Source organism: Acomys minous (assembly GCF_964271855.1).
Source record: "Acomys minous genome assembly, chromosome: 3".
NCBI classification, from domain to species: Eukaryota; Metazoa; Chordata; class Mammalia; order Rodentia; family Muridae; genus Acomys; species Acomys minous.
In genome coordinates, this window is record NC_140485.1 from 28,681,908 (window position 1) to 28,888,913 (window position 207,006).

General features: G+C 49.1%; 5 protein-coding genes across 13 annotated transcripts; 2 read left to right on the forward strand and 3 right to left on the reverse strand.

The window, feature by feature from the left end:
• The first annotated feature begins 11,248 nt into the window (after window positions 1–11,248).
• EHD4 (EH domain containing 4) lies at window positions 11,249–80,436 on the forward strand. 2 transcript variants are annotated; one of them, XM_084776189.1, is made up of 6 exons: window positions 11,249–11,566; window positions 29,957–30,133; window positions 39,269–39,366; window positions 65,437–65,849; window positions 72,330–72,494; window positions 77,683–80,436. In XM_084776189.1, the coding sequence occupies exons 1-6, from the start codon at window positions 11,331–11,333 to the stop codon at window positions 78,217–78,219; spliced, it is 1,626 nt and encodes a 541-aa protein (XP_084632315.1). In that variant the 5' UTR covers window positions 11,249–11,330; the 3' UTR covers window positions 78,220–80,436. The 2 variants fall into 2 exon arrangements, with proteins under 2 accessions (XP_084632315.1, XP_084632316.1); XM_084776190.1 differs by lacking the exons at window positions 11,249–11,566; window positions 29,957–30,133 and adding an exon at window positions 38,362–38,558.
• Window positions 80,437–81,929: 1,493 nt separating this feature from the next.
• Window positions 81,930–126,136, forward strand: SPTBN5 (spectrin beta, non-erythrocytic 5). The gene is made up of 63 exons (XM_084776188.1): window positions 81,930–84,515; window positions 84,677–84,844; window positions 87,425–87,541; window positions 89,033–89,190; window positions 89,721–89,949; window positions 90,738–91,369; window positions 93,100–93,238; window positions 93,340–93,572; window positions 93,805–93,958; window positions 94,052–94,252; window positions 94,341–94,547; window positions 95,404–95,455; window positions 96,576–96,664; window positions 96,748–96,891; window positions 98,224–98,376; window positions 98,647–98,777; window positions 98,977–99,216; window positions 99,955–100,242; window positions 101,103–101,343; window positions 101,460–101,599; window positions 101,752–101,851; window positions 102,295–102,465; window positions 102,764–102,928; window positions 103,302–103,513; window positions 103,864–104,050; window positions 104,283–104,483; window positions 104,705–104,821; window positions 105,980–106,125; window positions 106,479–106,614; window positions 106,810–106,955; window positions 107,779–107,893; window positions 107,987–108,097; window positions 108,273–108,455; window positions 108,738–108,941; window positions 109,113–109,262; window positions 109,675–109,779; window positions 110,089–110,256; window positions 110,733–110,882; window positions 110,981–111,172; window positions 111,368–111,448; window positions 113,039–113,154; window positions 113,237–113,351; window positions 114,040–114,153; window positions 114,289–114,410; window positions 114,794–114,947; window positions 115,152–115,340; window positions 115,578–115,655; window positions 116,370–116,542; window positions 119,421–119,511; window positions 119,611–119,757; window positions 120,397–120,534; window positions 120,618–120,874; window positions 121,074–121,260; window positions 121,501–121,713; window positions 122,702–122,898; window positions 123,026–123,230; window positions 123,442–123,633; window positions 123,711–123,875; window positions 124,151–124,368; window positions 124,510–124,699; window positions 124,839–125,015; window positions 125,133–125,231; window positions 125,878–126,136. The coding sequence occupies exons 1-63, from the start codon at window positions 84,405–84,407 to the stop codon at window positions 126,091–126,093; spliced, it is 10,620 nt and encodes a 3,539-aa protein (XP_084632314.1). The 5' UTR covers window positions 81,930–84,404; the 3' UTR covers window positions 126,094–126,136.
• Window positions 126,137–128,349: 2,213 nt separating this feature from the next.
• On the reverse strand, window positions 128,350–138,707 carry LOC311594114 (cytosolic phospholipase A2 beta). 2 transcript variants are annotated; one of them, XM_084775564.1, is made up of 20 exons: window positions 137,913–138,707; window positions 136,736–136,808; window positions 136,453–136,589; window positions 136,181–136,312; window positions 135,895–135,935; window positions 135,691–135,733; window positions 135,367–135,421; window positions 134,984–135,114; window positions 134,730–134,813; window positions 134,480–134,517; window positions 133,620–133,755; window positions 132,666–132,802; window positions 132,245–132,467; window positions 132,017–132,134; window positions 131,588–131,725; window positions 131,387–131,491; window positions 131,047–131,226; window positions 130,693–130,859; window positions 130,007–130,193; window positions 128,350–129,923 (listed from the first exon to the last, which is right to left on the reverse strand). In XM_084775564.1, exons 1-20 carry the CDS (start codon window positions 137,919–137,921, stop codon window positions 129,703–129,705), a joined length of 2,355 nt encoding a protein of 784 aa, XP_084631690.1. In that variant the 5' UTR covers window positions 137,922–138,707; the 3' UTR covers window positions 128,350–129,702. The 2 variants fall into 2 exon arrangements, with proteins under 2 accessions (XP_084631690.1, XP_084631689.1); XM_084775563.1 differs by having other exon boundaries at window positions 137,456–138,707.
• Window positions 138,708–138,905: 198 nt separating this feature from the next.
• On the reverse strand, window positions 138,906–146,300 carry JMJD7 (jumonji domain containing 7). 3 transcript variants are annotated; one of them, XM_084775566.1, is made up of 8 exons: window positions 146,222–146,300; window positions 141,335–141,488; window positions 141,007–141,260; window positions 140,591–140,647; window positions 140,100–140,195; window positions 139,834–139,910; window positions 139,500–139,659; window positions 138,906–139,386 (listed from the first exon to the last, which is right to left on the reverse strand). In XM_084775566.1, the coding sequence occupies exons 1-8, from the start codon at window positions 146,283–146,285 to the stop codon at window positions 139,298–139,300; spliced, it is 951 nt and encodes a 316-aa protein (XP_084631692.1). In that variant the 5' UTR covers window positions 146,286–146,300; the 3' UTR covers window positions 138,906–139,297. The 3 variants fall into 3 exon arrangements, with proteins under 3 accessions (XP_084631692.1, XP_084631691.1, XP_084631693.1); XM_084775565.1 differs by having other exon boundaries at window positions 140,100–140,243; XM_084775567.1 differs by lacking the exon at window positions 138,906–139,386 and having other exon boundaries at window positions 139,616–139,751; window positions 140,100–140,243.
• An 83-nt stretch (window positions 146,301–146,383) lies between these two features.
• MAPKBP1 (mitogen-activated protein kinase binding protein 1) lies at window positions 146,384–203,613 on the reverse strand. Of its 5 annotated transcripts, none has more exons than XM_084775557.1 (31): window positions 203,247–203,613; window positions 202,555–202,777; window positions 176,787–176,878; window positions 164,359–164,421; window positions 164,073–164,130; window positions 162,997–163,167; window positions 162,233–162,370; window positions 161,873–162,055; window positions 161,186–161,346; window positions 160,184–160,373; window positions 159,537–159,683; window positions 159,165–159,340; window positions 157,928–158,019; window positions 157,355–157,480; window positions 156,968–157,038; window positions 156,714–156,835; window positions 156,214–156,289; window positions 156,012–156,123; window positions 155,656–155,719; window positions 155,278–155,412; window positions 154,945–155,081; window positions 154,704–154,759; window positions 153,340–153,576; window positions 152,802–152,968; window positions 152,467–152,612; window positions 152,171–152,365; window positions 151,929–152,013; window positions 151,385–151,668; window positions 150,583–151,179; window positions 150,086–150,171; window positions 146,384–149,158 (listed from the first exon to the last, which is right to left on the reverse strand). In XM_084775557.1, the coding sequence occupies exons 2-31, from the start codon at window positions 202,669–202,671 to the stop codon at window positions 148,931–148,933; spliced, it is 4,512 nt and encodes a 1,503-aa protein (XP_084631683.1). In that variant the 5' UTR covers window positions 202,672–202,777; window positions 203,247–203,613; the 3' UTR covers window positions 146,384–148,930. The 5 variants fall into 5 exon arrangements, with proteins under 5 accessions (XP_084631683.1, XP_084631682.1, XP_084631681.1 ...); XM_084775556.1 differs by having other exon boundaries at window positions 203,238–203,613; XM_084775555.1 differs by lacking the exon at window positions 203,247–203,613 and having other exon boundaries at window positions 152,171–152,320; window positions 202,555–203,181.
• Window positions 203,614–207,006: the final 3,393 nt, after the last annotated feature.

The window sequence follows — 207,006 nt, forward strand, 5'->3', positions numbered from 1 at the left end:
AGGTAAAACAAAAACAGAACTAACTCATACAAGCCTGGCTACCTGAGTCCAGGCCCCAGATCCCACATGAAGATATGGAGGTGTGCAACTGTGGCACAGGCATACAGATACACAAATTCACTCACACGTACACACACTCACATGCATGTAAGCTGACATGTTTCCTCTTCTTCCTCCTTCCTACTTCCTCCTCCTCTTCTTCCTCTTTCTTTAAAGAAAGAAAAGAAAACCCAGAAGCCGTTAGGATTGAGGAAGGAGCTGAGTAAATGGGATTTCTGGCGAGAGTCCTAGAAAATCACAGGTGCGTGACTGAGAAGGGAGAAAGGCCCTTAAGACTTGTTAACTGTGTTGGAATTCTTTTTTTTTTTTTTTTAAGACAGGGTTTCTCTGTGTAGCCTTGGCTGCCCTGGACTCACTTTGTAGACCAGGTTGGCCTCGAACTCACAGTAATCCACTGCCTCTGCCTCCTGAGTGCTGAAATTAAAGTTGTGCACCACCACGCCCAGTTTTTTTTTCTTTTCTTTTTTTAAAAATTTATTTGTTATTTATACAGCATTCTGCCTGCATGTGTGCCAGGAGGCCAGAAGAGGGCACCAGATCTCATTATAGATGGTTGGGAGCCACCACATGGTTGTTGAGTATTGAACTCAGGACCTTTGGAATAACAAACAGTACTCTTACCCTCTGAGCCATTTCTCTGGCCCCTGTGTTGGAATTCTTTGTGTGTGTGTGTGTGTGTGTGTGTGTGTGTGTGTGTGTGTGTGTGTGTGTGTGTGTGTGTGTGTATTGGAATTCTTTTCTTTTGCTGATTAGAGGCTTCAACTTGATGCTTGGGTGGAGGCTCTCTCTCTTTCTCACGTCTCCAAGTTTTCTCTCTCTTTCTATTCTACCTCAGTTGGGGGAAACCATGGAAAAGCTGACTAAGCTAAGTGCCCACAGCCTTCCTGGGCCCTATGGTGCCTGACTGCTGTCAGTGCTTCCCTCTGAACTCCTCACTACCCACTACCCACTGCTTCCTTGCCAACAAGTTCAACTTACAATGAACTGGGACATGTTACTATTGCAAGTGGGTTCTAAGACACAAGAAGGGGCCAACCAGGGACTAAACTTTAAGGACCCCCCACTCCCACCCCCACCCCGTGGGAGGTCTGCATGGAAACTGATCCTTACAGCCTCTGTGCACAAAGCTACAGCAGGTGCAGAAAAGCAGGAGCTAAGAGGCCAGGCTGATAGCTTTCCTCCTGGTCTCTGCCCAGGAAGGTGGAACAGCTCCTCAGCTACTCCTCCCTTCTCTCCCAGCTCCTATGAGCTCCTGTACCTCTGACCTTCCCTGCCTCCATACTCATGCTCTTAGCAGTCTCTCTTTCAACAACTCGGCACCCTAGTGCCAGCTAAGGTAGTTGCAAGTCTGCATCTACTAGCGTGGTTTTTAACCATATGACCTAAAGAAGTAAGGTTAAGCCACTCAAACAATGCTGAAATTCTTTGTCAGAGATCTAGGCCTCTCTCAGCTTTATCTGCCATCTCCTCAAGATTGCCTTCTGTCCAATCATCACCACCTGAGCTCCACCTACCATGCCTATATTCCTGACAGAAGGAAAGATAAAGAGGTCTTGGGACTTTTGGACTATGAAGTTACCATATCAGGCATAGGCTGTCTGCGTATGAACTATTTTCTTTGTAAGGGAACTAAACTTTTATCTAAAGAGCAAGAAGTACCAGCTGTTCCAGCTGTTCTGGTTTTCTAGACAGTCTCTAACTTTGTAGCCTACAGCCTCCTAGCCTGGGACTTACAGTGTAGCTTGACTTAAACCCATAGCAGCTCTTCTGCCTCAGGCTCCCAAGTACTGAGATTATAGGCATGTGCCACCACACCCAGCCTTTTCCAGCTCTCTACGGCCCTGAGAATAAGGACCTAGAACAGCCCTCTTGTGATTCGTGTCAGAGTCTGTTGGATCAAGAATCAGGAAGGCAGATCAAGGGCAGCTCTTCTCCATTCGTATGTGAGACCCTAACTAGTATCTTGTCCAGCTCTGGGGGACACAGCGGCTTACATCTGAGAAGAGGACAAAAGAACCCACGTCAAGATGGCTCCTTGGGCCTGTGAGATAGCTCAGTGGGTAACAAGCTTGTCACACAAGCCTGACCACTTGGATTCAATCCCCAGAACCCACATAAAGGTGAAAAGAGAGAGCTGACTCTACAGAGTTATCCTATGACCACACACATGCTATGGCAGCCATGCACCCACATGCATACATTACACACACACACACACACACACACACACACACACACACAATTGATTAATTAATCTGGGTCCTTTCTTTGAGATTATACTATAGTGACATCATTTCTTCCTTCTATTTCTATCCAAACCCTCCCATGTTCCCCTCCTTGGTCTCTTTCAAATTCATGGCCTCATTTTTCATTTCTTTTTAAAATGATGGCTCCATCCACTTCCCTGAAGCCTGGGCTGGGACGTCCAGGAAGGTTGGGTGAGCTCACTGGGCTGCTGTCAATCAAAGCACCTTCCTCTTGTCTTCCCAGCGTGGCCTGTCTCCCTGGTGAGATTTAAATGGTGGCAGCAGCTGGCCTGTATGACCACGGCTAGAAGCCACAGAGCTGTGCTTCACAGACATCTGTTGGGAGAAGTCGTCACAAGCCAGACTAGATTCAAGGGGATAAAGAACTCAGCTCCATATAGGAGGCATGTCAAAAACCATGCGGCATGCCGACCAGTGGCGGCCCACACCTTTAACCATAGTACTTGGGAGGCAGAGGCAGGTGGATCTCTGTGAGTTAGAGACCAGCCTGGTCTACAAAGCAAGTTCCAGGGCAGCCAAGACTGTTACACAGAGATGTCTGTCTCAAAAAACAAAAACAAAGCAAAACAACAAAAACCATGTGGCAATGTTTTAAATCCTAGCCTATCACACTTAAACACAACCTTTGTTCTCATCTGCTAAGTAGTCTTCATGTTCCAGGTAATACTGTAGCATGGTTCCTTCCTAGCAACAAGCTGTTAGCTAGCAATCACACGCTCGTCTCTGAAAAGTGGTGACTCAAGACAGGCATGGTGACACATGCCTTTAATCCCAGCACTCGGGAGGCAGAGGCAGGTGGATCTCTGTGAGTTCGAGACCAGCCTGGTTTCTACAAAGCAAGTCCAGGACAGCCAAGGCTACACAGAGAAATCTTGTCTTGAAAAAAAACCAAACAAACGAAACAAAACAAAAAAGTGGTGACTCTACTGAAGTCAGAGGGATGCACTCTAAGGTCTCTGCACAGAGTATGAAGGGGCCTGCTTCCCATGGCTCTTTGCTTTGCTGTCCCCTGTACAGTTCTTGGCCTCAGGGTCCAAAATGAGCCCGAGAACTCCAGCAGCACTTCGTTATTCCACACCATGAAATAAAGAAGAAGAAACCAAACAAACAAAAATCAAGAGCTGGTGGGCATGTGAGTGCACACCTTTAATCCCAGCACCTGGGAAGCAGCAGCAACCAGATGTCTGAGTTCGAGGTCAGCCTGGTCTACAGAGTGAGTTCCAGACGAGGATGACACTGAGAAACCCTTGTCTCCAAAACAAAACAGAACAACAAAAAAACAAACAAAAAAAATCAAATTTTCTTCCTGTTAAGAAGACTTCCTGGAAGCCTTTGGCTTGAATAACTCGGACCAGAACTTAGCCTGCAGGGAGCCTGGAAAATACAGTTCTTACCTAGATGGCAATGTGACAAGCACAAAGCCAGAGTCATCTTGCAAATGAAGTCTTCCCTGAGGTTCCTACTAGACATCCCCGCCTCCATGCCCTATGAGCTACATTTCAGGTGACCTCAGCGACATGGAAAAGGAGAACAGAGTGTGAAAGTGATGGGGTTTTCTTTACCGGCTGAAGGATCCCGTCTCCTCCCAAGCCACTCTGCATTGTAAGGTTCTGGGCTTGCTCAGCGTCTACAGCCAGCCACTGAGCATGGCCTGAGACAAACCTGTGACCAAGGACTAAGGGCAAAACCCTTCCACATGAATAATGATGGAGCCAGGCCAAGGTGGCGCATGCTTTTAGTCTCGGCACTTGGGAGGCAGAGGCAGACAGACCTCTGTGAGTTCAAGGCCAGCCTGGTCTCAGAGTGAGTTCTAGGACAGCCAGAGCTACATAGAGAAACCCTGTCTCAGAAACCCACCACCATCACCACATCATCATCATCATCATAACTATAGAACCTAGCCAGACTTTGGCAAACATTACATTATCTCTCATATGCAGAATCTAGATTTAAAAAGAAATAGGAAGGTAGAATAAGGACTATTTAGGTTAGAGGAAAGAGTTTAGTTGAGAGGAGAGGAGGGACAAAGGGACAAAGGGAACGTGATCCGGGTATATGACATACAGTGTGAAGACCTCAGATGAGGGCCTGGAGACGTGACGCAGTAAATAAAGAGCCTGTGCAAACACGAGGACCTGAGATTGGATCCTTAGCATCCACACAAAACCTAGACGCTTCAGTGTGAGGTTGGGGGTGCAGTGGCCAGCCAGCCTAGCTGAATCGGTGAGTTCCAGGCTCAGTGACAGACCTTGTCTCAAAAGTAAGTAAGATGCAAAGCAGTAGAGAAAGAAGACACTCAACACCGACCTCTGCCGGTACACGCACACGCACATGTGTGCACATGCGTTAACATGAACACATACACAAAATATAAGAAAAAAGCACAACTTTTCTTAATTCTTTATTGATCCTTTGTGAATTTCATATCATGGATCCCAATACAACTTACGTCCCTGTCCCTTCATATCCACCCTCCACCCTTGCAACCTTCCCCACAAAAGAAAATAACAAACAAACAAACCCCCAGAATAAACCATCTCACTGCGGAAGCTGCGGCATATCACAGTGTCAGGCAGTATACCTTTCCACACATCTTTCCTTGTAAATGTTCATTGCAATGAGTCACTGGTCTGGTTCGAGGCCTCTGGCTCCTGCTACACTATCAGCACCGGCTCCTCACCAGAACTCCTCTCAGAGATCCTGTTGTTGCCCTGTGTCATAGATCTCCATGACAGCAGCTTTGGATCTGCAAGACCAGCCCCTTCACACGTGCTAGCAGTTCATAGACAGAGTAGATGTTCGAGTAGGCCAACTCCAAGCCGTGGATCTGGGCCTGGGTAGCAGCTGAGCTGGTCAGCCCACCAGCGCTCCCGCACCCACACCACCAGAGACAGCTCCCCAGCATTGCCCTAGCTAGCTCATGCAAGGCCATAGCCAGGAGGGGGGGGGCAAGCTCTCCCACTCTTCCTGTTGTATACCAGTACCCATGCCACCAAGGCCAGCTCTGCTGTGCTGCCCAGGTGAGGTGCACGGTCTGCTCTCCTGAGTGCTTCAGCCTCGAAGGATGGGACGGATCTCCCACTCTCATGACTCTGGGGCCAGCTCACTTGCCTGCTGCAGGTGTCGAGGGGCATAGAGGAGGAGGCCATCTCTCCCGTGCCCACACCACGGCAAGGCAGATGAGGAGCCAGCTCTCCCAGAAAGGCATAATCTTATACAATGATTATCATGCTAGTAAAACTGTATAATTATTTTTCAAGGAGTTATGTTTAAACTTCCATATAACAAAGAGAATTATGAATCTTATTACCAGGCTGCTTTTTGCCAGGAATATATAGCACAGCACATTTCTGGACCTCTAATGACACTCCCTGGAGAACTGCAAGTCATAGGATTAGCTTGCAAAAACAATTGGCATCAGATTAAAAAGTTGAGTGGAATTGGGACTGTTCAGCAGGAGGAAAGCAAAGCAAAGGAGTACCACAGTGTATAAATGGATGCACGCTGACAGAGAGGACTAGTCACCCCTCACTAAGTCAGGGGCTTAGCAAGACCAGGAATGTAGCTGGGCAGCTGCAGGAAGCAAAAGGCAGGAGGGAAGGGCAGGCAGGCACCACAGCATGGGAGCGGGGTGGAGTGGGGGATGGGGTTTGGGGTGAGGGGTGGGGTGGGGTGGGGGATGTAGTGGGGGTGGGGGTGGGGTGATAGTGGTAGGGGGGTGGGGTGGAGGCCTGAAAGACTTCCGTTCCTTTTCCAGGGACTAAAAACAACTCATTTGTGTTTCTTCCTCACTTTTTTTTCTTTCCCTGCTTGTAAAACAAGAATGTGATTGTTCTGTAAAGTTTGAAAAATTCTAAAGCCCATAAAGAGAAAACTAAGGTTAGCTTTTCCCACTACACTCTGGGGGCATTAGAATTTAAGGGTTCGTCATGTCTATCTTTTTCTTGGGTACCTTACATTTTTTAAACAAAAGCATAAACTTAAAAAAAAAAAAGCTGCAGTTTTAAAAAACACTATAGAGGGTTGAGAGATGACTCAGCAGTTAAGAGCACTGGTCGTTCTTCCAGAGGACCCAGGTTCAATTCCCAGCACCAACACCCACAGGGTGGCTCACACCCATCCATAGCTCCTGTTCTAGGGGTTGGATACCCTCTTCTGGCCTCTTTGGGCACTAGGCACACATGTGATGTACACACAAACACAAGACAAAAACACCCGTACATATACATTTAATTTAATTTTAAGAAAAACCTTCTCCCAAAAAAACAAAAACAAAACAAACTGCAACACAATATCATAAAACACAAAATTCACCGTCGTGGCCATTTCTAAGCACACAGCTCAGCAAGCGTAAGCGTTTTGCATTGTTGTGCAACAGCTCTCTGTAGCTTTTCCAGCTAGCAAAATGGAAACTCTACACCCATTGAACAACACCCTGTTTCCTCCTCCCCGAAACGTCTGGTAACCACTACTCTGACTCTACTTCCTGTTTCTATGAACCTAACTACTTCAGAAAGCCCAGGAAAGTGGCATCCTACTGTAGTCACCTCTCTGTGGCTGGCTTCTTCGCCACAGATTCTCTTCAAAGATTTAGCCATGCTACATCATGTGGCAGGATTTCCTTCCTTTGTAAAGCCAAATAATTACAACCACCACATTGTGTTCAGCAATCACGCATAGATGAACACTCAAGTTGGTTTGGCCTCCTGGCAAATGTAAGTGATGCTCCCGTAATCAATGGTGTGCAAATGTCTTTTTGGGACCCTGCCTTACAGTATTTTGGGTATGTTTATATTATATTAATTATAGAATATATTATAAGTAAATATATATATACTAAACAGCTGGATCACATAGTAATTTTACTCATTTTTTCTGAGGAACTACCATTCTCTCTTCTATAATAATTGTGTGTGCATTCAGTTCCTTAACCCATCTTTTCACTTAAAAAATATTTTTTGTGCGTATGGGTACTTGGCTGTATGTATTTCTGTAAACCACATACATGCAGTGCCCTCTGAGGCCAGAAGAGGCTGTCAAATCCCCAAGAACTGGAGTTACAGATGGCCGTGAGCCACCATGTGAGGGCTGGGAATCAAACCAGGATCCTCTGCAAAAACAGTCAGTGCTCTTAACCGCTGAGCCATCTTTCACAGAGTTTCAGATAGCCCAGGGTGGTCATCGTAGCTAAAAGAATGACCTTTACCTGCCAAGGGCTGAGGATTGGTTTGCCCCGCTGTGCCTGATTTTATGTGGTGCTGGGGATGAACTCAGAGCTTCATGCATGCTAGGCAAGCATTCTACTCACTGAGCTACAATCCTAATCCAAAATACTTTGATTTTTCTCAGGTCATTAACATTCTTCTTATATGACATGAAGTTCATTAACTGCATAGGAATCCACCATTTGTTTAAACTCTGTGGGGAGACAGCTAGGAGCAGCTTTTCAGTACTATACGTAAACATACTCTCATATATACTTTTATGCTCATTATTCCCCAGGGTAAATACCCTCAGGATAGTTTCTTCAACATGAAATTCCTGAGTCAAAAAAAATATACATTTTTTTAGCAACTCATAAGAAATGATTGAATCAATCGCATGTATTGAAAGTACATAATTTGGTGGTCTAGAGAGATGGTGCAGTAGTGAATAGAATTGGATGCTCTTGCAGAGTACCTGGGTTCAACTCCCAGTGCCCACTTGGTGGCTTATAACCATCTGTAACTTCAGTCTCTGGGGAATCTCACACAATCTGGCCTCCTCTGGCACTGCATGCATATGGTGCACAGATATGCAAGCAGGCAAGACATCCAGACATGTAGAAAAAATATTTTAAAGAAAAGTACATAATTTCATTTTTTTCTATGCATCCAAATGTGAACTCATAACTAAAATTAAGGTCATGAAGATCATCTTTCATCCCCAAAAGGTCTCTCTCTCTCTCTCTCTCTCTCTCTCTCTCTCTCTCTCTCTGTCCTGCTTATAAGCCTTTTTCTTCTACTTCTTCTGCTAGACCATGTAATAGGTGTGTTTATCTCTCCAAGAAATAAACATTTACCAAAGGGGTCATGTCATTTCATATTCTCACAAGTAATATGACCAACAATTTCCATGGTCTTGATAATTTTGCGCAATCTATCAGCTATATTGTGATATCTTTTTGTGGTTTTAGTTTGCCTTTCCCTTGGGACCAGTGATGTTAAGTCTTTTGTGATATGTCTGTTGAAATTTTTTCCATTTTAAAAATAGATTGTTTCATTATTAAAATTTGTTTTTCTTTTTAAATGTTTTCCCTTTTTAAATGTGTTTCGGTGTTTTGCCTTCCTGTATTTCTGTGCACCGTGTACATGCCGTGCCTACAGAGCCAGAAGAGGGCATTGGGTCCCTCTCTGCCCCCTGCCCCTGGAACTTCTGGAAAAGTTAGTTGTGAGTGGACACACGGGTGTTGATAATCAAATCTGGAAGAATAGCCAGTTCTTTTAGTCACCAAATCATCTCTCCAATCCCTCACTATTAAAGTTTAAAAGGTCTATACATTCTGGATATAAGCTTTTGCTAGATTTTATTTATAAATATCTTCTGCAAGTCTGCACCTTACCTTTCCCATAGTTCCTTCATAGGTCAGACTTTTTTTTTTTTTAAGTTTTTTGAGGCAGGGTTTCTCTGTGTTGCCCTGGCTGTCCTGGAACTCATAGCAATCCGCCAGCCTCTGCCTCCCAAGTGCTGGGATTACAGGCGTGCACCACCATGCCTGGCCAGACATTCTTAAATTTGATGAAATCCAGTTTATCAACTAATTTTCTTTATATGGATGTCCCTCACGTGTTATCTAGGGAAAATTTCCCTACCTTACAACCGCACACATTTTCTTCGAAAAGTTTTATAATTGTAAATTTTGTGTTTATCTCTAAAATTCATTTGAACACAGGGTAAGAGGCCTGGATCAAAATTCATGCTCCCATATACGGATATCCTATTTCTCTAGACCAATACGCGGGTCACGTTTGTTGGTGCTGTTGGTGGGGATGAAACTCAGAGCTTCCTGCATGCTGAGGTTCTGCATTCTAGACTGTTTACACAGAAGATCTTAGCCAGGCTTGGTGGCATAGGCCTGTAATCCCAGCACTTGGGAGGTAGAGACAGAAGACTCGAGAGTTCAAGGCCATTCTTTGGTATCTAGTGAGTTTGAGGCCTGCTTGGCTGCATGAGAGTCTGCTCCAAAAAGAAAGACAGATTTTGAGTTATCCACTAAGTTGTCTTAGTATCAGGTGATCATCTATGCGTAGGTCTCTTTCTGGGCTCTGTTCTGTCACTTACAGATGACATGTTCTGAGAAATGCATTGTTGGGCCTGTGTGAACATCATGGGGCGTACTTAGACAAACTAAAGTGCGATGTCATAAGTCAAGATGATCTTAAGAAAGCTTCTTGCCTGTTGCTGAAACGTCATTAGTGTATATTACTGGATAACGTTTGCATTAACATCACCCTGTCTTGATTTTTGTAGCTTTATTAGTCTTGAAATTAGGTAATATAAGAGTTCAACTTTTGTTATATTTTACATTGTTTTGTTTATTCTAGGCCCTTCACATTCTCCGTGTGAAATTTAGAATCATTTTTGTTAATTTTGACCAAAGCAAAAACGTGCTGAGACTTTTTATTAGGTGAATTTGGGAAATTTATATCTTAATGTTGAGTCTTCTGGTCCGTGCAAATGGTACAGGCAGGATATATTTAGGCCTCTATTTCTCTTAGAAATATTTTGTGATTCTCAGCATATAGATCTTGTACATTTGATTAGATTTAGCTCTAAACATTTATTAGTTTGGGTGCTATTCCAAGGCATGCAGAGTTTCCACTGCAATGTCCAATTGTTGTTTCAGGCATGTAGACATATCTGGTTCTTGTATCCAGAAACCTCATTAATTAAAAAGTCACCTCATAGTGACAGCAGCTTTTTTTTTTCTGGATATAGTTTGTCCATTTTCCTATTGAAGGCTATCTTGGTTGCTTCCAAGTTTTAGGATGAGCAAAACTGTCATAAACACCCTTGTTCTGCACTGGCAACACCTGGGCGACCCTTAAACTGCAGTTTTACAACTGCTTACCAAATCAGCTCTACATTTCTATCAAGTTCGAGAAGTAATTCATACACGGTCTTTCTCCAAATTCTATACACACAGGAATCACCTGCAGGGACTTGCTGAGCTACATCTTTCAACATTTTAACTCAGTAGATCTGATTTCAACAAGCCTTTCGGGTTATTCCTATGCAGCTGGGCTCATTGGCCACGCTGAAAATGTGCTAACACTAGTTCTTGCTTAGGATGCACAGGCGATGGTCAATTACTTCTACCAGTGTCTAGGAGAAAGAGGGTTTTGATTAATCCAGAATTGAGTGGAGGCAGAAGTGCCTACGCAAATAGGTTGAAGTTCGTTTTCTCTTCTTCAAATTTTGCCAATTATATCCGTGATTCTGAGTTTCTTTGGCAGTAAACCTGCCGGGGTCGGGGGGAGGGGGGAAGAACCCGTCTGTCAACTTTCTGAATTTTCCGTCCCCAATATCCACGTCCAAAGGCTTGGGATGAGTTTCAGAAGGGCAACCTCTGGTAGTTCGTTTTTGCCAGCTCAGACTTGCCCGGAAGCCGACGCCACCTGGTCAGAAGGATGTACCAGGGTTGACGCGCCTTTGCCCCCCTCCACCTCCCCACCCCAGGGCTACTCCCTCTCCTGACCCAGCCCTCTAGACCGATGTCGTCATCAATAATTCAAGACAAGTCTTTCCATTGGCTAGAGCTCGCTGGCAGACGCCCAATGGGGAAGGGTCTGAGAGCGCTTCTGAATAATGAGCGCGCGCCCGTGACGCAGCGGCTGATGATTGGTCGTCACGACATGGGGGCGGCCCCGGGAGAAGGCGGAGAAGGGAGCTACCCTAGCTTGGCTCGCGGGCGACACGGGGTCTGCGTGTAGTGCTGCGAGCTGCAACTCGGCGGGCGGCGGGATGTTCAGCTGGATGGGGCGGCAGGCGGGTGGGCGCGAGCGCTCGGGCGGCATGGACGCGGTGCAGACGGTGACGGGCGGCCTGCGCTCTCTCTACCAGCGCAAGGTGCTGCCGCTGGAGGAGGCGTACCGCTTCCATGAGTTCCACTCGCCCGCGCTGGAGGACGCAGACTTCGAAAACAAGCCCATGATCCTGCTGGTGGGCCAGTACAGCACGGGCAAGACCACCTTCATCAGGTAACCCGCCGCGCCGGCTCCCGGCCCCTCCGCTTAAGCACGGTCTGTCCTCAGATCACACTCCAAGCTCGTTTTGGCCCCTCGCCTCCCCCAGCCCGGACGGGCTCGAGCCGTGCGAGGGGAGCGGGGTGGGAGCCCCTTCCTTGCTGTTGCCAAGGCCTTCCTCGAGCCTGTCACCCTGCCCTGGGCGAGCTGGAAAGGGAGGGAGGGCGGGCGAGGCTCTAGAGAGCATCAGCAGTGTAGCCTAAGGCTAGAAGTGATAAAGAAGGTGTGCGGGTCCTAGTTGGAGAGGTAAGCCTCCAGAGAGTGGCAATGAGTGAATGAATGAAGGAATGAATGCCACGGTAAAAGTATTGCCGTGCTCTTACGTGTCACTCTCCGCCACGGCTGCTGCCACTGTTCAGCTTTATGGTCTTTAGGAAGTTACCCGACAGCGTAGCCGCCTCTCCAGCCTGTGGAACGAAGGGGAGTGTCAGGTTACTATTTGTTAGTTTCCATTTCTTCACCCTTGACAAACTGAAAATATTTGTCACGGTTTCTCTGTCTCCGGAAGCAATAGCCGTGCTTGCCCCGCGCTTCCAATCACATAGCTTCCTCTCAAGTGACTCGATGAGAAATAATTTACAATGAAACAGACTGCTTTTTAAAATAAGGCGTCTATTTCTAAAACAACCAGCATATTAAAACTCCCTTTCTTTGGGAAGTTGTGTTTTTCTGAGTTAAAGCCCCTATCAGTTGAAGCAAAGTAACTAAACTCTTAAGATTTGGATCCAGAGTTTTGGAAATTGGAACACTCTCTTCATCATCTAATGTTCAACAGGTGTTCAGAAAACTGCTTCTGTCTTTGGGTACCTGCCATTTCTGTTAAGCATGACTCCTTTTTCTTCACTCCTGTGACCTAAAAAGTTCCAACAAATAGAGTAGTTGTTACTATAAGAAATATGTTAAATCCAGGCCTGTAGACACGCTGTGAGTGAACCCAAAAAAGGAGATACATTGTGTTTTGAAATGTGAAAGAAGAGAGGGAAAAATAATGTTGATATTGTTTCATTTTATGTTTTTTAATAAGCTGAAAATAGTGTTGAATGTTACCTCAGAAATGAACTCTAGTTATGTTAACAGTAACTGGCTTCTTGAAAGATGACAAATAGCTGGCTGGGATGGTGCTTGCCTGTAATCCAAGGATTTGGGAAGCTGGGGCATGGGGATTGTGCCTTCCAGGCCAGCCTGGGCTACATAAGGCAATCTAGGATAACCTGGACTATACAGCGAAAGCCCTTGTCTTCAAAACAAAACAACAGCAATAAGAACAGCAACAAGACCTAAGGAATAAGAACAAAATAAATGGCAAGCAGATGGTGTGGTAAGGTCTTAGTAGTGGCCGTTGTGAATTACTAGGGTAGGACAGTATTCCAGGAGTCGGGAGAGGGGGGGAGAACTTTTAAGCTTAGAGCAAATAAGAGTGTAACTGTTAAAATGTGCTGGTGGCAGGTTCATAACAGTCCCACCATTTCTTCCTGTTCATCTTTGCCATGGCCTCGCTGTACCTATGCATAATTAGGGAGGCTTTCCTTGGTGTGGTAGCCACTTAGCCTAAAGGCAGGGTGTTCCTCTGTCCATAGCTGGCTAGAAAACAGGCCTGAGGTAGGAGAGTACAACTCAATTCACAGGAACATGTATCCGTCTTCTTTCCCCGCCTCGTATTATTTTGTTCTACTCTCACTCTCCTCTGCTTCAGTTATTAGAAGAAGCTTTGTGGAACAGTGTTAACTCGGGGTCTGCAATTTGGCTCATGGCTATACGGCTCAGTTAAGCACTTTTATTTATTTATTTATTTTTTGAGGTTTGTTTGTTTGTTTGCTTTGCTTTGTTTTTGAGGCAGGGTCTCACTGTATCTCTTTTTTTTTCTTTTTTTTTTTAAGATTTATTTATTATTTATACAATATTCTGTCCTCATGTGTGCCTGCCCGTCAGAAGAAGGCACCAGATCTCATTATAGATGGTTGTGAGCCACCATGTGGTTGCTGGGAATTGAACTCAGGACCTTTGGAAGAACAGACAGTGCTCTTAACCTCTGAGCCATCTCTCCAGCCCCTCAGTTAAGCACTTTTAGTATCCAGAACTCAGCAGGAGCTACAACCCACAGAGGAATCACCTTCAGTGGAAGCTTGGGCCAAGTGGCTTTGTTATTACCCAAAGGGCCCAATGTGAACCTGGGGGTGAGAAGAAGACCACTGTGGGCAGGAAGCTGGATGAAGCTACACTTATGGCATCTGAAATTGATTTTAGAGAGGAGGAGGAGGAGGAAGTGATTGGTCTCTGAGAGGAAGGCAGCAAACAGGGCTGCTGCCCTGGAGACTCAGCACTTGGTAGCAAACAAAAAAAGGCCGTGAGAGCAGCCTTCCTGGACCTCGCTTTAGTCAGGTCCTCCAGGGACCTGGGTGCTTTGCTTCTAGCTGTGAGCAGTAAGAGCTTACTTACACTTGGGGGAGGGGCTTGTCTGTAAAGTCACAGGTGGTTTTCCAATGAACTAACATAGGACCTACAGTGTCGAGGAGGGAAATGTTCCTCTTCATTGTAAGCCACTCAACACAGCCTTTGCTTATGTATCTCACTCCTAAAAACTTTGTTTTTCCTCTCTCTTGTTTTGGAGAAAATAAGAGTCCCATTGTATGTACTGGGCCAGGATGTTCATCAAAACTGAGGCAGTTCAGTGTGTCCCTTGTTTTGATGGAGAGGTCTCCTAGGTGGGATGCCTGAAGAGCCTAGGATGTCAGGAAAATCTGCTCACTCCTGTATGGATGATCGTCAGGAGGGTACAAGTGCCAGGGAGGGTGAATTTGGAAAAGTGAGGTTGAGGTCAAATGGAAAGGAGAGATGGGCAGAATCTCCTATAGATCATAGCTTTGAAAGTCTAGAGGAGGATTCGGCTGTGGTGGGTACTTGTCAGTCTCTTTGGGGTAATGGGAGAGCAGCTGACAGCTCTGTTGCCTGGTTGTCTTATTTCTCAGAAGACAGGATATATAGTAAGGACTGTTAAATAGTCTGCTTCTGACTGGCAAGGAAAGAATTGTCCCAAGAAGGAGAATGGACTGGCACTGATGAAAGTGACCGTCTTTGATTTGAATGGCTGAGGAAGGGCAGGTGTTGGGCTTATTCAGGATCATATCCGCAGCTTGAAGAGAAGAGGAAAAGGTTCCATGGGTTGGGCCCAGCAGTTAAGAGCACTCACTGCTCTTCCAGAGGACCCAAGTTTGGAGTTTGGTGCCCAGTACACATGTTAGGTGGCTCACAACCACCTGTAACACCAGCCTCAGGGAATCCAATGCCCTCTTCTGGCTTCTGGGCTTCATGAACACCTGCATTCACATGTGTACCCACACGCATCCCGTACACAATTAAAAATAAATCTATTTTAAAAATTCATCTCAAGCTGGGTGGTGGTTGCACACGCCTTTAACCCCAGCATTCAGGAGGCAGAGGCAGGCAGATCTCTGTGAGCTCAAGGCCAAGCCTGGTCTATAGAGCGAGCTCCAGGACAGCCAGAGCTACACAGAAAAACCCTGTCTTGAAAACCCCTCAAAAAATTGAGTTCAGAGGTTCCTCAAAAAAAAAAAAAAAAAAAAAATCACAGGCTTTAGCTGCTATAAAGCAAAATCAGTCCATTATGAAACATGGGCGGTTCCCCGGAATCAAGTAAAGCTACACATTGCAGCTCCTGCTGGTGAGGGTTTTACTTCCTCTCCTCCTGCACCCTGACATCTTTCCCCAAGAAAGTTTAATCTAATTAGGAGAAAAGAAGAAGTGACTTCCGAGACTATTACTGTAGGCTGGGCTGGGGGATAGCTCAGTGGTAGAGTACTTACCTAGCCTGTGTGAGGTGTCAGGTCTCAGGCTCAGTCCCCAGATGGAAACAAAGAAACTAAGTAGGCTTTGTAAAGGGGCAGAGAGCAAGGCAATAAGGGGTGGGGGGGGGGGGCCAGGGAAGAGATACAAATTGTATCCAGATTGGAAAAGATTGAAACTTTGCAGACCACATGGCCTTTTATATTAAAAAAAAAAAAACTTGACAAGAGACAGAAATCTATTACATCTCAAAATGACAGTAAGCAAACAAACCTGTTTACGGTAGCATCCAGAAAGGATAAGATATTGACACCTAGGGATAAACCCAACAAAAAAAAAAAGTAAGACTTCTGCGTGGAAAATTAAAGGGACTACTAAAAGAAATTAAGACCTAAATGGAGAACCACCCAGTGTCTGTGGATTGGAGGCCATGTTCAGATGGCAACGCTCCTGAGCTGCCTTCCGTTTCCTCAGACAGTAGCAGTGAATAGAACTTAGTGGTCTGGACCTGCCAAATAGCCCAGGATGGCCTCAAACGTGTGGTAGTCCCTACTACTTCCGCCTCTGGAGTTATAGGAGTATAGAGGTGTATTGTTTGTTTGAGACAGCAATTGATAGGCTGATTCAAGAATTCTTAGGCACTCAGAGTTACAAAACCAGCCCTGGCGGGGCGGAGACGAGGGGGCAGTTTGTAAGACTCACGTTTCCTGACACAGAATTTATCTTGTAACTACTAGCAGAAGGATAGACAGATCACTGGTACAGACCCGGGAGCCCAAACCTTCATGTTTTATGATCGGCTGGTTTTTAACAAGATCTCATGATAGTTCAATGGAAAAAGACTAGCTTTCTCAACAGATGCTGCTGCAGCAGGGGCAGCTGAGTAGTCACGGGCCAAAGCAATGAAAAGAGATTGTTAATGGGTATGCAGTTTCTTTTTGGAGTGATGAAAGTGTTCTGAAATTGAGGAGTGGTACTGATGATAGAATTTTGAGAGTAAATCAGACATAGATCTACTCTTTAGAGGAGTAATTTCCTGGTATGTGAATTGTATTCCAGTCAGGGTTGGGGTGTAGCTCAGCAGTGAAGTAAGTGCTAGCATGCTCAGGGTCCTGAATTTAATCACTAGAAATGAAAAATAAAAAACAAACCAATTAAAACATTCTCCTACTATGAAGCAGCCTATAATGTTGATTCCCGTAATTCTGTAATTAGTGCCAGTCAAGCAATTTGTGCATCTGTGTGTGCTAATTTAAAACCTAAAAAAAAAATGTATTCCAGAAAGAAAACAAAGTGGAAATGAGCTAAAGGAACAACAACAAGGGACTGGAGAGATGGCTCAGAGGTTAAGAGCACTGACTGCTCTTCCAAAGGTCCTGAGTTCAATTCCCAGCTCACAACCATCTATAAGGTTGAGATCTCATGCCCTCTTCTGGCCTGCAGGTATACACGCAGGCAAAGCACTGTATATATAATAATAAACAAATAAATCTTAAAAGGGGGAGGGGGACAACAACAAAAACAAACAGGCAAAAACCCAAAGGGAACTAAAGAGTAAGTGTGAGGCAGAGGGAGTACAGTAGCTACTGTGGAATTCATGTGGTTTTGTTTCTCCTTGTATTCTTGTCAGTCAACAAATATTCATCATTCATAATACTCAAGTTGATAAAATAAATGAATGATGAAAATTTTCATAAGTAAATGCTTAATAAGGGCTGGAGAGATGGCTCAGGGCTTAAGAACACTGGCTGCTATTGTAAAGGAGTCATTTTGGTTCCCTGTATTCATAGGATGGTTCATAACCATCTGAACCTCCAGTTCCAGGGGGTCTGACACCCTTTTTGACCTCCACAAACACTGCATGCATGTGATGTACTTATATCATAAGTATAAGTATATCATAAAGACAAAATTTTCATACATAAAGGAAAAGTAATGTGTAACATTATTATGTTGTAAAACTTTAAAAAATACTATTTTAAATATAGTTTTTAGGGGCTGTGATTAATAGATCAATTGATAGAGTGCTTCTCTGGCATGCAGAGGTCCTAGGTTTCATCCCTAGTACCACATAAAGCAGGGGTAACGAAACATGCCTGTAATTCCAGCACTTGGGAGATAGACACAGCAGGAGCAGAAGTTCAAGGTCATCCTTATCTGCCATAGCAAGTTTGAGGCCAGCCTGGGCTAAGTAAAACCTTATTTATTTATTTATTTATTTATTTATCTCTCCTCTCCCTGTCTTCTTCTTTCTCCCTCTCTTTACCCCCCTTCTCCCCCCCTCTCTCTACACACACACACACACACACACACTATGTATATAGTAGTTGGAGAGAAAGGAGGTGGAAACTGTGAAGTACAGCATTTTCAGCAAGTCTCTGGTTGAATAACGTGGACTTCATGTGGCCATATATACCTAACCCTGGAGAGATAGAGGAGAAACACGTAGTGGGGTTGTCAGCCCCTAACCTAGAAGCCTGAAGAGCGGGGAAAGGTGATGCCTCTGGATGCTATTACCAGAAAAGGGCTGGGGAATGCTAAACAGGCAAAATATTGCATGGCCTCACAGAAGCTACAGAAGCCAAGAGAAGAGAGGGGTACGAAGAGCCAGGTATTCTAGGGGAAAGGATCAAACCAGAGCTTGTAGGCAGATCAGCCATCCAGAGCCAGAGTGACCATGGCAAGCGCTGTGTCAGAAAGTGGTGATGGTGAAAGCCAGATGGTGGCAGGTTGTTGAGGAATGTATGGGTGGCGTCAAGTACAGAAAATCCTCAGCAGCAGGACCCTGGAGGAGGAACTACTGGTCAGAGACGGTGCACTGGCTTACTTACAGAAGAGCTTGAGCTCAGCGGTTGTGAGTGGGTGAGAGGGGACAGTTGTAGAGAAAAGGCAACTGGTGGTTGAGAACAGAGTGGAAGTGGGGCGTGAAGAAGGGTGGGGGGGCTGTGGTGTGTCCACTCACAGTATTGCCTGCTTGCAAGTGGCCAAGTGTCAAGACAGACACTGGGGGAAAGAGGACCTTTGTGGTGGTGGTAGTGGGTTTGGTTTTGTAGTACTGGGATTTGAATGAGAGGTGTTGCATATACCAAGCAATCTACTGCTGAACTATAACCTTTACCCGAAAAGAATTTTTTTTTAATTATAAAAATTCTCAATTAAACAGTTACTACTAAATGACATTTTAAACCTTGGGATTGTAATCAAGAAAATGTTGGTTCCTAAGTCTGGCTGTACGTCTGAATCGCCTTTCAAAATAAAGGTCCTAGGGTCCCATCTGAGCCATCTTCAGTTGGAATTTGGCTGCCGGAGGCTCCCTCTGGTTCTTCTGGGAACGTTTAAGAACCACTGAAGGGTCAATCAATAGGGTCGCGGCAGTTGAACCACCAAGCCTTAGGAAGCTCAGCTTTGACCCAGCAGAGGGAGACTGACTCCAGGGAACTCCCCACCTGTTCCCAGCTTTATCTGACCGTATTTTTAGCAAAGACTCAGATGAAGCCATAGAAGTCCTGCTGGAGATTACGATAAACACAATTCAGCAAAGTGATGGTTTCCCCCCCACTTATTGTAACCTGTTCATTAAATAATATTCGAAAGTAATTTCAGGAGCTAAGGAGATGACACAGTAGGTAAGCACTTTGCCCTTGTAAGCATGAGTGCCTGAGTTCAAATCCCCAGCACCCACATAAAAAGTTGGGTATGGCTCTTGGGTACCTGCAGCCCCAGCAGTGTAGAGTAGAGATAGGTAGCTGAAATGGCTAACTATGAAGCTTCTGTTTCAGTGAGAGACGTCGTCTCAAGGCAGTAAGGTGTGGAACAGTAGAGAGAGAGACACCTGAAGTCCTGCACCCCACCCTGTGGTTGTATTATCCTGTAGCACAGCTTGGAGCATTCATTGCTAATCTTACACTGTGGTGCAGAATGCTATGGTGAATACTTTTGATCGGAAGACTTTATTTCCAGCTTTTTTTCCCCCTTCAACTAACCTGAGCATAAATAATTGCATAAAACAAAACAAAAAATTAGGGAGGTAGCTTAGGCTAAAACGTGTTTGCCATGCAAGTGTGAGGACCAGAGTTCAATCACCAGAACCCACATAAGAATCTCAAGCATGCTGTGTAATCCCAGGGTTTAGAGGGCAGAGGCAGGCGCATCTCTGGGACCAGCCAGCTTACTCAGTGAGCTACCTCCAAGCCAGTGAGAGAAGCTACCTCAAAACTAAATGTGGATGGCCCATGAGGAATGTCACCCATAGTGTACCTCTATAACCATATGGACATAGGCACACCTGTGCACCTGTATGTGCACATACACACACACCTATGTACACCCCACTTTCCCCCCAGGCTTATGGGTATTACTAAATTATTATAGCTGCCAATGTCTATGAGTACATACTGTTTTTTAGAAAGATTACTTCAAATTAAACTCCCATCAGAAATGAGGATCAGGATCACAGCTTGACCAAACTGCCAGTAAAACTAATTGTCAGCATTAAAAAAAATTTTAAATTTGCTTTTTAGAAAGCTGGTAAGGTTGAGCCTATAAAATAGTTACTAATCTTTATTTTTTTGTGTAAATTCTGTGGACTTTACCCAATTTCTGTAAGTTGGATATTTTTCCCAATGACATTTACCTATACCTAGTTATAATGATTGTATTTTTCCAGCTAGAGGTTTGCCTTTACATTTGAATGAGAATTTTTATGCAAATGTATTTAATATTTATGATGAAATCTAACAACTTCTATTTCTGATAGTATTTGCATTTATTTTTTGCATTACTTATTTCATATGTTCTGGGGGTGTAGCAGGCACACATGCCAAGGTACAAGGGTGATGATTCAAGGACAGCTTTCAGGAGTTGTTTCTCTACTTTCACTATGTGAGTTCTGGGAATTGGGCTCAGGCTCTTGGGCTTTGGGCAAAGTTTCTTTATCCACTTCCTGAGCCATCTCAGTAGCCCTATATTTTTCTCTTAAATAGGATTGATTTAAAATTTTATATGTTTAAGGTCAGATGTGATGCTACATGGCTTTTTTAACCCTAGCATTCAGGAAGCAGAGATCAGCAGATCTCTGAGTTCAAGACCAGCCTAGTCTACAGAGTAAGATCCAGGACAGTCAGGGCTATGTAGAGACCTGTCTCAAAAAAGAAAAGAAAAATATGAACCACAGAGTTTTAAAGTATATTTATTTAATACATTTATTATAATATATTATATATTATACAGAATTATATTAAAAGCTATATATTATAAATATATATAACATAATTATATATTTAAAACTCTCTGATCCATTTTAAAAGTAGTACTTGTCTTAGTGCTATTATTTTTTTTTTGTGTCTTTGGCCATTTCTTAATACTACTGTTAAATAATATTACTCTTCCTCCTATTATGTGTAGTTCCTCATAGGCTGTTATTTAATACTAGGTCTATTAGGACCTTTCTGTTTGTTGTTATCTTAATGAATTCTTGGGCCAACACCATACCATATTGAAACACTTTACAAGTGCTAACTCCAGATCTTCCTGAATCTATTTTACAAAAAAACAAAATCAAAAACAAAAAAACCAAAACCTATTAATTGCCATTTTCTTTTCTTTAATTTTTTAAGAATTGTGTTCTATTACTGGTTAAGAAGAACTTAAAATCACATTGTTAGGTGCTTCCTTGAAAAATCCCACTGGGATTCATTTACGTGAGAACTGTATTTTTTCTGTGATAGTTTTGTATCTACTGTTCCTAAGCAGAAGCTCCTCACGGCTTTGCCTGGGACCGTTTCTCATCCGGCTGCAAGGGCGGCTGCGTTACTTCAGCTGCTGCTGCTTTTGTAAAAAAAAAAAAAAAAATTTCCCCTTTATGTTATTTATGGTCTGTTATCACCTTTTTTTTTTAACCTAAAGGTAGTGTATTCATGTCTCACAAATTAACCATGTAAAGAGATTTTTTTCCTTTTTTTTTTGTTTTTTTGTTTTTTTGTTTTTTGAGATAGGGTTTCTCTGTGTAGCCTTGGCTGTCCTGGACTCACTCTGTAGACCAGACTGGTCTTGAACTCATAGAGATCCTCTTCCCTCTGCCTCCCGAGTACTGGGATTAAAGGAGGGTGCCACCACTGCCCAGCTTCCATTATTACTTTTTAAAGGATTTTATTTAACTGAGTGTGGTAGCATGCACCTTTAATCCCAACACTCCAGAGGCAGAAGCAGGTGGATCTCTGTGTCTGAGGCCAGTCTGGTCTTCACAGCAAGTTGCTCTCCAGCTACAGTTTTGTAGTAAGACTCTGTATATAGATTTAGATACTTCTGTTAGGGGCAAAACAGTGTCTGAAGAGTTTTAGTAAATAGCACTTGGTCTTTCCTTTATATTTGTGCTCCATATAATTCAATTATTAGAGAATATCAGTATTCATAGAAAAGGTGTTCTGTAGTCTTTTTTTTTTTTTTTTTAATTCTGTATTCTGCAAAGCCCTCATGAAGAATCATGGTGCTCAAAGATCAAAGAATTTACAACCTAAGGAAAGTCAGATTTATAAGTTACAAATCATAACATCAAAAACAATGAATGTTCATTGTATGATTGAGTGAAAACTGGAAAAATGAACAGTGCTGTGAGAAGCTGATTTGGTTCCAAGAGATTTCTCTGCCTTCCTGAAAGCATGGAAGGAAGGCACAGGTGGTGATACCATATTGAAGGCAGCTGTTCACAGCACAGCTCAACCTCAAGTAGTTTGAATTCCACTGAGAGCTGGCAGAATCATCAGACAGATAAGATTTCGCCCAGCAAATTCCAGTCTTTTGGTTCAGCAGGCTAATGTCCATTCCATTGCTCGGCACAGCAATTTCTAAAATAATATCACCTAAATAAGCAGTCCTAATGATAATATGGCAGGTTTCATGCTTAAAAAAGACAGTTTTGCCCGGCATGGTGGCACACACCTTTAATCTCAGCACTGGAGAAGCAGAGGCAGGACAGCCAGAGCTATGTATTGAGTGACCCTGCACCCTTGCCAAAACTAAAAACAAAACAAAAGCAAAAAACTTAAATAAAACAAAAAGTAATAATAATAAAACAAATTTTAAAACATAAAAATAAATAAAATGGTAGGGGAGATTGAATTTATTAATCAATTTACAGACTGAGTGGGGTGTTGGGGTCCAGGGCCTCATACACGCTAAGCATCTGCTGTACCACTGAGCTGCTTCCCCTGGTCCAAGTAATGAGAGCCGTCTAGCTGCCTAGCAGTTAGGGAATGGCAAACTAAATTGATTCTACCTTAGAGTAGCTTATAGCCATTAAGCTGAGAATGATGACGTATTCCTGGAGTCCTAGCACCTAGGAGGCTGAGATAGAAGGATCTTTGTGACTCAGAGGCTAGCCTGAGCTACAGAATTAAACTCTGTCTCAAATAAAACAACAACAACAAAAAGTATACAGCTTTGAAAAATCATGTCAAAGATCTTTTTAATAGCAAAGAGAAAACTAATGGTGAAAAATCTGGATGCAAAGTTGTTTAGACAGTTTATAATTTTAGAAGAAAAATTATGTCTCCAGAAAAAAATGTTGGATAGAAATATATCAAAATGTTAAAAATAACCATGGTACTGAAGAGATGGCTCATTGGTTAAGAACACTGCTTGCTTGTCCGTAGGACCTGTGTTCAGTTCCCAGCACCCACCTTACAGGGGATCCAATGCCCTCTTCTGAGCTCCTTGGACACTAAGCTCTCAAGTGGTGCCTAAGACACACTTTCAGGCAAAACACCCATACACATGAATTAAAACAAACAAACAAGCCAGGTGTGGTGGTGCATGCCTTTAAAGCTTAAGCTTGTCTCTTCACAGGACAGTGTTTACCTGTTTTCCACCCAGAATGCTGGGAATGGATGTAGTTTTTAACCTGATCTTTGCTAGCTATATGGCCAGGCTTCACCCGAATTCACCAAACTATTAGGTTTGTTTATCCCAGACTTTCCCCAACTAGATCTTGACCGTTGCTTCTCTGTTAATAAAAGCCATCCATATGAGAGATGTCGCCTGTACTTTACTAGAAGCTAGGTAACTTCTGTGTTGTCTTAGGCCCACGTCATTCTGACTGTCACAGGCATTGTGTTTACCTCAGTTGTCCTCCCTAGCTTGGGCATGGTTTCTGAGTCAACAGAACCCATCTTTTGGAAGAGGCCATATGCACTTGTAATAAGTTTCAATGTAAACATGTCTTAAGCTTTGTTGTATACATGGGACTGTGTTAATTATGAGGAAACGCTTTTCTAAAATTGTGTTGCACTTAAATATGACTAAAATAAAATGCCTGATTTATTAATAAATTCTAGAAGTTTGAACCAGCACCAGTTATTTAGTCCTGCTGAGCTGAGTTTCCCTCTTGCCTCTTGTGATTGCTCTTCTGCTGGCCGTAGCATATTCAGAGGCCCTCGTGTTAGTAGGGCGGGGCATGTGGTACAATGGAAGCGTGCTTACCTGGTGTGCTTAAGGCCTGGGTTCAGTCCCTAGTACCACAGATAAACAAATAAAACCTTATTAAGACTCAAAGGATTGGGGCTGGAGAGATAGCTCAGAGGTTAAGAGCACTGACTGCTCTTCCAGAGGTCCTAAGTTCAATTCCCAGCAACCATATGGTGGCTCGCAACCATCTATGATATGATCTGATGCTCTGCGGGTGTACATGCAGACAGACTATTGTATACATAATAATAAATAAATCTTAAAAAAAAAAAGACTCAAATGATCGAGGCAGCTATTGGAGTTAGTTTAATTCTCTCTCTTTTCTTCTAAAGATGTATTTTTATTTTATGTGTGTGTTTTGCCTGCGTGTATGTGTGTACACCCTGTGCGTGACTGGTACCCTTGAAGGCCAGAAGAAGGTGTTGGATAGACAGACGGTGGTGAGCCACTACGGGTGCTGTGAACAAAACCCTAGTCATGCAAAAACATTAAGTGCTCGTAACCACTGAGCTAGCTCTCCAGCTCCAAAATAAATCCTCCTTTTAAAGGTGTTTTAGTGGGCTAACAAGATAGCCAGTGAGGAAGGGAACTTGCTACCAAGCCTCATGACCTGAGTTCAGTTTCCCAGAACCCACATGATGGAAGGAGAGAACCAATTCTTGAAAGTCTTCTGGCCTTCACTCACACATGTGGCACATTCTCATACAACACACACACACACACACACACACACACACACACACACACACACTAATTTAAAAATGTGTTTGAAGCATAATAATGAATTGAAATGCTGCACAGATGCCAGGGTGTGTATGAATACTTCTTTAAATACTTTGTTTTCATAAGCTGTATTTGTAGATTTTAGCTTCAGAATGTTAAAGTAATGCTCAAATAACACCCAACTCAACTAACCCAACTCAAATGACAAATATATGTGGACTATTTTTAGTGTAAATAACTTATTGAATACCTGCTTAACAAGATCTTCTGTCTGACATTCCTTGTGACTCATAGAGCATGTTCCTGTAAACGCTCCCGTTGGTGGCTGACTCAGCCTCTCTAATGCTGATTTAACTCAGTTAACCTATCTGACACATGGTTTATTCACCTGTAAAAGGGGGATGAAAATAGTGCTTACCCACAAGGTATTTACCAATTGAGGCCTTTTATGTAAAGGCTTTAGCATATAGCAAGTATCCAGTGTTAGGTAGAGTGTATTACTAAACAAAATAAAGAAATATGAAAGAACCAACCCAGAGAGAATGCATGAGAAATTCCCAAGTGACAGAAGTCACAGCTGACATTTGTAGTATTGTTAAATAGTATCTTCTTGAGAAAATGGTGCTTGGGCACAGTGAACAACTTTTCATTATCCTAAGATTTTTTTCCTTCTCTTTGTCACAAATGATATTTTTTCTTTGAAGTTAATTTCCTCCTCTAGCTTAAGCTATAAAAGACACCATCTATATGCAGTGACCTCATAAGACCAGGACACAGAGGGGTCAGGTCTCCTGTCCACCCTCACCACTTCCGCTCATCCACATGTGATTCAGATTCCTGTGCCCTTTTACGTTGATGGCTTGGCTCAGACCTTGGAGCAATCATCACTAGAATTGGCAGGCCTCTCTGAGAACACAGGAAAGGGAGCAAGGTGGTGCCAAGGACAGACCAAGCCTTTAAGGCACAGGATGCCTGTGGAGTGGGCTGCTCTGCTCTGCATCGTGATGGATTCTTTTCTATAGTTTTCCTGTAGCTCCTTGTGTTCCTTTCAACTCTTGTTATCACAGTTAACACCTCAGAGTCCCTGGAATGCCTGCTTTAGTAAAGCCTCTGGTGTCTCCGGAGAAGGGTTTGACTCCTGGCTCAGCCTTATGCAGGGCTCTGTGAAGTTATCGTGCCTTCGCATGTCATGCCTTAGGGCCCACTGTACCCTCCCCTCCCAGGTTGCTGACTTTAACGTCATCCTTTCAGTGTCACTTTTGTCACGTCAGACATTTGATATCTTGGTTGTTCTTGATTCTCTTTCTACGTTGACACGTTATGGCCTGCCCAACAGTATGGTGTACATCTGCGTGTCAGGAGAATCCTTCCGGACAGTCCACTCAGAGGGTGTCATATGTTGATTCGTGTATGTGACAAGCCCTAAAATAACCAGTGAATTGAGAGTTCTCTAGAGCCCCAAAGTAACACTTGGAGTTGAGCCTGGTCCAGGAGCGAGGGGATCCTTGTATGGCCGCTAGTGAGTTTGAACAACAAAGCAAGTCATTTGTCTACCATAGTCCCTCTCTTTAGATGGGTTAAATCAAATGATTCCCAGAGACTTTGTGAGTGTGTATATATGATACTCACAAAATGTATACATGATATCATATGTAAGATATCATATATATGTGAATGTGTGTGTATATACATATATACACATATATGTCATGCCCTGTAGGTGCTGACAGTTCACAAGGGAGAGAAAATAGGCCCATGGATGACCTCCACAGCAGGTAAGAGAGGGCCTGCTCCATGAAGGCGACCCATTGTTATGTGAAGCGTGTGAGCACTTTGGCAGTAAGGTTGTGCCAGGTACTCTCGTGCTACATATAGAGGTAGATCTCATGACCCTCACCAGCACTGAGTGTACGGAAGGCTTTTAAAATATGCTAATATACTGGGTCTTTCATTGGAACTCCTTTTATATGAAACTGAATATTGAGTGTGGACATTTTAGTACCTGTGGGTACTAAGAAAGCAGTACAGTGATTTCCCCTGGTTCTCGTCTGTGTTTGCCTCAACACTTCACAGTCACAGGTGAGGACACCCTGTTCTTCAAAGCAGTTCGTATTTGCAGCTTAAAAATAAAAATAAGGATTTGTAGCCGGGCGTGGTGGTGCACGCCTGTAATCCCAGCACTCGGGAGGCAGAGGCAGGCGGATCGCTGTGAGTTCAAGGCCAGCCTGGTCTACAAAGTGAGTCCAGGACAGCCAAGGCTAACACAGAGAGACCTTGTCTGGAAAAACCAAAAAAAAAAAAAAAAAAAAAAAGACTTGCTAACATTCTTCCTGGCAGGGTTGCTACTGGGGAAACTTTGGCTTCTATTATTGTATGAACTCAGAAGACAGAAACATCTGCTCTCCTTTAAACAATTTTGTCACTGGAGTTTTCCTTGAATGTCCTATTTAATTCCAATGCAAATGGGAATTGTCAGATAGGAGTTTAAATACCTCTTGGCAGTGAGTGTCTGACCTAAACAGCCCTGAGCTGTCCCAGTCTAACTACAGCATCTCTGTGTTCCCACCTGAGGTCCCCTCTGTCCTGCCCTGGTGTGGAACCTGGGGATCTTTCCTGCCCGGGCCTGGTGAAGGCACTGAGAAGGAGTCACGTTCTAAGGAAGCCCTGGAGATAGAACTCAACCCTGAGCTCCCCTCCCCCAAAGCTGATGGGACAGCTCCTGTCTGCTGCTTCACTTTTACTGGGGTGTGTGAGACCCCAGTAAACATTGACCCTATTGCCTTCAATGGTCAGAACGGTACTTGGACGTGACCCTTTTATGAGTTGGAAACTGTGTGCCACCAGGACTCCTGCAGCCCTGGCAGCCATTAGCTCAAACTTTGCCATCTGCACAGTTGTCTTTAGTCCTCAGTCTCCCTCCCTCCCTGCCTAGCCGCATCCAGGCTGAGGGTTTTGAAAGCAAAACTGGAATTTTCTCTCTGGGCTTTCGGGACCAACAGAGAAGCAGCTGGCAGAACACAGGTAAAACAGAATTCTAGGAAAGAGAGTAAGGAGCCCTCGTTGGTTTGGAGGGACTCAAAAGAGAGGTAGATTAGCTAGGTAGAATGACACTGGCAGGAAGAGGATTCTGAAGACTAGTAGCCTGGTGTGGAATCGGGCTCGTAAATAGACATTCTGTATATGATTCAGAAAATAAAGTTACTTCGCTGAGCTAGCAGGTTTTAACCTCAAAAAAGAAAAAAGAAAGTCAGACTGGACATTGCCATAGTACAACCTGGCTCTCAACCCTAGCTTTGCTCTTAAATGACTAGACTTGAAGTTCCAGAAGGGCTGAGTTACATGCTCAGTTAGGTGTGTGAAATAAATACTGGTCTCACAGTGTGAGGTCATCTCACAGTAGCTCTTGCCTGTCTGATTTGTGTGGAATTTTGTAAGAATTAACTAGTATAAACACTTCTGTTCCTAAGACTCATGACTGTGCTATTGGGTACACTAAGGCTTTGACTGGAAATATTTTAATATCTTTGAAAAAATTAAGTATGGATGCATTTTGAATCAATAGTGTATTCTAGCTTCAGCTTTTTTGTCAAGGGGAATGAGGCGGTGTGTCCTATGTCCTTGGGGAGACTAGGAGACTGTGTAGGAAGACAGTCTAGTGAGCCCCTTTTTCTCACATTAAAGGAAATAGAAAGTCTTTATTCCCAGGCTTATACCCTGGCGTGAGGATCCTGAATGTTCTTGCTTATTTGAAATAGTTGCTAGTGCCAGGCCAAGTGTAAAGATCTGAAGACAGTACACATCTGAGAATCTGACCACTTGCGTTCCAGTTCTCACTCACTAAGTTGCTTGGCCTCCCTGATACCTGTTTTCCTACCTGTAAAAGGAAGATAATGTTATCACTCACCTGAAAGTGTTATAGGAACTGAATGAAATAGCAGTGCACGCATAAGGCACAGTGCATGAATAAGATAGTATATGCATAAGGTATAGTGCATACATACATAGGGCACAATGCATGCATAAGGTATAGTGCATACATACATAGGGCACAATGCATGCATAAGGTATAGTGCATACATACATAGGGCACAATGCATGCATAAGGTATAGTGCATACATACATAGGGCACAATGCATGCATAAGGTATAATGCATAAATACATAGGGCACAGCGCATGCATAAGGTATAATACATAAATACATAAGGCACAGCGCATGCATAAGGTATAATACATAAATACATAAGGCACAGCGCATGCATAAGGTATAATACATAAATACATAAGGCACAGCGCATGCATAAGGTATAATACATAAATACATAAGGCACAGCGCATGCATAAGGTATAATACATAAATACATAAGGCACAGCGCATGCATAAGGTATAGTGCATATGTAAGGCATGGTGCATGTGTAAAGCTCTATGTCAGCCGGATGTGATGGTGCACGCCTTTAATCCCAGCACTCAGGGAGGCAGAGGCAGGTGGATCACTGTGAGTTTGAGCCTCATCTACACAGTGAGTCCAAGCCAGCTAAGGCTACACAGAGAAACCCTGTCTCAGAAAAAAGGAAGGAAGGAAGGAAGAAAAAAAGAAAAAAGGAAAGGAAAGAAAAAGGCTTTACGTCTTTTCAGTAAAAGCTAGAAGTTATTATCTGATTTTTTTCATGATTACTCTGAACTTTTTAAAACAATGTGTCTATTCTGGGTCTTTGCACTTTCACAGAAACTTAAAAACTTTGGGTAAAGTTAAAAAGTAGCAATGACTTAAAGAAAAGGTTTATAATAAAGCCTATTAATATTGCTTACTAACTAACTAATTCCATTTTGTTTACATAAGAAAAAAGTTTCACTTCTCCTCATAATGATGGCAAAGTTGTGTTTGACATTTGACTTTCAGTTCTTTGTCTCCATCCCCAGAAATAGTCACAGTTACATTTGACTAGTCAGGATTTATAGAAACAAAGATAGTTTGCTGTTGGAGTGAGGAGCTGTAGAGACTCATGCAGTTTCTTTCCTTGAGGCTTGTCATTCCCTGGTTACTCCCGGGACACCTGACATAACGTGATTGCTACTTGCACAAGGTGCCTGGGAGCCACAGAAAAGGTGCTCCATGTGCAGCCCAGGCACGCTGTCCTACACAGGGAATGACACCCAGTATGTTAATGAGACTTCAAGACTCTTTGTTTTGTTTTTTTGAAACAGGGTCTCATGTAATCTATGTTGTCTTCAAACTTGTATATAGTGTATATATTGGAGATGAACTCCTGATCCTCCAAGATTTTTAATAATTGTTGGATAATCCCAGGCAGTTCTCTGGCTTCATATTTGTGACATCATGCTCTTTTCTTTTTCCCCCAGATACTTACTGGAGCAAGATTTCCCAGGCATGAGGATTGGTCCGGAGCCAACCACAGACTCCTTCATTGCTGTGATGTATGGGGAGACCGAGGGGAGCACCCCTGGGAACGCTTTAGTGGTGGATCCCAAAAAGCCATTCCGAAAGCTTAGTCGCTTTGGAAATGCTTTCCTGAACAGGTAAGGAGCAGCAAGCCGCTCCTGGTCAGGTCATTAAAGCTTTTTTCTTCAAATTATTCCCTATCACTTATGGAGCCCAAACTGAAGGACAGACCATGTCTGTTCTAGAAGAGGAAAATGTGTGTGGGGTCAGGGGTTGGGAGTGTGTGCTAATCAATCAATTATATTTCACTCTCATCTGTTCTGAATGACTTTACTGGGCGTAGCTGGGGCCCCAAAATGGACATTGATGCTGCCCAGTATGTGGCCCAGTATGCAGACAAATGGCTAATAAGTTGGGTTGCACTGAAATAGTTCAGGTTGCCCAGTTCCTGTCACTAGTAGCTGTGGGGTAGCCACCTCGCAGGTGTGGTGTGCAGGGCTCAGAAAGAGCGAAGGTCCCTTGGCATCCGTTGGTCTTTTGATTGAGGACAGGTTGCCTCGTCTCCCTGAATGTTCCTTTGACTTTTTATTTGAGCTTTGAGCTCCTTCCTTATTCCTTGGAGCAGGGCAAGGTTAAATAGGGTGAAAACAAAAAGTTAGCCTATATACATGGCCATTACTTTCTAGATAGAGATGTGGGTTGCTCTGCCTTGATTGGAGGTGTATTTTATCTATGCCCCGACCCCTGTCGTCTATTAGTGGATTTCCCAATGCATCTGAGGTGTTGGTGGGAAAAACCGATGGCAGGCTTTCTGCTGTAGCTCTGCAGTAGGATGAAATCTACTGACCCCTTTCTGCTCCACTGTGTTCCTCCCTCTCGCTCCCTCTCTCTTTTCCATCTTTTCTTCTTTCTCCCCTCACCCAACAATTTTTCTTTCAGTTTTACTTTTAATTATTTTATTTAGTTCTTTTAGTTCTAATGTATATGAAAGACAACATGCAATTCTTTTTGAATCTGGCTTATTTCACTTAAGATGATACCCTCTGGTTCCATTTTGCCTCAAACAACAGGATTTTATTTTTATGGCCAAATAGTACTCCACCGTATGCATACATAATCACATTTTCTTTCTTCTCTTTTGTACTGTGGCTAGGAACTGAACACAGGGCTTCCTATGTGCTCTGCCACTGAACTATACCCCAGGCCTCCTTTTAACTTTTTTTTTCCAGGGGGGTGCCAGGGTTGTTGCCCAGGCTGGCCTTGAACTTACTCTGTAGATGAGGCGGTTCTTGAACTTGAGGTCATCCTGCCTCTATCTTCTAGTAGCTGAAATTGCAGCTGTACCATATGCCTGACTACCATATTTTCTTATCTTGTCCTTTGCTGATGGGCTGCTTTCGCATTTCAGTTGTGAATAGTGCCACAATAAACATGCTCATGCACGTATGTCTTGTGCATCTGGTTTTTCTTCAGGTATATTATATACACAGGAATGAGATAGCAGGTGATAGGCAGTTCTTAGTTATTTGAGGAAACTATGTGTTTTCCATAGTGAGTGCCCCACCTGATATTCACCACATTATATAAAAGTTCCTCTATCTTCCACATCATCACTAGCATTTTAAAATAATATCCATTCTAACTGGATGATATGGGTTCTCATTGTAGTTTTGATTTTTATTTCCCTGATGGCTAAGGTACTGAGTATTTTTTTCATTTCTTTTGAGATCATTGGCCTTTTTTTTTTTTTTTTTTTTTTTTTTTTTTTTTTTTGATTAGTGGTTCTTTGGGAATTACTGTCTTTAATTTTGAGTTTGTTAAGCCTGGTAGTGGTGGTGGCACATACCTTTAATCCCAGCACTCAGGAGGCAGAGACAGGTGGATTGCTATGAGTTTGAGGCCAGCCTGCTCTACAGAGAGAGTTCCAGCACAGCCAGGGCTACATGGAGAAACCCTGTTTCAAAACAAAACAAAACAAAACAAAAACAAAAGCAAAAAACAAAATTGAGTTTGTTATATAGTCTAGATTATCAAAAGCCTGATGAATAATTTCCCCATTATATAAGTTGTTTTCACTCTGTTGATTGTTTCCTTTCTGGGCAGAGAGTTTTTAGTTTGAGGTAATGCTATTTGTCGATTTCTGCATGCGTGTGCGTGTGTGCACATGTGTGTATGTTTGTGTGCATGCACGTCTTTAGTCTTATTTGAAAAATCAAATAAATAGTTGGGACAGTTAATATTGTTAAAGGTGTGTATTTTTTTAAATCCTTTTCTCTTCTTTCCTGCCATTCCTCCACATCCTTCTTTTTTCTCTTTTCTGAGTCTAGCTTTATAAAATAGGGGCCAGCCATCAGCTAGAAGTGGAGGGGCAACTCCAGCTGCTGAGGGAGAGGAAGTAGAGCTGGCACTGAAGCTCTGCCAGAGACCTAGATCACTTCTCCTTTCTAGATGTTCCTAAAAATAAGATCCACCCTCTGACTGCTGCCTGTCCAGAGCCTGGGAAGGCTCCTTTCGTGAGGACCCTGGAGTGAGCACTTGGACGGTGGCTGTGCTGAGAGCCCAGGCAGCCTCAAGCTTCCCCGTAGGAGCAGAATCTTCCTTTAAAGGCTTTCAGATGCTCCTGTTGCAAACCAGAGAGAGCACCTGAGGGCTAGCAAGAGACCGTGGCAGTGAGTCAGGCAGCAGTACGCAGATGATATAGAAGGAGCCATGCAGAAGCTCACTCTTGTTGCTAACAGATGCAGATTCTCTTCTTCAGGAGGGGCTGTGCCTTAATTCCAGAGTTGCTGCAGATGGCAGCTTCTCTTTGTGCAGAAGTGAAACCCAGGACCCCGGGAAGAACCCAGGGTCATGAGGAGCTCAGGACAAGGTGAATGAGTCAAGTCCAAGGAAATTGAGACATGCATGCATGCATGAATGCACACACACACACACACACACACACACACACACACACACACACCAATCAGATACTTTCTGGGAGCATAGGACGTGGGGCAAGCAACAATCAGATTTGTGCCATAATTGGCTTATACAGAGGCCAAGGCACAGTACCCTTCTCCTAGATGGTTGCTTTAGAATCCTAATACTCATTACCTTTGTCTTTGTGTGTGTATGTTTGTCCACGTGTGCACACACACTTTTTTTTTCCTGGCAAACTTTAAAGAGAAATAAGCTGACTTCCCTCCCCCACCCCAAATTTTCAGTTAGCAAAGTCCACACTTTTAAAGGAATATACAGGAAGAATGGTTATTGGTTTATTTTACTTTGTCAAATAATTTACTTTCCTAAAATAACAAAGTGTTTTAAATCTCAAACTTAGAGCAGATGAGTGTGGAAGAAAAGCATAGAGGAAACATTTTGAGTGGCAGTGTTTACTATCTTAGACTTTAAATTATGCTGAAAATAACCCATGAATCACATAGCCGTGTATTAACTGAGTCCAGGAAAATAGAAAGATAAAAACCAAACAACTATGCAGCATATGCCCAGCACTGTTCTAAACTTTACCTGTATACGCCACATGGAAAGCTGAGATACACTAACTTCAAGTCCTTATGAAGATGCATTGCGTGGCTGTCACTGTTTTCCCAAGCAGTGCTGAGGAACTGGGGAACAGCAAGGGTGAGATAGTGTCTTTGGAGTCGCTCAGCCTAGGGGCAGTGCTAAGATTAGAACCTGGAGACCCCAGTGCTGAGCTGTCCAGTGGTGCAGTGTTTAAACTCTGCCTTCTGCCCCCACTTAACTTGAGGATAGCCCTGCAGTGAAGACAATGGAGACTGTGCTATCCCCCAAAGCACAGCTCACGTAATTCTGTCAGCACTGTGCTTGTGGGGTCAGTAGAGAATATAGTGACCAGTTCATGAGTACGAAGGCTAGAAGGAAAGACGTGATCTGCTGAAGAAATGGTGGTTTCCTTCTTCCTACCCTTTGCCACCCTGTGCCCCAGCAATGAGGAATGTTTGTCTCTCAAGCCATCCTGGTGGCCGTGCCTACGTGAGGCTCAAAGGCAGGAACACAGCATAACACACTTTTCCTGGAAACTAGGTCAAAATGTAGTAGGAAAGAAAACCAGTAGTTTTGTGGGTAGAACTTTGTCCCCTGGTCTTGATGATAGGGGCCTCTCCTAGCTTTAATCACTGCTCCCAACGGCATTTTTTAGAGAGTTAAATACCTCATAAGATACTTAAAGACAGGTGGTGCCTGTAGGGTGACACCACTTTCCCCATTACGCAAACCTTGGGGACCGGAGTCTCCTAGGCTGATTGTTGAGAGACTAATGAATCAGTGGTGCATTTCAGAGAAATGGAGATGAATTCCTGAAAAGGCAGATTTGACGTAGGAAACAACATACGTGAACAATACAAGGAAGAGTTACGTCTAGAACAAAAGAGAGTTTGGTGGAAATGAGGCTTTAAAAATCAGTGTCTCAAAGTCCCTCCGCCATCTGAGAGAAGTCTCACCGCACCCCATTCTGCAGCTGTGCCATGGAGCTGATATCCCAGCATGCATCAGGAGGCAGTTCAGCTCACAGAGGAACAGACACTGCCCGTAACACCTTACATACAAGTCCTGAAAGACTGTTCCAGAAATATCAGAGATTTGGGCCTGACATAATCCTCCAGCAGTCTGATATAAATTAGATGTATGGGTTTCCCTCTTGGCTTACTTTTCTAAAAATGACAGTATTTTTAAACTACAGATAACCTCAGATGTTATTTTTAGCTTTCGCATCTAGTATAACTTTAAATGACTTTTTCACAAAAGAAATTATTTTAAAGTCTCTCTCTTTATTTCTCTCTCATGTATGCATTGCCCTTAATTGCTTAAGTTTTTGCAATTAATCTTTCACCCTAGGACTTGAGGTAATTCTGGGTGACAAATCATTGGTACTGTTTTTGTTGTTGAGACAGCGTCTCATTGTGCATCCCTGGCTGGCCTTGTACTCCTTTTGTAGATCTGGGTAGCCTTGAACTTGGAGATCTACCTGCTTCTGTCTTGTGAGTGCTAGGATTAAACGTGTGCACTACCATGCCCGACTACAACCAATGTTTTGATTTTTTGTTTTGTTTTGTTTTGGTGTTTGTTTTGGGAAGGATGGAATAGGGATGTGTTTCAAGACTTCAAGACAAGGCATCTCTGTGTAGCCTTGGCTGTCCTGGAACTCACTCTGTAGACCAGGCCGGCCTCGAACTCAGAGATTCTACCTCTGCCTTCAAGTGCTGGGATTAAAGGCTTGCACCACCCTTGCCCAGCTTGTTCTTGTTTGTTTGTTTTATTGATTGATTTATATTTTATATTATATCCATTATATATAAATATGTGGATGTTTTGCCTATTTGTGTGTGTACCACATTCATGTCTGGAGCCAGCAGAGTCCAGAAGAGGTCTTCAGATCCCTTGGAACTGGAGTTATAGCCACCATTTGGGTTCTGGGATTCAAACCGGAGTCCTTTGGTAGAGCAGCCTGCTCTTAACCACCAAGCCATCACTGCCCATCCCAAACCATCATTCCTGATTGACAGCTGCTTGTATGCTTCTGGTTCTGGCGTTTCAGAAAATGCACCTTTTCTCCTGGATTTGGGCAGGTCCTTCTAGGGCAGCATACCACTTCTGGCTTTGCTCCGTGGCAGCCAAGAGAGAGGCATTTGTGTAATCTAGATGTGAACATCACTTCTCCCTCGCACTAGAAAGCTAGATGAGCCATTTATAGTAGGGCTGTGTGATGATTTAGTTGTCCCGGTCTTTTTGTAGATTTTCTACTTACGGCACATAATCTCTGGGTTTAACTCATTGGTAAAGCAGGTAAGATCAACTGCTTCCTATTATCACTTGAGCTGAAAGACAAACATGGTAGAGTTGTTTATAGAGGCTTAGAGACCTGTACAGGGAGGTTGCTCACAGTACACACCCACCTAACCTTCCACAGCACTAGGTAGAACACAGGCTGCACACGGAAGCTTCAGGGCAATGCCACGTCAGTCCTTTGTTTCAGGATGTTACCCTAAGTATGGTACAGAGACTTAGCAGTGATCCCAGTGTGTGGTGGTCATAGTAGCCATATATAAGACCTATCCAGGACTGCCAGCTTACATCTCAGCTCTGTTATCACTTGTCACGAGTGGTCCTTCCCAGCCCCAGTCTGCCTTTTATTTTATTTTTATTTCTTTTTTTAGGTTTTTCGAGATAGGGTCTCTCTGTGTAGCCTTGGCTATCCTGGACTCACTTTGTAGACCAGGCTGGCCTCAAACTCACAGCGATCCGCCTGCCTCTGCCTCCCAAGTGCTGGGATTAAAGGCGTGCGCCACCAATCCTGGCTAAGCCACCACTTTTCTTTCTTTCTTTTTTCTACCATGTAGGGCTAGGAGATTGAATTCAAGTCATCAGAAATGGCTGCTGAGCAATCTTGCTGGCCCAAATTTATTTGTTTGTTTGTTTTCAAATTTTATTTTTTAAACATTAGTCATTAACTTAGAATTTTAGCTTTGTAGGCAGTTTTAAGTAGCTAATGCTCTTACCTTCCTGTATTCCTGTGAGGCAGAACTAGTGACCTCCTTGAGACCTTATGATCCCTGCCATCGCTCTCTCCTCTGCCCTGTTGCTGCCCTTGACTTTGCCTAGACATGGTGGTAACATGGAGTTGGGGATCCAGTGAAGGATCTTGATCGTTTTCTTCTTTTTACCTCAGGAAACAAAATTCACCAGGTCAATGGGAGGGACCTCTGGGAACGAAGAGAGGTCCGGGGTCTCTGTAGCGCATCTGCATTCCGTGTGATACAGAGGAGGCCAGGTGTCTGCACTATTTTAGTCACTTCAGAAAAGAGTAGGAACTCCATCTTGGCACAGCAAATCTCTGCTTGGAAATGTTCCAGCAGAAACCTGCTGCTAGGACTCCCAACCAGCCCTGCTGTGAGGGATATGACAAACCTTGCCTTTGACCATCCTTTCTGAGAGTGGAAAGATAAGCAGTGGCTGCCATCGTGACGTTAGGGGTTCCTGATTACATAGAGTGTGGTTTCAGGGGCATGCCTACATGTGTAGACTTAACCTTGCAGTACCTGCTGAGGCACCATGAGTACCCAGTGCCTGCTGTGCTATCTGCCCTCCTGCCCCTGCCCCAACCCATTCAGTTTCTTTGGAATGGAGTCCAGTCCTGCACACACAGCCTCAACAGCCCCTTCTCCTATGCCCCTGGAACCCTGCCAGGGTCCGTTTTTGGCAGTTGTCCTTGCTGCTGTGGAGATAGCGCAACAGAACTGCCTCTTGCTCTGTGCCTCACACACCTGACCTGGGAGCTGTTGGCATGTTCTTGCTGAACATTCCAGGGGTGAGTAGTGTAGGAATTTTAAGTCCGCCTGTTAGCCTCACACTAAAATCTAGGGATTCTTGTGTTTTAGAAAAATTGATACTGAGTGTGATACTGTGGTTTTGGAGAAACAGCTTCCTGTGGGAGCAGTTTGTATAAAATAGTTTTACAGAGGTACAGCATGTTTAGCGTTGCCGGCTGTTTCGGCATAAACTGACAGGAAACACGGTGTGCACTGAGTTGTGGCGTTCTCCCTGGGAGCTTAACACACAGTGGTTAGTGGCCCCTGCATGCTCTGCGCATATCACGCTCATATCCGTCAGTCAAGCTGAGGGCACAAGAGGGGCCAGAGAAAAAGATGAATGAGAAGTTTCCCTTACATGGACTTGGCTTTATTTTTAACATTATGGAGGTTTTCAACTTTGTGCACTGAGTTCTGCTCATCTGACTTAGGAGATACCAGCTTGTGGTCTCCTGCCAGCCACACATTATTGCAAGACCTCGTGATGTCGTAACTGCTCTGTGCTTCAAAGGGTCGCCTTGTCTCCAGTCTCTTGGGCTGATTTGGAAGAACAGAAAAGAATGTATGACTAGCCCCGAGCCCCTTAAAGGACAGTTCTCATCAATATCAGTGGTGGCACCTTGGGCCTGGATGCCCTCCCCCGCACACAGGGCTGCTCAGCCACAGCTGTGGAGGCTGGGAGGCCTCCTTGCCCTGCATTCCCGGCATACTTACTTTCTGAGTAATCCCCACTGGTTCCACTGACTGGAAGAATTGAGCTGTTCCCAAGTGTTTTCGAGCCTCTGTCCACACAGATACAGAAGTTAGGCACTTTTAAAACAGGAAGAGGAGAGGCCCTCTGTTTCCCCTTTAAAACATACACAGACTTAACAAAGATCCAAACCAGGCGCTTGGCCTGGGGTGGAAGTAACAAAGTACTTCCTGCTATTACTCATTGGTTCACAATGGGAAAGCTCCCAAGGACACAGCAGATTCCAGTTTAGTTGCCTCCCTGTACATATAAGGAAACTGAGGCCCACAGGGAAAACCCTTTGTCTAAGGTGTCATAGAAAAACCTGAACAGAGTCTGAGCCCAAGTCGGCTAGAGCACAAGTGAAAACTGTCCTCCATCCCACTCTGCCTCCCGCTTGTTTGAGCAGATGATGGGAAGCGAGAGCAACAGGGTTGCTGGTCAGGAGGAGGAGGAGGTAGCAGGCAAGAGAGGCCGGAAGAGAGGCTTGGACACAGTTCAGAGGTCAGTCAGGCTCTGGGCTGACTCTGTCCCCTCAGCTGCTCTCAGAGCGCCCCTAGGACTCTTAAGCATCTGAGGGGTGATATTATCTAGCGATGATAACCTGCTCCTCGCTGAACTAGCTGCTGGGCCATTGGGGCATCGGAAAGGGACACCAGCCCCAGGACCTCTAGCTGTCTGCAGGGCAGTGCACAAGATCAGATACTCTGGCCTAGGAGAAGTGCACCCTGAAGGACACAGCTAACACTTAGGACGATTGGACAAGGGGGGGGCGGGGGACAGGAGGCTCCTGGGGGTAGGAGTCAGACTGAGCTTAAGGCCCAACTCTGAGCGACTCAGCTCCTTAACTTCTCTGAGACTGATAGACAGATGTTAGGGATCAAAGTAGCTAATATTTATAAAATGCCCAAGTGTTTGATATATATTAGCTAAAACCACAGTTAACAATAAGGGATCAAGTAGCAGGTAGAAATGGGTTGCAGCCCATCTCCCACATTTGTCTGTAGAATGGCAGCTATTCTGTGGCCTCAGTGAAGTTGCCATCAATTTCCTCTAAGTCCATGCTTTACAGTCCACTTCACAGGCACTTTAGCTTCTGTCTACATCCTCTATCCCCTTAACAGACATCAGTGAACGGAGAGCCCAGGGAGCCCACAGTTAGAGACTTCTGCAGGGTCCAGTGTCTGGCCCCAACTTTGCTCTGTCTCTTCCAGGTTCATGTGCTCACAGCTGCCCAACCAGGTTCTGAAGAGTATCAGCATCATTGACAGCCCCGGCATCCTATCTGGGGAGAAGCAGCGCATCAGCCGAGGTCAGTGCCCCACTGCCCCTCCCACCCTCCCCAGAGCTGACCCAAGTCCCTTCAACTATGAGCAGAGCTTTTCTGCTCCGGTCCCATTCTTCCCATACTCCAGGACAGCCACAGCCCAGGGCCTCCCCCAGTATCCTAGGCAGCCAGAGAGGCCCAAGAAACAAGTGAGGAGGCATCCTAGGTTCTGCGATTTTAGCTATATCCAGCATCAAGAGGGGAATACCCCACCCCGATCCCAGCCCCTTAACCGTTACATGTGACATGTGATATTCCTTCCGCTGGCATGGATTTTACCCCAGGAGCCCTTGAAGCATCTTGCCCTGTGGAAGTTTTTGCTAGGCAGACTCTATCCTGTGCTTGGGAGCACAGCAGAATGTAGAAATGGTTCCTGTCCTCGAAGAAATAGAAATGAAACAGTCATTCTTCCTGTTGTCATAGAGCTAAAAGGGGATTGGGTGAAACACCACGAACTGCAGCCCAATAGCAAGGTATGAGGGAGCCTGGCCGGGGGTAGGAGTGTGGGAAAAGGCACCCCTGAGGCCGTGACATCTGAACTAGTATCTGGAGGATGAGCAGGGGTTACCCAGAGGAAACTCTGATGTGGAAAGTCCATATATAGGAAAATCAGAAGTGCTTGGACAATGACAAGGCTTCCACAGCCTTTGGCAGACAGGACTGTGACCGTTTCCAGACCTGGGCACTGTGGTTTCAACAGGTATACTGCTGCCTTCTGGCCCCAAGTCCAGAGAAAAGGGTCATGGGATAGATCCTAGGACAGAGCAACATAGAGGAGATAGGATCCTAAGGTTATGCTTGTGAGGCAGGTCAAACGAACACCCTCCCACACACTCACTGCCATAGAAGGAAAGCATGCTTCTGAGGTGCTCTGCGGCTGTCACTTCCTGCCAATAGCTTCACAGTCCTTTGCACAGCATGCCAGTGACCCCATGCATGTCAGACTTGAGTGGCAGCCAGTCTGGAGTCAGCCATGAGTGTGACCAACAGTGAACTCCTCACAGTACAGGAAGCTAAAGTGTAGTTGCTCAGTTCATGCAAGCTGTGTGCTGGCACTGAAAGGGCTTCTTCAGCCAGTGACCCTCCTTCCATTGGCATCCCGTGGACCCACAGAGAGAGCGGTCTGCCTGAGCTAAGGCTCGTCCTGTGGTTCTTTACTGTTCTGGCAGGAACATTAACAGTGCCATTAGCTACCTTGAGACTTCACAGAATCTGACGATTAGAGAGAAAAGAAAAAAAAAAACAGTCTTGCACTGGTCTTTTCATTGAGATCCTTGTTGTTATTGTTTTCTATTATAAAAATAATACCTGTTGTAAAGAATTCAAATGAGTAAGGGTGTAAAGAAACTCACTGGCAGAACAGTTCTTCCTACATTTCTAAATACATAATTTCTAACAAATGCATTGACTGGACACATTTTCTACAACTGACATTTTGCTATAATTGTCTCCATGGCTTAATAAAAGGAACATATATATTTTATTTAACTAATAATGTGCCTGTCATAGTGTGAACACTTCTTTTTTTTTCTTACAAAGAGCATTACAGAGCCGGGCGTGGTGGCGCAGGCCTTTAATCCCAGTACTCAGGAGGCAGAGGCAGGTGGATCACTGTGAGTTCAAGGCTAGCCTGGTCTACAAAGTGAGTCCAGGATAGCCAAGGCTACACAGAGAGACCCTGTCTCAAAAAAACAACAAAACAAAACCAAACAAAACAAAAAACCAAAGAGCATTACAGATTTTTTGTTTGTTTGTTTTGTGGATCTTTGTAGCTCAGTACCCATAGATGATTTTGTTTGTTTTGTTTGAGATAGGGTTGTACGTATCTGAGGCCAGTGAGACCCTGGCTCAAAACACAAGGTAGATAGCACTGAGAAATGACAGCCAATTATCTTCTGACTGCCACATGCATGGGCATGCACATAGACCTGTGGGATTGTGTGCACACACACATACCAATTGGCACCGTTAATCTGAATGGCTGGTGAAATGTATTTTTGCGGGGAGGAGCAAATTCTACAATTTTTCTGAGCTGTCCCAATTTACTGCTTCTACATGTCTGATTCAAGTATTGTGGAGAATATGCCACCCTGATAAATCTTGTTACCACAGAATTTTAGGGCTTCTAGAGCGCTGCTTCTACCTTATCCCTTTTTCCCATTGGCGGGCCTTTGGGCAATGCTCACCTTTCGTGTTCCTAGCGTTTCTCTTCTGGGTAGTAATTACAAGTATCTTTCAAACAACAGCTGCTCCATGGTGGTGGTGAAGCTTGGCATGATGCTTCTAGTGTGCTTTGAAGATCAGTCTCTTTCAGCACTTGATACGACCTGACTCACATCCTGGTCTGATTTACTGTGGTGAACTCTTGCAGTCTATGCACAGAAATAGCACATATGGCTCAAGCCCACCAGCTGGTCCCTGCCATTCCGAGGGACACAGCAACTGGTGGGGAAGGACCTTGGTCTCTAAGCAGCAGTGCCATGGACCATAGCCAAGGGTCCCAAGCCTTTTGGCACATGGTGTCGGGGGCATAGTTTGTGGTTGGAGTCACCCAACTGACATATTCACTATGTTAACGTCAAAGAATATATATAGTGCCTTAAATCTGCTTCAACTTTAGTAATTGTACACATCTCACCTGTGCTCAGACTGATGTCTTTCTGTCCAGCTAAGACCACAGCCCTGCCCTTGCTAGCAGTTAGGGTCAGCATTGGCCAGTGGAGTACTTATCAACCATGACCCCATGAGCATTAAAAACATTGTATGTTGGCTTTATTGGGAGGTGTCTGACTCCCTTGCAAAAGTGCATAGAAGAGGAAGAGGGTGCTGATGTATCATCTCCTCTCTGTTTTCCTTCTTGGAATGTATGGGTTTAACCCTTAACAAGCCTTGTGACTTACTCTCTTATGTGATAAAGGAGCCCACTTGAAGTGTGTAGTTAATAATGTAACAGCCACGGTGTACTAAACCCTCCCTGTGTGTCACTGTAAACACTGCTAGCAATTTAAGATTTATTATCTAATTTAAACCTGAACTTAACCATGAGCAAACGGAACCAGAAGCCTCCTCACCCTCCCACCTCTAGGAAAGCAACCTTGAAAGCAGTCGTGAGAATTTTCCCAGCTGCCAGGCAGATGTGTGACCGAGTTTGAGACCTGAGGAGCAGGGTAAAAATCACTGATGGTGTCACATTTGGAGAGCAGGCTTAGAGGAGTGACTACTGCCAGCGTTAGTTGACGGTCTAAGTAAGATGTGTAGAAGCCAGCTCATTCTCCTGCCTGCTGGGGAGGAGTGGTGGCTATGGGAGGAGCAGTGTGCGTAGGCTGACTGCTGAGCACCCCCAGCATGATGCACTGACTCACTCCTGCGAACGCAGCATCTTCCGTGAGCTTGGGATCAAGCAGATGGTGAAGCAACTGAGTGTTATGCTACTCTGCTCAGGTCACACTGGATAGGATGGGCCTGAAATGGAGAGCTGGCTTCATGTGTCCTACTGGCAGGCCTCATGCCCATTACCCAGAGTGGTAAGGACCAGGGGCCAGAGATTTAGGGACCGGACAGCCTAATAAAGATAAAAATTTAGGAAGGAGTCAGATACTTTATTGGTAAAAGTGGAAATAGGGACTCTTGAACTTGGGGTTCAGTCATATGTCCCCCTTGCCTGCAGCTGTACACATCCATGTTAATTCTCTCATTGCATTATAAGCATGGTGTCTTTATTCTGTACCGGGTGGAAGGGCAAGTGTGGTTGCCAGGGTGGCACGGATGTTATGCAGCCATTCCTTTTCTCTAGGCCAGTCACAGTGAGAGAAGAAACAGGTAACAGCTGCCTGTAAGTCCCACAAACCTTCTTGCCAATAAAGGGGTGTGTGGGTTCTTCAGATTTTTTCCAAATTATTTTTCAAAATTGGGTGGGTAAATTCTGATCTAGTTCACTCTTCTGTGCCTCCTTTGCCTGATGACAACGTGCAGATTGTTGACATAATGTGATGAGATGGGGGTGGGGGGGGCACATTTATCCACATGCACATCTTTGTTTTTATTCCTAGTCTGTTATCATTTCTGGCCCTCAGTCTGTTTGCTTCCTAGACTACTGTTTATTCCATGCAGAACCTAAACATCAGCTAGGGTTTATTTCTGGACTTGGCATGAAAACCAGCTACTCAGGACAACCTCTTCAAGTCTATCTCCAATTGTAATGTGGCAGTCAGTGCCCTTGTCTGTGTCTGTAGCACAGTGGCATTGAGGTGCTGTTTTAGCTGCACGTAACTATTCCTGTGGGTTCCTGAGATAGAGGTTTGCATACCCTCTAAAGACCTGATTATGGCAACAAAAATTAGAAGGTTTTCCCCTTCTAAAAATTAAAACAAAACAAAACAAAAAAACAAACATGGTAGCTCATGTCAGTAATCATAGCACTTGGTATACTGAGGCAGGAGGATTTAGTTCAGAGGTGACCCAGGATACATAATAAGTTTGAAGCCAGCCTGGGTTGCAGAGTGAGACCCTGTCTCAAAACAGAATGAAACAGAACAACAGGATGCCAAGAAGTCTGAAGGAAAAAACAGCCTCTTGGCTTGAGTCTTCTATTCAATCTACTTGCTCTCCCAGGGCTTGTACCTCATCAAATGAAAACTGAATTTCTTTCTCTAAAGAAAGCCTTGTTTCTGTTGCTCCCAGTTTGTTCATCAAAACCAGTGACCACTAGCACTGGCAAGGTAGTGAAAGGGCAAAAGAGAGCCCTGCTAATAAAAGCAAGGCAGTGGTGGTATGTGAGACTGAGAGAGCCTTCTGCCTTGCAGTGACAGCAGCGACCTTTGGAACCGTTCACTAGTACTTGCACACTCACAAGCAAGTGCTGTTGAGTCCGGCACCTGACCGTTGGCACACCCCGTGAACAGGCAGTTTCAAGAGACTGCCAACAAACCCAAGGGCCTCAAACTTATATCACAAAAGAAGAGCCGGAGCTGGGGAGCAGGGCATGGAAGTCCAGGCTGTGATTACTAAGGGCACAGAAAGAAAAAAGAAAAAAAAAAACGTAGAAAAGACAAAAACAGACCACAATCAAGGAAGTACAAGCATACCTACTTGACAAGTTTTTTTAACTTTAAAGACAAAAGACCGGATTTTGATGGCTGCCCAGGAACATTTAGAGATATCCAGATAAGAGTGACTTCCCCTCTTGCGTTTTGGGAAGGAGAAGGATTTAAGGGAAAATACACATGAGTAAAGGAGAATGAGTCTGTCCTGGGGGCCTAAAGGTCTGCAGCAGGGTCTTGTACCCACAGCTTTTTACATGGTCTCTGCTGCTGGAGAAGCTGTGGTGCTGGCCAGCAGACCCCAGGTGTGGGTGGGGTGTAGTGCAGGGCTGTGGATATAAGCCCTGAATCAAGAGTGGAGCCTTAATACCGGACTTCATTCAACAAATACTTAACTTAGCAAGCAAGATGGACACAATCATGCCCTGCTAGAATTTATGGTACAATAAGACAAAAAGAAACAGGTAAATTATTTGATTCACTGGTATAAATAAGTGTTGAGTGGTGATACCAGACATGCTCAGTGAGGAGCCAGTGAGGCTGGCTGCACTTAGGATGGTGCAGGCATCGGTGAGGACAACCCTTTAGCCAAGACCTAAGTAATGAGAAGGAGCTGGCCTTGCAGAGTTGGGGCAGGTCAAGACTACACATTTTGGCTGCCGTGTTATTCAGATCTATCCCCTGTAGGATAACCTAAAGCTCTTGCACAGGATCTAAGTTTGGTTCCCAGCACTCAAGTCTCACAGCTCACAACTGCCTGTAATTCCAGCTCCTGGGAATCAGACACCCTCCTGTGGCCTCTGCAGGCACCTGCACCCATGTGTGCATACACATAAATAAAAGATAAAATAAAATATTTGAAAATGTTCAAATGTTTTATATTCATTCATTGATTTAAAATACTGCATATTTATTTTGTTCTGAGATGGTTTCTGTAACAATCAATGTAAACCTGGAATCAAATTCTTTTCTTTGCTCCAATCAAGGGATTGAAGTTCCTGGAGTGATTGTCTTGGTTTGCTTTCTGTTGCTGTGATAAAGGCCATGACCAAAATCAACTTAGGGAGGGAAGGGCTTATTTGGGTTACATGCCCCAATAACAGTTTATCATTGAGGGAAGCCACAGTAGGAACTCAAGGCAGGAGCTGATGCAGAGGCCATGGAGCAGTCCTACTTACTGGCTTGCTTAATGTACCTTTAAGCCACCTCAGGACCAACTGACCAGGGGTGGCACCACTCTTCAGTGCACCAGGCCCTCCTACATTAATCAAGAAAATGCCCTGCAGGCCATTTGGGGTTTCCTCCTCCCAGATGACCGTAGCTAGTATCAAGTTGACAAGAAACTAGCCAGCACAATGTAATAAAGAAGGGAGAGCACAAGAGAACTATAAGTCCTGGATTTAAATTCAGCTCAGCTATTTCAGTTGTATGGCCTTGGGGACATTGTTGCTTGCTTTGTAAAACAGAATTAATACCAGTTTTACAGGATTGTTATAAATAAGTTAATACATTGAAAGTAGATAGTAGAAGCTGAAAGTAGATAGTAGAAGCTGAGCATCACGGCATATGCCTGCTGGACAGTACTTAGAGGGAGACGCAGAATGATCAGGAGTTCAAAGTCAACCTGAGCTGCATCTTGACTTTGAGGCCAACCTGGGTCTCAGAATTCCAGGAAGGTGGGGCTAGAGAGACAGCTCAGGCCGAGTGCATTTATTGCTTTTGCACAAGACCTGGGTTTGATTCCTAGCACCCACATTGTGGTTCATAACCACCTGTAACTCCAGTTCCAAAGGATCTGATGCCCTCTTCTGACCTCCCTGGCACTGCACATACATGGCACACATACATGTACTCATACACACACACACACACACACACACACACACACACACATACACACACACACACACACACACCACCCCCAAATAGAGAAATAAGTTTTAAAACATTTAAGCCATGAAAGAAAGAAGGAGAGGGAGGGACAGGGAGAGAGAGGGCAGGAAGGACAGAAAACAGAGTAGCCATTGATGGCATTGGCTTATAATTCTCAACATACATGCCAATGTGGGCTACATTTTGAGACTGTCTTTTTTTAAAAGCCCCAGGTGTGCGCACCTTTAATCCATACCTTGGGGGGCAGAGGCAGGTGCTTCTCTGTGAGTTCCAGGCCAGCCAGGACTGTATCGAGATGCTATCTCAAACCTAGCCAGCTCAGAAAGGCCCGACACAGAGTGTATACACTCCACTGATGCAAGTGCGCATTGGGCTGAGCCACCTTGCTCTCTCACTACAGGAGCTGTAGTGAAGGCGTGCAGCCAGCAGGGAGCGAAGGTTACAAACCGAGCAAAGCTGCTAAGAGAAGGTTCCTCTTCCCTTTAGGGGCACGGAATTATCTTTCTTGCCTTGCAAAGAAGTAATTTGTTGGTTTTCTTATGCTTAGAATTACTTCATCCATCGTCACAGTCAAGGTTAGGACACCCCTCACCCCCGGAGAAGACCACACCCTTAGCAGTCACATCCATCGTCACAGTCAAGGTTAGGACACCCTCACCCCCGGAGAAGACCACACCCTTAGCAGTCACATCCATCGTCACAGTCAAGGTTAGGACACCCCTCACCCCCGGAGAAGACCACACCCTTAGCAGTCACACTGATTCTCCCCTTCAGCCCTAGTGAGGCCATCACTGAGCTTCTCTTTGCCTCTTTGGATTTGCCTGCCCTGTATATTTCACCATCTGGGAAGTAAGTATTTGTGTTTAACATCAGTGATGTTTACAGGGCATATATGCATTATAGTATATGCCAATGCTTACTCTCTTTTATGGTGGCATAATATTCCGTCATAGGGTTATACCACATCATTAGCTGATAGATGTGTGAATTTTCTAACATTTTGGCTGTTATGAGTGTCCTGTGGGTTAGGGTTAGAGGGTTAGGCGATGGAGGCAGGAAACTTAGGAGCTTAAGGTCAGCTGTGGCTACAGCCTGGACTACATATATTTTGCTCAAATATTTTTTAGTAGTTTTGTAGTTTTAGCTGTTACATGAAGTCATTGATACTTTAAGCTAGCTGTTTTATATGGTATGGGTCAAAGGTACAGCTTCTTTCCTTCATGTGTGGAAACCCAGCTGTCCCTGCCCCATTTGTTGAAAAATAATTATTTCCACCCATCACATTGTCTTGATACCTTGTTCTAAAACTTAATTAGTTTACCAAGCACAGTGATGCGTGCCTGTAATCTCAGTGCTTATGGGGCAGAAGGATCAAACATTCAGAGCCAGTCTAGGCAATGTAGAAAGTTCCAGGCTAATGTGCTACATAGTAAGATCTTTTCTCAATCATCATCGTCGTCGTCTATAGATGTGAGAGTTCATTTTGGCACTGTAGTTGTAGTCATTGATCTATTAATCTGTCCTCTTGAAGGACTCTCTTTGCTCACCTCACACCCCAACTACTACAGACAGACCAGGGTGAAGATGAAAGGAGGTGTTGATATGAGGCTCCTACCACAGCCTCTATCTGGAGTATAGGCACGGGAAGATCGCCGTGGCTGCCCTCACTATTATCTCCTCTAGACTGCAGAAAGAGGGTGGAAGCACAAACGTGGCAACTGAGGGCTTTTGGGAGGCAGGGGAGTGGTGTGGATGCCGGGACATGGGCACATAGCCAGCGGGCACACACATGGCAGGAGACTCTGTTTTTGTCTTGAAGGTTACGCAGAGTACTGAGGGTTAGGAAGTGGGTGGCGGCATGCAATAGGGTCCTGTAGATAGGTGTCTCCAGGCCCAGCTCCCAAAGCCAGTTTTCACATTAGAATTGAGTTTGGTGACCTCTCAACTTTGTTTGGGTTTGGCATCAGCAGAAAAGTGTCAGTTCCCCTGTAGCTGGGCCCGACCCCTGATGATTTGTTGTCAGATCCTGTTTTCTGGCTGGTACTAAGTCCGGTCAGCTGGGGCTGTGGGATGCTGGACATCACTTGCCACTCAGGCCTTCAACAGGAAATCCTGATTTCTTTTTGTTTTGGAGAAGTTTGCTGACAAACACATTCATGTCTCCTTCCCACCGATGCCACGGGAAATTCCACATCACTAGTGTCGCTGCTGCTTCTGATCTGAATGTGAACCACTGTGACTCAGAGTGGCATTTGCCAGGCCCTGGCAGAGATTTTACTAACATTTTAAATGCATAATTGATCATGAGGAATGACTGCTTCTTTCTAAACGTAAAGTCTGGACTTTCACTTGAAAAACAAAAAAAATATATATTTTGATGGTGGGGCAGACGTTTTTTTCTTAGCTCACGTAGAGAGCAACTGACAATCACAAAGCATCACCAACGTTTTCATAGGTATTGGGAAACAAATTAACTGGGAGAAATGCTTCTTGGCCTCGTGAGTATGAGCTGAGACTTGAGTTCCTTCCATACACTACTAACTCAGCTGCCCCTTGTAGACACTCGGTGGGCTGGGAGCAGTGGTAGGGAAGCACAGAGGCTAAACGATTTGAACATAGCGTTCTCAATAGATGCCTCCTCTCACCATTGTGCCCTGAACTACGCCTTCAATGCTCACACCCATGTAAAGTCTCCCCACCTTGACCTGGTTGATCTGACCCTCCAGGCTCACTTCCTGATCTGTACAATTGAATAGAAGGGATATTTCATGACATCCCAAGTCTGAGCCATAGGAAGCCCTGAAGGAATGTTTGCTTGGGATGAAACCCGTTGCTGTGCCCTGGAGGCTCCTATAGTTGAGGAGACCCACACCCATCCCCTGGAGAGGCTCAGCTGGTCTGACTCATGAGAATGAAGGTACCACGCATCTCTCAACCAACTCAGTTAGGCAATCAGGTAACTCCAGCCCCAACTGCCATGTGACCTCGTGAGGGACCCTAACTAAGAACCACTAGTCAACTCTCAGAGCTACCAGAGAAAACCCATGCAGTCTGTGGTGGCTTAAGCAGAGCAGCTAATGAGAAGACAGTTGGGTCTCTTACCTACTGTTCTAGAGCTCATGTCGTTAACTGCAAGACTCTACACAAACAGGAGGTCACAGTCCACCAGTCTCACCCTTGAGAAGGGAAGGCAGCCTTGGAAAGCAGGCTAATTGATACTTTTCTCTTTGTGCTGGCTAGTTTTTGTGTCCACTTGTCAAAGCTAGGGTCTTCTGAGAAGAAAGAATCTTATTTAAGGCAATGCCTTTGTAAGATTTTCCTGTAGATGGAAGAGCCCAGTTCACTGTAGATGATGCTACCCTTTGGCCGGTGGTCCAGGACTAAGAGAGCAGGCAGGACAAGCCAGTAAGCAGCACTCCTCCATTCCTCTGCCTTACCTCCTGCCTCTCGGTTCCTGCCTTGCCCTCCTTCAATAATGGACTATGGTGTGGAACTGTAAGCTGAAATAAACCCCTTCCTCCCCAAGGGGTCCCTCATTGGTTGTCACACTCCACACTGCCAGGTGTTCCTGCCCAAGCTCTTCAGCACCTTCTTTCTGTGCATGCCTGTTGCTTTAGATTTCACAGCGGCAAGACTGTTTGGCTGACTGTGTAGACCATGGAGATAGAAGTGTTTCAAATACAAGTTGAAACCCAGGCTTAAAAAACAAAGTCCTGGTATCCCTCAGCCAGTGGTATCCTACCACAGCTGTCTAGGTAAGGATTCTCTCTGAGAAGGAGACATGTAAGCTGGACAAATTAAGGCTAGGGATATATAGCACTCACTGGTAGGGTGCTTGCCTAATATGGTCTTGATTTGATCCCTAGAACCACCACACACACACACACACACACACACACACACACACACACACACACACACACACACACACACACACACACACAGAGTGGAGAGTTTGCCAAGCAGAGTCTTTGAGAGAGGCCCTGCAGGAGAAGATGCTGCATTGGCAAAAGCCAGTTGTGGGGAGGTGGGAGGCATAAGGTCTGAGTCCAGGGTGTACTAGTGAGTAGCCAGGAACAGTGGGTGAGGCGATCCGAGAGGGCCTTCAGGCGTGTGCCAGGGGCTTAGAGAAGAAGCACAGAGTTTGCTCTAGGAATAGCAGGAAGCCATTGGAAGGTTATCTTTTTAACCTTTTCTTGATTACCCAGAATTATCATTATGAACATCCGGACATTCTTGTCTACAGACTACTGGTCAATTCTGTTGTTGATTGTGTTTCTCTCTGCCTGATACCAGGGTGTTTTTGTGTCTTGTTTCCAGCCCTGTTCTCTCAGCTTCCTGCCTAGTTTTGCTTTAAGTGATGCATGGCAGGCTGACTGAGGTGATGAGTTCCAGGCTGGGGCACAGTTGCCACCACCTCCTGGTGGGGTTTGGGTGGTGACCAGAGACAGATCCTCAGGGCTTCTGGTATAAGACAGCCCCACTTTTAGGATTTGGGAGCAGCATTGTGATAAGATGCTGGAAATTTTGACGGCTCTCCTCCCCCTAGGAAAAGGCTGCCTGAGCCAGCACTGGGCTGGGTTCTGAGGCTAACCAGAGTCTCCCAGGGGAGAACCTCTAGTGAGAGCAGAGGTCATCCTGCCCTGCAGAGGTCAGCAGGTGACTAGGTGAAAGGGATGGTCTGAAGCTGCTGCGCTCTGCCTGTCCCCTCATTGCATGTGAAGGACCCTCTATGCATTTCAGATCTCTGGAAGGTAGGGTTTTTACAAACGTCTAATGAATTTAAAGAAGATTTCCCACACACACACACATTTATGTTTAATAGCCTCTCCTAGGATAATGGAGCCTTTCTTTTCAATCCCTACTGTTATATGTAGGGGAAAAAAAAAAACAACCAAAACCTTCTACAATAGTCTATTCTCCCCCCACCCCCGTTCCTGGGGGGGGGGGGGTACCTGTAGTGAGTGAGATGGTTACAAATGTAGGGGCTGGTTAGTAGAGAAGCATCATGCTGAGCAGTGCTTCTGAGCATCTTTCCGTTTCCCAGACCCTCTCACAAACCTTTGCCACTTCCAGCCTCCTTGCCCCTTCCACAGAATCGGCTGCTCTCAGGAGCTGTGAAGCACAGAGGAAAAATGGCTTCAGGGTTCACAGTCGCATGTGGGTGTGGAAGAGCTGAAGATAACAGGGCTGTCCGGGTACCTGTGGTGCAGGTGCAAGCTCGTGGAGGGACCTGGAGGAAGCTGACCTGAGCTCAGATCCCAGCACAGGGTCCTGAAGAGAAAGGGGGGAACGTGTATAAGCCATTTAGCTTAAAGCCATGATAAATAACGGACATGGTGGCCACTGTTTATTGTGTAGAGCTGTGATTAGAGCCAGGATAGATAGATAGGCCAGGATCTCAGGGTTAGCTTGGCCAAATAACAGATCCTGGGACTCTGATATTGTTTTAAAATTACCATTATTATCAGTACGATCAGTAGGTCCAGGTACACAGACACTTGTTATATTTTAAAATAGCTTTAGTGAACCTGGAGCAGGACAGACACTAATTAATCCTCTAAACTATTTTTTATAGTGGGGCAGGTATGGGATACCTGCCTCAATCCCATGTCATCTGTCTTTAATAACTTTTATCAAGCTGCCTTCCATCCATAATCCCAAATACTTGTTGATGTTCTTCATCTGGGCTGATTCTCCATCCATACCAGCCATGTGCTTCTCCTCCATCTAATCCATGGTGGCCTTCCTCTCTTCCCTTCAGGCCTCTCTCCTTTCTCCTCTTGGCGGTCTCTCTTCTCTTCCCAGGATTTCTCTCCCTCCCCTCCCCCCTCTCTCCCAAACCTTAGCCACAGCCCTAGCTCCTTTGCGCCCTGCCCAGGTGGGATGGCTTTTTATTGCTCAAAAGGTGGGTCACAGGGACAGCAAGCAGTAATTAGCACCAAAATACATTAGACCATCCCTCAACACTCCGAGACAGACCAAACCTTTTTTTTTTTTATCATTTGTTCTTCAGGGAACAAAAGATAGAAAGGGGAAAGGGTAAATCTGATATTTATACTTGACAGTGGAGCGAGGGAAAGTCAAGCAAGGCTAGAACTGGGGAGGCCTGCCACAGAAAGTGCTCAGGAAAGAGGAATTATTTGGTGACAGCCCAGTTCCTGTCACAGTCTACTTCTTTCTCCCATGGACCTCTTTTTCTGTTCCTGGTGATATTCCACCTGGATTCTTTTTGTCTTTTATTTCTTTATTTCATTTCCATTTTGAAACAGGGTCTCACTGTATAACCAGGCTGGCCTTAAGCTCCCGGAGATCTGCCTGTCTCTGACACCACAACACCAGGCTTCATTTGACTTAATTTGAAGTCCATTGGTAACTATAGCTGTAACACATGGACTTTTCTTGGTAAAATGAGAGTGAGTCTTTTTTTTTTTTTTGTAAAGACTCCTTGTGTACTCACATGGTCTCTGCTGATTTGATCTATCTTTTAATTTGTGACATAAAGCCACAAAATCTCTGAGTAATGGTTTGGCAAGCCGTAACTTAGTTGCTGGGGTGGGTCATTGTGTCTGGCCACGGTCCCATGCTCACAGAGCACTCACACGGTACTGGGTGTTAAAGCCAGGGCAGGGTGGGTTTGGGTCCTTGGCGTCAGGAGTTGATTTCAAGGCCTTTCTTGATCTCATCGTCTTGGTTTAACATTTCTTTTTAGAAAATCATGGCTTGAAGTACCATTGTCTTTTTACTGCCCTGAACCAGGGAATGACAAGATTTATTGTCAAGGTCAAAGCCTTATTTGTCAGTGTTTGGCCTTATCACACTTGGGTGGGGCCTGATGATATTGGCATTTTGCCTCAAGAAAACTCAAGTAACGTTTGCCAAGCTGACTCTGTCTGATTTATGGGTGTATTGTGTAAGAGTTTCTTGTCTAATGTACACCAAGCTTGAAAAAACGAGAAATGGGTATTTGTTCATGTGTGACACTGATTCCTTGATGGTGTTAATTTTGATACAATATTGAAAGGCTGAGGCAGATCACTTTTTAAGCATTCTTTGATCTTTCCTTTGGTAATTTTTTTTCAGTATAGAATTGTTTGGAATTGAGCCACAAGGAAATTAAACTTTTCAGAACAAACTATTTACTGCAATGGAAACATTCAAGGGCCTTGGAATTGGCCCAAATGCTCTAGCACACAAGTTCCATATGGAAGGAATATGATAAAGAGACTTGTAGCTTGCTAATTTTATTAGAGGTAATTCTTCAGTGCTCCTGTAGCCTCCTCAGGCTGACCCTGTATCTACTGGATGGTCTGTATTAAGTGGATGCTAAAAAGCTAAGCTGGGTTTTCCAAGCATTTGACTTTTCATAGTCTCTTATCCAGAACCATCCAAACAGCTAGAAATTAAGATTCAAAAGATTCCTTGGTGATCACCAGACTTATCTCATAGAAGTGGAATCTGAGGCCTGGCAACAGCGAATCATTAGCTGGGCCAAGTGACAAGATGTGTGTGTGTGTCATTAGTAGATTCTCAGCAATTTCCCTCTCCAGAAAAGGGCCTCAAGTGTCACATGGCACCCTGTCTTTCCCAGTGCCAGCCCTCTTTAATGGATCCACCTCTTGACCTAATTTTCAATCTGAGATGGAAAATGAGATAGGAAACAGTTTTCCTTTTCACTTGGTTACACTACAAGAAACACTGGGATTCACTGAGCTAGGACCCATCTAGATCCATCCTCTGTCCTGTGTCAGTGGCCCGACCCTGTGAGGTGAGGCTCTTCTTCATGGTCTGGACGCACTCCCACAGTGTGCTCTACCTTTATCCTCTCGACCTTCCTGAGGACTGGTACCATCTGGGAGCAAAGGGCACTCAATTCCAGGCTCTTATGTCCCAGGAAAAAAGATTGGCTAGAAAGAAGAGTAGAGATAGTTTATTAGAAATGGAAAGTACTCCAAAGGGAGTAAAGTCTTAAAGTTTAACAGCTGTGGCTCTTTATAGGGCATTTAAATAGCACCTGCTTCTCCCACATTTGTGGGTGGGGGATTTTTTTTTCCACACATGCTTTGTTGTTACATAGATCTCAGGTAAGGAAATGTTCCTGGTCTTTCTCTGCTGACTGGCTTCTTTTATGTGTTGATTTTTTTTTTAAAAAAGATTTATTTATTTATTATGAATACACTGTTCTGCCTGTTTGTACACATGCAGGCCAGAAGAGGGCATCAGATCACACTATAGATGGTTGGGAGCCACCATGTGGTTGCTGGGAATTGAACTCAGGACCTCTGGAGGAGCAGTCTGTACCCTTAACCTCTGAGCCATCTCTCCAGCCCTTGTGTTGATCTTTTTAACTTTATTTATAATGGCTGTGCATTCTGTGGGCACACTATGCATAACACATGTATGAAGGTCAGAAGACAACCTTAGAGAGTCCATTTCCCGCCCCCCACCATGTGGGTTCTGGGTGTATCACCAGCCTTGATGTGTTAGTCTCTGGTCTCCTGACACAGGACAGAGGAACAGGCTGTGAGCTTGGCTTGTTTATTTTACAAGGAAACAGGCAGAGAAATCTGATGTACAGGGTCTTGGACTGAGTCCCAGAGGCAGAAGGAAGGGAAGGGGAGCCAGGTAAACATCACAAAGCCCAGTTCCTGCCCTTATCTGGACCTTGTTTGTATCTAAATGTTGGCCAGGCCAGCTTCAGGTGTGCTGAGGCAGGGGGCTGCCCCTAAGCTCAGGAATCTTATTCTAGCTAGTTGTGTTCTCCAGGAAGTAGCCATTACCCACTGAGGTCTTTGAGGTAAAGCTCACATTGAACCTCCGCAAAAGCAACTCTTCTCAAGGGCCCCCCTGTGTAGGCAGAGTTAGCACAGCACGTGCTCTCCCCGAGTCCTGCTGGAACTAGGGTTCATATCCCTCAGCACCACCTTCACCCCGACACTGGGCTGGGTCAGCTGGGAAGGATGAAGACAGGCTGGTGCAGAGAGGAAAGTAGAACAAAGCCACCTGCCCATCCGATACCACCGCTTGCCTCTGCTCCGAAATGTACCTAGCTGGGCTCTGCTGCTGGGGGATGGGCTGCCTCGCTGCAGAGATGCTGCTTCACCCTCAGGGCGGGGGAAGGTTCACCAGTGCTCAGCCTGTCTCTGGAAACCGAATCTCTAGAAAACTGAATCTCTAGAAAAGGGAAGGAACAACATCCTCAGCAGTGCTCTAGCCTCCCAGCATCCCTGTGATTCCACTCGGATGCTGGGGTCAGGATGCCTGGGTTTGCGTCCTGTTGCTCTGGGAGCGTGACCTCTCCAGCCGGCTCCTGTCTGTAGGTCAGGGGAAATGACAGCACCCTGCGTGAGTGTTACGATGGCTACTGAGATGATTCTCCAGGAGGCTCTTGGAGTGGAGTGAGGACCAGTAAATATGGACAGCTATTGCATATTTTTAGCTGTCATTTTGTTCTCAACAACAATAAAATGTCCAGAAAAATATTTTGCTAGTTGTAGAGTAAACTCAGCCAGGAAACAATGGACAGACTCCCCACAGAAGTCTAACCGGTGCGACCGTGATTGTTTACTGAAGTGCCTCTTGTTAAAAATACGTTTAGGAAAAAAAAAATACGTTTAGAATGCCTGAGTGGACCAGATAGTTGATGCTTATTTTTAGATGATTTACACTTCCTGTAATTAGAAGCAGCCTGTTTTTTTTTTTTAAGAACTATTTAAGCAACTATATCATTCAAGTTGCCAAGAAAATGGTGCTTGTTCAAGTCAACCCATTCAGCCAAGCCAAATTTATTTGATTTTGTTTTGTTTTATTGTGGTAAGGGCAATCAATCCAGTCTCCTTGTAATTTTCCTATCTTCTCCCACCCAGGTCTAATGAAAACAAAAGTTTATTTATTTGTATGTGTGGGTGGTGGTGGGCGTGTGCATGGACTACAGAACATATGTGAGACTCAGAGGACAAATGTGAGAATTAGTTCTCTGAGGCTGCAGAGATGGCGTAGAGGTTAAGAGCACTGACTGCTCTTCCCGAGGACCCTAGTTCAGTTTCCAGCAACCACATAGCAGGAGCTCTGACACAGATCTCACGCAGATACACATGCAGTCAAAACACCAATGTACATAAAATAAAAATAAGTATTAAAAAAAATTAGTTCTCTCCAGCCAATAGATTCTAGGGATCAAACCCAAATTTTCAGACCTAGTGACAAGCGACTTTACACCCTGCGCCGTCTCGCTGGCTCCTCTAACAGAGTCCGCTCTGGGTGCAGTGGAGTTGAGCCCGTCTCTAGGGCGCATTCTCCTGGCATAACTGAGCAGCACTGCCTGTTGTCCTAATTCCCCAGGCCCTAGCAGTCACCATTCCCCTCTTTGAGGCTGTGAGTCTGACTGCTTTGATATCTCATAGCATTTGCATTTGTCTACAGTCTTATTTCATTTATCATAATGTTCCCAATCCATCCAGGTTGTTACATTGACACATGCTGCAGAATTTCCTTTTTTTTTTTTTTAAGCTTAATGATATTCTGCATTAGGAATATACTACGTTTTCTTTATATATTCATGCATGTATGGACAATTGTGTTGTTTCACAGCTTGACTCAGAAATAATGCTACATTTAACATGGGGGTGCAAGCCATCTGTCCTATAAATACCTAGAAATGATCACCAGATTATATGATAGTTCCATTTTTACTTTTTTTTTTCTTGAGAAATAAGGCAAATGTATTAAATACCTTCATGTTCAATGGTAGATCTGGATATGTAGTGTTAGACAGCTTGGGGAGGGGAGCCTCCCATTGTGAGTGTTAAGAATCAAATTCAGCTCCTTGTGGGTCCATAATATGGGGAGTGGGGACTACTTCTGACATGGACTGTGGCCCCCACATGTTGACCACTTCCCCCTGGCAGAGTGGCCTTGCCAGGCCACAGAGGAACAGGACACAGGCAGTCCAGATGAACTTGATAGGCTGAGGTCAGATGTTAGGGGAGGGAGGGTGTCTGAGGGAGGGGGCTAGAATCAGGATGTAAAGTGAACAAATTAAAAATAAAATTTTTAAAAAGAAAAAGAGAAAGCACCTTAAAAAAGAAAAGAAAAAGAATCAAATTCAGATCCTCTGGAAGAAAGCAAGTTCAATTAACCACTGAGCCATCTCTGCAGCCTTGAATTTATATCTTCTAATTACCAAATGAATACAGCACTACAGACTAGATGAGATAAAAGGAAAATTGTTGCTGCTGTTAGAGCATGTCAGAGGGAACGTGACTTGGATGATGTGACTGCACTGGGCTTTTGGGTAGCAGGTGTGATTACGACCTCCTCTGCTCCCCAACTTCCTATGGTCTAGACTGGTGTCTGGGCCAGGAGGCACTCCAGAGCCCAAAGCAGAGAACAGTCCTATAGGGAGGACACGGGGAGGGAACCCCATCCTGCTGCATGGAGAGAGGGCCTCACTGGTGGTCAGATGGAGAACAGAGCCAGTCAGTGCAGGCAGCAGGAAAGCACAGGCAGAAGAGACTGGAAAGGACCAGTGCCTCTGACACACAACATAGAGGCCTGTGTGTTTGTAAGGCGGGAAGTGTGGGGCTCACGAGGAGACTACTAGAAAAGACCCGGAGGTGAGGCACAGGCACGGAGACTTTGTAAATGCTGATTCTCAGAGTGCGCAGGGTTTGACGAGCTGGGAGCTGTTGCGGCTAGATTGGAGAGGAAGGAGCCTGCGGACAAGGGCAGTGTGGCTGGGAGAGTGGCCAGCATTCTCAGTGCCTGTCCCTAGTGGACACTCACCAACTAGGTACTGGAGAGATACAACAGTCAGGGGGCCCAGGAGACCTTGGGATCTCACTAACAAACTGACACAGTTTTGGGGTAGTGTCAGGGCCCGACAAGAACTGGTGCTGTTGACCTGAGGAGGTAGGACCAGTCTTTGCAAAGAGGAGAGTTGGAGCAGGACTGAGGGCCATGCTGAGGCCACATGAGGACTCAGGCGGGGAGAACTTGGCCTTGGTTCTGATTGTCCTCCATTGTTTTACATCCTTTTATTGACACACAACTTGTTTAAAAATTGTGTGATTAGAAATTTGGCTCTAGGAGAAATTTGAGCATGCCTCCCCTTATTAAAAATAGACTGCCAGACTTGCTTCCTCCCGTCCCCCGCCTTGTAATTTACCTGAGCCAGGGAGCAGCTTCGAACCCTAGCTGCCATTTCCTGGCAGCTCTTTCTTTGGCCCAAATGAGGACCACAGTTTCCACCAACGGGAAGCCCCCGATTGGATGAACGGGCCCCTTCCTTCCTGACCCTCCCTTTGTTCCTGGAATGTGGAGCCAGGAGTGCCAAGCTGGAATCTTCCGAAGGGCACATGCCCTTTCCCAGCGCCCAAGGCTTTAAAGTTGGGCTGATTATATCTCCTTTTTGTTTCATACCAATAAAAGTTCCACTGGAATATTTATAATCAGGACTGAAGTCAGGCTGAAGAGGTGGTTCAGTAGGACAGTTGTGGCTCTTGCAAAGGACCCACACTCAGTTCCCAGCACCCACGTGGTGGCCCACAGCTGTCTGTGACTCCAGCTCCAGGAGGATCCAATGCTGCCTTCTCATCTGCTTGGGCACCAGAAACGCACATGGTGCACATAGGTACATGCAGGCTAAGCACTCATGCACATGAAATAAGTCTAAAAACAATTAAATGAATATGTAAAAACACATCTTGAGCACCCAGAAAAGGTGTTGCTATGTAATTCTTGCAGCCTTCACACATGCATGCATATGTGCATGCTTTTATCTAATAAAATGCATCTCTTCTAATTATGCAGTTTGGAGAGTTGTGGCAAATCTGTGTACACATGTAGCTACCACCTTTATCAAGGGATAGAATTCCATCACCCCAGCAGGTCTCTCTTTGTTCCAGTCACTTAGGGATCAGTCCCAGCCCCACCGCTGCTGATGTGACACTGATGTGTCACCTAACCTTGCTTGTTCCAGAATTGCTCAGCATTTCCTCTTTAATTACTGGCTTCCTTCACTCCATGTGTCGGGAATAGACCCTCTTTACAAGCATTTTAAGAGACAGATGGATTGTTCCAGTTTGGAGCTGGACAAAGCTATAAACCTGAGTTTTGTTTGTTTGTTTTATTTTTCAAGACAAGGTTTCTCTGTGTAATAGCCCTGCCTGTCCTGGAACTCTCTTTGTAGACCAGGCTATATCTGCCTCCCAAGTGCTGGGATTAAAGGCGTGCACCACCACGCCCAGCTGAAACCTGAGTTTTGTAAAGTCCCTCAGAAACACCCTCTTTCCCTAGATCCAAACTGTATTTCACCCCAGCTAGACAACATTATCTTTTGATAAATGTTTACTGTGACCTCACTGTGCCTCAAGCACTGGATACAAAATTTTGGTTTTTTGTTTTTGTTTTTTTTACTATGACCAGTAGATAACATTTTGAACAGTTTCTAATTGCTAGGATGATTCTAAATGCCTCATATGTTAAGACTGAGGTCCTAAAAGGTATGTGGGTACTATTGTAGGCTCCATTTTACAAACAAGGTAAGAGATAGTTCACTTGTTGAAAGTCACACAGCTACTGTATGGAGGTGGGATTAGTTCTGGGTGCCTACGGGTCTAAACCCACACTGCCCACTACAGCGTGTGCAGCTATGAAGAAGATGGTCCCTGTGCTTAAAGAATTTATAAGCCGAAGATGGGGCACTGGAGAGACGGCGCAGGGGTTAAGAGCACATCCTGCCCTTTTAGAGCCCCTGAGTTCTGTGTTCCCAGCACCTACCCTGGGCAGCTCACAGAAGCCTGAACTCCAGCTCCAAGCGTCCTGATGCCTTTCTGCCCTCCCCAGGCACACAGGCACACATAAAAGCCTTTAGGGCCAGGTTGGCATATGCCTTTACTTCCACTCCGGAGGCAGAGGCAGGCGAGTCTCTGTGAGTTCCAAGCCAGCCAGGACTCCATGAGACTCTGTCTCAAGAACTAAAATAAAATAAGGTTCAGTGAGAGACCTTGTTCTGGGGGATAAAGCAAAAAGTGATCAAGCAGACCAGACACCTTATATCTTCCTCCTGCCTCCACACAAGCTCACAGGCACACGTGTGCATACACCGCACACGCATTCTTCCTCTAATCTGGTGAAACCATCCAGTTCAAAGGACAAATACTGTATGATTCATTCATATACATGTACCTACAGTAGTCAGATTCATAAACCTTGAAAGGAGAATGCTGTTCCCAGATATTGGGGACATGGAAGATACCACGTCCAACATGGGTCCAGGAGTGGACCTGACTGAGGTAGTGAGCCAATGAAGAAAATATAAACACAGACAGAAAACTGGGGCTCTTAGCTGGAGAAACCACAGCACCCTGGAATCTCGGTGTGTGTGTTTTTTTTTAATACACAATGGAGCAGAGAGGTGGGATTACTGCACACAGCTGATCAGGAGGCAGGGCTGTTTCATACAGATAAACAAGGAGACAGGCTTATGGCAGACAGCTGGGTCAAGGGAATGGGATTAGCTAATCTCAGTGGGCGCAGTCTCTGTAGGGAGCAGGCTTCAGGCTGTGAGCATGGCAGGGAGGACAGCTATGGTGGGCATGTTCTGAACACACTGTCCTCACTTGCACTGATCTCTCATCCAAGGAAGGCTTTGCCATGCCTCTGTGGGTCTGAAGAGCTAGAGTCTTTGACATGGCCAGTTTATGTCAAAGCACAGATCCTCTCAGGATTTCACTCGCTCAGGGCTTCCTGTTCCCTTGAGGGGTGATAGCAAATTGACATTTAGTGGGAAGATGAGAAGGTTTCTGTACCGGGTGGGAGTGATGGTTGTGCAGCAGTAGGGGCCTATTAAATGCCAGTGAGTCAGTCTTACAGAATGGCTGACGTGGTAAATAATTACTGTATGTATGGGCGACCGAGCAATCCAGCCTGTCTCACTTTTGACAACCCCGTGCTCTCCTCTTGATTGTGTCACCTGGTGTGTGACAAGCAGTCCTTTATAGCTGTTCAGTTACACAAAACTGCCTGTACTTCTTGAATCTCATTGTTACTTTAAAAAGGTAAAATACAGACAGGGGTCATTCCTCCAGAGGTGTACAATGGCTTCCCTGGAGTGAACTTGCATAGCAGCTCTGTTCCCAATAGCAGGACCTCAGCACAGCACTGGAAGCTACTCACTGCCTCTCAGCTACATCCTCAGCCCAGAATCGGATTGTTTATATTTTTTAACTTAAGCTATGGTTTAACACATGATGTATCACAGCCAAGCAGTCAACCGAGGAAGAGCCACCGTGTCTGCCCAACTATGCCAACATGAGCAATACTGGTCTTTCACCTTATCTACAAGGGTGACAAGCTGCCTTTGACACCATTAGGAAGATGTCTTCAGAAGTATTAAAATGTGGGGGAGCTCTCTTACTCTTCCTCCCTCTCCCCTCTCTCTCTGTCTGTCTGTCTGTCTGTCTCTCTCTCTCTCTCTCTCACCCCTCCCCCTTTCCTTTTCTCCCCATGCTCACTTAATAAACTTCATATAACATTTTTTAAAAATGTGGAGGAAATGGTTTATCTCGTCTGGTTTCTGGCAGCATATTAAAGGAGTAGGTTCTGGTGACTTTAAGCAGAAAAGGAACGTTTAAAGCAGTGGTTCTCAGCCTTCCTAATGCTGTGGCCCTTTAATACAGTTCCTCATGTTGTAGTGACCCCCAACCATAGAATCATTTTGTCGCTACTTAATAACTAATTTTGTTACTATTATGAATTGTAATGTAAATGTCTGTGTTTTCCGATGGTCTTAGGAGGCCCTTGTGAAAGGGTTGTGACGCACAGGGTGAAAACTGCTGCTTTAAAGGGTCAGGCCATTCGCAGAATAGGGATGTTGGGAAATTAGGCCCAGGGAAGGCCTGTGAATACATGAATACGTTTTCCCACCTATTGTCACATCATTCCTTTGAGGCTCAACCCTCCACTTTGGTAGAAAGAAAACAATGTCTGACTCTAGACCGCTTACTTGTGTCCCTGCCTGCAAAGAAATGGCCCATGAAGGACTCTCACTGCCAAGCAGAAAGGGAGTTTATCAAAAAAGTGACTCACCCCTTAGTACACTGCTGCTCACAGCATCCTCTCTGAGTGTTTCTGAGTCTTCTTAGATCCCATCCTGCTCACAGGGAGACCTGGTGAAACCAGAGAGAAGAGTCTGAGAAGCAGCGCCCAGTAGGTGCTTCTGTCAGCGGGTCCCAGCCATCCTCCTAACTCCTGAAGGACGCGTAGTTATCTGCTGAGGCTCAGCTACTGTGACCTATGGTTTAGGGCTGTCTGGTATACAAGTCAGTCCAGATGACAGTGGCTCTTGTTAGCTAGTGTGGCAGTTTGTGTGGCCTTTGAGTGACAGAACTCAGAAGAAAATCTTGATTCTGTCTTTATATACTACTAAGTGACCAATTCAGTCAACCTTGGCTCTTGCTCTGATCCTAACTGACTGTTGAAGGAAATGAGAATGGAGCCTGGCCTGTATTGTGAGCACCACTTCTGCCCTCCATGTCTTCAAGGAATCAGGGACAGACTAGAGAGTTGGACATCTCCACTGTGCCTCGTGGCATAAGGACCCAGTGGGGAAGGCCATGGAGGGACACATGAGGGCGCCCATGCGTCTGAATTGGGTTTGGGTTTTTGGTTCATGTGTGTTCTGTTGTGTTTTGTTTTGGTTGAAACCAGGACTGGTATGTCCCATGCTGGAACTAGATGTGTAGCCAAGGGTGATTTGGACTTCTGCTCTTGCAGCTCTCTCCCAGGAGTATAGCACCACCTCAGCTTTATGCAGCCCAGAGCGTCATGTGGATTAGACAAGCACTCTACAGCTGAGCTGCATTCCTAGCCACACATTTCTAAATTTTTGTTATTTAAAAAAACAAACAAACAAAACATAACTGGTTGGACATGGTGGCACACATCTTTAATCCCACCCAGCACTTTGGAGGCGGAGGCAGGCAATTCTGTGAGTTCAAGGCCGTCCAAGGCTATATAGTGAGACCTTTTTCAAAAGCAACCAACCAAAACAAACCCATTGTTAATTCTAGTTTGCTTGTATACGTTCTTCTCCCCTTTAACTTCTGTTACAAAGGGGTGAAAACTTTAGTCCTCGTGTCTCTTTATTTTCCCTAAAAGACCGTTCTCCCCTGGCACCTCCTTATCCGCCTTAGGACCCACACTCTGTCTCCTCCCAGCATCCGCAGTTGATACTAACAGTTTGGGCTTTTACTGCAGTGTAGCCTGGTATTTAACATTCCATGTGAATGTCATCACACCACATTTGTTGGTGGTGTTTTTTGTTTGTGCTTTTGTTTTTTTGTATGTTTTTATTTTGTTTTGTAGCTACCTCAAATTTGTAGCAACCCTTCTGCCCCCACCTGACGTAGGATCACGCATATAAGCCATCATGCATCTTCCTGCATATTCATCTCTTTGAAACTAATGTCTACCCAACACTTTCTTGTTTATGAAGGATAGGATTTTTTTCTTAAGATTTGTTTTTGTTTTATATGTATGAGTGGTTGCTTGTATGTGAGTCTGCGCATCATGGTGTATGCAGTGCCCATGGAAGCCAGGAGAGGATGTCAGATCTCCTAGAACTGGAGTTACAGGCCGCTGTTAGGTGCCATCTGGGTGCTGGGACCAAGGCCAGCTCCTCTGAAAGAGCAGCCATTCTCCTAACCGCTGAGCCATCTCTCTAGCCACCCACGCCCAGAGGTGGTTTTTGCTGTTGTTGTTGTTGCCTGTTTGTAGAGATTCAGCTGGGTTGACAGGTGAAGATCTAGTTGATTCTTTTTGCTGTCTGGTATTGTGTTATCTGAATAAACCAAGCTTGATTTTTTTAAAAGTATCTGCAGCAAGCAAGGCGCGGTGTTAAAATTATGTGGTAGCTCCCTGAGCACTCATTATATTATTCTTTAGATTTTAACATGAGTTTGGAAATATTGGAAATGAAGAGGAACAAGGAAAAGCTGAGAAGGCAGCAGGAGAGCTGACTGCTAGGCTCCAGTGGGCTAAGTGGAGAGCTGACCACTAGGCTACAGTGGGCTAAGTGGAGAGCTGACCACTAGGCTACAGTGGGCTAAGTAGAGAGCTGACCGCTAGGCTACAGTGGGCTAAGTAGAGAGCTGACCACTAGGCTACAGTGGGCTAAGTGGAGAGCTGACCACTAGGCTACAGTGGGCTAAGTGGAGAGCTGACCACTAGGCTCCAGTGGACTAAGTAGAGAGCTGACCACTAGGCTACAGTGGGCTAAGTAGAGAACTGACCGCTAGGCTCCAGTGGTCTAAGTGGAGACTGTGGCTCTGCAGCTGAGTAGCCCAAGATTAAAATAACCATTGGTTCTGGCCTCCTTGCATGTCTCTCCTGGGAACTTGCTTCCTTGGGGGAGATGACTGAGAGTCTTGACCTCAGGAAGAGTGTTTATTTAACTGCTTGATTTGGAACAGATTGGTAGATGGCCAAACACACTCAGTGGGATTTGTTGTAGCCCTGGCCATTTTAAAAAAAGAAATTGGCAAATGACCATATTCAGTGTGACAGATTTTTAAAATACTTTTAAAACACACTTAAGCTATAAATAGTCCTCATGATAAATATTAATCACAACTTATCCCCGACAACTCCTGACCCCCTCAGCACTATAAACTTGGGCTAAAAGAAATTCCTCCATTCTCGTGCTTGCCAGACACCCTGGAAACTGCCAGTGGCCTCTAAGCTCTCCTCCTCCTTCATCTCAAATGTTTTCTGAAAACTGAGACTGATCCAAAGAGTGAGCCTTTAGCCCATGGTCTTCAGTGTTGGTTCTGCCATTGAGCCAAAGACTGGGTGAAGTCAGAGTCATGAGTGCCAAGTGCATTTGCTTACATGTGGTGCTTCATGTACCACTGACCAGGTACCCCGTTCTGTCTCTTTCCATGGAAGGGTGCCTGGTCCCCAGTGTTAACTCTATACGTCCAGCCCAGGGGACCTCATGTGAAGTGATTTTCAGGTCATAGGCTCTGCCGCCTCAGATTCAGCCCTCTTCTTTGCTGGAGCTCTCCTCCCGCCGTGTCCCCCAAAGTGGTAAGCACACTAACAGACCCTTCTCTCCACCCAGGATATGACTTCTGCCAGGTCCTACAGTGGTTTGCCGAGCGCGTTGACAGGATCATCCTGCTCTTTGATGCTCACAAATTGGACATCTCAGATGAGTTCTCAGAGGCGATCAAGGCCTTCCGGGGCCAGGATGACAAAATCCGAGTGGTGCTGAACAAGGCTGACCAAGTGGACACACAGCAGCTGATGCGAGTCTATGGGGCCCTCATGTGGTCTCTGGGCAAGGTCATCAACACGCCCGAGGTACTTCGAGTCTACATCGGCTCATTTTGGGCACAGCCTCTGCAGAACACAGACAACCGCCGGCTCTTCGAGGCTGAGGCACAGGACCTCTTCAGAGACATCCAGAGCCTGCCCCAGAAGGCTGCGGTGCGCAAACTCAACGACCTCATCAAACGAGCAAGGCTGGCCAAAGTAAGCATGAGACGACAGGGTGGGCCCTGGGCTGGTATTGGATTGCACCGCTGTCTCCTGTAGGGTGGGGCAGCTCCATCCCAGAAGGTTCAGGGGAGGTAGTGTGATTGGAGGACGCCTTTAATCCCAGCACTTGGGCAGCTGAGGCAGGTGGGGCTTTGTGAGTTTCAAGACCAACTTTATTTTCATAGGACTTCCAGGTACCTTTAATCCCAACATGTAGGAGGCAGGGGCAGGAGGATCTCTATGAGTTTGAGACCAACCAGGACTACATGGAGACTCTCTATAAATAATAACAAACAAACAAGAGCAGACTATCTGGGATCACTGCTTCTGTCCCAGCCTGTGACCTCAGACAGACAACTGAGCCTTCAAAGCCTGTTTTTTAATCTGAAACCTAGAGCCAACAAGAGCCTTTCACGCAGTGCATACATGGATTCTCTGTGACAGAGGACTGAGCATAGCACCTGGGACACAGGGTAGGATCAGTAAGTGCACTGCCTACAAGGAAGCTAATATGTTAGCATTATGTTGGGACGGTGAGATCTCAACTGGCCCAGTGTAGGAAAGGTGGCGTTGCCAGAGCCAGCGGGATGCTGAGAGGCCACCACTAGTCACTGTCCATTTTAGGCTAGAACCTGGAATTGCCTAGGAACTGGAAGATGGGGTGGCAGTTACGAGAGCATGTCACATCCGTCCGTCCATCCATCCTCATTCTGGCCTGTAGCCCATACTTGTAACTCACTGTAGCCTCATAACAAAGGCACCTGAGGCTCATAACTGAGCCTCCTACCAGAGCCTGGAATATATGGCCGTGGTATGTATGTGTGAGTGCATAGGTAAATATGTGGTGGTCTCCTGAGCCCCCACAGGTGGCAGAGTCAAAATTGGAGTGTCTCTGAAGAAAGAAAGGTGAATCACTTCTCTAAAAGTATACAGTCAGGGGCTGGAGAGATGGCTCAGTGGTTAAGAGCGCTGCCTGCTCTTCCAAAGGTCCTGAGTTCAATTCCCAGCAACCACATGGTGGCTCATAACCATCTGTAATGTGATATGGTGCCCTCTCCTGGCTTGCAGGAGTACATGCAAGCAGAGCACTGTATACATAATATTAAATAAGTAAATCTTAAAAAAAGAAAAAAAGAAAAGTATACAGTTAGGAGAAGTTCTTTAGAAAATTTGGGAATCACCGTCAGAGCCATTATCAGTATGGGAGTCTGACTTGGTTGATCCTCAGAAGTGTCCAAGAGTTTTAACCAATGGAATTTCTAGGCCCTGTCCCGCAGCTAGTGATTCAGGAGGGCATGTGGTCATGGCCCTGTATGTACAGGAATATGAGGAAATGCACTTCTCAGCTATCGTTATCATCAGCTGAGTTTGAGATACAGGGGCTGTACTGACTCCCTAACTTTCCAGAGACAAGTTAAGCTAAGTGGTTTCTCCAGACTCCCTAATCCAGTCCCCCAGCTGTTAGTCTAGCCTTCTGCTCTGGGCCCATGACTCCAGCTAGCACCAGTACACAGGCTGCTCCACACCCACTGGAGCTTGGTCAGGAAGTGGAGTCAACTTCCGTTCCCTTGGTCTTCTGGTGTAAAACCCAAAAAATGGGGAAATTCATTCTCCCCCTGCACCCTGACTTCTGGTCTGGCCTGGGTGCACTGAGTCAGCCTTCGGGAGTCCACCTGAGCTGTGGTTCATTTAGTTGACACAGATAGGGCATGCCCAGGCCAGAGCTGAAGAGTCCGTGGAGGGGACGGCTCAGAGCACCCTTGTTACAGAGTGAGGAACTGTACTGATGAAGGAGTGGGGACCTGCCCGTATGGCACGCAGAATGGTGCCCAGGTGCCTGTCCAAGGGCAGCAGGGATGGCTCCCCAGGGGGCCACGAGCCTTTGAATACCTCATTGCTGCTCAGCAGGTGTCTGCATGCTGCTGCCAAGTGTGTGTGGTCCTATGTCTGAAGAGGCCTGACTCCACCGCCTCACGTTCACCGTCCACAACCTCTCGGTTCCCTTTCTTATGCCGAGGGTTTGCATGCACTGTCCTCCCTGTGTCACTAAGCCATCTTGAGGCGGCAGGGTGCTGTGTGAGCCACCACTCTCTATCCTTTCTTCCTGGTGTAAGCTATTTCCTCTCAGAACTCTAAGCCACTTTGTTCCAGTCCTACAAGGCAGTTGCTCTAATGAGTTTGTAAAACCACTTATCTGCAGCTCTCGTGAAAGGCCCCCTAACTGTAGGCCTAGGGCTTGGTGGCAGGAAGTCTGTCTGGTTTAGCCTGTTCAGTGACCCCTTGGCACATGGTATTTCTCTTTTCCAGCTGTTATAAATAAGTTTAACTCTTAAGGTATGTACATAAAAGTCTAAATTATCTTTTTATTGTGTTTTTGTTTGTTTGTTTTTGAGACAGGGTTTCTCCATGTAGCTCTGGCTATCCTGGAACTCACTCTGTAGACCAGGCTAGCCTTGAACTCAAGAGATCTACCTGCCTCCGCCTCTAATTGCTGGGATTAAAGATATGCGCCACCACCTCGCAGCTTGCCTAAATCATTTTCTAACCAGAGCTAGTAGCAAATTTCATGGGCTTTAATGTCCATGGACATTTTTGGTTTGCCAGTCACTACTGAGGGGCCAGTGACTGCAGATGCAGCTATTCAGTCATAAAAAGGAAACAAGGCAGGGGGAGAGAGAGGGAGGGAGGGAGGGAGGGAGGGAGAGGGGGAGAGAGAGAGAATTCGAGGATGAGCATGAACAGAGAGCTGGATGGAAATGCCAGTGCCGCAGCCTGCAGTGTTCCCTGCCATCCCTGAGCACTGGCCCTCGGAGCAGAGCAGCATGGCCTAGGTTATCGAGGCACAAAATGCCTCTGTGTTCTGACACTATAATAAACCCTTGTGCAGATGTGGGGGCGGATGGATGGTCCAACTTGCTGAGCTTACTTATGGGAAAAGAAATAGCATATTCTTTTCTTCCTAAGAATAGTATCTGGCTTGTTCCCTTTCACAGAGGAAAATGTTTGGGGCACAACTGCTTCCACCACCAGCTCCCCAGTGCCATTTGCACATGGTGTGTCGCAATCCCAGCTGAGCATCAGGACAGGAAGCTGCCTGCCTGGGCTGGATAAGAAGCAGAACTGAACACAATAGCCTTCGGCCCTAGCATGGCACATACTAAGTGTGTGCTCTATGGAGCTGTACCCCTAGCCCTCCAGCTGCAATTTTATGTTACACTTGCGAACTTTGTCATTTATTGTTCTTAAAGAAGCGGAGAGCAGGCTGGGGGTGTAGCTCAGCAGTAGAGCAGTTCTCTCGTGTGCTCAAAGCCCTGGCTTCTATCCCCAGAAAGAAGAAAAAAGTCCACACAGAGGACCAGACTAAGGGGTGGGAAAACAATGGGTCAGATAGCATGTATAGTTTCCTGAGGCTGCGTTACCATAGGCTGAGTGCCATAAATAAATTCTGTCATAGTCTACAAACCAGAAGTCCAAAATGAAGGTCCTGTGAGGACTCTCAGTGTCCATGTCCCTCTCCTGGCTTCCTTGGGGCTCTGTGGCTTGTGGGGGATTTTGTTTGTTTGGTTTGGTTTGGTTTTGGTTTTGGTTTTTTCAAGACAGGGTTTCTCTGTGTAACCCTGGCTGTCCAGAAGCTCAGACCAGGCTGGCCTCGAACTCACAGAGATCTATCTATCCACCTGCCTCTGCCTCCTAAGTACTGGAATTAAAGGCATGCACCACCACCACCTGGCTTGTGTTTTTATTTTAATCACTCACAGTGTTAATGAGATTTTAATAATACAAACAAAAAGCCTGGAAATCTACTTGTATGTTTCCAGAGCTGTCAAGGAATAAGAGACCTTCCTGTAGCCTGGGTGAGCCTGCTCATCTCCTTACCTTTTGTCAGGTGGGGAGGCAGCCTGCCAGAAATCTGTTTGCCCTCTGAGATGCCAGCCACAGCTTCCGCATGCTTCTTCAGAGTGAGCTGTTCTAGGAAAGCCCAAGTATGAGTTTGGGAGGTAGAATTTAGTTTTATTCTTCTGTAAACCTGAGCGGACCTCAAACTTCCATATGGGAGAGATGAACAGAAGCCAAACGAGAGACAAGTTTGCTGTCAGACGCCATCCTGCACAGGCTTAGGAAAGGCCCCCACCCAACAAGACATCAAAGCAGCGTTTGAGGAAGGAGTGGCTGAGAAAGAGAGGAAAGGTCAGTGAGTTCAGGGCTCACTAGAGTTCTATGGAGTTTAGTCTGCTCTTCAAAGACGTATTTTCCTCTTGGTCACATGTGATATGCAGGGCCCGGCTTTCCTGTTTGCACTGTCAAATTCCTTTTTTGGGAATAGGCATTTTGTAGCTCATCAGACAGACAGAGGCTGAAATGTGTAAGAATCTCTGTGTGATGTGTGGTCTGTAGTGACGAGCCCTTTAATGCTTATCCGCAGCAAGGCTTTAAAAATAGCCCCATCTCTGCCTGGGCTTTGTGGACGTCAGTGCTCAAGCCTATATATGGAAACTGGGCTCTCTGAAGACTGACCTCAGATGCCTCTAAAGGCCCCCTCTTAAGTCCCCTTTTAAGGCCGTTAGAATCACACGTTATTGGTACCAGCTTTGATCTGAGCAGAATAGCAAATCCTTGCTCAGTATGACTTGGCTGCTTCTCTCTGTCTCACATGTTTTCAACTCCTGGGTCTCTGGTCCATTATTGAATTTGTTTAGCCGGGGCGGATGAAAGATAGGCCTCACTCAATAGCCCAGACCAACTTGGAACTTACTGTGTAGCTCAGGTTGGCTCAAACCATGGCAGCCCTCTGTTTCACGTTTCCTAAGGGCTTAAGATTACAGACCTGAGTTACCATGTGTTAACTGAAAAGCCCACAAACAACAGTCCCAATCTGAGCCAAGTATTTCAGACAGTTTGTTGTCACTGTGCGGTGTGACATCATGCACAGTGCAAAGCACACACATGCTGTATGCTCAGAACCAAAGTGCCAGGAAGTCTCACACAGTATTTCAGGGGCAAGCAAGAAGCATCTTCGACTTGATACAAGTTTGATTTTCAGTGAATTTGTTGGTTGTTGTGCATTCAGAAAGCTTTAACTATTGTCAATTTTAACAATAACCACTACATTCAGTTAAGCAACCACCATCTGAGAAGCTGGTCCCTAAGCAATAGTCATACAGCCTAATGTGTATATTTTCAGACAGCCCCTGAACACTGCTTGTACTTACATCGCTGTTCAAATCCTCCTGGCGCCACCCAGCATGCACGCACACCCAGAGGCTCTCAGCTGAGCTGTGACTGCATCCACTCACTGTCTCCCATGTCCTCCTGCTCTAAGATTCTAGTGAAGTCTGTTTTCCTCAGAAGCATATTCCATTCTGCATACTTGTTCTATTTATTAAATCATCGCTCTGTCTTTCATCCTTCCCTATTGGAGTTATGTATTTTGGCTTCTGGGTTACTCTGTAGATTTGAAGTCCTATAAAGAAAACTTTTGCAATGAGCACAACTTACTGACCTAAAGTTGGGAGTAGGTGGAATATTGGAAGAACAGAGGGAAGGGTGTGGCTCTGTAGACCGTACCCTCGGGGGAGGCTGCTCGCCCTCAGGGTTTGGAGGAGCTTCCCTCTTATGCATCTGGGTTCCCTCCACACAGAGGTTCCCTTTCACCCAGCCTGGCCCCAGGAAGCTGGTCTCAAACGGGACCCACTCAGTGCCACCAGGAATATCTCAGCACTCCGCCCAGTGATCACGCTTACTCTACTGCTCACGGGACACTGGTCCTGGGGACACAAACCACTGCCGGCCTCTAATTTCTCTACATTTTCTGGTTGTTCACCGTGGAGATCTTTCCCTCTTGGGGTCTGCTCACTTCCTGCCCAGATACCAGAACAGTGGGCATAGCCTGTTGCCCTCTCTTGGGGGTAAACTTGAAGACATGATCCCTAGGGACATTTTGCCTTACCTGGTTCTCAGTCAAGCAGTAGGTCAGGGCCTCGCTGTGACTCCTCTTAGTGCCTGAGTGCTGAGCAAGGCCCGGGTGCCGCCCACCTCTCCCACCCCACATACACACCCAGCTGGTTCTCAGCCTACCGTGCTGTACTCTCGGCATCTCCTCCTGTTCTTCACAGGTTCAACTCACAGTCACCTCTCCCATTGCCCTGTGGTCTCAAGTCCCTTATCTGTCACACCCTGCCTCCCAGTGTCTTTCTGAGCCCTCTCCCTTACCCAGCCTTGGATGTTGGGGCACTCTCTGATCACCCTCCCTATGTGGTCTCAGTATATCCGATCCCTCTGGCCCTTCCTCAAGTCTGCCTGGTCCAGACCAGCTCTCTGGAACTCTGGAAGTACCTTCTGGCTGCCCTTCGGCTGCCTGGCTCCCGGGTCCTCACTTCCCTTGTGGTTGAGGACCAGAATTCTGCATGGGAATGGATCTCATTCACCTCTTCTCTCAGTGGTGTGGCCTGTGCTCACCTGAAATGTCCCCCTTAGGTGCACGCCTACATCATCAGCTACCTGAAGAAGGAGATGCCAAACGTCTTTGGAAAAGAGAATAAGAAGCGAGAGCTCATCTCCAGGCTTCCGGAAATCTATGTTCACCTGCAGCGAGAGTACCAGATTTCTGCAGGGGACTTCCCCGAGGTCAAGGCCATGCAGGTACCGGGAGCCCCATCACGGGGTCATGAGGAACTATGATTCCTTGTCACAGTGCCTAGGTGGTTACTCCATAAAGCAATGGCATGAACTCAGATGCCTGGGCCTCCAGCTGTGTACCCACATGAAGAGGAGGCCATGTCGTCTCTGACTATTTCCTCATAACTAGCAGAGCTGTGGGCTCCCAGAGTATGTCTACACGGAGAGCGATTCTGCAGCTGCATACTGGGAACTTGCTGGGGTCTGTGGGTACAGGGAGATTGAAGAACTTGTAGCCCACCTATCTGGGGGTGTCCTGCCTAACCCCAGGAGTCACTGTCCTATGGGAATATGAGCTTATGTGCTCCTAAGAAGCTAAAGTCTAGATTTGTATGTAAATCACCTTTCAGATTTGTCTCAGGTTTTAGAAAACTCTTAGGTAGACTAAGGACAGGTTTTACCCTGCGGCCAGCTGTTACATTGCTCACTTCATGCCACAGAGAATGGCTACGGTGGGAGTTTGCCTAGGATTAGGCCCTGGCTCCCCACTGACCTCAGAGGGAAGGTGAGGACGAAGGGAGTGAGCAGCTGCAGTACATGAGCCGCTGGCATGGCTGGGTGGGGGGGTGGGGGGTGGGAGACTGGGGCGGGGCGGGGGGAGTTTGACTCACCATTCTGGTGGCAGCTCTTTATGCCTCCAGTCAAGGTGAGTGCTTCTGGCATGATCTGGTCACAGGATCTAGTCAAGTTGCTGTTGGGTTTGGTTTTTTAAATAATTATTATTATTCTCATGTAATACAGCCACAGCCTCCCCTCCCCTCCTCCCCCTCCTCCGAGGTACCCCACCTCCCCTCTCCCCCAGATCCCTTGCTCCTCAAAAGAGCGGGCCTCCCAGGGATATCAATGGAACATGGCATAACAGGATGCAATGAGACTAGGCACAGACCCTCATATCAAGGCTGGAGAAGACATCCCACTAGGAGGAATTTGGTGGGGGGCGGGGCGGCAGGGGATTGAGACAGAGACAGGGTTTCTCTGTGTAGCCTTGGCTGTCCTGGACTCTCTTTGTAAACCAGACTGGCCTCGAACTTACAGTGATCCACCTGCCTCTGCTTCCCTGGGTGCTGGGATTAGAGGTGTGTGCTACCATGCCCAGATGGGAATTTGTCTTATGACAAATATCTTTATTTCTTTCTAACAATAAGATGGATATTCCATTCAGAAGAGGAATTTATTTTCTCCTGGTCACAAGATAACTAACTTGATGACTCAGGGTTAGAGACAAGACAACAATGACCTCGTCACCTCTTCCTCTTTTTTTTTTTGTTGTTGTTTGTTTGTTTGTTTGTTTTTCAAGACAAAGAGTTTCTCTGTGTAGTCCTGGCTGTCCTAAACTCACTCTGTAGACCAGGCTGGTCTCAAACTCAGAGATCCACCTGCCTCTGCCCCCAAGTGCTAAATTTAAAGACATGTGCCACCACTGCCCAAATGAGACTATGCCCTGCTCCTCATGGCCCAGCTGCAGGACAGCTGTTTCCTTGTACCCTTCATCAGGGAACTTCAATTTAGAAAGGAACTTAGTATCTTGGCTTAAATGAAAATTAGGAAGAAATGCCCACTATGTGTCATGGCACCACATAGAAGTGTTCATTGGCTTTGTTACCCTGCCTAAACCACAGCGTGTCTGCTCTGAGAGCCTGAAGCTCCACCCGGCCCCTCTGAGGCTCTCACATGCCCATAGGTATGCTCCCATAACAGAAACAGACTCTGAACCTGCAGCTATTTGTGAAAATTAATTTGGGTCAGGGGACACCCATGTCTCTCAGCGCTAGGACAAGGGACAATGCCTGCGGAAAGAGTTAGGGAAACCAAAGTCTCAGGAGCAGCCACAGCCCATTCAGCTGGAGACTGGGTGAGCCTGAGCCTGTGCTGAAAATCCCCATCATCAGGACCCACACTTGGTGTCTTCAGTGAGCCTAGGTGCCTTGAGACAGAACAAGGAGCCTCGACCTGAGAGATGCCGTGTTCATCTGTTCATAGCGTCATTCCTCCAGGAAGCGCTGATTACTGTGGCCAAGCATTGTTCTAGTCCCTGGAATACATCAGTGGGCAGACACTTAAGAGTAGAACTAATCTGGTCCTTGCCCCAGTTGTACACCCCTCGCTGCAACATGGATGCTGTGGGCTTCACTGTAATTACTGGCTTCGTGTCTGGGTTCAGTGTGTCTTCTAAGGCTGTAACTCCGTGAGCTCAGTGCCGTGTCACGCCCACTCTGCTTCTCCTTCATGCGGAACAGTGGCTTTCAGCCTTCCTAATGCTGTGGTGACCTCCAGCCGTAAAATGATTTTGTTGTAACTTCATTAACTATAATTTTGCCACCTGTGAATTGTAATGTAAGTCTCTGACACGCAGCCCCCAAGGGGTTGTGACGCACAGGTCGAGAGCCGCTGCTCTAGAATGTCGTCGCTGCTCAGTAAGTGCATGCTGAGCGTGCTTCTTTCCCCAAGGATCTACCATCCTCAGCAACAGACATTTAGTTGACACCAACTGTGTGTGGATCAGGTGTAGAGGCTAAAGCTTGGAAATAACACGACCTGGGCGTACATCAGGGCCGTGAGGGGGTTCGCCACAGCTGCTGTTAGGTCTACCTTCTCCCTGGTAGTGGTGGCATACTCCTTTAATTCCAGCACAGAAGCGGGATCTTTGAATTTGAGGCCAGCCTGGCCTGTAGAACAAGTTCCAGAACAGTCAGGGCTACACAAAAAAAAATAATCCAAAAAACAAAAAACAGGGGGTCTCACATCTGTTACACTGAGCCAAGTGTGTGTTTCAGTTCCCTTAGTGCCGGAACAGGCTGCCTGTGTCTGCCCTGTGTCCTGCCCAGGTTGAGAACATTGGAAACACTATACTGTTACTGCCCTCTCAGTTGCCCTGAAGACCTTGTCCCCCTGTGGATGAGTTGCGACATCTCAACAGCAGAGGGCAGCAGAGCCATCCCCATCTGAAACCCACAGGGCGGCAGTGGCTTCACCGCCATACCCTGCTCAGGTCTGTAAGGACCACAGGGACCAGTGTGTAGGGGTTTATTTCCTGTGTGCTTTCCGGGCAGGCAGAGCTGCTGCTTTCTGGTTATTCCTGCAAAATTGTGGCTGCTCGCCCCTTGTTTCTTCATACAGCTGCCATCAGAATCCCTGTCCTCTGCAGGCTGGTAGACAGTTTGGGCAGATGTAATCCCCACATGTGTGTTTGCCAGACACAGGGACCCTGTGTGCTCAGACTCACTCCCCAAGGATGGGGTAGGTGTTCCTGCACCCAGGGGAATTCAGACTGCTGACCCAGTGGCACTGGAATTTGTATGTAGGAAGCCCTGTGTCCCTCCTCCTCCACTGGCCCCTTTGTCCCCTCAGCCCTGGCACTGTCAGCAGAAGTCCTGAGTACTGGCAGCACTGTTTGGTGCTGAGGGTGGAGGTGGTGCCCTGGTGGCTCTAATCAGCCAGCGAGCATGCAGGCCCTACCACACACCCTGAGATCACAATTTTTGTTCTCCTACCCAAGAAATACAAGTCAAAGTTCAGGGAAAGACCCTACCTCAAAGGAATCTGCTGAGAGTGATAGCGGGGTGTGCCTGACAACGGCCTCTGGCCTCTTTGTGTACGTACACACACACACACACACACAAACACACACACACATACACACACACCTTCTGAATTTACTAGGAAAAATGTGGAAGACCACTTTTCTTTAGGTCTTTAAGTCTGCTGATGTTAAGTCCTGGGCAACTCTCCCTGTTCAGGGCCAGAGAAAGTTCAACTCTAGTCCCATCTGTCACAGCAATGAATAAGTGCGGTCCTCCCTGGGTGTCCGAGGAACCCAGAGTTCTGAGTCCATACGTGTTCACAGGACACCACTTGCCTTAGCTTCAGACACCTGTGTCATGTCCCTTCTCCCTTCTTATTACTCGGGTTTCTCTTTCTACCGATTTTTTTTTTATTTCATGTTATCCTTTTTGCACAAGTCTTTTTTGAAAGCAGACACTGAACGGCTGCTGTCTTCTTCCTCCCGTGTGAGCAGGACTCCTTTAGAGCAGAGCCCGTGCCTGGTGCAGTGATGAGGGGTGAATCCACAATGGCTGCGTGCACGATGGGGAAGTGGCGGGTGGATGTATGAGTGAGCAAAGAAGCTAGGTAGAACGGGCTCTCTTTATCGCTACCCGGGAAGCCCCTGTGACCCCTCCCCAGCCCTTTGTAGGGCTTTTGCTCGGCAGACGGGTCTCCCAAGAGATGGGGCAGAGACCTGTTGTGACCTTCCAGTGATGCTCAGCCCTGCTGCTCAACGTGTGCTCATTTGTCCATACTTTTGAAATAACTGATTAGTCTACAGCCACACGATTCCACATCCCTGACAGGTGCCTTCTTGGCAAAGCTGCAGTGTAGACGTCTGCGCCTCTGGGGTTTCCCTGCAGGTTTCCAGTTTTGCAGCCTTCTAGGCACATTCCTAAGAGGTTAACGCCAAGGAGCATGTGCCCCAGGCTACGTCATTATTACTTTCAAATAATCCAAAAGCAAAGTTCTTTTCATCAGGAGCCAGGGGATCTGAAACAGGGTGTTGCTATGTAGACTAGGAAGGCCTCAAGCTTGCAGCAACTCTACCATCTTTACCTTCTGAGTGCTGGAACTGGAGGTGTGTGTACCATATACAGCTAGCTCCAAATTTCTCAAAGAATAGATCTTTTGGGTTTTTTTTTTTAACAAAGCATAGTAAAGAGTTAGCAGATGCAGGCCCGTGTAACTGTAAAAACAAGGTTATAATGCTGTCCTTTTTCTCTCTCTGGATTGTTATGGATGTAGCTGACTTGTGAGTAGAACCTTTCTGAGCGTATACTAATTCTCCAGGGCATTAAGAGCAGGTGACAGGTTTGGTTGGTTGGTTGGTTGGTTTGTTTCACAGTCATAAGGGGCTGCTGTCACTCCTGCAGCCACCAGAGAGAGCAGCTACTGTACAAAATGTGTACTGTACACATTTCAACCCTGACACCTGATGATCCTAAGCCCCGCTTGCATCTGGGGAGCTAGAACATATAGCCCCAGCAAAGAGGGCCTCTGGTTGGCACACAGTGTGGTGGGATGTCTGCTTTAAGGGTGAGCCAGTTCCCCCAGCGCCTCCTGCAGAGAAAGAACATAACACCACATCTGGTTTCCCCTCCTGTAGGAACAGCTTGAGAACTATGACTTTACCAAGTTCCACTCCCTGAAGCCCAAGCTCATCGAGGCCGTGGACAACATGCTGACCAACAAGATCTCATCGCTGATGAGCCTCATCAGCCAGGAGGAGATGAACATGCCCACGCAGATCGTGCAGGGCGGCGCCTTTGATGGCACCACAGAGGGGCCCTTCAACCAGGGCTACGGGGAGGGCGCCAAGGAGGGTGCCGACGAGGAAGAGTGGGTTGTGGCTAAAGATAAGCCCGTGTACGACGAACTCTTTTATACTCTGTCACCCATCAACGGCAAGATATCAGGTGTCAACGCCAAGAAGGAAATGGTGACCTCCAAGCTGCCCAACAGTGTCCTGGGCAAGATCTGGAAGCTGGCTGACTGTGACTGCGACGGCATGCTGGACGAGGAGGAGTTTGCACTGGCCAAGCACCTCATCAAGATCAAGTTAGACGGCTACGAGCTCCCCAACAGCCTGCCGCCACACCTTGTGCCCCCCTCTCACAGGAAATCCATGCCAAAGGCTGACTGAGGGTGCACGGCTGGGGCAGGAGAGGAGGGGGTGCCTGGGCCTGAAGGCTGCCCAGCCCCTGACTCGCTGAATGTCCTTGGCCAAGGGCCTGTCCTCTCTCTCCGTGTTTCAGCTTCCTCATACGTAGGGAAGGCAGACGCTGGATGCCAGATGAGGTCCTTTTACCTCTAAAATCCCTAAATTTTTATCAAAAATTTGAGAAGAGCAGTATATAGATGTGGATATTAAAGTCTAAGAAGAAAAAGAAATTATACAAAGAATGTAGGTGTGGACACAGGCTGGCGAACTCTGGGGAACTCAGGGCGTGAGCTGGGGACACCCTGGACAATTTGTTACCGTGAACCTCCACCCTTTAGAGGGCACTGAGAGGTATCAGAAATGGCCTAGCCTATTTTTCTTACTGTCTTTCCTGCTGTATTTGGCAGGGAGGGAGCAGAGCAGAGTGTTTCTGCTCTCTACAGACTGACACCAAAGAGAAGATGAATTGCCAGGTTTGAGAGAGGATGTGCCATGTCTGTGTGGGCCTGACCCTGCCAAGCCTCCCTCCCAGCAAAGCTGGACTCAGGAATTTGGAATTCACAACCTCTGGCAGCCCCTGGCAAGACCTCTAGACCTTCAGATCATGTTGAAGTCTGAGGATTGGCTTTTCTTTCCAGTTCACCCAGTAGATTGCTGCAAAGTCAATGTATCAGACTTAAGAAAAGAGACAGGCCGGGCATGGTGGTGCACGCCTTTAATCCCAGCACTCAGGAGGCAGAGGCAGGCGGATCACTGTGAGTTTGAGGCCAGCCTGGTCTACACTGCGAGTCCAGGACGGCCAACAGCCAAGGCTAAACAGAAAAATCCTGTCTTGAAAAACCAAAAAATAAAAAATAAAAAAATTAAAAAAAAAAAAGAAAGAAAAGAAAAGAAAAAAGAGACAGTTCCCATCTGTCACTAAGTGTGCCCTTCTATCATTGGCTGTCCCCAAGGCTTTTTGATAGGTGGCAGAATTTAAATTCCACCAAGCCGTGTCTTGATATGTTCCAGAGCCTTTGAACCCAGGCAAAGAGAGTCTAGCCCCATCTTGAGCTGTCAGTGGGAGAGATCAGTGTCTTGATGATTGATACTGTTGTTTGATTTTTAAAGGAAAAAATAATGCATTTCATTGTGTCCTGTGTTTTACTCACAAGATGAAGCCTCTCTGCAGAAATCTTTTGTGTAACACCTTTTCTTCCAAGCTCGTGCCCATCACATCAGGAGTGCCTATCTGGGGGGCTGGAGAGATGGCTCAGAGGTTAAGAGCACTGTCTGCTCTTCTGCTCTTCCAAAGGTCTTGAGTTCAATTCCCAGCAACCACATGGTGGCTCACAACCATCTATAATGAGATCTGGTGCCCTCTTCTGGTGTGTAGGCATACATGCGGGCAAAACACTGTATACTTAATAAATAAATAAATCTTTAAATAAAATAAAAAATAAAAATAAAATAAAAAGAGTGCCTATCTGGGCCAGGATTGGGCTGTACACACCACCAGATGCCTCTTCAGTGTTTCCCTGTGCATCTCTCTGACCCACTTACACAGGTTCAGGAGCTGCCTCCCACCCACACCCTTGCTCTGTGGCACAGCTCATGAGCACTTTCACCATCACTTACAAAGTAGAACACACAGCACAGCAGTGACCACGTGCCCCCACCACCAAAGTACCAAAAATGAACTAATCTGAACTGTGCCCCTGAGTCTTCAGAAAAACATACTCCCACCCCTAACTACCTGTCTCTGGCAACCTCAGTGCCAGAACTGGTGATTTAAGAGAAAATGCTAAAAACTCATCCCTATTATCCCAGCAGTTGGAAGGCAGATGCAGGAGGATTACCATGAGTTTGAAGCCAGCCTGAACTACATTACTTGTTTTATGGCAGTCTGTTTCAAAGCCAGAGAGAACACTTACGTCGCCAGTCACACTCTGTATCTTACTCTCTAAACAATAGTTTTAAGAGAAACACGATGTGCATTTTACTCTGAATGAGCGCATTTTGATTAATTGGACACACAAAGGGGAATGTTTGGTCCTGGGGCTGTAACTGAATGTAGGCATTTCTGTGGGGTGCGTACCCTGGTGTCCAAGGGGTGGGGCTGCCTGGGAGGGCTGCCTTTGCTCCCAGTTGTCTTGCTGCTTTCTCACTGCACAGTTGTCATGTATTCACATAAATATAATCACATGTATGCCTCATGAATCTGTCTCTAAAATGTGTCCATCTGTTCTATGTAGCTAGACCAAGTTGCTTCTGTACAGACCCTCAGAGGAGACCTTTCTAGGGACAGCAGGCTACTATTTGTGATCCTCCCCACCAGCTTCTGGGAAAAGCCTAGGAGCTGAGCCTTACCCTGCTCTGACCTGGTGGTGGTCTTGAACAAAAAGAAACCATGGGTCTCCTTTTCCTAATATTCCCGTGTTTATCACAGTAAGCTTACCAGAAAGAAAACCACCAGAGATGCTGATCTTGCAGTGCACGGTGGCTAGACTGTTCAAAACATTCCTCCCGCCCCATGCATCTACACACCCATCATGTATTTTCTGTGTGTCATAGGAACATTTGGCAGAATTCAGTTTCAAGGAGGGAAAGTTTAAATTGGCCAACTGTCTGAGATAATTCAGTGCAGAGGGCAGCCAGCTGTGGGCTGACTGAGCCAGCTGTGGGCTGACCGCATCAGCTGTAGACTGACCGAGCCAGCTGTGGGCTGACAGAGCCAGTTGTGGGCTGGAGGTGAGGCAGAGTATCACAGCAGGAGCACACAGCAGAGGAGGCTGCTGTCTCTTGGTACCCAAGAAGCATAGACTCAAGACAGGGTCTTCATAGGCATGCCTCAGTGACCCTCTTTCTCATCCCTTCATCTTCATCCATGGGGAAGTCCCATGGACCAGTCACCTCTTATGATCCAGTCGCCTCTGTTAACCAAACGTTCAGTACATTTCTTTTCTAAGCCAGCATACCACATTGCCCCAGTTTTCAAAGAAGCCACCTCAGAGTGTTTACACATAGGAGGAAAGGTAGAGGTATGTAAAGCCTGTGACCTCACACCCACTTTGTGCTCTCCCCAGTTCCAAAGACCCTATTTGTAACTACCATGTGGCATGGGATCACAGGAGCCTGCGCAGGTGAGGGGAAGGAAGCACTTCAGCTAGGTCCTGCCATCCTCACCTTCCAAGGAAGCCCTGCCAAGCCCAAGGAGAAGGAGACCACACATGGACATGTGGTGGTACCCCAGCTTTTGGGTAGGCAGATGGCCAGTAGCATCACCTTGTACTTCAGCCTATCAGCAGGACCCCAGGGCACATAACCCGAGTTTAGTCAAGTAATCCAGGGCCCATGCAGGAGCATATCAGGTTAAATAGTACTTAGCAACAGTAATCACACAATGCCTTTTTTTTTTTTAATCTTATTTAAAAGTGTCAGTCCCCATTGGCTCTGGCTTCTGTACCTGTGCCCAGTTTTCAAGAGAAAAGTGGTCTCATGGGTCCATTTTGAAAGAAGATGGAAGAGTCCAGAGAGGTATGCCTCTCCTCCATGCCATCCTGTGAGGCTAATCCCTCCTGCATCCTCTCTGGGGACGAGGGCTCACAGTGGGTCCCTCACTGTGGGAGGTGGAAAGCCCTGGCTGAAGGACTATGGGTGTAGCACTTCTGGGGTTGTGGGGTGGGGTGGGGGGCAGGCATCGCTGAGCACACTCCAGAGATGCAGACCTATCGGCTTCACCTCAAGTTTCTGTCTCTCAGGTGTGCACCACCTGCAGCAGACACTGGGCTTTTCCCACTGTCACGCACATATCCTTGTGGTGATACCAACCTGGACCGCCACTTGGCACAGCATATTAATTTTTCACTCTTACCCAGAGGCATGAGGTGTGGGTACAGGAGACCCCTCCCCTCTTTCCAGGATGGAGTCTGATTAGCTTAAGCCAATTAGAGTTCCCCCCCTAGTCACAGACACAAGTTCAAAAGTATATATAACCCCGATTCAATTCTCAAGAGCCACCACCCCAGCACTTAGGAGGATGGGCCACATATTCGCTCCTCTCTAGAACCATGATGTCAAGCAGGAGCCTTATTGGTACAGTGCTAAAAGTAGCAGTGATAGGAGGGGAATGGGGGCAGAGGTTGGGCTGGCAGATAGGAAGCATTGAGCAAGGCATGGGAAACCCAGATCAGCAGTGACATCATTTGGGATCCTGGGTCAAGCAGCACCTGAAGTCCTGTTCCTGCCAGATTAGTTTTCAGCTATGGACTAATACACTCCATCTGTTTACTCCAGCTCAAATAGAAAGCTCAGACTCTTGGCAAAGGTTCCAAAGACCATTAGCCTTTCACCAAGGCCTTAATCATCCACAGCCAAAGAGGAGCTGGCCTTTGTACAATATGCGGAGGCTTTAGCTGCCTCTGAGCCAGGGCAGGGGAGAGGAAAGCAGTCCTTTAGTCCCATCCAAAACTTCTTTATTTTTTTTTTAAGATTATTTTTATTTTATGTATACAAGTGCTTGCATGGTGCCTGCAGAAGCCAGAAGAGGGCACCAGATCCCCTGAACTGGAGTCACAGAGTCACAGGTGGGTGCTGGAAACTGATACCAGGTCCTCTGGAAGACTTTGACCACTGAGCCATCCCTCCAACCCAGCATCCAACAACTGAACAACCACCTTTGCTTAAACCTATCAACAAAGCATCAGACAGTTCTGCCAGACCTCAGACCTCACATCACACAAACCTAGAGGGCTGAGGACCAAGTCCTTTCAAACCTGGAAGCCATTTCTAATGGAGCTCTCCCTTATGGAGGAGAGTGGGCACCTTTAGAGTGCGATGGCTGAAGACAAGGCTTCCCCTACAAAGCAGAACTAGACCTGAAAGACTAGCGTCTCCTCCAGCCTCTTCCTTGGAGCTGACCGTGGTCTGGGGCACCCCGCAGCCTATGCAGAGGGCAATAGGCTCCTCAGGAAGGGTGACCACCTTCCCTGGTGATTACATACAACTAACTGAACGTGAGTCCCAGTCTCTGGGGTGTCTGTGTGCAAATGTCCTTGGAGGCTCTGGGGGTAGGGGGAGGCGTCCCTGTGGCCAAGGCGCAGGAGAAGGGAGAGCAGGACCCATGGCAGGCAGTATCTGGGAGGGGGTTATGGCTCACAGGGGAGCTGAGAGCGGGGACTGCTTTCCCAGGTACCCTTTCCGGTCACAGTTCATCTATCCCTGGCTTCTCAACGCTCAGCAAAGCTGAGCTTGTGGCCCAGATCTGCTCAGGGCCTGGGAAGCTGAGTCCAGGATGCTATGGCTCCCTTGTGGCTGTCCCCTGTTAGGGGGGGGGGCTGCCAGATTGCTTTTTCCACCACTGAGAATGGGGTGCAGAGGAGGAAGCGAATCTACAGCTTTCCACCCAAAGTCCTGGCCGTGGGCCCCTCTCATTTAGACTTCAGCATCCTGTGGTGTTCTCACCAGAGTCAACAAGACCGTCAGAGCCAAGGCCCTCCCCTGCAAACGGGATGGGGGAGAAGATGAAGGAGGAGACCCCCTAGCAATGAGTCTAGAGCATTCCTGAGCCACCCTCTCCTGTCTGGGCCCTGCCCTGAAGCAGGCGGGAGGACAATGCTGCCTGTGTACTGACTGGCAAAGGGGAGGGCCATACTGTGGCTCCAAACTGACCTTTCCAGTCGCCTCCCTCACTCCCCAAGCTCTGCTATCTTGTGTCTCCTCCATCCAGCAGCGGGGCCTCCTAGTGAGGACCCAGGCATCAACTGCCAAGGTGAGCAGCCCGTATCTTCCTTCTGTCTGCCAAAGCTAAGCCAAAGAGCCGGGGCCAATGGCCGTGATGATAGGGCGAGCAGTAGGCGTTTGGAGAAGCATCTGGGGATTTGGGGCCAGGGGTGACTCTGGGTTGTTCAAGTGCAGGCTACTGGTCAAGCTTCTTACTTGCTTAGGCTCCAAGCCCCAGTTTCTGTCATTCATGGGGACAGTGTGGCAGGCTAGGGGCTCAGACTCCTGGCGGGAGGATCATCAGTGGCCACGGTCCTCAGCAGCCTCCATGCTCCCACCATCTCCAGACACAGGGAAATACCCAGTTGCCATTTACCCTCCAGGAACTGCAAGCTAGTTGTCCCTTCAGCCCTCCAGCTCCTTAGCAGCAGTGTGCCTGAGGAGGAGAGCCAAGTCCAAGCTTGGCCATGGACTCTGAGTATGAGGTTGGCCATGTCCGCAAGCTCCAGGCCCGGCATGCACAGATGCAGGAGAAGACCTTCACCAACTGGATCAATAACATCTTCCGACTAGGCCGGGTAAGTAAGGCTTGGGCACCTCCAGTTCTGGCCAGTGACCCGGGGCCCTGCTTTAGGATCCCCTGCCTGTAGCTGTTCTGGCCTGCCCCCTCCCAGGCTTTAAAATGTGGTGGGCATAGGATGCTGGGCTGACCCCACATCTGCTCCAATCCACTCCTCAGGTGGGCATCAGGATCCAGAACTTATACACAGAGCTTGCCGACGGGGCCCACCTACTGCGGCTGCTGGAGCTTATCTCTGGGGAGGCCCTACCAGCGCCCAGTCCAGGTCACCTGCGAGTACACTTCCTGGAAAACAACAGCCATGCACTGGCCTTCCTCAGATCCAAGGTTTGTTCCGGGAAAGTATTTCTGGGTGAACAGCTACATGAGCAGGAACTAGAGGTCATCTCTACAATGGCTAGACCTCAAACAGAGCAGGAGGTGTGGGCCTGAATCCTGGAGGTGCAGCTGAGATACAAGAGGTGGCTGCAGAGCTCTCCTTGCACAGTGCACTTGACTTAGACAGCCACCAGAGGGCCACAGCGCGAACAAGCTCTGTCCCTACCAGGATTCAAAACACCACTGTCTAATAAGGGAGAATTACGAGGTTCTTCGCTGAGAGAATCGGAGTGTTCTTAACCTTCTCATTTCATAAACCTAGACATATAGATCCAGAATGACTTATCTGGCGAGATCCATGGGCAACCAAGTAGCTGAGCCCAGGTGTGCCCACAAGAGGCTGGCATAGAAGCCTCTTTGCCTGGAAGCAAAGCGGGGGACAAAAGCCATTGGAGGGGAAGTAACTATGGTTCCCCAGAACCTGAGGGAACAGAAAGCCAGGCGTGGTCCAGATCTAGGTACAATGTCCTGTGAGCTAGTCATTCTCCTCCGGGAATCTAGGAGGGGTGTGAGCCCTCTACCACCCAAATGCTGGGATTACAGGGTGTACCTCCACACCCAACTTCTTTATTTATTATTATGTATGCCCTGCCTGCACATACATCTGCAGGCCAGAAGAGGGCATCAAATCAGATTATCATTACAAATGGTTGTGAGCCACCATGTGGTTGCTGGGAATTGAACTCAGGACCTCTGGAGAAGCAGTCAGTGCTTTTAACCGCTGAGCCATCTCTCCAGCCCCCATACACAACTTCTTTATGAGCTTTTTAATACAGCAGGTCATTGACACTTGTGGAGATTACATCCTTCACTCCATCCAGGACAACTATAGTCAAGAATGGACAAAGGAGTCGCTCAGCACAGCTAAAGCACAGTTTTGGTTTCCCCTTAGAGTCAGCTGTTAAGCACTTCCTAGGCTGGGTGTGGTGGTTCGCATCCTTAATGCCAGCACTAAAGATGCTGAGGCAGGAAGATCTCCAGTTGGGGCTGCCCTGGGTTACATAGGGTAGTAACTGGATGTGTGTTATCTCAATATGCATACATATACATAAACACACACACACACACACGCATATAAACATGCATACACATGAACACACCACAGACACACACATACACACACACACACACACACGCATATAAACATGCATACACATGAACACACCACAGACACACACACACACATACACACACACACACACACACACACAACCACCACCACACCAAGTCCTGAATATTTGCTGACTTCCTCTCATCTCAGTCAAGTTCATTGATCAGCTGATATTGCCAAACCCAAAACTGGGAGAATTGACTCTGGGGAGCTGAAAGAAGCAGACATGTTCTCCTTTGCTCAGTGTCACACCTCCAAGCTAAGTCGAGTGGGCCTGGGAGTGAGGGAAGTACCCTGGTGCATCCCTCAGAGGCTAATGAGGTACGACAGGATGTGCCCGTAAGGTACAGCGCCTAGTGAAGTTCCTCTCGCAGGGCCAGTGGTCAGCTCCCAGCTGTTCTGCTCTTACAGAGCATCTCTCCTTTCTTTGTTCATTCAGCTCATAATTGTGGCCTGGTACATGTCAGTTGTACTAGGAACTGAGGCCACATTAGGGAGCAAAACCAACACCCCCACCATGGCAGGGATGGGAGCAGATGTGTATGTGTAGGTGGGAGGAAAAAAACGCACAGTTTCGATGTCAAACACAGTGGTTGGAGTAAGCCATGTTGAGAAAGTGACACCACAGTAGAGGCTTAAAGGAAGAAGGGACTAATCCTGTGGACATCTTGGGGGATAGTATTTTCAGACAGCTGAGACAACCAGTCCTATGCAAGGACACGGCGGCCTGTGTTAGAACCAGGCACCAGAGACGCCAGGAGCAAAGCCCGAGTCTTGAGCTCAGAATTCTTCAGCCTTGCTGTCACATGATATCTTCTCTACTGAGAAGATGGAGCCAGAGGGTAACAGGCCGGTCCTGGGAGGCCTCGATCTGTACCTGCCCTGAGGTAACCTGTCCTTGCACCTAAGGAAGGTCTAGACGGGAGGTTTCACCCTTAGTGCCCACAGAGCCACCCGCTGCTTGCCCACATGCAGGTTTCCTGAGGTGGAACTGGGGACTCTGAGCTTCTAATAGTACGGTCAGAGATGACACACTTCCGGAGACCAAGGTTTGGGTGCGTTCCAGGGACCCAGGCACCGCTGAGATGCGGCAGGGCTAGGAGAAGGAGACAGACACTGGCGGCTGCCTGTTTAGCTCACTTGAGAACTGGCATCTCCAGTCCCACATCTGAGGGTCCTCCACCCAGTGGCCAAGTCTAGTTTGCCTGCTTTAGGGAACACCTGCGGAAGCCTGGACTGAGTAACCCAGCTATTCAGACGCCGTCTTTTCCCTGGCATCGTTCACTGCCTGCCCTCCCTGGAGGACCTCTGGCTGGAGGTGGCTAGATTCCGGGATGCTGCCAGCTCATGGCTTCCTGGACTCCAGCTTTCTCAGGGCCACAGGCGTCATGGCTCAGCCCAATTACCTGTGCCCACAGGTGTCCATACCCTTCATCGGGCCAGAGAACATTGTGGATGGAGACCAGTCCCTCATCCTGGGCCTCCTCTGGGTCATTATTCTGCGGTTCCAGATTTCCCACATCTCCTTGGACAGGGTATGTCTCAGGCTCCAGCCCTGGCTTTACTTCAGATCCCTGGGACAGAGCAGTTCCACTGGTATTGGTGAACCCACAACAGACCCTTTGTGTTCGCTAAATGAATATTCGCCCTTCATCCGGGGCAAAGATCCCAGCATGTTGCAATGGGCTAATATAAGTAGAGTCAGGGATTCATACTGACTGGGGACAAGTCACCCACGGGTGAGGCGGCCGGGCATCAACCACTTCCATTCCTGTTGCCATTCCAGTACCTGTTGTTTGGCACTGAACCCCTGCCACCTTAACTATAGCATAATGTACCACCAGAGGAAATTACATATATAAAGCGACCCCAGCTCAGAAGTTTACACTGTCCCCAGGATCTTGACGACCTCTGGGACAGTATTTTCATGGTCTCTGTCATTTTCTATCCCTCCTTTCCCCCTATACCTGGCTTAGAATATATAAGCATAATGTCCTCATATCCTGTTTTATGAATTCCAAAGCACCACCCCCAACTCCATGCCAGTGGGTTAGATAAGCCAAACTGGAGAGCGAGACCCTAAATCTCACCACGTGAAGGCCCATGAATTGGCTCAGAGGGTAAAGGCACTTGCTGATAAACCTGACAACATGAGTTCAATTCCCAGGGCTCTCTGCAGCCACCTCAAGCCTTCTCCCTGATTATCTGGGGTGCTGGGCGGTGTCTTGGCTTCTCTTACACACTTCACTGGCACCACTAGAGGAAATTAAATATAAAGAGACTCCACTTCCGTAGTGCATATAGGTACAGTAACTGCCACAGAGGACGGAGGGCTGAGGTAAAAAGGCCTCGTGCCTGGCCTGAAGAATCCTGGGGTGACAGAAGTGCCATGAACCCCCACCTTCTATACTGTGGGGCCTCGGGTCAGTTAGCTCCGTGGATGGTGCATCAGAGGGGCTGCCTGTTAGTGAGAGGAGCAGACACATAATTGTTCATCAGGAATTATATTAGGAAGAAGGGCCTTGAGACCATGATTGGGCCATGAGGTGGGAAAGCATTGGAAAGGAACAGTACAGTATACTAAAAATAGCATAATATGGCCTTACAGGAAAAAAAGATACTTCCTATTAAAACCTGGAGCATTAAACCATGGGCTATATACCTTTGCCCTGATCCTATTGCCTGAATCAGGCCACACCTCCCTATGGTTGTGACTTGACAGCTCTCAATGTATGCTGTGTGCCTCCTCTATGTCCCTGGTCACATAAGCTACACTGAACTAAGTCGCCATCCCTAAGAGGATTTTTTTTAAAAAATCAGATATTTCCTTTGCCCTGTGTATTCATCTGAAACTCCTTGGGAAGAGTTCTTGGGCATTTGGTCCAGAGACAGAGGCTATCTAAGAGGTGCCTCTGGCCTTCTCCCACCATCCCTTTCCTGGAGAGTTCCAGTGTGTTCCTGATACCTTCCACCACCCCCACCACCCCTCACACACACACATTGACCACACTGTCCTGACTTGCCAGGAGGAGTTCGGGGCCAGTGCAGCTTTGCTGTCTGCCAAGGAAGCGCTGTTGGCATGGTGCCAGCGGAAGACAGCCAGCTACGGCAATGTGGACATCACTGACTTCTCCCGAAGCTGGAGTGACGGGCTTGGGTTTAACGCCCTCCTCCACGCTCACAGGTGCATCTTAAAGCCTGAGCCTCCACCCACTGAGCCCAGAGTGCCTGGGCTGGAATCCTGCCTACCCTTCCACATGCCCTCTGCACCCAGGGCCTCGAGAGAGAAAGACAAGTGGGTCATAAATAGAGAGGACCTAGGTCCGAGTGCTAATAAGCAGACAGTACCCTGCTCTAGGCCTGCCCGTCCTCCTTTGGGTCAGCAGCTCTGCCTTTGACCCCTGCCTCCTCTACTTCCTGTGCTCTGTCTCTTCCCTGCCCCCTCTACTTCCTGTGCTCTGTCTCTTCCCTGCCCCCTCTACTTCCTGTGCTCTGTCTCTTCCCTGCCCCCTCACCACCTAGTGTCTTCCCTTTGGGGGTGTCCACCTCATCCTGTGTCCTGGCCCCTCCCTCGGCCACATTAAGCCCCCCTTCCTATTAAGTCTTGTTTATACCCCAGCCTGAGCCTTGCAGAACTATCAGAGGAAAACAGTAAGCAGTGGGTGGCTAACATAAGCCAAAGGCTCTTCTGAGGAACCGCCCTGCTCTGCCCAGGCCGGACCTGCTGGATTATAACTCACTGAGCCTGGATCACCCTCTGCACAACCTCTCCTTTGCCTTCCGTGTGGCTGAGCAGGAGCTAGGCATTGCCCAGCTGCTGGACCCTGAGGACGTGGCAGCCCGGCATCCAGACGAACGCTCCATCATGACCTATGTGTCCCTGTACTATCACTGTTTCTCCCGCCTGCACCAGGGGCAGACGGCCCAGAGGAGGCTGGCTAAGGTTGGTGGTAAACGGAGGCAGGTTTGCCTGACTGGTTGTCCCCATGCCTTACTGGCTCCATGGCCTTGGCCAAATTGCCTCACTTCTCTGCGCTCCCTTTGTGATGTGGAGGTGACAACTCATGAATGGTGGAAGGCTGCTTGAGTGGCCAAGGGAGTATTAGTAACGCGTAGCCTGGCACCTGGCATATATGAGAAGCAGAGGTGGGGGGGATGATAACCCTTTCTGGCCTTCTGCCTCCACTGCCCTCAAAACCTGCTAAGCCTCTAATGGGATTAAAAGGCTTGGAAAGCTAAGTCTTCAAGGACAGGCGTAGAAGAGGATCTTTGAAGTAGGCTCTATACTGAATCCATGCTTTTAGGGGGCTCCCTTACCCTGTGGATGCGATGGCAGAGGCTGAGACCCGGAAGGGCTGTCCTCAGGGTTAGTGTCTTAATGTTGTGTGGGGCCAAGGACGGTAAGCTGATTTAGGGAGTGGGGCACAGGGAAGAAAGGACAAGAAGGCCGAGAGGGGAATTGCCTGTAGAGCCTCAACCTGCAGATGAGGCCAAAGGGGCAAAATTAGATGGAGGAAGGCAAAGCGAGGGCGCAGCCCAGTTGTGGAGCGAGGACTTCAGGGACGTGGGTCTATGTGTACAGTGCCACTCTGCAGGTGAGGCGAGAGGTATGTTAGCGCATCCTCAGCCAAGAGGAGTGCCAACCTACCTGGGCAACTTGGGCTGGCACTTAGCACCCAGTGGTGGGGCCCACCCGAGGTGTAGCCTGACCTGTGCTCTGCCCTCCACCAGATCCTGCTGCAGCTGCAGGAGACAGAGGTCCTGCAGGCTCAGTACGAGCAGCTGGTGGCTGACCTGCTCTGCTGGATCGCAGCGAAGCAGAGGCAACTGGAGGCTCGGGACTTCCCAGACTCTTTGCCTGCCATGCGCCACCTACTGGCAGCCTTTGCCTCCTTCCACGCCCAAGAAAAGCCACCTAGGCTACAACAGCGAGGGGCCACTGAGGCCCTGCTCTTCCAGCTGCAGACAACACTCCGAGCCCAAAACCGAAGGCCCTTCCTACCTCGAGAGGGCCTGGGCCCAGCAGAGCTAGCCCAGCGCTGGGCCGAGCTGGAGCGGGCAGAGGCCTCCAGGAGCCAGGCCATGCAGCAGAGGCTGCTCCAGCTGGAGCGACTGGACACTCTGGCCCGCCGCTTCCAGTGCAAGGCAGCTCTCCGGGAAAGCTTTTTAAATGATGCAGAGCAGATGCTGGACCAGGCCAGAGCCTCCCTCACCGACCCAGGCACAGTGGAGGCGGCCACTCAGAGGCTGAGCATGCTGGAGGCTGGTGTCCTGCCCCAAGAAGGGCGCTTTCAGGCCTTGGGCGAGATTGCAGACATCCTCCAACAAGGACAGTATCACAGCTGGGCAGATGTGGCCCGCAGGTGAGCTCCAAGCAAGTAAACCTATCCTCACAAGAAGCCGAAGTCTCCCTACAATCCTCAGAAGGGTGGAGTGGTTTGGGCAATCAGGGTTCCCTCTAAAGAGATAATCTCCCTCCCCCCCCTCCAAAAAAAGAGATAATCTCCCATGGATGCACAAATCCACCACCAGGTGTAATTTATCCTTTCTAGCAAAGCATGGTTCTTTCTGGGTAGTTAGTCAGCACACCCACTACGCAGGCGCAGTGTCTACCACATCCTACACACTATTATCAAATGTTTAGCCCTTCCCTCCTGAAGCTTAAAACACTCTAAAGGAAAACAAGAAAGAAAAAAAAAGCAGTTTAAAGAGCTGGGTGTGGTGGAACATGCCTTTAATCCCAGCACTCAAGAGGCAGAGGCCAGCCTGGTCTACAATGTGAGTCTAGGACAGCCAAGGCTACACAGAGAAACCCTGTCTCAAAACACAAAACAAAACAAACAAAAGGGCAGTTTAAAAAATAGTTGTGGTTGCGCCCGCCTTTAATCCTAGCACTTGGAAGGCAGAGGCAGGCAGATCTTTGTGAGAGCAGGGCCAGAAAAGTGTACATAGTAGGCCAGCCGGGGCTAATTGTGAGACCCTGTCTCAAAAAAACAAACAACAAATGAGTGTCTGGAGTCTATCTAATTCAGTGGTAGCATATGTGTAGCATGCACAAGGCCCTTGATTCAGTTCTCAGAAAAATAAATAAACAAATAAATAAATACATAAATAAGGCAAACATGGGACCACAAGAGGCCAAGGCAGGAGGATGTGGCATGGGTCACTGGGGAAGCGCCACTGGGAGTTGGCTTGGACCAGAGAGAAGTGAGGGACCTGGTCATGTACATATAGGGGACAGGCAGTCCTGGGCAGATGGGATAGGAAGAACACCACCCCAAAGCGGTTACACACCTCACAAAGCTGAAAAGTAGCGTCGTGGTGGTGATGGTGGGGTGACCAAGTCACAGGAGACGAGGCCAAGGAAGGAACAGAATGCAGGTCAGGCAGGGCCTTAAACAGTAAAGCAAAGGCATCTTGATTTTTTTTTTTCCCTTTTCCTTAGAAGGTTAGGAAACCACTGCGTCTGAGCAGAGTCGTGACACACTATAACCTTCGTACCAGTGATGGCCTGGACGCCCTGCTGGGGCGGGTTAAAGGGCAAAGCGTGTACAATCTAGTTATGAACTGGTGTGCAGTCCCAGGTGGGAAGCAGAGGGGTAACTGTACAGCGGTGGCATTCTGGGTGTACAGCGGTGGCATTCAGAAACTTCTAACTTTCTATTTTGCTTTTGAGGCACGGCCTCACAGAGACAGAACTCACATTTAGACAGGGCTGGCCTCGAAACCGGCAATCTGGCCGCTCCTCCTGCATTCTGGGACTACAGTTGTGACTACCCAGATCTGTGTCTATGTTTTGAAGACAATACCAAACAGGATTTGCAAACAGATCAGAGTCAAGAAACTGAGGCTGTCATTGTTTTAGTCTGTATACCTGGAAAGACAGTCTTTAGCCACAGAGATGGGGTCCAGTCAAGGGGGGGGAGGGAACGGAGTGTGGACACTTGAACTTTTCAGGCTCCTTCTGACTGTCCCAACCGTGTCTGGCTGTTCACATCTACACCCTACCTGGCTCCAGAGGCACCATTGTTCTAGGCAGCTGAGCTTTCAGGCCCCGGCCTGCTGGAGACCACTCTTTCCTCCTGTTATCTAGGCAGAAGGAGATCAACGGGCGCTGGCAGAAGCTCCTGCAGCGTCTACAGGAGCAGAGGAAACAGATGGCAGGTACACAGGATGTGCTGTACCTGCTGCAGGAGATGGAGGCTGCCGCCGACCAGCTTGGGGAGCTGCAGGTGGGCAGTAGGTCAGCGGAACTCTGGGAGGTCCTTTCCCAACGTTGGTGCCCACAGGTACCCAGCACCTGGAAAAGCACTGACCACTCATCTCTGCCCAGGAGTTGGCCAGCTCCACAGCCTGTGGGCAACAGCTGGCAGAAGCAGTGTTGCTGCTGCAGAGGCATGACCTGCTGGAGGCCCAGGTCTCAGCCCACAGGGCCAACGTGAACCATCTTGCCCACCAGACGGCACAGCTGGACTCCTCCCAGGGTACCAGTGTGCAGATGCTGCAGACTAAAGCCCTGGCATTGGCTGAGCTCTACCACAGCCTGGTGTCTCTTGTCAGAGCCCGGTAAGTCTGCCCCAAGTCCTCAACCGTCTGTAGAACTTTCCTGTAACTTTAATTATCTCCTGCCCAAGTAGAAATCTTCTGGTCTGGCAAACTCCTCTTGAGCCCCACAAGGCTAGGTCTTACTTGTTAAGCCATTCTGGGAAAATCCTGCCCAAGGGGCATGTCTGATGCAAGTGGGCAAATTCCTCCCCCATGTTCCCCAAACCCTTTCATGGCCCTCTCTGTCTCCGAGACGAGCCCTGCTGGAGCAGACCCTGCAGCGGGCACAGTTCCTGCACAGCTGTGAGGAGGAGGAGGCCTGGTTGCGGGAGCATACACAGCTAATGGAGAAGGCAGCCCTAGGTCGGGACCTCGCTCAGATTGCTACCGCTCTGCAAAAACACAAGGTGTCCAGTCCCTTGCTCTCTGACATCCCGACCTCCCTGCCAGCCAGGCTTGGGGCTCTCGGGCGTCACCCTCTCCCTCCCGAACCCTGCTAGGCTCTGGAAACTGAACTTCATCGCCACCAGGCTGTGTGTGCAGATCTCATGCAGAGGGGACGCAACCTCAGTGTCAGAGGGCCCCCAACACAGCCAGATCCTCTGGAAAGGGCCGAAGCGGTGCAGGGAACGTGGCAGCTGCTTTGGACTGCAGCCACAAGGAGGCGCTCCCGGCTGCAAACGGCGCTGCTCGTTGGGCAGGTACAGCTTGCCGGGCGGGGCGGGGCGGGGCACGTGGAGGCAAGGCGAGCGCACCTGCGGGCGCTCAGCCCTTTCCACCTCCCCACAGTACTTTTCTGACTCGGCCGAGGCGGTTTCTTGGCTTCTCCTGCGGCAGAAGCAACTGGAAAGTGCGTCCTGCGGGAAGGACCAGACAGACGCCGAGGTCCGGTTGCAGAGCCACCAGCGCCTGGAGCAAGGCGTGCTCGCCTTTGGGGTGGAACTGCGTGAGCTGGAGGATCAGGCCCAAGCTGTTGCAGCCTTGGTGGCACTCACGGTGCGCTGGGGATCATGGGAAGGAGCTAGACTCGTGCCTCCTACACTAAATGTGAGGTCTCCTCAGAGCATCGGTGCTATACGCCCCTCCCCTAATGAGCGTCTTTGTAGCTCTGCTGGGAGCTGGTCTTGCTTGCCCCAACCTCCACCCCTGCTCTCATCTCCAGTCATTTGGAATTCTGTCTGTGTAAATCAGCCAAGGGTCATCAAGTGCAGCTGCCCAGATCTGAAGTCCACTTTTGGTTTCTTTTCTTTCTTTCTTTCTTTTTTTAATTTCTTTTTTTTTTTTTATTTAATCACTTTACAAACTGATCCCAGCCTCCTTCCTTCCTTCCCTCCCAGTCCCACCCTCACGCCCCAGCCTACATGTGGTACCTCACACTCCCAGGCCTTTTCCACTGTGTTTACTCCCAGAGCACATGATTAATCATTTTAAAGACAGATCTGTGTGTTAGCAAGTATCTAGAACACAAACGAGTTCATCAAGGCGGGGCAGGCTACCGCCTAAACACGCGGTGATCTCTGTCAAAGAGGCCTTTTGATTCCTTGTCTAAGGCTTTTCCTAAGCCCACACTCCTCCCGCCCCTGGGCCTGTGATGCTTCGCTCCTGGCGTTTACGTGATGCCGACACAATGCATTTGGTACAGGGCGTTAGTGGTTTCTTCCTGCACTGTGAGTCCTGCTTTCCCAGAGTGTTGTTTATTAAATAATGAGATCTAACTTCTCCCTTTTTGTGTGGTAGAGGCCTGGCTCCTGGCATTTTCAGCCTTCGCTTTTCCCACTATTGGCAGAGTTTGCCCTTCTGCCAGATGGGGAGCCACTTGGTCACCTAAACAGAGCCTTTGTCCCTTCTACAGGAGGAACCTGCAGAAGACTGGAAAAGGCTTAACAAGATTGGAGGACCTCAGGGTGAGACTCACGTTTTGGTACCACCAGGCAGCCAGTATCCACCCCAAAAGATGCCCTTCTCCTCCAGAGATACAAGGTCATGACCCCTAGTGAGAGCCTAAAGTCTGTCAGCAAAGAGAAGGTCACACATCTTCCCTGAGGCTGTCTGGGGCATCCAGAAACCAAACGGAAGAAGTTCAGGGGAGGCCAGTTTGAGCTCAGCAGAGAGAGGTAACTGGAGTTATCAACAAACAAACAAACAAACAAACGCCCTGTGTTGTTCAGGGTAGCATGTCCCTGCTCCCTATACAACCACGGGAAGGCGGTTTTCACACCAGAAAAGTTTAAAAGACGTGGTCGTGTCAGTTCTGTGGAGTTTGAAATTCTCTGGTTCTTCCCCTGATTTCTTTCTTTACTTTCTTTTCCTGTACCTACTGTTTTGCTATGCCTATCCCCTATTTCTGAGTGGTCTACTTGCTGCCGCCGCTGCTGCCACTGCTGCCACTGCTGCCGCCGCTGCTGCTGCTGCTGCTGCCACTGCTGCCACCGCTGCTGCTGCTGCTGCCACTGCTGCCGCCGCTGCTGCTGCTGCTGCTGCCACTGCTGCCACCGCTGCTGCTGCTGCTCACACTTGCCCAGAGAGGAGGACAGGAAGTTAGACATGGAGTGCTCTCTCATTCACAGGGAGGGGTGCTGGCCTGAGCTTCCCCTCTGCCTAGCTGCTGCCTCTTAGCACCTTGTCTTCCCTCTACAAATGTTCTTTTTGGGGCAGACTCCAGTGGGCCTTGCTTTGCCCTCTTTAAATACCCAGACCATCTGGCCTTTCTTCCCTCTGGACACCCATGGTACTTATTTCACATGACAGCATGCCTTCCCACCCAAGTGTAGCCCCGGATAGTGTCCTACCTCTTCTGGGTCTGTGAGCTTTGCAGTCCTGAGAGACTCATGAGCCACAGTGGGAGGGTCCAGTCTCAGTCCTTATAGCTTCTAGAAGCTCTTTACTCAGAACCAGGCCTAGGAAACAATAGGTGCCAAGCAACCTTCACCCACCTTGTGATGAGCTACTGAGTAGGGAAGAGGCGGGCCCCAAGCAGCCATTAAATCCTGACTCTCATTACAGTATGTGTCTCTTGGTTTCTAGAAGGGAGCCTGAATACCCAGGAGCTGAAAGACTTGGGGAGCAGCCAGCACAGGATGCCCATCATCCACAGCATAGAGAACAAAGCCCAGGTATTACCACAGGTCCTGTCTTGGTGGAGATCTTGCCACTTGGTGGGAGCTGGGTACGGACACACTGCCTTCCTTCCACACAGGTGGTGTCGGCCCTGGGCCTTCTGGGGGAAGGCCCAAGGATGGCCCTCCAGACCGAATATGACTCTGACTTCAACTCCAACTCCATACTCCAGGCACAGGCTCACTTGAGTCAGAGCTATGAGAACCTAAGGGCCCTGGTAAAGGTAATGCTCTTTGTTCAAGATATAGTCAGAGCTGAGCATGTGGCATATGCCTGTATTCCCACTTGCTCCAAGGGCTGAGGTAGGAAGATTACATAAGTCCAGGTGTCCATGACCAGCCTGGGAAACACAAGATGAAAAACCCAAAGCTGTGAAATCATGCTTGCCTGGCATACCTGCGGTTCTAGGGTTCAATTCCCTGCACCAAAAGAAAGAGAAAGGAAGGGGCATTAATTGTGCCACTACCAGGCTGGGTGTGGTGGCGCACGCCTTTAATCCCAACACTTGGGAGGCAGAGGCAGGCGTATCTCTGTGAGTTCGAGGCCAGCCTGGTCTACAAATCGAGTCCAGGACAGCCAAGGCTACACAGAGAAACCCTATCTCCAAAAAAAAAAAAAAAAAAAAAGTACGCCACTACGATAAGCAGTGTTCTCAACGTGTGAGTTGTGCCCCTTTTGGGGGTCAGACAACCGTTTCACAGAGTTTGCATATCAGATAGTTTACATTACATTTCATAACAGTAGCAGTATTATAGTTATGAATAGCAATGAAAATAATTCTATGGTTGGGGTCACTACAACATGAGGAGCCGTACACTAAAGGGGTGCAGCGTTAGGAAGGTTGAGAACCACTGAGCTAGAGTCTGTCCTGATCCCAGGAACACAGCAGTAACTGACATGTTTCTTGCTAAAGGTGCTTACACTATAACCAAGATGCCAACAGCTTTTTTTTTTGGGGGGGGACAGGGTTTCTCTGTGTAGCCTTGGCTGTCCTGGACTCCCTTTGTAGACCAGGCTGGCCTCGAACTCACAGGGATCCGCCTGCCTCTGCCTCCCGAGTGCTGGGATCAAAGGCATGTGCCACCACTGCCAGGCACCAACAACTTTTTAAATGGCCGCAGTATGGGGTTCTGGAGAAGGGATGCAGGTTAGCTTGGGGTCAAAATGGCACCTTTGAGGAAAGGATATTTAAACAGAGACATACGACAGATCCAAGGGCAGGCTGTACCAGTTGGGTCCTGAATGAAAGCTGGGAATAGCCTGGATGTAGGAGGCTGAGGCCTAAAGCTCTGAGAGCAGTTGAGGCAGCAGCTAGAGCAGAGCCTGGGAGGCTTGTGTGGCTTCAGGGCGAAACCAAGCTCCTTGAGCAAATAAGAAACTCTCTCTTGGTACCCTAGCTCTCACCAGCTCCCTCTGGTGGATATCAAGGGAACAGATGTGGCATGCTTGTCTGGTAGAGACTTAGTGGCTTGTGGGGGACAGGGGCACACCCGAGACCTTTCTGCCCTCCCCTGAGGGCACTGTCCCTTCATCCTGACCCTGGCTGCCTCCTCAGCTTCACAGGGCCCGACTAGAGGAGGCAGTAGCTCTGTTTAGCTTCCACAGCTCCTGTAGGGAGCTCCAGTCCTGGCTGGAGGAGCGGACAGCCCAGTTCCAAACATTACATCCCCAGGGTGACAACTTAGAGGCCACACAGCTCAAATATGAGGTAAGGCACTGAGATAACAGAGACAGAGCTTCCACTACTCTGGCATTGCCTCACTGTTGTGTCCCATTCCCCACATTTGCTCTGGTCCTGTCTGGGGAGGGTCCAAAGCCATAGGCCTGACTCTGAGGGCTAGCGATTCAGATGCTCCCTTCTCAAGCGAGTAGGACAAACGTCTTAGAGCCAAGCATCCCAAGACCTTTTGTGGCCCAAAGTGGGTGTGGGGGGAGAAGAGCCTGCCTCCTCAGAGCCCTGGGTCCTCCTTTTCCTCAGAACCTTCTCGTGACCTTGGCCACTGGAAAAGGCCGCTGGGCTGAGGTCATCAGCACTGCTGAACAACTGAAGCAGAGATGTCCAGGACACATCTGGAAAATCCAAAAACAACAGGAAGACCTGGGCCTGAGGTGACGATAAAGGGTGGGAGCGAAGAGTGGGGCAGGGTCCTTGCTTAACACCTCAGGTGGAAAGGCTAGATGGTGTCAAAGACAGTGAGGAGGGCAGAGAACCTCCAGCCTAGAAGCTTCCATCCTGTTAGGCTCTGTAGGTGTCACCAGGGATGGCAGGTGTCCTTGTGGTGGGTACATCCCAGCATCCTCTGCTCAGGTGGCAGGAGCTGGAGACCCTGAAGGAGAAGAAAGGCCTGCAGCTGGCACGCAGCACGGAGGTATGCAGCCTTCTACAGGAGTCTGAACCTGCACGCGCCCAGCTGCTAGATATGATGGGCAGGCTGGAGGCTCTGGGGCCAGGAGGCTCTGGGGCCAGTCAGCACAGCCTGCAGCAGACCCAGCAGAAGGTCCTGATCCTGGAGAAGAAGATCTCCTACCTCCAAAGGGCAACCATAGAGTACGGCCGGCTTTAGAGTGGTGATGGGGGCCGGGGGTTGGCGTGGGGAGAGGCAGTGAGGGCTGAGGGAAGCTCTGATAAACTGAGGGTGGGTGCAGGAACTGGGATGAGGAGAAGGTGGCCAAGATGTGCTATTGGAAGCGTGCAGGCAGAGGCCGGAGGCTATTGCCAGGAGAATATTCTCTCGTGACAACCTGGCCAGCAGGTTGTTCTGTGACAAGCCTCAAGTGACAGGGGCAGGCGAGGAGGAGGAGGAGGAGAAGAAGAAGAAGAGCTGGGGCTGGGAAGTCTTGCATAACCAGCCTTATGCCAAGCAAATTTATTAAGAAGTACAGTATCTTATATGCTATTTGCAGGAGAATGGCCAAGGTCATTAGAAAGCTAGATCAGACAATGCTGGCAAGAGGGCACGGGATACCTCAGACACAGCTGCCTTAGGACTGATAACCACGGCCTCTCAGAGGAGAAAGCCTGCTTAGAACTGAAACCTTAACTCCTTTGAGGCCCAGGCCCCAGAGTGGACCTTGCAAAGTCTATACCCCGGGCAAGGACACAGAACTAGCGTTCCCTTTGTCCTTTCATCAGGACCTCTGAGAAAGCCTTGGGTGGGGTCTGGCTCCTAACACTCAGAGAAAAAGAGAGCTCGATGGTGGTTGGGGTGGACCTTCAGAATTGTCACCACTTTCCCCAGGAGACACAGACCTGGGGGCATTGACTGTGGTTGTTAACATCCTGCAGGGTGGCGGAGTCGGGTACCGCAGAGAGCTGGCTGCTTCAGGAGCAGGTGCTGGCGCTGCAGGTGCTGCTAAAGCAAGTGCAAGGGCCAGTGGCCCAGCAGGTCCAGGTCCAGTCTGAGGCTCGGGTCCAGCAAGGCATCCTACAAGAGAGCCAGAAGCTGCTGCGATGGGCGGAGGGCATCCGGACTCGGCTGTGCAGCGGAGAGGAGCTGGAGGATTCGGCCTGGGCCCAGCAGCTGCTGAGGACACATGAAGCCTTACAGGAAGAGACCTACCTGTGGCAAGAGAGGTCAGGACTGGCCTGAGGGGTTGAAGTTCATAAAAGGAAGGCGAAGAGCAGTGTGGTCACCAGGGTCCTGAGCCGGGCTGGTATCTAGCACGGCACTGCAGGCAGATTTTCAGGAGACACTCACGCCTACAACAGGCAACTCGCACATTTCGGGAAGGGCCCCCCAGAGCCTGAGCTGCCAGAGAAGCTCTGAGTCGCAGCCCCGCTGCTCTCTTTCAGCCTCTCCCTAGTCTGGCTTCCCGTTCTGAGCAGGGCATACTCTACTGGCCTCCACAGTCCAACTCACCAATGGACTAAGATTGCTGCCACCTCGCTTCCTTTAGGAGTGATGTACAGCCTTGTAAGAAAGCAGAGGCACCTCGTACACCGACCCTCAGGCTCTGCCCTGCCCCAGGGAGCCTGACGGGTATCAAGCGGGCCTCCACTTGTCACACACCCAGTGACTAGAATTGCTGCAGCTTAAAGGAAACGCTGGGTTTTCCTAACCTCCATGATCATGCTGCCTGTTTTCAAACTGTGGGGGGCAGCATCCAGCCTAAAGGGGCATCTGTTCTTCTGGGTCAAGGGTTCTAGTGGCCCTGACAACAGTCATGTGTGGATTGAGCGATCTTTGTTGTATTATCCCAGCATGCCATGAGTCATTTACTTGAAGGAGGGTGTGACATGGGTCATGGGCACTTTTGTTGGGCCCGTTGGATTCCGTCTTATTCATAGGCCAGGGCGCAGCCGTCCTGTGAGAAAGCGAACTTACAGGACTGACCAGCCAGTTACCCTCCACTTCAGAGCTCTGTGATGAAGGGCTGGAGGAGCTGGTGAGAAAGGCCCAGGTGTGGTCTGATGCTGTCTGTTGTTTCACATAGGGTGCAGCAGCTGGAGGCTCAGGGTCAGCAGGTGGCGGTCTCAGACTCCCCACAGTGCCAAGAGGTGGCCAGCGCCCTAAGGCTCTTAGGCCAGCAGGGCCAGCAGCTGAAGGCTCTGTGGGAGCAGAGATGGCAGAAGCTCCGGGAGGGCCTGGAGCTGCAGAGGTTTGGCCAAGAAGTGGATGGTTTTATTGCCACCTGTGCCAGCCATGAGGCCTCACTGCGCCTGGACAATCTTGGGGTAAAGAGTAGAACTGGAGTGTCATCCTCCTCCCCCTAGTGGGAGCTGGGTCCAGAAGTCAGGGTGGCCAGGAACCGGGGACCCTGAGGATGAGCTGACCTAGGTCTCTGTACCAGGAGGACATAAGGGAGGCCCAGACCCTGCTGCAGCAGCACCAGGGCTTAGGGTGGCTCCGCAGCACCCTGCGATCTCGGGCAGAGGGCCTGCGGGCTCGTGGAGAGAAGCTGCTTCTGAGCCAACACCCTGCCGTGCACAAGTGAGCCATCTGCCTGCTGCAGCCTCTCTGCACCTGAACAGACAGCTGCTGCTGCTGCCTGAGGCTGGGTGGGGTGGGGTTCCCTTGGGCTGGGGAGGGATGGGGATGGGGCTCAGTGCAGAGAAGAGCCCTCTCCTCTCCCTGCGCTCCAGGATCAGAGAGCTGCTGCACAGTGCCCGGGCACAGTGGACCAGAGTCCAGGAGAGGAGTGAGCAGAGAAGGACACAGCTGCTGGTTTCCCTCCAATTGCAGGTGAGCCGCTAGGCTACCGGAGGTGTCCCCAGAAAGTGCACCTCTCACCCTACCGCACATCTGGCTCACTCCTGGCATGCCAGGGGTTTGCTTGGGCGACGGAAGCAGCTTTAGATCTTAGCTCTGATGCTTGTGCAGGTGCTGGAAGTGACTCTCAGGCCAGGCCAGGCCTTCAAGAACATCAACCTATTAGATCAAGAGAGCTGCACGTGATCTGGTGTTGTCTATATGAGTGGGACGGGACAGGCGTTTCTCCTTCTGGGGCACAGTGTCCTTGTCCCATTTAGAGAATCAGAAAAAAATCCAAGCTCTACCTCCCCTGTACCCAAGCATCAGCTCTCAGTGTCCCCCCCGCCACCCGCAGACCCTTCTCCCCAGAGGTAGGTCCTTGTGCCACCCTCGCCCTGGACTCTGAGACCAACTCTCTCTTGATTCTCGGGCAGGAATGGAAACAGGCTGTGGCAGAGCTAATGCTGTGGATGGAGGAGAAGTGGCCCAGGGTGGCGGATGAACCCTCCCAACCATGCAGCAACGTCCTGCGGAAACTCAGGTGGCATGAAATAACTAAGGCCGAGCTATTAGCCACCCGTGGGCACATAGAGGCCACACAGCAGGTGAGGATGCTGGACAGAAGGTGTAGGACCCTCTTGTCCTCAGTCTCCCAATACATACTGCCCTGCCTATTTCTATGGAGCATAGCCCCTGAAGGAGGGGTCCCCTCTGCATCCTTCACTTAGCTGGGTGTCCCCCTAGACAGGTACCCACATCAGCTCAGAAAGCTGCCACCACTCCAGGGAGCTAGCGCAAAGCAGTTGCAGCTAGCGGCCTGCCTCCTTCCCTGCCCCCGGGTGCAGCATGCTGCGGTCGGTGGTGGGTGGTCCTAGCCACTCCGGGCCTCTGTCTCCACTCCAGGCTGGGAGCGAACTGTTGCATAGCCACCCATATGCACAGGAGGACGTACGGGACAGACTTCAAAGCCTGACTCAGAGATGGGAAGGACTGAACCACAAGATGACAGAGCGAGAGGACGGGCTGCGACAGACCAGACAGCAGGGCCAGCTCCTGGAGTTGCTGCAGGTAGGTCCCTGGGGAATGCGGGGTAGGGGGGAGGACATGAGAGGGAAGACCTGGACTTGGCTGGGGCAGGATGGGGGCAGAACAGAGAGGGCTGTAAAGAGTGGCCCCATAAATCCTACACGTAATTCTGCCTGTAGGAGGCTAAGCATGGCTTTGCCCTGCAGCAGGCCACCACCACGGTAGCGTCTGTGTGTCTAGCATGTTATCACAACTCAAATCCCCTAGAGAAGAAGGTGCCGAAGCAGTTTGTACACTGCTGGACGGAAGGAGGAGACGGGTCCCTGGTGAATCTGGGGGCTAGGAACACCGTGGATTCAGAGCCCGGCAGAGCTGCAGGGAAAAGGTGAATGCAGCCTCTTGTCATCCTCCCCAGGATGGCAAGGAGATGATGGAGCATCTGGAAAGAGCCCTGCAGAGTACAGAAGTGGGGCAAGACCCGTGGTCCAGCCTGAGGCTACAGAAACAGCAACTAGAGGACAGGAGCCAGGCACTGGCCGGCAAGATGGCTGCCCTCATCTCTCAGACCCACAATGCATCACTCACTTCCTTGACCATCCTGGAGGAGAGCCAGCAGTGTCGCCAGAGGTAGTCATCCCATCTTCACCCTGCTGTGGGCCATGCTTCCCCTGCCACACGTGCCTCATGAACCTGAGGACTGAGTGGCACCTAAAGGTCCTGAGGGCACCCAAACCTCTTCTGAGTAGAGTTATTCTGGGGGGAGGTTGCCAGGGCTAGGACAGGCACCCTGTCGTGCCGTTGAAGTCAAATGCTGCTTCCCCATCCTCAGAGGTTTTTCTCTGTTCCCTGGATGTGTTCCTCTTGGGTCTCTGGTGGGAATGAGGAAAGGACCATTCTTCCCACCCCCACCCCCACCTCCACCCCCCCACCCCCGCCCCCCGCCCCGCCAGCCTCTTTAGCTTTTCTCCTTCTATCAGGTTTGAGTCCCTGCAGAGCAAGCTGGCCACCCGACAGCTGCAACTGGAGGCCTCGGTTGAGCTGTTCCAGTTTAACATCCTTAGCGACCTGGAACTCACATGGGTGGCTGAGCGTATGCCCAGTGCCAGGCCCACCTGCCCTGCCCAGTGCTGGCATGATGCCCAGAGCCTTCAACGCAAGCACAAGGTGCCACCTGTTTCCTCCCAGGGCCCCCCAACATCTCATCCCCAGACCTTAGACGCCCCCTGCCACCCACTACTCAGGGTCTGCTGGCCACCAAATCCTTCTCCCCAGGTGGCCTGACTTCCACCTCCATGTTGCTCCCGCTCTCCTCAGCCTAGTGACCTTGAGCCAGAGACACATCCATGACTCCAATCTGGCCATGTATGGCTAAGGGAAGCCCATTGTTCTGTGGCAGGTACTCCAGGCGGAGGTGCAAGCTCACACAGGGCACGTGAACAGGGTGCTAAGTTCTGGTCAGAGCCTAGCCACCTCTGGGCACCCCCAAGCTCAGCAGATCGTGGAGCAGTGCCAGAAGCTGGAAGGCAGCTGGGCAGAACTGGAGCAGGCGTGTGAGGCACGTGCCCATTGCCTGCAGCAGGCCGTCACTATCCAGCAGGTAGGAGGCAAAGAGGATGCGGTTTGCAGAGCAGCGGACCAGCTGTGGGAGAAAGGAACTGTGGGACTTTCAGGGGAGGGAGGCTGGTGAGGAGAGCTGAGGGCTAAGAGTTAGCTGGTTTCCATAAGGGCCCAGAGGCCTCTCTGCAGACAGTTGGTGGTCAGGATGGGTCAACAGTCCCGGCTAAGATCAATGGGGTGAGTTGATGTTATTCTTTGCAGTACTTTACGAATCTGTCAGAAATAGAGGCCTGGGTGGAAGAAAAGCGGCCTCTGGCAAGCAGTCAGGACTACGGCAGCAATGAAGAAACCACTGTTGGGCTCATTAGGAAACACCAGGTACTGTGTCCTGAGCATCTCCACGTGGGTGACAGTGGTCCATAAGGGGGCCTGCCTCACTCCAAAGGGCACATTCTCTTCCTGAGACACAGAACATCCACCACCCACCCAATTCCTGATTCACTCTCCTCCCCTGGCACCTTCCTCCAGTACAGCCCCCTCCTTGTGACCCAGGAGTGTACTGCCATCTGTAGCCTCATCCTCGGACTTGCCTCTCCGTGCAGACTTGGGCTGCCTCTGTCTCCTCCTGTTTCATCTGCTCCCTGTACTTTCCTACTCTTCAGAGTCTCCTGCTCCAGCCCACCCCAAGTCCTTCATAGGTGTCCTTCTCCTGGGCTCTGAGCATCATCCTTTCTGTTAGCCCAGTTGCCATCCTAAAGCCCATCTCCTCCCACAAGCATCCCTGGTAAGGAAGGAGGCCAGAGCGGACTCTGAGAACCAACAGGCTCCAGAACCTCAGCCCCACTGCACTGCTGAAATGTCCTGTCTGGCTACTCTCCTGTATGCCCCAGTGGTCACTGTTTCAGGGTATCTTGTGGCTGAGGACTTTAAGTGGGCTATTTCTGAAGGGTAGGCCTGCAGGCTTGGCCTTTTGGAATGTGGCCAAGCATACAGAGAGGCTTGCTCAATTCTGTCTTTTTTTTAAAAAACATTTTTAAATTTAATTTTAATTTATGCACATTTGTGTGAGGGTGTTGGATTTTTGGGGTTACAGACAGTTGTGAGCTGCCATGTGGTTGCTGAGAATTGAACCTGGATCCTTTGGAAGAGCAGGCAGTGCTCTTAACCACTGAGCCATCTCTCCAGCCCCCAATTCTGTCTATTTTTACACTCTGATGTTGGGATCCAACATGACGCCTCTGTACCCTCCCTTCTTTGGCCCGGTCTTCCTACCATTTACTCTTTTGTGCTAAGTGGTGAGCCCTCTGAGGGTAGAGGCCATGTCTTCACTTTGTAAAACAGTAAATGTGCCATCAGTGTTGAGTACATGGTGACGGGTGGGCAGGTGACACCGGGTGGGTGGATCATGGATGGAGAGACCGACGGATGAGTATGTGGGCTGTTGAATGAATGCCTGGGGGATGAGTGGGTAGGTTGTGTTGGGGTAGATGTGTAGAGAGATGAAGACCCACCCAGTCTGTGTTCTTACACTGGCAGATGCTGCAGCAGGAATTGGCTCTTTATTGGAGCAACATGGAGGATCTCAAGCAAAGATTCCAGACCCTTGCTGCATTTGAGGCCTCTGAGCAACTGGGTGTGGTACGGGCACAGCTGCAGGCACTACAGACGCTGGCAGACGCACGGTGAGGAGCATCGTGGACCTTCTTATCAGTGGGCACAGGGGCGCTGACCACAGCTGAGCATCCCCTGCCATGGCCCTGTGTTGGTGGGAGCCCAGGCCTGTAGGAATGTACCAGAAGGCACTAGAAGTTCTCCAGTAAAGGCCCACTTATCAGGGCCTTGGGCTGTGGACTCCCAGTTCTCCATCTCTTGACAATGTCCTCCGTCCCCTACCCTGGGCTTCCTATGTCTTCTTCCCAAGTCACAAGTTTGGGCAAAGATCATGAATAACTCAATTCTTTAGCCTCCCGCACTCAGATCCCCAGAGGGACGAGCAGGCTGGTAACATCTGGGTAACCCCTGGCTGTCACCACAGGGGTCAGGAGCTGGAGGGGACGCTGAGACTACACGAGTTCATGAGAGAAGCTGAGGACCTGCAGAGCTGGCTGGCAAGCTGGAAGCAGGTGGCCAGAGGAGGGGACAGCTTTGGAGAGGACCATGAACATGTGCTGGTGAGGGGTCAGGGAGCAGGACACACGAGGCAGATGCTGAATGGCGAGGTTCGGGGGAGCCAGATGAAGAAGGCACAGCAGAGTCATGGAATATGCCTTTGCGTGGAGTGTGGTGGCATAGTGGCACACAACTCTACATTGTCACTGAGTACCTTGACTGGGGCTGTCCGGTCACCTACTCCCCTCTCTCCTCAGCAACTCTGCACTAAGTTTGCAAAGTTTCAGCACCAGCTTGAAACTGGTGCCCAGCGAGTAGAAGCCTGCCAACAGCTGGCAAAAACCCTACTAGAGCGTGGGTACAGCGCTGCCCTCAAGGCCCACCAGAGGCAGCAGGATCTACAGTGAGTGCAATGGCCTGAGCGAGGGTGCTGGCCCCATGTCCCCATGGCCACACGCTGGGGGGCGGGGGTCACAGAGCCCTGATTGCTCAGCTAGAGAGGGAGTGGTCCCTGAGATGCCAAGCCTCCACAGGCTGTGGTCAATGATGGAAGATAAGGCTGGAGCCACCAAACAGATATCCCCAGACCCCAGGGATACTTTTTCCCAGTTACTGCCTCCCAGGACCTGGAGGAGGAGCTGTGGAAAGAAACTTACCTGAGCATGAGAGGAGGGCTCCCCGTGAGCGATGAGCTATGAGCTCCCACACTCACAGCCCTCTCCTGCAGTATTCCTAGGTGTCCACCCATCTGCTGATACGGGCCCTTCTCTAGCACGTGAGCCTGAGGCGAGGTCAGGATCTTGTCATAACCCTCAGTGTAAAGTCGGGCTCAGAAGAAGCCTTCAAGCACAGGGAAGGCATGTAAAGGGGGGAAAAGGAGAAAAGATAGGGACTCTCAGCTCAGGATATCTGCAACGTGATCAATTAGCATACTGAAAATCAGACGCGAGTGACGACTTGAGTGGTGTTAGAAAGCCGAGAGATCTGTGGTGCGCTGAGCATGGCAGGACAGCGCACGCGGCTACGGCTCCACTCCCTATGACACCAGAGAGGCTCCGGGGAAGGGAGCAAAGTGTGTAGGCACGGAGAGCCCAAAGCAGAAGGCTCAAAGCGGGAGGCCCCATTTGGGAGCTTTGGGCAAGATATGGGTTCCACCCAGAGAGGAGAGCGCTGGTCAGCCCAGGGAGGGAGTGCAGGCTGACCCACAGCTGTCTTCTGCGTGGTAGGACTTCCTGGTCCGAAATGTGGCAATTGACCCATGCCCAAGGCCGCCGGCTCCAAGATGCAGAACGCACACTCAGAGTCCACAGAGACCTTCTAGAAGTCCTCACCCAGATTCAGGTATGAACTCAGAGAGGCAGGGGGTCCCCTTCTAGGAGTGGCTCAGTGCCCCAACCTCCCTCCCTTCCCTGCTCCGACCCTTTTCTATCCTAGGAGAAAGCTACAAGCCTCCCTGATGAGGTGGCCCAGGACCTGCACGGGCTAGAGAACCAGCTGCAGAGACAGGAGGGGCTGGAACGTGAGCTGGCAGGCATGGAGCAGCAGGTAGGCAGGCTGCTAGCATGGCCTCTCAGGCCCCTGCAGGCCTGTCATGTATGGCAGAGCATGGCCTGAGAAGTCCCTGGGCCTGAGTATTCAGACAGGGAACATACCTTGGGATGCTCGGGTCCTTCTGCCCCGGTGAGGAAACTGATCTCCTCCCCTATCCCTTACCTGCTAGCTGAAGGCACTGCTGAAGGCTGGAGGCAGGGCGCAGAAGCTGCATCCAGGGCTTCAAGCCCTCCCTACTGTCCAGCAGAAGCAGCAAGCTGTGACACAGGCCTGGCAGGGCCTCCAGTTGCGTGTGGAGCAGCGCAGGGCCCGGTTGGAGCGAGCGCATCTCCTGATCCGATTCCACACAGCGGTGAGGGCTTTCTCCCCGTGGGAGGTGTGCATGTGTGCATGGATATTTACATGTGCCGAGGCCCTCCAGTTCTGGAAGGAAAATACATGTGGCCAGAGAGGCAAGAGCAAGCGGTCAGTGGTGCTGGCAGGACTGGGTTGGATCTCATGTGGAGACATGTGGATCTCACCAAAAGCCCTGAGTCAGACAGCTTGATCTCTCTGTACGTGCATGGGTTCAGGCAGGCTGGGGTGTTTGCCACCAGTCCCATCTCAGTGGCTCCCCATCGTCTCTTGAGGTTAGGTGAGGGACTACACCTCCTGGGGAGCCCGCATGCATCAGGAGCTGCAGGCGGAGGGGGACTCCTGGGAGCCCAGCAGCAGCCTGCTCAAGCTCAGAGCCCACCAATGCCTGTGGGCAGAACTGGAAGCCAAGGAGGAGCTGTGGGGACGGGCCACTAAGCTGGGCCAGCAGGCACTGCTGGCTGCAGAAACACCCACTAAGGAGGTGGGCATTTTCCTCATGCTCTCATCCTACCCTGTCCTCCCTGAGGCTGCCCCCCCCCCCACTCCCATACACACACCCGTTGTTTCTGTCAGCGTCTTCTCAAAGGCTTCCCTTGGGATGGATCGGTTAGTGGCCCTCCACCAGCCCACCTTCCCACATTCTCGTCCTCAGGTTGAGGATGGGCTGCAAGCCCTGCAGCAGGAACGTGACCAGGTGTTCAAGGACTGGACACTCAGGCAAGAGAGGCTGTGGGCCACGCTTGAAGAACAGCGCCTCCTTAGACAGTGTGATCACCTGGCGAAGATCCTCACAGCCCAGGAGGCAGGTCTCGTAGCCCCAGCTCTAATTTTCCCACTCCTCTTCCTTGTCTCTGTCTGCTCCTCCCTTTCTTCCGGGGTCTTTGGCTTTTTTTTTTTTTTTTTTTTTTTTTTTTTGGATATGGTGCAAAGGGTGAGTCCTCCAAGGTGGCTAGTGAAGATCCAGAGGGCACCATGGCCTCCACTAACACCCTCCCCCACCAAGGCCAGATTTAGCCCTGCTCTTGCCTATGGAACCGAGACCCACGATGTTTAATAGAGAGTGCCCACCATCTGCACGTTGCTGGAGGCCTCCAGCCCCCCTCACCACTCCCCTGCCCATGTGCCGTGTCAGCACTGCTCGAGCCCCAGGGTTCCTGCCTCAGCAGACAGTGCCCGCAGCCAGCAGAGCCTCTGGCCTTTCCATGATGCTGCAGGCATTCCTAAAAGCCAGTGCCCAAGGGAGCTCAGTGGAAGAAGTGGAGCAGTTGATCCGCAAGCACGTGATCTTCCAGAAAGTGCTAGATCTCCAGGACAAGAAGGTGATAGGGTTGGGGAGTCCTGGGCGAGTCTTCAGGAGGGGTTCAGGAGGGGGGCGGGGTATGTGCCCATAAACAGTGTTGGTGTGTCTGTGGAACTAGGGGTAGAATTGTACAAATGGCTCAAGAAAAGACCCAGGCTGGGGTGGTCCACACTGCAGGGGTCCCAGGGAGCACCTACTTTGAGGTCCCTGAAAGGAGAACCATTCTGACCATTACCAGAGAGAGCCACCAGCCAGCCCTTAACCACGCAGAGCTAAGGGGAATGGCCGGGTTGCCAGAGCAGACCAACAGTCACCGTCTGTCCCACAGGAGACAGCTCTGCGTGAGCAGTTGAAAACGACCCCAAGCCCTAAAGGGCAGAAGCTGGTTTGCCACCTGCTGGAGCATCGGGCTCAAGTGAAGGCACTGGCAGAGAGCCGGGCACAGGCCCTGCACACCTCCCTGCTGATAGCCAACTTCACCAGGGAGGCGACCCAGGTTGGAAGACCTAACCCTTAGATGACATTAAGCAGTTTGAGGTGACATTCATCCCATAACACTATGAAGAAGAGCGAGGTTAGAGAGTTAAATGGCTTCACCGGGGCCCAGGCTGGAGCCCAAAACATTTGATTTGAAACCCCTGTGGGCTGAGACTCATCTGTTTGCTGAGCACCAGCAGGTCTGTGGCAAAGAGGAGCTATAGGAAGGAACACAGCCATATGTGTTCCTGGGGCAGGGGCTCATGTCTCTGAAATGGACTCCCAGCCATGTTCCTTGCTCAGCCTGGCCTGGAGAAGCTTCCTGAGCTAGAACCCTGGTTCTTGTTCACTAGATGCTGCTAGCCCTGCCCCTGAGGCCAGTAGGGCCACCACCTGGACTTTGCTGGTGTGGAGCTGGGCTTGAAGGGGAGCCAGGCAGAAGGGGGGGACTTAAGGATGGAGCATCATAGGATTTGTGTCCTGCCCCCCGCCCAGGTTGAGGACTGGATCCAGGAGCGCATCCAGCAACTGGGAGCCTGGAGCCCTAGTGGGAACCTAAAAGATTGTCTGAAGCACCTGAAGAAACACCAGGCCTTCAGGGCTGAGGTCCAGTCCCATGAGCAGGTCATGACCTCTGTTGCCAAGGTAACCCCAGCCTCAGCTGGGCCTACTCCAAAGTGTTGATGAGGGAGGTCTTAGGTAGGAAGAAAGGTGCTAACTGCTCCCCTACTCCTGTCTCCCAGCAAGGTGAAGGGCTCCTCAGACAGAGCCACCCTCAGGCCACAGAGGTCTCCCAGAGGCTGGAGACCCTGTGGGACTTCTGGGAGAAGCTGAGGCAGGCCATAACCATGCAGGGCCAGGCCCTGGAGGACAAATGCAACTTCCTGGAGTTCCTACAGCGAGTGGACCTTGCGGAGGCCTGGATCCAGGAGAAGGTAAGGCTCTACTGAGTGGGGCGTTTGGGGGCTGGGGGCCAGGAGCTAAAGGGTGGCGTGAGGAAGAGCTAGGCCTGCAGTTCTCTGGCTCCCTGGTGGTAGGAGCCCTGATGGGACGTCCCAAGCTTCCACCTGCCCTGACAGTGGTCAAGTGGCCAGAGCTGAGCATGGCTTCCCCACCCTTGACCTCCACAGGAGAAGATGGTGAACTGCGCTGACGTGGGCCTGAACCTTGAGCGCTGCCTACAACTCCTCAGACAGGTCCACAAGTTACAGGTAAGAGGCTCTTCGTGGGAGGGGTTACCACAGCATCTCCCGTTGGGAAATAGGTCTGGTGAGCTCCAGAACCCAGAGAATACTCAATGGCAGCTTTACACTACTGGGAGGCACTTAGGCGAGCAAGCTCATCTGGCCAATGCTTAGTTTCTTCATATCTAAAATGGGTAGCTTGCCTTCCTCAGAGGTGAGAGAGTGCACGTGTGTGGGGCCGGTCCCATGATCCTACGCCTATAATAAAATGAGCCTCTGCTGGGAAAGTTGGCGGTCTGCTGTTAGTGCCATGATAAGAAACAGGGATGTGCCGGGGGCCACTGAACGACTTCTGCGACTTTCTGAACTTATACAAAATCATAATCAAAACGTACAATTTCAAAATCTCTAAAAAAAGATCCAGTCTATCTGTGGGCAGATAACCAATGTCTCCTTCAATGTGAGGAGCCCAGGTTTCCCTCACCCACACTGCCCACCAAGTACACAGGAACCCACTTCTCTGCAATATAGGGGGGAGGGGGTTGGCGAACACATCCGTAACCAGGGGTTAAGGAGTGCTAATCAGCTCCCATACAGGTAGCTTGACTTTGACAAAGGCTGTAGCCCTAACTCTAACACATCCGTAGCTGGTGGTGGCACTTCCCAGATGCCGTGCCACATGGTACAGCAGGAAGGAATGCCCTGGGCCCAAGTCCTGACCTGCCGCAAGTGAGCATCATGATCCGCTGAGCTCTGGGATCGTCTCTCAGATGAGCCACTTCATAGGAAAGAGATTTGAGGAGTTCTAAACCTTACAGTGTAGGGAGCAGGAAGCTGCGATGCCATCCACTTTCTTGGGGTTCCCCTCCCCGAGAACCTGTAAGCCTGCCTGTGTCCAAGCTCTATTTTTAACTTTAAACACTACTAATGATTCTGTGTCGACCTTCCCCCTCCTATCCTGTCCTCACTCTGAGAAACCACCTCCCCACCTGAGAGACTCTAAGGTTGTGGGTTCCAGGCTGGCCCTCCTCACGGTGTCACTGAGAGGGTCAGCCTCCGGTACCTGTCACTGCAGAGGAAGCAGTTGCCTCTCACTCCCCAAATGTGCTGTGGTCGCTAAAATTCCTTCCCGTAGGGAGACATAAGCAATATCGACCTCTTCTCCCAAAGCCCCAATGACCAACCAAGACATGAGCCAAAGTTCACTCCGAGGTTTCCAGACTTTCCTTACAAAGCATGATACAGGAATGAGGGTGCGCCTCCCCCAATATGCTGAAAAGCCTCCCCCAATACGCTGAAAAGCCTTACCCAGAAGGGATAAGAGCTATGATGGCGCACCCCCCCATAGTCTTCCCTGGTTTATACACTCTAGCTTTTTCCCCAGGTCATCTGCAGTTAAGGCAGAGTTACATACCACAGATAGTGTGGAGCATCTGGATACTTCCAGGGGGGCGTATGAACCACCAAGAAGGCCAGCTGAGACGATCTTCGGCAAGAAACACAGCTGAGCTCCCCCCAAAGCAGTGGTTACTTTCCCAGGGGCCAATCACAACAGTGATTCCAAGATGAGGCCCTGAAAAGGAACTGCCAGCATCCTTGCCTTCACCTTTCCCATAGGTCACAGCGGATGACACCTACATCCGGAGAATCAAAAACTTGTCACCACAGCTCAAGAACCAGAGCCCTGAGGAATCTCAGACCATCTGCCAGCGGCAAAAACAGCTCAACAATAGGCCAGTTTTAGACTGGGAAGGACAGTGGGGCTGGGAGATGGTACTCCTCAGGCAGCAAGGTTCACCCCCATCCTTTGGACAGGTGGAAGAGTTTCCATGGCAACCTGGTCCTTTATCAACATCGGCTTGAAGCAGCCCTGGAGATACATACATTGTCCAGTGAACTGGACAATGTCACTGATCAGATCAGGGAGAAGGTAGGTAGTGAAAAGTCCCCTGTGCACTGAGTTGGGTGTGGCACTGCCCTGAGACTCCTCCCATGAGCCCTGGCCTACCTCTGCCCTGCAGTGGGATCCCACCAGGGGATCTGATGGGAAGTGTACTACAGAACCTTCCTGCCCCCACCTCCTAGCTCCTTTGCCTCTTTCTAACCCAGATGTGTGGTGGGTCCAGAGGCAGAGCACACCCTGTTTCCCCGGGACCCTAAGCAAGTCTAAAGCCCATTAGAGGTTTGGCCCAGGATGGGGGCAGTTCCACAGAGCTATAATACTTAAAGCTGTGGAAGTGCAGATAAGACCTGTTCAGCCTGAGAGATTCCATGTGGGACAGCATCCTCTTCCGCTGGATCTTCCCCCACACAGCTAGCCCAGGCCTCTGTCCTCTGAGACCCCTCCGCAGAAGGATGGGCGTCAAAAGAGACAGAACAGCAGGGAGCACCACACACCAGTTTTACCAGAGGAAAGCCCTGCCCTAGAACTCTTGTTTGCTTTACATTGAGGAAAATGTCTCTGGTCAAGTCCAAGGCCATGCTCCTGTCCACTGAGGCAGCAGGAAGGGGTTCAGACAGGGCGTTTACATCCTTCGCTGCCACCTCAGCTTCTGTGGTGAGGGGGGCAGCTGAAGCTAAGGCTTAGTCTGTAATGGCTCCCTATCGCACCCTCCCAGGAATCCCGGATCCAGGCCTTAGAGGGCACAGAAGATTTGGAGAATGTGCAGAGGTTGTCATGGAAACAGAAAAGGCTGCAGCAGGAGATGGGCCTCATACAGACTCACATGGAGGTGTGCAGTTGAGGAACCCAAGCCCTGGGCACATTCTCAGGGGAGCCCTGGTGGATTCCTGAGAGCCCCACGCTAAGATGCCTCCCACCCCCACCCCAAACCTGGCTCCCTAGCCTCTGACCTCTTCTTCTACAGTCTCTTGAGGGTGAGGTCGGCCGCCTCTGCAAGGAAAGTCCCGAGGCTACACATAGCCTCAGCCATAAGTACCAAGAAATGATGGGCAGCTGGTGGAAAGTCTGGAGCAGAGCCCAGAAGTGGTATGAGACCTTCGCTTTAGCCCCATGCCGACTAGTCTCCCGACCACCACTTTTTTTTTTTTTCTTTTTTTTTTTGAGACAGGGTTTCTCTGTGTAGCTCTGGCTGTCCTAGACTCGCTTTGTAGACCAGGCTGGCCTCACAGCGATTCCCCTGCCTCTGCCTCCTGAGTGCTGGGATTAAAGGCGTGCGCCAGCACCACCTGGCTGCCCCTTTTATTCTTGATCCACACAGTTCTTGACCCCTGTTCTCTCCTGAGTTTCTGTACCATTTACCAAGATATTCCCAGTCCACAGGCCTTCTGTACTGAGGGGTTAGAGGGCACTGGGCATGAGGGAGAGGGGACTCCGTGACCCTAGGACTAACGAGTGAGTCCTGTGAGCAGGAGGGAGTCGCTGGATGTGGGTCGTGAGGCTCAGAAGCTCCAGACTCTGCTGCAGGATCTGAGGGACTGGGCGCAGGGACTGCAGGCTGAGATGAACGTGCGAGGCGCCCCCTGCAGCCCTGTGAGAGCCCTGCAAGAGCACCAGGCAAATAGGGTGAGCAGCTTTTCTGAGGTGCTAGGCCTTTCAAAATGCCCCCTTCCCCCACTATCCTACCCTGCCCTCTGACCCTTCCTAGGACCGTTCTCCGTCTCCTGACCAACATGGTCTTTCTCCATCCCTCCCCTGGTTCGCATCCTCCCCTCTCCATAGTCCTGCTAGGCCTCAGCCCACAGGGAACTGACCTCAGGCCTCCCTCAGGTTGAGCTGGACATCCGAAAAGACACCCTTAGCCTGGCCCAAAGCATGGGACAGCGGCTGCTGGCATCTGGACACCCACTGGCCTCTGGGATTCGTCAGCCCCTGGCTGCTGTGGAGCAAGAGTTCGGTAGCTTGCAGGAAGCGTGGCAGAGGCGGTGGCAGCAGCTGCAGCAGGTCGTGGAGCAGCAGGTGGGCCCAGGCCAGCTTCTGGCTTACCCCGCTATCGGGAGCTGTGTTGTCCCCACAACTCTGGTCAAAGCCAAAGCTGAAGAGACTGCCTTTCTTGGGGAGCCCTGCCATTTATCCTGCTCCTGTACCATGGAGCCCGGCCCTTGGTTCTCCAACCTAAACCACCAAAAAGACCACACATGCGCCGATGCAGTCACAGGGTCCCCTGCTGAGTTTCTCTTGTCTTTTTTTCATCAGCTGTTTCTGAGCTCCGTGGAAAAGGCAGAGCGCTGGCTTGACAGTGCGGAGGCCTCCCTAGCTAGTGAGGCAGTGGCGGTAGGTGCCCAAGAGGGATGGGGAAGGGTGGATGAGTGCAATCAAGCTAGCCCGAACCATAAAGCAGTCTGGGTCAGGGTCCTCCCCACTGCTGAGCAGTTACCATCAGTCCTAAGAGTCCTTACCCCCTTGGGTAGGGCCTACAGGGTGTGTCCTAGGACCCAAGAAAGAGAGCTTATTTGTCTGCCCTGTCATTCCCTCTGACTTTTTCCTGCCATCGTCATTGCCTCTGTCCTCATTCTAAAAATTGTCACAATCCAAGTAACAGACAAGTGTAACTTGCAGAGACCTGGGAGAATAATTAGGGCTGACATAGTCCTACTCAGAGCAAGGAGGAGAGAGGGCAGCATTCAGCCTGGCCTGGAAATGGGTAGTAGATGCTATACCTGCAGTATCTTCCCATCTTGTTTTTGGTTTTGTTTTTGTTTTTCAAGACAAGGTTTCTCTGCGTAGCCTTGACTGTCCTGGACTCGCTTTGTAGACCAGGCTGGCCTCGAACTCACAGTGATCCGCCTGCCTCTGTCTCCCAAGTGCTGGGATTAAAGGCATGCACCACCACCGCCTGGCTGTATCTCCCCTATCTTAAAACCATAATAAGCAACCTTGTGGGGGATTGAGTCATGCCTTTGGGAGAACAATCACTTTGTAGAAAGGGCTTATTAGGATGGTTCTAGAGAGAACCTATAGTCACCATTAGGCTCTCACTTCCACCAGGACCCCTTGTCCACCGTAGAGACCCTTCTGTCGAGGCACAAGAGGTGTGAGCAGAGCCTGAAGGCACAGGCTGAAAAGATCAGTGCACTGGAGGCCACAGCCCACAGCCTGCACCAGGGTGGACACCCCGAGGCCCACAGCATCCTGGACAGGTGCCAGGCCCTACACCTGAGGTATCCGTGGCTCTGGGACAATGGGAACTGGGGGTGAGCCAGTGTGGAAATCTATTACCTGAGCACTTCCCCCCTCCTGCTCTCCAGCTTCTCGACCCAATTCCCAGCCTCTCCCAAAGCCTAGGGTCACGTGCTGGGAGTGCCCTCCCTCCAGTGCGTCGCCCTGTTACCCATCAGACAACATACAGTATACGCTTCCTCCCTCGTCTCAAGTTCATCCCCTGCAAAGCTCACACTAGGAAACTGAGTGGACGTGACGTAATGAGGTAGAAGGGACAGGAGCAGTGCTCCGTGCCGGCCCTTCGGGACCGTAGTCCTGAGTCGCTCTGTCACCTAATGGGCAGGACCTGAGGCAGATTCCACTATCCTAATTAAGTCTTAAATCTGCCTCTGAGGGCCATGGTGTCTTTGCATGGTGTCTGTCCCTCCTGACTAGGCCGAAGATCTCTTATGCAACTGAAGTTTAACCATAGCCCGCATTGGCATGCCCATTTCACGACACTAGCCGTGCCTTCTCCCTCGTGACAGCTCCTCCAGCGTGTAGACCAAAGGCAGACAGCCAAAAGCCATGGCCCAGACTGGCTGGGACTACCGTCCTGCTTCTGTGCGCCTGCAGGGGCCAGGCTAGCTCCTCTTGTTTGCTTACTTTATATTTTATGAGTACGGGTGTTTTCCCTGCATGTGCGTCTGTGCATCATGCGCTTGCCTGGTATTTGTAGAGGCCAAAAGACGGTATCGGGTTGCCTAGAACTTGAGTTATAAATGATTGTGAGCTGCCCAGTGGGTGCTGGAAATCAAGGCCAGGTCTTCTGGTTCTGCTGAGCCACCGCTCGGGCCCCACTTCCTCTTTCTTCTTTCAGGTGAACTTCCCTGGGTACCAATGGATTTCTGAGTAGACAATCAGCAAGTTAGTTTGCCAGCTCTATTACCTTAGGTGGGACCTGGCGGGCCTAGTCTACCCCAGCATGATGTATTGACCCATCCCTTGCCCGGGCTTGTGCCACCTTCAATCTAGCCTCTAGTTTCCCCCAAGCCCCGTGCCCTTTGGCGCAGGTGCTAACACCAGTGAGGGAAAGCACTGATGAGGAGCTGTTCATGAGCCATGGGGTGGACGGGTGAGAACTGTAGTCACTGTACATGTGCTAATGTTCTCACTACATTGTTTCAGAGGTACATATACGAAATATATAAACTAATATGTGATGTAGTTTGTATATATCAAATATTTTAGATGCATCAAATGTTAAAATGGTGTGTGTGTGTGTGTGTGTGTAAGACTGTTGCTCACAGCAATGCATAATCAAAAAGGTGGCTTGAGCCAGGCACACTTGCGCACATCTGTAATCTGAGCACTTGTTGCGGGGTGCAGGAGGATCAAGAGTTCTAAGGGCAGCTTGGGCTACATAGCACCTTTGACGCCTGGCTGAGCTACATAGTGAGACCCTTTCTTAAAAGGAAATGGGGGCAGGGTTACCAAAATGGCTCAGCAGGTGGGAATGCAGGCCAGGTAAACTTCAATGGCTGGAACCATTGGCAGGAGAGAACCAGTTCTTGAAAGCTGTCCTCTGACCCCCACATGCACTCCATGGCATACACATATGCACACATGCACACATGCACACACTCACATATATATAAATATTAAATAAAATAAAGTAAAAATAACATAAAAAATAAAATCTGGAGCCGGGCGTGGTGGCGCATGCCTTTAATCCCAGCACTCGGGAGGCAGAGGCGGGCGGATCACTGTGAGTTCGAGGCCAGCCTGGTCGACAAAGTGAGTCCAGGACAGCCAAGGCTACAGAGAGACCCTGTTTCGAAAAAACAAACAAACAAAAAAAAAAAAAAAAAATAAAATAAAATAAAATCTGCTGCGCATGGTGGCACATGCCTGTAATCCCAGCACTTGGAAGGCAGAGGCAGGCAGATCTCTGTGAGCTGGAAGCCATCCTGGTCTACAAAGAAAGTCCAGGACAGCCAAGATAACACAGAGAAACCCTGTCTCAAAAAACTAAAATAAATAAATATAACTGTTCTGCTACTCAGGCTTTGTAATCTTAGCTCCTTGGGAGACTGAGGCCAGAATATCACCAGGCATACCTGGGCTATGACAAGAAATCTAAGGACCACATGGACAAGCCGATGAAACCCCCTTACAAGTCTTAAAAAGCAAAAAGAGGGTTTGGGTGCACTCAGTATTAGAATACTTGCCTAGCATGTGTGACATCTTATGTTCAAACCCCAACAAGTTAAAAAAGAAAATAAAAGACAAAATGTTGCTCGGACACGACATTAGTCTGGGTTATTATAACAAGGTGCTAACGGGCTGAGTGATATAAACAACAGTCTTTTCTCACAGTTCTGGAGGCAAAAAGTTCAAGATCACAGTATTAGAAGGGCTGTCTCTGTCTTTGTCTCTGTCTCTGTCTCTCTGTCTCTCTGTCTCTCTGTCTCTGTCTCTCTGTCTCTCTGTCTGTCTGTCTGTCTCTCTCTCTCTCTCTCTCTCTCTCTCTGGATTATAGTCTTCTCCTGTGTCCTCACATGTCCAAATTTGGGTGGGTCCTGCCTGAACCTCCTCATACAAGGACACTTGTCCTCGCAGATTTGGCCTGACCTATTTCCAAATGCTGTTACATTCTGAGATGGTGGGGTTAAGACATGAACACAAGACACCATCAGACAGGAAGCGTGTGTAATATGTGTCTTTCTTCCGAAGGAAACCTTAGTTCAGGGCATTGTGGTTAAGAAAGGCTGAGCTACACACACATACAGAGACAGAGAGAGAGAGAGAGAGAGAGAGAGAGAGAGAGAGAGAGAGAGAGAGAGCACTCTCTAGTCCTAGTGGTTGAGCCTAGGGTACATGACTCTCTTCTTACAGGACAGATGCACTCACAGAGCGGGCGAGGGCCCGGGGACACCAGCTGGAGGAGCTGCGACAGCTGCAGACGTTCTTGCAGGATTCCAATGAGGTTCCCTTTGCTTGGGCTGAGAGGCTTGTGGGGGTACACCTTCCTCAGGGGCTCTCCAGAGGGTAGGGAAAGCAGAGCCTGGTCTGTCCCTGTGTGAAGGTGGCTGAGTGGCTGAGAGAGAAGAACCTGGTGGCTCTGGATGAGGCTCAGCAGGACCCAACCGCGATACAAACACAGTTGCAGAAGCAGCAGCATTTCCAGGCTGAGCTGGATGCAGCTGCTCACCAGCAGCAGGAGCTACAGATGGTGAGGTCCCAGGGAGCTGGGGGGCCACAGCCAAGGCCCACCACCCCCGCAGCTGGCTTTAAATCATAGTAGCTGCGAGCTGGGCGTGGTGGCGCACGCCTTTAATCCCAGCACTCGGGAGGCAGAGGCAGGCGGATCACTGTGAGTTTGAGGCCAGCCTGGTCTACAAAGTGAGTCCAGGATGGCCAAGGCTACACAGAGAAACCCTGTCTCGAAAAACCAAAAACCAAAAAACAAAACAAACAAACAAAAAAAAAAACAAAACAAAAATAAAAACCTTATGTGGCTGGGTGTGGTGGCACATGCTTATAATGCCAGCACTGGGAAACCGAGGCTAGACATAGTGGGTGAGAGAGGCAGCCTGGTGTGCTGTGGTGTGGCGGGGCCTGTCCCCCAGCACTCGAGGTCACAGAAAGTGCTGGGCAGCAAGTCTGAAGCCAGCCTGGGCTGTGCGGTGAGACCTTGTCTCAAAAGAGAAGAAGAAGAAAGGACAAAGGGATGGATGCTGGGAGGGAAGAGGGGACGGGCTTTGTCCCATGTCACATGCACAGCAGACGCTGCCGCTGTGGGGCTGGTCACCGGTGCCGTGGTACCAGCACCCTCAGTCCAGGGTGTATGTACAATGAATGCATGGTGTAGGAGGGGCAGAGGCTGCTACAAGGGGGCCACCCGGCATCAGAGACCATCCAGAGGCGACTACAAGAACTAGAAGGCCTCTGGGCTGAGCTGCAGGCCAACTGCCAAAGGAAGATGGCCAGGTTACAGGGGACCTGCAAGGTGAGGCTGTGAGGTAGCTCCCGGGACAGGACGCTAGGACACACCACCCCCATTCTCTTATGCTCACCTATGGTCTGTCGCAGGCCCTGCATCTGCAGAGGATGCTGGAGGAACTCCAGCGCTGGCTGGAGCCCATGGAAGCACAGCTGAGAGCCCCTTCCAGAAGCCAGGACCTGCCTCAGGTGGACGAGCTCCTGGGCGCCCAGAGGGAGCTGGAAGCAGCTGTGGATAGGCGGGCCAGGCAGGCGCAGGAGCTGCAGGGCCAGGCCCACGACTGCTTCCGAGAAGGCCACTGCCTCGCCAAAGGTGTGGAAGAGCAAGCCCAGCAGCTGCTTCACAGGTAGATCGCCCAGGCCCCTGGTTTGAGACCTGGCCCTTCCTCGCCTGCTTTCTTGGAGGAATGCCCGTTCTTGCCTTCTGGTGTGGGTTCTCATCTCTCCTGCCCGCAGCGAAGGGCACAAAGCAGGTGAGGACCATGTTATAGTCAAGTTTCAACAGGATGCCCATGGCCCCTACCCCCCTCCCTGGTTCTCTTTCAGGCTCCAGAGTCTTCAGGAGCCCCTACAAGAGCGCAGGGCAGCCCTGGAAGCCCAGGGTCTCCTTTTACAGTTCTTCAGGGATGCCGATGAGGAAATGGCCTGGGTTCAGGAGAAGCTGCCCTCGGCCACAGCCCAGGACCATGGCCAGAGCCTCAGCTCTGTACGGCACCTGCAGGAGAAACACCAGGTTCTAGCCCACCCTGAAGGCTGGGAAGGGCTGCCCCAGAGGTACTGGAAGCTCACAGTCAAGGACAGGGCACTGTGGCCCAGCACAGCCTCTGCTTTGAGGAACACCCAGTTTCTTTGGAACAAAGTCCTGGGATGGAAGTTCCTCGTAAATCTGTAGGGTCCAGTGAATCATCAGGGCCAACTCCAGGTAGAGGTTCCTCGATTTTCTAGTACATCCCTGGTCCTTTCTCCTTTGCAGAATTTGGAGAGTGAGATCAGTAGCCACAATGCTCTGAGCCAGGCGGTGATAGGAACAGGGCAGAAGCTTATACAGGCTGGACACTTTGCCGCCGAAGAGGTGGCCGCCCGGGTGCAGCAGCTGGAAATGGCTCTAAACCACCTGCAGACAGAGGCCGCCCAGAGAAGGAGAAGGCTGCAGCAGGCCCTGGAGGTCCAGCAGCTTTTCATGGAGGTGAGAGAGGTGCTGTGGGGGCGCAGAGATGTCAGAGCTGCAGAGCTGGCCTGAGAACACTGGGCATGTATGGGACTGAAAGATGACTCCCACACTAGGAGGGGTGGGCGTGGGGCTGGAGGGGTGCCTTTACTTTCACTGTTTCTTCCAACCCTGGGGTTCTCAGCTTGAATTTTTTTGTCAGAATCACTTGGAACTGAACTACTCAACAAACTAAATACACAAGGAATACAAACCTTGTACACTCTCAGCACCCAGGAGCTTATAGTGAGACCCTATCTCAAAAAAGCAAACCAAACACCTCAAAAGTAGTTAGAAGCCAGGGATGGTGGCTCGTACTTACGATTCCAGTACTCAGAAAGCAAAGGCAGGAGGACCACTTCAAGTCCCAGGCCAGCCAAGGCCCATAAAATGAGACCCTGTCTCACGACAAATAATAAATGAAAAACAAAACAAGCTGGGCACGGTGGCGCATGCCTGTAATCCCAACACTCTGAGAGGCAGAGGCAGGTGGAGCTCTGTGAGTTTGAGGCCAGCCTGGTCTACCCAAGGCTACAGAGAAACCTTGGCTCAGAGAGGGCGGGTGGGCGCGGGGTGGGGGGGGGAGAGAATGAGAACAAAGTAAGGACTGTTGGCTAGAATTTGCTTTTATTATAATAAATAGCAACCCTTTTTCCTAGAAGCAAAAATAAATTGTCTTTATTATACATGAAAAAAGAAAAAGGAAAAAAAAATCACCTGGAACCCTTTAAAAATGCTGCCACTCGGTCCTTCCGGTACAGTGAGAATCTTCTGGAAGGTGCTGGGGAGGAGCCATGAGAGCTCTCTGGGCAGTTTCCCCGTGCAACTGGCTGAGGACACCCTCCCTGAATCCGATCCCATATGCTCTAACTCCCACTCTGAATCCTGAGGCCAGGAGCCCTCTGCCTGGGTCTCAAAGTGAGGTGCTGGGCCCAAAGAACCAAATGTCTGCTGTCATCCTGCCTAGCTCCTGGAAGCAGGGTCCTGGCTAGCTGAACGGGGCCATATTCTGGACAGTGAGGACCTCGGCCAGGATGCTGAGGCCACACAGGCTCTTCTGCGGCGCCTGGAGGCCACCACAAGAGACTTGGAGGGGTTCAGCAGTCGCGTTGAGCGGCTGCAGCAAACGGTGGCCCTTCTAGAGAGCGGGCAAAACCCAGGCAGGTAGGCCAGTGTCACACCCTCCCTAGAGAGAGGCAGAGATAAGGGTGCCCCTATTGGAGGTGGAGGTGGCCAGTTCAGCCTGGTGAGGGAAAGCCGCAGTCTGTGCTGTTCTTTCTTCCTGTCACAGTGCCAGGGTGCTGGCCCAGCTACAGGCTGTGAGAGAGGCCCATGCACAACTGCTGCAGAGGGCAGAGGGCAGGGGGCAAGCGTTGCGTGAGCAGCTGCACCTACACCAGCTGGAGCAAGAGGCCTTGCTCCTGGATGCCTGGCTAACCGCCAAGGTGGCTGCCGCCGAGTCCCAGGACTATGGACAGGACCTAGAAGGCATCAAGGTGGGTTAGTGCCCAGGGAGACAGGGGAGAGGCTTCCCTAGGCGAGGAAGGCGTGTGTTTAAGGATGCTGGAAGGCTGTCAGTGGAAGAAGAATCTGCAGTTCTAGAACTCAGGGCTAGGTGACGTTGGGGCTGCCGGGGCTGCCGGGCTCTGAATGAGCTCCCAAGGGTGCAGTAGAAGCTCTCAGATGCCCGGCCTTATACCCTTCCAGGTGTTGGAAGACATGTTTGGTGCTTTCAGCAGAGAAGTCCAGAGCCTGGGCCAGGCCAAGGTGCAGACCCTGAGGGAGCTGATGGCTCCCTTAGAAAGAGTGCCCAGGTTCTATGCCCAGATTCAAGCCCAGAAGTGTCGTGTCCAGGCCACCTGGGAGAGGCTGAACAGGGCAATCAAAGTCCGTACAGAGGTAGGCCACGGCTTAGGGGGCATGGAGCTGTGGAGCATGGCACAGCCCCACGCAGGCCCACCCTCCTTCTCACCCAGAACCTGGCTGCAGCCCGTGAGCTCCAGAGCTTCGAGCAGGCAGCCTCAGAGCTCCAGGGTTGGATGCAGCAGAAGGCGACCCTGCTAGAGGAAACGTTTCGTGTCCATAGCCTGTTGTCTGCACAGCTCACGCAGCAGCAGCAGCAGCAGCATAGGTGCCTACAGGTAAAGGCCTTGCCCAGGGCTGCTCACCTTAGCCCCACTCCTCCAGGTACAAGGCGAAAGACCTGTGTGCCTCAGTCCCTCGTCAGAGGTGACAGGTAGTGGGGACCTGCCCTTGAGCTACTTCTCCAGGGGATCAGACCACTTCCCTCTGGCCCAAGGGACTTGGTACAGGTTTTAAGGAGAAGAGAGGGGTCTCCACAGGTCGGGGGTGGGGGGCTACCAAATGGGGAGCATGCCAGTGCAGAGTGAGGCCCGGCACCGTGTTCTGCTTGCAGAGAGAACTGACGGCTGTTGAAAAAGAGGTGACAAGAGTACAGACGGAGGCCCAGCGGCTCGGCCAACACTACCCTGTGGCTAAGGAGAGCCTTGATGAGTGGCTCACCAAGGTGCAGGGGGCCTGGGCCAACCTGCAGGCTAAAGTCGAGGAATGGAGCCAGAAGCTATTGCAAGCTACTCAGGGCCACACCTTTCTTGGGCGCTGTCGGGAATTGCTGTAAGTAAGGGGTCCTGTCTGTACTGTTAGCCCGCCCCTGCCCTATTCTGACTTTTGGAGAGTGGCTCTTCCTGCCCTTGTCCCCCCACCCCCACCCCATCAGGCCAGCTCTGCTAGCAACTCTCTCTCCTTGCCCAGCAGAGCCTGGGCTCAGGAGAAACAGGAGCTGCTTTCCTCAGAGGAGCTGGGTGGGGATGCGATGGGGGCCGAGCGGTTCCTTGAGCAGCACGAGGAGCTGGACCAAGAAATCCAGGAATGCTGCCTTCAGGGCCAGAACATAAGGCAGGAAGGGCAGCAGCTGTTAGACAACGGCCACTTCATGCCCCTGGAGGTGTGAGCATAGCGGGTGGGAAGAACCCGGGGGCCCCTAGGGACGGGGAGGAAGCGGGAGGTGAGGAAGGTCGAGAAAGCCAATATCCTTGTTGGCTCCTGGGAGCTCTGCCCAGGTGTTCACGGCATCCTTCCTGCAGGTGGCAGAGTGTCTGCAGGGACTGGAAAGACATCTGCAGGAGCTTCAGATGTCCTGGGCCCTGCACAGGCAACACTTTGAGCAGAACCGGGGCCTGAGGCAGCTGCTCCAGAAGCTGGAGCTGGCTGAGGCCTGGCTGGCTTCCTGGGAGGGCCTGCTGCTAGACCCCAGCTGTGGGGTAAGTGGAGGCAGCTCCTGCTCTTCTCTGCTCATGAGCCCTTGGGCCGAGTGTGGAGGGGAAAGGTGAGCCGACGGCACCGCAGAACTGAGCCACACGCCGCTTCATTTCTCTCAGCACTCGGTGTTGGATGTGGAACGTCTGCTCTGCAGATATGAGGACTTTGAAAAGCTACTGGCAGCCCATGAGGAGAAGTTCAGCCAGCTCCAGACTGAGGTCCCAGGGGAGGGGAGGCTGGGGATCCTGAGAGGAGGCACGAGGGATGCTGGGTGGGACAGTTAGGCTCCTTAGGACAGCCAGGCCTTCTGGAATCTTCCTCAGGTGTTCGCCTTCAGGAAAACAACCAAGCCCTGCCTCCCCAGTGCCCTGTCAAGGAGAGACAATTCCAGAGCTAAAACATAATCATAGAGGAGACTGCATTCTTGGAGTTGGGGAGAACAGGGAGAACGCACGCGCGCGCACAGGCGCACACGCGCACACGCGCACACGCGCACACGCACACACGCGCACACGCGCACACGCACACACGCACACACGCACACGCACACACACACACATACACACACACACACACCCAGAGAGTATGGCAGCCAGGGGAAGCCTTCCTGTGGAGGCTCTCTGAACACTGGAGGCTGGTTACACATCCGGCTGACATGAGGAAACTGTAGCCTGGTGTCCTCACTGGACCACACCATTAACCTCCCTGGAGCACGTAGTCAGGCCACAGGAGCTCACGGTGTCCAGGGTCCTCATGCTAGGAGCAAGCAAAGGGGCCAGGAGAGCTGGGGGCCACTAGGAGTGGGTGTCTCCCTTCTTGTCTGTGCTGGGCCTGACATCTGGACCCCCATCTTGTATTTTTCAGGAGGTGAAGGACACTCATGTCATGGAGGGGTCTTTGGAACTTAAGCAGCAGCCTCCTGCAGGGGAGAGGCAGGTGTGTGCTAGCCCCAGCTGCAGGCAATTCCACATTCAGCAGCCATCTGGGCCTGGCACTGTGGCTACCAGTAGACTTCTGGGTAACTTCTTAGGTGAGCTCAGGGAAGGCTACAGTTTCTCTCCACAGGAAAGGAAAGGGTAAGAGAAAGTGCCCCTTCACCCGGCTTGGCTGCGCTGCCGAGAACCCCCTACCCTCTTGGTTGTCCTATCAGAGCGCATCCTTTTTCCCTTCTCCCCATGAAGATTGTGGGCAGCACTTCTGGAAGGGTCTGAGGCCTGGCCTGGGGCCTTTTCCCTTTGTGTCTCCCCCATAGTCCAGTACTAGTTTCTGGAACAGCAGCCATGGGACTTTGGCAAGGAACTCCTCCCCCCCCCCCCCCCCCCCCCCCCCCCCCGAGCCTGTTCTCAGATAGGAGGAGGGCAGAAGCACCAGGTGGCACTAGGGTGAGAGCAGCCTTCTTTTCAGACAGCAAGCTTGGCTCAGGTCCTGTGTGGGAATTGGGGAGTTGAGTAGGGCCTGTTTGGGAGGCAGGCTGAGCAGCAGAGCTGAGGTCTGTTTCAAGTCCTGTCTGAAAGGAAGGCTGCAAACTGACCCCACCACCACCCTCACCCCTGCCAGCCAGGAACTTTGTGGGTTCTGTTCCTTTCTGGACTCACAGGCTGTGTTAACTCCGAATGCTACCTCTTGAGAGGTCTGGGCTGTAGTCAAGCCTGGGCCCATTAGCAGAAAGAATGTGCAGAAAATATCATTTGCCATGTGCGCCTTCCTCTCATGTCTGATGGGTTCTCTCTGGAGTGATGGGGTACAAGGGGTCCCCCCAATCTCATGGTCCTAGATCCCCACCTCTTTTCAGAGTCTCAAAGGGTCTCTTGAGTTTTACACCTCCTTGCACCGGGGTCTTGGCGGGGAGCTCTTAAGGAGCCTGGCTGGGGGTGCTGGTTGCCTCTCTCAAGCCTCTAGAACAGGGACACAGGCTTCTTGGGAGGAGCTGTCTTAGCCAGGGCGAACCTCACTCCTGGTTCCACAGCCTAGAACCCAAGGACAGGTTCCCGGCTCAGGGGATGGACACTGTAAGTGGGCTATTGGTGGAGTGGGTTTTTGTAGGAACCAGGCCTGACTGGGCTGCCTGCCTGTTTTGCTGTTTCATGTCCTGTTTCTAGCACCTTCCACGTCTGTGTTTATCTTGGTTAGCTAGTCGTGTTTACTGCTCTGAGAACGTGCCCCTCCCTTCCTCGAGATTTTTCCTCCTGTGTGCGATTACCTCTTGAGGGATTTCACCTGGGAGGAGGATTCCTGTTTGGCTGCCTATTATAAGAAGGCTCTTTGGAACTCTTAGCTGCTCTCTTAGCACGAAGGACCCGCTGTGTTATTGTGTGCGCGTGTACCTGTGCATGAGTTAAATCCAGTCCCTTGCCCTCGACTCGGTACCGTGGTGGTGCGGGCGCCATAGTTTTTTCCTCTTAATCCTGAGATGTCAGGACTCAAGGCCCACTCGCTGAGTGGGCTGGTGAGGCCGAACATGGGTCACTCTTGCTTCCACCCCTCAGAAGACCAGAAGCCCTCACACCCACCCCCACACCTAAGAGTTGACTGTTGACACAGAACCCAGGCCCACAGGCTCCTGTTCCCCAGGCTGCAGGAACATACTGTCTCAGGGACTCGCTCCACTTCATCCCTGCCCTCCTCACCCTCTACACCTGGGATCCCTTGCTGGAGACAGGTCCTGCCCTGAAAGCTCCACATGCTGTCACTGCTGTGACGTCCCCTCTGCACCTCCTGGATACTCCCCTGGACTGTCTGCCCCGAATCCTCACTCTGAGGCGTCCCTTGCCCTGCTTAGCCTGGACGCATTAGCTCTTGCTTAGTAGCTCTGCTTCTAGTCCCAACCTATCTTGACTCTGTCCCTGATCCCAGGGGACAAAGAGGGCCAAGGCGTTGGCATATCCAGGCCAATAGCAAGAAGGATACAGGATTGGGCTTTCTTTTTTTGAGGGACCAGGCTCTTCTTTGGCATCCTGGCTTCACTTAGATGCTCAGCCATCTTACCATGCCTTTCCTATCTCTAAGCTAATGGGCTTCGGGCCCTCTAAGAATCAGGGCACTTGAGGCACAGCAAAGAGGATGAGACCACCACCCTAGCACCCATGGGTCCAGTATAACTCTGCCATACGTCTAGACTGATGCACAGTTGTGTGCCTCGAAAGCTCTTGTGCTATATATTACAGGTGACAGCCACAGCTGGCTCTCTCACTGCCATCCTTCTCTCTCGCAGTACTGCTGAGCTCCAGCACAATTCAGATGGTGTATAGATGTGGGAGCAGGGCTTATACCAGACACATGCGGTCCTGGGAGTGAACTGGGGGTATTACGCATGCATTCTCCCACCGAGATATCTTTAACTAGCTTTTTTTTTTTTTAATGTATTTATTTACTATGTATACAGTGTTCTGCCTGCATGTGTGCCTGCACACCAGAAGAGGGCACCAGCTCTCATTATAGATGGCTGTGAGCCACCATGTGGTTGCTGGGAATTGAACTCAGGACTTCTGGAAGAGCAGCCAGTGCTCTTAACCTCTGAGCCATCTCTCCAGCTCCCTTTAGCTATCTTTTACTTTATAGCTCACTAAGTTGTCTAGACTGGCCTCGAGTTCACTCTTGTAGCTCAGGCTGGCTTGGAATTTGTAATCTTCCTGTCTCAGTCTAGCTGGGATTACAGGCCTATGCCACCAGACCCAGCTCATAGTGGCTTCTGGCAATACCAAGACAACCAGTTACAAGAACTCAGGCTACATTTCCAGGGCAGGCCCCAAGAACCACTTGCCTAGCTGACAGAGTTGCTGGGACACGAGAGCAAAGTTGTCACATCCTACTCCTCATGGCTTCTGGTAGCTGCTCACCGCTCACCACAGCTAAGTGAGGGGCAGGTGGGATGTGCCAGGGAGGGACAGGGGTGGGCACCACGCTTAGGGAAGGGTCTATGTGTTTGCCTCCTCATCTCTGTTCTCCCAACAGGTCTGAACCACGAGATGATTCCCAAGCCAGCACTGAACCCTGGGGCTACAAGTGAAGCCACATCCTGGGGAAGCTCTGCACTGCTGGCCCAAGGCCTCTCCCATGGCTGCTCAGACCAGTGTCTAGAACACTGCTCCTATTAGCAGAGAAGCACATGTTGTCACTGGCGAGGCCTAGATAGGCCCAAACCCTTTAACTGGACCATGGCCTCACTCCAAGATGTCTATTTGGGCAAAGACAGCAACCTGTGACACGGCCAGAACATCCATGCTAGTGGCCCTCCTAGAAGGGCGACCTGCTTTTACGGTGGAGCTGACATCAGGTGTCCTGTGGAACTAACAGCCCGGTACAACGGATAGTGTTGGGACAGCAGCACTCAGGCACCTCCCATTTATAAGGTCCCTGTAACATGCAGCGCTCCATGTCACAGTGTCCTGTCGTGCAGCCAACACTCCCCGCCTCTAATGAGCCCCAAGTCTGTCCATCCCATGGGGCTACCATGAATGAGGCCATAGCATCTCTGCTTGCAGCTTCCAGCCTAGACTGGGACAGAGCTGCTGACAGGTTTAGTGTCACCTGTAGAGGTCCCCAGCCACACATTTTTGTGGCGCTGTGCCTGAACATCAGAGTGCTCAGAGGCTCAGGAGCACTTGGTGATGCTGGTCTCAGTCTCAGAACAGAAGGGGACGGAGGGTCCAAGGCGACCCAGGTGGGAGCGCAGGCAGGGCACCGCAGTTGTCACTCAGGCCTGCGCTGTTTGCGCTGTCTCCGCCGCTGCACGGCCTGGCGCATGGCCTCCAGCAACCGCTCCTGGTTGTTGCAGATGTTGTAATGCGTCAGGTGTAACAGCTTGTCCACATCCTCCTGGCTGTAGGTCACTTTTGTGTAGTGGTATGGGGAGCTGGAAGGAGAGAGGTTCACCTCCCCAGCTGCCTTCTCCTTCAATGTCCGTGGCACCCCTGTGGGGAGAGGGCAGTTTGGGCAGGAGGCCTAGGGTCATCTGCACTGAGGCAAGGCTGGAAGAGAGGTGCCCGTGACTTACCAGGGGCCGAGTAGTCCCGAAAGGAGTCATTGACCAGAGGGAAGTGCAGCACAGCTGGAGCTTCAGGCTGGGCAGGGTCACAGAACATGTGGCACTCCTGAGGCTGGCGCTGCTCCTCAGGGCTGGGGGAGATGGGTGGGAAGGGGATGCCCTGCTCCTGGCAGAACTGGCTCACAAGCTGCAGCTGCTGCTGGGCAGGCAGAGGGAGAGTTAGAGGGCTCCCCAGTGTGCTCAACACAAGGCTGACCAAACAAGGGCACCCAGTAAGACACACAGGACTTGGTGCTCAAAGACCAAGTTGGAGACTCCAGTGGGCCTAGAGTCCTAATGGTCTGATGTGCCCCCCTCCCGAGCTCCCCTGAGTTAATGGCCAACATCCCTCTGAAAGCAGGAGTCAAAACTCCCCTCTGGAGCCACACAGAAACAGCAAGTATGCCGGGACCTCTGCAGGGTTCAGGCACAGCCAAGAGAACAGAGGTACAGGACAGGTGAGAACAGATCAGCTAACAGCTTCCCACTCCCAGAGCAGTTAACTTCCCCCAGTAGGGGGCTAACAGAATCCAGCACCCATGCTACATGGTGCCACTGCCGTACCCCCTAATGGAACTTGGGCCAGATACTGGATCCTAAAGCAGATCTCATTAGGAGCCCAGAAGACAGGCTCCACAGCCCACCACCGCCCCAACCTGAAAGGCTCCGTGGAGGGTATAGTCCAGTGACAAGATGAGGTCCACATCCCGTGTTGGTTGCAGGAGGGGTGGGCAGCTCGTATTGATGAAGTAGCCAACATCCAGGAGGCAGAGGTGGGGCTCCATGGGCGTCAGCTGGTTGGGGAACCCATCCAGTTTGGTAGCTACAAAGGTTTGGGGGTAGGGTGAAAGGAGCAGCAACTGTCACTGTGGTTCAGACCCACAGAGACTGTCCCTGGTCCCTGCCATGCCACCAAAGCAACACATCCCAGGGAGAGAGGAAAGGAGGGGTGTGTGTGTCCTAAGGCTAAGGCACACCGAAGAGCCTGGCATGAGCATGCAAGCAGACACCTTTCCAGGTGGAGAAGTGAGGGTGATGGAAGTAGTCCTTGTGGAAATGGAGGCCACGCATGAAGTTGTGAGTGGTCTGGGCAAGCGGCCGCTTTGTCAGGAGGTCAGTGAAGAACTCGGCGATTCGGCCACCTGTTGACGGTGGTTCTACTATCTTCAGCTGGGGGACCTGCTCTCTGTCTGCACAGGTGTGTGCGAGAGAAAGGGTGAGGTGACCAGGGTGACATTAGGAACAGGAAGCCTCTGGTGACCATGGAAGGGACACAGTTGAGGTCTACATGCCTCGGGCACGCCGTACTGGCTGCCCATCCCTCGCCTACAGGAAATCACAAGCTCTTACCCAGGCTAGCCTGATCCTGGGTCCAGCGGTTCCAGAACTGGCTGGGTTCGGAGGCCCAGTACAGGCTATCTTGGAGGCTGGCTGCAAACAGGTTACTCCAGATACCTAAGAAAGGGGCAGGATGTCAGAGGTCCTCAGCTGCTGTTACAAGGTGAGCCCTCCCTCCCCCCCTCCCTCCCTCCCCCCCCCAAGCCTCCTCACCTTCCAGGAAACAGATGCGGGACTCGGGGAGGTGCTTCACCAGCCGCCCCATGAAGAACTCAGAGCCGAAGAGCTCTGAGGGGACGAAGGCCCCATACTTGGGGAAGCCGACTTCATAGGGAGAGAATTCGCACCATTCTGTGAAGACAACACACAGCTCAGCCATGGAGCCCCGGGACCTGGGCACCCAGACACCCACCAGGGACTTTATTTCAGGGTAGTCTGGGGACCAGGAGGCTCAGGTCTTGTTACAAGCATGGGACTTAAGGCCTCCTCCCCATCCCAAGGGTATAAGAGAGCTGGCCGGATGATGGGTTTTGGTACTTGGACCAGGAGAACTGAGCATCAGATTGACCTCTTTTGCACAGGGCTAATGACACTGCAGCCTACCACCCGCAAGAGCACAGACCCAGTTCTGAAGGCACTCACCCCCAAATTCAAAGGTGCTTAGGCCCCGCTCCTTGCTGTTGAGGGCACAGTAGATAGGCAGAGGGTTCTGGCCTCGACTCAGAGCCTCTCGCTGATCGGAGAGTTTGTGTTCATGGGGCTGAAGGAAAGAGCTTGGCCTAAGCCCACAGCTTCCTGATGCTGGGAGTCTTTCCACCTCCACATGGCTTTGCCTTAGCTTTACCAGCCCAGGGCCCACCCCTCCCCTACCTTGTCATGCAGCAAGGCCTCGTTGATGAGGGCCCACAAGTTGGTGAAGCAGGTTGGGTGACCCAGACTGGCACGCTCGGCCAGCTCCTGCCGGTACCTCCAAAGCTGGCTGGGGGCCAACGCACCCAGCTTGCTCTTTGTCACCTGGGTCTTCAGCAACTCAGTGGGCCCTGCTAGGTCCTTCTGAGACCACTCTGGGTCCTCATAGAGGTTGGCCAATGCCCTAAGGAAAGCCAAAGCTTAGGAGTTGTCACCAAAGGACCTTATCTGAACTTCACATGCCTTTGACTGGCTCCTGAAGGCCAATAGTCTAGCCAGCACCGTGTCCAACTGCCAACGTTTCCTGGTCCATGCAGTTTGCTCAGGGGCTCTTTCCACTACACCTCCCCCCACCCCCATCTCCAGCCCCCAGCCAGCTCACCAGGTGGATCCTGAAGCCCCAGTGATGTAGGAGATGCAGTCAAGGAGGCCAAGCTCCTTCAGGCCAGCCAGCTGCCCATATAAAGAAGTCATTGCCCGGGTCCCGCCGCCAGTGGCCATCACAGCAATCACTGGGACCTGGAAGAGGAGAGCACCAGGCTCAAAAGGGCCTGAGGGGTAGGGAAAGCCACACCCTGGGAAGAGAACGTGACAGTCAAGAAGCCAGCCATTGGGACCAACTCAGAGTTAGCCCTGTTGAGGATCTAATCAGAAACAGCCTTCTGCCAGGTGTGGTGGCGCACGCCTTTAATCCCAGCACTCGGGAGGCAGAGGCAGGTGGATCACTGTGAGTTCGAGACCAGCCTGGTCTACAGAGTGAGTCCAGGACAGCTAAGGCAACACTGAGAAACTTTGTCTTGAAAACAAACAAACAAAAAACACAGAACAACAACAACAAGAAGAAGCCTTCCAAAAGGTCTGTTTCCAACATCAGGGCTCCTGGAAGAACAGCCTAACAAGTGCCAGGCTTTATCGGCTCTTGGCAGCCCATAAAGAGTGTGTGATCACCTGCTGGAAGCCCCCAAGTATCTTGGAAAATCTCCCACAGGTCCTGCTCTCCAGTGCTAGAACCCAATCCCTTAGGAGACAACTCAGGCTGGTCTGAACCTCTGCGGACTATTCTGAGCCAAGAGACCATCCTCATACCAGGTGTCCACCTCACTCATCAGTCATGTGTGGGACCAAGAAACAAAGGGAGGCAGGTCATCCTATGTGGAAATTCCCATCTGTGAGCAGCAGGTGCCTCACGGATTATCCTGATTACACCGAGGAAGAGGAATAGGGCGGCAGGGCTTGCCCGTGACAAGCCTGAGTGGACACCAGCTCTGGGCTACACAACCATGCCAGCACTGAGCCCTGGGCCCTGGCAGGCATGAGCAATCCTCCACCCTCAGACCTCATCCTCCTGCAGGTCTTGGTCCAGCTGCAGGGCCTGTTTCAGGGCAGCAGCCACCACCTGCTTCCTCTTGCTTAGGAAGGCCTGCTCTTCGGGGCAGATCCCACAGCCCAGCCGCACAGACAGCTCCTTTGGCCTGGGGAGGAGAAGAGACTCAGAAGCCGTCCTCAGCCCCACTTCAGCTAGGAAAAAGAAACTGGTTGGCTTCACCTGCCAGACCCTTGCTTGCTCTCCTCCCCTTTCAGTCCTCACCACCACTTACTGTGGAAGAAGGGAAGGAGAGCCCAGGGCTGTGCACACATGCCACTGTGGTAAAGCAGACAATGGGTCTGTGTGCACCCAGGTTCCAGGGCTGAGCCCACCTCCAAGTCAAATCTTTCCCTCCCTAACAGCTGCAAAAAAATGGGGACAAAGGGCAGAAAAGAAGGGCCCACCGCTTCCACCTATTTGTGATGAAAAGTGACTCGCTCTAGATGGCAACTGCTCTTCTGAGGGACAGACACTTAAGGTCCCTCCCTCCTCAACAGCCTCCATGCCAAGGGGCTTCCCTCCCTCCTCTTAGTGTCCTTGCTTTCTGTACCTCAGTCTCTGGCATTGTCCTCAACTGCCTGCCTGTTTATCTAAAGAGACAAGGATCCTGAGTTTCACAGGATGAGGTGCTAGGCAGGTCCCACCCCCAAACTGTAGCAGTCCAAGTGGGAATATTAGTAACAGCCCGTCCATGCTGAAGCCTGTTCCTGATGCAAAGCCCCATGTACCCAGGAGCTGCTGGTCTCCCCCTCCCCCTCCGGGCCAACGGACCTTGACCGCTCCTGCCTGGGTGGCACCCCCTGCCTCCCACTCCCCAGACAGGCTCTTACCCTTCTTCCTTCTTGAGTTCCAGCCTCATCAGTGGCTCCTGGAAACCACGCGTTCCATGATTAGAAAGATGGATACCTCTACCCCACTGTGGCCTCAGGATACCCCAGATCGTCCCATGCACCCCCGGGCCCCATGCACTTTCACAGGGTCCACACTGCCACCCATTGATTGTCTGATTGTTTCAAGGCCAGACCAGGGCCAGCAAGAGTCCTGTCCACAAACCCAGCTTCTTCTCTAGGTGACTAGTACCTGGGACGTGGGGAAGACGAGCCTCACCAACTGTGATGAGGGTAGGGCTCGCAGTGGCACCGTCAGTTGCTCATGGGGGTCATCCTGAGGAGCAGGGGGAAGAGGACCCCCATGGGTCATTATGCCTCCTCTTACCAAAGACCCCACCAACTCCCAATGGCAGGGAGTGGGGAAGGGTAGCACAGCTAGGTTGGAATGGGGGGCTGAGAGGGGAGAGGAGCAGGCTCTAGGGTCCCAGGGGTGACGCACAGCACCTGCAGATGAACGTTCAGATCTTGCTCCCAGCAGGCTGGGTAATGGAAGTGGAAAGAACCCGTGCCCACAGCGGCGTCCTGTGGGCTCTCACAGGCCCCAGCAACCACAAGCTGAACTCTGCTCTCTGACCCTAAAAACAGGAACCAGAGCTGAAGCTGCGATGATGGGGTCTGTGACCAGGGAACCCCTAATCAAGTCTGAAGGGAGGCCTCTCTCATGTGACATGGCCCAGTTCTGGAGAGATGGAGGCCACGGGAGGCCCAGCATGAACCTGCCTCCCAACCTTGTACTGAAAGCAGCCAGTACCACACGCTTAACCCCTCAGGAAGGAAGAGGAGCAGGAATAGGGGTGGGAGGGTTGACTAAGGAAGACAAAACTCACCCTTTGGGTCTCCTGTCCTTTTCAGTTCAATATGCAAGCGGGAGAGTTCCCGGGCCTGTGGTCAAGAGATGCCCTTAGACATCGCTGCAGCTCCTCTCTGGGACCCTACATTGTGGGCTCCCGGTCCCCGCCCCGTAGAACGTTACATCACCCTCAGTCACTAAGCATCTGCTTGAGGTTTACTCTCTTGGGGACCATGCGTGCCAAGGTCCCCAGCTCTGCCTACATGGCCAGGCTGTGGTAGGCCTCCTGCAGGCCTCGGAGAAGAACAGCACCCACCATAAGGGATGAGCTAATAGGGGAAGCCATGGGTCCCTCCCTCACCACCAGGATGCCATTGCTGATGAGCTGTTCCGCACGGTCTTTCCTGCAAAGACACCCCCAGTGACTCTCTGCAAGAGCCCAGGCACGCCTCCTCTACCAGGGAGGGAGCCAGCCTTGGTGAGCTGGCACTGCCCTTCCCAGAAGGAAGCTCTTCATTGCCACCCACCAGCCTCTCCTCCCCACCCCGCTCCCAGCCCAACTCACAGAGTCCGCAGCCGAAATTCAACTTCCAAGTGCCCATCCCCCTGGAGAGAGAAGCAAGTTAGAGGGACTGGCAACCCAGGCGACAGGGAGCTCACTCTGTGTACACTCCCCTGGACTGTTCCCAGGAAGCTGTGCTTCTGATCAGAAGGTGAAAAAGAAGTTGGGGACAGGACTGTTCCTTGGTAAAAAGTTACCTGGGATCCCTGGGCTGCCCCCTGGAGCAGGGGTGCCTCCAAAGCCCCAGCCCCAGCCCTGGGGACCCCTACTTCTCTGAGCACAGCTTTACCTGGGTGCTCAGTGAGAAGCTCTGGTGCTGGGACTCCCCAGGCTGCAGTGTCCCCACGTCAAACAGTATTGACAACACAGGGTCGTCTTTGGTCAACAGGTCCTGGTCAAAGACTTTCAGTTCCACAACATTCTGGAAGAGGCACAGAGAGAGGCAACTACTATAGGAAGGAGCGCAAGGAGAGGTGAACATGGCAGGGGATGGCAGACCAGGGGACACATGTGGCAGTGGAGCATGGGGACAAGGAGGGCCAGACTTGACGTCTGGGTCACCTTGAGCTGCCTGTGGACCCGGAAGTGGAAGTTCTGATTCCACACAGGGTTTCTGCTGTTCCTGACTGTTCGTGTCTGCAGCGTGTGGCTGGAGGCCGTAGGCAGGTCTAGAGTCACATAGCAGTCAGAGGAGGTCACTGCAGGAAGGAGGGACGCGTGTCTAGTAATGACCAAGGTCCCTTCCCAGCCCACCACTGAGCCTACTTCCTTCTTCCTGAGCCCCCTGCGGCCCCTCCCGCTGGTACTCACTGGGCTGAATGAGCCCGCCAGGCAGCTTGCTTACCTAGGTCCTTGGAGGGCAAGCCTCGGGCCTGGAGGATACGGACTGTGAGCAAGCATGTCCCTGGCACCTTTGCCTGCAGACAGAGGGGAGCAGGTTCGCTACAGGTGGATGGAGGCGAATATGAGAAGGCCACGGGGGAAGTTGGGACAACCCCTCAAAGGCTTAATTCTCTACCCCAAGGTCCAGGCCCACCTGCACCCATCAGAATCGCAGAGTGACAGGAGGCACATTGTATCTACACGATGACATTATATACCACTCTGTGTCAGCTCCACACCAAGGGCTCAGCATACATCTACTTATTTGTCACATATCCTACGCAGGAAGGGTGCTATGACAAGGACCAATTCTGAGGGGAAATTGAGATCCCTCCCCTGAGGCCTGGCTGGGATCAGAACACAGGCAAGCTAGTTAGTGTTCCACGCTATTTCTGGGTATGGGGACCTATCTTTTTATCCCACTGCCTTACCACACATGGCACCCCCACTAAGAAGCTTTGAGGCTGGTCTGAGGTGTCAGGGACCATAAGCCGTCAAAGGACAGGTACACACTGGGGCTTAGGCACCACGAGCAGTCTACCCCAGCCTGGAAATGGGTTCTGCAGCGCCGGGACAGCAGCTACCAGCCCAGACCACCCATACACTGCCATCCTCCCGATCAGACAGGGTTCTCCAGAGCTCCTTCAAAATCCCCTCTGCTTTTGGAGACGTGGACACTTGCCAGTGTGCCAGGGCGGAGGAAGCCCATGCCACCTGGTCCTTCCTTTTGGTCTTCAGCAACCTCTGGAAAGGTGCCAGTGGCCAAGGTGAGGGAGCTCCGCGATGAGGAGCAGAGCTGAGGAGTTCGTCTCTGAGGCATCCCTGGGGCTCCCACATGTCAAGCAATCAAGTCAGAAGCATGGAGAACTACTTCTTTCTAGGGCCTCCCGGATGGCAGACAAGAGCCTCAGAGTTCCAAGGGTCCAACTCCAGGGAGTTTCTGAGGAACCCATTCCCAGGGTAGACCCCCTTCCCAGTCCTGGACTTGCCCCTGGCTTCCACACAGTCCGCTCCCGAAGCTGAAAAGTACCCCTCCCTTTGTTCAGAGAAGCCTCAGCTCCCCTTAGAGACAGGAGCCACCAGGCCCTGGATGAGGATCCAAGTCAGAAATGGGAGCCCAGTGAGCTACAGAGTCTTACCAGAGCCATGAGACCAAGTCCAAGGAACAGGAATGATGGGGCAGTGGCCACAGGACCAACAACTGTCGGCTTTAAATCCAGAGCCGAGGTGAACCAATTGGCCACATGCTCCCCTTCAATCCCTCCCACAGACTCCTCCACTCCACCCCAACCCCACACCCACTGCTGACCCAGCCACCTGCCCAGGAAGTGAGACACCTTAAGCCAATGCAGGAGTCAGTGACATCTCCTGGAGTTAGCCACAGGCTCTCTGGAGTCCACTCTCTGCTGCTGCAGCCCTTGCCAACCAGTCCTAACTTAGAGGGGGGTTCTAGGAGAACTTGCTGTCAGAGGCTGAGCAGGGACAACAGACATCGCCCCCCGCGCCCCAAAACAGCAGTGAGCAGTGGGGCCGAGCATCGTGTCACTGGTGGGTCCTTTCGCAACCTCCTTCCCAGTGCCAGTATGACAGGAATACCCAGTCTGAACTGGAGCCTTGGGCAATTCGGCAGAGGACCTCAGGCCCCATCACAGCCTCGTAGGGAGTGGCTCTCACATAAAACAGCCCTTCAAAGCCATGTCTAGTTTGCCTCCACCCCTGGAACTGGGTGGCCAGGGATGAGGCCTGTAGGTTGGCATGCAGGGATAGGAGCTTTCCCCGCTCTTCAGCTGGGTGAGGAAGGAGTCTGGGTGCCAACCACTTCCTCAGAGAACACCTCAGGAGGAACAGGGTCTCTATCCCTTCCTGTTTACCCTTGTAGAACAGGGGTCCACCCTTGGCTCCAGACCTACGTGCTTCCTTGGAAAGCAACCAGCCTGGGATAAAACGAGAGAGGGAATTGGTGGCCATGAGCCAATCAAGCCCCCGCCAGCCAGCGGCAGCACAGCCACGGTGGGCAGCATCCCAGGTGCGGGTCTGGCTCGCCCCTCCCAATTGGGGTCATCTTGAAACTTTTACCTGAACCTTCAAGCCCTCAGCAGGCCATAGAAGGCAACAGGATGAGAACAAACATATCCATGGCACCTTTTATTGACCGCTGCCTCTGTGCTGGGCCACGTCTACCTCCCACAACAGCCCCGGGATCCAGAACCATTATTATCTCCACTTCACAGCCAGAGGCCTGATGCTAACATGCAGTGACTCACCAGAGGTCACAGTGCTGGTGAGAGGCACTGCTGTACCTGATCACCTTGTCACCCATGTGCCAACTTCCTGGGGACCCTCACATAGACCTGCTTGGCTTCTTCTGGTCCTCCAACTGTACTCCAAGTTCCTTCGAGGCTGATCTCAACGCAGGCAGGAACGTGGGCAGCAGCCAGTGCATATTCAAACTCCAAGCTGCCTCTAGAATCACTCCCCACTTGCCACCCCCGCTGTCCTTTGCAGTGTGTCTGTGAAGGTCCCACTACTCAAGGCCTGCGGCCCTAGTAAGGGAATCCATCAGCTGGAAGTAACTGTACTTGAGGTCATACTCCATGTCATACCAGAAATTCACTGTGGAGAGGAAGGGACCAGGATGTGAGGGCCCCTCTTTTAAGCCAGTGCCGCCACCACCTGACACCTTGTTGGGCCGCCGTGACAAGGCCTGCCCTCTGGGTGCTCCTTACCAGCAATGCAGCCGTGGGATTGCCGGACATGGTGGAACCACAGAGCCGGCAGGTACAACATCTCGCCAGCCCGCACTGTGCAGTGAAGGGCCCGGGCCTGGCTATAGCTGGGGTACCGGGCCAGGTCTGGAGCCAAGGGGTCCAGTGGGATCCAGGGCACCTAGAGACACGGCAGCTGTCTGGGAGCAGGCCCTGAGGCCCTCAAGATCTCTGGCTTTCTCCCCTCTCATCTCAGCCTTGAAGAGTCACAACCTAGAGATTTTCAGAGTGGAATGCCACCTCCTTAGACCCTTTGTGTGTACTCCCTCCCAGAGCCCCAAAACAGCACAGATACCTTGTCCATGGCTTCCTCATCCACCACCCTAAAAGTGCCCTCTTCGGTCAGATGGTAGGTTGCTGGTGTGTACAGATCTGAAGGTAAGGACATGGACACAAGTGACAACAGTCTGTCAGACCCTCCCTATCATAGCCGGCTCAGTGTTCCCTGCATGCAGAGAGCAGAGGGGCTGGGCCTCAGGCCTAGGCACCCAGCCTGCCCTGGGCTCCTGCTGTCCTCCCTCCACCACTGGCTACCAGCTCCTTGCGGGTCACGCCACCTACCATAGGGGATGAAAGGCCGGTCACTCGGTGGATGTAACAGGAAGTGTTTCTCGCCAGAGACCACGCAATACAGATTCTCATAGTGGTCCTTGTGCACTGCCGACACACGGAAGGCCTGCAGCTGAGGGGAGGGAAGCAGCCCACCTGCCCTCAGCCCCGCACCCCAACAGAGCCTGCAGAGTAAGGAAAAGCCCTCACAGGATCAGCAGACCTGGGGAGACTCCAAGGACTCTAGCAAACATCACAGAACTCGGCCACCAGAAACTGGACGTAGGCTGCCCTTCTTCAGGGTCACCAACAGGCTTTACTTCCCAAGCCCTGCTCTCCGCTCTACCCTGCCTCCCATGTCCCCGCTCTCAGGAGATACCCTTTGTAGTGTCCCAGTCCCACAATACCAAAAGAAACCTGAGAGAACAGCTAATCCTTCGGGCCCACCTTTCTTCCCTCTGCCCCCCCAGCTCCCTCCCCAGGTCAGGAGTCTCCACACCTACAGGATGTCACTGCAGCTGCCTCGCCCAGCCAGAAGTTCACAGCATCGGGCATCTTTCCTGTGGGACAGGGAGTTAGTACCAGGCTGGGGACCATCATGCACAGGGCAGCTACGCGGAAATCCGGATAGGAGCAAAGGAATGCTAAGGAGTCTAGGAGAAGGTGCCAGGGGAGCGTGTCCCCTGGGACAGAAGAGACAGCAGCCCTTTCAGGGTTTTTGTTCTTTTGTTACAGGCTGGGGTAAGCAGGTAGGTGGCCTCTGACCCCACAGAACCAACACCAAAGGCAGGGAATGAACAAGCCAGCCAAACCCCCACCCCCACTTCACCCCCATGTCCTGCCTCTTGCCCACTTCACCCCATGTCCTGCCTCTTGCCCACTTCACCCCCATGTCCTGCCTCTTGCCCACTTCACTCACCCAGTGACTCAGAGGCCCAGGGCACGTGGGACTCAACGTCAGGCAGAAGCTGGCGCAGCTCAGTGGACAGATTGGAGCACTGTTTCTGCACATAGAGGACTCCTGGGTGCTGGGCCTGACCCTCCAACACATCCAGCACGTGGCTTATGGGCATGTGGCGTTCAGCAGGCATCACAAAGCGGTCCCCTCGCACGGCGTCTGCATAACCATCTGGGGTCACAGCCACACTCACCTCCGTGGAGCCCACCGTGGCTCTGAAGAAACGGACGCTCGGTTTGTAGCCTGTTGCTAATGGCCACTGCCCTCCCCGGCCCCAGGAACATCTTACCTTAGGTAAGACAGAGACCACTTCTGGAGAGCCGGCCAGTGTTGCAGAGCATTGCGGATAATGCAGGGCCTATTGGGGCACACCCAATCCCGGTAGAAGCAGAGTGGACTTGGAGGCTCATCCAGGTGGGGCACAGCATGAGGTACATTGAGGTCTTAAGAAATGGGGGGGGGGGAGTAGCGGGAGTCAGTGGTACCCAACTTCTGACACACTGTCTGCACAAGAAACCCTCTATCGTGGACATCCTAGGCAAGGTTGCTGCTGACCAAGGAAGCCTGCAGAGTGGACCCCTTCTGTACCTTGGAGAAGCAACCTCTCAGCAGCAGCCACTAGGAAAGGGAGTCACTGAGCTGGTGGCCACAGGCTAAACGGGGTGGGCTTGGCTCTGGGATGCCGGCCCCCCATGGACTCGTGGGTATGAATGCTTGGCCCATAGGGAGTGGTACTATTAGGAGGTGTGTCACTGGGTGTGGGCTTTGAGTTTTATAAGCACAAGTCTGGCCAGTGTGATAGAGTCTCTCCTTGCTGCCTATGGATCCAGATGTAGAACTCCCAGCTCCATCTCTGGCACTATTGTCTGCCTGCAAGCCGCCACTTTTCCACCATGACTATAATGGACTAAACCTCTGACACTATAAGGTAGGTCTAATTAAGTTTTCCTGGTGGCTGGAGAGCTGGCTCAGAGGTTAAGAGCACTGCCTGCTCTTCCAGAGGTCCTGAGTTCAATTCCCAGCACCCACATGGTGGCTCACAACCATCTACAATGAGATCTGGTGCTTTCTTCGGGTGTACAGGCACACATGTAGTCAGAATACTGTATACACAGTAATAAATTAATGTTTAAAAAATTTTTCCTTTATAAGAGTTGTGGGGGTCATGGTGTCTTTTCACAGCAATCAAATATTAAGACACCCTCCAATGGCAATATTCACTGAGCATCTGAAATGGACCCAGCACTAGGCCTGGCTGGGGTGGCTATGGGAGGACAATCCCATCATCCTAAGCAGTTTATGGCCTATCTGGAGAAAAGACAGGTAGGGGTTGAAGGAGCTCTGGGTCTCATGGAACAGCAGCATCATCCTTAGCCACCTAGGGCCAACACTTATGCACTGTGCCACCTATGGAGACATTTTTTTTTTTTTTTGAGACAGGGTTTCTCTGTGTAGCCCTGGCTGTCCTGACTCATTTTGTAGACCTGGCTGGCCTCAAACTCACAGTGATCTTGCCTCCCAGGTGCTAGGATTAAAGGCATGAGCCACCATGCCCAGCCTTATGGAGACATTTTAAGTGGCTCTGTGTAACCCTTAAACTGATGAGGTGGCTCATATCTGTAAACCCAACACTTGGGAGGTCGTGGCAGAAGTATCAGTTCAAAACTACCCTCAGCTACATTCCAAGTTCAAGGTCATCCTGTGTGTGTGTGTGTGTGTGTGTGTGAGATCACACCTGGCTCTGAAACCTCCTTTGATTTGCCTAACCCTGCCCTTGGCCTGGCTAGCTCTAAGTCCACCCTTTCTCTCTGTTGCTTTAGGTCAGTATCATCCTGATGTAACTTCCTTCCCTCTTTCCTGACTACCCTTTTCAAAAAGTCACTTGTTAGAAAAATCATCTCCTTGCCTACTTAGTTTTTCTCCATAAATGTATCATTACCTGGCTCTGTGTATTTTTTCCACTCATTTGTTTATTGGTCTGTCTCAGCTGAACAGAAACACCACAGTGGCTTCAATGATGGTCATGCTTCCAGGGGCATCTCTACAATAGCACCTTAGCACCCTGTAGGTACTCAGTGCCACACACTCTGGCTGGCCGGCTGCAGTGAACAAACTGGTGTTTCTGGTGGAATCCCACTCCGCCTCCACAACGGCCATCATGTGACCTGCAGTCTCACCTTGTCAGACACCTAGGGGAGGGTCCTTTGGTGGTCCACTGCTAGCCCTGGCAGAATTCAGTCCACCTTGGCATGCATTCAGGCTGCTCTACCTCTAAGCCCAGCCCATTTTTTTCCCAGTCTGCTTTGCTCCTGTCTCATGCCTAGCCCTGACCACATGCTCTCTACTCTGGCTGGGCTGTTCCCTCTTTTGACTTTTACGAGAGCAGGCTGCTTTGCTTTGTTAACTTTCAACCTTAATGTCTGACCAAAACGCTTTGGCCCCAAACAGCAGTCATTACAACTCTAGACAAATATATCTGGCGTTTTACATTTTACTCTGTGGTCATGCTCACTCAGTTACATCTCCATGCTGAATAACCTGCTGTGCAACCAGTCAGAAAGTGAGTATCTTTACACTGGAAATTGAAACCTGTGGTGGTTTGACTAGGCACAGCCCCATAGACTCCTGCATTTCAATGCTTGGCCATAGGGAATGGCACTATTAGGTGTGGAGGAAGTGCGTCACTTCATGGGTGGGCTTTGAGGTCTCCTGTGCTCAAGCTCCACCCACTATGGAATTCCTGGTTCCTCCAGCTCCAAGTCTGCCTGGATGCTGCCTTGCTTTCTGCCATGATGATAACGGACTAACTGACACTGTAAGCCAGCCCCAACTAAATGTTGCCCTTTATAAGAGTTGCTATGGTCAATGGTGTCTCTTCACAGCAATGGAAACTGTAAGACAGAACCACATGGAAAGTCACCTGTGGGCCCAGGAAAACTGCAAAGAAAACACCTAACCATGTACTTGCTGCCCTCAATAGGGGTAAGAACTACCAAGCAGACATGGGACCCCACAAAGCAGTAATCTTAGAAGGGAACTGAGGCTCGGGACACCTGAGTTGCTCTAGGATCTGACTGTTTTACAATGCTTGGGATTGAGACCAGGCAGGTCCTCCTATATGCTAGGAAAACACTACTTCTGTGTTACTGTACCCTGGAGCTTAAATATGTGTAGAGACTGCCTTTTGTTTGTTTGGTTTTTGTTTTTTTTTTTCCTCTTTCGAGACAGGGTTTCTCTGTGTAACCTTGGCCATCCTGGACTCACTTTGTAGACCAAGCTGGCCTCGAACTCACAGCAATCTGCCTGCCTCTGCCTCCCGAGTGCTGGGATTAAAGGCGTGCACCACCACGCCCGGCTGGTTTTTGGTTTTTTGAGACAAGAGTTTCTCTGTGTAGCCTTGGCTGTCCAGAACTCACTTTGTAAACCAGGCTGGCCTCGAGCTCACAACAATCTCTCTGCCTCTGCCTCCTTAGTGCTGGGATTAAGGGGTGAGCCACCATGCCTGGCCTTGTTTTGTTTTGTTTTGGAGACAGGGTTTCTCTAGGTAGACCAGGCTGTCCTCCCAAGTGCTGGGATTAAAGGAGTGCGCCGCCACCACCTGGCCTGAAACTGCCCTTTTCTATTCTTTGGCTTTTCTGTAACTATGCCAGTTTTGTTTGCTCTTTGTTTCCTTTAGAGAACGGCTATTTTTCTCCCCTGGAGCTTCAAACTGAACTCCAATTTCTTCGACCCAATGATTCTAACTGACAAAAATAAAGGTGAGGGCTGGAGAGTTGACTCAGCAGTTAAGAGCACTGATTGCTGTTCCAGAGGTCCTGAGTTCAATTCCCAGCAACCACATGATGGCTCACAACCATCTATAATGAAATTTGGTGCCCTCTTCTGTTGTGCAGGTGTACATGCAGACAGGGCACTCATATACATAAATAAAACTTTAAAACAAACAAAATGAACACAAAGCCTGCTGCAGGCTTAGACTTCACAGTTCCCTGTATGTACACTGCAGGTACACACCCTCAGGGGCTCCACTGACCCCACAACTGGCCTCTAATGCAGTAGCCCTCAACCTTCCTAATGCTATGATCCTTTAGTACAGTTCACGTTGTGATGACCCCAACCATAAAACGATTTCATTGCTTCCACATAATGGTAATTTTGCTAGTTATGGATCATAATGTAAATATCTGACATGCAACCCCCTGCAAGTTGAGAACTGTTGCTCTAACCACTTGTGTGACACAGCTGTGAGTTGACATAATTGTTTGCTCACTGAGAAGTTATGTAAGTTGTATAGAGACTGATAATATTCATATCCCCTCCTCTCTTCCTCTCTTCCCCCTCCCTCCTTCCCCCCTCCTCTTCCTCCTCCTTCTCTCTCTCTCTCTCTCTCTCTCTCTCTCTCTCCCTCTCTCTCGTAAACTAAATACCCTTAGGCTGGTGAGATGGTTCAGCAGGTCAAGGCACTTACTGCCAAATTTAAAAACACTGAACACACGCAGTCTGGCACACAAAGATACTTAAATTTTGTTAAATGGAGGCATGCATTTGCAGCAGAATTGTTGAAAAAATATCAATAACGGGCGCACTGGTTCACAGGTGTAAGAAATCGAAGCAGAGGCACCTGGGACGTCCTCTAGGACACAGTGCAGCAAAGCAGGCTTGGCAGGTACATTAAGTCTTTCTGGAAAGATAGGTGGGGAGTGAAGTTTACCTTAATTTACATTACGTACAGAGGTGACTGTACTGCTGTTCAGTAAGAAGGAATGAGGTAGTGAGTCGCAGAGGAGGAAGAAACTAACACCTAGATTAGGATCAGCCAAGATCGCTATGGCTGCTATCTATACTCCTCAAAGGCTGGAGTCTGAATGAACGAGGGAAGCAAACAGCTTCTCTCTTCAGAACCCACCAGCTTCTGAGATATTTGAGGTTATAGAGTCTTCTGTCCCGAAAGTACAGCAAAGCAGAGCACAGGGACTCAGCACCCGGCCAGCGTGGGACTGGCACTGTGACTGCCGTGGGAGTTGCGACCATGAGCTGAAGACCCTTCCGCCAGCTCGAGAATGTGTGGCCACCAGTCGTGCGCTCATGCACATTCATTCCATCTGAGTTCCCGGCACCCCAGGCTCCCTCCGTGCTGTCCTCGCGCAGATGCTGCTGCCTGTAAGGCTCCACTCACCACGAGCCGCGGCCGGGAACTCTTGCAACGCCCTCCGCACAGCGTCCAGAGCCGCCTCCGCCATGACGCGCCCGGGGAAGAGATCCCGCCCCTATTTCCGCTCCAGGCCCGCAGCCCCGCCCCTATTTCCGCCCTCCGGGAGGTGCGAGAACTTCGTCGGAATTTGCTAGCCAGTTAACAAATGATTGTGTTTATTGACAATTTCATACATCCGTACAAACGAGAGTTAAAACAGCCCCACCCAACGTACAGCCGGGGAGGAGATAGGCGCCACAGTATAAAAGTTATAAATAAGGGCTTTCAAAACGGGATAGGACAAATCTGGACGTGGGCAGCAGTTGCCAGTGGCCTCAGACATGCAGAAGAGGACAAAGCGCCACAAGACCCTACCCGAGCAGGATAGAGGCTCAATGAAAGACCCCTCCCTCGAGAAGGACAGGCTAGTTAAAAAACCTCTAAGAACCTGGTGGAGGTCAGGGCAGCCCTATTGCAGTGGGTGGATTGCTAACCCTTGGCTGCTTCCGGGTCCACCTCCAGATGCTACAGTTCTTTGGGATAGGAGTTTGGCCATGCAGGTGGTAGAAAAAGAAAGAAAACAAAAAACAAAAACGGGAATACGTGGTTTAGGTGTATTCAGGACACTCAGGCTAAACCAACAAACCTAAGCACCCATTAAAACCCAGTTTCTTAGCCGGGATGGTGGTGGGGCACGTCTTTAATCGCAGCACTCAGAGGACGGTAGCAAGCAAATCTCTGTGAGTGCGAGCCCAGGACCAGAAGGCTACAACACAGAGAAACCCTATCTTGAAAAGCCCAACAAACCAAACAAGAACAACAAAAAACAACGCAGTTTCTTCCTACTTCTGCCTTCAGAGCTTGGAAGTGGCTTCTATTGGTTTTTGTAGTCTAACCCTGGTGAAATGTCACTCTGCCTTACCTTATGCAGAGGGGAGGGCCCAGAGACACATACTCATCCAATCCTGTGACCACCTCACTCCTGGATCCTACCTACAACCTGCCGACGCCTTTTCTTTCTTCTTCTTCTTCTTCTTTTTTTTTTTTTTTTTTTTTTGGTGTGTGTGTGTGTGTGTGGTTTTTCAAGACAAGGTCTCTCTGTGTAGCCTTGGCTATCCTGGACTCACTTTGTAGACCAGGCTAGCCTCGAACTCACAGCAATCCACCTGCCTCTGCCTCCCAAGTGCTGGGATTACAGGGTGGCACCACCACACCCGGCTGCGATGCCTTTTCTTTACCCTCTAACAATTATTTTAATTCTAGCCCCTACCTCTGCCACCTACTTGTCCAACTATCACTCTTCCAGTGTGTCTCTTTGCCCAGAGCCCTAACTACAGAACCCCCAGTATCCAATATCTCTGGCACCCAGCACTGCCTTTGAAAAAGAGCCTCCTCTGTGAGCCAGGTGTCCCACATGCCATCTCCGGTCAGCCTGGCTGTGGCCACCAAGGCCCAAAATGTAAGTTTAGTGTGCTCCATTCCTTTTCATGTTTCTGGATAAGAGTTCTAACTAATCTAGGCTAGTAAAGCTGAGGCAAAATGTGAAGACCAGGTGCATACCAGCCAGGCAAGTATTCTAATAGTGAACACTCAACTGTGTATAGGATTTTGTGAGTGTGTGTTTGTGGCCAAGGTTCTAGATAGTTAGGCCAGTGCCCTGTAAACCATGACAGTACTCCCAGGACAGGTTTTTGGTTTTTGTTTTGTTTTGGTTTTGGTTTTTCGAGACAGGGTCTCTCTGTGTAGCCCTGGCTGTATTGGACTCACTTTGTAGACCAGGCTGGCCTTGAACTCACATAGATCCACCTGTCTCTGCCTCCCAAGTGCTGGGATTAAAAGTGTGCACCACCACCGCCTGGCGTCAACACAGGTTTTTGATTGCATATTGCCCAGGATGTAGGGAGAAAGTGGCTCTCGGGGCTTCAACAGTCTGCTGGGGCCCGGGCTAGAGAAGAAGGAAGCCTGAGGCCCTGAGGAAGTAGCCCAAGCGTTGTGTTTGCCCAGCACGGGGCTTTACTGTCCTGCAGCAAAATCCCACAACTGGATCCACAAGGGGGGAAAAAAAAGATGGGGGTAAAGATGCTGGGGCTCTCTTGCAGGGAGAATGGGAGAGGAATGTGGGGCTCAGGTCCTGACACCAACTCAAGTCTTCTAATGGCTGGGGATACCCTGGAGGCCAGGCAGCAATATCTTCCTTAACTGCCAGGAGCTGGGGACAGCCACAGCTGTTGCAGAGTAGAGGTAAAGGTTACAGTTGGCTTTAGGGCACTAAACACCACATTACCTTTCATCTCTACCCCAGAGTACCCTGTGTATGCTCCACCCCAGGGAGCTGATCCCTGAAGTAACTTCAAATGGCTTCGAAGAAGAGAAGGCCAGCCCTTCCCAATGTCCCCAGATGAGGCAGGCTGCCCTCCTACCCCTCACAGCACCAAGATGACATAGACTCAAGATCTGCCTTGCTATGAGCCGCAGGATGGGCTTTAGAGGCAGGAGCCCCAAGGAACTGAGGCAACAGTCAGGGAAATAAGTTAATAAATACAGGGGCCCCATGAGGAGCAGCTGGGAAGGCTGCTTTGCCTCTGAGCACTGATCCCTGCTATCCACTGCGGACCCTCTCACAGATTTTCATAAGTGGAAGGAGGGCTACAGTGTGCAGTAGGGAGCATTTTTCTTGGGACAGGCTTCAAGAACTCAGAGTCTGCGCTCCATACGCCGCTCCACAGCTCGAAGCAATAGCTCTGAGTACTGCTCCAACAGGGCCTGAGTTTGCTCAGCCCCCACAGCCCCAGGGCTACCACCTGGGCTGGACAACGCAGCCCCAGCCAGAGCCTCCAGCTCCTGCCTTACTGAAGAGAAGGTGTCTCTCAGGAGACGGGTGATGTGACTTTGCTCTGCTGAAGGTGTCTTACAGCTTGTCACCTGCAACAGGAATACTGGAAGTGAATTGGAGGGACGGTAGAGAATGGATATAGAAAAGGGGCCCTACGGGTCCCTAGCCTGCACAGGAGAAGGGATTGCTTAACAGTTCTACACACAAGATCAATTATGATCAGAGTCACTCCGATGGGGACCCGGATGAGGGGACCCGGATGAGGATCTCTCCGGACTAACAGAACCATCTACTTCTGCTTGACCACTTTCCCAACAACTCACACGGACTGCACTTTGTCTTTCAAACATGGCACTGTAAAAATGTTTCCTATATCTAAAGTGCCCAGCCAGGCATGGTGGTACATGCCTTTAATCCCAGCACTTGGAAGAAGCAGGCATCTAGATCTCTTGTGAGCTCAAGGCCAGCCTGGTCTACAGAGTGAGTTCTAGGACATCTAGGGCTGCACAAAGAAACCCTATCTCAAAAATAAACAAACAAACAAAGTGCCCAAACCACTTTGGGATATGAAAAAGCATACTATTAATAGTTAAACTGAGACAACAGGCATGAATCCTGGGATTTTCTTGAATAGTATGGTATTTAAAGTTATAAGCCTGTTTTGAGCGTTCTAGTTCTTAGCCAGAAATGACCGACAGATCCTGGGTTGAGAGGACTGGCTTCTGACTCTCTCATCAACTACTCAGAATTTTTTGTTTGTTTTCTGTTTTTCGAGACAAGGTTTCTCTGTGTATCCTTGGCTCTCCCAGACTTGATCTGTAGACCAGGCCTGCCTCTACCTCTCAAGTGGTTTAAAGGTGTGAGCCACCATGCCGGGCCTACACTCAAAAGTATTTTGGGGTGTTCCATCCAGTATGTACAAGAACCCTTATTGTTAGCATTCTAAGCGCTCAGCGGTTAGGCACCTGGCACTGCCGGCAGGGCTGTCTTCCTAGCAGCTTCTGCCCAGTACTCACCGAGCGGTAGAGGTTTACTGCTTGGCGCACATTCCGCTGGAGCTCTGCCACAAGCTGTTCACACTGTTGCAGGCTCAGGGCCAGTTCTGAAGGACAAACACCAGTGAGGCTCAGCTGCTCACAGGCATCCCAAGCCAGGGCTCTCAGAGCAGGGTTATAATCCCCATCAGCCCACAGCCCCTGCCTCCTGCCCCACTTCTTCCAACACCTTCCCCGACACCACACCGACAAAGTTGAGAGGAAAAAGCCAGCCCTAGCTCTAGCCCCAAGGCCAGCCCCAGCACCCAGAACACCAAAGGGTTCAGTAGGTCACAGGCAGATCGTGAAGGGTGGCAGGAGTGTCTCACCATCAGGGGTGTGACTTATGGACCAAGACAGGAGCAGACAGGACAAAAAATGCCAAAGGCTAAACGCACAGAAATAGGATGGAGCCAGAAAATGGCCAACAGAGACAGAAAAGAGGATGGGACGAGATGAGACTAGGGAGCTGTGCACACCTGAGTCCTGGCTCAGGGCTACCCCTGGCCTGGCGCTTTCCATGGGGTTAGGAGTCTTCTCGGGGGATGGGGGCTGCAAGCTCTCAGGGCCTTGGAGGAGGTTGCTGACCGGCAGTTGCTGGGCACAGGGGTGGTTGGGGCCAGGATGAGCCTGGCACTCTGTCCTAGGTTTAGGAGTGGTACCCTCCCCTAAACAGTCCCGTCTTTCAACCGTAGTAGGAGCCTTTCCTAGGCTCACCAGGGAGCCAGACTCTTCTGCTTCACCGTGGACCAGGCCCTTGGTCCCAGGTAAGAGTGTGGTCAGAGTAGGACGGTCAGGGAGTGGTTTGGGGATGTCCAGGACAAGGTGAGCCCGGCTAGGCAGAGCTGATTTGTTGAATGGTGAGATTCGGATTGGTACAGGAGCTTGAGGCTCAGCCGCCAGGTCCGGGCTCTCGCCAACAGAAATGCTCCGACCTAGCTTGGCCACAGAACTGGTGGTGGGGTTCTGGTAGGAGTGGGGCCGAGATGGGTAGCCATCAGCTTGTGGCGGAGATCCTAAGCTGCCCTGGACCGCCACCTCCCGGAAGAGCAGTGGACGTGATGAAGGCACCTCATCTGCATCAGAGACAGGTCAGGTGGTGAGGAGGGTATGTCAAATGCTGGGGTTCAGTTCCTAATTGCTACTTTCCCCCCTGTACATGACCACTAAGGGACATGCAGTGGAAAGCATGGTGACGCGCCAGGGCCACACTCTAGCCCACCTTCCTCCAGCATGCCCACATTTCCCACTCCCTGGAGGTGAGCCCAGCAGGGTCCTCACCCTGGGCTACTAGAGAGTGAACAGACTGGGCTTTCTGGAGTCCAGCTAAGGGACGGGTTGCAGCCATTTTCTTGGGGGCCCAGCTGTTGTCCAGGTTGTTACGCCGTCGCGGCAACAGCACAGGAGCCACCTGCTGGGGGCCAGAGCTGCCAGAAGAGGCCTCCATTTCTGGGGGTGCTCCTGGGGGAGTGGCACCACTGCCTTTTAGCTGCTCACCGGATACCTGTGACACCTGGTCAGGTCTTGACAACAGGGCCAAGCTTGAGGAGGATAGGGATGGTTCCCTGCAGGGAGAAAGGAGAGGGTTCAGAAGGCAGCCCAGAGAAGGCTCAGCATTTTCTTCCCTCTAGGCCGGCCAGGTACTCTCATGGACAGAGCGGCACCAGGAGAGGACATGCACAAAGAGTTTGGGTGAGGCCACTTGTTTCGAAACTTAGGAGTACAAAGTACCCTTGTAGAGAGGAGGGAAAAAGGCTACATGCTGTGCCAGGTGCAGAGGGTGCAGAGCACCAGCCAGCAGAGCCATGTGGGGGACGGGCTGTACCTGAGTGGGGAGGCCTGCACTTGCAGCAGGAATCGTGATGAGATACTCCGAGACTCTGCCCTTTCTAGGGCCCGTGCTGGACCCCCTACAGGAGGCACAGAAATCACGAGCTGAGTCAGAAATTCAGTTCTTGCTTCCTCTACAAAGAAATCTAAGGGACTGCCTGCCGGGGCTCCCTCTCAGCTAGCATGGCAGGGAGGAGGGCAGACGCAGTGACTGAAGGCTGGCCCCCCTGACCACACCTGGAGCAGCCCCATTGGCCAGAGTCTCAAAGTGCTGTTTCAGGAACTGTTCCTGATCCGGGGTATGAGGGCTGCCTTCTTGTAGCCCACAGAGGCCAGTGCCTCCTTCTTCTTCCTCTTCTTCATCACCCTCGGCTGGCTCTTCAAGGTCTGAGGAGATGCCATCCACACTTAGGGGCTCTGTGCTCTCAGAGTCTGGATGTGGGGGAGGGGAGAGGCATCACACTATACCTATCAGTCATAGGTCTACCTCCCCTGGTTCAGCCAATTGTCCCTTCCCCGTGTGGCAGACTTACCTTCATTGGGGTGCTCAGGGCTGGAAAGCCGGCTGCTGCTGTAATCCACAGAGCACGCACTGTCAGGACTGTGCTTCTCTGAGCCTCTGCTGCCCGGGTGCCCTCTTCCTAGGGATCCCCGAGTTGGAGCCTGAACCTGGAACGCACTGCCAGCAAGGCCAGCAAAGGAAAGGAGACAGTGAGCAGGGTCAGCAGCTCCACTGAAGTCCTTCCCGTGAGCACACTAGAACGCCGTGGCAGGCAGGCCCTGAGTGGCCTAGCTGAAAAACCTCAGAGGGAAAGCAAGACTGAGGGTTGCATGGCCCCGTGAGCTCTGGCCAGGGCACAACCCTTGCCTGGTATCCATGATGGGGCTGTCACTGGGTTCCGGGTAGACAATACCATCTTCAATGGGTGCAGGCTCCAGATCTTGGGCAAAGACTCCTTCCTCCTGAGACAACAATTGGATAATGCGGGGGCAGGAACAGGGCTGGGAAGCCTGAAGCCGAGAGGCCTTTTCATTCTGGAAACACACGGAATAAGAGGCGCTTGTGAGGACGACTGTTATGAAAAGAGGGTGTTGAGAGGAGGGAGACATGAGCAAGGGTTTGGTGAACAGGGGTCCTGAGGAAGCAGAACGCTCTAGCTTCTGGGACGGGCAGCAGGAGGACAGGCGAGGCTCCAGCTGGCATTGCAAGCTGCTAGAAGAGATGCATTGGTCCACAGTCTAGCCCACTCAACACCAAGAGGCCTCCCCACCACACAGACCAGCTAGCCCTACTGCAACTGCACTTCAGAGAACCATGTGACAGGAAGACAGAGAGACATCCATGTCCCCAGGCTTAGGCCTCAGCTATTAGCACAGGCTAGAGCAGTGGGGGAAGGCCAGCTCACCTGGCTAGCACATGAGAGTTCGGGGACCTGTGGACCATGCTCCCCAGGACCAGCTGGGGTCACAGCCAGTGAATCCTGGCTGGGGATTCGAGGGCTCGGGGCCAACGTCTCCAGCTGTCGCAAGTCCAGCATGGAGCGGACACTCAGCTCCACACCTGGCTGAGCCCAGCGCCCTCTTCTTTTGGGTCCTGTGTTCACTACAGGAGCTGGGGCCAGGAACTCCATGGTCTTTTGCGCCTGGTGGTTGTAGGTGGAAAAAGAGTAATAATTAGTATCACACATTCAAAACCAAGTATATATGTATATATATATTTTTGCGTGAATGGCACTTTCTATGCACTAGCTCACTGTCTTTATAATAGTCTTATAGAGAAGACAGCATGATCACCCCAGGTCCTACACAGGATGGGAACAGAAGCACAGAGAATTTCAGTGACTAGCCCAAGTCCATGTGGGACAGTGAGTGGCCTGCAGGCTAGGCTGGTTCTCGACTGCATATTCTGAGCTGCATTCTAGACCCTCAAAATAGGAATCTCTCTAGACTCCACCTTTACCTCGTGTCTTACATAGTCTAGAGCTAGGGCTCTAAATAATCCTATTCTCTGAAGATACTCAGCAGAACCATGAGTCCAGTCTCAGCTCTAAGGACTGACCAACAAGGAAGGACCAAGAACCCTGGCATGGCATGGCCAGAGAGCACCAGGTTCCACGTCACCGCCACCCTGTGGGACTGCCCCCAACAACACAGTGCTAGGCTGAAAATCCCTCTGTGAGGCACGTGAAAATGTCTATCCCTTTCTGGAACTCTGAAGTAGCCACTTGGCAACAGGTCTTCTTGAAGCCATTTCTCTGTCTGTTCTGAACTAACTTCCTTACTGGGGTCTCCAGAACTATAGATTCGACTTGGCGGACCCTTGGATTTCCTGGCCTTTCGTCTAATCATGTGACTCACACACCACTGTTTTCTCCTCACCACGTGCTGCTGGTTGGTTAGTGTTTGGTTTTGTTTAAGCAGAGCAAGGTAGTGCACGCCTTTATTCCCAGCACTCAGAGGCGAAGGCCCTGTGGGTCTCTGTGAGGTCCAGGGCAGGACAGGCAGGGCTGCATAGTGAGACCAAGCTACTCTGGGATGGTATAGTGGAGCTAACCTCACCTGATACAGAAGGAAAGACTGATGCTCCCCTCATCCCTCATCCCAGGCCAGGCCAGCTGCTTGACCTCAATGATCAGGCCTTCCTTGGAAACAGGAATGGAGCATGTGGGCAGACCCTATACCCAAATACCTCATGAGGGCACAGAGGGCTCTGCTGCTATTCCCTCACTTGTAATAAGCTTGGAAGCACAGTTCAGGGATGGCAACTTACCTGACTCATCTCCCAGTGAGACAGGCTTCGGAGCAAGGCTGGACTACAGCCCGAGGCTAGACAGAAATAGGATGTCAGAAGGAGTTTCCTAACTACCCACCTCCGGGACCAGCAGCCCACAACACCTCATCCTCTGTGATCACTGCGCTGGCCCAGTTCCCTTACCCCGTGGCCTAGATATGGCTTATCCAGCTTCCCCACCAGCTAACGCCCGTCTGCCTTACACCTGGTCACCACAAACCTGGCTCTTTCTTGGTGCTCTTGCCAAGGATGGGCAGAGCTGGCAGTTCCTCTTCTTCAGTACCCTCATCTTCTCCCTCCTTGTCACTGTCTGAGGAAAGAGCTGGTCCGGGAGCGGGTACCACTGGAGCCTGGTGCCTGAGGCCAAGACAAGAAAGTTCCCAGGGAGAGAAGACTTGGGGTGAAGAAGCCAACAGGATGGGCTTCTGCATGAGAAAGAGGATCTTGGGAGACATGGAGCTGCTAAATACCAGGTTCTACATGAGGAGAAGCAGGAAGAGCGCAGCACATCATGTGGACAGCAATGAGCAGAGCCCGTCTCTGGCCCACTTACTGTTTGGGTCCAGAGGCCCTTTGGGGAGAGGTTGGTCCTTGCTGCCTGCCCCCTCGCTGGCGCTGGCGCAACTCGGCTAGGCGCTGCCTCATGCTGATGGTCATCTCAGAGCTCAGGCGCCAGACAAATATGCAGCTACAGTGGGGCACAGCACTGGGTGAGGGACAGGGAAGGACGCTGGCAGTAGCCACCCCACTCGTACCTACATCCCATGAATTGGCAAGGCGATCCGAGCCACTCTCCACTGCCAGGTCAGGCCCAACCAAGAAATGTCCCAATTCAGACCCACTTCCCAGTGACATCAGAAGAGGAAGTGAGAGGAAGGACAGGGTGGCACAGGGAAGACTCCGCCTCTCAGGGAAGTTGGCTTCTGCTCACCTGTCTCCTGACACAGAGATGAGATGTTTGCAATCGTTACTAAATTTCATGCCAGTGACAATCTCTGTAAAAAGTAAAGAACATTATGAACTGCCATAATGGCCTATCCAAACTCCTGCCTGTTCTAGCAGTGGAGATGGGCGTTGGCTGAAGGGGAGGGCCAGGTTCTATCCACACTTAGGGACTCTGTGCTCTAAGAGTCTAGGTGCAGGGAAGGGAAGGAGGCCACAGGCCTCCTACCTTTGCTTCCATTGACTGACCCCTCCCAGGGTAGATGGTCAGAAGTCGTGGGGTGGCAACAGGGAAGGGAAGGGAAGAAGCAGAATTCTGAATGGGGAGGTGGGTGCTACACTCACCTGAGTGACCAAACATAGTGGCCACACACTCGCCTGAGGAGAAGTCAAAAATGGAGAGATTCTTATCAGAACAGCTGGTGGCAATGTAGATCCCTGAGGGGTCTGTCTGCACCTGGGAACACACACCATGGAAAGAGTAGGGAAGTGCCGCTCCCTCGATCCCCAGCCACCAGGCTCTGTGCTTGTCCCACTGGGCCCTTACCTTAATGAGAGTGCCATCCTCACCCTGTGACCCTTTGAATAGCTTTTTCTGCTTCCCACTGCTGATGTTAAAGATCCTGCAAAGCAAGGCACTTGCTCACAGCAGGTAGGAAGCACACCTGGTCCAAGCACTGGTCTCACTCCCCATTTGTTCTGGGAGACCCCTCTCCACACCTGAGGCCCTCCCCACACCTGAGGCAAAGTGTCTTGCTGCCTCAGAGAGGTTCAAAAGGCTGAACCAAAAGGCAGGTGTGGGGACTGAGTGGCATGAAGGCACGTCTGAGAAGTGGAGGCCAGCAGATAGATGGCTGAGGGTAAAGGCACTTGCTGCTGGCCTGACAAACTAAGTTTGCTCTCCAGGACCCAGGGCAGGGTAAGAAGAGAACCGCCACTCCTGAAAATAGTCTCCTGACCACCACATACTACCGTGGCACATGCGCATCCCTTCCCCCCAAAATAAACACATCAAAACTGAATTTTTAAAGAGAAGGGAATGCCCACCGAATATTTCGGTCTTGGCAGCCGATAGCTGTGTACTTCCAGCTGGGCTCCACATCCATGTCATAAAGGGTTGTCTTCCGTACCACATGGTGCGTTCGTGTAAACTGTACTCCTTCTCCAGACTGCAGCAGGGAACACACGGGCAGACCACACCCAAAAGCATCACCAGGTCACAGAGCTCACTTTGTCTCCCTTCTTGTCACCTGAAATCCCACTCCCACTCCTGCCCTGTCAGGGACACCCAGTGCCCTTACCTTCTGTGCAGTTCGGAAGTAAATGCTCTTGTCTGCACCACAGCTGATCATGCGCACTTGCCCATCACTGGCTATAGGAGACAGGGACCTGGCTGCTTCCACCATATGAAGGCAGCCTTTCTCCTGCCTTCTCTTATTTTCTCCCATCAAATTACTCTACATGATGGACCAACCAATTAAAACAGAATGCATTCCACTAAACCTATGTCTCCATCCTCACCCCAACCTTTAGCTCAGGGTCCCCTAGACTGAAGTCTATATTCTACCTGTCTTCCCGCCTAGCATGACTCCCAGGTGCTGCCCAGTACTTCCTGGCAGACCCTTCTCATAGAAGCGCAGCTTACTGGTAGGTAGAGGGATGTATAGCCTCAATTGCCCAGTCCCCACCTGCAAACTTGACAGCAGTGATGGAGGATGAATGCTCGTCCAGTGTCTGCTGTAGACTATACTCCCGCCCAGCATCCAGCACATGGATTAGACGGTCCCGGCTTGCTGACGCCAGCAGCTTCAAACCTGGAGTTGGAAGAACCCCATTAGCTCACATGAGCCGGCCCTTATAGATGAGCAACAAAGAGCAAGTGGACAGAGTTTCACATCCCTAAAGCTATATGAGTCACTAAACAGGGACAGAGCTCTTCTTAAAATCCTGCAAAGACAGGGGGCTGGAGAGATGAGTGGTTAAGGGCACTGTCTGCTCTTCCAGAGGTCCTGAGTTCAGTTCCCAGCACCCACATGGTGACTCACAACCATCTATACTTTGATCTGATGCCCTCCTTCAGGCAGCAGGTGCACATGCAGATAGAGCACTCATAGACATAAAAATAAGTAAATAAATATTTTTTGAATGCTGCAAAGACCAAATGCTCTGAATGATTACAGGACCCAATACTATCAGAAGCTAAGACAGGTGTAAGGTGGCACTGGTGGGGAAGAAGGCCCTGGGCCACAGTCAGACCTTACCTGTGTCTGGCTTAGAGTACTCCAGGCACAAGATCTCAGAGTCATGGGCCTCCACCTTCAGCATCTCATTCAGGGACTGTAGCTCATGTACCCTGCAAAGATGAGAAGCCACTGCCAAGCTGCAGGAGGAGAGACCCCCTTCTTCTGCTACATCCTCCCCCCATCTTTAAAAACCCACTTTTAAGTTTAAATAAAAATGTCAAATACTACAGGTGTTCTCTATTTCTCTTGCCCAGTTATTTTTGTTGTTGTGCTGTGTTGTTTGTTTTTCATGACAGGGTTTCTCTGTATGCCCCCTGGCTGTCTAGAACTCACTCTGTAGACCTGGCTGGCCTCCAACTCAGAGATCTGCTGTCTCTGCCTCCTGAGAGTGCACCACCACGCCTGGCCCCATGCCCTGTTCTTAATTAAAATGTATAACAACAGTACATTATCAGAGCCAGGATATTTATATACTATTAACTAAATATCTTATTCATAAGTCATCATTTTTTTTTTCGAGACAGGGTCTCTCTGTATAGCCTTGGCCGTCCTGGACTCACTTTGTAGACCAGGCTGGCCTCGAACTCACAGTGATCCTCCTACCTCTGCCTCCCGAGTGCTCGGATTAAAGGTGTACGCCACCACGCCTGGCTCAAGTCATCATTTTTTCTGGTGTTTTTTGTTTTGTTTTGTTTTGGGTTTTGGTTTTTCAAAGGCAGGGTTTTTCTATATAGTCTTGGCTGTCCTGGACTTGACTTATAGACCAGGCTGGCCTTGAACTCACAGAGATCATACCTGCCTTGATTCAGGATCTTAAAGAGTCCAAATGGCATTCAACTATCACTCCTCTTTAGTTTCCTGTAGTCTGTAAGGTTTCCATCCTTTACCTTTCATAGCCTTGACATTTTTGAGGACACTGACAATTACTCTGCTGTATGCACCTCATTTGAGTCTCTCAGGAATGAACTGAGTTATATGCATTTTTTTTAAAAGCAAGAACAGCACAGAAACCATAACCATATTATGTCCTTTCTAGAACACTGTATCATGGGCTTCCTCAGAACGATGCATGGCTGCTCGCTGCACCAGTTTTTCACGAGCTCTCTACTGTAAGCTCATTCTTTCCATTTTAGGGAATGAATATTTGTTTCTGAGGTCTTGGGGGAGACAACCCCTCCTAAACACTGTCCTTGAGGATCCAACTACCCCAGCCACCATGGGAGGCAGTCAGTACCTAGCCCAGAACTGACATTACCTAAGCGTCCCCATGCGGTCTCCTGAAGCGAGGTGTTGTCCATTGGGACTGATGCACACAGAGCGGATGCCTACTCGGGGATCCGTCAGGGACCCGTCAGCTTTGTCTCCTCCAGGTAGCTCAGTGTCCAACAGAGCCTGAGTGTTCCCATCCACATAAATGATCTTAATGAGATCCTGTGGGAAAGAAAGGAGAGAAGAGATGGGGAGGGCAGCCCGAGCAGGGTGGCTGCAAGCACAGAGGAATGCTGGGGAATCAACCCTTGGCCCAGAGAACCCAGCCAAATACAAGCTGAGTGATCAAGACCGGGAGCCAGCTTCTGAAAACAAGGTCAAAATCTATAGGCATGGGGCACATGGGCCTCTGGCTCACATTGCTGAGGATGTTTCGGTGCAGGGTAGAGCCATGTACCCCAGAGCTCTCTGTGTTCCACAGGCGGATGGTGTTGTCTGAGGAGCAGGTAATAAAGGAACTGGGGGGAAGACAGGCCTGATTACTGTCCTTTACCTCAGGGTAGACCTAGAGGGACAGAGGGAAAGAATTAGACTTCCATTTGGGAGACTTTGTCTGTTCAAGGAGATGAAAAAGGGAATGAAATCAAAGACAGAATGCTAAGACTTAGCCAGATGCCTGACATATAGTAAGGAAGCAAGATATTACTGTTCCATATACACACAGCAAGAAAAAAGCCCACGAACCCAGCACCTCCATAACATCTCAATCACGCCATTTCTTTTCATTGTTAGAACAACTGCAAGAATTGGATACATCACTTTGCAGGTAACAAATCAGAGGCTTGGACAGGTTTAGTAACTAATCCAAAGCCCTGAGCCCAGGAGGAAGCAAGTCTCAGGCTGGGCAGAGGCACACAAAGCAGCAGCCTGAGATGCATAGGCACTCACATTCAGGCTCAAGCCTCAGAGTCCATGACAGGGAAGCTACTGAATCCAGGGAGGCAGGAACCTAAGGCTGTACTTTCTACCCTCACAATGGTATTCCAGCAAGCCCTTCCCACGTACCTCCACACTCCAGACACAGGAAGAATGATACAGAGCTGAGTACACCTTGCCCACTTTCTTGGGGTCCCTCACATCCCAAACGTAGATGCTGTGGTCGTTGTACACACAAGATAGCCACTGATTAGTTGGATCAAATGTCAAAGCGATGGTGTCTGGGTACCTGGCATTGGCCCCTCCAGAGAAGAGGCGACTGTGGGAGAGAGGACAGAAAGCTGTAACGAGGCAAGGATGGGGCACAGAATACTGTCTCCAGTCCTGCAGACCAGGAAGTAGCTCTAAGAAGACAACGCAGGTATCCTGGAGATACCATCCAGGAGCTGACCCAGCACCAGCTGCTGATCAGAGTGATTTCCAGAGGAACACTGACAAACTCACAGACCAGCAATACCAGCCAAGGCAGTCCTGTGGTCACAATGGGCACAGCGAAACCTAGATGGTTCCATAAGCAATTTTGCACAGAGATCAAAACAAGACTATCATACCAACCACAAAGGGGTTGGGGATATAGACCAATGGTAGAGGACTTGTCTAACAAGCAAGGCCCTGGATGTGATCTCCAGCACCTCAAAATCATCATCATCATCATCATCATCATCATCATCATCATCACCACCACCATCACCACACCACCATCATCATCTACTGAGGGCCAAACATCAGCCTTTCCCTTCTAGCATGATTGGTGGCTGTGTATTTACCACAGCACACTTTATCCTTCCTGTGCTTAAGGAGCTTCAAGATGTCCAGTTGTAAAATTGTCCCCGTTTCTTTACATCATCCAACCAGACTTAATGACAGCTCTTGCTAGCCTTCACTAATTGAGACATTCCATGGTCCTCCATGGTATTCAATCCCCTTGGTTCTGGCAAGTACCAAGAAACCCAGATTTCTTTGTCTACAAAGGTGCTCCAGGTGATCTTTAAGCATCACTACACTCCTCATTCTGTTCCCTGAAGTACTGACTGAAGCTCTGAATGGACCAGCGGGCCCCACGAAGCTCACCTGGCCTCTGTGATGCTGGCGATGTCTGTTCCCAGGGCATGGGGTCTGGGTAGGGTACTGAGGAAGTGCAGGTTGGAGGGATTGAACAGGCGCACAGTACCATCAGCACAGCCACAGAAGATGTATTCTTGGCTTACAGAGATGCAGTGGGCCACAGTGGTCTGTGGGCAGAGCAGCTCAGGTCAGGAAAGGACAGCTTCCTAGTCAGCCTTACTTAATTCTTCCCAAGCCCTCGGCAGCAATCACTTGTAAAAGGAGAACCAGGCCAATGTAGGGGCAGTCCCTCAGTGGTCATCTGAAGATGCCCTCCCTCCAGCAGCATGTGGCCAGAGGGCCTATAGCCCTGCACAGCTGTGAGGTGGGGGTGAAAATCGAGGGACCCTTTTAGCATCAGAGGATCAAGATGGTAAGGCAGGGAAATCCCAGCAAGGAGAAAGAAACAGTCTGAGGAAGAGAAGAAGGCCTAGGAGCACTTACTGTGAAGCTGTCTGTGTTCTGAACAGAAGAGGAAAGCAGGGGAGAGAGATGAGAAAGAGCAAGAGGAGGCAGTTATAGAGACCCCTGGTCCTTCTCCTGGAGTCCCCTTTGGCATGCACTGAGGCCCAGCCCTGGGTCTGGAGTCCCAAGGCCAGTTAGCCCCTGATTTGAGACAAGGCCAGACCCTATCCTGGAGCCAGAGTTACTTACTCTTAGCTCCACCCATTTGTCCAGAAGCCTCCGATCACTGAACTCGCACAGCAGCCCGGATGAGGTGATACAGAAAGTGCTATCAGCCTTTTTCCCTCGGCCACAGGCCACGTCGGTGAACAGGTTGTTCCGCAGCTCCCCCAGCAGCCCTGAGCGGCCCAGCAGGGGTACAGTGGCATTCACCTGTGGAGACACACGGCTATATCCATCTAGCCCTCGAAGTGAGGTGCTCAGGAGGAGTGGGCAAGCACAAGCTCCCATCCTCCGAGACTCCTCAGCCCATGGAGAAGCTGTGACTGTTGAGCACGCCAAGGGCAGCTAGCTGGAGCAGTGTCCAGGGTAGGCCGTCTCAATCCTCACCTTCGAGGTTTTACTGTCATCGAGGTACCAGAATTTGATGTGCCGGTTGCCTGCAGTGACAAAGTAGCTACAGTCTTCAGAAAAGGACACTGCTGTCACCCGACTAGATACTTTGTTGGAGGCCACCACAATGTTTTTCTGGAGGGAAAGTCAAAGGAATAATCAAAGCCTGGTCCTGTGGGGATAAGAAGGGCTCTGAGAATAGAGAAGAACTAGCAATAATTTCTACTTGAAAAAACAAAAATAAAACAAAACTTCCTTTCTAGTATTTACTGGTCAGAAAACAAAACAAAACAAACAAACAAACAAACAAAAAAGACAAGCAAATCCTTTTCTAAAGGAATTAAAAGGTTTAATTCCTCAGCTGTACTGCCAACACCCTTGCTATCCAGTTACTATTTTCTTTTTCTCTCTTTCTTTCTCTCTTTCTTTCTTTCTTTCTTTCTTTCTTTATTTTTTCTTTCTTTTTTTGGTTTTTGGAGACAAGGTTTCTCTGTGTAGCCTTGGATGTCCCGGACTTGGCTTTGCAGACCAGTCTGGCCTCGAACTCACAGACATTTGCTTGCCTCTGCCTCCCCGAATGTTGGGATTACAGGTGTGCCCCACCACACCCGGCCCAGTTACTATTTTCTACTTCAAATACATTTCAAGAATCAGATGGAAATCAGTGAAGTAAACTAAGTTGCTCAGGTCATCAGATTCCCAACTCTCCACTGACACCCAAACCCCCATGAGGACTCCAAGGCAGTCCTCAGCCCACTCACCTTCCAGGCCCACACGTTGACAATCATGTCATGCTGGTAACCCACAGAGACAATGTACTTGGCACTAGGGGAGAAAGCCACACAAGCCACGCCATACTTATGCTCTTGTAGCTCCGCCACCTGACTCCGTTCAGCCACATCCCAAACCCGCACGGCAGGCATGTGCCCACTCTGAAGGGAAGCAAGAATGTGAGTGAGAAGTGTGGGAAGCGGTCATGTGTCCTCAGTCTTTCACCTCCCCCAGCTTTAAGCAGTTTCCCCAATGGGTCCCTGCTCAGCAGGACAGAGCAAGACAAAGACAGAGAAGAGGCACAACAAGATCTGGGGACCCCACTGATTATCTGGGTGAGGCTAGCCCTTGCCTCCGTGTTTGCTCAAAGCTCCTTGAATGAGTCCAGTAAACAGCCAGGCCCACAAATGACCATCTACCCTAGGCTGTGTTCCTGGTGTGCCCAGCAGGGGGCATCTGGAGATAAGGAATATTTTAGGGTGGTGCTTTTCAAAATGTGCCCTTGACCACCTCACGTTGTTAGAAGCTGTGGGGGAAAGGAGGAGGCAAGAGCTTGAGGATGTAAAGGCAGCTGACACTAGGCTTGATGACCTGAGTGAGATCTCCATGTCCCCTCCCCCACATAATAATAATACATGAATTAATAATTAATAGTTTTTTGTTTTGTTTTGCCTTTAGAAGAGCTATCTGAGGCAGAGGCAGGAGGATCTGTGTGAGTTTGAGGCCAGCCTAGTCTACAAAGAGAGTTCAGCACAGCCAGGGCTACACAGAGAAGCCCTGTCTCAAACACCACCCCTCACAGAAAAAAAAAAAAAGCTATCTGGGAAGCCCCAGGTTATACAATCAGACAACTGCAGAGCAGGAGCCCAGCTGTGAGCACTTTGAAAAGCCCTCCCAGGGGGTCTGATCACACTAAAGCTTAAGAGCTATTTAAGACACAGCAGAAACCAGGATATCAGTCCAAGAAGCCAAAGTGACAGCTCCTAACTAGACACAGGAATGTGGCTTTTTGTTGAGGGCAGGGTCCCCATAATAAGCCAGTGTTGTTGTCCTGTTCCTCACTCACCTCTCCAGTGACCAAGTACTTGCCATCAGGAGAGAAGGCAAGGGCAGTAATGGTTTTCCTATAAGAGGCAGAACAGGCTTGGTTGGACCTCGCAGACTATGCCCCCCACCCCCACCCCCTCCCTTCCTCCATCCTTCCTACACAGTTTCCAAAGGCAGGACCAACAAACTCAAGAGTACACATGGTACTTCCCTATCTGGCCTCAGGGCCAAACCAGGTCCCCAACCCCAAAAGCCTCAGACCCTGGCCAAGGCCTCTCACAGCCCCTAAAGTTAGGCCCACATACCTGGAGCTGTTGAGGATATGATGCTGTTTGTGTTTCCGGGGACTGAACAGCACAACCACACACCTGAGGAGAGGAGTGAGATGTTAGGCTTAGCTCCTAAGCATAGCTCCCTCAAGAGCCCACCTGAGACTTGTCATCCAGCAGAGGGAACAGGTCAACCAAGCTCAGTTTCCACCGCTGTCTCCACCCAAAAGGCCTACCTCAGCAGCCTCAGGTAGTCAATGGGCTCTGCAGGGAAATCTATTCACCAGGATTTTCAGCCCCACCTCTCATCACACCACAGGTCAGCAGAGGCAGAGGCCTTCCCACACCTCCCTCCCAATACAAGATGGAAGAATAAATGCGACTTGATCAGCTCAGGCCTCAGCTTGCAACCAGTTCTCGGGCTCAGAGCCTCATGCCTTACTCATGTTATAGATGGGATACCTCCACCTACTGAGCAGGAAGAGCGTGGGGGCCATGCACGTGGCTACAACTGCAAGGAGGCCTGATAGGCTGGATGTGGAGGGAGCAGAGGGAGCTTAGGAGGCCTTGGGAATGACTTAAGAATGCTACAGAGCTTGCAGCTAAGCCAAAGGATCCCTGGCTTCAGGGACTAAGCAGGGTGTTTTGACCAGTAGAGCAAAAACAAGTAGAGAGTTTCCCCCTCAGCTGACAAAAAAAGAGTTGGGACAACCTTTACCCCCAGGGGACAAGGCTTCCAGATGGGATCAGATACAGATGACTGTCTGGAGCAGCTCTGGGAGAGAAGCTGGATGGCAGGACTCAGCAGCAAGATCAGAGGCCAGAGATGAAGGGCCAGCATTCCCAGCAGGCTCCTGGATGGTGAGCAGGCCCCAACCGCTGTCCAGCTGTCTAATCTCTTAGCTTTGGAACAGCAGACGAGCAAGCCTGGAGGCTGCTGCACCAAAGAGTAGGAGGAGGAACGAGCAGACAGACCGTGGTGGGGAACTAAGTGGACATGCACAACGGTCACAAGTACTTACCATCTCAGGCTCAATGAACTAACCCAATATACAGAGAGCCCACACAGTCCCCAGAGCACTGCGCCTCTGATGGGACCAAACACCAGGACTTCCAGCTGACCAAGAGATCTCAAGTCTTGAGACTCATCACCACTCACTGCCCCCAGCAGCTCTTCCTCAACTGCTTTCTTTCTCTTACCCTCACCCTCACTCTTCCCTGCTCCCGTTCCCCTATGTCTTTCTTTTTCATCTCTTACATCAGTTCTAACTTCCCAAGACTTCTCTATGGTCAGGAGGGTCTTAAGTATGACAAAAGCCATGTTTAGGGACACACCTGTCATACCAGCATTTGGCAGGCTGAAGAATCAAGTTTTAATTTTTCAAATGTGCACTACGCAATATATTGAGTTCAAAGCAAGATCGGACTGCAAAGTAAACCCTTGCCCTAAAAATCTAAAATGACAAAACCAAGGGCTCTGGAAACTTTGTACCCGTATCACTTCTGAACAGATATATAAAAATATGTCAGTTATAATTCAAACACTATTCAGTGTGTGCAAGATAATATCCTCCAGGCCTGCTGTTATCGACTTAGAAGTGTTCTGTGGCTGCTGTTCTCTGAACCCTCTTCTAATTTGCACTGTGAAGAGCCCTCTACATACAGCTCAGCTCTAGCAAAAGCAGCTGGTCTGACAGGTAACGGGCTGCTAGCTTTCTGACTAGGAACAGATGACCACGGGGTAAAGGGCTTCCACCCTGAGACCGAACTCCTCTAACTGCAATGGCGACACAGTGGAGCCAACCACATTTCAAATGCACAACGAGGCTCTGCCTGAGTGTTCCCATAAGCTATCACCTAAGCAGCAGGGCAGCGCACCAGACTGCTTCAAACACCACAACCTGGTGTGGTAGCACACACGCCAAGGCAGGAGAATCCAAGTTCAGTCATCCTCAGCTACATGGTGGGTGTGAGCTCAGCCTCAGCTGTATAAGATCCTGGTAAACACAAAACAACAAAACCTTTCTAGTCACTATGTACAAATTCAAGTCTTCTTAGAATACAATGTCTTTTATTTCCTCTATCTCCTAAATTCATGCTCTGAGTGGAAAGAGGAAAGAGAGCAACAGTGTGTGTGTAGTGTTGTGTCTCTCTGTGTGTGTACAGTGGGTGTCTGCCTGTGTGTGTGTGTATGTGTCTCTCTGTGTGTATCTGTGTATATGTGTCTGTGTCTGTGTATATGTGTATGTGTGTGTATGTGTGTGTGGTATGTGTGCCTGTGTCTGTGTGTGTATCTGTGTGTATGTGTCTGTGTCTGTATATGTGTACGTGTGTGTGTGCCTGTGTGTGTGGTGTATGTGTGTGTGTGTTTATGTGTCTCTCTGTGTGTATGTGTATGTGTGTATGTGTGTGTGTATGTGTGTATGTGTCTCTGTGTGTGTGGTATGTGTGCCTGTGTCTGTGTGTGTATCTGTGTGTATGTGTCTGTGTATGTGTCCATGTGTCTGTGTGTGTGTGTCTCTGTGTGTGTGTATGTGTCCGTGTCTCTGTGTGTGTGTATGTGTCTCTGTGTGTATGTGTATGTGTGTTTGCCTGTGTGTGTGGTATGTGTGCCTAGGTGTGTGTGTGTGTGTGTGTGTGTGTGTGTGTGTGTCCACAATGCAAGCAGAAAGATGACTGGCTACGGGCAGATGAGAACCCCACCCACTTCTTCCCCTTGCATCATATAACACAGGAAACTTTCTGGCATGGCAGGGATGGAAACACACAGAGCAAAAAACCTTTAAACTTTTCACTCAGATTTATTCAGATAAGAAACTAACCCCTCAGAGCCAGGCGTTGTGCTGCATACCTTTAATCCCAGCACTCAGGAAGCAAAGGCAAGCAGATCACTGTGAGTTCGAGGCCAACCTGGTCTACAAAGTGAGTCCAGGACAGCCAAGGCTACACAGAGAAACCCTGTCTCGAAAAACAAAAACAAACAAAAAACCTAATTCCTCAGGGAGAAAGAGTGAGCACCTATGTATTTATTTCCCTATGGAAGAGCTGTGCCCATGGATTAGATACATCCAGCTCACTTAAGTCCTGCAAAGTAAACACAAAGAGCCTCTTTGGTCTACTCCTCTTTGGTCTGCTTACTAAACCTGTAGTAGGTGACTCAGTTAGCTAGGGAGAGGAGGGTGGGGCACAGTTGGCATCAGTCACTTCCAGTGTCCTGGCCCAGGAGGGTAAGCCCTTGCAGCAATACTCACTGAAATCACCAACATAAATCTGCTGGGCTGGGCTGGCCTAACAGGCTGACTCCTGTAACTTAGAACTTGAGGGTGCAGAGAGATGGCTCATGCTTACAGAGAGAGGAAAGCCTCAGTCCCTTAGGGCCTCAGTTCAGGAGAGTCATACTGTGGAACACTAGTGCCAGGAAGGGCCAAGCCCTTGGCAATCTCAACCCTGTACAGGCCCGAGCTTGCTTCATTCTCACAGGAGCTATCACCTGCCACTCTGCAGAGGCAAAGGCAAATGAACACTAGGAGAAGCCCTGAGTGGAACAGCACATACATGCACAGGAAACCAGACGGGCCACATGGAGGTACACTTCATGCATAACTCAAATGCCACCCTCTGATCCTATTATTAAATCTCACGCCCCACGTTCTTTTATTGCACTTTACCACCACTGCTTACTCTTTCTTCAAAGCATGTAGCAAATTATAATCTTCTACATAATTTACTTTGTGAGGAGTGCCTATCACTGCATTTTCAACTCAGTAAACATGTCATTTTGTGTTTTGTTTACTGTTAAATCCCAAGCCCCAGGGACAGGCACTCAGTATTTTTGGAAGGCATAAATAAAGCTTTAAGTCATTAATAAACCAGGCATGGCAGTACATGCCTAGAATCCCAGCACTCAGAAGGTGGAGGCAGGAGGATCAAAAGTTTAAGGGCTACATAGTGAGTTTAAGGCCAGTGTGGAATACATGAGAGCTGGAGGAAGAAAGGAAGGAATGAAGGAAGAAGAAAGGAAAAACAAGCTTTAATCACTAGCTGCAAGACCCCAAACTCTGCTGAAAATCCTGTCAAGACCTATGACCCAGAGCTGCAGGGGCAGGCCTCTGGTTCTCCTATGATCCAGCCATGACTCACACTCACTGATGCCCAAGGGCAAGAGTGATAGAAAGATGAAGACCACTGTGGTCAGACAGGCCCATCTGTTAATATACTGTATGGTCCTGATGTTGTTTCTTACTTTTAAGAATCTCAGTCTCTTCATCTCATCTGCCTCACAGAACCGCTGTGCATACACCAAGCAGCATGGTATTTACTGTGGCCTTTATTGTCACCTTCACTGGCTTTAAAATAATGGTCTTGGCATGTCTACGAGTTTCCAAAATAATTTAACAGAGGAGGGCAGACCACCCTGAATGTGAGTGGCATGAAACCATGGCCTGAGGGCCTCAGTCAATAAAAAGGAGAGAGGAAGCTGAGCCTCAGTGTCATCTCTCTCTGATGCAATGTGCTCAGCTGCCTCACCTGCCGCCATGACTTCCCTGCCACCATGGGCTACAGCTTCAAACTGTGACTCAAAATAAGCTTCCTTCTTTGAACTGCCTTTGTCAGGTATTCTGTCACATCAACAAGAACAGCTGTTGTAGTCACTGTTTATCAATGTGAAGAGACACCGTGACCAAGGCAACCCTTATAAAATAAAGCATTTCCTTGGGGCTAGCTTACAGTTTCAGAGGCTTAGTTCATTATCGTCATGGTGGGGAACATGGCGGGGAAGTGGTTGGGAGCTACCCCTCATGGCACACTTTCTCCAACAAGGCCACACCCCCTAACCCTTTCAAACAGTTCCACTCTCTGGTACTAGATGTGCCTATGGAAGCCATTCTTTTTTTTTTTTCCTCTTTATACAGTATTCTGCCCACATGTGTGCCTGCCCACCACAAGAAGGCACCAGGTCTCATTACAGGTGGTTGTAAGCCACCATGTGGTTGCTGGGAATTGAACTTGGGACCTTCAGAAGAGCAGATGGTGCTCTTAAACCTCTGAGCCATCTCTCCAGCCCATGGAAGCCATTCTTATTCAAAGCACCACAGTAGCTCATACAGCAAACTGTGACAAGGGTTGCCATGTTGGAACTCCAATGGCTCAGGAGGCCTTTGGTCGGCCTGAGGAACAGGAAGAGTATATAGAGCTGGAGGCTAGAGATGCCCTAGGGAGCTGTAAGCAGAGCTTATTAGATCAGTCTGGTGGAGTTTGGAAGATCAAAATGCTGAGAGAAATATGGCAGTTGTGGCCTGGCTCATGAGGCTTCAAGGGGAGCGAGGACTGTCCAGGAACTGGGCTAGAGGCTGTTTGTGCTACATTCTGGCAAAGGATCTGGCTTCATTTTGCCCGAATTCTAAGAACCTGAATGCAGCTGAATTAGAAAGTAATGGACTAGTTTGTCTTTCAGAGAAATTTCAAGACATGCTATATTCAGGCTGCTTCATATTCACTGTTCACTGCTCTGATCCAGGTCTGCGGTGAGAGAGAAAAACAAGTAAGGCAGGAAGGCATGGAAAATGCATGGTTTGGCAAAGAAAGGAACTTGAGAGAGTTTAAAGTTGTGGATGCAGAAAAAGCAGCCCAAATGGTACCAGAATGTCCTGCTGTGTATGGAACACGAGCAAAGGTACCCTCACTCACTCAAGGTCCAAACTGTAACTGCAAATAATGGCCATCTGGAGAAACGTTTTCCCAGGCTGAGCCTCTAAGGCACACAGCGGATACTGCAGCTGTGGTGGGAGGCTTGGGCAAGCTTATCTCACACTAACAGCAGAACCTGGCAGCATGGTCCCTATGGTGCTAGATTTGTAGGCATGAAAAAAAAAAAGACACAGAGGTGAGTGGGTCATAGGAGCTTTCACCAAGGTTCCAGAAAGCCACTAAGGCAAGCAATGTGTGGCAGAGCTGGGGTTCCTGCAAAGAGAGGCCTCTGTATGAAGCTGGGAAAATAAGGCCTAAGTTCCAATCAGTAGCCTAGGATATAGGGGATGCCAAGGCTAAACTATATCCACCAAAAACAGTAGCAGACATGCAGGGAAGGTGGCCCAACAGAGAGTGTATGTGCACCTCAGGCAGCACAGCTCAAGAGATGAACCTGCCCAAGCAACTCCACCAGGAGACCCACATGCTGGGCCTAACTGCAGTGTTTGGTGTCTGCTCTCCTAGGCTTGGTCTTGCTGTGGGGTCTATACTTTCTCTGTTTCCATTCTTCCCTTCTGCAATAGGAACATTTATCCTGTGCCATTTTATATTGAAAGTGTGAAAATTGGTTTTATTTTAAAGGGGCTCATAGTTAGGAGACTGCCTCAAAGCTGGGTGTGGTGGAGCACACTTTTTTTTTAAGGATTTATTTATTTATTATGTATACAGATCTCATTAAATAGATGGTTGTGAGCCAATATGTGGTTGCTGGGAATTGAACTCATTACCTTTGGAAGAGCAATCAGTACCTTTAACCTTTGAGCAATCTCTCCAGCCCGGAGCACTCAGGGAGGCAGAGCTAGATGGATCTGTGAATCCAAAGCCAGCCTGGTCTACATAGAGAGTCCAGGACAGCCAAGGATACACAGAGAAACCTTGTCTTGAATAACCAAAGGGTGGGGGCGGGGCAGAAAGAGAGAGACAGAGACAGAGAAAGGGAAGGAGGGAGGGAAGGAGAGAGGGGAGAAAGAGGGGGGGGGGCCCTCAAGGCTAACAATGGATTTTGGATTTCTGAGGAGTATTAAGACTGTTAAAGACTGGGATGTTTGGAGACGGACTAAGTATATTTTTGAAGCCTGAGATTAAAATGAGATCTGAGGTATCATGTGGAATGCTGCTATTTTTAAAAAATATTTATTTAATTTGTTTCCGTTGGTGTGGTGGTGTCAGATCTTGGAGTTACAGACAGTTGTGAGCTGCCAAGTGGGTCCTGGGAATCGAACCTGGGTCCTTTGGAAGAGCAGGCAGTGCTCTTAACCACTGAGCCATCTCTCCAGCCCCGGAATGCTGCTATTTAAAATGAGTTGTTTGAGTGATAAGATGACAACAGATTGAGCTGTGATGTTTTATCTTGTCAACTTGACAGGTTTAGAGTCACCATGGCAACAGGTAATTAATGCCTCTTAGAGTATCTATGGGGGTGCTTCCAGAAGGAGTTAATAAAGGGGAGGAAGCCTACTCTGAATGCCAGGCCCCACCTCATGGGCCCTGAACTAAAGGGAGAAGACAAGCTCCTGCCAGCACTCATCTCTGTGTATCCAGCTATAGACACAATGTGTCCCGCCACCTCATGCCACTGTCACCTTCTGGGCTGTACCCTCAAATATGAGCCAACACAGATGCTGAAGTTGCTTTGTCAGGCATTTTATTTTAGCAATAACAAAGCGACTTATACAGTGTTCTTGGCAATCTTCTTGAAGGGTAACTAGGAAAAGACTACCCAGGAGGTTAGTTTTGCATAGCATTCCACCCAACGCTTTCTACAAACCAATGAGCTGCTAATATCATCTAGAAGTGGAATTAAAGTCTACTCCCCCGAGGCCGGGAGTGGTGGAGCATGCCTTTAATCCCAACACTCAGGAGGCAGAGGCAGGCAAGTCACTGTGAGTTCAAGGCCAGCCTGGTCTACAAAACGAGTCCAGGACAGCCAGGGATACACAGAGAAACCCTGTCTCAAAAAACAAACAAAGAAACAAAAAAAGTCTACTCCCCCATTTTGCTTACAAAATAGGAATCTTAGAGCTTTAACTATTCCAAGAGAGAAAGAGGCTAACGTGGTACCCGGAGCATCCCTGGATGTTGTCCTCTTGAGATACCTGGAATTCAATGACTCCAAATAACCTTCTTGGGTCAGGCCATGTGACCCAGTAATGTCTGTTTATGGGACATTTACAAACCCCTCCTCAAAAACATGTGAAAATCTAGTTGCAAAATGGATCATGTGTCTGAACATATCAGAAACACATGAAAAAAGACTAAGTAAGTGTTAACTCCATGATTTACATGGCTAGGGGTACAGAGCTATCCTCTATACCTCTCTCCAGAGGACTACAAAGATATTTCTTTCCCCAACAAAAGGCACATCCTTGTGAGCAGCAAGATTTAAAAGCTAGGTCATAACGATGGTTTCTGAGTTCCCAGTTTCTCACTTGTAATTCCTCCCTTCCTTAGAATCTTTACACTTGACACTTCCTCCATCCGCATCAAATCTCACATACTGCTTTCTTCTTGTCATGCTAGTATCAGTTCAATTACTCCCCACTGAACCCTGACCACCCAATTAAATTATTTTCATTTTATTTTACATGTGTGCCTGCATGTATGTGTATGCACCACCTGCCTACTTGGTACCTTCAGGGGCCAGAAGAGGGCAATGGATCCCCTGGAACTGGAAGTCAGATATGTGGGTGCTAGGAAAAACCCAGATCCTTTACAAGAATAGCAAGTACTCTTAATCACTGGGCCATCTCTCTAACCTTCCAACCGCCCAGTCTAGCACTAGCATCCTCCTTAGCTCTCAGTTATTTATGTGCTGTCTCTTCCATCATGTTGACTGTTATGTCTCTGATCCTCCCTTGCTCACTGACTTGTTGGCATGCTTTCTGTCTTCACTCTTCTTGATCCTAAACTCCGCAGCATCGGTGGCTTGTCTTTCTCGTTTACTGCTATGTCCCTGCTGTCTTGGCAGAGCAAGTTTTAACAAACTGCTGAACAAATGCACAAATAAGTCATCGAACAAACTGTGATGGGGAAAACTAAGGGCCCTGGTGTGCAGTTAGATCACACAACGGTCAGAAGGAAAGACACAGAGGACTCTGGTGAGTATGTGTCCCCGTATATGATTCCATCACATACCAATTCCAAGGACCTTTCTCTCAGGCCCACCAACTCTCTCTACTAACAAACACCACATCCAGCTTGTTTCAGAGAGTGCGGGGAGTAAGGAGACTGTGGACTTTCAATGCAGATTTTTTTTTTCTAGAACACAGTTTAAGAGAAGGTTCTGTGGCTTCCCACCTGTTAGTTTTATAACGCTGGGACCTCAGCATAAACTCCAACATAAGCACACTCAGGAAAGGAGCTTCCCTCTTCTCTCTACTAAAAATGCAAGAAGCTTCCTCTTACTGCTACAAAGGTCCAGCCTCTTTGTACTTTCTACTCCAGTGGTCAAAAGGCAGCTCTACTCAGAGCACTCACCAGGTTATGGTAGGGGCCAAGGCCAACCAGTCGAAGGAGACAAAGGGACCATGATGCCAGATAGCTCAACTAAGAGGCTTCAAGCAAACTAGGTCCTTCAAAAAGCCTGCATGAGTATTGGCATCTTCAGGCAGGGGTGTGTGATAAGTAACCCTGTCAACTGGACAGGATATAAGCACAATTTATAATCTATAGGAGACCAGGTCTATACTCATGCAGGAGACAAAACTCTCTGCATGTCTGTTAGGGAGTTTCTAAACTGGGTTAGTTGATGGTGTAAGACAGCCGCCCTCCCGCCCCCAATGTGGGCAGTGCCATTGTGTTGGCTGGGGGCCAAATAAACAGAAAGGAGAAAGCGCTCATCATTCTGCCTCCCACCTATGGGTGGCATGCTGTAAGAAGGAAAGGAGCATTTGCTGTGGCTCACAGTTTGAGGGCATCCCTGAGCCGTTCCTTTATTTTTGCCACAGCAAGGAGAAAGATAACTGATAACAGGGAGCGTCGCTTACGACAGGTTGAGGAGTGGGCTTCCCGAGCCACAGCAATAGCAAAGGGAAAGCTCTGAGGAAGAAAAGCAAGAACTAGTAAAACTGGGGGACCTTGGCCCCAAGACACGATATTCACTCAAATCCCACCCACCTCTGCCTGACACACACTGCTGACAGCCCCCCTGCTCCCCCCCCCCACCTTCCTTGTGCTGTTTCATTTCCTCTCAGAAAATTTTGTTTTGTTTTGATAGTTACTGCTAGGCCTCTGGGAGGACTCTGAGTTTTGTTTCTCTTCTTGTTTCTAGGATACCTGAGCTGGCTCCCACAGCAGCAGGAGCAAGTGTGGTGGCTGAGGGTGGCGCTAGCAGAGGAGAGAGGAGAAAAGCCGGCTCGGGCTCACACAGACTTCAGTGGTCTCCATGTGCCCTAGGACTACAACAGGGAGCTCCAGCACAGGGAAGAACCAAAGCTCTGGGGAGCAGCCATTTACAAAGAAACCATAATTCCAAGAAAGCCACAGGGGTCAGCAAACAGCTTGGGAGTACTGCCCAGAGTTAGCCAAAGCCAAGAGTACTCAGGAATCTCCTAGGAGACCCTCTACCTGGCCCAGAAGTCAGGTAGCACACTGGTCTGCCAGCCTATAAAGAGAAGCACACACTCAAAAGCTCCAGGCCTGGCACAGGAGTATATGGGAGGAGAGCACGGGGCAGTCCCACACTTGCCAAGGCCTTGACACAGGGCTCAGCATAGCCCTAGCTTTTCTGCACAGCTTATATCTAGGCCCAGCCCCATTTCCAACAAGAAGGGACCTGGCTTTCCCAGGCAGAGGCAAGCATGGAATGAGTGGAATTCCCCTGAGGCAGGCAACACTGGGTTATTCAGCAGGGCAGGCCTTTTATCAGGTTGCTTCAGGAGGGAAAAGGGGGCCTGCCCAGTCTTTGCCAGGCTAAGCCATTGCAGCAACCACAGCAATGAACCAGTGCAGGGCCCTGGCTGTGGACACTAACCACCATAGGACCTCTCAAGAGAGACACCCAAATCAGAACCCAGGAGAAGTCTCCCCAGCACAGACTAACCTGTCCATAAACTTAAGACAGTTTAGAGAAAAAGCAGAGAGTCTGGCCTTTCCCCATCCTATGTCCTTTAAGAGCCAGAGCTCTGTGGTCAGACCACATGAACTCCAATACAGACACTGGCAATGTGGTTCTGAATGCACTGATCACCTTGAATCTCAGTTTCGTGCCTAAACTATGGAGTTGTACAGTACTAACTCAAGATCCTATGCTCAAGTACCTAGTGCCACAGAGCAGTGCACCTGACTGACTATATGGAGCTTCTGGAGTAAAGCTGACTGTGGCGATCACTGAAAATTCTGGAAAATGACTAAAATCCATAGAGTTGGATACTTATTTTGCTAGGAATCAAAACTAAGGCCTTACTAGGCCTCTACTGCAGCCCTGAGTTGGACATTTTAAACATTTGGTGTTATTTCACAATAAAGCCATTAAAAATTACTAGAAGATAGTTATTAAAGGCAGTGCTGGGGTGGCCCAGTGGTGCAGCAAGTAATGGATCTATCTATGGATCAGAAAATGGTGCTGCAGCTGGAGAGTTGGCTCAGCAGTTAGGAGCACTGGTTGTTCTTCCAAAGAACCAGGATTTGATTCCCAGAACCCACATGGTAGCTTACAACCATTTGTAATTCCAGTCCCAGGTGAATTGATGCCCTCTTCTGGCCTCCATGGGCACAAGGCACACACACGGTCCATGGAGTATGGGTAGAACACTTATACACAGAAGATAAAATAAAAATAGCGCTTTAAAAAAGATGATGTTGGGAATGCTGTACAAGAAAAGTACAATCTGTACGTGTAGATGGGTAGGCATGGGAAGATGATCAAAATTCAAGCAGGGTGCAACAGGGACAACAGCCAATCAAGAATGTTTACTTAGTGGGGGATTAGGCTGGGGGTGGGGTGGGGGGATGGCGCACACTTAGTGAGAGGCAGAACCAGACAGATCACTATGAGTTTGAGTCCAGCCTGGTCTACAAAGCAAGTCCAGGACAGCCAAGGCTACACAGTGAAAAACTGTTTCTCCACAGAAATGGCATTAAAATATTGACCTAGACGTATCTCTCACAAGCCTTCAGAAGCCTTCTGTCCACTCAACTGATCCACATCGATTATAACTCACAGTCTTCTCCTCTAGGCTCAGGGATCTCCACTCACTCAGGAAAGAGAGTGAGAAGACTGCAGGAGCCGAGGGCAGTAAATGACTTCAACTGCACAGACTGAACTGACTGCAGCTGTGATGGCATGCACAAGAGCTCAGTAAGCTCAAGGCAAACAAAACCCTAGTGTGGCTGGGGCGGGAGGGGCACAAGTGGTGAGGTGGGCGAAGTCCCCTCCTAAGCAGGGGCTCCTGGCATCTGACAGCTGCTAGGACAAGGAGAGTAGGGGTTTTAATGGTGTGATCCCTGGGTAGGTTGACTACATCTAAGGACAAGCCCTACACCCAAGAGTAGCTGGCAACACAAATTCGTCTTGATGGGTCTTTAAAGAGAGAGAGAGAGAGGGAGGGGGAGAGGAAGAGGGAGAGAGAGAGAGAATACACAGTTATATTGATAGGAAGGGAGGGCGGACATGAGAATAGCAGGGGGAAGAGAGTAAATATGATGAAAAGAATAAAATGTTACTAAAAAATAAAAAATAAGCTTTCATCCAACAAGATGTCTTGAAGGGTACTTACCCAGCGGGGTAGGCAACTAAACCTGACCGGGGGTCACAGGCAAGTCCTCTGCCTCCGGATACTGTGACTCCTAGCACCTTCTCCAAGGTCACCTGTGAGAGCAAGACAGAAGTTACAGACACAGGAGAGTTAGAGGGAGGAGTTAAAGGCACCCGCAGCTCTCTTTTCCTACAACCTCATCGCAGGGAAATGAGCCTGTGACTTCTGCAGACTGTGCTCTGACCTAAAGTCTCCTGGTCATGTGAGAAAGTGACAGTAGTATCACCTGCGTTCACCACACACCATCTGCTTTACCATGAGAAAGGGGAAAGGCAATGGAAGGGTTAACATACACCATCATGACCAAGGAGGACCAAGCACTCTTCCAACACAAGAAGGCACTAAGTCTAAGTTAGAGTCTGGGATCCACAAGAGGTCACTGACCTTCAGGCCTTAGAAGGCCACTGTCATCTATCTACTGAGAGGCAGAATGTTAGGTATTAATTAGATAACTCTGTCATCCTTGATCTTTGCACCTGATCACGTGCTAGCCCTCCATCAAAGGACTCCACCTCCCAGTCTGCCAGTTCATACAGTCTAGAAGCCTAGGAGGCCAAAGAAGGGTGTAATGCTGTGTTTTGCGAATCACAGACGCTTAGGGTACTCTGATTATTGTTATTAAGGCACAACTCCCACAGAGATGAAAGGGAAGCCTGTATGAAATCTTCAGAGAGTCTGAGAAGACATGACACATGAGACATCCACCACCTTCATCAACAGTGTTTGCTGTCCTACATTGTCTGCAGGCCAGAACCCCCACTGGACTAACCTCAAATTAATTCACTGGTCTTTCCGTGGATGAGGTCCTGTGAGATCCATTCTGCCCTATAGCCTCATAACTGTCACTCCATGGCACTCTTTGACACACAGTTTTTCTGGTCACTCCAGATCCAGTTCCCTCCAGGGCTGTCTGTGCTTCCTGCATGAGCCTTCCCTCAGGAATGTCCTTGTTCTTCCTGGATTTACAGTGAGGTGTCCATGCAAACACAGGATACTTGCCTATCAAAACTCTGGCCTGGAGAGTCTTGGAGGGCCAGGGAGTGGTATAAACCAGAAATACAGGGCAAGGAAGAGTCTAACATGACAGGCCAATTTCTAGAGTGGGGACGTTCAGAATCAACTGGGTTAGTTTTTGGACATATCTTCTCTTACTGGCCTAAACAGAGAATAGTTGAAAGTGCTTTTAGAAGTCATATTTAGAAGCTGGGCGTGGTGGCACACACCTTTAATCCCAGCACTTGGGAGGCAGAGCCAGGTGGATCGCTGTGAGTTCGAGGCCAGCCTGGTCTACAAAGTGTGTCTAGGACAGCCAAGGCTACACAGAAAAACCCTGTCTCGAAAAAAAACAAACAAAAAAACCCCCAAAACAACAACAACAAAAAGTCATGTTTAGACTCTTGCAGAGGCCCTCTGAGCACACATACATGTGCACATACACACAATTAAATAAATAAAACAACATCAACTACAAAAACTAAACGCTTACCTCAAAGGCCAATTTACTTTGAATTATGTGGGAAAGTGGTTGATAAGACTAAAATAATCCCCACCAAAGTAGCAGAGTTAAACCTTCAGTCTAGTACAATCCAGTACAAAAGGCTGGGTTCAATCCCCAGCAACTGAAAATAAAACAGAAAAGAAAAATAGAAAGAAAAAGGAAGGAAGGAACAAAAGAACGAATGAACGAACAAATGTGCACAAGCACAGATGTAATTACACATTTGTAATCTGTAATACTTGGGAAGCTGAGACAGGAGGATTGCTATGAGTTTGGAGCCAGCCTGGGCTACATGAATTATCTCAAAAAAATCTAAACAAAACAAGCCATCAAACTTTTCTCAGAGAGTTCTCTAAGAGTCATTTATACTTCTAAGGCTATAGACCAGGAACGCAGCATGTGTTTATTCACTGGTGGCAGTGGTTTGGGCCCAGGACTTCAGCCTGAGCTCCAGACTGTTCACTTATCCACATGCCCACCTGAGGCACTAACCTAATGTTAGCCTGCCTGTGCTAGACACTCTGGACAGCGAGTGAGTTTCTGCCTCCTTCTAGCCAGTAGTCTAATGACTCCTGGCGCCAGTCACCTGGTACACTTGGTACTGACCACAGGGCACAAACTCACCCTAAGGAGACTGCACCTTTAGTTGTCCCAGATCAGGGTCTTGGCACTGTGCCTTTAATTACCCTAGAGGAAGGGGTGTTCAGGAACCTTCGTATTGTACTTACTGCCTAAGACAGAGAAGAGAGAGAGGAGCCTGAAGCCACTGTCCCATGTGGAACGTGGAAGTCATTAAACCACATAGAGAGAGCTGCGCACCTCCAGTTCTCTTCAAACTAATATAACTTGAAGCAAATCCTTCAGACTCAAATGTGTACAGTCGCCTCCCTCCCTATGGTTCATGTTGGTCCCAAAGAATGAGACCAAGCCTCATAGTTCTCAGCTGGCCTTCCCTCTCGGAGGAATGCGAGTAGGTGTTCTGTGGCCAGAGAACCCTGTTCTATAGAGAATCTTGAAACTAGTTTGCGACTTTCTAAAAGATAAAAGCAGAAAGACTAAGTTTATGCACACCCAAAAGACCAGCGTTCATGGTAAAAGACATAGTAAGAAACTTGCTTTATATTGTGATTCAGTGTGTACATACATGTGCATGTATAAACAAAAGAAACTGAAGTACAAGTTTCATAAAACAATACTTAATTACAGCATATGCTTTCATATACTCTAGTATCTCCCTTCTCCTTCTGGCCATGTCCACTTTACCAACTTCAGGACCTACAAATGTGAGCAGCGTAAGTGTGGGAAGCCTGACACACAGCACTTCCTCCTGCCAGGCCTAGGAACAGGCTCCACCCAGTGGAACCTCTATATTTTGTCACTTTCCTCTCAGGGCTCTGCGCAGAGGAACGTGCTTCCTGGCAAGGAAAATCCCACAAACAGGAGTTCACTTGGGCTAAAATCTTGGCTTATTTTCAAAGGATTTATGTTTTTTTTTTTTTTCTGGCTTTCTAAAGTAGTCATCCGAGGGAGGGAAGCAGTTTCCTTTGGCTCTCTGAAGGGGAGGGGCGGAGGAAAGCATTCAGGGGCATCAGCTGGTTTTTATTTTATGTTCTTAACTCAAACCAGCTTCCTGCTTGCAGGGAGGTTTGGGCTGAGCTCTCCTCTCAAAGGGTCCCAAGCTCTTGGGAAGCAGCAGCAGCAGCCAGGGTCATCCTGCAGCACCCCAGCACAAAGGCTTTGCAAAGTGACTCCCCCACTGAGAGCGGCTCCCTCCCCTTTCTTCAAAAGGCAGCAGAGCTTCCCCCTGCTCTACAGAGTGGAGCAAAGCCTGGGCACCAACACTAAATGCACCTGAGAGACAGCAGTTGTGTGTGGCAGAGAACTTGCCCCAGCTCATCAACGTTCATGCACAGCTCTCCCCTCGGCCCGTACATCACAGCACTGGGAGCCTGGCCCTCAATGGTGGGAGCACTTTTCCATGGCAACCAGTCTAGAATTCTCCCCCATGTGCAGGGATCCTGCACCATCTACTAGTGCATCCGTGAGTTCTAGTGACTACCATCTCTCAGATGAAATATGACTTCACTCCCAAATGTCCTCCTCTCAGCTTCAGGCCTTGCCTGCTGCAGTCTTCTCAACATGGCAGGCCACGATGATTTTTTTTTTTAAACATAAATGAGATCATGTCATTATTCAAATCCTTCCACTGGCTCCCATCTCCCTTACAGTTCAAATCCAAACACCTGACTTAAACTTAGAAAGGCCTAAATGACCCAGCCTGTGGACATTTCTGTGAGGTCATTTCCTATGCTCTCTTTGCTCCCTCTACCCAGTCCCCTCGCCACCACAAGCACCTTAGGCAGACTCTAGTGTGCTCTTGCTATCCCTCGGATTCAACATCTTTCCCTTAGCTATTCCCACAGCGGATTTACTCAGGCCTCTGCTCAGAGGCTGTCTCCTCTGCTCACACTCTGGCCTTTATTCAGCTTGACTTTTCTTCATAGCATGCCCAGCAGGTAAGACAACCATTCAACTCTGCCCGGGTGCTTCGTTATCACACAGGAGCCTTCAAGGATGGGACTTAGATTCCCATCACTTATTTATGTATCCTAAGCACTTTTGTGTATGAATGTATGCATGTATGTGGACAACAAGCATGCCTGGTGCCTGAGGAGGTCAGAAGAGGTCATCAGATCCCTGGAACTGGAGTTACAGACAATAGTGAGCCACCATGTGGGTGCCGGGACCTGAACCTAGGTCTTCTACAAGAGCAGCAACTGTTCTTAACCACTAAGTCATCTCTGCATTGCCATCTGCAGCACTAAACGGCACCGCCCACACAGGAGGCTCGATGGAGAGTATTGAGCTGCCTTCTAAAACCATCTCTACCCAGATTAGAGTAACCCTCAGACCTCTTTTATTTGTTTGGTTTTGGTTTCTTGAGACAGGGTTTCTCTGTTTAGCCCTGGCTGTCCTGGACTCACTTTGTAGACCAGGCTGGCCTCGAACTCACAGCGATCCACCTGCCTCTGCCTCCAGAGTGCTGGGATTAAAGGCGTGCACCAGCCCGGCCCAGCCCTCAGACCTCTTAAGAGACATTTCATTGTACAATGGATGGTTGATTAACTCAAAACTAGCCAGGCTGGCCTCTAACTCATAGATGCCTGCCTCTGCCTCTGCCTCCTAGAATCTGCTTTCTTTAAAGGGGAGTTCACCACATTCCAGTGGGTGGCCTCATACCCAATAAGTATGTGGGCAGCACAAAAATGACTCTATAGATTATCAAAAATAAGAGGATGGAGAAATGGAGGATGCATCTGAGAGGAGTCGGAGAGAGGAGCAGGAGGGAAGTGAATAGAAGAAAAAAAGAAGAGGCACTTCATATATTTGATGAGTATGTATAGATGGTTCCCACTGTGGGTGGTACCATCCCTACGCAGGTGATCCTGTGTGGTGTAGAAAGCAAACTGAGCAAGCCACAGGGAACAAGTCAGTAAGCAGAGTTCCTCTATAGCCTCTGCTTCTGTTCCTGCCTCTGGGTTTTTGCCCTGACTTATCTTAGTGGTGGACTACAACTAAAGTGAAATAAAACCCAACCCAGGCTGGTGAGAGGACTTAGTGGGTAAAAGAATGTGCTGTTAACCCTACTGACTTGAGTTTGATCCCTAGGGACCCACAGAGTTCAAAGTGAGAACATACTCCACAAGTTGTCCATGTGTGTGAACTGCATATATGCAGGCAAAACACTAATACAGACAACACACACACACACACACACACACACACACACACACACACACTATACTCTTAATATAGCTTTTCATCCATATGAGCACTTGTTACCTGCTGAAGCAAGAGCTGGCTCAGCCTCATAACATGGGTGCCCTTCCAGCTTTAGACTGCATTGTGGATGTGGAGATCATCCTCATGATCCAGAAAGTGCTCTGGGGGCTGGAGAAATGGCTCAGTGGTTAAGAGCACTGACTGCTCTTCCAGAGGTCCTGAGTTCAATTCTCAGCAACCACATGGTAGCTCACAGCCATCTATAATGTGATCTAATACCTTCTTCTGGTATGTAGACGCACATGTAGGCTGAGCACTTATATACATAAAATAAAATCTTTTTTAAAAAAGAAAAAAAAGAGCCCTTGCTTTGTGGGAAATGATGTTTCTAGAGAAGTAGATTTACCTTCGTGCAGATATAATACATACATACATACATACATACATACATACATACTACATACATATACACAAGCATGTATACACACATACATACATATATACATACATGATATATACAAGTATACAGGGAATGGAACTGAACAATTCCATCTATGTATCTTTGGGGAAGTCGTCATCTATGCAGGGGTACAGCTGGTAGGGGGCACAAAGGCCCAGGAAAGTACACCAGTAAGTTCACTGGTTCACCAAGCTACACTTGGAGGAATCATTCCTTTATTTTGCTGGTGGTGCCCTACCTGCTATGAGAAGACATTTGTCTATGTCTCTCCAGGAAAAGTTAGGGCAACATCGCCTTAAATGTGAGGCAACCCACCTGCCCAGCCTCCTGACTGCTTGGATTACAGGTATGTAATCCATGCCCAGACCCAGAGTTCTCAAAGATCCAAATGCTAAGAAACAACTAAACCAGCTGCTTATGGCCACTGATTTGGGCTACAACTGCATCAAGCTAAATCCACTGCTCTAGAAACATCATTTCCCACAGGAGCAAGGACTCAAGAACAGGGAACTGCTTTTACACCCGCCATGATCTCCACATCCACAATGCTGTCTAAAGCTAGAAGGGCACCATGTTACGAGGCTGAGCCAGCTCTTGTTTCGGCAGGTGAAGTGCCTTTCCCTGCCTGAAACTGGTGTCATCTTTCCACAGAAGCAAGGCTCCTGGAGGGCAGGGTTCTACAGCAGCCTGTGAAAGAGAGCTGACACACCCACCACTCCCAGTGTGAAATAGACAGGGAAATACCATATCCTCCAGAGAGAAAGGAGGTAGGCAAAATTTCCCTCACTCTAATGAGATAAAGGGGTAACTTCATAACAGTTTATCTCCAAGAGAAGTACTCTTGTGTTTAAGTGCCCTTCTAGCACCCATTTGAACAGTGTGGCTCAGAGCTGTAAGACTACTCACTCATTCATACTAGATAAAACAACATTTCCACTAGGTGTGGTGACACACGCCTTTAATCCCAGCACTCCAGAGGCAGAGGCAGGTGGATCGCTGTGAGTTCAAGGGCAGCCTGGTCTACAAAGTGAGTCCAGGACAGCCAAGGTTACATAAAGAAACCCTGTCTCAAAAAAACCAAAACTAAATACATACATAAAAATAAAAAAGAAACAGAATGAAAATGGATCATGCAGAACCAGGTCAGCCAGTGTATATGGGTTCAGAGTGTGTGAGTAGCCAGCACCACAGTGTAAAGTGTATTTGTGGGTGTGGGTAGCCAGCATCACAATGTAAAGTGTATTTGTGGGTGTGGGTAGCCAGCATCACAATGTAAAGTGTATTTGTGGGTGTGGGTAGCCAGCATCACAATGTAAAGTGTATTTGTGGGTGTGGGTAGCCAGCATCACAATGTAAAGTGTATTTGTGGGTGTGGGTAGCCAGCATCACAATGTAAAGTGTATTTGTGGGTGTGGGTAGCCAGCATCACAATGTAAAGTGTATTTGTGGGTGTGGGTAGCCAGCATCACAATGTAAAGTGTATTTGTGGGTGTTTCCAAAAGCGTGAAAGCTGGGGCTGCTCAGCAGTGAAGAAGAGCACTGGTTGCTCTTCCAGAGGACCCAGGTTAAACTTCCAGCACCCACATGGAGGTTCAGCAAGTGTCTACATGTATGTCTCTACACCACTTGTGTGCCTACCCTTGGAAGGCAGAAGAATCACCTACTACAGAGTAATCCAGTGTGTGGCAAAGATCACAAAAAGAACCAAGTCCTCAACAAGAAGAGGGGTGACATCTGGACAGGTTCAGGGAAGGGAAACAGGCAGGCTTTCACAGAAGGCAGCCTGGCCTAGTGGTGCAGAGTGTGGATGCGGTGTTTCCTAGCTATGGTTTCTGGGCATTTACAGTTCCTTTTTTGAAGCTAGACATTGTGGCACACAGAGAATGTATTTTATTATATTTATTTATTTATTTATTTTGTGGGTACCTATGTATCATGGTGCACATACATCATTCAAAGAAGAACTTGGGGGAGTCTGTGCTTTCCTTCTACCATGTGGGTCCCAGGGCTCAATCCTGGGTCATCAGGATTAGCAGCAAGTGTCTTTACCTGGTGAGCCATCTTTCCAGCCTCCTTACTGGATTTTTGATGGGTGAAAACACAGAAGGAATTCTGTGCAGAAGTTTGATGGTAGGAATGACAGAGAAGATAAAATTGTGTTCCAGAAAATTCTAAGTCTAGAGAGGTAGAAAGAAGGGGACTAGGAAGAATTGTTTGTTTGAGGTTAAGTCCTGCCTGGTCTGATATTTGCTACATAGCACAGGATGACCTCAAACTCATGGCAATCCTCCTGCCTCAGACTTTTGAGTTTTGGGATCACAGTTATGCCTTGCTCAAGAAAGATCTTGAGCACCAAACTAAGAGGGATAATCTTTAGGTTTAGGGGGGCCATGGGAGGAACACAAGAAAAGCTCCATGTGGTGAGATGAACCAAACGCAAACCTACAAGGAGGCAGTTATGAGGCTCAGGTGAGAAGTAATGAGATCTAGCCGAGCATGAAGACAGCTGCAGTAGAACAGAAACAACACATCCAAAACCACAAGACAAATAAAGCTGGCAATAAACGGGCACTCCAAGTACAACTGTGGAGGAAAAATAAAACACAGTGCTGAACCTCAAAAATAGCAAGTAAAGCAGTGCTATGGTCAAAGGCAGGACCTGGGTCCCCAAGGGGTAGGCAGTGTTCTGTTGGGGTGCTGGGCCTGTTTAGAGGAACTACAGAACACTCCATTCAGCAGCATCAAAGGATAAAAGCCTGGAGAGAGGTTAGGGGTAGAAATAGGTATTAAGACGTGTTCACAACAAGATAGGAGAAGACTGGAGGGAGAATGTTAGTTATCAGGCAGCGATACAGTCACCCCTAAAGGTCCACTCAGCAGCATTTTGGAAAAAACCCATTTTCATACTATGGAAGAGTTGGGGTACCCAGCAGCAGCGAGGGAGGAGAACCAGGAAGCCAGAAGAGCGGAGAGTTGCTACAAGGGAGGAGCACCAGTCAACATGAATGCTAAAAAGAGGCAAGAATAAGATTCCTCGGGTTTCAGAGCCATCTACACCAGGCCCAAGAAGCCCAGGCTGTTAAATTACACACAGCCTGTGAACTGTAGAGGGGCCTCGGCTGTTCTTAGTCAAGCTCCGCCCCTCCCTCCCCTGGCTTCCTCACTTGCTCTGCTAAGGAGAGGGCCCTGCCTCGACCAGACATAAACTGTGGTTTCTCCTTTCTTGGTTTGAGGGACCAGCACACTGGGAGTTTACTCATGTTATGAAGGGATTGCTCCCTCAAGATGGGGAGCTAAGAAGCCAGAGTCACTTCCAAAAGGCCAGGGCCATCTAGGATTTGGCTGACCTCAAACTGGTGAGAATTCCCCAAACAACTGAAAGTGGGCTGCTTTTGCTGCCATCTTGCTGGCCCTAGCTTCCCGGCTTCTCAATCCCACAGTGATAACCCCAGGGCATAAGTCATTCCCGACACATAGTGGCCTGCTGTTGCCAGAGACCCTGCTCCCTCCCTTCCTACAGGTTAAGAAAAACTGTTTACAGTGTCTTGTCTATTTTCTACACTCTAATCTCACAAAGCATATTTTCCACTGGGTTCTAAAAACTGCCACTTAGGCAAAAGCCACAGAGGAGCCTATGACCAGCAGGCTTTTCACAGAAACTTAGGCAGCTGCACAGAAACCCAGTGACTGAACCTAGGAGAAAGGACTCTGGCGATTCAGAGTAAAGTGTCATCCGGTTAGAGGGAAGAACAAAAAGGATCTTTCCAGGCAGGCAAACAGGCCTGGCCTCTCCACACTCGGCCTGATCTTTATCCGCTGTGTTTGATCTTATCATCCACAAAGAATACCAGAAACTAGTGACTCCAATATGAGTCTCAATTCAGAATTAATGGGAGCTGAGTGGATTCTCCTGTGCTGGGATTAAATCAGCCTCAGCATCTAAGGAAGGTCAATCTGCTACTGCATGGATAGAGATCCTCTAGCCCCAAGTCCCTGGAGACCAGCATTCTAGAACAAAGGTTGCCCAAACTTGGCCTAGCTATAGACTTACTTCACAGCCCACAACCCCAGACAGAGTTCTTACGCATTGCCTACATCCCTTCCCCGATCCTGAAGACTGTGTGCATGTGTGTGCATACGCACATGTATGTGGCATCTTTTATAGCTCTCCACCTCATTTTCTGAGACAGCCTATTTGAATCTGGAGCTTGCTGATTTGGATGATCAGAAGGTCAGTGATGGATTACAGGTGTGTGCCAGTGTCTATCTTCTTACAGAGATGCTGGAGCACAAACTCAGAGCCTCACGTTTTTGTGGTAGCATTGTACCAACTGACAAAGCTCCCCAGCCTCTACCTTTTTTTTTTTTAAGATTTATTTATTTATTATGTATACAATGTTCTTTCTGCATGTACAGAGGGCACAAGCTCTCATTACAGATGATTGTGAGCCACCATGTGGTTGCTGGGAATTGAACTCAGGACCTTTGGAAGAGCAGCCAGTGCTCTTAACCTCTGAGCCATCTCTCCAGCCGCCCACCCCCACGCCTTTTTTTTTTTTAAAGACAGGTCTCCCTAGGTATCTAGGATGTCCTGAAACAATCTTCCTACCTCAGGCTCAAGTAGCTGGAACTAGAGGTGAACAAAACTAAAGCTGGCTTTGCAAGATTCTGGGTTAAAAACACAAGAAAGGGTTATTAATCAGCATGCTACAAGCTCTCCAGTGTTAGATCTGTCTCAAGTCCCTGCTACTTGCGGGGTGACAGAGAAATGCTTGAGGCCAGGAGTTGTTGGTCAGCCTGGACAACATAGAGGACCCCTGTGTAAAAAAGGAAAACAAGAAAAAGAAAAGCTTCCCAAGTGGTCTAAGAATCAGGTTTTGAATTATAATATTTATGTTATTTTAAAACAGGGTCTCTCTATGCAATGCTGGCTATCCTGCAACTCTCTATGTAGACCAGGCTGGCCTCAAACTCACTGAGATCCACCTGCCTCTCACTGCCAAGTGCTAGGATTGAAAGTGTGCACCACTAGAGAGCTTGAACTATATTTAGAGACTAAGGCCAGGAGAACCATTGTAAGTTTAAAGCTAGCTTGAACTACATAGTAAGTAGTGAGTTCCAGGCCAACCTGTCTCAAAACTCAACAAAAAAAGCTAGAGAAGAGAAAACAGAGGGCCTTGGGGTAAGGTAGGGGTACAATACATGCCTTTCATGCTAGCTTCTTGTTTCTGTTTAGTTTTTAAAGATTGTACTTATTTATTTATTTAGTGCATGTGCACCCCATGCAAACATACCTGCAGAGTCCAGAAAAGGGTGTCACATCTTCTGGAACTGAATTAAAAGCAGTTATGAGCAGCATGACATGGGTGTGGGAACAGAATCAGATCCTCGGCAAGGATGGTGTGCCCTTTAACCACTGAGCCATCTCTCCAGCCCTGGCTTTAATTTTTTATTTTTTTTAATGTCACAACTTGGGCAGAGTGTAGTGATGTACGCCTTTAATCCCAGCACTTGGGAGGCAGAGGCAGGAGGATCTCTGTGAGCCTGAGTCCAGCCTGGTCTGCATAGTGAGTTCCAGAACAGCCAGGGCTATGTAGAGAGGCCCTACCTAAAAAAACCAAAACCAAAACAAAACCAAAATGTTACAACTTATTAGCAGTTGAAACAAGTCTATAAAATATGGGTTCTTGTCTCTCCTCACTAGATAGTTAAAAAAAAAAAAAAAAAGGCGGGAATGCGCGTTCCATAACGGCTGGCTCTGTATGTGGTCAGAATCTGGCTCTGCCTGGGCCATGCTGCAGCCTACGGTCACCTGCTTGGAGTAACTGGCATGCAGGGTTAGGAGAGAATCTGGTTTTCTGTGTAGATGAAGGAAGAAGCAAGAACACATCAAACTAAGGAAGAGGGAATAAAGGCGTCTTGCTAAAGAGGCCAGCTACAGCACAGTCACCATCACATGCCCGTCTAGTAAGCAGCCTCAACAGCCCAGTGCCGGGCAGAGGATGCCTTCTGACCCTCCCTTATCTTCCATGGTTACCAGAAAAGCAAAGATATGAGACAGTTAAATTCAGGAAGAATGGGGGAGGGAATTTTCCCCCTCTAATGTCAGACTTCTCTGTACTAAGACCAGAATCTCAAAGCTCTACAAACTCAAGTCTGGTCCTCAAAGAGCCTAATTAAAGCTAGATGTGGCAGCACACACCCACAATCCCAGGGAGTTAGAGGCAAGAGGATTAGAAACTCAGCTACACTGTGAGCTTGAGGGCAGCCTCCCTCAAACTATATGAGACCCTGTCCCAAGTAAGCATTTACCAATTTATACAGCTGAGGTGTTTCCCTCGACCCCCTTGTTTCCAACTTTGCCAGCAGGAAGAATACTAACAGTTCCTTAACAAGGCGACTTGCATAAAGTGAATGTGTGACTGACAAGATGCCTGTGGGGAGGCCCAGATGCTCCAGCTCAGTCAGACTTGTGCCACAAGACTCCCAAGTCCCAGGGCCTTCATCCATTTCCTGGATGTGGCAAAGGCTTTCGTATCAATCCCTGTCTGCAGTTGTTATTCTTTTTCTTGTCGTCAACTGAATAAAGTGTAAATGTTTGCACCTAGCATCAGCAGCCCTGAATTCTAATTCCATTTCCTACTATTCACCTACAAGAAACATGCACATTTGTCAATCCAAATTAATCATTACTCCCAAAAGGAGCCTCAGGGCTTTAGGTTGTATTTCTTCTGCCACTGTATACTGAATTCCTAGCTTCCATGCACAGATCAGTTCAAATGTCATATCCTCAGAGTCTGACCTTTCAGTGGTCTGAGTGTTGAAATTATGGGACATTTTCATTATTTCTTTCTCTACCTTTCAGTGGTCTGAGTGTTGAAATTATGGGACATTTTCATTATTTTTTTTTCTCTACCCTGAGTAAACTCTTTTCGCAAAGCATGTGTTGCTTTAAAAGAATCAAAACATTTTATTGACTAAACATCGGCAAGAAAATATTTTTAAAGATAGGAGAGAAGTAAAGCATCTCAGATTCACAAGGTTATCAGGGAGTTTCAAAAAAATTGAAAATTCTATTTTTATTTTTATTTTTGTGTGTGTGTGTCTATGTATGTTTGTTGGGGTATATGCATATGAGTCAGGAGCACAGGAGGGCCAGAGGTGTCATGTCCCCTGGAGCTGGTGTTACAGGTAGTTGTGAGTTGTGCTCTTGACCACCAAGGCCCAAGAAAGTATTTTTATGTTCTACCAATACATATATATATATACATATACACACATATGTATATGTGTGTGTGTATACATATATCCCAAACTACCTAGTTGATTATACCAGACATATTTTCAGTAATAGTTGTGTATAACTAATGAATATAGATTTTAGATTCCAAACATTTTATATTTAAACTTGAAATACATTCTAATTGGAGAAATTTTCATTTTTGATATCTTTTTTCTACTTACAAATATAATGCAGGCTTATTATTTCAGATTCAAATCTTATAGAACTACAGTGACAGCCCACTCATACTCACAAGTGATATTTGTAGCCTCACTTTTCCTGTGTACACACTACTAGATATGTATGTCTTCATGACATTAACAAAGCATGTTCAATCTGCTGTTGTCCTCCACATGTATCTTACATCTCACTGCATGTCAACAGACAGATTAACGTCATTCTTTTCAGCAGATAAAGGGAATTTCATTTCATACAAATGTGCCTTTCCATTGAAAGCTCCTTGGAGAGCATCAATGATTTCACTATTATGAAAAATGTTTTAAAATGAGGTGTTTCTTCTAGTGAGTATCACAGAATTATTTTAGCTATTGATCAGGTCTGACTGGATCTATACACTCACATCTTCATACAGCCTTAGTGGGGTTTGTTTTTATATTTTTTTAAAAAATGCATCTTCTTTGTGGTTGGTCTGTTTTAAGACATGGTCTTCCTGAGCCCAGGTTGGCCTTGAACTCTTGATCCTCTTACCTAGGTCTTATAAGTTTTGGGACTACAGGGATGCACCACAAAGATCAGCTTCACAAATGTTTAAATAGACACTTCACTGTAGTAACAAATTAGAAACTTAGTGAGTTATCAAATTACTATGTTTTCACACTGACTTTAAATTATTAGACTAAAACCACTGGGCTGATATAACTCTCAATTATTTAAAAATCAACAAATTAGCCTCCCCCAAAGAAATAACACTTCTCTGCTTTGTGGAAGGCATTGCTATTGTTCCCAATAGTTTTTGTTTTAACATAGGCAATTAGGGTTCACTCGTCCCCTGTGAGTTCATTAGTTTGACTTACTTTATGTGTGTGTGGGGGGGCTTTGACTGCGTATGTGTCTATGCATTACATGCATGCCTACATGTCCAGAGAGGTTAGAGGTGAGTGAAGATTCCCTGGAACCTCTGGCATTACACAAATGGTTGTGAACTGTCATATGGATCCTGGGACCTGAACCCAAGTCCTTTGAAAGAACAGCCAATGCTCTTAATCATGGAGCCATCGCTCCAGTGCCTACCTTGACTTTTTTCTTTTCTTTTATTGAGACAGAGTTTCTCTGTGTAATCTTGGCTGTCGTTGACTTGCTTTGTAGACCAGGCTAACCTCAAACTCACATCTATCCACCTGCCTCTGCCTCCCTGAGTGCTGGGATTAAAGTTGTGTGCCACCATGCCTGGCTCCTACTTTGACTTTTAATTGTAAAAAACTCATTGCTATAGCCCTGAAATAAATTATAATGTAGTTAGCATCAAAGGGGACATTGTGGGCTGGAGTGATGGTGCCGTGGGAAGGAATGCTTGCTGTACAAGTATGAGGACCTAATTCACATCCCCAGCACCCATATAAAAAGCTGGTATGGCTGGGCAGTGGTGGTGCATAGCTTTAGGAGGCAGAGGCTGGCAGAGCTCTGTGAGTTCGAGGCCAGCCTGGTCTACAGAGTGAGTTCCAAGACAGCCAAAGCTACACACAGAGAAACTCTGTCTTATAAAACAACAGCATAAAAAGTTGGTGTGATCCTATAACTCTGGCCTCATGTAGGTAAAGAAAAGATTGCTGGAGCTTGCTGGTCATAGGGCTAGATCCCAGTTCAAAGAGCTTGTCTTGAGGGAACAGGGCAGAAAATAATAGTGCAGGACACCAAGTGTCAGCATGTACACACACATGTACACATTCAACACACACACACACACACACACACACACACACACACACACACACACACACAGAACATAACTAACCCTTCTGTTCAGTTGGTATTGTTGACACGTGGTAAATCACTGGCAAGAAAAAGGTACTGAGGATATGTTAAATGTTGGAACAAAAGATGCCAGACCTCCAAAAATGGACTTCTCATAAATGTAAACCAGAAGGAATTTAATCTCACCAGCAATACTCTACAAATCTTTGTTCTCTGTTAACATTAGCAACCCTTACAACTGCGAAGTTATTTGGACCTCACATTTTAATGGTCACTAAATCTCATTTAAGCCTCTGGAAGGCACCAGGACTCAACTGTACAAATAAAGAGAGCAGCCACCTCCCTCTGACCGCTGAAGGGAGGAAGTTGTTGAGTAAGTGCGTGTGCGCACACGTGTCCGTGTCCGTGTCCGTGTGTGTGTGTGTGTGTGTGTGTGTGTGTGTGTGTTCCTGTGACTTCCCTCCTTCCACCCACTCTGCCCCAGCAGCCTGCTAACTCAAAGTGTGGTCCCAGGAAGGGGGCCCTGGGTGTGAGCAATGCTGGGGAGCACGGCCTGAGACCCACATTTTTGCACTTACAGGCCATACTTGTCTACTTGATAGAAGAAATAAAAAACCATACAGATCTGAGGTCGGGTAAGGGCAGACATCTGCTAGAGTAAATTTATAGCCCTGGAGCTCACGCGGATAAAGGGAGTCAGGTAAGCAAGTGACCTCATTTCTGCTTGTGTTCAAATTCACCGAATCCTGTCATCACCCAGGTCAGTCCTGGCATCGCACATTTGGGATATTTCTGTTTTTCACAAAAATAAAGATTTCATTCAGCATTCTCCATGATTTAAAAAAAACAAAGTTGGTTATGGGCTAAAATTACAAAGAGGTACAGCTGGAGGGAAAAAAATCTAGCATTACACTAGGTCCTCCTCAAGAACACAAGAGATGCTATCAGCCTGCCAAACAATACCTCAGACGAAAACCCAGCCATCCCCGCTGCCCCAGAGATGACCAAGGCATCAGCTCCCCACCATTTCTAAAAGCAGCAGCACTGCTTGTAGTTCACAGGCATCTGGAACCACACAGCTGCCACAACTTGACGTCTAATTACCCACAGACCCACAAGTTAAATGCTTCCTAATGTACCACAGGGCAAGCATGGAGGAAAGAGTCAGGAAAGCACAGGGATGAGGAGAGAAGCAAGAACACAGACAGGCAAAGGCTGTTAGACGGTGGAGCTAAGGCAGCAGAGGACAGAGTAAGTGCACTGTGTGTTCTCAACTGCTGTCTGTCTGTCTGTCTGTCTGTTTTTGAGACTGGATATTATGTAGCCCAGGATGAATTCCCCATGATCTTGAACTCCCCAGCCTCCTGTTCCCCCTTTCCAAGTGCTGAGATTATAGGCCTGTGCCACAATACCCTGATAAAACAAACACAACAACAACAACAACAACAACAACAACAACAACAAGCGGGCTAGGAGAAGGATGGCTCAGCAGTTTAGAGCACTGGCTGTTCGTCCAGAAGACCAGGGTTCAATCCCCAGCACCCACTGTCTGTAACTCCAGCTCCAGACGATCCAACACCCTCACACAGATATATATTCAAGAAAAACACCCATTAACATAAAATAAAATCATTTAAGAAACAAACAAACCCCACCGTCTCCAACCTGTACACAGTACACTGGCTGTAACAATCCTAGACATGCTTTTGAAAATGAAGATTCCCTTGGGAGGGATACAGAATATAGATTACGTTTGGGCTTTGGAACTACAGAAGCCAAGCTTTGAACTCCAGCTCAGGGTACTATCCATCATCCATCTGAACTGTCATCAGTTTCCAACATATATGGTAGAAGCAATTTTTCATGATATACTATTATGTTTCATAAACTTTTCTCTGCGTTATATTTCATATTTTTTAAAAAGTTTTCTTTCTCTGTTACATGCCAGCACCTTAAAGGGGTCAGGTGAACATACCAAGAAATGGCGGGAGGCACCACTAAAGTGAGACAGATCTCTCATCAAGGAAAGGGAATGCTCAAATCACAAAGAATAGGGTGGGCAGTCTGGCTCCCAGGTACATCACTTGTCTATTAGGCCAAGGCCTAGAGTTCTAGCCCCAGCACCAATAAAAACAAAATGTGCAAAGAACAGCAACAAAACCCACACAAGTCCTCCCTTGTCATGAAGCCTCTAAAAGAGCATTTGACAAAGTATGTGTATGTGTGTGTGGGGGTGGGTGGGGATGGCTGATATCAGCCATATGGTTGCACAAAGTGTTCCCAGATCTTCAAGTCAATTTAAATCTCAACTATGAGCAAAGTGGAGAGGAGGGAGGGCATCTTCAGCCTCATGTCAGCATTGGGGGAGGATGAGATGCGAGCTTAGAAGCCAATCTTTAGCAAATGCTTGTTTTTACAGAGTAGGAAAATCTGAAAAAGCATCACAAAGACTTTCTGTTGCAGTGCGAGGGAGTGAAGTGCACTCCCAGCACTCTGAGGAGACACCACCATAAACCAGGCTTAGAAACACTATGACTGCTATGGCATGGCGGTGCTCCCTGCACTCCAGCACACAGTAGGCTAACGCAGTAGAAGGGCTGTGAGTTCAAACCCAGCCTACAATACTTAGCAAAGGTTTGTCCCAAAAAGAAAAAAAGAAAAAGCAAGAGAACCATGGCCTTGCTGTTGCAAGTGCTGAATAAGGAAGGAGGTGGAAAAATCTCAACACTCAAAAATTCAAATCCTAAGGATTCCTGCTGCTCAGTGTGGCTGTCATGCTCACCTTTGTTCTCCCTTGCTCCCTGCCCCCTTTTAAAGTGTTAAGTAGGAGGTAGTGGAAGTTAAGGGCGTGGGGAGCAGAAGCCTCTAACCCCAGCATTGGGAGGCAGGGCTGAGGGAAGAGAACTACCATGAATTCAAGGCTAGCCTGGGTTACACAGAAAGTTCTTGTCTTAATAAAAATAAACCTCTGAGATGGCTCAGAGGTTAAGAGCACTGTCTGCTCTTCCAGAGGTCCTGAGTTCAATTCCCGGCAACCACATGGTGGCTCACAACCATCTATAATGTGATCTGAGGCCCTTTTCTGACATGCAGGTATACATGTAGATAGAGTATTCATATGTAAAATAAAATAAATAAATCTTAAAAAAGAAAAAAAGAAACAATCGCAAGCAGACCAGCTGTCATCCTCATCAGATCAGCCATGCTTTAACTGCCGACTGTTACAGCCTTTCAGAGAAGAGGGTGGGGTGCGGGGTTGGGGGGGTCACTGCTTCCTCTGCACCTCGCAGACGCCTGTATGTGATTCTATCCTAAATGTGGGTATGCCATGCTGTCAGGTGTCTGAAGAGGAGCTAGAGCAGACAGGCTGGGGAGAGTAAGTGGTAGAAGCCCTGTCTACACAGCTATGGAGAAGCCTTCATCCACGTCCAGTGAAGACTTTCCATTATGGCTACTCTGGTATCCCCCATGTGTCGATGCCCCTCTCCCCACAATAAGCTCACTGGCTCCCCAGGGTGGATTCTGGTGGAATGTGACTTGGGTTTCCAATCACTGGGACTTCATGAGGAAGGAGCAGGTGCTGTTGATGTCTCCCTAGGGGTGGAATTCTCACACAGAAGAATAGTAAACACCAAAAAAGGTGGCTCAGCCTCGATCTGCATTCTAGGAGAGCTGGAGTGCTGTGGAAAGGCAGCTGACAGAACACCCTTTGCTCTGTACTGACCAAGGAGAAGAAAGAGGCTTAGCTTGTGGCAGTGCAAACAGATGTCTAACATAACAAAGCCTACTGAAAACACTGTAGCTTCCCCTAACAACAGCGCTGTCTGAACATGAGGTAAAACCAACAGATATTCTCAGGACAGTTTGTAGCCGATGTTCACAGAGAAGCTTAGTTTGAATAAATAGTCCCAGATTTCAAGCTCTTGACTGTTCTCCAAAGGGCAGTGATAACAGTTCCACACCCAGGGGAGAGTCTAGGGGTGGAGGATGGGGCAGAGAATCAGGCAGAAGCCTCTTATCTACCTGCGTTTCCTCATTCATCAAAAATTAAACCATGCCGTGCGGTGGCACATGCCTGTGGATCTCTGTGAGTTCAAGCCTGGTCTACAAAGCGAGTTCAGGACAGCCAAGACAACACAGAGAAACCCTGTCTCAAAAAACAGAAGAGGAGAAAAAGGAGGAGGAGAGGTGGAAGAAGAGGAAGAGGAGGAGGGAGAGGAGGAAGAAGAGGAGGAAGAGGAAGAAGAGGAAGAAGAGGAGGAGGAAGAAGAGGAGGAGGAAGAGAAAGAGAAGAAGAAGAGGAAGAAGAAGAAACACACAAGTCACAAATGGAAGTGAAGTGAGAGAAATTCCAATGTCCAGTTGGTAGGAGCTCAGGCCGATTCAGTGGGGTAAGGTAGGGCTTGGAGACATGATATAGTGTGGTGGTAGACTATTTGCCTAGCCATCTGAGTCTCTGATTTAATCCTAGCACTGCAAAAGAAAAAAAAATTGCCAAAGGCTGATCCAACCGGATAGCCTGGCCTGAACAGCAAAGTGAGAGAGGAACTCTGGAGTGAGCGCAGCCGCGGAGATGAGCAGAGCCTCTGGAGACAACTCAGCCTGAAGAGGCTGAAGGGTGTTTTCACACAGTGAAGGAAGAGGTGTCACTGGGTTGAGCAGAAAGGACTCCTCTCTCAGAAGGAATCACTGTAAAGGCTGGAGGTACCTGAAGGAAGATGGTCAGACAAAAGCCGATGAGTAGCACTGTTCATGGCACACCACCTGATCGAAGGATTTCAAGACACTTCATAAGCCTCAATACAGAACACACAACAGCCTAGCTCTGGGGAGGCTGAGGCAGGAGGACACAGAGTTTAAGGGGAGTAGGGGGCTAAGCTACTGGCTGAGACCTCTTTTCTAGTCTATCCCAAGTGTAGTTCAGAGAGTATATATCAAAGAATGAAATCTGTTCATTCCTAGGAGTCCCAGAGTAAGCCGGTCCAGGAATGGTGAGACGTAAAACTGGCCCCGGCTCATCAGATGGTATCATCTAGTTTCCCGCTCTTCAGGGAAACTCCTGGGGCACTGTGTTAGTAAGACAACAACTGACGCCATCGGTCTGACCTCACAGCAGTGCAAGCCTCTTAGATCCACCCCAACATAGTTTATGCAGCTCTGAGTCCAGAAGACAAAGGATAAAACACTACTGAAGGAAAAGAGCATACATCCCAGGCTGGACTGCTGGACTGTCAGTAAGCCTCAGTGAGGACTTGGGTATGAAACCAACAGAAGGCAGGAATGTAGTGCTCAGGCCTGAGGTACATAACCGGCAGTGGCTTCCGATAGAACTTAATATCCACACAGTTACCAAAGGCCACTCTAGAGGCTCCACTTCCACTGTGAGAACGGGTCCTGGAACAAGGTTTACTTTCTTTAGTTTTTGAGACAGGGTCTCACAGAATCCAGGCTGGTATCAACCTTCCCCGTGCTGGGATTGTAGGTGTGTGCTCCTGTGCTTGATGTGTGTGGTGCTGGGGATGGGACCCAGGGTGTCGTGCATGCTAGGTAAGCACTCTGCCAACTGAGCTGCATCCCCAGGCCCCAGGATGCTTATTTTAAAAATGTTAACAGTCTGAGGTCCCACTAACCATTCTTCCAGGCCATCAGCATCAAGGTAGCCCTGATGATTCACAAATGCTTTGAAAATAAGTATAGTTCCCTCTACCAAAAAAAGCAGAAAAGGCTTTTTCGATACTAATATCTGGGCTCAAAAGCTGAGCAAAGAGCCAGACATGGTGGCGCATGCCTTTAATCCCAGCACTTGGGATAGAAAGGCAGGCAGATCACTGTGAGTTTGAGGCCAGCCTGGTCTACAAAGTTGAGTCCAGGACAGCTAAAGCTACACAGACAAACCTTGTCTCGAAAAACCAAAAACCAAAAAAACAAAATAACAAAACCAAAAAACCAAAACAAACCAAACCAAACCAAAACAAAACAAAAAACAAAAACCCTGCACAAAAGCTGAAATTAGATTCCTGCTAGTTCGCATTCGTTCATGAACCCTACCTACACACTCTTCTTAGAGATACCGTACATAGTAACAGGCCCAAAGTTACACCGGGTATCCACACAGGGAAGAACAAGAATAGCTGTGCGGTTCTAAGATCGGGCTAGAAACCAGTCGCCCGGCCTGGTGTTGTCAGAAGGAACAACATACAATGTAGACCAGAGTAACAGTGACTAAGATGATTTTAAAGCAACCCCTCAGCACAGGCAATCCTTCTGTGTCCTAGCTTCAATTCTGCCAGCTCAGCCTCAGCCCGCTCCTGTCCTTTGTAAAAACAGAATGACCCAAGCTCCCTCTACAGAAAATCTTCAGGAACTTTGGGAAAAGATGAGGAGAGAAGAGGGTTAGCTACCAAGAGCGCACACACTTCATCCTAAAGAAAACAGCCTCGGCTGAGACCTGAGATCAGAGTGACAAAGGTGAAGGATTTGGGCTTGGAAGGTATTTACAACCGAGAGCTTCAAGTGTTTCAGGAGTCTGCAGACCTAGCATGAAATCTCAAACCAGACTTCTCCAATACTCTACTGTAGAAACCCCCTTCCCCGTGAAAAAGCTTGATAAAATAAATCTCAGTGCTCATTTAATCTATCTATAGTAACGAAAGCCTCCCCTTTACTACTCTCCCACCTAGGCTTTAAGCCATACTTAGCCATTTTAATAGCTCTCTCCTGAATAAAAAGCCCTTAGTGAGCATGCTCTCTCTATTTCTTTTCCATCATTTCATTACTCTGGGTTTTGATTTCTCAAGAGATCACAATGCTTCCTGGCCGTTTTTTACTGTCCTGGACATCCAAGTGCACCTACACTGACATCTCTGTCTCAATCCCACGCTCCTTTCCTTCTCACTATGTGGTTTACACTGAACCTCACAGCGGGCTGTGAAAGGGATAAAGAACGTGTTTCCTGTTGTCTTTAGAAAAAGAAGACACAAAGCCAGGTGCAGTGGCACATGCCTGTAATCCCAGAGGCAGGCGGATCTCTGAGTTCAAGGCCAGCCTAGTCTACAGAGCAAGTTCCAGGACACCCAGGGCTACACAGATAAACCCTGTCTCAAAAAACCAAAAGAGAGAGAGAGAGAGAGAGAGAGAGAGAGAGAGAGAGAGAATGAAGACATGGGGAGTGGAGAGATGGGTCAGTGGTTAAAAACACCCACTTACTGCTCTTCTTTGGGTCCTGAGTTCAATTCCCAGCACCCACATGGCAGCTCAACTGTCTGACACTGTCTTCTGGTGTGCAGATATACACGCAGACAAAGTACCCATGAATATAAAGTGCATAAATAAATCTTTTTTTAAACTGAAAATGAAGACACACATAAAAAGACAACTAGAGATTGGCTTCAAAGAAGCAGAACTAGTCAGGGAAGTCCCTCTGGCTCTGGAAGACATGGAGACGGATCTAGACATAAATGGAAAGTTTGGTGATGCAAAATGCTATGATTCAAAACAAGTTTGAGGCCTGTCTTGGCTACGAGGCTCCGTGAGTTAATAGCTGCATAATGCTATGGATCCCTCCTTCCTTGCCTCCCATGTCTTTTTATCTTCCAGTTTTGTTTCAAAATTAGCTGCCATGGCCAGGAACAGTAGCGCACAACTGTCGCAGCACTCAGGAGGCTGAGGAAGGAGGATCTCCAACTAGAAGCAAAGCCAGCCTGGGCTACATAGGAAGTCCCAGGCCAGCCTGGGCTATATTGAGACCCTATCTCATAAAACAACACAAAATAAAATCAAGTATCCATGAATCCATGCCACAGTTACCTTGGTTACTGTGAATTAGGGAAACTCATAAGCTAGGTCCTACGTGGGTTAACAGAGCAAGCTTTTACAACACCCGTAGGTAGAAAGCCTTCACCGAGGAGTATCTGAGAAGGCAGGCACACAAACACAGCTTATGATACCAGTTTAAAAAGTCAGCACTAACTTCCTACTTGGAACAAGGATGTTTAATAGTGATGCCAGAAATATCTTCCTCTTACTGTTTTCCTAGAGTGACCCTCTCTTGCCTCAGGACTCAGTTCAAATATCCCTTCTTCTGTGAAGTCTTTCCTAACTCTTTCCCCTGTAATCCCATCAACTTGGTGCATATTTCTAGAACTACACTTAGCAAATCTGGTTGGAATTACTTGTTTACATGTCTAATTAGCTTCAAGCAAGCTCCTTGGTGGCAAGGATAGTGTTTTAGTCATCACTGGATATTCACCCAATAGGCACTCAACAAACACTTGCTGAACACATTAATGATGGCAGATATGGGAAATCTTAAAGATTGGCCATGGCATCGTCCAGACTCTAGGCCACTTCAAGGTTAAGCACTCATACTACAGGCTAAACTCCCATAATATATCCCTACTATGTGTATCAATCTTGGGAAAAAAAAAAGCCCAAAGATAAGAGAAAATTGGCCTAATAGTGCTGCATGAATCAGCAAAGGTACCTGCTGTGGTGGGGAATCGCAGTAGGAGGTGCTGAGGAGATAGACAGGAGGGCCAGGGATTGGAAGACAGCCTGAAGTACGTCTTTAGGACCAGTAAGGAGGCTTGGCAGGGAAAAGTGCTTGCTTGCCATGTTGGCATCCACACCACCACATGGCACATGAGCACCTGCTCTCACACATCACAGTATGATAACAACAGCAATAATAATAATTAGTAAAAAGGTAAAAACAAATGGGCAAAGAGAGTTGTATCTAAGAGTTCTTAAATTGGCGGACCCATTCTTCTGCCTCTAGAGAATAAGAACAATTACTACTAATAATCCATGACCCGAGCACTAGTGGTGCACACCTGTAATCCCAGCATTCTGGGAGGCAGAGGCAAGAAGACCTCGGTGAGTTTGAGGCCAGGCAGGTCTACAAAGTGAGTCTAGGACAGCAAGGGCTACAGAGAGAAGAAACCCGGTCTCAAAAACCCAAAAAATAAAATAAAATAAATAAATAATCCTTGAAAGGGGCACCAATCCCACTACCATAAAAACAACTGGCAAGTTTTTAATTCAATAGAATCCCTGTTAGAATAGTCGGGAAAGCTGTTCACCTTACCAAAGCCAATTACGTCTCTGCTAAGGAACCCACTAAGTCCTTCCAGAACTCTGCTATGTTGTCCATTAGAATCTAAATCTTTGTGAAACAGGTTTGCTCATCTCTGAAGAGTCGCAGGCATGGCAATAAAATGTGGCTGTCTCAAAGGACTCTGTTCTTGGCAGCCCTGTACCACACAAGTTATTATGCTTACAGGCTGCCAATAAGACAAAAGTCTAATCTGATCCTGTGAGAATGGTGCTCCAGACTCCCTCAAGGGATTAAATGTATTCTACTTTTGTATGCCCAAAATTGTGGGGACCAGCAAAGCTTACTAAAACATAAGCAGGGCATGACAGAAACCCCAGCACTAAGGACACCATGGCAGGGGTTTGTGGTTTGAATCCATCCAGGAACCCCAGCACTAAGGACACCATGGCAGGGGTTTGTGGTTTGAATCCATCCAGGACTATGTAACAAGACTCTTGTCTTGAAACAAAACAAACTCAAAACCAAATAAATAAAAAACAAGCTTAAGGACCAAAACCCAGACAAGTATAAGAATGGGAGATAAGGGCTGGAGAGATGGCTCAGAGGTTAAGCGCACTGACTGCTCTACCAAAGGTCCTGAGTTCAATTCCCAGCAGCCTTATGGTGGCTCACAACCATCTACAATGTGATCTGGAGCCCTCTTCCGGCATGCAGCTGTACATGCAGACAGAGCACTGTATACACAATAATAAATAAATAAATCTTTAAAAAAAAGAATGGAAGATAAACATCTGCCCAGAAAAAAGGATGCCGGCATACAGTAACCAGAACAAGCAGTGTGCAAGGGCAAACTAGGAGAGCTGTCCTTCTGGATACACGTGACTTCTTCATGTTATCATGAGAAACCAAGGAACTCCAATTAAATAAATGTAGGTTTTCTTTTTTTAAAGTATATTTCTTTCTTAGTGGTGGGCATGTATGCAGGCACATGTGGAGGTCAGAGAACTACTTCCGGGAGTTGGTTTACTCCTTCGACCATGTGGGTCTGAGGAATCCAAATCAGGAGGTCGATCAGGCTTATCTGGCAAGTATGTCTTTACCAGCTGAGCCATCTTGCCAGTCCAATCTTCTACATCTTTTTTTTTTTTTTTTTAAAGGCAGGAACGGGGTCTCACTATGCACACCACAGCTGTCCTGAAACTTATTATATAGACCAGGCTGAACTTGCCTCTGACTCCCTAGTGCTGGGATACAGGTATGTATCACCAAGCTTGGCCTAAAATTGTTCTGAGGTCTTAGATGAAGTGTTTTAGTATATTTCTTTTTGCTAATATAGTCCGGCATTATAACCCCAACTGTTACACTTAACTATACATTAGTCACAGCTAGGTCCTTTACAGAGTATGTGATCTCACTGTCCTCTTCCAAGAAGAGAAACTGAGTCATAAAATGTCAACTTGCTTCCCCAAGCACACACTTAGTTTGAACTGAGGTCCTGTGAAACCCAGGTTGGCTTCTTCCTATGCACTTCTTCCCATGGCTGAGTCTCAGCATGCCCTCCCACGCCTGCTGTTGTTCTTCCAACTTCAAATCAAGTCATCACAGATAAGCATATTTGATCTTTCAGAGGCTGCAGAGAAATTTCACCGACCCCCTCCACCCCCAAGAAAGAGGAACAAGGTACACGAGAGGGTCAAGTTGGCTCCCAATAGGGCTCACCTTGGAGCTGAGGTCCTCTCGCCGGTTTCCTGCTTTACTTCTCCGTAATTTGATGGATGGGGACCGCAGCAAATTCTTGATGCGGCTGGTAATGGTTGACCCTTCCCCAGCCATCATAACGAGGAGCCCCTAAGGACAGTCCCTGGCCTAGCCTTAGGACTTGTCTCAACCGTGGTACTGCCTTCTCGCTCAACACGGCTTTCGGATGCGCACTTTCACTGGCCTGAGATGGCAGAAGCAACCTTAGCATCACAGTAGGTGTCTTCTGCCTGTCAGCAGCTCTTACTATGGGCTTTCCCTATCTTGATCCCCACCCTAGCCTGCTAGATTTCTTACGAGGGGAGGACGACCCCTAGAGTGAAGAAATGTCTGGCCCACGCCTGCGAGAGGCGTTTAACTGTTGTATGGGATGGGCTCTAGGAGGGCTGGTGACTAGTCTGGCGCCGGTTACAGCCCGAGTGTTCCCATGGTAACTGTGGTGTCCAAGGGAGGAGGCCGCCGAAGCCACCGGCAAGGGGCAGGAGCACTGCGCTGGCTGCCGCGGCTCGCGCTGGCCCGATCTGATGAGGGGGGGGGCCTCCCTCCCCGACCCCGGCCTTGGGAGCTCGCTTCCCGCCCCCCGCCCCCTCCACTACCCGCTCCAGAAACCCCTACTACTCGTCAGCGCCCCCGTTCGCTCGGACCCAGCTCACTGCGCCCTTGGGCATCGCGCTCGACGGCTTCAGCTCCGCCGCGGCAGCCTCTGGAGAAGCTATGGTGGCACCAGCGGCTCAAAACGCGAACTAGAGCCTAGGCCCAGCTGCGCTCTGGGAGGGCGGGGCCTAGGCAAAGGGAGTGTGGTCTGTAGCAGATCGGCTCCCGATTGGGCGAGCGATGCCTGTGGAGGCGGAGCCAAGGAATGAACCTTGGAGGCAGTGGGCTCGGGATTCTCTGCTCAGTATAATTGTAGATACCGCTCTTAAAGGAAGGTGAACATAACAAGGCTTTAGAATAGAGAGAACAAGGCCTTTTACGGTATTTTCAGGCCTGATCCCCCAGAGAACTTCCCAGAGGCCCAAGACGATAACCACGCCCCCGGGCCTAAGATTGATATTTGGTAGGCCTGAGAGACCACAGCTGAAATTTAATTAACTCATTAAAAAAAAAAAAGTTGGGATGCTGCCAAAAGAACTCCTTTCCACTCCAAGTGCTGGGATTTAACGCGTTGGAATAGTTTCTAATACAGCCAGCCTAACACAATGATTCCATGTAGCAGCTCAATTCATATACTTCTGAACAACCTGTTAATGATGGAATACTCAAGCCTCCAAGAGCCTTAGGTAGGCTGAGAACAGAGAAAGCAATCAACTGCAACTATGACATAACCCATCATTTCCTTAGCCACCAACATCCTTACAGCACTTTATTCACAGCGTTAATGGTATTTTGCTATTCCGGATCTTTTCTCAGCTTTCTCAAAATTTGCAAACACCTCTAGAGCTGACACTGAAATCAAGCTTGCTGCTATTGTTTTTTTTTTTTTTAATTTTTCTAGTTTATGGAGATAGGGGGAATATCACATACTCATGCTTCATAGATATGTAACTAGAATTTTTCATCTAGTTACTACTTTAAGAAATTAGGCCGGGCGTGGTGGCGCATGCCTTTAATCCCAGCACTCGGGAGGCAGAGGCAGGTGGATCGCTGTGAGTTCGAAGCCAGCCTGGTCTACAAAGCGAGTCCAGGACAACTAAGAATACACAAAGAAACCCTGTCTCAAAAAACAAAAAAACAAAAAAAAATTAGAGGGGGAGGGTGCCACTGGACAGATGAATCAGTGATTAAGAGCACTGGCTTCTTTGCAGAAGACTCAGGTTTAATCATCAGCACTCTCCAGGCATCTCACTACCGTTCCCGGGGATTTCTCTCCTGGACTCCATCATAGGCACCAGGTGCAGGGTGCACAGAAGTAAGAGTAAGCAAAACACCCATACACATGAAAGAAAGAAAGAAAGAAAGAAAGAAAGAAAGAAAGAAAGAAAGAAAGAAAGAAAGAAAGAAAGAAAGAAAAGAAAAGAAAAGAAATTGCCTTCTGTAATGGCTAGCTTAAGCCAAAAGGCCTATAACCATTTGTAACACTGACTGATGTGTCTCCCACATCCCAGACCTTGGGAATTGCTGGGGGGAAATGGTAGATTAGCAAGAGAAGAATCCTTAAAAATCGGTGTTTAGTGGTACTTGCACAATCCCTGTTCAAATGGGAAGGTGCCTGTGTACTATACAGCTATATATTAAAGACAAATGTATAAAGCTCACATATTGACATGGAAACCAGGGATGCTAGCAATTGGCAATAGCAATTGAAGGCCTAATGCCTCTATCTTTTCATTACACATTATAGATTACTGAAACTAAAATGGGACTTCCAAATGTATTGCCTAAAACTGACGGCAGGAAGGATCAGCTGTTACTATAGAAACAGGTGATTCTGTAACTTGGCACTATTAATAATCTGTGATCAGGCCTGACCACAAAAGCTGCTGTAATATTGCTAACAAATAATGCCACCTGGTGTTTCCATTTGTGTACTACAGACCCTGGTCTTTTCTGATGGGGGTTTATCATATTTTATTTATTTACTTATTTATTTATTTATTTGAGATATTGTTTCTGTGTAGCCTTGGCTGTCCTGGACTCCCTTTGTAGACCCGGCTGGTCTCGAATTCAGGGATCTGCCTTCTTCTGCCTCCCCGAATCCTGGGATTACAAGTGTGAGCCAACACACCTGGCTTATCTTATCTCCTTTAGGCAAATTTCTGCTTCTTACTTCTCAAAGTTAGTAAATGGGTTTGCAAGGTGTCAACTCTCGCCCAAAGCTACACCTCCCCCCACAACACCCCCAATTACTCTCACCTGATGAGCTGCACAGACAAATCTAAACACTTGCTTTCCATGTCTAAGGATAGGATTCAATTAAGTTGAAAAACCAAGACAATGTAATGAAGGGACATAACTCTTAAAATTGAGTATTTTCAGGCTAAGACCTAAAATCACTTTTACAATTCTTCCCAATCTACACAAACTTGAGTAAGTATTGCTTTTGAAATGCTATGAACAGAAAGTGTTCTTGTGCTTCATGGATTCCTCAAAAACATGTCCAAGTGCACTGTAAAGAGAATTAGCAACTCTCTCTAATGTGTCATCATGCTCTTCAAAATCCTGACGACCTTCATGGAAGTATTCTGATTATGTGTCCAAAGCAGGTAGACATGGTGTTTTTCAGACTCAAAATAAGTCCAAACATTTTGGGAATATTATAGTGATCTCTCATAGAATTATTAGATTAGATTTTAAAGCTCATCCTAAGCAAATAAGGTGCAAAAGACCTTGAGAAATTAACATGCTAGAATAAACACTTGCTCATAAATTCAACTATTTATTAAGCACCTTGACATGCAAGGCACTGAGACAGCTGAGACCAATGAATGCAGTTGGAAAGAAAATGAATTTCAAGTCAATGCTTCCAAGGCTACTTTCCCACTGGTGGGGGTGGGGTGTGTGTGGAATCTATTTATGAGTTTACAATGGTAGAACTTAATAGTTTAGATCTGTATCAAAATTTCCACCCTTGCGTTACGGTTCAGCCTCCTAACCCATATCCATCAGTCATTTTAACATTTTTGTGTCTCTATAAGGCAGTTTAAAATATGCTAAAAATACTTTAACTTTTAAAAATTGTATATATGAAACTACTTTTATTTCCAGTATGCATTTTAACTCACTTTCAACAGGCAATAATTCTTTCTACCTTAGCTTCACTATGTAGCCCTGGCTAGCCTGAAACTCACTATGTGGACTAGGCCTTGACCTCACCTGCCTCTGTTCTCCCCTACAGCTGGGACTAAAGGTATCAGAGTCTAGACAGTCCCGATTGGCCTAAACTACATAGACCAGACTATGTAACATGGGGCTTTTATTATTTCTGTGTTGAGGTTTGTGCACATACCATGGCACAAGTTGGCTATCTCATACCACATGACTTTCAGAGATTGAACTCAGGCCATCGGGGTTAAAAAACAAGCACTTTCACCTAGTAAGTCATCTCAACAGCCCTAGATTTAATTTTTTATGTATGTGTCAACTTGTGTGTACACACAGGTGCATCTGCACTTGTATGTGGCTATGGCAACTAGGGGGCCACTTCTATCTAGTGCAATCCTAATGAAAGTCACCAAGGTGTCAGGACAGGGTCTCTCACTGGCTTAAAACTCACCAATTAGGCTAGACTGGCTTTGTCTGAACCTTCCCAGCGCTGGGATTACAGAGCTGGCACTTTTACATGGGCTCTAAGAATTGAACTCATCATACTTGGGAGGGAAATACTCTTCCTGACTGAACATCCTCCTAGCCCTTGTGGATGTGAGTTTTAATTAGTAATAATACAGCACGGACTATTAAAAGCTCAGCACTTTC

What these genes read in the sequence shown, in the direction of transcription:
- LOC311594114 (XM_084775563.1), bottom strand. Translation starts at nt 137,593, where the DNA reads ATGCCTCAGAGACGAACTCCTCAGCTCTGCTCCTCATCGCGGAGCTCC. An exon ending in TCCTCCGCCCTGGCACACTG is followed by an intron (nt 136,809 to 137,455) that starts GCAAGTGTCCAC and finishes CTCTGTCTGCAG; the next exon opens with GCAAAGGTGCCAGGGACATG. An exon ending in CCGCATCTGTTTCCTGGAAG is followed by an intron (nt 131,492 to 131,587) that starts GTGAGGAGGCTT and finishes CCCCTTTCTTAG; the next exon opens with GTATCTGGAGTAACCTGTTT.
- SPTBN5 (XM_084776188.1), top strand. Translation starts at nt 84,405, where the DNA reads ATGGACTCTGAGTATGAGGTTGGCCATGTCCGCAAGCTCCAGGCCCGG. An exon ending in CCGCTCTGCAAAAACACAAG is followed by an intron (nt 93,959 to 94,051) that starts GTGTCCAGTCCC and finishes GAACCCTGCTAG; the next exon opens with GCTCTGGAAACTGAACTTCA. An exon ending in CAGAGGCAGCAGGATCTACA is followed by an intron (nt 106,956 to 107,778) that starts GTGAGTGCAATG and finishes TCTGCGTGGTAG; the next exon opens with GACTTCCTGGTCCGAAATGT.
- JMJD7 (XM_084775565.1), bottom strand. Translation starts at nt 146,285, where the DNA reads ATGGCGGAGGCGGCTCTGGACGCTGTGCGGAGGGCGTTGCAAGAGTTC. An exon ending in GTTCCCGGCCGCGGCTCGTG is followed by an intron (nt 141,489 to 146,221) that starts GTGAGTGGAGCC and finishes CCATTTCTTAAG; the next exon opens with ACCTCAATGTACCTCATGCT. An exon ending in ATGAGGAAGCCATGGACAAG is followed by an intron (nt 139,660 to 139,833) that starts GTATCTGTGCTG and finishes CCGTGTCTCTAG; the next exon opens with GTGCCCTGGATCCCACTGGA.
- MAPKBP1 (XM_084775557.1), bottom strand. Translation starts at nt 202,671, where the DNA reads ATGATGGCTGGGGAAGGGTCAACCATTACCAGCCGCATCAAGAATTTG. An exon ending in ACTTCCGAACTGCACAGAAG is followed by an intron (nt 156,836 to 156,967) that starts GTAAGGGCACTG and finishes TCCCTGCTGCAG; the next exon opens with TCTGGAGAAGGAGTACAGTT. An exon ending in TGCCAAGACCGAAATATTCG is followed by an intron (nt 156,290 to 156,713) that starts GTGGGCATTCCC and finishes CTTGCTTTGCAG; the next exon opens with GATCTTTAACATCAGCAGTG.
- EHD4 (XM_084776189.1), top strand. Translation starts at nt 11,331, where the DNA reads ATGTTCAGCTGGATGGGGCGGCAGGCGGGTGGGCGCGAGCGCTCGGGC. An exon ending in GGAAATGCTTTCCTGAACAG is followed by an intron (nt 30,134 to 39,268) that starts GTAAGGAGCAGC and finishes TGTCTCTTCCAG; the next exon opens with GTTCATGTGCTCACAGCTGC. An exon ending in CCGAGGTCAAGGCCATGCAG is followed by an intron (nt 72,495 to 77,682) that starts GTACCGGGAGCC and finishes CCCCTCCTGTAG; the next exon opens with GAACAGCTTGAGAACTATGA.